The sequence below is a fragment of the Dermacentor albipictus genome, chromosome 1 (assembly GCF_038994185.2).
Source record: "Dermacentor albipictus isolate Rhodes 1998 colony chromosome 1, USDA_Dalb.pri_finalv2, whole genome shotgun sequence".
Classification (NCBI taxonomy): Eukaryota; Metazoa; Arthropoda; class Arachnida; order Ixodida; family Ixodidae; genus Dermacentor; species Dermacentor albipictus.
The window spans coordinates 467,743,351-467,956,275 of record NC_091821.1 but is presented as its reverse complement, the minus strand read 5'-3'; the positions used below and the strand labels follow the sequence as shown (position 1 = coordinate 467,956,275).

Here is a 212,925-nt window from a genome sequence, read left to right as displayed (position 1 = left end):
ATTTTCTAAATACTGCTACAGAATTTTAGTGCTTAGCTTAGTTTTGCAAAAGCTGTTGCTCAGAAATGGAGTTGAACAAAGTTGTGTTTAGGAGCAAACAGAAAAAAAAGGAACATTTTTGCCCAATTTTCTTACACTGGTACACCTGGTTGTCTTTGTTAAGCAAAACCTACGTGATATGTTTGTCATAGCTGCCCTTTCTCTTAGTGTCGTCACAGCCACTACAGTGCGCCGTACGTTTTCATCACTTGTGCACCGCTACTTTGGAAGATCCATCGGGGTGGTGTAGTTACTTCAGCATTGGGATGCTGATCCCAAGGTCACGTGACATAATACTAGCAGTGACAGTTTGATGGGGGATGAAACGCAAAAATTCCCTTGAACTGTGCATTGTGTGGATGTTAAGAAACCCAAAGTGGTCAAAATTAACCCATAGTTCCCTACTATTATGGTGCGCCTCACAGTCATATCCTGGTTTTGGCACATAAAACACCAGAATTTCATTAAAGCACCTCTGAAACGGTTTGAACAAATTTTGTAGATGCTTAGGGTACAGCTATAGTAAACCATTCGCACCACAGTTAGTGTGAAGCGTCTCATATTAAGATAGTTACAGGTGATTACAAGTTACCCTCCTCTATGGCCATGCATTTTCTCCAACTTGTTTGCCGAGGCATCGGGGCTAAGCTCCACCTTCACTGGTACTGCGTCATGATAGCACATCGTGTCGTCTACTTCCGGTTCTCTAAAACCAAATGCATGAAGCCTCTCCGCCAGCAGCTTGGCAGTCGACCCTAAGGGAGAGCTATCGAAGCAGCACAGCATTGCGAGCATTCTGTCACAGCACCAAGTGTGTCCAGTATTCCGGTAACCACAGGCGTGATGGGCATTTCGACGGATCGGTGGAGGCGTACACTTAGGCTGATGACGAAACTTTAGTGTAGACGTACGTGAGCTGCCTGATCGGTCTGCATGGTCCAGCCACCTGGTGGCACAGAGCTTACAGCAAATACCTAATATTTCTCTAAACAAGTGTAAAATATTTACAAAAACAATGTGTTCACGATTACGCACCTGAGGAAATATTACATCAGCAGCAAAGCAGAATGGAGTTCATTACAGCTACTGTGTTTTTTGAGCTCATGCTACCAGGTGGCTGCACCGTGTAGACCATTCATGTTTGTGCCTCTGCTCATCCCGTAAAATGGCACGGTCAAACGGCCTGACCCAGTCTGCTTGCGCTTGCATTTACCCAAACACCGGACACGCGAAACACCATTAGCCCAGGGAACGATCTACAGGGGCTCTGCGAGCACCGCTCGTGTGACGTCAGGGCACGGACTCGCACCTGTCGTCTGCTGTAGTTCGGACAGTGTTCGGGTGCCTTCTGCGGTGGTTTTGTTTGTTGGCTGTCGTTCCTTCTGATTGTATACTCATGGCGGTAGTCTCAAACATATTTTATGGCATCTTGGTTTGCGAAAATTTATTCAAAGAGCTTATTTCTTAGATGAAGGTACAGTTCTCAAAGGCAACGCTACAATGCCAGCCGAAGGAGCACAGGCTAGCCCATTGCGGGTTTTTCATGCGCGGATTGACTACCGCAAGAACATAGCACATAAAATTTCAGTTATGATACCATACCTCCAGCGGTTCAGTAGGTATGTCACAAACGCTGGCAATGTACGACTTCAACAACAGTTACCTTGATTTTAATTCGCTAAAACAGGTTTGCTCATGACGAGTAGTTCATGGTATATTATTGAATTTTTGCATTTCTTCACAGGAACACTTGGCAGTAAAATGAGGACTTAACAGTGCAGTTTAGATTCTACCAGCACCACTTGCTTCTTTAACTGCTTCTGAAAATTAGGCGGTTCTTCACACGTTTATTTTAAGGGGCAGTTTTTTGAAGCAAAGCTAACTAATTGAAGCTTACAGCTGTTTGCAGAATACGAAAGGGAATGCACCAATGTATATTTCCTTTTCCATGGTGCATGTTCAACTCACTTGAGCAATCTACTGGTGTTTGCTGCTTGAGGAATATACACGACGAATCTGCTCGGCAAACTGACACAGCTTGCGCAGTCCAAATTTTTTTAGTGAGATATGCTTTTCGGACCAAGTGGCTGCAGCTAGAAAGAAGCTGAAGCGTTATTCATTAGTAATATGGGACATATTGAATTTAATTCCCCGGTGCAGGGTCAAAACTCAAGTGAGACATGTAAGACTTGTGATGCCTTGCTTAAGAAGGTTTGCGAGATTTTCTCTTGCATACTGATGAAGCGAATAGTTCTCCAATTAAACACTCGATCGAGACGTAGTGAGGTGGAAGGTGCTTGACTTTTGCTTTTCTAGGCAGCCTAAGCTGCACTTATGTACCTCGAGTATGCTTTAGGCATTACAATTGACGCTGCAAAAAACTGCCTCATGGTTTCAGTTCGAACTTGTAGTGAACTGATAGGTTTCGTGAACAATGCGTGCTTCGCCATAACGACAGTGGGTTGCTTCTGTTGTGCGAGGGGTGTGCCATATTGTAGATAAAGGCCACTGAGGGCCACCATGAAACATTTCATCGCTTGCAGTTGATTAGCTCTTGATCTTAAGCACGAAACTTTTCTTTTCAAGTAATTGCCACTATGGTTGTTTGTGAATTAACTCTACATAATGCGCCATCGTGTTAGCAGCCATGGAAAATTCGTTTTATGGGGTCTTGTTTCAGAGAGCGGCGAAAGTAGCAGCAAATGGTTTATACGAAATGAGCGCCTAGTTCTATCTTTTACACATCAATAAAGTGGCCATATTTGACTAGAACAACTCACCAGAGTAATAAGAATGATGACAGCTTCGCTGGGCAGTGTCTTTCTTACATGGATAACATGACGCCAAATACCAAGCTTTTTCTTCCATGTAAAATGCAGTATATCTCGTAGCTAAGTACTAAGGCAATGGTAAAAGTTCGGTGAAGCATCATACACAACTTCGCATATTGAGTTCATAGACATTCTTTTTACGCAAAATTTATTAACAGAGATGGCGCATATATGCATTGCAAAATCAGTAGATCCCTTTAACGCTACATAGCTTGTGATATCCAAGCCGCAAATTTTCTCGATTCACGTGTTTTAGAAGAAGGAACTGGGGTTCAGGCATGGCCGCAGAAAGAAGCCGACATATCCTTCGATAAGTACGGTTAGAGCCACTCATACTCCAAAAATACAGGAAGGGAACGAGCGCGCGTGGCAGCCGAGCGAGTCGGAGCGAGCGGCGTCCTGGCCGTGACGTCACTCGCAAGAGGGAGCCACTCCAAATTCTCGCCGCTAATTGTGGTAGTAATCCTCTGGCATAAAGTGATGGTCGCAAATGCGTAAAGCCTTGCACCGATCGGTTGCCAACAGCATTATGCGCTGTAGCCACTCCGCTCATCTGCTGCCTTGCAGAGAGACGTGATGTCACAGCTTGACATATCGCCACTTGCTACGTTTGCGGCCCACAATGTAAACAGTCCGAACCATGGTGCTTGCAAAAATAAAGATCGAGATCAACCCTGACCCCGGAGCTCTTGTCCACACGGAGCACGTAACACAAGCAAATAACACTTGCTTTATGCTGGAAGTGCTTAAGTGTATTGAAAAATTGTCTTTGTGCATTCTCTTTCTGTTACTTTCTTTTTATGGAAACAAGTAAACTAACATTACAACTATTGCAAACAACATTTGTTCACCATAAAGTTGGAAAAATTATCGATGACGCACCCTGGGCAGCCAATCGGATAGCTCGCCCTACTAGCATCATTAGGGCAATTTACGTCAAATGGTTAGGGGCGGCTGCAAATTCAGCCGAGCGGTGTGCTGCGATCGGCAGCAACGTACATTTATAAAACCTTACAATAACTGACATGCTTTATGCGGAGCACTTAGATGCATAATTTAAAGATAAAAAAGACCTACTCTAACGACTCAGTACGTTTGTACAAAATCGTGAAAATTGTTTCAGCGTCCCTTTAATTAGATCGAGTTAAATGTTGTACTCACTGTTAAATAGGGAGGAAAATGGCAAGGTAGCACTCATATAGCAACACAATCGGTGTTGGTGGTTGCTAAATTCTCCCCAGTAGGTTATGACGAATGATAGGCTTTCATAGATTGAAACATGGCATCAATTGTACCTATGTATGCCTAACCAAAGGTTCGTATCATAAGAAGCCAACAAACACTGACACCAAGGACAGCATAGGGCAAATGAGCTCTGCTCAATAAATGAAATAAAGAAACACTAAATTAATGGAATGAACGTGGATGAAGAAACAATTTGCCGCAGGTGGGGAATGATCCCTCAACCTTCACATTTCGTGTGCGATGCTCTACCAATGAAGCTACTGTGGCGCCATTTCCCCATCCACTTTCTTGGGTATTTGTTTCTTAGCAGAACCCTGGGAGTGTTAGCCAGCGCCACCGCTCACAGACGGCGGCGGACGTGGAACACCCTTTCTGCCGCAGGCGTCATGAGAACGTGGTCTTTTTGGGGTAAGGCAACCGGTCAATAAACCCACACTTGCTACCTGAAGGCATCAATCTTGGTCAGTGTTACTCAATTGGTAGAGCATCGCACGCGAAATGCGAAGGTTGTGGGATCGTTCCCCACCTGCGGCAAGTTGTTTTTTCATCCACTTTCATTTCCAATAATTTATTGTTTCTTTATTTCATTTACTAAGCACAACTAATTTCCCTCATGTTGTCCTTGGTGCCAGTGTTTGTTAGCTTCTTGTGATATGACAAATACAAATCGGGCCCCTCGGTTAACCCCTTTTGTCTTGTTTAACCAAATGTTCGGTCATACATAGCTGCAGTTGTATCCGCAGTGATGATCACACAGGCACACATTTAAACAAATAAAGCTGCAGACACTGATTATGCGGCTATCTAATAGATGCACATCTGCCTCCTTGTCCTTAACTACTGGGTGTAGCCAATTGTTTGTGAGTAAGGTTCCTGTGCCTGTGCTTATTTGGAGCTGTTGTATGATGAGAACCGGGCGTTGTACAACAGCTGTAAACGAGCACAGGCAATGGAACCTTAAAGTCATCATACAATGATATACAATAGTTATTATATAGGTTGTGCTTTTAGTTTAGACTTTGCTGTGCACATTGTCATATCATTTTTATATGTTCCAAATATTCCGATACATGGCACTGGTAAAAGTGTATTGCTTTTTACCTAGGTGGTCTGGACTCCCTGCGACTCAAAATAGAAAGCTTGCGGGAGCCATTTCCGAGGCTAATTGAAGTAGATGAAGAGGGTATATCATCGAGGAAGAAAGAAGTGGGTTTTACTATGTGCTAAAGCTATCGATTAATTTATTGTAGTACACAATATGGTAGAAAATTTGGTGTAGCACTGAGCATCTATTGAATCCTTGTTTGTGATGAAATAAGCAAATAACTTGAATGTCACTGTAAGTCTTTATTTGTTGAGTGATTTCAGGTAATGTAATTAGGTGACCTTGGTAATCTTGGTGACCTTGGTGACCTTGGTAGGAAAAGAGCTCAGGGTGACTGACAAATTTGGTTGGTTTGTGCATGAAAAATTATAGGTCATGTGAAGGTGCTGTGCAGCATTTGTGCATTCTGTTGCTTTTTTTCTAAGTTTGCTTGAAGTTTAGGGATGTGTATCACAGTAAAATAGCAAAAAATGTTTGATGATATTGCTGCAAACTTTAGGCACACAGCACAACATGCCAGATAATTTCTCTGGCCATCAGCCTTCTGCGTGTGCATTGGATTTTATAATGATGTATGTTGGGCCTGCAGGGGCACATTCTTCTGCAAACTTTGTCTACCGTTAACTGGAAGGAGTTGCAAAGTGGAATGTTACAAGTTAATTACGTGGTTTATCAATCACTTAAAATAGTGGCACTGGCTCATCACAGCAAGAGTGACAGGACAATGGCATAATAACCATTTCATTGCTACATGCATACCTGCCCACTCTCCAGAACTTTTCTTAAAGTTGACCTTGGGCTCCTGCTACATGTTTATGAATGTCTGATCAATTCTGCAGCATCAATGAGAGGGTAGCAGTAGTCGTAATCAAACTCAATAAAAGGTATACATTAAAGGTAGTACAAACATAAGCTCATCCAGTCACGACGATGAGGAAGTAGATCAGTTTTATGAAGATGTTGAATTAGCGATGAGAAAAGTGCAAACGCAGTATACAGTAGGAATGAGGGACTTCAATGCAAAAGTGGGGAAAAAGCAGGCGGGTGAACAAGGAATTGGCAACTACTGTGTCGATTCTAGAAACGCTAGAGGTGAGATGCTGGTAGAATTTACAGAAAGGAATAAGCTGATAATATATAATGAACACTTTTTTTAGGAAACGTAGCAGCAGAAAATGGGGGGGGGGGACTTAAATTAAATTGAGGAGTTTTTTTTTTCGAAATGGGTCAAATCCACATAAACAGAAGTTGAGAAAAAAGCAAAAATTTGTTACCGCACCTAAATGCAACGCTATCAAAGCTATTATATGATATGCTTTACATGTCAGCTAGGGCAAGTTTACGACCACAAGTAATGAAACAATTACGCGGCAAATATTCCCAATATTAGCGTGAGAACTTTGGATTTGGCTCGTATTGAATTGAAACGCTAGATTTTAGGCGGTATTGCTATGAAAACTTTATTAAAATTGGCTTTCGAGAATGGCATCATGTTCTCTTGACAGAAAAGCTATAATAACATTGGCAGCAGGGCACTGCATTTTGCATTTTGGCAACGGCGCATTCTTGCTTTTACGGTGGTGATGCGGCTTCTTTTCACTTCGTCGTCGACGTCTAGGGATAGATTTTCGCCGATCTTTTCATTGCCATCCGAATCCATGAACAACGATATCAGAAAAGCGAAGAACTCTCGAAAACACGAACGAAACACTCTGAGCTGTCAGGCGGGAACCAACTCCTTGGCGGGAACTGACAAGGAGGCTGCCATGGCTACATGACGTCACGCCAAAAGCGCTCTCCTATTGGGCAAATGGATTTGGCTCATTTTGATCCGTGCAACAGCTGGATCTGGCTCAATTTCGATACGAAATACGATCTGCGAACACTTTCGCCTGGCGTTATTTGACCCATTTCGTTGCAACGGGTTTTCTATGAGAAAGTTGCCTAGTTTTTCTTGTCATTACCGTTTTATCTGACCTAGTTTCGGTTTGTGGATTTGGCTCATTTCGAAAAAAAACTCCTCAATTGATTCCATACTTTCTGCCGATCCCAGCATAGTGCAGGATGTAGAAGTAATAGGTAGGGTAAAATGTAGCGATCATAGGTTAGTGAGGGCCAGAATCCACCTCAATTTAAAGAGAGAAAGAGTAAAATTGGTCAAGAAAAAACAGGTCAAGTTAGAGGCAGTAATGGTAAAAGCAGACAAATTTAGGCTGGTACTTGCAAACAAATATGCAGCCTTAGAACAGAGATGACCACATAGTGGTAATGAATGAAACCGTAACGAGGCTGGCTTAAGAGGCAGCAATTGAGTTGGGTAGCACGGTACCAAGGCAACCAGTAGGCAAGCTCCCCCAAGTAACAAAGGACCGAATAAAGAAACAACTAAGAATGAAAGTGTCAGGGCCTTGCAGGACATGAAACGGGGAAGAGCAGCAGGAGCAAATCGAATAATAGTCGATTTAATCATAGATGGAGAAGACATAATGCTTGGAAAACTGGCGACTCTCTGTACGAAGTGTCTATCGACTTCGAGTCCCAGAAAAGTGGAAGAATGCAGACATTATGCTAATCCACAAAAAGGGAGACGTTAAAGAATTGAAAAAATTATACACCCATTAGCATACTCCCAGTATTATATAAAATATTTACCAAAATAATCTGCAGTAGAATAACGACAACACTGGACTTTAGTCAACCAAGGGAGTAGGCTGGCTTCAGGAAAGGTTACTCTACAATGGATCACATCCATGTTATTAACCAGGTTATCGAGAAATCCGCAGAGTACAATAAACCTCTCTATATGGCTTTCATAGATTACGAAAAAGCATTTGATTCAGTAGAGATACCAGCAGTCAGAGGCATTGTGTAATCAAGGAGTACAGACCGCTTACGTAAATACCCTGGAAAATATCTACAGAGATTCCACAGCCACCTTAATCCTACACAAGAAAAGTAGGAAGATACCTATAAAGAAAGGGGTCAGACAAGGATACACTATCTTTCCAATGCTTTTCACTGCGTTCTTGGAAGAAGTATTCAAGCTATTAAACTGGGAAGGCTTGGGAGTAAAGATAGACGGCGAATACCTCAACAACCTTCGGTTTGCCGTTGACATTGTTCTATTCAGCAACAATGCACACAAGTTACAACAAATGATTCAGGACCTTAACAGGGAGAGTGTAAGAGTGAAGTTGAAGATTAATATGCAGAAGACAAAGATAATGATAAATAACCGGGCAAGGGAACAAGAGTTCAAGATTGCGAGTCAGCCTCTAGAGTCTGCGGAGGAGTAAGTTTACCTAGGTCAACTAATTACAGGGAACCCGGACCATGAGAAAGAAATTCACAGAAGAATGAAAGTGGGTCGAATCGCATACGGCAGACATCGTGAGCTCCTGAACGGGAGCTTACCGTTATCATTGAAAAGGAAAGTATACAATCAGTGCATTTTACTGGTGCTGACATACGGCGCAGAGACTTGGAGGCTGACAAAGAAGCTTGAGAACAAGTTAAGGACCGCGCAAAGGGCGATGGAACGAAGAATGCTAGGCGTAACCTTAAGAGACAGAAAGAGCGCAGTATGGATCAGAAAGCAAACGGGTATAGACAATATTCTAATAGACATTAAGAGAAAAAAATGTCGCTGGGCAGGTCATGTAATGCGCAGACTAGATTACCATTGGACCGTTAGGGTAGCAGAACGGGTACCAATATAAGGGAAGCGCAGTAGGGGACGGTAGAAGACTAGGTGGTACGACGAAATTAGGAAATTTGTGGGTGCTGGTTGGAATCGGTTGGCGCAGGACAGGGGTAATTGGAGATTGCAGGGAGATGCCTTCGTCCTGCAGTGGACATTAAGAGGCTGATGATGATGATGACATTATGCATCACCAAACCTTGATATAGCTTAGTGCACAAGCACTGCACTTCACCTTTACATATGTTTAGTGATTCTTCAGTATTTTAATGAGATTTGGTAGGATGCATTTCAAAATCAGGGGTTCAGTGGCATTGAAAGCGTAAAAAAATTGCAGCTGTTTATTACTGTTTGGTCAGCCTTACCCCAGATTACCCAAATATTCCACCATAAAGTTGCAGGAGCAGCCCACAAGCAGGATAACAAAAAGGAAGAGGCTGGAAGCCGCCATCGTATTGCACGAGCGCATAATTGCTCAATCTAAAGATGGAGCAGAATCACAGGTTTGTACCTGTTGGGATTTGTTGGCACTCCAATCCGGTTAGCACAATATGTCTAAGGGGACATGCAGCATGGTTTAAAGAATTATTTTTTACACAGATGTAAGTAACAGTTGGTTTTGCTTCAAGAAGTGTCATTTGTTTTGCCTCGGGAATATTGTTCATGATTATTCAGCCATGTTTCTAACTACTGGTTTTCTTATTTATATATAATTTCAGAAACCTTAGGTAACATTTGGAAAGACAAGTTTCTATAAATGAAAACACCTATTTCATGTCCAGCATACGTCTGATGCAAAAGAAGCCGAAAACAACGTAATTAGTAAACTTGCACCATGACATGCTTGCACTAAGAGGAAGCTTTAAGACATCTGCTTCACAACTCCTTTTACGGATGCAATGTGCACATTATTCAAAGAGTTGGCACATGTGCAATCAGAATATTTTTAAAATGTATGTGACATATGTTATATTATTTTTTGTCTGCCATTGTTTCTTTAGCACTGTCTTCATGTGCACCTGCAAGGGATATACACTCAAAATTCAGCAAGCTGTTGTAAAGCAATCTAGGCAGGAACCTTCGATGTCAGTCCCATTTTGCAGAAATCAATGGCAGAAATGCACTTTCGATGTGGTTCACTTCAAATTTCTCCCATGCCCTCTGTGTTATTATACAAAAAGCCTTATGTATGTCATGATTCAGTGGAGAGCTTTCGTTTAGAACACTGGAATCAACATGTGGAACATGTTAGAACATGTGGAATCAATTTCTAAAAAATGAACTAGTTGTGAATATAAGCGAATTCTGCTGAACACATTACTTCTTCACATAATTTATAAAAGTAACCACCGATTTCTGCTTCGACGGTTTGTTTGCTAAGCCTAACTGGGCGTTTTCTCTAATATGTAAATCTCTGGGATAATTAATTTTCTTGGTGTTTCAGGAGAACGAGGAACCTCAGGTGGAGGGTAATGGATTAATTGCTGAGCTAAGAAAAGCATTACAAAAGAAGGAGCAAGAAAATAAAAAACTGAAAAAGAACTTCGAGAGGCAGCATGTTTAAACCAACGGCTGACAAGTGCCCTCCTGGACAAAATTGGTGAGGATGGGCCCTTTCCTTTTTTGTCTATAAAGATAACAGATTTGCTGGGTTCACCTCAATAACATTCCAACACAGATGAGTATCCTGGGTTACAGTAACGCTAATTACCTTATAAAAAATGAAAACTATATTGGCAGGTTTTTATTCAGTTTCGTGATGGAAATGTGTAGGATTGAAATACTATTCTAAAGTTTCCTTGAAACTGATGCATACAGGTGTCTTTCTTCCCTTTCATGAGTATAGTTAAACCAACTTATAATGGTGAATGAGCTGTACTTTGGAGCATGAGTGATGCATTCGGGGCGGTGCGGCACGGCGGTGAGATCGCTGCAGCAGCAGAAATATCACTTGATCATATTTCTTTCACCAACCGGAAAATTTTGCAGTTGTGCGGGGTAGAGATAATATGCTGCAGCGTGGTTCACAGTAACTGCTATTTGTGGGCAGCCGGTGTGTGGAAAACTTCGCAGCAAGGTGCTGAGCCGCCAGTTGTACGATGATGTGAAATTTTATTTATGCATTTATTTATATACTTCAGCATTTTTCATGTTCTTTGGGATAACAAAGAACAAACTCCCCACTTCTTCAAGCTCCTTTCTCTTACATTACACCACATCTTTTCCAAAGAGAAAGCAGCTCGATGTGGTCCATGGGGAGGTAATGAAGGAAGTGGCAAGTTCATTGCAGGTGTCAGCTTTTGTTTCTTATTGAACTCATGTTATCTGTTTACTTGCCTTAATATGTAGAAATGTATATGTTGGCCAAAGCGGAAGCATATAAATGAAAGCCCGAAGAAGCATGCGCAGAATGTCAAATCAAGAGAAGTCCAGTATATCAGGATTGTGTTAATTGAGGAAATAAATGTGTTCCAGAACAGTGATTGTGTTGAAAATAAAGGCACCTGTGTTGGATAGGGGCTTTCTAGATTGAAAAAATGGGAGACAAATGTGCCAGTAGGCCCTAGTTAAACATGCATGAGAAGGAATGTTTATACGTTTATTGAATCTCTCACTGACTTGAGCAGTTAGGTTCCAGCTGCGGTGGTTGTATGTCTTGCTTTTATTGTCTGATTAACCTTGGCCTGCAATTTGGAAACTCCTCAGCATAGATCATGTAGTATAAAGGTTGTAAACAAGGATAAAGTGCCTCAGAAAGGCTGGCCAATGTTTCAATAGGATGTATGTTCGTCAAAGGTGGCCTCGTCATCCTAGGCAGGTAAGCTTTAATAGGGTAATGGAGTGAAGTCATGTGCAGCAGTAGCGGCTGGCTGGAAGGGAGAGACTGAAAAGAAAATGGGCGCTTTCATTTGACATCTCTAGGCGTGGTTTCTAAGATGAGGGGACAAGAGTAAGAAAGTGGGAAGGCGGCAAAAAAATTGAAGGATTTAAGACGGTGCGGTGTTGGGGGAGTGAGACTTAGTGAGCCTTCAGAGGTGTCTTAGGTGGCATGCGTTTGTGGTTATAGAAGAGCAGGTCAGTGTGTGAGTAACAAAAAGACACGAGTTGAAAAAATGACTTCACTTGCATAGCAGCAATGTGTCAGGTAATTTTTAAACTGTTAAGATGGCGACACGAAGTTTGGGGCTATGAATTTCACTCTCCCGCTCTTGTCCCCTCGTTCTGAAAACTGTGCCTAGAGACATCAAACGACAGTGGTCATTTTCATCTCGGTCTCTTCCTTTACAGCCAACTGCCAAAAAAAACGACCACACCTAATGTCACTCCACTAACCCGTTAAAACTAACCTGCCGAATATAACGAGGGCACCTTTGATGAACATAGGTCCTCCTATTGAAAGGTTGACCAGCCTTTCTGAGGCACTTTATCCCTGTTTACAACCTTTATATTGCGTGTGCGCTGCTTCGTCTGTCAGCCCTCTTTTTGATTGAGCATGTAGTTTTGCATGTATGTATTTAACCCTGAAAGCCCAATGTATTATTTTTAATACTGAATTGGCTGCCTAAAAACTTATGCACTGGAAACTTAGCGTGGAGCCAAAACTAGTGTTTTTGATAAGCTGCAGGGTGTTTTCAGTTTGGACAGTCTAGCAAATTAATTACTAATCAAGTAATTGTAATAGTAAATAATTTTTACTGTAAAATGTTTCATGGTCTCTTTTGCACCCATTTATCATCCGTGTCCAGAAATGAATGTGATCAAGTTGTTTTGATTTTCTGTAATGTGGAATGGTGCTCAGGTCTTTTTGGAGTTCATCTTTTCTACCTCACCTTTAGTTGCAGGTTCAGTGAGATGTCATGTGTTTTTCACTTGGTTTCTGTCTCTTTGCACTGGTTTCCTACAATGCATACATGCCAACTTGCCCAGCTTACTGTTTTAGAATGAACTGGTATATAGAATTCTTTCATGCTTGCATGTGCAGTAACATTTACGTGAATGGTCCCAAGAGGCTGTTTATAGAATAACAGCTAAACTATTTGATGGCTATCTCTCCATGAAGGCTTTGTCAAGGGACAGAAAAGCTTAGAATTATATTATTATAGAGGGCTTTGTTACTGTGAAATAGTAATGGGGTTCTTCCTTTGGGAATTTTTTCGTTAGAGGTAGCCCGAGTCACAGCAGAAAGGCTAGATGGTCAAGTCATCGCCGAGTCTTTGATGCCCTGCTCTTTGGATGCAGGTAATTCTTTCTTTCTGCCCTTGAATGTCCCAATTTTATAATATACTAGTCACTCAACTGTATTTTGTGTCATTACAGGCACTGGGCTACCCAAAGAAATGGTACCAGAGAGGGCAAATGATGCAGGTATGTTTAAGTGTTCTGTTATTGGCTGCTACTTGGATAGCTATGGGGCTCTTGCATTGCCCAGGGGGCGCTGCGAAAAAGGTGCTAAAAAGGGCCCTCTGCGCTAAAATGGGTCGTACCAAGCTCGGTCGTCTGCTTCGGAAAGCACGTTTACACTATGGAGCCGCCACTTTCGGTTGTGTTGTTTCACGGCCTGCAGCGAATATCGGGCGCCGAAGATTTTTTCAGGGGTGGCACGCTGCGTAAAGGCAAGAAATTATGCAGTGCCGAATACGTGTACGCCGTTCAAGAATTGGGCGGCGAAGTTTTAGCACTGTGTCAATCGCAAGTGAAGCGAGTCGCGTACGAAGTGGAACTTCAGGTAAGGTTTGCACGCTAGCTGCTAGATTCAGGCGCACAAACGCGAGGAAATGCTTGCTATAAATGAATCCACAGCGGCAATAAGCAGACATCATGTGTACGGAACTGCGCGAGCACACGACGGTACGCGCCGCGATGTACGAACTGCTCGAGCGCACGATCGTACGCGCCGCGACGGCAGCGGTCTTTCGACATGCCGCGAACGGCGGGCCTCCTGCAATCTTTGTTGACTGCATGCCGCTAAACAAGTAGTTATGCCTGCGTTGTAGTAGCGGCCATCTGTCCCTTTTAGTAACTGGTAATAACTGATGCAATGCATATGAGCTCGCACGTACGTGCGAATCGCGCTGCAGCGCGAGCTCGTGCGCCGCTCGCTTGATGTAGGTTTTAATGACAGCGCTCGAACATCGATGTGCTGCAATCAATACTGCCGTGCTGCGTTGCCTCAACGTGCTGGCTTGAGATTAGGATGAGCGCATTTAACTCTCTTAACCTGTGCTGCTCGTAGTGGAGTAGTGAATTGTCATCGAATGAGCCCGACCATTTGTTCTCATTTGAACACACCTGGTCACTTCACCACTTCGCATCGGTCGAATTGTTGATTGTCGCTGTGGCCGGGTCTCGAATCGTGAATTACCAGCCATGCCTGCTGCTATGTCGGTCTGCTGTGGGGACTGTAGGTGCAAAAGACCGAACATTAGAACGCAGATAATCAAGCAAGCTTCAAGACAGGCGAAGCAGTCAGCATGGCGCGAAGTTTCGCTTACTCAGCGCGACGAACTGCAGCTATGCAGCGCGCCCGACGCTCCACTTCGTGAGGCCTTGAAGGAAAACGGCAGAATATGATGTTGGGATTCAGGCCTTCTTGTTCATGGCAGCCCACGACGCAGAAGTAATGACGGTGACACCTTCTCGAGGCTGGGCTAGGTCTCTCCGGATCGGCGCCACCGATTCCGTCTGCTCCCAGCATTGCGTCCCACGGCACACGGAGAGCCCGTTTTCGTTAAACTATAGGCTGCGGCGAGCTCGCAGCGTGGTCGGCATGGTATGCGAGAAGTGACGAGCCTTTTCGCACTCGCAACAGGGCAGAAAAAAGTGCGAATCGACGCAAAACTCGGCCTAGAAAGGTGCTTCGCCACAGCCAGGGCTCAATACGACCCAAGCTGGTACAACCCAGATGTCGTTTCCCGCGCCGCCACCAGGCGCCGCTACTATACCTCAAACTCCAGCGCAAGACGCCCATATCTAGTTGAGCTGTAGTCCACTATACTTGGAGATGGTGAACAGTATTTATTTTTGCTTGGCATTTTCTAGAAAAAAGTTACATTGCTCACTCGCATATCTATTTTCAATGCAGGCATTGATGCCTTTGACATGCCCGAGTACTGCTGTAGTGAGCAGGATCTTGCTGCATCTTCTGGTGAGTATTGGCTGCATTCTTTTTCAGTGTTGCAAGGAAGGATGCCATAATTAGTACTATCTTTGTTTTTCACATATTTGGATGACTCTTTCATTATTTGTGCAGGCATTGATGTCCCTGTGGAAAGTGGCCCCATCGCGGGACATTGTTCTGCATCCAGTGGTGAGTGTTGAGCTTGCTTTTTTGTGTTTTGGAAGTGGATGCTATTACTTGACACCACATCCTTGTTTAGTGCATGTACTTAGACAAAGCAGAATTGCAGTTATACTATTGCCTTTGTTCTATCCTATTGTTCTGGATCAACAATAACATTATGTGGGTGTAATTTTGCAACAAAACAGCAAACCCAAAGGCAAAAAATAGCATACGTGCAGTTTACAATGTCTAGGATGCGCAATAACTGCAACACATTGCACATCCTAGATGTTGGGCGAGTCTGATATGGGCCAATCTAAATGTACTGGGCCTGTCTAATCTAAACTTACAGCTTGACAAACTTAACAAAAGAAACCTGTTTTCAAAGGTTTTTGAAATGAAGGTAAAAGTAAATCAAGATTGACGAAATCTCGTCTAGTCTGAAAGCAACCGCATAATAGGAATAAAAACATAATGCCGACCAAAATGGGGTTGTCTAAAAATTCTTATGCATTTCAGCTTCCACACGGAAGCCTTGTTCATTGAGGTGAGAGGCACAAAACCTTCAGCTTAAACCCACATCAAAAATCGTTTCAGGCATCTTGCGCATGTTGGCGGGAGATTGCCATAATTTCGATTAAGCGTGTGTGCGGTTGTTTGCACTGTCAGGGATTCCAGATACTATCGCATCGTCCAGTTCTTTTCTTGGGCGATGACTGAAGCTTGGCTCCAGTTGAAATCGTGTTACGTGGATTCTGCGTCTTCAGCAAGTGCAATGGAAGGGACTTTTTTTTTCACATCATTCATGTGCTCCTTTAGGCACTGCTAAAAATTTCCACTTTCACTAGTGTAGACATAATTGCAGACTGTGCACAGTATCTTATATATTGAAAACGCCATTTTGGTTCTGTTTTATTCCTATTATAAAGGTTAAAGTACTTCTTAGTGCTTTTTGTGGCAAAGAATTGGGCTCTTGCATTGCCCAGGGGGCGCTGCGAAAGGTGCTAAAAAGCGCCCTCTGTGCTAAAATGGGTCGTACCAAGCTCGGTCGTCTGCTTCGGAAAGCACGTTTACAATATGGACCCGCCACTTTCGGTTGTGTTGTGTCGCGGCCTGCAGCGAATATCGGGCGCCGAAGATTTTTTCAGGGAGGGCACGCTGCGTAAAGGCAAGAAATTATGCAGTGCCGAATACGTGTACGCCGTTCAAGAATTAGGCGGCGAAGTTTTAGCACCGTGTCAATCGCAAGTGAAGCGAGTCGCGTACGAAGTGGAACTTCAGGTAAGGTTTGCACGCTAGCTGCTATTCAGGCGCACAAACGCGAGGAAATGCTTGCTATAAATGAATCCACAGCAGCGATAAGCAGGCATCATTTGTACGGAACTGCTCGACCACACGACGGTACGGGCCGCGATGTACGAACTGCTCGATCGCACGATCGTACGCGCCGCGACGGCAGCGGTCTTTCCACATGCCGCGAAACGGCGGGCCTCCTGCAATCTTTGTTGTCTGCATGCCGCTAAACACGTAATTATGCCTGCGTTGTAGTAGCGGCCATCTGTACCAATACCAGGACCGATCAAGTTGTCAAGCGCTGTTTATTCCAAGAAAGGATACGCGCCCAGCTATATATATATATATATATATATATATATATATCCTACTGTTTTTGCGCCTTCCATGCTATCTCCGTTCACTGTGTGCCATCGAGCATAATCGGGTAAAACTCCTGTGAACGAGAAACTCGGCGCATCTTGCGTAGCACCCCAGTATAAACCTATATATACATAAACTTGCTGAGCGTGGTTACTGCCTTGAACATTGCAAAGCACACCAGAATCGAGTAAAGGACCTACAGCACATCATTAAGTGCAAGCGATTAGCAGCGGAGCTGTCGGGCGTTAACTGCTACCGTTGCGGGATATATATACAGCGATTGTTTTCCGATATACTGCAGTCTAGGGGCGTGATTGAGATCAGTTACGTGCCTACTTTGATGGCCGTATGGGCGTGCGAGAATTCTGCGCTGCGTTTAGTACAATGTTTCTCCAAAATGAGGTGCACTGATGGTGACTTGCCATCGTTATGGAGACCCTCGCGCCTTCTTCACACGGCGTGTTGAAACGTTTAAACGTGGCTCTCTTCTGTCTTTACTGGCAGAGTCGCTCGCGACTGTTCCCGCAGCAATAGGCTCTCGGTTGCACTTCGCATAGGTAGCTAGCAATAGCCCAATCATCCGACAGTCTCGGTGAAACGGCGGTCACATCTCACACCTTTGTGCTTGCAGTTTTACACCAGTGCTGCTGGGGACACCTGCGGGCCAGCCTACCTTGCCTCGAGGCTCAGAAGTCGAGCGCGAGAGCATGGCGCCGGTGCCCAACGAGAGCGCCCCACAACCTACCGCCCCGTCGGAGGAAGAAGAACAAGACCAGCCGGGCCCATCGAACATATCTTAACTGCCACTGAGGTCATCAGAACGGACACGCTGGATCGTCACGAGCGAATCAATTTTGACGACGTTAGAATAAAGTTTTTAACTATAATTTGTGCACCCGGGTGTACCCTTTTGCATTGCTGAACGTGGACGCACAAGACAGCTTTAGTATATGCGTGTAGCAGCAAACGCAAGGTGTTAGCGTTAATGTCAGCGTTGCGTGCTCCACGCTGCGCATACGTTAAATAAAGTGCTACTGAATAAACTGCTACTGAATAGCAATGCTACTGAAATGCTACTGAATAGCAGTAAAGTGCTACTGAATATTTTTATTGTCCCTTGCGTTGCTCCCTACCATGAATCTATTTCCCAATCTGGAAAGGAGCCATGCATGTTCTGGAAATTATTTTGGTTTATTCCGTTTTTCGTGCTCGCCACAGGCACCGACATTTTTCCGACAGGAGTCTGCGTTTGTGCTTTACCACTTTTGGCGGATGGTCCAGACCTGGTTCTGTGTAGTTTGGCTTTTTTGCACTGTTACTCTTTGTGCGGCAACCGAAAATTTCGCAGGTCGGCATGATGGCAACACTAGAAGCACCATCGGATCAACAATGCAGCAGCGGTACAGCTCGCTATTGCAGCGCGAGCAGGCAGGTACCTACGAATAGTGAACATGCTCGCTGAAGGAAGCGGAAATGACGCACATGCAAATTATGTAGTTTGTGTATTTATTAGCCTATATTGCTGCCCTATTACATGGCTGTAGCAAGAGTGGGTACCATAAATTAGTATACAGGCAAGTTAACATCAACAATAGAAGAAAGAAATACAAACAGTCAACGTATTCGAGAAGTATATATGTATACGCTTAGGGTTACTAAAAACTCATTTATTTGCAAAGATCGATTAGCAGGCACGTACCCATCATTTATATTCAGGGGGGCGGGGGGCACCCAAGGTAACTTTTATTCAAATGAGGGGGGGTTACCTTTACTAGTATAAATGTGAATAATGCCCACCATTCGGCATAAGGACACATAAAACTGCAAAAGAGAATTGAATAAGGTGCACCTTACAGATACGCCTGTCGGATACACCGCCACTTTACTTGGCAAACAAGCAACAACACCAAATGTACTAGCGCACGAAAGAGGCGCAGGAAGAACATCATCAAGAAATCACAAGTCTAACCATATCAAACTGCTCCGTCCTGGAAGCAGAAGTGGGCTGCGATAGCACTCGCCATACAACACGGGAATGCTATCAACCAATCCCTTCATATTATCACCGACTCGCAGGCGGCTTGTCGGCTCCTCCTAGCAGGAAGAATCCATAGAAGACTGCTCCACTTTGTTCAAAGCAGCCCAGGATCAAAGACTCATGTTAAACACCAGATCACTTGGACCCCCGCACACTCTGTGTTGGAAGGGAACGAGATAGCTGACGGTCTAGCTCGAGGTTACACTAGCCGAGAGGATCAAAACACAATCTCCCCCGACCACTCACTACTTCAACCAATGTCAACAGTTTATAATATAAGGCTTCATCATCAAGGCCTCATGCGCCAGTTCCTACCACCACCACATAGACAACTTACTGCGCAGGAAGCCCGCGACTGGAGACAACTCCATACGGACACTTTCTCCAACCTGTATAAATATCACATTCTGTTTCCAGAACGCTACAGACCTACCTGCCCATGGTGCGACGGTCACCCCACCACCTTCCATGTTACGTGGGGGTGCACGGGGGATAAACCCATACACTTACGAACACTTCAAACGAAGGAGCAGTGGGAGGCCTCTCTGTCCAGCTCGGACCTGACAACCCAGCGCAGCCTGGTACAGCAGGCAAGGGCAGCAGCACAGGCCACAGGGGCTCTGAAATGAGTTCTCCATCCGCCGCCCAAGTCTTCGACAACTACTTCTTTCCCTTCGAAATAAATGTTTCTACTACTACTACTACTACTACTACTACTACTACTACTACTACTACTACTACTACTACTACTACTGCCAAAAAGACGACGACGAACGCGCAAGGAGATGTGTGTTCGATGGGCTCCGTCGACTGCGGCCGCTCGAGCACAAGTTGTATTCGACGGTTTTGGTTTCTAGCTGGAATCAACAGCACTCGACGAACGGACACCGAGGATATCAATTTTTCCAAGGTGGGCCCTCGTTTTCCCACGATTTTTGAAACTTTGAAATGCTCGACGTGCTACATGGTGGGCTAAGTCTAAGGTTCGACATAGCGGCGAGAAGCCACCGGCGGCGGCGGAGGCTCAGCTCGGAGACTGATGGAGACCGTAGAAGGTACGGAGATCAACCTGGAAGAATTGAACGTGCTGGGGCAATGGTACGTTAGAAAGAAGAAATGGAAAGCCCCCCCCCCCCCCCCCCCTCCCCTAGCGAACAACGAGGCACGCCATATGGAACGGCAGCGAGCAGCCGAGAAGCTCGCCGGGAGGAAGATGGCGGCTAAGTCGGTTGAAAGGCAATTTGCCCGACTTCCGGACGGCGCCAAGAAAATAGTTAAGAGGCCGCACGACGGTCCCGTACGTCTGATGAAATATGGAAGTGCGTATTTGACAAACGTAATACTTAGGGCGGCTGGCGTCAGCCCAGACGCCGCCGGAGAGGACGTCATCTCGATGAATGTGAAGCAACATTCCATTCTCCTCGTCAGCGCGGAAAGGAAGCGAAAGTACGCCGACTTGAAGCTCCCCGTGTTCTAAGAGGAAAAGATCGAAATGACTACGTACGTCGCAATGCCGGAGGACTGCGGGAAAGGCATTGTGCATGAAGTCCCTTTGTCCTTCTCGGACGCAGATATCTTGAAAAGGCTGCAAATCTACGGGAATCCTCCGTTCCCGGAAGTGCGACGACTCGGAAGAATGTCGAAGACAGTTTTAATACTGTTCGAAGATAAAGAAGGCCGTGGTGGGTACGACTCGCGCCCATGGCGCAACGCTGCGTCATCTACCGCAAGAAGAACGAAGTTTGTAACGCCTGTGAGCGGCTCGGACAGCGCTAGGGCGTCTGCCTAGACCCCGCAAATGTGAAATGTCGCGGCTGTGGCATGGATCAGCCACCACAAGACCATTTATGTGAACCCAAGTGCCAACTGTGCGGCAAAGAACACCCGCTCGGTGAAAGAAAATGTAGAGAACTCTACCGTGTTCCTTACGAGGTGAAGAGGCAGTGGGAACGAAAGATCAACATGCTAGAGCAGCAACTTCAGAAGCAGCAGCAACAAGCCCGAGCGACTGCCGAGGTGAATCCCCGGGGTAGTTCCAAGGTGAGATGCGGAAACGAGGACTTTCGCGTCAGAACTGACTCCTTCCCGAGGCAGGAGGAGACCACCGGAGGGCACCAGCAGCGAGGCCGTTCGCGCTCCTGCACCAGGGGGCGCTCCGGATCCAGAGAAAGGGGGAGATCGAGCTCCAGAGACCCGACGCGCCCATGGACTAAGAAGCAGAAGCAGAGCAGGGACCGAAACAATGTAAGCTTTGGCAGTGGGATTTCCCACGTAATAGATAAGAAGGATGAGGAGATCGATAAATTACGGAAAGAGGTTGGAGAGCTTAAAGAGGTCATTAATAAGCTTACTCAAGAATTGCATAGACCAAAATTGCAGGCGTGTACGAGGTCCCCCTCCCCCCACAACGTGCAACCAAAATTGGTATCGAAACCAACCCGCCCGGCCCCTAAGGCTGCGACTCCCATACAGCCTGCGGCACTGGAGGAGGAAAAGATGATTATCCAATCGGCTAGACCAATGAAACGCAAAGGGGAAGACGCTGATCCGTTGGTGGCACTACAGAAAATATTAGAAGCCGAAATCGAAGCTAAATTCGATTCTTTCATGGCCCAAATTATGGGAGCAATACCGCAGCCTCAAAGCCAGATCCAAGCCCCTACGGGCGAAGTACAAAAGCAAAGGGCAGAATTAGTAGCCATCCGAGAATGGCAAGTAAAAGCGGCGGAACAACTTGACCAGCTCCAACGTGGCCAGAGGCGCGCCAAGTTAGTTATTAATTTGGCAGAGGAAGTGTCGCGGGTTCCAACGCAAGCGGGCGTTAGTGCAAGAATACTTGACGCTATTAAATGAGAAACCGCTAGCTATAGCCCTGCAGGAGACGGGCAAAGCAGCACAACTCTCGGGATACCAAGCTTTTTCAAGTGACAGAGGTGCGAAATCTCGCGTCACAACGTTGATTAAGAGTAATATTGCGGCAATCGAGCACGAAATCAACTCGAGAGACATTGAGGCAGTGCTACTGGAAATTCTTACGGGACGAAAAGAGGAACCAAACTTGTTTCTATTAAACGTGTACAGTACTCCACAGCAGAGAAAGGTGAGATTCAGGGCCCTCTTTCGCAAAGCTATTCAGACAGCCAGGACTAACCCCTTGCTAATAGTCGGTGACTTTAATGCGGCGCACCAGGAAATGGGGTTACGCTAAACAAGATCCGAAAGGCAGGCAGCTGTGGGAAGACGCGCACGAGCTAGGACTCACCCTACACACGGACCCTAGTAGTCTGACATGGGTGGGTAACAGCGTGTGCGCAGACACCTCCCCTGAGCTGACCTTCTCCAAAAATGTGACAGATCTTAATTGGAAAAACTCGGGGCACAATTCCGGAAGTGATCATTTCCTTCTGGCGCCCATCCTCGACACTACCTATCCCAACAATAAAATTTTGAATAGCGCTGTTCATGTGCGACCTACGGGAACAATTCGTTCCCCTTGGAGCGCTCCTTGAAACCGAAATTGGCTGGCAAAAGAGCGCCTGTGTCGTCGATGTCACCGCCCCACAGCCTTTCGTCACGTCTCCGAGGTCACCGCTGGTCCGGCCCCACGAGCAGCTTGCGTTATCTCTTTGTTGTCTGCGGCGTTGGCCGAGCGCTTCAATGCCGGCGGGCCGCCAAATTCGTCATTCCATTGGCGCCACGTTGCCGCTGTAGAGCCGACCCCACTCTTTGGGCTTTCACATACTTCAGGCACGGCGTCGTAGCAGTCTGTAGCGTCGAGCATATGATATTCGTTTCTTTTTTTTTTGCCCTTCACTCGGTGAGTTATGATCCCATCTGGTTTAGTATACGCGTTTTTATTTACAGAACTCACACGCGCATGTTTGAGACAGCTTTTGCAGAGAAAGTGAATTTTGACTAAACGTTGTTCTCATTCAAAAGCCCGAAACAGAATTTTGTCGGTTGAAGTGCGCACGTGGCGCCCAACGGAATGACGAAGGATCGGATACGTGGGCCGATCCCGACGGTAGTGCAATGCCGGGCCGACCCGCGGCGGAGGTGATGGAGGCATTCAGCACTCCCCATGCGTGGGCCCATCCCGAAGATCCCTAAGGGTGCTTTACAGGTTCCCGAGCACACAGAGGTATGTGCCGTTGAGCTTGGACCGTTTCTGCATTATCACCAGAATCGGCCTGCATGATGATTTTTTCTGTTGACGGACGCCGAAAAATCTAAGGAAGGTCAGTGGGATACAGCTTTCGCTGTAAAAGGCAACAAAATGTTGACCGCCGAATAGATTTGTCGGTGCTTTAGGAATGTGTGGGAGGAGTGGTGTCCTGGGCCAACAGCGAAATAGCATAGACGTGTGCGTGTACTGTTGAGCTACTGCCTTGGTATTTTACGTTGCAGCTAGATGCACAGCTCAGTCCTTCTCAGTCGTACTTGTTTGGTTTGTTTTAGTTAACTGTTACACATATTTTATTCATGTTTCAGTATTATTAACTTTTAAGCAATGCTATCTATGTTCACGCTACCTTTTTTGTATTTTTTGTACATGTGTCTTGAATTACCAATATAATTGTCATAAGAGCAAGTGTGGAAACGTGAATAATGCAGATGTGTCAACCTTGAATTACAAAATGCATTTAAATGCATATCTGCGTCACCAGCTCTGGCCTTTGCACTTCAGAGTTTATGCCTGTACTATCTGGCACAATACATTTAGCTTGGCTGTTTCAAGATATAAAATGAGAGTAAACATGCATATTTAACAAGATATGGTAACAGCACCAAAAATGAATACAAAGGACCAGCAGGCACCATGAAGGGTAGACTTTCAGCTGATGTTTACTGCATGCACCTTATATGTATATGACCAGCAGACAGATCTGCAATTTCAATGCAGGTTTTTTTTTTTTCACTTACAAGTGCACTTTAACACCTGAGAAACAAGCTTGATATTAATTTCTCTATGACAGGGTACGTTGCATGAGACGAGACGTGCAGAACAAAGCGGTCTGCTGAACCTTGCACTCATTGCACCCACTCGGTATGTAGTATGCTTTGGGTTACAACTGCATGCAACCACAAACTCCTACACACTACTGAGCATGTAATAGTTCTTAGTTGTATTCATGTTAACAATGCTAACTTTACCATACAAATGAGCCTTCGCAAGTTGCAGCATATACCTTTGCATGTTTAACCTTACTGCAGCATGCAAAATCACACAACTCGGCCTACAAGCAATTTGCACAAGAGAATAGGTATAGTTATCGCATGGCATCACTCAGATGTACATGTATTTTTCACATTGTTGCATGTGTACTTCCTTTGCAAACAGGGATGCATACCTGGAAAATATCTACAAAGATTCCACAGCCACCTTAATTCTACACAAGAAAAGCAGCAAGTTACCTAAAAAGAAAGGGGTCCGACAGGGAGACAATATTAAAATTAAATTATGGGGTTTTACGTGCCAAAACCACTTTCTGATAATGAGGTACGCCGTAGTGGAGGACTACGGAATTTCGACCACCTGGGGTTCTCTAACGTGCACCTAAATCTAAGCACATGGGAGACACAATATCTCCAACGCTATTCACTGCATGCTTGGAAGAAGTATTCACGCTATTAAACTGGGAATGTTTAGGAGTAAGGATCGGCGGCTAATAACTCAGCAACCTTCGGTTTGCCGATGACATTGTTCTATTCAGCAACACTGCAGACAAGTTACAACAAATGATTGAGGACCTTAACAGGGAGAGTGTATGAGTGGGGTTGAAGATTAGTATGCAGAAGACAAAGATAATGATAAATAACCGGCCAATTGAACAAGAGTTCAAGATCACAAGTTAGCCTCTAGTCTGTGAAGGAGCACGTTTACCTAGGTTAACTAATCACAGGGAACCCTGACCATGAGAAGGGAATTCGCAGAATAAAAATGGGTAGGATCGCATATGGCAGACATCGTGATCTCCTGACTGGGAGCTTACCGTTATCATTGAAAAGGAATGTATACAATCAGTGCATTTTACCGGTGCTGACATATGGGGCAGAGACTAGGAGACTGACAAAGAAGCTTGAGAACAAGTTAAGGACCGTGCAAAGAGCGATGGAACGAAGAATGCTAGGCATAACTTTAAGAGACAGAAAGAGGGTGGTTTCGGTCAGAGAGCAAACGGGTATAGACGATATTCTAATAGACATTATAAGAAACAAATGGCACTGGGCAGGTCATGTAATGCGCCGGTTAGATAACCGTTGGACCATTAGGGTTGCAGAATGGGTTTCAAGAGAAGGGAAATGCAGTCGAGGAGGGCAGAAGACTAGGTGGTGTGACGAAATTGGTAAATTTACGGGTGCTAGTTGGAATCGGTTAGCGCAGGGCAGGGGTAATTGGAGATCGCAGGGAGGGGCCTTCGTTCTGCAGTGGACATAAAATAGGCTGGTGATGATGATGACCTTACAAACACAATGTAGAGCCTTTGACAACGGTGTCGAGACCAAAAGGGACAGCTGTTAAGTCAATCACAGCTCCTGCAGCAGCCAGGAAGTATAAGCATTCTTCTCACCCTGGCCCGTGTAAAGCTCTGGATCTTCTGCAATGTTGCTTCATAGCTCAAGAGGCATCACTGAGAATGTGCACCGCTGCAGGGCAGCCCTGTTGGCTAGACAGTTTTGACACATGCTGTGCATAGTGATTACTCCTGTGTGCACAGGTACATGCCAGCTCTTGCTCTGTTGCTGCGTAATATTCTCAAGCATAAGTGTAAAGTGTGCTCTGGACGAGACATTTACTCATAGAGTATATTTATAACATGACTGTTACTGGCTAGATACTGTAATAACCTTTGCACTCCAGGTGACAGCAGCAATGTTTCCCGTTGTTGTCCACACAGGCATTCAAGGGCTTCAAGCCATGGGCCCAACGTGAAGATTTATGAATTTACGTTGAAGAAGGAGCAGGTCGCAATACAGAAACGACAACTGGAACTGGACGAGAAAAGGTTGGCATTGGAAGAAAGGAAAGTTGCCCTGGAGGAGGAGCAGCATGGGTTGCAAATTCAAACTTTGAAAGAACACAATCAGCTGTTCGAGCGCATGGAGCGCGTTGAGAATATTTTGAAGGACAGAATTATTGGGCTGAATGCTATCTAAATAATTTCTTGTAATCATACATGCACCTGTCAATTTAATGGAGTACTAGAGGACACAGACATGCAGTTAATATCCTAAACACACCTAAACAGCTTGACATAGCTTGCTGTCAGTCACGATTGCTTGCTCAGTGAGGTTGGTATTGGGTATATCACATGGGTGAAGACTGTTTTCAACTTGCCATATGTTTTTTTTTGTAACAGCCACTTTTTTCGTGCTTATTCCTCAAAGAAAACAGACTCAATTTGCTGAACTATATGGTGCTGTTTATTATGACTGCTCCAAGTACTCAATAAAAAAGCTTGAAAGTTTGGCCTGTGCTCCATAACAATGCAATAAAAGAAACAATATTTTAAGAGCAACTTACGTTGTGAATTGAACTCAAGTTCCATGCGGCCGCCACGGAGGCTCAATGGCTGTGCTGCTTGGCTGCTGACGCGAAAAATGCTGGTTTAATCCCGGACGCGGCAATCACATTTCAATGGAGGCGAGATGCTAGAGGGCAGTGTTCTGTGCGATGTCAGTGCACGTTAATTATGGCATCCCTCATAGCCTGTCGCTTTGGGACGCTAAACCACACAAACCAAACCAATCAAGTTCCATGCTACTGACCTTATTATGTGCTAAGTGGTATGTTGCGGTGCCGTGGACAAAGGTATGTTTCCAAGCATGGTGGCTCAAGCCCAAAGTACTGTGACACTTGAGAGTCATACATACATGTGTGGCAGTTTGTGAGAATTGCACTAACCCTGTACATGTGGGGGAAGTTTTGCCGATGGAGCATTTGATTTTTTCTGAAATAGAGAAACGCAAACAGCCCTGCGATCTTCCCAAAGCCCCACTCGACAGCTTGCTTTACTTTGCTCATTTCCCTATTAAAGGCTTCTTGACGTGCAGTTATCCCCACTCCACCATAGGACTTTAGCAACAGTGGTCTCAATGGGTAAGCAGGGTCACCGTAAAGGCAGCACTTGTGCCCTTGCACTAGCTTTTCCAGCTTCTCGTATGTTTTGCTTTTCCGCAGGATACCAAGAGACATGCAAGCAAAAACGGGGGTTAAGTTACTGTATTTTTTCTTCCTCCTCACTAGTACAAAAGCCAGTTGTACTGATGCCATGCCAATCAACGCTGAACACGAAACTCACCAGCATCATGTCGGCTACAGAAGAACGGCCCCCTGCTGAGTTGGCAAATGATGCCGTTTGGGCGCATGATAGATTGGTACTTCACGGAGTGAACACGTTTGTGCCCAGAGAAAAAAAATCTTTTGACTGGTCGATGGCCTACACATAGCCTTGGCGGTTTCATCTATGAACCCTCAGCAGTTGTGGAGGGGGGCTCCTTTGGAATGTATGGCCTGCTAAGCAAATATCTGTAATGACAGTCGAAGAAATTCGAATGAATTGCTTACCTGAGCGAACATGTCAATTGTAGGTAGATCAACCCAAGTGTGGTTGTTCATGTCTTTTAAGAGGTGAACGAACTTGTCTTCGATGTGCGAGAGTACATAGCTAGTCACTGAGGAGATCAATGAGTAGCGCTGGCCGAAAAGATGCTCCAACTCGCAGAGCCTGTTAGGGTACGCCAAGCAGCGCTGTGTGATGCAGAGGGCTTCATCTCCAGGGGCGAGCACACTCTGCAGTGTGGAGATGACATCGGGCACAAGAAGAGCACCTTGTAGTCTCCTAATATCAGCCTTTTCAAAATGAAAATATGACCGAAAAAGCCCACTGTCCATTGTGTCGATGTTAAGGTATCCCCCCACCGAAAGCGAATCTCGCCGCGTCACAGAAAACAGTTCCGTGTCTACAAGGTCTTCGATGTCATGCGACGTCAGCTGACTCAATTAGAGTGGATCTTGCAGCACACTTTTCTTGTTTGCCATGACGCCGGCCTAATACCACTGCAGCAAGAAACTCCCGAACGCAACGAGGTGCACGACTAAAGCATGACTATGACACAACCACTTTCTGGCCCGGCGTTGGCTCGCAACTGTGCTCAGTAACAAAAATAACGAACCTTGCTTCAATAGCAACGTAAGACTTTTTCTTTATGTGTTCTAAAATGTTTACCAGAGAAGATGTTCCTTCCTTGTGCGGCAGAACAGTAAAAATATGTTTTTATAACTGTAGTTCCATCTTTTGTAACCAAGGGATTCTACATGCAACCCGGCATTTTCTCCACTTAGCAAAAATGCAATTTTGTAGCCAACGCTCCCGTTAGGCCGAGTGGGCAACGCGAGCGGAATGGAAGTGCAAATGCGCTCCGCTAAAACGCTCTAGTAGACAGTTTTAGCAGAACATTTTTGACGGGCCGCTCCGCAAAACGGGCTAGCGGAAGTGCGCATGCACGATGCGTTCAGCCGTGAGTGGGCGAGCAGACGGGAGCCCCCTCTCCACTAGAAAGCTTTCTCAGCGGAGCGTGTCAAGCAGGTCTAGCGATAGCAAAATGGCTGCCCCCAGTGCTGCTGGCCCGTCAACGAGCTCGTTTGAATCGCGATGTGTAAGGCACAGACCTAGAATACACTTCAGGAGACATGAAGATCTTCTTCTTCGGGAGGTTGTGGCCATATACCCGTTTCAAAACCCTGACACGTGGGAAACACTTCAGACCAATGTGATCGCGGCACTGCGTAAGGAGGTCATGCTTCGTGCGATCAAAGATCGCGTGGAGCTACTGGTTGGCTACTTTAGACAGGACGACTGAGAGAACCTGCGGAAGTGACTTTTCTTATTTGTGTGTAGATTGCTATTGATTCTGCGTCGCCTCTAGCAGAAAAAAACCCGTAGAATCGTTTCCACGATCGGCTTACTATTTGTTTTTAGGTCCGGCACCGAGGAGCAGTACGAGCTGCAGCGACTGCTACAAGTGTCCGACTTGGCGTGGGAGTTCAATTGTATCATGAAAATAAAACCCAAAAAACGAAAAGGGGCCGCAGAGGTGCAACGGCAGCAGGCATCGTCAGCTGCTGTCAAGGCTACTAACAGTGCGCAGCGCAGGAGAGACGCCGCTGCCGAGACACTCATATCGCAGTCCAGCCATGCCGTAGACAGAGTTGAATGGTAATTCTCGCACGTAAACAGGTTCATCTGCCGATTAGTGCATACATGGTCTTTCTATCCGAAAAGATGAGCTGGCCCTTGCACAACGTAGGCTGGAGTACGATGAAAGGAAGCTCGCTTTAGAAGAAAAGCACAGGTACATGTGGTATATGTTGCACAGGTATCTTCATCTGGAGTAGTAATGAATAACCTAGGTCATCCATCTCCTCCCCCTCTGCATTCCTGGTGCCCATGACACCATAACTTGAGATGAGGTCAGAAGGGCCTTGCAAGACATGAAACAGGGAAAAGCGGCAGGAGAAGATGAAATGACCGTCGACTTAATGAAACATGGAGGAGACATAATGGTTCAATAACTGGTCGCTCTCTATACGAAATGTCCATCTACTGCAAGGGTCCCAGAAAACTGGAAGAATGCAAACATTATACTAATCCACAAAAAGGGAGATATTAAAGAATTGAAAAATTATACGTCTATTAACTTACTCCCAGTATCATATAAAATATTTACCAAAATAATATACGATAGAATAAGGGCAACACTGGACTTTAGTCAACAAAGGGAACAGGCATGCTTCAGGAAGGGATTCTCTACGATGGATCACATCCATGTCATTAATCATGTTATCGAGAAATCCGCAGAGTACAATAAGCCCCTCTATATGGCTTTCATAGATTACAAAAAAGCATTTGATTCAGTAGAGATACCAGCAGACATAGAGGCATTGCATAATCAAGGAGTACAGACGGCTTACATAGCTAACATGGAAAATATCTGCAGAGAATCCACAGCCACCTTAATTTTACACAAGTAGGAAGATACCTAAAGAAAGGAAGCTGTGGTATATAGGTTATGAACAAGGATAAGTGCCTCAGAAAGGCTGGCCAACATCTCAAAAGGTCTACCTATCTTCGCCAAAGGTGGCCTGGTCATCCTCGGCGTGTTACTTCTAAAGGGTTAGTAGAGTGACGTCACACTATCAATCAGATGATAGGAAAAGTGCGGAATATAATCAACCCTTATATATAGCTTTCATTGATTACGAGAAAGCGTTTGATTCAGTCAAAACCTCAGCAGTCTTGAAGCTTTACGGAATCAGGGTGTAGATGAGCCGTATGTAAAAATACTGAAAGATATCTATAGTGGCTCCACAGCCACTGTAGTCCTCCGTAAAGAAAGCAACCAAAATCCCAATAAAGAAAGGCGTCAGGTAGGGAGATACGATCTCTCCAGTGCTATTCACAGCGTGTTAACAGGAGGTATTCAGAGACCTGGATTGGGAAGAATTGGGGATAAGAGTTAATGGAGAATACCTAAGTAACTTGCGATTCGCTGATGATATGGCCTTGCTTAGTAACTCAGGAGACCAATTGCAATGCATGCTCATTGACCTGGTGAGGGAAAGCAGAAGGGTGGGTCTAAAAATTAATCTGCAGAAAACTAATGTTTAACAGTCTCAGAAGAGAACAGCAGTTTACGATAGGTAACGAGGCACTGGAAGTGGTAAGGAAATACATCTACTTAGAGCAGGTAGTGACCACGGATCCGGATCATGAGACTGAAATAGAAGAAGAAGAATGGGCTGAGGTGCGTTCGGCAGGCATTCTCATATCATGAACAGCAGGTTGCCATTATCCCTCCAGAGGAAAGTGTATAACAGCTGTGTCTTACCAGTACTCACGTACGGGGCAAAAACCTGGAGGCTTACGAAAAGGGTTCTACTTAAATTGAGGACGCGCAACGAGCTATAGAAAGAAGAATGATAGGTGTAACGTTAAGGGATAAGAAAAGAGCAGATTGGGTGAGAAAACAAATGCGAGTTAATGATGTCTTAGTTGAAATCAAGAAAAAGAAATGGGCATGGGCAGGACATGTAATGAGGAGGGAAGATAACCGATGGTCATTAAGGGTTACGGACTGGATTCCAAGCGAAGGGAAGCGTAGCAGGGGGCGGCAGAAAGTTAGGTGGGCGGATGAGATTAAGAAGTTTGCAGGGACGACATGGCCACAATTAGTACATGACCGGGGTAGTTGGAGAAGTATTGGAGAGGCCTTTGTCCTGCAGTGGGCGTAACCAGGATGATGATGATGATGACGAGAGTGACGTCACGTGCGGTTGTCTGTGGTGGCTGGTTGTAAAGGGAGGGCACCCAGAGGTGTAATTTCATTCCATCTGTGGGAGAACTGCATGCTTCGAAGGGATATGCTACTTAATATTGAATGTTGCATGCTTAACTTCAACATTATTTTTGTTTATTTCTGGTGCAGCCCTGATGGAACTCCATGGATGCTTACAGACGCGGCACGAGTTTGCAGTACTCATTTTGTGAGCAACTGCATAAATAATATGAGTGAGCACCTCTCGTACATTCCAACTATTTTTCCACCTGTGTACAAGAAAGCTCCCGACCGAGAAAGGACGCAAAGGTAATATTGCCAATCAAACCGAGAATAGAATTTGCAGTCACTTTTGGTAAATGTGTAAGGCTATGGTGTATGCACATTGACAGAAGTGGTAATGCATTGCACTAGATACCAGTGCATGGCAGATATGTGCCTGCTACTTCCCCAACAAAGCTGTTATATTTCATTTTTCTCTTTATTTTTCAATACAGGTGTCAGCAGCGCTTGATTCAGGCAGCTTCATCTAGGCTACACAGTATAAAAAAGAGACGTTTGCCACAAACCACCACAGAGACAGTGCCAACAGCACCTACACTCGAAAATTCAGTCAGTGCAGACAGGACCCAAGAGGAACATGAGCACCAAATAAACTGCAGTAACAAATTTGACGATGATGGGATGCTAACAAGTGACACGGATGATCTCAAGTCTCCTACTGCAGGAGGCCTTTCACTAGTAACAAAGGTTGATGTAAGCAGCCAGTATTATTTTAGATGTTGCGATGTAAATGTTGTTATACTCCAGCAAGTTGTCATTATGATTACACTCTATCTGGTATTTTTCTCACAACACTTTGGAGCATACCAAAAGCATATATGCAAACAGCTTTTCTTTTTGCTATTTCAGGCATGCTAAACAGTCTTCAGCCACTGTGAAGCTTACTATCTTTCTCTCAATGACAAATTGTGATGAAACATCTACTCCAAGTTACACCAAGCAGACTGACCAGGTTGAACCTTCACTGAACTTTTCATTCTGTTTTGTTTGTACATCTTTGGTTGTTATTTATATAGGAACAAGCATTTTTGTGTGCTTAACGGTTGAACTTCCGGGAAAAAATTTTTTTCTTAAAGTTGCTGCAGTTTTATCAGTATCTAATGTTGATGTTCACTCTACTTCTCTATAGGTCACTGGGACGGATGGAAGTTGGCAAAGAAGGTGTGGTTTTCAAGGCTTCAACTCACTGCGAGGAACTGAAGAAGCACTACAAGACATGTGTGGCGTGACACTCCCAGTATTCAGCCTGTTGAACCTGCTACCTACCTCTAGGTACAAGAGCACAGATGCCCCACGTGAGGATAAGTTATGTTTGTTCCTAGCTAAACTTCGCCTTGGGATAACATACAGTGCACAGGCAGTTATATTCTGAGTGAGTGCGACAACTGCATCAAATATCTTCAAGAAAATGCTCGAGATCTTGAGTGTGGTGCTGCAGGAATGGGTCTATGTGCCACCAAGACAACTCGTCAAGCTGTCCATGCCACCTGCATTTAAAGTAAACTACCCTAACTGTAGTTTGATCATAGACTGGAGTGAAATCTGTACAGAGATGCCGTCAAAACCAGATTGCCAGCAAGTTTTATACTCCAACTACAAGGCAGGCTACACCGTAAAGTTTCTTGTAGGCATCATCCCCAATGGGATAGCCTTTGTCTAAGGTGTATGGTGGGCGGCATACTGACTCCATCATGCAGGACTGGATTCCTAGAGCTCATCAAGCCTGGCGCTCTCATCCTAAGTGACAAAGCGTTTCCTAGCACTAGGACAAACATAGAAGGAAAAGGTGGAATTCTACTCATGCCCCCATTTAATTCTGCTGGGGGTCAGATGTCTGAAGAGGCCATAGACAATACTTACAAAATTTCGGCTGTACGCATTCACGTTGAACGCGTCATAAAGAGGTTAAAAATTTACAAGATCTTATCCAACAGACTACCTCTATGCTTGGTCCCCCACATGAGCAAAGTGCTTTCTGTTTGCGCTGCCCTTGTCAACATGCAGCCACCTATTGTAAAGAAATGAGACACTTAGCTTCACCTCGCTCGATGGCCACCTTCTAGAGATTGTACTGTCATTCAGCAAATTAAACTGTGTATGAAGCTTGTTGAAATGCTCTGTTTGACTTGCATATACGAGTAGCCCGCTTGAGACCTGCACGGACTTTCAGCCAAGTCACGAAGTGGGTTCATGCATAAGCACAAAACTCAAAATTCATCCTGACCTTTATTGTAGCCATACAACAATGCGCCTTTGTTTATCGCAGCATGTGCGTTTTAGCGACAAGCCAGACCAGAATACACCAAACAAAAACAATAAGCCATGCATGTACTTAACCCTCGTCACTGATGGCAGTAGCTGCATGTCTTGCAGTGCAGTCAAGTTCCAAATAAAATATCCTATGTCTGTGCTGTGCTAAAACTGCATGATGCTCCCATCACAAACATGGTTATACTGGGTGTTTTAGGGAAGACCAATTTTCAAAAATAGGCTTTCTGAGACATGAACTGTTTTCGGGGCATAATAATTGTACCAGCATCAGCAACTATAACAGAATAGGTGAATAAAAGCAACTAGTTAGCCGGTTAACTGATTTGTGATAAGTAGCGCTTTAATGATCACAGTTAGAAACCTGGCTGCAATTAGAGATTTGTGGCCAGTCTACAGCAATGGCCATATCAGTTTTTAGCAGACAAGAGAATGGAAAGAGGTGCTCGTTATGACATGACGGAGGCCTACAGCCACCGAAACCAAGGAGCATAGGGGTTGTCATTCTTTTTTTTAAAGCATGATTTATAGTTTTCAGTAATGGGATATTAATAAAAGCACAAGAAAAACAACCACATGCTGCTGGTGGCTAAAGGCGGATGAACGCTGATTGTACAAGGTAGGAATATATATTATTGCAATAAACAACACAGCCATGGCCGATTATTTTGCAAACATATAACACACCAATGTATTCCCATTTCAGGGCAGCACACACAGAAGATAATATACGGGCTTAAAGATTATTTAACATTGATTCAAGTGATCACAGAAGCAGGATTTCAACATATTTTATCGAAAAATTATAAACAGATGTAAACACAAAAATCAGAATAGGATGCTAAAACAATGCTGGAATACAGAAATTGAAATAAAAACGCTCCAACTTTGGGATAACCTCCCAAAGGAAAAGCTAATCTCCAATCACGCTTACTATCACTGACGGATTCGGTGAACAAACATACAGGAGTGCTCTCTGTAAATTCAGTACATACAACGACACATGCACCTGCGTGTAGTACTGATGTGTTTTCTTGAGTGTGATTATGTCATCGGTGAATGTGAGAAAAGGGAGACGGCATATCCTTTCTTCACAGTTAATAAATGGACTGTCCTTGAACTTGAAAGTGCACTTTATCTTAATGAGAACTGTTTCGCCTCCAATTTTGACAAGGCCATCGGGGCTACAGCAAAGCCAAAGCTGCTACGGCAGAAGATGGCTATAAGCATTTCTCTAAAAATTTACAGTGAACAGCTAGATTGCTTAATAAGAGTGGAATGCATGTATAGCAAAACAAAGCAGCTACATTACTGGACAATGCGTGCTTCAATTTTCTGTCCTAAGCTCTGTCGAGCTGCACCTTCTGTCTTGATGCCTGTTAAACAGTAACGCATGATAGTTACTTCAAGTACTAAAAATTTGGTGCGTAAATGGGCTTCTCTAATAGAAATAATCAAGACTCGCAATAGACTGCAATACTCTAACATCATTTTCATTTTACCAGGTTCTCATGCATTCAGGAAACCAAACGTAACGCATTGCAGCACTTGCGTAGGTGGTGGCCTTTGATAGCTGCTGGGCAGCCTTTTGAAGTCCGGTGTCGCATTTTCTAGTGACAACTGTGTGGGCTTTAGACCCGCTGATCCTCCACTGCTCCACATGCCATGTAGAAAAGGAAAAATCTGCAACGTTGACTGTTTGATATTCATGCTGTGTGCAAGTTCTCTGGTAGAATCCACAATACCGTGCACAGTTCACCTGGCCCTGAGTAAGAATAGGCAGGTCAGCAACACTCCCGTGGAAAAGTATCTTCTGCTTGTATTTTTCTTTCTGGTCGGAACTCAGTTCAGACAAGAAGTCCTTTGGTTGCGTGTCCTTACGATCTATAATTTCCAGGTGATGGTAGACAGACCTGGTTAACATTGGAGCCAACAGGTCTTCCAGGACCTCTCTTTCAACAGCTTTTGAAGCCCTCTCAACAACATCGACTTCTTTGCAGATCAATTTGTCTGCGTGTTGCGTCATGAGCGCTAGCATTTCTTGCAGTGAGCATGTGATCTCTGGATACTCGAGCAGTATAGTGCATGAGGCGGGATTCACATCTAGGTAACTGGATTTCTGACCTGTTTTAAGAATGCGAAGATGAAATGACGTCACACTGCGTCTACAAATTAAGTGTTAAGAACATACTGTGGGCTGAATGTGCCAATTTAATGAGAGGACTAACCATATAAAAGTTGTCTATTCGACAAATACCTGTGACCAACACTACACAAATGAGGTTCGGGGAAATGAGAAACTTTTTGAAACGGGCTGTCACAGCGAACTCGCTAGGTAACCAGTCCGTCACGTCCTCTGATGAAAGCTTCATTGTTGAGGCTGGCTTGTGCAGGAGTTCTCTTCGTGAGAGTTGATCAAAAAGCACACAGCAGCAGCGTGCTTGCAGTGCCCCTGGATACCAGCCTTGCAAGTACACTTGCCATGGCAAATCTTAAGCTGGCGCTTTAAGGGCCATGACCATGCAAGCCGTAAAAAATATTACGAAGTGCAGTTAAGAGTGTACCTGCATGCTGTGAATGCGAAAGCACTTGTGCCTCATTGTGGCCTAAAGGTTACCTATACTTGTTTACTAACTGGTACTAGTCTCAAAGGCCTTGATGTTGAAGATCTTTACAGTAAAGGCCTCAGGTTGGAGCCTTTAGGTCATTGGCATTTACCCTGAATGTCTTCACCTAAAGGCCCAACACCTTTGCAGTGAAGACCTTTCGGGCAAACGCATTTGACCTTAAGTTGGCAAGTGCGCGCGGGCTGGGATTTGTGCGTGATTTGTTCGTGCCTCTCGATGCACGGGTGATAATGCCGGCAAAAAAGGCCACACGTGTTTGTGCCGCTCTGCAAAGGTGCCTACAAGTCGCCGAAAGAAAAAGTGTCGTTCCGCGCCCCGTCCGACCCTCATCGGTTGCAAGAATGGGCTCGAAACATAACGCGAGATGACAAGGCTCTCGACGAAACCTGTGTCGTGTGCTCAAGGCATTTCGACGAACGCTACGTTCAAAGGACGAGATAAATTGCTACTTTTCCCGGCTGTTAGGTTGAGCCTCTCTCACCTGGCCAACATACAACATACACAGTATGGAAAAGCGTACTTCTCGAAACCCTGCACTGTGACGACGTCCGATATGCAATACTTGCCTACGATGCAAATACTCAAGAAAGATTATCTTGAACCAGTTCAGCAGGCAGCATAAGAAACGATTAGCGACTTTGAAACCATTAAATGCAAGGAAGCGAAAATCCCTTGACTTAATCCGCCTCCCCCCCCCCCTAAAAAAATAACTTTCAACAAGACCGTCAAAGACCTTCGGGCACTCACGCAGTCCATCCCAACTATTGCGCTGGAGGAGAAAATCGGAGGCCTTCCTCCAAAGCAGCGCCTTGGTGTGAAGGCATGTTTCGAGGCAGCTTTCAGAAAGTCAACCCGGGGCATGCGGTTCGATCAGCTGTGGGTGTTGTAATGTACCCTCATGCGGATGAGGAGCCCGCAGCTCCTCACTCCTCATCCGCATTTGCAAAGCGACAACGTCAGAAACATCGAAACGACAGAACGGTTTGTAAAACTAATGGAAAGACTAATTTTTATAATGTCGTCTAGAAACCCATCAAAAGGCCTTCGTGCTGATTCAAGAAGTGCACAGTTTTTGAAAGAGTTTATTGTTTTTCTCAACGAATGGGAGGAATATGCTGCACAGCATGGTCGCGGCTTTTTAAGTGCAGGAACTGCCCTTGGTCTGCGTGCAACGCTGCAAAGCACACTGCCGCTTGTAAAATACCTGACCATGTCCCTGCAATACAAGTACTTGTTGACCGCAAACCTAAGCCAAGAGAGGATGGAGGATGTATTTGGTATTGCGTGCCAGTGCTTCGGTTACAATGATCATCCAATAGTGGGGCAGTTTTTGATAATTATCAACAACCTGGCTTTCTACAGCCTCGCAAAGCCTCCAAAAGGAGCAAAAGTACCTGCAGAAGTAGTGACTGCCCTCTTGCAGCCATCTTATGTCCCCAAAGAAAAAAATGCGCGAATAACTGAACTTGTCGATAATTTACTGGATGGCGGAAACTTGGCTTCTGCTGCATGCAGAGCTGCTCGAGGAGCACAGCAGCCTGAGCGATCCTCAGGGCTGTGTAGACAAAAAAAGTGACAGCAGACTAATATTTTTTTATGTAGCTGGGTATGTTGTCAGAAAAATCCTTAAAAGATTTCCTTGCCCTGAATGTGCAACTTGTTTCAGCACTTTGTCTTTGCAAGCTGAGTCAAACAACAATGCCTCGCTTACTCGAAATTTTGACCATGGAGGCTTAGTTTATCCGCCAATTGAACAGCTCATAGCAAGCTTGAGGACGCATTTGCGGTGTTCTTCAGTCGCAATAAGCTACACGCACATAGCATGGTCAGCTTTCTGCATTTTCATTATCTTCAGGGACGTGAGCTTCAAGGTTTGAGCTGCGAGGAGCATGGACATCGAATTACGACAGAAGTGATAAAGTTTTACGCCTTGACTAGGATGAATTTTCTTGTAAAGTCAGTAAGCAAAGAGCGCAGCGATAAAAGAAAATGCTGCTGAAAATGAGGCGCTGTCGGTAGCCTCGTACAGGGCACTTCGCACAAGGAAAGGCATTAGTATATTCTTGCCATGGAACCTTGTGTAATAAAGACAATCCACCCTGCAATTTTTCCCGCTTCATTTCCTCGTTTCGGTATCATGTACAAGATGTGTTTTTACGCTTCTTAACGGCGTAGTAGGTTGGGCGCCCGACGTGACGCTTGCATTTGCTCCTGCCGCAGCACGCTGTCGATGTTACAGCTAGTCCGTGTCGAATCTAAATGACAAGAGAACCTGTGCCAGAGTTCGCACTGTCTTTAGCACTTTAACGCCTTGTCAAGGCAGTGACAGCAGCACACACACGATCAACCGACTGAACCAGAAAGCACTACCCCATAAGGGCTTCTTGCGCCCGCCCGCGCGCCAGCGGGCGGTAGCGCCATCTGCCTTGCGCATAGCAAGTTATTTCAGCTGCGCCGGCCTGGTCGTGACACTAGGAAAACCTTCTAGCCTATATAGTAGGGGTTGGGTCCCTAGAAATACTTGCTAGTCTACCGTTTGCGCGGAGCTCCCCACGGAACCGGTTGGCTGCGCCTCGGATGAATGCGCAGGGGGCTCTGCACACAATCGGAGCGTTGTGCCTAAAGAGACGGTCATACGGCGCCTGCCGTGGCTGCGGAAGTGTTGCACTTTGCTTTTTGGTCGCAAGCCCAGAATACTGTTTTTTTTTTCAAATACGTGAACGCTAACCTGCGTGTGTGTTGGTGTGCGTGCGCTCATAGATGTGCGATCGCGTCATGTCTAGGCAACGTGACAAGCGCGACAGCACGTGTTTCGTGCCGGGATGCAAGAGCGGCTACCGTTCCTGCAAGGTGAAATGCTCTCTCTTCAGGACACCAAAGGACGCAGAAAAGAGGCGACAGTGGGAGCGCAACATCAAGCGCGGCGACAGAGTGCTCGATGAAGCTAGAGTCGTTTGCGAGCGACACTTCGAACCGTGTTTTATTGAGCGAAGTTTTAAGACTGTGATTCAGGGCAAGGAAGTGGAAATGATGCATGATGCTGTTCCTACACTGTTTCCTGACGCGCCAACGTATATCTCGAAACCTCTGCCCCGGAAAAGGAAGGATAGAAACTTGTGCGAGCAGAAGCAATCGCCGGCAGTCGGAGCACCACCAGAGAAAGAAAAAGCGCACTGATCCTGAAGCACCAGTGGAGGTGGTCCTTTCGGATTCTCAGCAAGTAACATTCGCACAGTGCCACACAAGTGAGGACGGCTCTCAGGACGCCTTATACGTAAGTCGACGAGTTCTGCTCCGTCGCAGTGATTCGGATGACGCTGCCATGAACGCTACTGTGTATATTAGAGGAAAAAAAAGTGAAGGAGTTAGACGTGAAATCCACAGAAGAGGCGATAAATCTTCTTCAGGACATTCCAAACTCAGTTTGTGCCCTGGCTGCGGATTGAAGCCCATCAGCAAATCCTTTACGGCTTCAAATGGGCGTTACTTTGCTGTAAACTGTTCCATTTTTAGAGCGCAGCTCTTTGGCGTCCGTTCCTGGGTTTCGCGTCGTCGTCGGCCTCGTAACCAGCTCCGCCCCCCTTCGCTGGAGTGGGAGACGAAGGACGCGAGCCGCGAATGGCGGAGACCAATGAGAGCGGCCCCTTCAGTGACGTGCGCGCGCGATGCTGGTGTCATGCGGACCCTCCTTACGGCTCGATGCGCACTCGTGTCTGGTCTCAGCCGATCCGCTCGTTTCGTACTATCGTCTGCTCGCGCCACAGCTCTCGCCCGCGCCTGTTTGGTTCTGTTGGGTCGGTCTCGTTCGCGCTTGTTTTGGTTGTTATTTCAACAACAAACGGTTACAAATATCCCTCGAGGCCAGCGCACCTTCCACAACTTAATGCGGTGAGTGTAAGACTCGTATCTCCGCGAATCCCATTCATGCAAGTGCGACGACTGATGCACGGCGGAGGCCAATATGGCATTAAGGGCCCAGTTGTGAACGTCTTTGTGAAAGTCTTTGAGAATCAAGCATTGGTGTACCAAGTCGAACATATATCAGTCTATTTCTCCGACCACAAAGCTTCCTTCATGACTGTCAAGAACTGTTAGTGGAGTCTTTGTTAAAGGAATACGTGTGAAAAAAAAAATTCTGTGATAGCGCATACATATGTTGCTCGATTTCTTTGCCTCAATCTATCGAAAAGGTGAAACAGCTTATTTGCTGCGCTCAAATTTCGCATTAGGAAGTAACGTAATCGTCGGTAATTTTTTCGGATACAGCATGCATAGCTTGCAAATACTTGCGAAAGCTAACTCAAAACACCCTGTCAAGGAGGAAGAAATCAAGATTGCAGTGCCTAAAGAAGACGCCGACATCAATATCTCGGGCAGTGCGACGTATGAAAGACAAGGTGGCAAAGCTTCATAAGGCTCTAGATGAAATGAAAAATGAATATGAACAGCTTTCAGCAACAGAGTTTGAAAGAAGGGTTAGTGGCCTTCCTCTTAAGCAGCAGCTTGCTGTCACAACTTGTTTGAACAGCTTTCAGCAACAGAGTTTGAAAGAAGGGTTAGTGGCCTTCCTCTTAAGCAGCAGCTTGCTGTCAGAACTTGTTTTGAGGCTGCCAAACGCAAGTCAACGAAGGGGATGGCATATTCTAATGAGTGGCTACTGGAATGCATTCTGATGCGAATGAAGAGCCCTAAGTTGTATGAACATATGCGACGACACAACATCCTGGCTCTTCCAGGTAGAACATGCTTACAAAAGCGCATCCACAGGTTCAAGAGTGGATTTGGTTTCAATCCAAATATATTTAATGCTTTATCCGAAAAGTCACAACCTATGGATGAGTTCTCACACAGAGGTATCGTCTTTGATAAAATGAAGATCTCCGAGCACCTTGACGTGAAAACAACTGGTGAGTGGTTTTTAAGCCTTATACCCCTGTCAAGCGGGCAAGTTAAGTGTACTTACGGCGAGTGCACTTTGTTTTTAAGTGCACTTTCCCAAATCTTAACGGCGCAGCGGAGTGTACTCTCAGATGAGTGCACTCAAGTCGGAGTACAGCCGCGGCCACGTCTGTGTAGAGCGCGCGAGCAGACGGCCTTGCTCTGCGGGGCGACACCGTGCGGCAGTTGCAGGATCTGACGCACTGTGCCCAGGAGTATGCGCGGCCTAATAGACACGCAGGTTGGCGCACGCTGCTTTAAACCGGAAATTATGTTGGCAAGCGCACGTGTTTTGCCGGTTGTCCGCATTACCCGAGGGCGCCATCTTACTACGCGCGATGACAAGGGAATTGCGCACGTGAGTGATAGCATGTGCGATTCTGTCAGGGCAGTTGATATGAAAAACTATTGCTTCACCAATCCCAGATAATGTTACTGGCCAATGAAATGACAACATCGCATCCTCGCTGCCTATATTAGACATAGAAGTCAAACCTTTTCGCAGAATTTATTCGCAATGGCTCCCCGATTGCTGTTACGCGCAATTGCTGTTATGGGGCGCACAATGTCCCAAAGAGCGATAGAGTCGGGTGCGTGTTATCAGCTGAAACGCGTAATCTTTTGGCATGGCGATACCGAGAGTGCCCTGAGGAAGCGTACACATTCGGTTAAACGACTGCCCGCTTCAACGTTGCCACTCGTGCAATGCAGTTCTGCATGTATATTAGGCCACGCATGCTCCTGGGCACAGTGCGTGAGATCCCGCGACTGCCGCACGGTGTCGCCCTGCAGAGCAAGGCCGTCTGCTCGCGCGCTCTACACAGACGTGGCCGCGGCTGTACGTTCACGGAACGCACTTTACTGGCCGAGTACGTAGCCTCGCCGCCAACGGTTTGAAGGAGTGCCTAGCCTCGCCGCCAACGCTTTCAACGACGCAAAATGTAATGCATAGAAAAAGGACACAGAAGTTTATTTCAGTTATTAAACCGCTTTTAACAATATAATTTGTGTTTAGCGAGAAACGAAACGGCACAATAAAGAAACAAATTTATCATGTACGCAACTAACGGCGCCCGAATGATGCGGCACTGCGGCGCGGCGCCGCCATGTTCATTCAGTTCGTGTTTATGTTGCTGTGAAAGCGTGAGGACCACGCCGGTCGTCCTTTGAGCCGTGTGCGTGGTATTTTGCTGTGCAGCTACAAAGCGAACTCGCCGTCTTTTATCGCCGCTTTGCGTGACTGGTCTTGGCAGCTCGCCGTCGCCTGTCCTTTGAAATTGTGCGTTAATTGCGTCAAATATGGCAGCTCAAAATGAGGAGAGCTGCCAAAGCAAAGAGCGCACGACATGGACAGACGAGGAGACCCGTGCCCTGATTAATATATGGGAAGATGTGTTGCCAGACCTGCGCGGTGCAAAAAGAAACCTGAAGGTGTATATGGCCATCTCGGAACGGCTCCGTGCTGTGGGAATCGTGAAAAGCACGAAGGAAGTAAAAAAGAAGATCCAGAACATGAGCAACAAATACAGGTAAAAGCTGATTTATATTCTACTTAACAGCGTCATTGTACATCTGTTTTACTTGAGGTAGCTGAATTATTTCATGTATTCGTCGTCTCTTGTTATGTCGGACTCTTTTGTTGGCATTTGTGTTTGTCCCAAAGGTGCACGTGGGCCACTAAAGAAGGCATTGTGAACAGTCCCGGATTAATTTTGACCACCTGGGGTTCCCTAACGTGCAATGGCGTTGTACAGCGCTCGCACGTTTTTGCAGTTCGCAGGAGTAGCTGACGGGATTCGATTGTGGCTCAGCAGCCGAAAGCCAAAGCGGCGAGTCAAAAATTGCTTGTTGTCGCAGCAGTTACGCCACAGAATTAACATTTTCGGTCTGCTTTATTTCCGCTAACTACAAAGGAAGTATTGCGGTTGTGCATTGCTGCAAACATTGCAGCAAACTATGGCGTCATTTTGAAAAATTCTAGTTCAGGCTACTGACCAGAACAGGAACAAAAACCGGGTCTGGCGGAATGGAATGGAAGTTCTACTGGGACCTCCACCGGTTCCTTGGATCGCTGCCAGCAAATGATTCTACCTTAATGGAAGAAAGTGGATGTAGTGCCATTGATGGCACCTCTCCAGAGGAGGTATTCACCGTAACATCGTTCGGTAGTAACTGGTGCAGGTATCAGCCAGTCGAGTTGGTATAGTACGATGCACTGGCTGTCGCATTCACATTCAGTGCAACATATATTTTGTTGGCTCAAAATTCAGGGTTTGGCAAGTTGGTTCATGCTCTTGTGCATGTTTGAAAACATTATAAATATGGATGAACTAGGAACACTGAGTAAAATGACAAATGCTACATTTATTGTCAGCAGAATAGCAGAAGCCATCACTCCATGAGCACAGATTTTGTTCGCAGATGTTTGTTTATGCTTGCACTTTTTTTTTGCACACAACAATGTTTTTATTTTTTCTTCAGCTGTTCAATGGCATGGTGCACGGTGGAGTGGGCCAGCCCCCAGACACACCTACCGACTCGCTTTCTGAGCGAAGCTCAGAGTGTCACGAGGTGGAAGCCTCACCACTGGATTCTGGCACTGAAGAAGAACCTGCGGCCCCTACAGCAACAGTTGCAAAGAAAAAAAAGGCTGGCTCCTCCCACAAGACTGCTTTCAGAATTGTTGGAGGAGCAGCGTCAACTGCGCTGCTCACTAGAGCGCCACAGAACAGAGACTGTGGCGATACAGAGGGAGCGGCTCGAGATCCTGAAGAGGAGCGAAGCTCGGGAAGACAAGCTACTCGACATCATGCAAAAAATGTATAAATAAATAATTGATGCCAAGCATGGTGTGTGCCCTTGCAGTCCTTTTTTTATTGGCGTGACAACTCAAATGTACATTTTAAATATGTTTTAGCCAGATAATGGCAACATGGCTTTTGAAGCTTGTTGGTTGATGGTCTGAAAAGCAAACTAGCCCAGCGGAGAACAAGACAATAGAATGCAGACACGCTGCACGAGCGCTCTCACTGCGTGTTGCCATTCTGTTGCGCTACAGTTCGTTTTCCAGGTAAAGACAGAGCTCTGCTCTCGTTGACATCCTCGTATCCTTTTTTACTGTTCGCTGTCTGTGCCTTGGGTTGGGCTTTATTTTTCAAGTCATGTCACACCAAAACTGCCACATTAGTCGAACAGCAAGATGTAGCAGTTGTCTTTAAAAAAAACATAGTGACACAGTCAAAAATGCCTGCTTCGCTTCAGCTTGGTTCCTATTGCACTCAGTCATGGCGCGTGCTGGGCCTCTTTCCAAAAATAACTTGCTAGGGCGTGCCTTACCTCTTGCCCTCCCTCACTGCACTCTCCTGTGTTGCGTGATGGCTGTGCATACAAGTCCAATGCACGTGCCTCAATTTCCCACTGGGGCTCTACACTGTCTTTCAATGCCTCACAGATATTGTGAAGTATACAAGCAGCCCGAATAGCCAGTTTGGCCTTGTTCAGCCGGCACTCCATCCTCTTCATCACAAAGCGAAAGCGTGCCTTCAGCCTCCCGAAACCATTCTCGACAATCCTCCTAGTCATTGAAAGATTGTAGTTGAACACTGCTTCACGGCTTCCAGGCTGAGCATTCGGAAATGGCTTTTGCAGGTTCGGTAATAAGGGAAATGCCTGATTACACAAAAGAATCGGCGGAACATTGGTGCCCTCTATCATTGCCATGGGAGAGCTGAAGGTCCCATTCTCGATTAGCGTATGCAGCTTCGATCGGCCATAAACACTGGCATCATGGCACCTTCTAGGACTTCCAACGTTTATATACGGAAAATGGTATTTGTGATCCACTACTGCCACGAGTATGATGCTGTACCTGTGTGGGAAAGCAAATGTGTGTTCATCAGCAATTGCTATGAAGATACGCTTGGAAATAGTCTTCACCACAGTTGTCTAGAGCACTGAAATGACTCCCTGTTGCATACAGGAATTGCTAATTTTAGGCAGGCAATCAGCATTGAAGGTGCACAGGCATACAAACTGCCATGTGACTTGCACTGTAGTGATTGTACCGTAGCCAAGCTAGAAGTTAAATTTCTCGGAACTGAAGCTCACTGCTTCAGCACTGCAGACAAGTGTGTTGACTGTAATTTGGTGCATAAAGTAAAACAGAATATTATTAGGATGACTCCTGCGAGCAATATTTATACTGAAAGCATTCAACAGGCAACATTTCAAACTGGCACATATAAATGCACATATACAACAGGAGGCACATAGTGTTACAAATTATGCAAATCGTATATCTGTCAGAAACGGTGCAGGTGCATGTGCAGTATTGAGTTACCCACACGTCATCTGCCATGGCTCTTAATATTCCATCATAAACACGTTCATACCATTAAGCATGCATGCTGCTAGGTAGTAGGCAACTTTTGCATCTTTACATATACAATGCCCGATATGTATATATCATCCCCTATAGAATCCCGCATGAACCCTTAACTGCGAAGAAAACTGCCATTCATTTCTACGTCATAATGATGTCGCGCTAATTGCAAAATTTAGTCTGCCAGAGACGAAGGGACCTACCAGCCTTTGTAGTTATAATAGTCCGTGGCATGCTCTTTCGGCGGCGAGACAGGAAAGTGGCAGCCATCCAAGGCGCCGATGGCTTGCGGAAAGCCTGTGAAGGCGTAGAATTCACACATGTGGGCTCTCATTTTGTTGGGATGTATCATTTGTAACCATTCCCCTTCAAGCAGGTCCACCACGGCGACACAGAATTCTTGATGTAGAACATTCACAGTGGAGCGACCTATTCCAGAGGTGGGCAATCGTTCTGACCTCGGCGCTAGAGCACAAGTCCCACTGCGACACGTTTTTCCACAGAGATCGGCGTCGTCATGTTGGTGGTTTGCCGCTCAAGGACCGGGCGGCACGATTCCACTATGTACCGAAACGTGGAGGGAGACACACGTAGCGCTTGTCTGAAATGAAATTCGCTTAGGCTGGGTAAAGTGTCCTCAAACCATGTGTCACTCCTCACATAGCGCCTCCGTTCCCCATGGGTGGAAGGATAATACTCTGCCAGGACGGTCAGGATGGCGAAATTGTTCGCCGTGAGCTGATCCTCCAAGTACCTGAAAGTTGTTTCTACGTCTTGAAAGTCATCGTCTAGTTGTTGTTCTTGCCGTTGACGCCGGGCTCTCGCGCACAGAACTCGCCTAGAACTCGCTCATATTCTGTTCTAGCAGGATCAACTGACGCATCGCCGAATGCCGCCATGTTGTTTTGGATTACCTAGGCATTCGTCTTGGCCAGCATTGACGTGCAACACACTTATAATAAAGACATCTTCGTATTTTGTTGAGACAAATAGATGAAGTTTGTTTTTATTTGTAATTCTACTTAAAACAATCGCTTTTTAGCAGCTTTTTCTTGTTAATTTACATCTTTAAAAAACGCGCTCTTAGCCTGTCGCCATTTTTTTTACTGGGAGTACACTCTATTTTCCCGTTAAGAAGCGCGTTGCCTAAAGTGTGACTCAAGGTCCAGAAGTGCACTCGCCGTAAGTACACTTAACTTGCCCGCTTGACAGGGGTATTACTTACACCCGTAGGTAAGCTTTACATGAAACATGTGGCAACTGTGTTTTTGTGTACACTACTACTTGTTCAGGTGAGCCAGAAGGATTTGTCAATCTTGCTCAGTTCACGCCCGATTCCCAAAAAGACTAAGTCTCGGACCATAGCATGGTAGTTCTGTTCCAGCCTTTCCAGGGTAATTTTTTTTTCTAACATGGGTCGGATTTGTCGCGTTACTGTTAAAACACTGTGTTTGTGGAAAAAGTAAATTTGCTGTTTTATCTTTCCAGGCAAGTGGACACAAGTCCCTGGGATTTTCGCATCACGTGGCAATGACTTCGACTGCAGCCTGCCTTACTACAGCCGGTCTCTCCAAGAGTTATTACCAAAGAGCAGTGCTAGCCTGATATCAAGCTCTGCGATGGATCTTGATAGTAGTGTTTTTCTTAATATAGTGCCCCATATATGAGCAATGTCTTTGCAATGAAAGTGGAGCATGTAGTGCTGTTGTAACACAATTTTATTGTTGACTAGATGTACTTTGCTGCTTAGCAAATAAATCTGCTAGGCGGTCAAACCGAGCCATGCGTTCTTCATGCCGCTTGGCCTTGGCCTCTTCCCATTTCTTGCGAGCTTCAAATTGCTCTGCTCTCGCCTCCTCTTGCTTTTTTTTTTTTGCCTCACCAACTTTTTCTATAACTTCTAAGAGGGGAGAAAGCTTAGAACGGCTGTTTCGCTTACTCTTTGGGGCTCTGTCACCCTCTGTTGGCGCTGGTAGGTCCTGAGGCCGTTCATCTGTCGTGCTTCCCCTGTTTAAAATGTACACAAGTAGAGGCCACATCACTTCCACCGCTTTGCGTTAACTATATGCAAATCTCTCACCCTGAGTTTCCACTTGACAGGATTGTTGCTCCGGCAGGGTGTCTACCAAGTTGACATTTCCAAATTCCCTGAGTTTTCCAGGTTTTCCCTGAGCACCTTTGCGAAATTCCCTGAATGAGCCAGAACTTTGTTTTATGTCAAGACAGGCTGACACCACGTTGCCCAATGCTGTCACTCTCTAGTAAGCATGCTGAAACAAAAAAAATGACTTAATCCAGTTTGAATAGTAAGGAGTAATATCTATTTTATTTAAAAAGAAAACAGAAGGAAGGTGTTAGTAAAATGCACAGCGAAAGAAATGGTAAAGCCCATTCCAAATTGAGTCGAACATTTTCAAATACGAATGAAAAGGAGATGCATACATAAGTAAATAATTTTTAATATCAGCTATTTCTATCAACTGATAGCAAGCTCATCTGTATGAGGTCCCGAACTTTGTCACAACTAAGGTTCTCTCTCAGCAGCTGGGAAGTCAACCTCAACTGTCCTGACATACTCTCAGCCCGTACACAACATCTCATCGTTGGGTTTCACTGCTTAAACAATTTATTTTGGTTTGGATGAGGGACACCTGTGTCTCAGCGTCAGCCAACACTTAGTTTTTTTAGCCCATCCTTCAAAAAGGCGGCGGCACCCTTCCTTTCTCGTTAATTCCTCAGTGCGTCGGTCCTTTCTGTTCTCATCCTCCTTCTACCACGCTTTCACCACATGGATCATCTGAAGCATCCTCTTGGTCAGTTGTACAGTCAACATTTGATTTTTCGGACTTGCGAGGGGCCGCAAAAAAAATTGGAAAAAAAACGGGCAGTCTGAAAAAAATGAATGCATGTCTTTAATTGCCTTTAAAGGCTAAATTACCACAGGCACGTCTGAAAAAGCTCTGAAGGCCTGCCAGTACGCTTATTAGGCATATCAGGGCTTGTACTGTGACAGGAGACGGGGTGCACGCATGTGTAATTAAGGAATACATACTGTGTCCCGTGACAATTGCCCCCTTCCCACACTTGTTATGCTTCACCGCCTAGCACTGATGTACTAAGGGGAAGCTAACTTTCGGAGACTGGCATTACGCAACGCGCTGTGCTCTGCGAGCTTCAAAGCCAATCGCGAGGATGACAAAGGCGGAGTCGGTGCCATTGGTGATAGCGGCGAATTCTTTCAATGAAAAACACGGCACCGCAAGGCAAGAAGCTTAATAGCGAACATAGAAGCAGCTAGGCCTAACGTTGCCGCGGTGGTGGTTACGGCTGCCAACGGATCTGCCTGCGAGAGTGCCGGTTCGAGGCGGCGAGATAATCAAAATAGCGGCGGTGGTGGCTTTGATTAATGCCATTTCAGACCTGCAGTCAGGGCAATATACATTGACTATATGGAGTACGTGGTGGTGCCACAAAACCGTGCAAATTATCGGGCATGTCCGAAAAATCGGGCGTCTAGAAAATCGGTCGTTAACTACTCTGGCAATACATCGTGCCGATGACACGGCGTCAATGACGATTCGTTGCGATTCCTCTGTTACTGGAGCCAGCATTAACACGACTTTCGTTTCCTTTCAATAAAGTTACAGCTAACTTTCCCTGATAGAAGCACAAATTCCCTGAGTTTTCCCTGAGTTTTTCCAGACTGTTCAAATTCCCTGAGAATTCCCGGTTTTCCCGGTTGGTAGACACCCTGTCCGGGCTCCAACAGCAATGTGGGGTTCACACTGTGCTGTTTCTCGAGTATGTCAGCCAGCTCTCTGTGTGATGCACAAATTATTAAAACACTGAACAGGCCAAGAAACAATTGCAACTGACTGCTCGTGTTCACAGCTCACACGGTGGTGCCCAGACGAACTGTTCTCTTTTTTATTTTTTGTAGGAACGGTCCAACGATTTCCATTTATTTTGTACTTGAGTGGCAGTGAGGTTGCAGCTGAACTCCTCGTTCAAAAGTTCTGCAAGTTTTAGCCACAAAAGCTTTCTCGTTCTAAACACAGAGAAAGCATAGTTTAAAGCAAAACACATACTTAAACTTTTTCGCAGTGGCACTGGCCATGTCTTGCATGCAAGGCTGCACAGTATTTTAGTATTTTTATACGTGAAGTTTGCTGCTACTAGGTATTCTATAATCAGAATATTTGCATTTCAGCTGCCGCATAATGCAAGCACTCAGAGTGGGATGAAAGTATACTGTGCTCTAGGGAACATATACCGTGGGGTAATGGAAAACACTGCAGCAACATTGACGCTAGAAATTCGAGAAACTATGGCCAGTGCCACTGTACACTACATAAGTACTTTTCTCTCTTGCACAAGCTGTTATTTTGAACATGAATGATATCGTACCTTAAGGCTCTACTTCTTCCAACTAAGTCCTTCATCTCCGAGTATTTGGAAATGAAGAACTTTGTTTTGCGATTACTCCGGAGTTCTGTGTCTTCAGCGGATGCTTCAGGAGTGGCTAGCGGGTGCCTATCGTCACTGTCGGTGGCGGAAGCGGGCGTCGTAGGCTGCGCTGGAGTGGGCAAGTCCTCATCGTTGGCCGCGAACTGCAAAGTGGCACACTGCCCATCTGCAAAGGCAAAGACCAACATTTGAAATGTCTAAGCAGCACATCACGACATCCCAGAATTACAAGTGGCACCTGAAACAAGTGACAATCACAGTCTGCCGCTAATAAGACTCCATCTGACAGCTAACCACGTGTTTCTCGCCACCATGCAGCTAGCTTCACTTACCTGATGCCTGGTATACATAACCATCCGAGGTCTCCATGGCTGAACCATCCTGGTTGCGAAGCAGATTAACTTCCTTCTCGACACCCTGGAGAACGAGCTTCAGCGTCGTCTGCTCACGGTTGGGTGGGATGTAGCACGCAATGCCTGCACTTTCTCGGCACCTCTCCTCGGGCTGGTGCACGGCGGCTGAGAACCTGTGCAGAACTAGGCCTGCACCTTGACAAAACGAGGGAAAAAGTGCAGAGGGCGCGCGCAGCACCGGAAAACTAGGACGACGGTGCTGCACCCTCTGAACTGGTGCAGCCGGTGCTGCCAAATCGAAGAGACCTCATGGTGTCGCCAAAATGCCGTGAAGGCCAAAGGGGAGCCAACTCCAAGGGTGCGATCGCGCAAACAGCTCGCTTTTCCGTTCGTTCGGTCTGGCTGCGACGTCACAAAGTAGGCCGTCCGCAAGATTTGTGAGAACGGGAGGGAGAGCACAGCCAATAAACGAGCGAGCCCAGCCCCGGAAGTTTGCGTCACCAGTTTGAGCTTCGATCGGGGACGATACATTAAGTGCAGAATGTTTGCGATGCTTTAATAATTAAACACGTAATATAAGAAAAAGATTCTTACTGTTGCAACATATAATCTGCCTCGGAAATCTCATGCGAGAGCAGAAAACTAATTTAAGCGGCATATATTTTGGTTTAGTCCGCTAGGTGGTATCGCACACGTCAAAACAAATTGGCGGGAGCGCGCAGTTCAATTGCAAAATCGCTGTTCGTCAGTTGCCAAAATGTCGTCGCACAAGAACGTCAAGCTTGGCCCTCACGTGTCGCCACACCAACGTGAACTGTTGGTGGCGTTTATGGAGGGCCATCCCTATCTTGTGCGGGCATCGTGTGCACTCACACCGGAGTGCACGGTGGAGCGGAGGCGGCAGCTTTGGAGTGAGCTCGCCGCCCTGCTGAACACTGAGGGCCCGGCCGCCAAGACAGCCGAACAGTGGCAGGTCTTTTGGCGGAAAGAAGTATTTCTTTCCCGCCGAGATGCCGCCACAGCTTCCGCAAGTCAAAGGTGAGTGCGAGGAGCGGTTCTGTTGCTCGCGATATTTACAATGCTGTCCGTAATTGCAGCGGCACGGGTGGTGGCCGTCTGCCCGGCCTTCGTGGCCGTATCATCGCCCTAGTGGGCACCTCCACGGTTACCGGAGTGTGCGAGGCTTTTTACCAACCACTCGACGAGGTAAGCCATTGACAAACGCACCAAAAAAAACGGGAGGACGCGGCAGTAATTTACAGTAGTTGCGCCGCGTATACTGCATCGCGTAAGCAATGTTATACCCCAGTCACGCAGGCCGCTTCCTTCGCAATCGCGCCCAGTTTAGATGGAATTTCTCGACAGCCACTGGCTCCTTTCTTCATTCCGCGAAGGAGGCAATAGAAATAGAGAAATTTTGCCCCGATCGGGATCGATTCAGATCAAAAGTGCCTGCGTGACACTGGTATAACAGAAATAGTTTTTCTTCCTTTATGTGCATGTGTTTGCTGCTGGCATGCACAAGATGGTTTACTACTGGGATTTCAAGAGATTTTTTTCTGCTGTCATAACTCTATGTTAGTGCATATTAGGAGGAGCAGATTACGCAAACTTGACAAAACTGCTTCTTCGCATTTTATACATAATTCAGCCCGCCATGGAGGTGACCGTGGAATCTGTGGGCACCACCGCAGGAACCAGTGGCCTTTCACGTGAAGGTAAGCTTTTGCTCTTCCCTGTTGCCTTCCTGTTTGTGGAATCTGTTTCGTATATAAGGAACGCAAACTATTTCTACTCTAACCGTTGAGTGAATGTACCCTCTATAACCAATATAGGAGCACTGCAGCAGCCAGGAGTGGGCCCTGTTGAGCCACTGCCCCGAAGCCCTCCAGCCACTGCACAGCCTGCAGCTGGCCCTGGCGGAGTGAGAACCAGTAAGTGAAAAGGAAATATCCTGCAATGTCACAGCTTGAATGCACTGGACGTAATGTAGTTGTGTGTTTAGTTCATTAAAAAGTGGTACTTTTTCCAGGCTACCAACCCCGGGTGCAGCGCCGGTCGCGAGGCCCTCGTCGGGCGTCCCACCGGGACGCCTTGGTCGAACGGCTCGCGGATGACTCGCGGCTCGCGGAGCACAACGTGAAACGGCGAGCATTCTCAACAAATGCACTCGGATCAATCAAAATTAAAACAGCACTATTTATATTTATCACAGCGCAGGCGCAGCATTTAATTTCACTGTGATCACAGTTGTTTTCAATAATTAACATCGCTAACGTTCGGCGATGGCGGATCGCGTTTTAATCTCGAAAAACTCGACCCCCGCCAGGGCCAGCCATGTTCGGCGAGCGACGACATTATGAGCAGACGACAGGCGCATCGTCTGCTACTAGCGCTGCTATGGCAACGGCCATTCATTCTTCGAAGCGAATGCCCTTGTCGACCGTTCCACGAAAGCGGCCGTTTCCCCTCGCTTTTGGAATGATTGACAGGAGTGTGACGTAAACGCATTTTGTGGTCCCGCCCCGGCGCAATGGCCGCCGTGACGAAACGCGCGGGCGCCAACGAATCACGAGAGGGCAAGCGAGAGAACGGAAAAGCGAGCTGTTTGCGCGATCGCACCCCAAAGCACCGCTACAATCTGCCACCCCATGCATGTGAGACGCTTCTTCCTTAGTATGAACATTTGTCTGATGAACTACTTCTGGGATGCACAAGAGGAAAAACCCAGAATAACAATGAGTCTCTTCATTCAATGATGTAGAACCTTGCCCCAAAGGAAAAGCATGCGTCACTGTTTGCTGTGCAAGCGGCAGTGGCAGAGGCCGTCATGAAGTTAAATGCGAGAAACGAAAACGCCTCCACAGCGATACTTAACTGCAGCTAAGCTCTGGCCACCAGATGACCAAGCGCATGATGGAAAAATATCACCGCCGAGCTCAAGCATGTGCAGCAGATGATGCCTGCTGAAAATTTGCAGCAGGTGTTCAGAAGGCATCACCGTAGTGACTCTAGCCAGACTGACTATATTCCTGGCGCTACTAATGCAACAGCACTTCTAAATATTCAAATATCTTGTAATGTTCTGTAACAAAAATAAGCTCATTTTATTTTTTCACATTTTCTCGGAATCTCCTTTTTTGGTGTTTCTTAAACTTGCCAAGATGCCATCTTGGTCTGCAGGGCAGATAGAACCGTAATTTTAACAGCGGCATGTAACTACCAAGGAGGTTAAAGAAAATGTAGCTACCTTCTTGGTAGCTACATGTGTGTACTACACAATGTTAGGAGATTTTTAAATTTCGCTTCTGTAAATTTTTTAATTGGGCTACTAATTGGACCACATGATAGTCATGTCTGGAGATTGGACTTCGAATTGCTGTAAAATTGGTAATACCTGTAATATAAAAAAGTAGACCTACAATAGAGGAGTTGCATAAATGCCAGCAAGACTGTAAAAAGCTCTGAAGTGTTCAAGCAACACTGTGCAGCGCCACCATTGTGCATGAAAACACTACAAAAAAAATGCACTGCACATGCGGATGCCATAGGCATATGCAAGTTGGCTCTTTGTTCTGTGGCTTTATCTTGACGTGAACAATCGTCTGTGCAGCATTTTGTGTTCCCCGTTTGTACAATCGCTCCCAACAATGTTGCACCATTCAGGGAAGGTAATTTTCCCCATCACTGGATGGAAGAACGACCTTGCCGTATTACCTCCGCTGTCAGATCGGAGCGTACACAAATTTTATGCAGGACCGTTGGGAACGAAACGAAGCTACGAACGAAGCTACAACTTTCACGTGGAATCGTACGTCAACGTGTGTGCACTGAAGAACAGTGTCACCCAAAACAGGCAAATATTTGTGGAACTGTATCGCATGTAAACGGGTGATAGTCGCAATCCGTTGACGCTCTGTGATAAAAGTGCTTTGCTGTTGTGTGAATGTTAAGAAATCCTCATGACTTTATTTAAGCTTAGGTTTAAGAAAACAAATTATGGATGAGTTGGTGCCATAGTTTATTCTCTTGTCTGAAGTCATGGATGGAGGAGCTTAGCACTCTATTTATTTCCAGCGCCGGGCTCATCTTGAAGGCACCATGCTACCGAAGCAAAAAGAACGCGCCCCTGTATTCCGTGATGATAGCATTGGACACGACATGCATCATCAATGGAAGCTGCGACTGCCCGGCAGGAAAGCTCGCCTGCAACCACATGATCGCTGTTTTGAGGACTGTCATGCTCCTACAGTCAAAGGGTTTCTCTGAGGCGCCGGACCAGCTCTTGTGCACAGATTTGCCGCAGCAATGGAGGATTCCACACAGAAGCGCGATCAGAGGATGTCCGCTTCAATCCGTGGACAGGTGCAAAGTGAAAGAAGGCGGGACTAGCGCGCCAAAGTGTGCCTTGCCGAAGGAGCGCCGTGTATGCCGTAGAAATCAACAGGAGCAAGAAGAGAAGCAAAAGTTTGCTCAAGAACTGCTTTCGTTTGACCCGGATAATGACTTCGCAAAATCGCTCCTGCTAACCAACGAAAGTGAGACCGTGCAGTCCAGGTTCGGGTTGGTGTCCTCATTGGCGCCACAAGCTACCAGCAGTCCCTGCTGTCACACGGTTTCACCGTTTTTCTTTCTGGTTTACAACCAGCAAACGAAGATCCTTGGGAAAGCATCCTGACTGTCACTTTCTTCGAAAGCGGCACAGCCTGGAATCCTCCAACACACCTTGGGACAAACAGTGTTATGCAGGTCAGAGGCTGGTCAATGTTTCTTGCAAGGAATTATTATGAATCTCTCGATTGTTGTATGTTGGTGCCAAATCCTTGTGCGAATTATGTTTAGCCATGGTTTTGATGCTATAGGCGGAGTCATCACATTTAACGTTTTAATTGCCTTGGACCCGCGTTTGGTACCACATAGATGCGCACATTCATATAGTTTCCTGTCACTAGGTCGTATCAGACAGATGTAATATTTTGTATTTTTAGCAACCCCACAAAGATTAAGATGTACATCCTTTTATCCGTTAGACCTTTGTGTGCACTGAGCATGAGAAACATGCAATGTTTTTAATTTTCATATCTGTCTGACATTTATTTCATGCATCAGTAGATATGTGTGACGCCATTGGCAGCTGAAGCGCTTGAAAAGGACAGCCGCCAGCAGGCAAAAAGTGCAACATGGCAGCAGGAACGCCGGCTTCATGTCACATCCTCCAAGTTTAGTGCGGTCCTGAATAGGAAGGAGTGGACTGTAAATGGCCTGCAGAACCTCACAGCTGCCAGAGACCTTTTTAGAGTTGCTGCAGTCAATTAAGTATTTTCTTTTTATCCTTGTAAACGCATAAACAAAGTATATATGCCACAGAGTAGCATTAGTGTACCAAAAAATTGTACTAAACATTGTAGGGTAACTAACATTGCACTAAGCTTATTTCCATTAGATTTTTCCAGTTATGCCATCAAGATGGAATCACTAGCAGTTCTACGCCATCTGGGCCACGCTCCCAGTTAGCATCTGTGGATTGCTGGTTAACCCAGTCTTTCCTTGGTTGGGTGCGTCGCCCGACAGGATTGTGTACGAGCCCATAGAACAATCCTATGGTGTAGTGGAGATCAAGTGTCCCTACTCTCTATGTGACCACAAGGCGTCTGCCCTTCTAAACACTGATTTCTGTTGCATAATCAGGGATGGTGTACCAGAGCTTAAGAGGGACCACCAGTATTATCATCAACTGCTTGGGCAGATGGGTGTATCACAGTTGTACTGGGGTGACTTTGTGGTCTATGGAGATGTTATTTTGATCGAACGAATGACATTTAATGAGAATGAATAGAGCAGTGCCACAGAAGTGCTCGACAACTTTTACATTGACACACTGTGTGCTGATAGCGCCTGTGCCGCGTGTCATGTGTCTGCGTTATCGGGTGCTCTCGCCCTGATGTCTGAAATGTTGTCTGTCCGTGACGTCACTTGTCACATGAGTGCTTGCTATATGGATATGCTGCTTGCGTGAAATAAAGGTTCTTATCGTGCCGGGATCGGGGGCCAGGCTCAGTTCCTTCCTGCCCGCTGCCCGGCTGCGCTAGGCATCTAGGGCTGAAACACCACATGGTGTTAGAAGTGGGATCCTCTGGCATTTGAGGCGCGTTGCCTTAACTTCGTCAACCAGCGCGATGTCAGAAAACAACGCAGTCAAGCCCTTTAACGGCATGTTCACGGTTCCAGCTCTGCCAAGGTTTCGCTTCGACCGGACGTCCGAATGGCCTTCTTGGATCCAACTCTGATGACTACCGCTTCGCCTCGGGCCTAAATGAGCGCAGTGAAGAAGCGCAGGTCCGCACTCTACTTTATACGATGGGCAGGCAAGCAAGAGAAATCTTCTCTACTTTTGAATTACCCGAAGAAGAACAGAAGCGATACGAACTCGTCAGAAAGAAGTTCGACCTGCACTTCGTCGCCGCAAGGAACCTTGTTTATGAGAGCGCGTGCTTTCACCGTCGCATTCAAGAACCTGGAGAGTCAGTCAACCAATTCGTTACTGCGTTGCACACGCTGGCGGACCGGTGCCACTACAAGGAAAAAGAGCGCATGATTCGCGACAGGTTCTTGGTCGGCCTCAGGGATGCGAAGCTCTCAGAGTCGCTTCAAATGGATGCGAATTTGACTCTCGCCAGCGCTTTGGCAAAAGCGCGCTTAAAGGAGACCGTCCAACGACAGCAGCAACTGCGAGAAACCGAATATGAACCCTTGGTAGCGGCGACCAGCAAGCAAGGGCAGCCCGGAAAGAATTCTTCAGGACAGCACTCGGGCAGCTCGTCAAAGAACTGTTCACCTGGAATACAAGGTCCACGCCCCAGAGCACAGTCCTACCGACCAGGCACACCTGAGTCATGCCCCAACTGCAGTCAAGAGGCGCACCCCAGAGCCTCGTGCCCAGCAAAAGCAGCGAAATGCAACTATTGCGGTTGTTCTGGACACTTTGCAGCTGTATGTCGAAAAAAGGCTGCACGTGATCGAAAGAAGGTACAACTTTCATCTCTCCATATGGACCAGGGGGCGTATTTCGTTGGCTCGGTGAACGGGGAGTACTCTAATTCTCGGTATGTACTACAGGTCGTCATTAACGGCACTCCGGTGTTCGCTAAAGTACATTCCGGTGCTCAAGTTTCCGTTGTGCCTTCAACGTTTCCCGGCTTGCCGACCAGGCTAGAAAAGTGCGACCTAATCCTAACAGGCCCGTCGAATGAGCCACTGAATGTTTTCGGAAAGTTTCATGCCACTATCCAGTGGAAACAAAACACTGTCTAGCAAATCGTGTACGTGGTCTCACCATTACGCTCCGTACTTTTGGGTCTCCCAGCGCTTGAGACTCTAGAAGTTATTAAATTCGCAAACTCGGTCAGTAACACAACAGCCATCGAAGCTTCCTACCCGCAGCTTTTCAATGGTCTAGGAGGGATAAAAGGAGTATACAAAATTAGACTAAAGACGAACTCAATACCTTTTGCAATTCCTGTTGCGCGTCGCATAGCCTTACCCTTGCGTGACCGAGTTAAGCAGGAGCTCGAGTGTATGGAGCGAGATGGTGCGATCCGCAAAGTAGATGAACCAACAGAATGGTGTGCAGGAATTGTGGCAGTTCTCAAACCATCTGGAGCGGTTCGTATTTGCGTTGACTTGACGCAATTAAACAAAAGCGTACTTCGCAAGCGCTATGTCATGCCGATAGTGGATGATAGCCTCGGTAGTCAAAGCACGCGAGGTGCATTTTGAAGCAGATGATGTGAGGAAAACGCTTGGATGTGAGTAAAACACTTGTATTCATGCAAAGGGTATGCATGCACGCAGCCTCACTTGCTGATTTCTGGAGAAATACGTGCGTTTTACCTCAGTGTGGCTGCAAGCCTTTCTGCAGGAGATATGGGCCTCCTATGTTGTGTTGGTGGGTGCAGGATTCTCTTGTAGACAAGGCCCAATAGCTTGTTAAATGAACGGAAATTCTGCATGACAACACGCTTTTCAGCCTGAGTAAACACTTTCCGAACGCTACTTGCAAAGCAACTGAGAAGCAGCACGCATTATGTGTATCTACGTTTTATTTACCTGAAATACTTGAAATGGTATTTCGGATCATTGTGTCGTAGCTCCTGTAAGAGATGACGGTACACCCCGTACCACAGACGTTTGTCAAATATTTCTTTTATGTACGGTGACCGCCTCTCTTGCAGCGTAGGCGATGCAGCAGCAACGAGATTATTAAATTTCTGCGTGCTGGGTATGTCCATGCCATCTGAAGAAGTCCGAGTCCTAACACGAAGTGCTGGAACTGGAGACGCTGCAAAAGCTTTCAATGAAACGGCGGGAAACTTCCGTGCAAGGGAGCGAGCAGAAACGGCGACTGCTTCGCGGGCTTTACGGCAGGTGGTGTGCTGTACGCTATGCGTATTCTGCACATGAGCTTCGCAAGGTCATGCAACTCGCATACGAAAAAGATGCGAAGGCAAGCGTTTTGCACGTCTTTATGAGTGCACAGACGGCACTTTCAGTTGTCACTACGGCTGCGCAAGGTCCTTAAGGCTGTCGTTCCTTTCTCCTGGCAGGGTTCGTAGCGGTCCTCAAACCCTTGAATTTAAAAATAGCATTTTCAAGACCTTGAAAACACTTAATTATTTTGAAGTCCTTAAATGCACTTGAATTTCGTCAATAGGCTTTCGCACAGCCAGTTTTTAGCGGATGCCTATTGAACACCTCGCAACTACGTACTTGAGCCAACCAAAGCATCCAATCCAATCAGTTTCTGTAGCCACAACGCAGTAGCGTTAGGGTGGCTCGAATTGGGAGGTGTGAAGACCGCGGCGCCGCCGCCATTGCCTAGGGAGGCCCCGCTGCACGTTCTTCCCACTGGGGGAGAATTTGGCGCTTCCGTCGGGGGCACGGGTAGGATGGCTAGCGCGGGCGCGCCGTGAGCTTGTCAGTCTCGTAGGCCACAGTGCAGTGCAGCTGTGTTTTTCTCGCGTTTCCTAAGTTTTTCTCCAAAGTAGGTGGTGTCAGCTGCTGTCGCTATCCCTTGACACCCTGTGAACATGTTGCAACGACATGAAAGGTCGACAGCAGTGCCTTGACATTGAAAATTGCACCCAAGTTGACATATTCACGCATATACCCTAGTGGATTTTAAAAGATGCGGGTAAATCTGGCCTTCAATATTTTCAACAGTGCAGTTGTGCACGCCATGGACTTACACAAAGAAAAAATTGAGCAACAGTACTCAAATCTGGAGCCGACAAGGGTGTTCATTGACGTGATGGCTCAAACAACTGAATGAAGCCATCACATCACGGTTTCCAGCTGAAGCTTTGAGGTATGCACACAGCAACTGTGCTCATTTTCGTGTGCCGGTGGTAAATGCTTTTAGTGTTGTTTCAGACATGGCAGTGCTCAAGAAACTGCACTTAACAGCATGCTGGCATTTCTGGATCAGTGGGAGGACCATGCAAAAGGGCTCGGCTTTTTAAGCAAGGGCACATCAGAAGGTCTGCGTGTGACCATACATTCCACTAAAGACCTCTTGACGTATCTAACTGAGAATGTTGGGTTCAGGTTCTTGATGACTTCCCGCCTCAGTCAGGACTGCTTGGAGTGTTCATTTGGTATTGTGAGACAATCCAGCAGAGCCAATGATCATCCCACTCCTGCGCAGTTCATCATTATAATGAAGTATGCAAGCCTATGCATTTCAGTCGGGGCTGGGGGGAGGGGGGGGCTTCTGTATCCCTCAGTCTGTCTATACAACCTCATTCAGACACTCGAGGACAGGTTCACTTGTGGATTAAGCACTACGCGACTGCACGCAAAAGTTGTCAAGAATTTCTTGCTTCTGGCAGCCAATGTCCCACAGATTGGCTGCAGGAAGCATTACGCTGATCTAACAGGATCGGTGTCTAGGTTTTATTGTATAACACATATTCACTTTTTCTTTAAAGGCTTAAATCAGTGTGTCATCCACAACAAAGCCAAGAAGGTTAAGCCCTGTGTTTTGTTAAAATGTGATGTTATGCAATAACTGTGTTATTTCTAATAATGTATTAAGTCGCAAGCGCTTTGTACTTTCTAGAATTTCTTCACCACAATGCTGATGTATTGCATGAACTTCCTCCATTTAAAGTAATGTTACAATCCCAAATATGTGACTTATGTGCGGGCGACACATTCAAGGTTATCCCAATGCGCTGGCCTTGCGCGGTGATTCCTATGAACTTTACTTTCGGCAAGGCATAAGCGCGCTAATCGCGGCAAGAGATGGTCGCAAAAACCGTCGCTGTGTCGGCTGCGTAGTCGGTGCTCGCTGTTTCCATGTGGAATGAGAGCAGCGAAACATTAAATTCTCTCAGCATCTACAATGTAGAGAAAAAAGTCTGGTCAGATTCTAGCGCATTCAAACGCTAAAACTAAGCGCTACCAAATAATTTTCCAGCCCGGAGGTATGCAGACGCCGCGAGAAACTACGGCGCCCTAAACGGCGCCCTGGCCGGCAGCGCCGTCACGCGGCAGGAACGCGTTTTGGGGCCAGCTTCTGGAGGTCGGTCTTCACACCTCCCCATTCTAGCCACCCTATGGTGGCTAGAGGGGGGCAGTGTGCCGGGCGCCTTATCCGCGCCATGGAGGAGGAGCGCGCGGAACGCGGTGAAAATTTAGCTACCGCTAGGGGCACTGCCACGCTTGCGACGGCCGGGCACTGACTAGGCTTCGCCGGCTGCGTTGGCGCTTCGCTGTAGCCTCTGCCGTCGTTTGTGAAATTTGTCTGCAGTGTTGGGTCGTCGCGTTGCCACACCAGGAATGGACTCTTCAGATTCAGACTTTTGGATGTAATGAACCATGCCGTCAAGCCGCTGAAGTACGTGCTTTGTGCCCGGATGCAAAGGCGGGTATCGACCTTGCTCGCAAAAGCTTTCTGTATGTGTTTAAAGCCCCAACTGATGTCTTGCAAAGGGAGCAATGGGCCAGAATTATTAAACGGGCTGACAAAGAGCTTACCAACGACAGCGTGGTTTGTGAACTGCACTTCGACGAAAGATTCGTTAAAAGGACCTACCGGCACACAATCAACGGTGAGGTTGTGGAATTGCCGCGCGATCGTCCACATCTGAAAGAAGACGCCGTGCCGACTGTGTTCCCTGAGGCACCTAAGATTGCACGAAGAAAGCTCCATTAAAAAGGAAAGAGAGAAATATATGCGAGGAGCGTGGACCTGCTGCAAAACGGCAAAAGCTGAACGCAATCAACAGGCAAGACGCCCAGCAAGAAGACGGCGCAGCGCACACGCAGCTACTCCAGGAGCCAGATACATCAGATATGATTCTTGACATAGTGATCTTGACTGTTAGTGATCAACTTGAGCGTGTGTGTCATAACGTCTGCCTACCTGATGCAACATGGAATACGGTAACGTTTCCAAGTGAACGTTACAGTGTGTTTTTCGGAGTCTGTGAGCTCGAGGTTCGAGCAGGTTGACCACATCTCGCTGCCGAATTTAGTGAAATTCAAGTCAGAAAGCAACCAACCGGAATCGTTGTGTTGCTCTGTATTCCTCAGGGGCCAATTGCGCTCACAGTGCACTGTTTCTTCGCCGGAGGAAGCGTGCTTGACAGCACACATATGCACTTGTATTGTCTGAAGGTTGCGGTGTGAAACCAGAGAAGCAAGGAAGATATATATCGTTTGCTGGGTATTACTTTTCTATCAAGTGCACTTACGTATGTGAAAGTAACAGCCCTTGCATTCATTGCAAATACTTGAGAAAACTGCTGGAGAATCAATTTTCACGAAAGCGACGGAACGAGAGAGTAACAGTAAAAAAAAAAATGAATGCAGATGTTCGGTGCAACAGAGCCCTGACTGTAGCATTGCCATTTCTACTCTAAAAATATAAGCTCTCCAAGGAAAAAGACAAAATTAAATTTAAATGATTTCAACACTGAACAGAACCTTTGAGAGCGAAAAATAAACACGCTACACCCAAACCATTGCTTATTACAAGAGAAAATATTAAGCAGTTTTCATTCCAAACAAAGCCCATGAAGAAACACTGAAGACACAGTTTGTGCGCTCACGTAAATGGGTTAATTCAAATGAAGTTGGCGAAACATGTCAAATCTGGTCAGTGCTGAGAAACAGTTAATTATAAACTAAACGCCGCTTGCCAGTTGCGTCTATCAGAAACATTGTGGTTTTCGTTTAAGTAGCACCATTTAAAATTTCAAACGCATGCTTTTTAACGAACTAACAAAATGACTAGTTCATGTCCTGTTAACATGGACGGGGCGTGTAATTATTGGAAACAAGGTGGAGAGTAAAAACATGAGGCCCAACGTGAAACCGCCCAGCGCCGCTGGCACCTGTCGCACAGCCAGCGCCATCTACTGGGGCCGCCATCTTTCATCGCAAATTTGTGCGCCTCTCCGCTCTCGCCCGTCACACTATCCCCCTCTAGTCACCATAGTAGCGTGATGTCACCGTGACGTCTAAATGTCACCGTGACGCGCAGTTCAAATTTCCTTTTGGATGTCAATGCAGACGCCACGACTTCCGCCTTTGGTGCCTATGACGCGCTAAACATAAGCCAAATGTGGTTGTCCTCAACGAGTTGCAGTACGCTTGCAAGTGGACTCGTGGCAGCAGCCCAGGGCGGTCGCGATATCTACGCCATGCAGCCGACCGCAGCTTGATGTCAGCCATCAGCCAATAGCAGCCATTTGGGACAATTACGAAATAGTGCGGCCGATGGCAAAATACAGCACCTAGAATAGAGTGAGGACCGGGCCTTCTGTTGAAAAGAGAGCGTTTGAGAAAAAGGCGACTTCGTGATCCGTATGCGAGCTCCACACACCGTGTACGACAGCAAAACTTAGCAGAGGTGTTCACAGCAGCATATGCTACCCGCGGACTAGGTTATCTCACCAAGTTTGAAAGGTGTTCAAGGCCCCCTTAAATACATAGAAGCATTTAAGCACAAGAACGCAAACATTCAGAGCCAGCATGACAGGCAGCAATGTATGCATATTTAAATTCTAGTCATGTGATAAAATTGAAAGTTTTTATATTACCTGCTGAGATTGTAAATGTGGCATTTAATACAAGTAATACTTTAGGATCTCCTAAACATGACTACTGGCTTGTAAATGTCTAAATATCCAGCACAGCTGTATAATTGAGCCTTTACATTACCATCAAGGTCTCTAATTACTAAAGAAATCCTAAAATTAGCAGCTCTGAAACCTAGGGTAATCTGGAGCAAATATTTTAAATATGCACATTCTATTGGAATGTCAGGTTATTGTAAGTTCACACTATTCACACTTAACAAACTATTCTTATAGAATAGTGTGTTTGCAGTCTTTTGCTTCGTAAATTGGGAACTTGTTCCATTGAAGAAATATTCATATTTATTTTTGTTCTGGAGTGGCTGTTGCAGGCAGGTAATTTTTGAGCTCACAGTCAGGTTTGTTAATTTATTATGTATCTTTCCTAATACAAAATAGCACGCGTTTTGCCATATTATAGTGGTGACACCATTGAGATTTTATTACTGGTTAGAGTTTTTGAACTTGCTCAAGCATGTGTTTTTTCAGATGCATTATGCCATTGTTGAACTCACCAAAACTAAAGAAGTGGAAGTTGTTCCTAAAAGTCGGACCTCCGACGACAAGTATTGGTGGCCAGCTCACGCGAAGCCCGGAAAGCTTACTTCAATGGTGAAAAAATCACACCCGGTGGAATCAACGTGGAAACAGTTTGACATTTCTGTCAAAGGGTTATTTGGTAGGTGCCACGTTTGGGTATGGTGATTTTCTTACAAGAAAATGAGAGTAAGAACTTGACCAATGCACTGTCATTTCTTGTTCAGCTACATACAACCATGCACGTAAAAAGCTGAATAAAAGTCAGTTCACATCGGACCTGAGCAGTGACTCTGACATAGTTCAGAAAAGACGTCGCAGAGCGCGATTTATATACACAGATTCGGATGAAAGTGACTCGCAACTTTCTCTAAGCTCTGTGAAACAGCTGCAAGCCTCAGAGGTTCCAGAACATTTTTCGCAGAGTGCGTTAAATGTGGTCACTACAGCTTTGTAACACAGCAAAATATAGCTGCTGTAATTAAAATATAACGATCACTTTATTCATATGATGGAGCCCCTTTAAAGCTTTCTTGTAGTTTATGATTGCTTGCTCTGTCTTACATCTGTGAATGTGTCCCATGTTTTTTCCATCTGTGCAAGAGAGCTGTGTGGGTACAGCAGTGCCATTCAGGTTCTATGAGCCAAATCCAGTACCTGAGTAATTGTTATTACTGTAGTGCTTGTGCAGTTTGTAAGTGTTCTTATCAGCAAGAGTAGGTTGTCATTAAGGGGGGGACATGGCATCTGGAGGTTTCTTAATTTGTTTATTAAGCATATTCAACCTAAATGCACAGATACATGTATTTTCTTGTGCTGATTTAAAAAATGCAATTACTTTTTTGTGGCTTAAGTAATTAATAAGATAACTCAATGTTCATTACCATGTTTTGGTGAAACGATGGATAAAGATATACTGGCCAGAAAGTTATACATTCTGCTTTCCACTTGTGCAATAAATATAAGGATTGCGGTGCTGCAAGCAGTTTTCCAATCCAACAACAATTTGCAAGTTAGCAGCTCATTGAAGTTCAGTGTTTACAGCACAGCTACTAATAAAAAGAAAACAAAGCAAACAAAAATTACGGAGGTAGACAAATAAGAATGCTTGTAGCACTTCAAGCTTTATTCATTTAGCTGCCTGTAGCAAAAAAAAACTACAGCTGCAGCTGTTCTACAGATCGAGATAGTGTTGCTCTGAACGGGCAAGGTGATTAAAAAGCTTGTTTTGAGAAAATCAAGAAAAACGAAAACAGCTCGATTTATTCAATTATATTGTAAAACCTTTACGCATTACCAGCTGTAACTGGTTAGTCTCTCTCTGGCACATAGTTTGAGAATTGTTGCCTGTGTGGTGTTTTTTGAGGGCTTGATGCATGTTTTCAGCTGATGAACGCTTTCGAGCTGAAGCTTAATTTCAATTGCTGCTGATCATTTTTCAGCCATGCGATCACTGCATAATGAGCTGGGGTTGAGGCTTTGATGTTCCCTGCATTAAACTGCACTGCCTCCGCCACAGCTGCCTGTATGGCGAAAAGAGGCATGGCGATCTTTTGGTGCAAGAGGCCAGATAACCGAGTGGAGGCTCTCGTTGCTGTTTTGGGTCTTTCCCCTCTGGCACCTCTCAAGCAACTTCTTGTCACTCAAATGCTCGTAAATAGGCAGCAATGTCTGGCAAACATGAAGGGGCAGGTTGCGAGGATGCTTTAGTGCTGGCTCGCCCCTAGCCTCTGCGGCATTTTTACAGCACCACAAGTTGGGGCCCGTTGGGCAAAATGTGTGGTTTGATTCAGTCATTGGAGGTGATATGATAGTAATACCCCTTCCACAGGGGCACAGAAAATGACATTAACTGGCTAATGCCTTAAACATTAATGTCATTCGTGGGGTGCCACATGGACATGCTTCATGCCATATTCGCGACGTAGTGCATTCTCATAACTCACTTTGCCGTCAGATGCGTACTCTCGTTACCAATGTCTCAATATTCTGACGTGACTATGCGAATTATTAGTGAAGAACAATTGATATATCATTCACTTTTGTTTAAACAGAGCTCTTTTTCCGCGGCGTAGTGCGTTCTTACAATTATTACAGCTCACTTAGCCATCGAATGTGTACTCTTGTTTCCAATGTACCCGCCGTAGCCATGGTGACCACATTTTGACACTATTAAAAAACTTGTAGATGAAAACAACTAATATATTCTTCACTTCTTTCAAAAAGGAGCTCTTTATTTTTATAGAGATCAGCAGGCAATTTTGCCGCTATGAAAAAGGACGTTTTTTATAGGCTTGTTTTAAATCCAGTAAAAAATCTCGACAAATCCAGGAAAAAGCAAAGCAAGAGCGCAACGTTTGAACACATTGTCCTCTCGAGCAACACGATTCGTATAGTCATTCACGGGCGTTCTTTTTTCTGTGTGTGTGAAAATGGATGGAAACAAGGACCGCACCAACTGGACCGACAGTGAGACTGAAGCACTCATAAACTTATGGGAGGAAAACCTCGGCCAATTACGAAGCCACAAACGAAATGGAAAAGTGTACGAGGCCATAAGAGAAACCCTAGCAGAGCTAGGTATAATTAAAACTAAAATGCAGGTGCATTCAAAGATAGAAAATCTGCGGTGGAAATACAGGTAATTTATTTCTTTGCAAACTTACTTCATGTGTTTGCACTGACGACGCATTCTAATCTGCCTGTCAATGCCAGTACAATGTGTATTTTATTTACCTTTTGTGTGCGTGTGCTAGTGTTTCGCTAGCTTTGAATCGTATTGCTAAAGTGTGATAATAGCGAAAGCAAGTAGCAGCGCTTGCATTAACCATGCATGCCCGCACGCCCTGCTTAGACGGTTATTATTATTATTATTGATTCTGTTATTGACGAATCCATTGTGTAATGCGCCAACTACCCCAACAGCAAGCACTATTAGAGAATTTAGACATTAAGCCACCAGTTGATTCAAAACCACTAGAATATAGTGCCGTTTTAATGTTGGTGTGGGATTAATGACATCTTGCGGTTGCAGGAACTATACCCAGAAGACCACTGGCCAGGGAGGGATCCCATAGAAGTACTATTGGAAAATCCATAGTTTCCTGGGATCCCTTCCATCAAACAACTTGGAGTTGGTGGTGGAGAGCAGCTGCCAGGCACCAACTGTTAGCGAAGTGAGTGCATGGATAAGTATGTCAATTTTTTACATACATGCACAGGGAAACTTCACCAGAATGTTTCAATTTATGAAAATTTGTGTTATTTTTACTTTCATGCTAACAAAGTTGTGTTCACTGATGTCAGTGATTTCTGCTTTCACGAAACTATGCAGATCATTCGAGGCATGGAAACTGGCAATTCCGTGCCTGCTGACGATGTGGCGAGCTTGTATATCGACTGGGTTAAAACAGATGATGAGCCACCCGCAATATTGGAGCCACCAACAAGCTGCCCCTCATCACCGATGACAGCACTACACAGCAATGAAGTGCTCAGCACCCCAGGACGGCAACCAGCAGGAGCAAAGCGCAAGCGCTGTGCTGCCAGCAGCGCTTCCAGTGAAATACGACAACTTATATCAGAGCAGCGGACTCTAAGAGCCATGTTGGAGCAATCCATTAAAGATGAGGAGTGCCACGAGCGGGAGCTTCGGTTGCAGGTAGGTGCGAAAAGAGAGCAAGAGCTCATCAACATAATGAGGACATTTTCTTCATTTAAAAAATAGCAGGTGTAGAGATGTATTTTTTTATGTGTGATATTTTTCAATGATTTTTTTTATACTGCAGTGCAATGAAATGTGATATTTTTTTATTAAAGTGTTATAATTCTCATTTTTAAACTGTATGTGAAATAAAATTGTGATATTTTTTTATTGGTGTGATGTCTGTTAGTGATTTTATTTGTACATACAAAACAAACAAGGTGCAACATTCTGATTCATCACAGTAATGAATCATTGACTTCATGTTCTGTGGATGAATAAGTGCATAAAAACAAGACAATAGAAATACAGCTAGAACATCGTTTATTGCAGAACACAAGATGGCATAAAAAGGCATTTAGAGAAATTCATTCTAGCCTGACAGGAGAACAAGGATTCATGATAGAGTCTTCTAGAAACTCAGCATTATGCGATTTTTCACCGATTTTCTTTAAAGAAATATTTTGCTAGAGCAGCCCGAACAGCATGTCCACTGCTGGCTTGAGCTTGTGTGGTGTGCTGCGGGCTGCGGCTGCTCATACAGCACATCTGTCGCAACTCGTTCAGCATTCATGTGCAGCACATCGCACCGACGTTGAAGGGGTGAGACACATTGTGTTTATTGACGCACAGGTAATACACAGGCAAAGGAACGGTTCTTCAGTAATTTTCAATAAAGAGACATTGCGTGTGAAAAGTGACCTCACAGTTGAGGTGCATGTCTTTGGCAGGCCAATTGATTGTGCTGCTGTTGGTGTAAGTTCGTTTGCCACGTCGCCATCCGATATCGAAGTCATGCTCAAAACCATTGATAGCCTTAACGTGTGCTGGGGAGGGCCGAGTTTAAAGGACTTCGCGAGTGTGCATCCAGAGTGTGCTTCAGTAGACTCCCAGAAGAGCTGGATACACAACAAGTGCCTACTACTATTGCCTGGAGGAGCCATATGTCATCACTGCAGCGGTCTCGCTGACACCTTGAGGTTGCACGTTGATCGCCAAGCTGCGAAAGCGAAAGAGAAGCAACCATGGAAACGCATCAGGCTTTCCGTGCAGCCTTTCCAGCAGGAAAAGCTCAAAGCTTTGCGCCGGGCAAAATCAGCGCTCCAGCTGTCACGAGCGCGACTTATTAAGCGCAACAAACTGTTGATCAAGCATATACAAGACACCAGGACAGAGCTAATAAAATTGCAGGATGAAGACGTCAATGATAAACTCCAGGCACTGGATATGCCACCAGCGCAGCTGCTTTTGTTAGAGGAATGCATTCCAGCTGCCAAAAGCACAACAAAAAGAAACCGGCGATACACAGATGACTGGATTCTCTTGTGTCTCCTTCTACACATACGCAGCCCTGCTACGTACTCTTTTTTGCGAAGCAACGACATTTTGCCTTTGCCATGTGTTAGTAGTGTAAGGAAGTACATCAGCATGGTGGGCTTGAAATGTTGTTTTGATGAAAGCTTCCAAGCCTTGAAGCTGAAAGTCTCTAAGAAAACTCCCTTTCATTGCCGAGGAATGCTGATAATGGATGAAATTCAAGTGAGGAAAGAAATGGCTGTAAACTCAAAAACGATGACCTATGCTGGTCTCGTCGATCATGGGGAGAGAGAAAATCAAAGGAGTGAGCTGGTGTATCACGGTCTTGTTTTTGCTTTTTCTCCTTTCGGAGAAAATTATTTACAGCCGGTGGCTGTGTTTGCATCGAAAGGGTCAACAAAGGGAACGCTCCTTGCTCAGCTCTTGATTCAGTGTATTGTACACATAGAGAAAGCCGAATTGTTTGTCGACGGAGTTGTGTGCGATGGTGCTTCTACGAACCGTGCGATGTGGAAACAGCTCGGCATCAATGGAATACTCGGACAAGTGGTTAACTGCTTTGAGCACCCAACGGACACTTCAAGAAAGTATACGTTTTTTCTGATGCACCCCATCTCTTTAAGTGCATTAGGAACCGTCTATACGACAAGAAAGTTCTCAAAAAAGATGGCCACTTTATTAGATGGTCGTGCTACGACGCTGTGTTTGTTGCCGACAGCAAGAACACTGGTGCGCTTTGAGTCTGCCCCAAGCTTTCTTACAACCATGTGACACGTCGAACATGCTTACGATGAGGGTAAAGCTGTCCACACAGCTTTTCAGCAATTCTGTTGCCAAAAGAATCATATTTTATGCACGCAGAGGTGTGCCACGGCTGGCTGATGCAGAACCGACAGCTAAATTTACACTTTTTTTGAACGACCTGTTCGACGCTCTAAACTGCCGGAACCCTGCAGAGGGCATTCGACCAGGAAGCAGAGATTTCAGTACTCTCCAAACTGCATCTGAATGGCTTGACACATGGGAACAACAGGTTGTAAACGGTGACATTCCAAAAGACCTCTTTTTGACCCAGTCGACTGCCGAAAGTTTGCGCGTTACGCTCAAATCTGTCCAACAACTTTCTACCTACCTGCTAAGACTGTGGTTTCAAGTACGTGTTGTCGGCCAAAATGAACCAGGACCCCTTAAATGCTTTTTCGGAATAATCAGACAGGCGGGAGGTGAAAATGAACATCCGACCTTTCACACATTCTTCCCGTTATACCGCATGCTAAGCATGTATTCTTTGTTAAAACCTCCGCAGTTTGGAAACTGTGCAGCGCCTGATAACAGTCAGGGTGCCGTTGTTACTCTGGCGGATTTAAGGAAGATATATCAGAGTTCAGGTATGGAGCAGCCAAACTGCAAGAATTGAAGCAGAAGCTTGGTGGGCTGATCGAGGAAGGAAGCTGGGAATGTGATCACATATTTGAGTTACACGACTGTGACGCAGACGTTGTAGACTGCATTGTATACTACGTCACCGGCTCTGTTTCAAGAAAACTCGCAAATGAGGCCTCCTGTACGATTTGCAAGGAGGCACTTGAGGGAACAAAAGGGATCGCAAACGTACTTGAAGCTGACCTGGTGAATTTAAAAATGAGAGGCAGGCTGACGCACCCGAATATGCATCTTTTTGATCTCTTCAAATACTGTGACAAGAAGTTTGGAAAATATGCGAGTGACAGACATGCGTTCGATAGGACAATTGATGCCGTTCTGGAAAAGTTCCAGTTTACATTTCCATGCAGTCTTCACAAAGAAGACATGCTTGCGAAACTGATCTGCTACTACGTGTGCTTGCGTATGCATCAATACTGCAGCCAGTTGAAAAGCCAGAAAGACAAACAGAGCCAGGACATGCGAAAATTGTCAAAAGTTGTGTGAGCCCGTGGTTCGAAGCGACTGCACGAGTGCTGAAATTTACTTTGCCGTGCCATATTTTCCCTCACTTTATTCTCCCACATTAACCAGTTGTTTCCGGACTTGTGCTTCTGTCAGAATTGTTCAATGAATTTCTAAGAGCTTTGACTTCCATGCAGTGAAGCGTCTTTATGACCTTTGCGGGGCGAGTATGAATATTATTCATGTTATTGTAATATCACGCTAACATCCGAGGCGGTGCGCCTGTGTATCTTTTCGGCATTGGTATGGGTCTTTTCCTTGCACAGGGTAATGTTCGGTAATACCTAATAACTGGCAGAGTTAGTACGAAGCCTGCAATGCATGCCATCAACGCCACGTCGTGCTAGGCCCTCGCATACTGATTTCGACGCTTTGTTTAAAAGAGGTGAAATGTTTTTGTGTAAATAAAGGACACTTTACACACCCCAAAGTAGTATACCAGAAGAGGGAAATCTTAAGGCCAGTTAACCACGCAGTTCAAGGAAATACAGGCCCAACGCAACGTATAGGGCTCACGCCGGTGTGGCCCGGTCGCTCGCGGAGCGGGGAAAAGTTGTTCGTGCTATCTGTCAGCTGCCTCCAAAAGTAGAATGTTATGACAGGGCGCTGGGCGCGGGCGTTCTCTTACCTAAACTACTCTTACAGCGTGGTGGCGGCACATCAGTGCCACCAACAGTAAGGCTTGGGTGCCCAAATTTAGGTCCCTCAATAACTTTTGCCAGTGGCGAGCTTTGAAACACATGGGAATCATGGCATCTTCTTGGGAAGCCAATGCTAGTGAACCTAAATGTGTACTTGTGATCCACCAAAGCCATCAGGATCACACTATACCTGAAAGCTAAATTGAAATCGTAGTCACTGACCAATCAACCAAGTCCTGTGACAATAACGGCAGCATACACTTCAAGATACAGCATAAAACGCTAGTCCATTTGACAGTTTCTTGCAAGGGCATACACATTTCATTGGCACATGTCACGAAGAGCAGTTGAAAGCTTGCAGATGTCACTTCATCCTGTATTGGTTTAAAAAGGAGACTGGGAGAAAAAAGCAACAGAGGGAAAAAAAAAAGGAAAAGGACAAGACAACAAAACAGACACAAAAACACATGGAGAAACAGACGGAAAAACACGATGGAAATACAGGTGGATAATGAAAGGCATGCAAAAAATTATAACCGAAGTGGTAATGAAACTGGGGTTGGTTCCCACGCTAGTTTGCTGGGAGCCTTGTATTTTGGTTTCCCTTTTGTTTTCCCCAGCTGAGGCCATTTATGAGCCGGAAAATTGGTAGCATTGGGCTACAAAATTAAAAAAAAGGAGTGACGCGCGGAGAGGTAGGAACGTAAGGTTATGACAACATAAACGAAAAAAAAGGAAAAAGGGAGATAATAATAATAAAAAAAATAAGGAAGAAAGAAAAATGGAGAATAAAAAAAGGATATGTAAAGTAATAATAATAAAATAACATAACGAAACAAAGGGGTAATGAAGGTAAGAAAGGGAAAAGAGAGATAGAAAGCTGCAAGAGATGAAAGCTGATGCCGGCATCAACCGGGCTGCCAATTCCCCGAGGTCAAGAGACCACTTGTTTCGAAAACCGGTTGAGGCAGATCAAACTGCCCACCAGTGTTCTGGCCGCAAGCCAGGCCAATTCCCCTTCCCGTAATCCAATTTCCTTGGCAGCCTGTTTGGTGCTGGGACAGAGGAGACCACGTGCACCGAACGCCAGGCCTAGGACCTTAACCTTCTTCTGAGGATGGCGTTCGCTCAAAACGGACACAAGGGGTTCGTATTTGTCCCTCTTGTGCGTGCACATTTTCTCCAGTGTATCTGTCCTGGCATCCCAGGCGACCGCCACATCCAGAATGAATGTTTTATCCTTCAGGTCCAGCACGATATCTGGCCGAAGCCTGGTACCGCACTTGGCCACAAGGAGGCGCTCGCCTGAGATCTCAGCATCTGGGTGACGCTTCTGAAGCTTATTAATAATGGCATTGCTGATGAAGTTATGCCGTGAGCAACGCGGCTCGTGGATGGATTCACACATCTGGAGGATGTGGTAGGTTGTTTCTTGTGCCTTGTGGCAACGTCTACAAAGCTTGGCCGAATCGTCTTTACTATGCCGATTAGAGAGTGTCCGAGTTGGAAACAGGTTGGAGCGCAGCCGTAAGGCTTTGATGCGGTCTCCGTCACTCATGAGCCTGGAGTCAGGCCTGAGCCACCTATTCCCAACTGGATCATTCTCAAAAGCGAATAAGCTTTTGTTGTTGTATTTTGACTTAACTTCCTCCAGGTGTGTTTTCCTAGCGGCTCGTAGGGCCTTATCCAGGGATGAGCTCTCGACGATTCCTGCCGGGACCCCGGTTCTCTCCTCTAGCGTTCGCCGGGATCCGTCGAGTGCGCTCTCTAGGACCGCATCCACGATTGGGGAGCCTAGACGCTGAAGCCTCGCAAAGGACTTTATTTGGTTTTCGGCCGACGTGCAAGAAAGCTCCAAGACGCCCAGGCCCCCTGCTCGATGAGGGGCATGAACGAGAAAGTCAGGAAAAGAGTGGGGTAGATGGAGGACGCGTTTTACCTCCTGCCCAATGCTTCTGTCAAGAGCTGAAGCAATAGGCAGTACTGAGAGGGAGCTGGATGTAGCATGTAGCAATTTAGGCACCAGTAATGACGAGATGCAGTTTAATTTTTGAAAGGGCTTCAGTTTGGCCGAATTGATTAGGTCCAGTTCTTTCTGAATGGTGTTAATTGAAGCCCTTGGTGGCTTGTTGACATAGAAGTCAACGCCGAGATATCTAATGGGCTCGTTCCGGCTCTTTGGGATGACCACAGCGTCTCCCAGCCGGAGCTGGGGGATGTCGTAGTCGAACCATTTGAGCCGGTGAGCCTCATATCTCCATCCAAAATATTGGGTCTTTTTGGGGTTAATGTCTAAGCCAATTTTCTTGAAATGGTGCTGGGCTACCTCCAGGTTCCTCGTCAGTTCCTCCAGGCTTGAGGCAACTAGAATAATGTCGTCGGCATACGCCATTGCAGCCACAGTCGAACCTCCCAAGTTGTATCCGAGCCCTGAGGAGTTGAGCTCGTGCAAAAGCGGATCAAGCGTTAGGTTAAACAGAAACGGAGAGAGGGGGTCGCCCTGCTTGATCCCCCTTCGCACGGGGACTCGTGTCCCATCTGTGCGGCCCCTATAGGAAAAGGTAATGAACTGATCAGCGTACTGATCTGCGATTGACTGCACGTAGTCATCATGCGCCCCACCCTCCCTTAGAGAGGTGAGGAGCGCCTGATGGCTGACGGAGTCAAAGGCTTTCCTTAAGTCCAATGAAGCCGCAAAGAAGTGACGGTTGAAACGCTTCGCGTGTTTCATGATACCTTGCAACAATAGGAGGTTCGACTGAGCGGCCCTGTGCCTTGAAAAGCCGCTTTGGAGCGGGTGGAACATGTGATGTTCTTGAAGCCTAGCCAGCAGCAGGCGCGAGTAGAGGCGGATGAGGACCGAGGAGATGGTTATCGGCCTCAGGTCCGAGGCGGCGGCCGCATCCGGGCACTTCGGAATGAATACTGTCCGCGATAAGCGGAGCTCATCAGGCAGATGGTGGTGCGAGAGCCAGTTATTCATTACGAGTGCCAGGACCTCTGCCGGGAGCTTGCGCAGCTCCTTCACCGACAAGCCGTCCGGCCCGGGAGCCGAAGCCGTCCCCATCCCCTTCAGTGCCTCGTTAAGTTCTTCTGCAGAGAAACGGGGGCATTCAGAGGGCAGGCTGGTCTTAGTGCCTACTTCTCGCACTGTAGGCGAATTACTATTGAAGATTGGGTCGTAAACGGAGTGGATATCCTCGAGGGTGATTGGCTGGACGTTACCAGTGTCCAGGATAAGCTCTTCCAGCAAGACTTTAGGGCTTAGGGCATATAAGCGTTGGTGTTCTTGGTACAAGCGCTTTTTGTATACCCGCGAGTTCTCACCAGGTCGCCTCCGCAGAGGGGACTCTTCAGACTGCTGCTTGCTTGAGTTGTTCCGCTTCCCCGCACGTCGCGTGCGCACCCCAAAGAACCCATAAAGGTGTCGTAGGTCCGACATGTTCAACGGATGGTCAACAAGGTTGGCTGCCATGCCGGCGTCATCTAACCCGAAGGAGAGTAGGGTCGCGTAGGCCTCGTCTTTTGTATGGGGGGATGTTAAACTAGTGGAAATTTTGATGTCGGTCGTCGGTTCGATAGGCATTGGCTGGGGTATATTTGGCGCAGGCAGCCGGGTGGATTCTTGGGCCAGTAATTCCCGGTACCGGCCCTGCTTGCGGAGGCATTTGATTGACTCGGCCGATCTAGATGGGTAGATGGCAGCGAGGGCGGCGTTGACGTGCCGCTCTCCGGGCGGGAGTCTAGCCTCAGCCTGCGCCAAAATTCGCATCTGCGGTTCCGTCCATCTCTGATATGAGCTGGCTGTAGGTACCGCAGAGGACCTCTGCCTGCCCTGGTCCGTCTCCCCCCGAGGATCAATGCCATCCGCTGGCGCGGGAGAGACGGAAGGGGACCCCTGGGGCAGCGTAGCCAAAGTGTCACCATTAGGCAGGGCGTCCTGAGGAACCGGGGTGTGGTCGGGGGTGGCAGGAGAGGCGAGCTGCATCTGCCCTGGTGTGCTTGGACATTCCAGCTCCTGTGTGCTGACCTCCTCCACCTGTGCCACTGTATCACCGCCCCCCGTGAAGCCGGATCGGGGAGTTGGTGCGGCGGGAGACTGTGGCCGGAGCGTGAGCCAACGGCTCTCAAGCACTTCCCTCCCGGCAGAAGGTGGCGATTGCCGACGTGTTGCGCGATACTCCGGCGGAGTCAGGCCAGGCTCGCCCAACGGCCCAGAAGGTGGTGACTGGGGGGGCCCCTGAAGTTCTGCCAGCTCCAGTGTGCGAGCACTAGTCCCCGGTGGCAGCCTGGCATCGCCGGCGGGGTGTTCGGCCCTCGGAGAGCGACCGCAGAGGGGAGCTGGCTTCCTTTCAGGGGTGGGCGCCGGCTCGTCCTCGCCGGAGGAGGAGGAGGCCGAGGAGAAGTGCAGGTGGAGTGCCTGCTGAGCCGCCTTGGGTGTCCTCCTGCCTTTTGACATTGACAATAGTCGTGTCCCGCCACGGGTTGGTAAAAGCCCGCTCCACTCGGTGTCGCCACCGCCCGCCGCGACACTCAGCTCGCGTTTCACCTCGGCCTCGATGCGTTTGTACTTATCTGAGGCGACGAGGGAGTCGATGTCCCAGGTTGACCTCCCAGGGATCCACAAGCTGGTTCTGTAACTGGAGGCAGAGTCCCCCAGCCGAAGCCTGACGGTCGTGACTCGACGAATTTCGGTGACGTCCCAATGGTGTGGTGATTTAATGCCTGATTTCGGGGGGGTAAAGGGGGATGAGTTAGAGATATTAGGACTAGAGTTTTGAGGTGTAGGCCGAATTTTAGTTACGGAGGTGGGGGTTGGTAGGGTGGTGACTTTTGGTGAAGACGGGGGTAGTGAGCCTACGGGGCTGCCCTTGCTCCTCGGGATCAGTGAGGGATGGCTGGGTTGGCCCTCCGTTGATTTGTCGGTACGTGCCCTCTTGCGGCACTTGGTGAAGTGCGACGAAGCGGAATGCGAGTCGGGGTATTGAGCTTTCTGACAAGACGTACATTGCCAAATAACCCTGAGGTTGTGTGCTTTGGAATAGTGTGCCTCGAGATACACCCGGGAGGTGAGTGATCTCGGGCACTGAGTACAATTGTTTTTTGATGACGGATAATTTAGAATGATGGTGGGATTCGAATGTTTTGAGGTCTCACACAGTCGTGAGTCGGCGCCGCTGGTGAGGACCGTGTCGACCGTACCGTCCGCCTGTTTGGCGTCGGATCCGGACGCCGGCTGCCTGTTGGCCCGTTTCAGAGCTGTGGAACAATGAAAATAGTGCGAGGCTATCCCTCTAGATGTTGCCTTGGTTAGTCCGCAAATAGAACATGTCCATCTAATGGAGAAGCCGTGCTGCTGGCTATAATGCTTCTCTAAGGCTGTCAATGAGCGCTCCGATGAGCTGCATAAATGGCATCTAACTGGGGACAACGGGTAATTCTTTATAGCGTAGTTAGTGGCCATGAGGACCGCCTCTGAGTACACGATAGAAGAGGTGATGAGGTGTCTCTCCGAGGGTTTGAGAAGTCCTCTTGTGGACTAGTTGAGTAGTAAGTAGCTTCCCGGGGGAGCTGCAAGGTCCTTGTATGGACTATATGTTTATAGAAAGAAATTATGCTCTTTAAGAGAGGGTTAAAAAAAAAGTTCCGTGCGGACGGTCGCGGTGGGTCGTGTTGGGTGATAGAAAGAAAAAAAAACAAAAAAAAAGGAAAGAGAAAAAAAGAAAAAGTTCAAGGAGACGGGATTCGAACCCGCGACCCCGCGAACTCAGCCAGAGACGTGGCCTAGTCTGTTGGTTGTGTGCGTAATTTTGAAATATATGCAATGCTACTAACTCCATGCAAAACCATTTTACAATGTTGAGAAATTTTTTCATACAAGCATGCAGGAGCAAACTGATGTATAAAGCGAGATGCATCATTCTTCAGCACACGTGACAGTTTTTATATGTAGCCGTTCGTACAGCGTCTACTGAATAGCCATAAGAATTTTTAATGCCGAGATTTTTAAAAGGTTCTGTTGGTTCATAAGCTATTACTGAGTGTGGCTCAATATGATAAAACTAAACAGGGTCGAACCACCATGCACATCTGCCATGTGACACAGTTCTTTGTTCCGTTGACTCCAAGGCCAGTGGCAGTTTGGGCTACTTCGTTCATTGATTAACAAGTGGCACAGCAGTGCAAAAGAAAAGGATGGCAGAAAGACAACACATACCGACTAGGTCGTGCTTTGTTTGCAGAGATCAGTCGCACACAGGTGCTTTGCAGCGGTGCCCATAACTTGTTTACAGTGACCATCAAGAAAGAAGCTATTGTTCGAATTAAGCAGTAATGTAGTTTGACTGCACCTGTACCATTTTCTAAAGCAACACTTTCAGTACCAGTGGTAACACGGATTTCAATACATTCGAACGGAACAAGGTTCCATTTTACAATTCAGTAACTGCAAGCAAACTTAGTGGCATTATTGAACATCTATGCACACCTGTCCTTAGGCTAAACATAAATGGGATGCAAATTTGCGCTAAAACATACTAGATTTATTTCTCCACACTTCCTACCTTGTCTAGGAATAGGTTGCGCATGCAGCATACATTCAGCAAGCATTAATACTCGCCCTATGTGTGCACTTACCAGCCCTTATAGTTATAATAATCACTGGCATGCTCCTTTAGTGGGGAAACCGGCAAATGGCACCCATCCAGGGCACCTACTGTATGTGGGAAGCCACAAACAGCTTGGAACTCCCTCATATGGTCGGCGACCTCACCAGGAGTCATCATCTTTACCCATTTTGCCTCCAGAACTTCCACGACGGTTTCGCAAAATTCTCTGTATATCGTGTTAACCGTCGACCTCCCCAGATCGAACAAATGAGCAATTGTCCAGTCCTCAGCTGACGAACACAGTTTATAGAGCGCCACGGTGACTCGCTTCTCTATACCAACAGCCTGCCACATATTTGTGGTTTGTCGTGTCGTTGTTGGTCGGCAGACATCAACAATGTATTTGAAGGTCATTTCCGACACTCGGAATGATTGTCGGTAGCACTCCCCTCCCATGTTTGGCAATATCTTCTCAAACCATTGTCCATAGCGATGGTAGGCCCATATTTGCCTTCGTGCACGGCAGGAAGATGAGGACAGTGCTGCTAGCATGTTGTTGTGGAGCAACAACTGCTTTTTGATCAGGCACACCCTCTCTGCAGCTGCGTCTCTTTCGATGTCCATTGATGGGATCGTCGCCAAAGTGAGGGCTATCACGCACTTCTTCCTCACATGCTCGCTCTTGTCACTGATAGTTGATCTGATGACAAACGCGCACAGTCATACAAGCACGCAAAAGAGAAAAATTATCTTAGGCCACACTACCACCACACCACAATACACAACGTTTTCGCAATAACAGCCAGCACGACATTAGAACAGCAGAACGCCTAGCTGACTACAGTCGTGGAACCAAGGAACAATAGCAGTGAGTGTGTCGGCGATGCGCGTGCGACGCTGGCACACGAAGGAAGGGAAACCGGCACAACCAGCCACAACTGCGCGAACGACACGAGTAGGCACATGGTGGCTAATAGAGCGGACAAAATCGCTGTGTATGAGGTACATGCTATGTCGAGTACATGCTCGTGTTTTTTTTTTGTCTTTAAGATGGATGACATTTTTAAAATGCAAGCATAAATAATTATATTTTGTAAGAAAAGACAAGTAACTAAACTTTTTAGCAATATATAACGTGTTTCTTTCATGACTGCGTACGAGGCGAGCAGCGCCTAATGGGCCCCCAGCAGCAGCTTTCAAAAGCTCGCTTATAGGCTGTGTGACATGGAGCTAACTCCTTTGACGTGAAACACCCTTGCGGTCCTTTAAGGGAAGGAAGTTTGAAGAAGATCCGAGTTGCCTGTGTGACACGGGTATAACTGTTCACTTCTTGATATTCCTAACAAATAAATCAGTCCTGCACAGCTCTAGCTGACTTCGCATTGCATTTACAAATTTTGCAAAAGGTAGATTCTGAGCTAATAAGGTTCATTACAATGTTCCCTCAATTTTGTGCAGTATTAAAATGCTTTGCATACATTTCTTTTCTTATCAGCTGGATGCCAGCAGGAACATCACACAAGCTCGCTGCACCTGTAGAGGTGGTGTGTCGGGGCACTGCAAGCATTCAGCAGCAGTGATTACATATGCAAGCCACGAAGACACTTTAACAAAGACGTCCATCACAAATGTGTGAAAACGGCCATCGGTGAAGCAGCTTGGAATGTACAATAAGGAAGTCTTGTTCTCAGAAATGTACCCGCCTAAGCGTCCAGATGACAAGCTGGCAAGGCAACCCATGTCCAGCGCCATCAAATCAAACTGCACCTTTGGGAACCATGCTCCGTTAAGAGAAGGAAGTCAGGGAAAATCTGGCAAGCTTGGACAGATTGGACAACTGGGTCAGCCAAAAGAAATATTTGGAGTGGAGAGCAACCCAATTGAAGAAGTGAAAGATGACTTCCTTCTTGAGATAGTGGTGACAGAGGAAGAATGCAACAACATTGCAAGACAAACTATTGTGCCGAGTGGATGCCCACAGTGGCATTGTGAGAGGGCACTGAGAGTTTCGGCAAGCTCCAAGGCTCACAGAATAAAGACACGACAAGCGGGCTTCGAAAGCTTGGGAGAACTGGCAATGCCACAATCCTTCAAAAGTGCTGCATGTGAACGAAGAGTGGCAAAAGAGCACATAGCATGGAAAGAGTAAAAGTACAAAGAGGGGTGCAAGGTGATTCATTTGGGACTTGTCATCAGCACTGCGTAGCCATGGCAACTCTGCGAGAGAAAAGCTCTGCGCCCTGCGCCGCTGCTTACATCTGCTCATCTCGCAAGATGGCCACAGCTGAGTGCAGGTCATCGTCGTTGACCACACCGGACTTGCCTGATGCTTTTGAGTGTATTTGAGGCTACATTACTCATTCAGGCAATGACATGAACTGGGCCTTTGTAGTACAAGGGTCTGCCATGGTGTACTTGTACATTCAAACCCACTTATAACAATACCGCTTTTAACAATATATCGGATATAGCAATGGGCAGCCGCGGCACCGTCACCTTTGCAGTGTGTTCTATGGTAAAATAAACCGCTTATAACAATGCTATCATACTAGATTGTCGGTTATAACAATTAAATGTAGTCATTTGGAGCCAACCCTCACAGAAAAAAAAAGCGCAAACGCAGCGACCACGCCGGCCAAACTACTCCGCCAAAAGCGCGCGCATGTATGCGGAACCGCCCGCACAGGGGCGGCGAAAAGCTCACGTGACGACGCATGCGAGGAGAATGGAGTGAGCAGGAGAAGCAGGAGAAAAGACGGATGCTTTCCTCTGGGCAGAGTAGGAGAGGGAAGGAAGGCATTTCTTTTGTTGCTTTTGTATCGGCGCGCGGGGAGCAGTCCATTCTGAGGGTGTGCTGCTCGTTGAAAACCCATCACGGCAGTTAAGTGTGGGCTGCACCATCTTTCCCATTCTCCTTGGTTCCTGTTTCACCAGTTGCACGTGTTCCGAAGGCAGCGTACAGTGTCAAAACACGTGCGTTGCCAGCGAGGTTTTTGTCATCTGCCATCACCGGCCTTGGTCCTACTGGTTCTACAAGCCCATCGAATCCCCCCCAGAATTGAACGATGGAGGATTCTCCTTCAGGAAGCGCGGCCAGCGTGGCTCAACTGGATCAACTGCCGCAGAAGAGAAAGCGAGCGGCAATATCTTTGGAAACAAAGCGAAACATTTTGAGAGAGCACAGAGGTGGTGAAAAAGTGTGCAACTTAGTACGCAAGTACGGCCTGTCAAAGCCGACAATTTCAACCATTATCCGTAATGCGCTCAAGATGACTGAAAACAAATGCCATGCTAGTGCTGGCCGGAAAAGGATTCGGCATGGTGCCTACAAAGGAGGCACTGTATCAGTGGTTCCTTAGCGCACGTCCTATGAACTTGCCAATTAGTGGCCCGATTTTGGCAGAGAAGGCGAAGCACTTTGCATATCTCCTTCAAAATAACGATTTCCAGCCTGGTGGTGGCTGGATTCAGCGGTTCAAGGAGAGGCACGGAATCGTCTACAAGGCAGTCGTGGGCGAGGCAGGGTCGCTCGATGTCGACGCTAGACTGAAGTGGTTAGATGAAACACTGCCGTACATCCGCGAAGCATATGCGGACCGGGACTTGTACAATGGTGACAAAACCGGGCAATTCTTCCAAATGCTTCCATCGAAGACACGTGCACTCAAAGGCGATCCCTGTAAGGGCGGCAAGCAGAGCAAATTACGGGTGACTGTTTTCCCTTGTGCGAATATGGACGGCAGCGACAAGTGTCCCACCTTCGTAATTGGAAAATCTATGAATCCCCGCTGTTTCCGTGGTGCTGCGAGGATTCCAGTTCGTTACCGTCATAATAAGAAAGTGTGGATGACGCGTGAACTTCTCCGCGAGTGGCTGAGCGAGTTCGATCAGCGGATGCAGCACGAAGGCACGAAGGTGGCGTTGGTCCTTGATAACTGTACTGCACACCAGACTGCCCAGAAGCTGTCGCACGTGAAAATTTTTTTCCTGCTGCCGAAAACGACTGCAGGCTTGCAGCCCATGGACGCAGGCGTGATTGCATGCTTCAAGGCATTATATCACCAACATGTGTTGAGCAGGCTTGCTCTTAACCTGGACATTGCTGCGCGTGAATGCCGACCCGCTCCAGACCCCAGATTTCGCTTCTGATGGCTGTCCAGTTCATTTTTGGGGCATGGGCAGAAGTCAGCTCCTCCACTGTCATGAATTGCTTCCGAAAAGCGGACTTTTCCAGGGATATCAGTGATGCGGAGTATCGCGAAGCTACTGCTCATGGAGCCATTACAGAACTTTGGTCTACGGTGCGTGGTGATGACGGCCACGCGGAGGGGCTTCAAGAATTCTTGCACGCCGACAATGCAGTTGTGACAAGCGAAGAATTGACTGACGAGGCGATCGTTGCAGCAGTCACCGGCGCGGAAGACGATGACAGCAGCGACGACGAAGATGAACCGGAACCAGTACAAGTTGTGTCTCAACAGGAGGCCTCAAGAATGATCGATTCCCTGCGAAACTTCACTTTTGCAAAAAACCTTTCACTCGGACATGTTCAACATTTGGATGCCCTCCAGAAAGACATTGGCAACATTGCCGCGAAGCAGTTGAAACTCGCCGATTACAAGTTTGTTTCAGCAAAGAAGTGAGAAGTGCAAGCTATTTTGCCCTCATTAAATGCTCTTAGGTATTCATGTTTTCTTTGTTTTTTGGGGGGAGGGGGGCGCTAAGGGATTTCCAAGCAGAGAGGCAGCCGCGGCAACCTTCTCGTATTTTTTACAAGGCCCCTTTCGGGACCACCAAAACGATGCCTCGGTGGAGCTGGCATGTCACTTGCCGTCTGTGACCCCTCATTGCAGTTGTTATGCTTTTTTTCGTGCGACCCGTGTATAACAATTATCGGTTATAACAATGAAATTTTCATAGCACTTGAACATTGTTATAAGTGGACTCAACTGTACAGTATCTGCATTCCTGATGGAGGCGAACCTCCTGCAAATGGGCCTGCTTTCTGCTCCCTATCGGTTCGATGCAAGATGTAGCAGGCTGATGTGGATGCGCTTGTGCTCGCTTGCCGGGCGCTCTTACCATGGCAACTCGTGGCGAGACAATGTGACACAGTGCAGTCAAACGCAAATGTGTGAACCAGCCTTAATGCCACGTGTGCAGCTAACTAAGCGCTTAATCCTGCTTTTATGTTGTCGACACCTGCAATGACAGTTCTCATTTGTTTTTTAACACAAGCTGGCCACAATAAATGTTCAATTGTTTTAGTTATTCACTGCTTCATCATTTGTCATTCATGACAATACGTCTGTTTTGCCTTCTAGTTTTCAAACATAAGGAGCACCCACCCTGCATTCTTTTTTTGTAACCTCCAAGTTTTGAGTGGGAACTTACTCGGTACCTTACAGTAGCACACCATAACCTACCTTAAGTCCTTGGAACTGTTTGGGCTCGTTATTCCCATCGGTGCCATCAGGTTTTTCCAGCATTGGTGTGACTGCTGATGCTGGAGAAGGTGGCGGGTCCATGGTGGCCATAGGTGGTGCAGCTGTTCTTCGCTTTTTAATTCTAAGAAGAAAAATGCACACCGTAACTTCTCTAGCTAATCACAATGCAGATTGTCATTGAACAAGAAAATGTCTCAATCTAATTGGGGTGGGGGGGGGCACAACTACTGTAAATTTTGAACAGTTGCAATCAGCAATATTTGGCTCAAACTGACATAACACGCTTGGGCTGAGGTGCAGCAGTTGAAGAACCGCTTTAGACTAGAGCAATCTTGTTTACAGCCAAGAGGTATGAATCTGCTCTCTCTTCTCTCCCTGTTAAGCTCTGGTGAAAGACAAAAAAATAAAAAATAAAAACTGCAATGAATGCCATATCTTTAATAACGAGAATAAACGGACTAGATTTTTCTTCCACATGCAAATTTGTCGCCATGCTGTACACTTTGCGCGCTCAATCAAATCCGGAATGACTAAATGGACTGCTGTTTACTCCAAGTATCCACCACTCAAAAGTGTGTGCACACTTGGCTGTCTCGTCTGCGAACTCACTGCGCTTTTCTTATTTGCGCGAACTCTCGTGCAAGCCAAGCTATGCTCTAGCACTGAGGTGCACAAGCTTTTTGGGACCACAACTCCTCAAAGCTTCCAAGTGCTGTCCGGCTATCCACGCCATACTATTTCTGCATTAAATAGGGGAACTTTCTAAGGAGCCGCGAACACCAGACATTATCCCGCGACTTCTCAGGTGAGAGGGGGGGGGGGTCAACTTCCAGTTAGTGCACCCCTGCTTTAGCGGCTGCACCTTTCCCAGCACTAGAGTCAAATCGGTCGAAAAAAACCATTGAGCACACCGATTGGCGAAAATTAATCGCATCTAAAGATGTCAACATCTGACAGCTAGTTTAAAAAGAAAGTGTCTAGTTCTCACTTTTTATAGCGTCCAGCCTTATTTCCTGGAAGCACAGACCGCTTGTGGTACTCCTCAGAAAATACTGTTTGCATGTACAACATGGACGACACATCCTTGGATGGCGCACCCCAACGAAATGGACGCTGCATATCTTTGTGTGCTGAGAGGGCTCCCAGTTTGTTCCGTCAGCACTGAAATGCACAGACGTTAGTGGCACAAGAAAAACAAAAACGCATAATGCGAGACAGTACAGAAAGAAGACAAAGTCACTGGAACCAAACTTACTTTTTTCGCCACAGCTGTGATCCACTGTTGCTGCTGCCCAACAATGCACGGATGAGTTGAGAAACCCTGAAACGTCGTCTTCAAGAGACATGTGTACCTGTTTATACAGCCGACTATGCAGCAATTCATTATTCCAATCAACTACGTGTTAATGACGCAGTCACAGCGTACGCATCTTCATAGTGGCAGCATATATATTGCGGTGGCAGCACGGGGAGGTTTCCTTCTGCACGGGTTCTCAAGAAGCGTCTTTGGCGGCCGTGCGGTGGCGTGCCAGTTGCCATGCATGCAATGTATAGTGAACATACGATTGAACATGTGCAACTTGAGTTTATGCCGCTCAATTGTAATTCTTAGCGCCAACCTTTGGACCAGGACATCATCAGGTTTGTGAAGGCCGGATTTTTGAAGCATCTTGTGCACCACCTCCCGATTAATATTCGACTGAAGCTGCAGACCATTGCGACTGCAAGCAGACTCGCAATGGCAGAAGCAGCGACTCGCCGGCCTCTTGACCCCCATGTTTCGCCGTGACAGTGTACTTTGCTTGTCGAGTTCATGGAGCAACGCCCGTGGCTCGTGAAAGGGTCATCTGTTTTGACGCCAGAAATTACAAAAGCAAGCAAAGCACTGTTGTGGCGTGATCTCGCAGAGATTTGAAATGGAGAGGGGCCAGCAACGAAGACAGCGGACCAGTGTCGGCAGTTCTGGAAAAAAGAAGTGTATAACTCCCACCACGACACAGCCGTCGTGGCCGCTGAACACAGGTGAGTGCAATGATCCAGAGTGCACGTTTGCTTTTGCGTAACGAGCGGCTCGTTTACTCCTAGGGGTACCGGCAGTGGCTGTCTGTGCAGGCTGCGGGGCCGCATCCCCGACCTTGTCGGCCGCTCAAGTGCAGTAGGCGTATGTGAAGGATTTTTTGAATAGGTATGTTCGACATGAACTGCATATTTCCTAACAGAGGGCGTAATTAGAGAAGTTATTTCAAAAGTAAATAAAGGTGGTTGCAAGTAATCGCGATCCTTAGACCAGCGACTACGTTTTAACTATTAGGTGAACTGATGGTATGCTTTCAGCATCGCTTTTTTCAGTCCCCTTTACGACATTTGCAAAAAAAAAAAACATCCGTTAGTAGTAATTTTCTGTTTAATGTGAATGCACCTTTGTTTGGAGTAGTAACAAATATATACCAATTTACCAACATATACCAAGTAAACCAATTTTCCAGTTATTAAGTATCCTTCCTTTTGACCTTTTGCGGTCTTTAAAGATAGCAGTGTGTGTAAACAACATAGTAAAATATAACCAACCTTTCAATGCCTTCCTGTTTCGCTCTCCTTCTCGACTCACGAGAAACCTCACACTTAGTAACTTTCATCTGCCACCGAATAACATCTACAGTGAAAGATCAGTGCAGTTTTCAGGAGCCGAGGTTCGGAATGCTTTACCCCCAGAAATAAAACAGTCCCACGAAACAAATAAAGCATTAAGAACATACTTTTTGAGACTTATTTGATCTATGTGACAGTCGTTCGCGGTTTGTGTTTGTTGTACCGTACTGTTCATTACAGATCTTTATTCATTCTGCTGTAAAATGCATATTATTTTATTTTATCCTCATTGTATACTGTACTTTGGTCTTTCGCTGTGATTTTGGGCTTTCGATTTTACAAAAGTGCTGTGTCATTGCCATCGTGTATTTTTGTTTCTGAACCCCACACTAGCCTCTGGCTATGGGTTCAGTCAGTGTTTTGATAATTTGTATGGCAAGAGTAGCAATAAAATGAAACGAAATGAAATACAGTAAACTCTCAGTTGTACGAACGTCGGTTTATCGAATATTTCAGAATAACGAACTTTTTAAAAATCCCTGGCAGTTTTCTTATAGATTCTATGCAAATATGTTACACTTAAACGAATTTCGGAACAGTGAATATTTCAGTTTAACGAACTCGCTCAGAGGACCAAGGCCTATTTTTATGATCAGTTCAACGAGGTTTTGCGCCCTGCACTGCAGGCGTAACCGATGCCCGTTCTCATCAAGCTGCCGCTCCAGCGGCAATGTAACGTCGCTGGCGCTACAGTGCCCCTGGGGCAAAGTGGCGATCAGTCACACCACAAACCACGTGATGTGTTTTTTTCCAACTGCCTAGTCGTGGAATGGTCGTCGTCTCTTTCTTTCCAGTCTCGTCGAGTGAGACGAGTGAGTGAGTGAGTTCACTCAAGTGAGAGTTCACTGTAGTCAGGTACAAAGTTCCCAATGCATTATAATTGAACACTGTATGTAAACAACAGCGCACATGCATTTTTGGTAGACTTTGCATACCCACGTTGCAGGGTAATTATGCAGTGTCTAACTGATCCAGTTAGTTTGAGTTTGTGAAAATTCAACTGCAAGCGTTTTAAAAATGTTGTGTTGAGTGACATGTTAAGAAATTATATTTTGTTCTTAAACGTAGCCTATTTGGTTTTCGTCCATTTTACACTTTGCTGCAATTATATATTAATTATTGAGGTTATTCAAGCAGACCGTGGAGTCAAAGTACCACTGCTCATTGTGGTGGCCTTGTGCGTTCAGGATAGCACCCTGCCATCTTCTGCACAATCCCTAGATGGGCATGCTCCAAGCCCCCAGCTCACTCCAAAAACTGCTGTGCAGCTCGTTATAGCTACTGCCGACCAAGCCATTCCACGTCGGCGATGATTTCCATCACGTGTTTCTATTGGAGGTCGACCCGGTACGAGTGGCTTGTTACGCAAGTTCAGCAATGCACACGATTCGTCACCAGTGATATCAAGCTTCCCTATTGCATACCATTGTATAAACCGCTCGCTATCTGATCAGATCTAGACTGCATAGGTGAAGCGCTGCAACAATGTCTTTTCTGTGGGTATCCTCAGGGACAAGCGAACAACAGGAGTGGTGCCCACCATCGCGCAGGCCAGCTGCTGAAGATTTCCTGCCAGAAATTGATGCTGGCTATGAACAGTCGTTGGACTTGGCAGCTGAAATCGAATCTGTATGTACATATTTCATTTTCTGCATGGTTGTTAGCAGGAAAGAGTAATATAACAGTCAATGCTATTCTACAAACAGGAACTGCAGCAGCTTAAATACATGGTGGGTGCAGTTGCGACAAGCTTCCAGCAAGAGGCAGAGAGGATGCTGGGCCAATCTACTACCCTGCATGGCCTGGCTGCGGCTACAGAGGCACTGGCTGACTCGCAAGCATGCCAGGCCACAGCACTGGAGCAGATGGCAGCTGTTCAAGCAAACACACCGGCCAACGAGTCTACGTACCAAGCTCATATTGTTGCTGCAGTAGAGCGGCTGGCAATTACAGGGCAGTTCATACTGCAGCAAGTGCAGTGGCTGTCGTCGCCCCTATCAGTGCTGAACCTCCAGCGAAATAGCGTGATGGATATTTTATATTATTCCACTTCTGTCATTATGATTTCTAAAGGTTCTTTTTAAATGTTACTATTGCCATCCTACTTTATTATGCTAGTCCAGACAACTGAAGTTTTGTGTGTAGACAAGGTTCTTTCAATTTTATTCATTTTGGTTTGCATCTTTTTATTTTGCTTATTATCCAAACCAGCTACTCCAGACAATTGTTTCATTTTGTGTGTAGGCAAGAACATTTGCCTTTCATTCATTTTTGTTTGCACCACTTTGTTATGTTACATTACCCAAAACACCCACAATTACTTTGTGTACATTTCTTGTTACTACCCTTATTTTACATTGTTAATCCTGTCAGCTGTGATAGTCTCTGGGCAGTGTGCAACCAATAATAACTGCAATTTGTTATTTTAGCTCTCTATATCATTTTCTTTCACAATGTTCTCCTATCTCAGCCAAATACTCTGCGAGGTTGTGGCAGTAGTGCATACATTTGGCCAAAGCTTCTTGCTGTAGCCATTGTGTAGAGACAGGTTCTGCTTTGAGTTTTTGTATAAGTAGCAAAGTCTTCAAGAAGCACCATGTGATATCATATAATTTCGCTACCAAGAATGCTCTCTGTCTCAATAATTCAGTCGAGCACATTTTGTAGCAGTGTTATCAATTTCTACCAAGATTGTGCCGAAGATGACCACTGATGAAGAGGCTCAGTGCATCATAAATAGCCACAAGCAAGATTTTATTTTCAGTGTCAATTATTCATACCAAACTAGGCAGCTGTGTTAGGTCTTGTAACAGCAGCTATTGCTACAATGGTATAACTCATATGCAAAAGGAAAACAGGACCAGAAACAAGTCATAGTGCTGAAAGTTGAGGCGGAAGTTGTTGAAGTTTATTCTGTTTCCTCATACAGAAACTAAAGGACCCCGAACAAAAGGTGCTTCCTTGCACTTGACTAAGTTCAGGGCCCCATACAACCTGTGCACAGGGGAAACAGTGCAGTACAGATGAAACTGTTCTACACTCAAGGATACAAATTAAAAATGCAAAAATACAACAGTAATAAGCACTCAAAGAGCTAAACAAATAAAAAACAAAAAAGACAACAATACGAATTGCAATATAAGTGCAATACAAATTCTTACTGAACTGAACATTGCCGATGCTCTCACACAATGACAACATATGCATAAGCCGGACATTCTTGGAAAAAGCTGATGTCACCTTGACTACTTCGTAAAGAAAAAGAGGGAATGAAAATAAATAAAAGAGCTAACGGCAAGACAACAGCACCTTACAAATATGGTATTCAATTATATGCATGCCATATAAATTATCACTGCTGCGGGGGCTCAGTGGTGGAAGGCATGGGTTCGAACATGCCCACAAAGATCGCATTTCGATGGAAGCGGAATGTTTCAGGCCCATGCACTGCACGAGATGTCAGTGCACGTTAAAAAAGATTTAGTGAAGCCTTTCAGTATGGCATCTCTCAAAAACTGAATTGTTTGTGTAAGTTCAACCCACCAATCTGAGCCAAACCATATATGCTATAGTGTATTGGAAAGCCACTATTGAAAGCCACCATATAGTGTATTGGAATGAGCCGCGAAAAGATACGGAGTCATGGGCACTGCCATGTTTGTTTACAAGCTTGCAGCAGCGGTTCCCGCGAAGTGAACCTACTCACTGCGGTTCTTGTGCCGGCAGGCGAAACGGTTCCTTTCGGCACCGTGGCCACGCCCCGTGACGTAGACTAAAACCGCGGAGCTGCCTGCGGAAGTTTTTCGACACGCTGGACGTGACGACGGTCGGCCAATGAGAGGAGGCGAAAGGAATTGGTTTTCGAACGGAACCACAGTGGGATCTGGCCCCAGCCACGTCTTTATAAACATTCTGGCTGATACTCTTCTTGCAATTGTTCCGATGAACAATAGGTGATTAATTTTAATTATATCTGGAACTACACAGTCAATTTAAAAAGTAATTATATTTTTGAAATCAGCGTGAAAAACTGTCTAGGTGCCAATTATTATTAAATTTAATAATCTTTTTTTTGTTTCTAAACATCACTTCCCTCCTTAACTGCTTAACAAAAGCTTTGCTTCACGTAGATTCCTAAATGTACATTGGATCTGCATAATCCTGTAAAGATCCTGTGAAGCAAAACCCCTCAAGGCAATGAAAAGTGTGAAAAGCTAAAGGGAAGAGTGAAAGCCAATGGTACTAGTGTGAAAAGAGCAGTGCTGCCCTGCACATGCCAGTACTTCAAACTTTTCACACATTGAAACCCCTGTGACTTCAAAAACTGTACAGTGTAAAATCTGAATAATCCTCAAATGTAAATAAATGTATTTTTCATAAATTTTCCACCAAATAGTTGATGTAGGCGCGCTCATGGTGCAAAGGAAAATGGGCATATAGCTTACTAGTGCTTTCGGTAAAAAAAATGAGCGGTGGAGAAAGCAGGCATGGGATAAAAGGGTAAAAGATGATAGAGTGATGAAAGTCACATGCTTGTCTCAGCCGGATGGACGGAGTTGGGCCCCACCATTGTTGGTATAAGCTATCCGACCGGCATTAAAGACAAGCGTGCCAGAACAAGAGCAAATCATTAGAAGGGGTTGTTAAAAGAAAAGAGGTTTGAAACTAGCAATCGACATAAGGGAAATGATTCAGAAAGCAGCTGGTAAATGGAGTGCGAAATTTCTATGCAGCACAAAGATTTTGATGCACACAGGTTGTGTAAATTTGGCCCTCTTTTGTGGTTGTTTACTAATGCAAAATAACCTGCTGATGACAGTTCATTTCATAGCAATGTGATTAATGAGAGGACAGGTAATGAAATAATGAGTTTCATCGTGCCATGGTCAGACACATATGCATGTGTTGGTGGGGATGAATGTGAAATAATGCAGGGAAGTGGCCGTGTCCTGTCATGAGGTGAGTAAGTAGTTTGCGAGGGGAAAGCTAGGGAGGTATTTTGTAAACACTTTGAATCCATTTAACCCTTTGACAGTCAATGACGTAAATATACAGCGCTGCAAACAAGTCTGAAAATGGTCGATGTCTTATATTAACGGCACCATCTGTACGTTTAAAAAGCGCGCCAATTTCCTAACTTTTTCTTTTCTGTCATGTGCTGCCACTATGTGGGGATACAGGGAATTTTTTTCGCGCGCCTCCCTCTCTCGGTTTTCGTTGCATGGTTTGTTTTAGCGCTAGTTTGCTCCCACGCCTCTATATACTACCGCTCGCGCACTGACATGCGCGCGGGCGGGCGGCCGTTTCGATTTTGTTTCGCGGGCGGTTTCGGTTTTTTGCACTTGGTGAAACTGATCGCTATCTCGTTCCTAATCGCTCAAAGGGTGACCGCTTGTTTTTCACTCATTTAGTGCTCACAGGGGTGCGCATAGGAAGGATACCGCCGTGCATGTGTTACCGTTTCTTTTCTTTTTTTTTAAAGACTCGTGAAAACTAATTGCTCTAGCTGGTTGGCAATAAGATGAAGATTAGCGGAAGTTTTTCACACGTGCTGCTTTTTTTTGATGGGCACACAACCAAACAGTTTTCTTGAGTGTGCGCACCTACAGAGTTCGATTATGCTATGGATGTACGTATTAGTGTAAGAGCAGGAACATTTGAGGCTTGCGAAATATTCTCGTGTGCGGAATTTCAAAGCCTTGAACTATGTGCATAAAAATGCATCAAATTTTTCATTCTGATAAGTTTATTTCCTTTTTTATTGTTGTTATTCATGAATGAAGAGTGCATATATACTAATGCAAAATATTTTTTTCTCACTTTACAGTCACCCTAGAAAAATTACGGTAATTTTTTCTTGAAATAAGTCTCTAAGAAGAATCGGAAACTGCAATAAAAAAAATCTATCCTGGCGGTCATATATGGTGAAAAAAATCGACCCTCAAAAGGTTAAATAACAATTTATAGGCATCCTCTATTTAGCAATATCAATGCCACTGAGCTTGAGAAATTTAGCAAAACCTTGTTTTAATAGATTTTTTTGAGAAACAGTGAGCTCAATTTTCTCAGTGGTCGATGCAGCTGGGGCAACTTCAGCAAGCTCATTCCCAGGGTTGCCTTTGTGACTGGGGACATGGAAGAGGCAAGCCCGTAGTAACTTCTTGAGCACATGAACATGTGCGCCTGTTGTAGCCATGACAATGATATCAACAGAGAGAGGTAGTTGGAATATAAATGGATGAGATGTCTTGTGGGTATAAAAGCAAGAAGATAGAGTGCCACTGTGAAGATGGTAACCTTGGCACAATAGGCACTGGTTGCACTGAGCTTATATTTCTGCACGCACAAAAAGTGTACACCTGGTACACCTCTGTGAAAAAAACTTCACTGCTGCTGGGAGCTTGAGATCGATGTTAGTGTCTGTGCACATGCAACCATCAATGCTCCTGTTGAGAAGCTACTCCAGTGAGTTGACTCCAGTACGAGTCAATCGTCCGAGTCAATAGCTTGGCTTCACAATCATGAGTGCCAGGATCTACTGTATGTCATCTCCAGTTGTTGCCCATCCTCATTGTAACTTATCATTGTTGCTGAAGCCAACACAAGAAAAAGCCGGTTGCGTGTAACATTGCAATTATGTAGCAGCTGAACACAAAAAGAAACCTACAAGACTGCCATAAACTTTCTAGCATAACGACGCGCTCGATCGAACATGAATGAGAAGGTGTGAAGGTGTGCTACACCTGTGGTAGAGAGAAACCGAAAACCATCTACCGTATTTATTCGCATAATGATCGCACTCGCGTAATGATCGCACCCCGAACATGCCACAGCGATATGTCGTTTGCCAAGTCTAGCTGATGATGATCGTGCTTACTATCTGTCTAATGCTGCGCAAACGACTCTTCAAAACTTACCGAGCAGACTGCACGCACCAAACAGATTCTTAAGCAGATACCCCATTTCATTCCCTTCATCACTTTCTGCACTTCAAGAATAAAAAAAAAAAAGATCAACAACCAGACTTGCCCTGGCTTTATTATTTGTTCGCTTTAAAATGGTTGCTAATTTAACAATCTTATTCATTACTGATACAAAAGAAGCTGTTTCAATGCACGTAATGTACTCACGAGAAAAAAGAAATTGCGTTTGGCTTGCTCCGTCAGTCGCCATTTTTCTTGCGATGTTCCGCACTGTTACAGAGGCAGCCACCTGTTGGTTCACGTGCTGTCATACCGCAGCAAACGTATTCCGACACGTTTCCACGAACACCTCGTTTTCGCCATTTTTCAAGGCGGCCATGTGCTTTGTGATTGTTTGTCTGTGTTGGTGCCGTTTCACCATGGGACAGTATGCGAGTTTTACGGCCACGTTTAAGCTTAACGCTGTTGACTACACATTGGAGCACAGCAACCATGCTGCTGGCAGGCATTTCGGCGTTGATGAACTCCGAATAGGGTATTGCAAAAAACAGTGTGAGCAGCCGATGGCTACTGAGAGGGCGGACTGGGCTTCCCGCAGGCCCAAAACGGGCAAGTTCCCTCACGTTGAGGAGGCCGTCCTTGAATACGTTAAGGGCCTGAGCAACGGTGGTTGTGCAGTATCATTGGAAATGATACAGATACAGTTACAGAACACATACAGATACAGTTACAGATACACAACCCGGATATATCGAACCCGCATATTTCGAATTATTGGCTATAGGCTCCGTGCAGTTACCCAGACGGCAATACCGTCGGCTGACTGGTAGCGCCACTGAGCGGCCACGAGATAAACTCTGGTGGGAGATGTGCGCGCGCGAATTTGGGCGCGGCAGCTTTGCGAGCCATGTCGAGCGGCGTGCCCACGTTACTGGCGACCGGTTTCGGCGAGCTTAACGACCTAAGCTGTTTTTTCCGCGGCGGGAACCTTCGTAAAGGACGACTCCTTTTAGAAGCCGATCATGCGTATGACATGAAAGAGCTGCTGCATGATGGAGGTTCGGAAATCACGGCAAAGTGCATACCACAAACCAGAATCAACGCACCTGCGAGATCTGTCAAGATTGACGTAAGTTGCCCAAATATTAATTGTATTGTTTAAGAGCTGAAAGTTAAAGTCTTTAGGTTGACAAAAACAGAAGGGTGCTGGCGGTGAGATGCAATTGCCAGGCAGGAGTGGCTGGAAAATGCAAACACGCTGCTGCTGTCGCGCTGTTTGTGCACACCACCACGTGCGACAGCAAAACAAGTCGACAACGACCATGAGGCATTCCTGCTTCCAGGAAATATTACCCGAAGCACTCACTAGTCGAAGGCACCTTGAAAGAGCCTGGTAGGTTTTCATCACAACACTCATCTGACTGAAAACGTTTATCACAAGGTTGGCAGATTGAAGAGCACTTATTAATGACCATGTTTTCACGTTTCAGTACGTGCCAAGAGTTTTCCCGTCACTCACGTCCTTCAATTCTTTGATAGCATAAATTGCCCACTAGTGGATGCCCTACGCGCAGAATCCCAAAGCTTACCCCTCCTGAGCCCACACAAGCCATCTCTCCTGGGTCACCTATTTGACTGGGAACGAATTCACCAAATATTTCACTGCTTTTCTTCTGAGCTGCACGAGGGCAGGCTTATTCTGAAAAGGATCAACTTCATCGAGAGGTTAGTAATTTTTTTTTACCTGCACGACTGACCAATGCTTTTAATTGTAGGGTAGTCCACCATTCAGGCAGAGCTAAATGTTATATGAATTGCATAACCATGCAGAATTTCCTATCAGTTCTTCTTGGCATTCCCCGTGTAGGTTGCCTGACCCACTTCTGCAAGCTTACAGAAAATACGTGGCAATTGAACCAGGGGATGTAGCCACTTTGTGTACACAGACATTGGCAAACAAAGCTCTCTGGGGAAACGAAAGGTTTCCCAGAATTACTGCCACAAAGATGTGACACATCGTTTATTTGTAATGGACAGGAAAGCATTTTTCTCAGTACATTGAGTGAATATTTATTATCAGTGATAAAACTTTTTTGTAGGCCCACAGGATCCTGACTTGCCCTGAGGAGGGCCTTTATGACCGTGCAAAGCGCATGGTAATGGAGGTGCCCTTCAGTGGTCCCTCTGTCCAGTATGGAGTGGCAATGGAGCCAAAAGCTAGTGTAGCATTTCAGAAAGAGTATGAGGTGACAGTCGCAGAATTCGGATTAGTTGTGTGCCCCGAGGAGCCTTGGCTGGCATGTTCACCTGACGGCATATTTAGGTAAGGAGTTCCGCAAACTTATTTGTTCAGACCACACCAGCGTGTTTTTTTTTTTCAGAGACAAAGATGGAGAAACCATCCTGCTTAAAATAAAGTGCCCGTACAGCCGTAGAAACACCACACTGAAGAATAAGCCCTTGCTAAATTACTTGTGTGGCGATGAAGTCATCCCCCTACGACGTAGTCATCAGTACTTCACTCAAGTTCAGATGTGCATGCATGTGCTGGGACTCGCTGTGTGCCACATTTATGTGTACTCGAGCACAGACATGCTAATGATACCTGTCAAGAAAGACAGTGACTTGACAGTCAAGAAAGACAGTGCTGAGGCGCTTTTATTTTCAGCACTTTTTGAAGGCATTACATGAATGTGCAGGCCTATGAGGCAAACCCAAAGAATGAAAATGTGGACTGCAAAACAAAACCGCACACACGTGAAAGGGCTGGAAGCATGCCATTCCTGTGTATTCAAGCATAGACACATCAATAACGTGATCAACTTCCTGTCATCTGCACTGCCAAAACTGTGATATTTTGATACAATTAGAGATGTGCTGGCTGTGATGCTTACACCAAAATATACATATATGTGGGTTGTGCAATAAATACACTTCATACAGTCGAACACGGATATATCGAACCCACATATATCAAATTATTGTCTGTATCGAACTCGTAAATTATCCCCTTGAAAATTCTGTGTAAAAGTATAGAAATTCGTACGTTTATATCGAACGATATTTTTACCTGCCATTGGATATATAGAACGCCGCGCGATCTCGGCACTCGCTGCACCCGCGTGCTCCACGCCTCCCCCGAAAGGCTCGGAAAATGTGAGAGCGAGAGGGAGGGAGGCTCAGACGGTACTCCCGCTGCGCACGCTTTCCGACTTGCGGCAACACTCTGCTTGCGGAACTGCTTTTATTTTTCTCTCTCCCAATGTCTCTCATCCTTCCCCCGCGTAACCATAGTGATTGGCTCGGAAAAGGTAGCCAGGAACGAAGGCGGCGGTGGCCTCCTCCTTTTGCCTTTTTTTTCCTTGTTGCTTTTTCACGAGTTTTGCTCAGCCGACCACAGCTCGTGCCTTTCGTACGTCGCTGTCGCCCTCGGAGGTGGCCATCGCGAGCGCTTTGTTGGCGGTGGCTGCGCACGTGAATTCTTGTGTTTTGTGCGCGTTCTTGTGTTTCGTGTTCATTATTGTTTTGCGTGCGTCTCACGGCACGTGTGACTGGATCGTGGTGAGCTGACGCAGAAGCAATGGCCGCAGCAACCACAAGCAGCGACAAGAAGCGCAAGAACCTGGACTTTGCGACAAAGCTGAAAGCCATTCAGCGTGTTGAGGCGGGCGAGAAAAGTGCGACGGTGGCAGACGACTTCGGGATTCCTCGGAGCACTCTAAGCACCTTGTTAACAAACAAGGCGGACATAAAGTCGAAAGCGGCGGAGTTACGAACATCGGGAGCTTGTCGTGTGCGCGCTCCTGCCCACGAGAATGTTGAAAAGGCCCTCTATGCGTGGTTTTTAGAGGTGCGGGCTAAGAACATTCCGGTAGATGGCCCAATGCTAATGGCTAAAGCCAAATGGTTTGCCGCTGCACTCGGTGATGACAACTTCGCCGACAACGCAGGGTGGCTGCAGAGGTTTAAGAACCGCCATAAGATAGTTGGCAAAACCATTCCTGGGGAAAGCGGAGCCGTCATCAGCCAGGATATCCAGCAGTGGATTTCGAAGGAATGGCTGGAAATTTGCGCGAAGTTTTCATCTGCGGAAATCTTCAACGCCGATGAGACCGGGTTGTTTTGGCAGATGCTGCCCAGCAAGACGCTCGACGTCCGGGGCAGCACGTGTCACGGGGGCAAGATGAGCAAAGTCCGCGTGAGCGTTCTGCTCGCTGCTAACATGGATGGCTCTCAAAAGCTCCAGCCCTTTGTGATTGGCAAAGCAAGGGCACCGCGCTGCTTCAAAAACTGTAAGCAGCTCCCCGTTCGCTACGGCTTCAATAAAAAGGTGTGGATGACGCGTCAGCTGTTCACAGAATGGCTGCAAGCATGGGACGCCGAACTGGGCAAATCGGGGCGTCACGCTTGCCTCCTCGTCAATAACTGCTCGGCCCATCACAACCACCTGCAAGCTCGAAAACATCCCGCTCAAGTTTCTGCCGGCGAACACGACAGCAAAGTTGCAGCCGCTCGACCAGGGCATCATGAAGTCGTTCAAAGTCGGCTACAGGAGGCGACTCATTGATAGGCTTTTGGTGAACCTCCGCATGGGCACCGAGCTTAAGGTTGACCTGCTGGGGGCCATTCAAATGATGACGGGCGCCTGGAGAGACGTGAAGCAGGATACTGTGGCCAACTGCTTCCGAAAGGCAGGCCTCGTGACAGCCAAACTTCCTGAAACCTGCGAAGACGGCGACGGCGACAACTAGTGCATGGACGACGCGTTTCGCGAGTTGTCGTCCCTTTTCCCGGCTGCCGTTCCAGCCGAAGTGTCTGCTGACGATTATGTGAACGTTGACAGCAATGTTCAGGCTGTTGCGAGCCTCGCCGATGAGGATATTGTAGCTGCAGTCGGAGGGACCCTGGCTGACAGCTCGAGTGGCGACGAAGATCGTCCGGACGAGGGCGCGGCTACACGCTCGTACTCCACCGCTGAAGTGGCGGCAGCGTTCAGCTTGATTCGCCGTTGTTGCGGTGACATGGAAGGAACCGGGCTTTCGCACCTGAACAGCCTCAATAAGATCGAGGTTGGCGTCTTTAATTTCATTTGCAAGGCGAAGAAGCAGACCAACATAAGCGATTTTTTTTTCACGCAAATAAAGCATTACGTTGCGTTGTGTGTGCGGAAATAGTTGTTATTCTTGAATGCGCCGATCGGTAGGTCATCGTCCGCCACAGGTAAAGTCTCTGGGCCTGTATTTTTTATATCGAATTTTTGATATATCGAATTAATTCGCGATCCCCTTCGAGTTCGATATATCTGTGTTCGACTGTATAACATCCTTTGCAGGGCAAGTCCCCCTCTTCATTCACTGTTTTGCAAAGATAGGACTTTTCAAATTGGTTATTATAGCTATCATATGCAGGATTGCATCTGCATAAGATGTGAGTTCACACGGAATCTTATGTGTGATATCAAATATTTTCAGTTGTTGAATGACCCTCTAAACATGTATTCACACTGACGCAGTTTCATATGTTGCATTTACTTCCAATTCATATGTTGCATTTACTTCCGAACGCGGCATGTTGCTGTTGCAACCACGACCGACGCACTCAGACCGCTCAAACACACACACGCTCAGAGAGCTTCGCGTGCGCGTCTCCCACCAGCTCATTGCACTCCGCCGCGAGGGGCGCCCTCGTCTGCGCCGCAGTTACTCCTGCACGGAGCCTATATCGAACACACAGATTACCCCTTGAATATACTATGTAAAAGTATAGGACAATTGCGTAGTATATCGAATTCCATTTTCGCCAGACATTTGATATATCGAACGCCGCGCCGCACCACTGGAAAGTGCGCTTTCTCGAAGACATTCGTGTCTGGTCCTCAGCAAAGCGGCGATTGCGCCCACAGCGCCTTCGACGGCATATTTCGCCAATCTTTATTGCCGCTCTCTTCTTTCTTTTCCCTTTGTAGTTCCTTCACAGCCCCGTTGACTGCCGCTCGGCTAGGCTGGACTTTGCTCGGACCACTCCATCTGCACCTCGCGCATTTTTCTTGTGTGTGCCTGTGTTTCAACATGCTGTGTGTAGCGTGTATCACTGCGGTCATCTGGTGAGCTATGGCATCCGCGGACATAAAAAAGAGGAAGAATCTTGACTTTGCAAGAAAGCTTGAGGTATTTCCGGTGTGTCGAGAATGAAGAAAAGAAGTCATCTGCGGCAGGCACATTCGGCATTCTGCGGAGTACTTTAAGTACATTGTTAAAAAACAAGCAGGACATCAAGCTTAAAGCAGGTGAGGAAAGTCGCTCGGGAGCGTGTCGTGTACGCCCTGCTGCTCTTGACAAAGTGGAGAAGGCACTCTATATGTGGTTTCTTGAAATTAGAGCGAAAAATATTCCCGTGGATGGCACGATGTTAATCGAAAAGTTCAAATGGTTTGCTACAGCTCTTAGCGAAGGGAACTGTTGCGGTGGCACTGGGTGGCTGCAACGGTTTAAAAACCGCCATGGCATTGTAGGAAAGGCTATTTCAGGTGAAAGTGGGGCTGTCAGCAGCCAGGAGATGCAGCAGTGGCTTTCTGAAGAGTGGCTGAAGATCACTGCGAAGTTTTCACCTGCAGAAATCTTCAATGCAGACGAAACTGGTCTCATTTGGCAAATTTTGCCGAATAAGACACTCGCTCTTCGTGGAACCTCATGTCATGGCAGTAAAATGAGCAAAGTGCGTGCGTCAATGCTGCTTGCAGCCAACATGGACGGCTCGTGCAAGCTACGGCCATTCGTGTTTGGGAAGAGCAAGTCACCAGGCTGCTCCAAGAACTGCAAACAACTTCCCGTCTGCTGCGGCTGTAATAGGAAGGCCTGGATGACACGTCAACTTTTTGTTGAATGGCTGCAGACTTGGAACGCTGTGTTCGGCAAGTCGGGCCGCCAAGTTTGCCTGCTGGTAGACAACTGTTCGGCCCATCAAACGACTTGCAAGCTGCAGCACATTGAACTGAAGTTTCTCCCACCGAAAACCACAGCGAGACTGCAGCCCTTGACCAAGGTATCATAAAGACATTCAAGGTAGGCTATAGGAGGCGACTTATTCAACGGCTCCTCGTAAACCTCCGCATGGGAATTGATCCCAAGATTGACCTGCTCGGCGCGATCCAGATGATTACCGGCGCTTGGGGTGACGTGAAGCAGGCCACAGTAGCCAACTGTTTTGACAAGGCAGGCCTTGAAGTGGCCGGAGATGAATGTCTGGAAGCTTTAGATGATGACGAGTGCTTGGAGGACGCGTTTCACGACTTCTCCAATTTTCCCGGCGCCGTTCTGTCCGAAGTGACTGTTGAGGACTTCTCTAACGATGACAGCGAAGTTCAAGCGGTAGTCAACCTCGCTGATGAAGACATTGTGGCCGGAATAGCTGCCGTTCAAGACGGCGATTCCAGCGACGACGAGGGCAACTGTGTTTTTGAAGAAATGCGACTGTGCACAGCCGCTGAACTGGTGTCAGCGTTCAGCCTGATTCGGCACTGTTGTGGCGAAATGGAAGGCACTGGGCTCTCGCACCTGGACAGTCTCGAGAAGATTCAGACTAGTATTTTCAACCTCATTTCCCAGAGAAAAAAGCAGCCCAAAATTAGCTTTTTTTTTTCCGTGAAATAAAGCACTTTCATATTGCGTGCACATGCTACGTGATTCGTGGCTGTTCCAATCGGTAAGCCACAATTTGTTATGATCGCGAGTGCTGTTTTAGCCTATATCTGTATATCGAATTTTCACTATATAGAACTATTTTCCGATCCCCTTCGAATTCGATATATCCGGGTTCGACTGTACAGGCGCGTGCAATTGCCAGGGAGCTGGGAATCGTCGCAAAGGACTTCCGCACTAGCTCCGGCTGGACGACTTGCTTCATGCGACGAAATGGACTGTCACTGAGGCAGCGACCATCACCATGCCAGCCGCTCACTTCCACGTGTGAAGAAAAGGTGGTAGACTTTCATCACTTAGTCACAAGGATCTGTGAGAAGGATGGCTTCCTCTTGTCGCAAATAGGGAATGCCGACCCAACTCCGTTGACCTTCGACATGCCCCAGAACACAACAGTCAACGAGATGGGTGCTTGGAGTGTCCTCGTGAAGACATCTGGTGCTGAGAAGCTGTGATGCACTGTAATGCTTGCAGTGACAGCAGACAGGCAGAGGCTTCCGCCATACGTCATACTGAAACTGAAGAATATTCCGAAGGAAAACTTTCCCCGTGGCATCCACACCCGTGCTCAAGTAAAAGGGTGGATGACAGCGGAACTCATGGTCAAGTGGATTAAGACTGTTTGGGGACGAAGACCAGGAGCACTTATACTTCCTTGGTTTCTTGTGTTGGACAGTTTCCGAGGCCATCTTGTGGATAGCGCTCGAGCTGAGCTTAAGGAGCTACGCACAGACATTGCAGTCATCCCTGGGGGTCTGACATCACTGCTACAGCCGCTTGATGTGCCACTGAACAAACTGTTCAAGAACAATGTTCGAAGACTGTATGCAGAGTGGATGGCGGCAGGCGAAGATGATTTGATGCTGAGCGGCAAAATCAGAAGACCGCCCATAGAGGTGCTTCGCTAGTGGATGGTTAAAGCGTTTAGTAGTATCTCCGACGAGGTAGTGGCGAAGAGTTTTAAGAAGACTGGCATAAGCAACACGCTGGACGAGACAGAAGACGACTTTCTCTGGGACTGCGAAGATGCCCCCAGCGACGACACTGCCGGTTCTGACAATGAAGCTTACAGAGATGACTGCGAAGATTCAGACTCCGAATAATGTGAGGTACCCTTTATTCAATTAGAAAAATAAAAGCAACGTGCAATTCATGTAGTGCCTACCATACCACAATATACCACAATGTCAATGGCGAAAAAGATTGCCTTGTGCAGCAAGTCCTGGGCAGCCGGTCTCAAAGCAGAGTTGCTCGAGAATTTAATCTTTCAAAGCAGACGGTCTCAGATTACATAAGAAACAAGACGAAGATTCTCGGCGAAGCAACGAACTCTTCCTCCAGTTTGGAAAGGAAAAACTTAAGAGACGGCAGCCACCCGAAGCTCGAAGGAGCCCTCCACATGTGGTTGTGTGCTACGGTTGCCAAGCGGATTCCTGTGTCTGGAGACCTGAAGCAGAAGGCAGAGACGCTCGCTCTCCGGATGAACATCGAGGCCTTTATGTTCAGTCACGGATGGCTCTGTAACTTTAAGAAAAGGTACGACCTCGCTTTCAAGAGGATGTGTGGTGAGTGGTGCTGTCGACCGGACGCTTGTTGCAAATTATCGCTCTGAGACTCTGGAGTTGCTGTTGTCCCAGTTTTCACCAGACGACGTTTTTAACTGCGATGAAACAGATCTATTTTATAAGATGCTGCCTGATAAGACCCTTTCTGTGTCTGGAAATCCCTGCCACGGCGGGAAGCATAGTAAAGAGCGCGTCACCATAATCGTAGGCAGCAACATGTCGGGGACAGAGAAGCTTCCGCTTCTTGCGATCGGTAAATCAAAAAGCCCAAGGTGTGTTTTAAGGGAGCGAAGTCGCTGCCCATGTGGTATGAGGCCAACACAAAAGCATGGATCATACAGCAGCTCTTCAACGACTACATCCGCAAAGTCTACAGGAAGTTCCAATTTGCAAAACCGGAAGGTACTGCTTTTCGTGGATAACTGTGGTGCACACGGTCACATCCATGATCTCCAGTCCGTCCACTTGGTGTTCCTGCCGCCCAACACCACGAGGGTCTTCCAGCCCATGGACCAGGGCATTATAAAAAATTTGAAGGTCCTCTACACAGCTCGCCTCTTGAACCCCATGGTCATCTGCATCGACGCCGGCAAGCAGTACGCTGTTAGCCTTCTGTTGGCAATAAACATGCTTGCGGATGCCTGGAGGGCGGTGGCCTCTGCCACTCTACAGAACGGCTTTTGGCATGCTGGATTTCTTATAACCGATGAAGTGAGTGCCATGGAGGCCCCAGATCTGTCGCCTTCCAATGTGCTCCCTACTGAAGCCGAAAATGTTCGAGACCTGCGCAGTGGTGGCATTGCGATTCCGGACAGTCTCATTTGACAGTTTTACAGATGCTGACAGTGCTGTACTGACGTACGCAAAACTTGACGACGAGATCATTTGTCAGGTTTTTGCTGCCCCGCCAGATGATGGTTTTTGCTGCCTCGCCAGATGACGTTGGAGGATGACGCACCATACCGTATTTACACGATTGTAAGTCGACCCCTTTTTTTAAATTTGAAAGTCTGAAGTTGGGGGGACGACTTACAATCGAAACCGAAACATGGCCCCGCCAAAAAAAAGCTATACCAACGGGAGCTACAACGTAGTTAAAATTTTGTTTGCTCTATGGCCCTACCCGTATGTTTTCGCTATCCCGCATGTTTGTTCGCTTTTCGGAAGGGTTTTTCAACATTTTTGAGAGTTTTACAGTGCATGCAACACTCATGGGGGGGGGTGTCGATAGTTGATGGAAGCGCCGCTGTTCCCATTTGCTGCGGCACCCTCAGAACCAACGTTGCTCAGAACGGCGGCGCTTGCGGGGAGTATCGGTAGTTCATGGAAGAGCAGACACCGCTCACTGGTTTCTCTTTCTCTGTTTGAAGGCATTGGCATTGGCATGGTATTGGTTTGACGCGTTCTACTTGACTGCCGGCTACGTGCTACTTCTATGCTTCCCCAGTCGTCATGAGTGCTCCAGGCCCACTAATCGTTCGGCACTCGTTCACAGCAGCGTTCAAGAGGGCTGCCGTCCTTTACGCCGAAGAAACAAATCACTGCACAGCAGGCCACAATTTCGATGTTTCTAAACCGGTGGTGTGAGAGTGGCGACTGCAGCGAAGTGAAATTTTCACCTGTGATGACAAGTGAGAAATTTCCCACGTGCCAAAGTCTGGACGCTTTCCGGAGCTGTAGGCTAAGCTTGCGGCGTACGTCGCTGAAATGCGTGATCGCTCCCTGCCAGTGAAGTGCGACGTGGTCATGAAACAAGCCCGGACCTTCGCCTTAATTTTAAGGTTCTGCTCCGCCGTGAGTACTACGAGTGGCTGACGGCAGAAGAGTGCGAAATTACGCCAACCGGACCTGTCAAAAGAACCTCCCTGACGGCTGCGTGTGGTTGAGTGCATTTGGCGTGGGCTGCTGTTCTGCAAGATGTCCTGGTGCGGTCATTTGCCAAATTTGAAGTTTCGCTGGATCACGACGCGCTCTGGGACCGCAGCAACGATGATGATGGCAGCACTAGTGAAGACGAGTAGTACAGTGACCATGTCAGCTACTAATAAATTTTCGTTATCGAATGCGCCCTCGGGTATGCTCTCTTACTATTTTTTTTTTCCGGTCACGCGATATGGGGGGGGTCGACTTACATTCGAGTCGACTTACAATCGTGTAAATACAGTATGTGCTGCTGCCGTCGCACGCGGAGTTTGTACAAGCAGTGACTGTGCTTTCAGCCGCCTACAGTGACCGCATGACCCTCTACGAGATCCAGGCTGATCTGATTCCGCGTAAACGGAACAGCGTGCAACGGCGCATTCACGATTTTTTCACACCTGCTGCCGCGCCCGAATAAGGGCGTGGAAATAAAGGATTTTTTTTTCTGAATCTTTTTTCAGACACCTGTTTATTCGGACATTTCCGCGGTCCCCGTGAGGTCTGAATAAACGGTCGGCGACTGTATAGCGAAAAACTGCATGAGCGAAATGAAGGTGCTAGGTGACACCATTATCCTATCCACCAAAACCTGCGCTGCACGCAAAGAGCACGAACAAACTATGGGAAACATACTTTTATTTAACAAACAACTTCATAATAAACAAACTAAAACAAAAGCTCCCTTTCAATTGTCCTGAAAAAGCCTACAAGCTACAAGTTAAAAAAATATCATTACGAAGGAAAATATACGTTTTGACGGTTAGCACACAAGAGAACATTATAACGGTACACCTGCACACAGTGATGGGTGATACACCCGCACACAGGTGTAGCAGCGGTGCATCTTTTTTATGATGTATCTAAATTGTTTTCATTTTTTTCCTTCTTACTATGAATATTATTGGATCTTGTTATTGTAGTTAGGCAACGTGAATTGTGCTACATGTACTGTATTAGCCATAGCAATTTTTAATTGTATTCCCTTGATTCATATTGTTTCACTCTAGTTACTTTGTCCAGAGTAATGGTACTTAAGTGCCTAAGATACATGTTTTTGCAAAGTTACAGCCAAAGTAGTATCGCAACTGTACTCGTTTAATTTTTGTTCTTTTTTTTTTACGATGGACTGGTTTCCTCCTGAGAGCTCTTTTCTTTTCAGTTTGTATTGATTTATATATTTTTTGTATATACAGTCGAACCTCGATATAACGAACCTCAATTTAATGAAATTCTCGAAATAACATACTTTTTATTTTTCCCAATCTCTGCCCCATTGAAAACCACATATTTTTTTTCGCGATTTAACGAGGTCACTTCATACTGTACTTCCGATTTAACGAAGTCCTCGCGCATCCCACACACATACCAGGAGATACCAGGAGCCTCTTTGACAGGAAGACGAAAACTTTAGCTGGGCATACAGTGATTTGCATGTGCCCTTTGATGCTCAAATTTTCCCGGCGCGCTTCAATACGTGGAGCAGCACATGCCGCTGTGCCATCTATTGTGTACGTATGAAACCCGCAGCGGACGTGCTCCTGTAGTGCTAGCCGGAGTGCTTCAGAAGTTCCGGAACGCGTCACGCTATGACGTCACCGGCCTGTTGGAATGGGAAAGCGCCAACTGGAGTTAAGTTTATGAACAGCGGTCATTGGGCACGTTTTCTCAGTTGGTTATTTGATCTCATTGGGCCTACGTGGTCGTCCTATTCACGATGAGTTGTGCACCTCGCAAGAGAAAAGTTTTGAGCCTTGATGTGAAGGCCAAAATTATCACCGAAGTGATGAGCGGCGAAAAGAAGGTGGCTGTTGCTGAAAGGTATGAAATTTCATTAAGCTCGCTTTCAACAATTTTGAAACTGACGGACAGTATCATGAGCGCCGTCAGTGCTAGTGGTTCAGGCCAACAAAGAAAGACGGTAAAGGAAGCAGTTTACGTCGACGTAGAAAAAGCTCTTTTCTCATGGTTCCTCGATATGCGCGCAAAAAACATGCCGTTGAGCAGGGCCATTCTTCAACAAAAGCCTCTTAACTTTGCTTGTATTCTTGGGCACAACGACTTCAAAGCCAGCAGCGGGTGGCTGCAACGATTCAAGGAACGGCATAGTTTGGGAAGGTGGCCAGCAGAGAATCAGCCGAGGCGAACACAATTGGAGCAGCGGACTGGTTGCATGATCGTGTTCTCGACATTCTATCACCTTACAATGTCTTTGACATATACCGTATTTACTCGCATAATGATCGCACTTTTTTTGTCAGAAAAATTGAAGCAAATTCAGGGGTGCGATCATTACGCGGGTTAAATTTCCCGGGAAAAAAAAATTTTTTTTCGTCCGCGTTTGCTGCGGGATGCGAGATTGCGGGTGCGGGACACCAAAACAAAAATGGCGGCTAGCGGAGCGAGCCGAACGCGCCGAACGCGATTTTTTTTTTGTTCTCGTGAGTACATTACGTGCATTGAAACAGTTTCTTCCGTATTAGTGATGAATGATATCGTTAATATCGGCAAGTTTGCGGCAATAACGTAGCCATGTCCACTTTGAGGGAACAGAAATAGGTGGGCGCGCTTAGCTGCCAGTGACAGAAACACATGACGGGCATGCTGCGGAAACTGCGGCATCTGTCTTCACTACTTTCCGCTAAGGGTGGGCGAGTATCTCAGCTGTGTTACAAGCGTCGGCGTATGAATAGGGTACACTTTTAACGTATCAGAGTAAACGTGGCTACTATCATTGCCGCGCGCGATTTGTTGCGTGCTCACGAGTGCAAAAGCAGATGAAAAGAATCGAAATGCGCCTTTATTGTTTTTGTTGACATCAGCCATTGTAAAGCCAACCCATAATAAAGGCAAGTTTGGTTGTACCTCATTATGTCATGGAAGTGCGGAAAGTGATGAAAGTAATGAAATGAGGCATCTACTTAAGAATGTTTAGTGCGTGCAGGCCGCTTGGCTTGTCTTGAAGAGTCGTTCGCGTAGCATTCGACAGGTGGTAAGCGCAATCATTATTCGCTAGACTTAGCACACGACATATCGCTGCGGCAAGTTCGGGGTGCGATCATTACGCGGGAAATAAAAAAAATCGAATTTTGACGACAAATTTTAGGGGTGCGATCATTACGCGAGTGCGATCATTATGCGAGTAAATACGGTATAATGCCGACGAGACCGCATTTTTCTACCGGCTGTTGCCAAGGAAGACGTTGGCTTTGAGAAATGAAAAGTACCATGGTGGAAAACACGGTAAACAGCGTCTCACTGTTCTGTTGCGCGTGAACATGGACGGCAGGGATAAGCGTGTGCCATTCGTAATTGGCACAAGTGAGAAGCCGCGTTGCTTCAACGAAAAAAGGAGCATGCCAGTCAAGCACGCCGCAAACACAAAGGCGTGGATGACAAGGGATTTGTTCAGCAACTGGCTGAAGGATCTGGATGCTGAAATGTGCAAAAAGGGTGGAAACATTAGCCTCCTTCTGGAGAATTGCTCAGCGCATCATTTTCAAGATTGTGCGCTTTCCAACATTGAGCTTGAATATTTCCCTGCCAACTGCACCTCCCTGATACAGTGAAAGCTCGTTAATTCGACTTCCGTTAATTCGGAAAATCCGATAATTCGACCTTCGCACCTGGTCCCTACAATTATACATAGGAGTCTATGGGACGAAACTCTTGTTAATTCGGACGGATTCCAGCCCACTCGGATAATTCGGACGATTTCGGGCAGCCACCGAGGCTCAAAAACGAAAATACGGCAAACGCGGCACAAAAGTGATACCCAAACCAACGCCTCGTTGCCCAAACGCAGCATCGCCTTTTACATCGAGTGGCTGAAACTTGGCCAATCTAATCCTATTGGCTCGACTTGTGGCTAGATGGGTGCTTTTCCTTGTTTTTGCATGTGTCGGCGTTATCGACGAGGCCATTTTGTCACTTTGTTGCTGTTGGTGCGCTACATCCTTACACGCTGTTTTGCCGAGGACCACTGGATTTAGCGCAGCTCAGTTATTGAACTTCATTGGTGTTTTTCTGCTGTGCGCCCGTGTAACTGCATTCTCTGCCGATGGCAACGCCGGCGATGCGGCCGAAATACGAGGCGAAGGACTTGGCTACCAAGGTGGAAATATTGTGGGCGCTGAAGGACGGACTCTCTTGACAAGAAGCCATGAAGAAGTACGACGTGAAAAGAAGTACCTTGAGCACGTATGTGAAAATGAAGAACAGATTCTTCAGGCGTTCGAAAGCGAGAAGTTTTGAGTGTTGCGAACAGCAGCTCATCCAGAGTTGGAAGAGGCTTTGCTTCGGTGGGTGGTAGACTCGCGTAATGCGAATCTGCCATTGAGTGGACCCCTCATCACGGCGCAAGCCGAGAGTTTTGCACTGATGATGCATATCGATGCATTCAAGGCATCGGAAGGGTGGTGTGCGCGCTTCAGAGAGCGACATGGCCTCGTTTTTAAGACTGTGTGCGGCGAAAGAGGCGCTGTCAACGAAGACGTTACCAACAACTGGAAGAACACTCAGCTGCTCGAGCACATCGCCGCCTACGATCCAAATGACATAATTAATGCTGATGAAACAGCACTTTTCTTTAAGGCTTTGCCAGACAAAACTGTGACCATGAAAGGAGATCCGTGCATCGGTGGCAAAAGATCCAAGGAACGCGTCACCATTCTTTTAGCCGCCAACATGACAGGAACAGAGCACTTGCCGCTTGTCGTCATTGGAAAGGCACAAAAGCCATGGTGCTTTAAGAACATGCCTGCTCTTCCGGTGGAATACCGAGTGAATAAAAAGACCTGGATGACGTCGGAAATTTTTCGTGGCTGGATGCAGAAGTTACACCGACAGTTTTCCGCAAAGAACCGCAAAGTGTTAATGGTACTGGACAATGTAGTGTGCATAACAGTGTCACCGGACTGGACAACATAGAAGTTGTTTTCTTGCTGCCGAACACAACATCGGCCCTCCAACCGATGGACCAAGGCATAATTCAGTACATCAAGACAAAATACCGCAGGCGCGTGCTGGAACAGATGCTCCTGTGCCATGAAGTCGGCAAGCAGTACGACGTGAATCTTTTGAGCGCGGTCAACATTCTTGCCTACATTCGGCACAACACGCCCGTGCACTTCGTCACCAACTGTTTTAGACACAGTGGCTTCGTTGTGCGTGAGCCTGGCGATGATGCAGTGGCCGAAGTGTCGCTAGATGACAATGGAGATGACTGCGAGGATTTTGGAGGAGTTCTGCCGGATGCGGTGACACTCGCTGATTACGTCGGCATTGATGACGGCGTTGTTACAGCCGGCTCGCTTACCGAAGAAGAAATTGTCAGGGACGTGCTGCACGGCAAAGATTCTGAGGAGGAAGAGGAGCCGCGAGAGGAGCAGCCTCGGCCCCCTTGCACTGTGAAGGAAGCCGCAGAGGCCCTCGCTGTGTTGGAAGAATTTTGTTGGGACACTCCAGACAGCATGCGAGCTTCTAAGCACCTGGAAGGACTTCGTAAAATAGTATCCGTGCGGGTTTCTGCTCGAAAGCAGACGAGCATCCTCGATTACTTTGCGCAGTAAAGGTTTGTTGATGAAGGTTGTGCATTTATTGTTTTTGTTGTCCGCTCGATAATTCGGACATTCGGTTAATTCGGACATAATTCACGGTCCCTAAAAGTCTGAATTAATGAGCTTTTGCTGTACAACCACTTGACCAGGGAATAATAAACAGCATCAAGTGTACATACCGCAAGCGGGTCATCGAAAGGCCACTGCTGAACATTGAGCTCCACAGAGAGACGAAAATCGACGTGTTCATAGCCTTGGAGATGCTTTCGCCGTCGTTGGAGGCAACAAATAGGGAGAGCGTGGCCGAGTGTTTCAGGAAGGTGGGATAGAAGGAGAGCGTTTCTTGGAATGAAGAAGCGGAGTGCAGAGCAAATGACGGTGATGAAAGTATGGCATACACAACAGATGTCGTTGACTCGTGGCAGCTGCTCTGCGATCAGGGAGGTGCTCCAAGTGACGTGACACTCGAGGACTTTGTCTTCACTGATGCTTGCGCTGTGACAACTGAAGAGCTGGACGATGACGCAATAATCCAGAGCGTCACAGATACAGAAATGCAGGACGACGACTAGGACGAAGAACTTCAGGTGGCAAGCAGCATAGCTACACCGAGGCAAGTCACGAATGCGCTGCATCTCTTACGCACGTATGCGGGCGCGCACCTGCAAGAGCAAGCCTTAGCAGCCCTGTCAACCTACGAGTGCCTTATAACCCCGATGCTTATTAAAAAGAGGCAGATGAAGCTGACAGAGTTCTTCGCTTCCACCTGAGTTGCATAGAATTGCTCTGCGGGAAGTTAAATAAAATATTCCAGCGTTCGTGAATCAACGTCGTCATTGCTGTACTCAGCGCGGTATCATCCGATGGCTGCGAGCGTTAAGCGCACTAATGGTGAGTGGTAGCCTCATGGATCCACCAAGTTAATAGTACTTCCAATTTTTTTCAAAAGGATATTCAAGTTGATAGCTTTGGTATGCGCATTAATTTTTTTCTTCGCGCCACGGGTTGCCATGTTTTCGTGAAAGGAAATTTTTTTTTTTTTAGTGATGACAAATCATGATGATGATGGCACTGATGGCCACATCTAGTGGCAGCTATGAACACTAGGCACGGCGCTTGCTGCAGACCTGCTCTTCACCGTACGCGTAATGAAGAAAAATTCATTCGTACTTGCTGGCTATCGGGTATCACGCTCTTGGTTGTGTTATTAGTTCTGGGGTTTATTGGTTATACAGTTAAACCTGGATGTAACGAACCTATATGTAATGGATTCCTGGATTTAACGAAGTTTTGAATTCCCCAACGCTGCCCCCATTGAAGCCCATGTATCTTCGACCTTGATGTAACGAACGCGTTGCGGCGGTTAGCCTTGATGTAACGAACTCCCAAAGCTGATCAGTCATTACGTTTTGCACTTTTAAGGAAAATTCGGCCGAAGAAATGCTCTAGATTATTGAATATTAATATTGTAAGGAGCCAGCAGCTACGCGAACGCCAGGGATTGCCGCGACCGAGCAAAGTTAGCGATGATGATGATGATGGCGGCAACTAGCGCCGCTCCGTGCCTAACGTAGCAGTCTTTTCAGGCTGTGCTTGTCTAGCGTGACGCCAGGTGGCATTGGTATCGGCAGCTGATTTCTCTTTCAGATTTATTTTGTTTCGTATGGATTTGAGGACAAGCATTCTTATTTAGTGATTTTTATTTGTTTCAACGGCTTAGACGCACTTATGTGTAAGAATTCACTTGAAAAGCAACGCTGATAGCCGGTTCTTTCATTGCCAGGGCGCGGGAAGGGAGAGGGACGATGACGAACGACACTCCATGACGAACGACATGCGTCACTTTTTTTTCTTTCTCTATGGATGCGTTGCATTCGCCATTTTGAGTGTTGTCCTGCGTTCTGCACGTGTGCGTGTGTCAACTGTGCCCCGGTACTGGTTTGTCCGACTTGTTTTGGAGGTGCTAGGCCTGCCTGTCGGTGTGTAGTCGTGCGTCTCCGCTTCTAACTACGTCGTCGGTTGGTCGTGATGAGTTCTGCTGCCAGAAAACGAAAAGTTCTGTCTTTTGAAGACAAACTCGCAATTTTAAATGCTGTCTCCGCGGGCGAGAAGAAGAAGGACGTGGCCGTCCGTTTCAGCATTCCAGCGAGCACACTATCAACGATTTTGAGTGCGGAACACAGCATCAGAAACGCAGTGGAGTCGGGAACAAGCTCGAAGAAAAAAAAGACTGAAGCTGTCCACATACACTGATGTGGACAAGGCAGTGTTCACGTGGTTTTTGGACATGAGAGCCAGAAATGTACCCATAAGTGGTGCGATCTTGCAACAGAAGGCAAAGGATTTTGCGTGTATCTTGGGCCATGATGATTTCAAGGCAAGCAACGGGTGGCTGCAGGGATTTAAGAGCCGGCATGGTGTCGTCGGAAGAGTAATCAGCGGCGAATCTGCCTCCGCAGACAGCGATGCTGCTGCTTCGTGGGTGGCTGACGAGCTGCCTGGAATCCCGAGTCGCTTCGAGGCGGCTGATGTCTACAATGCCGACGAGACGGCTCTATTTTATCAGATGCTTCCGGGCCGCACGCTAGCGTTAAAAGGCGATGACTGCCGCGGTGGAAAGCAGAGCAAGCTCCGCATAACGATTCTGCTGTGTGCCAACCTCGACGGCACAGACAAGCGAGTCCCGCTAGTTGTCGGCAAAAGTGCCCGTCCCAGGTGTTTTAAGGGGACGAAGCGTATGCCCGTGAAGTATGTGGCGAATTCCAAAGCTTGGATGACTCGGCCAATATTTTCTGAGTGGTTGAAGGAATTTAACCAGGACGTCAAGCGGCAAGGCCGTCAAGTTTGCCTACTGCTGGACAATTGCTCGGCGCACCACGTCGAGGGCCTGCAGCTGTCGAACATCGAACTGCATTACTTCCCGGCCAACTGCACGTCTCTAATACAGCCCCTGGACAAAGGGGTCATTAACAGTTTTAAATGCTGTTACCGGCGCCGACTAATCCAGAAGATACTTCTCGACATCCGTCTGGAACGGGAGATGAAGATCGACATTTATCAAGCAGTCGAGATGCTTGCTGCCTCCTGGCAAGAGGTCAGGGCAGAAGTTATCGCGAATTGCTTTTTAAAGGCCGGAATAGCCAAAAACGCACGAGCTGGTGCCGAAGAGGAGGAGGAGGAAGACCTTTCTACTCCGTCCGATGTGGCCGAAGCGTGGAACGAGCTATGCACTAACGGTGGTGTACCCGACGACGTTGAACTGACTGACTTTTTGTTAACCGACAACGCCGCCGTGGCTACAGAAGAAATGTCTGATGCAGCAGTAGCTGAAAGCGTGCAAAATCCCGATGGCAGTGATGATGGTGCCTGTGAGGCAGATCCGTGTGACGTGCCTTCTGCAAAGGAGGTGATGAACGCAATGGACGTTATGCGCCGTTTCGTCGGCTCGCTCGATGATGAAGGAGCTCTACACGATTTAGCTTCTTTGGAGCGGCGTGTCGTGCCGTCACTTGTGCCGAAGAAGCAAGCGGAAATTACGCAGTTTTTTGGTGTAAAATAAATGCTTGAAGGGTGAGTTCACCTTCGCGGATATATTGAGATATTTGGTTTCGTTTCTGCATCATTCGTACGAGCCTTCACGCGAAACCTGCATGTAACGAAAACCTGCATGTAACGAAAAATTGCGAGCTTTTGTCAACTTCGTTATATCCAGGTTTAACTGTATTTGTAATTTTGCTATTTACAAGGTTCCATAAGCCAGGAGTGTTCCAAGAACATGCATCTTTATTTGGATTGCTGAAACATGCGAACCTCAACTTAACGAAACTCGTGATTTAACGAAATTTTAGGCTGCAAATTGAACTTCGTTATATCGAGGTTCGGCTGTATACGAGTGCTGTATGAACTGTCTACAAGGGTCCTTTATCAGGCATTTTAGATTTAGTCCCAATGTCCTCTTGTTTATGGTACAATAAAACAATAAAACTGATACTGATAGCATTCCCGTCAAGAACATTTTCCTGACGCCAACGTTTGTAATCAACAACACAAAAAATGACCCACTAGAGTTATCCTCATTTTTTACCAGTTCTTACGTTCCCGGAGAACACGATTTTTCGGCACCAACGTTCAATAGGCCGCCAAACTGTGATCGCTTTGTGACAGCCTGATGAAGAAGATGTTTTAAGATTAGTTTGAAGAAGATGACGCTCTTCACACTGCGCGCTGTCTACCATCTTGTCAGCTGCTACAGTTATTATTATATCCTGTAAATATGTTTCTTACCTTTTTTACTTCCGTAACATTTTTGGTGGAGGTTGCAGGCTCAATATCAAGACGGATTTACGCAGCGGGCGCTACTTGGCTGCATCTGCAATGCCAGCTCAAGGTGAGAATGCTTCGGGCACGTTGGCACCCATGCCCACCTTTATTCTGGCACAAATGCGTGACCCAGGAACTTCCTCCGGCATCGACAACACTGATGTTGAAGACTGGATTCATCTATATGAATGGGTGAGTGCCAGCAACCACTGGGACCAGGCCATCATGCTAGCTAATTTGATATTTTACCTCACGGGAGTGGCGTGCGTCTTGTTTCAGACTCACGAGGAGGAACTTACCAGTTGGGACATTTGTAAACAGAAGCTCAAGGATTTGTTTGCCAATCCTGTTGGATGTCAGTGCACCGCCCAAAAAAACACTGACATGTGCACCGAGTCCCATCTCACGTACATCGAGGACGTGCTCGCTTACAACCATCAACCGCAAGCTATTAATGCGAATAGGTGTGGACAGGAAAGTGTCTAGTAGAGCTGTAATCAGGGCCAGTTGGCCACACGTTTGGCTAAAGACACTGTTACCGTATTTACTTGCACAATGATTTCACTCGCATAATGATCGCACCCTTGAATATTGTCCTCAAAATTCGATTTTTCTTTCCCGTGTAATGATCGCACCCTGAACTTGCTGCAGCGATATGTCATGTGCCAAGTCTAGCTAATGATGATCGCACTTACTATCTGTCGAATGCTACGCGAACGACTCTTCAAGACACACCCAGCGGTCTGCACGAGCCAAACATTCTTCAGCCGACGCCCCCATTTTATTCCTTTCATCACTTTCCACACTTCTATGAAGAAAAAAAAAAGCTACAACCAAACTTGCCTTCGCTTTATTATTTGTAGGCTTTATAAAGGTTGTGGTCAACAAAACAACAACAAAAAAGGCACCTTTCGTTTCTTCTCGTCTGCACTTGTTGGCACGCAACAAATCTCGAGCAGAAACGATAGTAGCCACATTTACACCGATACGTTAGAAGTGTACCCTATCCATACACAGACACTTGTAACATAGCTAAGATATGAGTAGTGAAGGCAAATGCAACAGTTTCCATAGTATACCTGCCATGTGTTTCTATGTCACTGGCAGCTAAGCACGCCCACCTTGTTTCTGTCCCCTCAAACTAGACATGACTATGTTATTGCCACAGGCTTGCCAATATTAACAATATTATTCATTACTGATACGCAAGAAACTGTTACAGTGCACGTAAAGTACTCACAAAAGGAAAGAAAATCACGTTCGGCACGTTCGGCTTGCTCCGCTGGCCACCATTTTTGTTTTGGTGTCCCGCACTGTTGGAGTGGCAGCTGCCTGTTTGTTGACCTGCTGTCATCTTGCAGCAAATGCCGGATGAAAAAAATGTTCTTTTCGCTGGAAATTTACGCCCATAATGATCGCACCCCTGAATTTGCGGCAATTTTGCTTACAAAAAAGTGTGATCATTATGCGAGTAGATATTGTGTTCACTGGACAAAATCGGATAAGGCACACAACACAAAGAGCATGTGTGTTGTTGTGTGCCTCGTCCTGTTTTACCTCAGTGAATATCAGCGTGTTTATCCAAACTACTATATTAAGCTTTCAAAACCTGTTGGAATCTACAGTGCAGCCCACTTATAACGATATCACATATAACAATATATCGGTTATAATAATGATTTGACTTCAGAGTATCAATTTATGCATCAGGGCTATGAGGAAAAAATGCATAATGACATGTTATTCAATGCATATCGGATACAACAATCAAAATTCTACCTTTTGAGCAGTGTTTTCCATGCAGAATAATCGTCAAATTTGCTTTGCAAAGCTCCCCTTAACCGAGATGGGGCAAAAAGGTTGTCTGCGCGAGTTCATATCTGCCGCCATTACCGCGCAGCGTGTCCCTCCAGCGCGCCAATTGCAAAAACCACGCAGAGCATCGCAAGATGGCGCGGCGTGCCACAAGATGGCACCAGCTGCTTCGCATCTGCGCCACCGGCGAGCGTCCAGATAGGGAAAAAAAAGCAAGAAGCGGACTGCAGCTGCGCTCCCTTTCTACAATCTCTCTCTCTTTCTCAGGAAGTGTGGAAATGCACTGACAAAGCACAGCTATGTCGCTTGGGACGAAGTTGCAAATTTTGCAAGACTCGCGCAGTCAATGATACGGACGATTCTGAAAACCCAGAGTGCCACAATCATGAAGGCTAGAACCAGTGACCATGCCAATGAATGGAACCAGCGGGCTTTGTGCACTATGGCAGAACCTCCATGTGTGAAAACAACACGGTGGCAGCAGCTGACATTGCCAAACTGTGGGAGCACGTCGCTACTGGCGATAAAATAGGTGGTGCTTCAATGGAGAAGTTTCTGAGTGCAGATAGCGCTGCCTCATTCTGCAAAGAATCTCCGACGGGATGATCGTTGTTGCAACAGCTGGTGGCATTGTACGATGGAGGCGACGAGACGAGATTGACAGTGGCCCGTCTTTGAAACTGACCCCAATGTTCACGCGAAGTGCACTGTCGTCGATAGAGGCGCTCATTTATTTCATGCACGTGAACTTACAGCCGCCACTGTTTGTGCAGCTGCTGGACGTAATGCACACTTCGGTTGTGAACCTGAAACTTTCGCGAAAGCAAGTGCAGAATCTGATTATTTCCGCACGCCTAACACTTCACACGCTGTTTATAGGTACAGTCAAACCTCGATATATTGAATTATTGCGTATAACGAACACTTTCTATATCACGTGGAAAATCGCATGCATTTCTTATTTTTTATTTCGAACGGGGCTGGATGCAAAATGGATATATCGAACTCCGGCGCCCCAGACCAAGTGCACTCTGTTGACAGGAGGCGAGCTTTCCCGCAAAAATTTCGAAGATAGCGGTGGCACGATGGGTGTTCCAGACTGCTGCGTACGACAGCTGCCCACATCGGTTGCGTTGAGGGCGCCATTTGAACGTAGCGGCGTACGCACACTGGCCGTGGCTTGGCCAGGTTTGCTATTTTGACGTCAATGACATGTGCGTCTTGGTGCTGCCGCTTGTGCTACGCCAGTCGTTGTTAGTGTGTGTGTGGCTTAGGCCTGTCGTGGTTGGTGTGATGGCTGCAAACGCGAAAAAGTGGATGTCCCTGACATTTGCTGCGAAATTGGAAGTGATACAGCGCGTTGAAAATGGAGAAAAGAAGTCGAGCGTCACCGAAGCTTTCAACATCCCAAGAAGCACTTTGAGCACTCTGCTGAAAAACAAGAGTGACATAAAGGCCAAGGCGGAACAGAACCAGCACTCAGGCGTGCGGCGGGTGCGCAAAGCTGCCTTTGAAGACGTTGAGAAGGCGCTGTACATATAGTTTATCGACGTAAGGGCCCGGAATATTCCTTTATCAGGAGCAATGCTACAGCAGAAGGCCAAGAACTTTGTGTTCATTCTCGGCGCCGAGAACTTTAACGCCAGCAGCAGTTGGCTGCAACATTTTAAGGCCCGCTTTAACATTGTCGGGAAGACAGTCGCGGGGGAAAGTGAGGACGCCAATGAAGGCAAAATCAAGAAGTGGCTTGAACAAGAGTGGCCTCAGATTCTCGCCAAGTATGAGCCCAATCAGATATTTAATGCTGACGAAACGGGCCTGTAATGCTTCCACGACAAACGCTCGACAACCGTGGAGACAAGCGCCACGGCAGCAAGCAAGGCAAGGCACGTATCACAGTTCTGTTGGCTGCTAATATGGACGGAAGCACGAAGCTGCAGCCGCTTATCATAGGCAAGTTTCGAACCCCGAGGTGCATGCACAACTGCCCCAGTGTTCCAGTTACATATGCCTGGAACAAGAAATCGTGGATGACTCGGGATATATTCCAAAAATGGTTGAAGGTATGGGACTCTGAGCTGGCGCGTCAAGGCCGGAAGGTTTGCCTCATCGTCGACAATTGCACAGCACACCACAGATGTCCAGCTGAGCAGTATTGAAATTAATTTTTGCCGCCAAACACAACGTCGAAGCTGCAGCCATTGGACCAAGGCATTATCCGCGCTTTCAAGTCCATTTATAGGCGTCGGCTGATCGACATTTTGCTACTCAAGCTACGGATGGGCCAAGAGCTAAAGATAGACCTTTTGGGTGCCATTCAAATGCTGAAAGCCTCGTGGGACAACGTCAACCAGTCGACAATAGTTCACTGCTTTCGGCATGCGGGTTTCGTGAGCCGCATTGAAGAAGCTTCCGAGGAAGCAACCGAAGGTTTGACGTTGGATGGCACAGAGGAAGAATGCCAGCTCGAAGAAACCTGGAGCCAGTCGGAGCGCTTTGTCGGTGCTGAGCCACACAGCATGTGCATTGAGGACTTCGTTGGCGGTGACGGCAGCACCGGAACAGTGGCGGAGTTAACACGTGGAGATCGCGGCAGAAGTGACTGCTGAGCGGCCAAACGAAAACGCTGCCGAGGCTGATCCAGCAAGCGCTGATGTTGCCCCGCTCCCGACTGCAACTGAGGCTGTAGCTGCTTTGACCGTAGTACGCCGCTACTGTGGCGCAATAGAAGGCACTGGACTGTCTCTTGTGGACCGTTTGGACTAAGTTGAGGACGCCGTGGCCAAGCACACGGTTGCCAATATGAAGAAGGCTTTGCTGCTTCAGTACTTTCAGCAAACGAAATAAATACTTTGTTTGAAGCTTCATGTGAGTATCTATTGCGCCACGATTGGTTCATTGATTGATTTGTGCTAGTTTTTTACGTGTTTTCTATGTGATTTTATATATCGAATTCTGGCTATATCGAACTATTTTGCGATCACCGCGCTGTTCGGTATATCGAGGTTCGACTGTATAAATAAACATCTTATTTTTTACAGCCTTCTTTCTACAATGTCAATTCTTTATTGTAAGTGGCAAATTTGGTTTTGGAGCTACGAAGTTATGTTCGGCAGCATTTTCTGTTTCTTTTTTTTTTTTTTGATGGCAGTCCAGATATAGGGATGATCGGTTATAACAACAGGATTTTTTGTTCTTCTTGAAGGCTAAAGCCCATCAGAGCGATTTTGTGCACGATGGCGACGGGCAATGGCTCCAAGCGATGAAACGGGCTGTCACTTGAACAGATCGCTCGGTCTTGCAGCTCGATTACTCGGTTCTGGATATCTAGAATTCGTCGCTCATCGCCCGGAAGTGCTATGAGCGAATAGTGAATAGCGCGAAGCCGGAACTGAAGGTACGTCACTGAATTACTACTGATTGTCGCATGGAACGAGCAAACGACAGAATTTTTTTATATGTAAGAATAAGAACTTCCTGCAAGACCATAAGAAATATTTTATGCTCCTTTTTACAGTAACATACATCAACTTAAGTTAATAAGGCGCACGTCATGCTAGTTTCGACGCATATTTGCTGCCTGGTGCTGCGCTCGGCAATACCGGAGAGACGTCGCTCGAAATCGTCGCTCGCATTGGGTACGACTAGTATGCGACGAGTGAATGCAACAGTCATCTCCACCACATCGCTTGTTGCTGTCGCGCGCAAGATCGCTTGCATGGGGTTTATGCTCAATATCATTTTATGTGGATTGCACTGTACAGGGATAGAGACCAATACAAGCCATGTGTATTCTGAGTGGCTTTGGTGTACAAGAGACCAGTTTGTAGCACAGATGCAAAATTTCGTTAGTGAATGCACTCGGAAGATCACTGCTGTACAATAGTTTCCAGTCACTAGTCGCTAAATAAGGATGCATAGTCTCAGATTATGAATTTGTCCCAATGTAGGCAAAGAAATTTATTATTTCGCAAGTGAAATTTAATCTCTCGGTCTTGCCCTTGGACAGTTAGCGCATACTTTTGTTATATACCACAGAGTAAGTAAGTTCAGGACTTACCGTACAATTCTGGCTTGACCTCGCAACCTGTTCCGTGTAGTGCTGCCCCGAATGTATATTCCAGTTTCTTCGAGAAGCGGGATGCGCTGCACAGTAAATCATAAATTTTAGAATACGGAAATATTGCAGGTCATTTACATCTTCATTAAACCAAACAGATATCTTTCCGACATTTAAGTGTGCGTGGGAACCCATAATTATCCTACTCGTCACAGCTACAGCCTTTAACCCTCCACACTAAGCCCTAAGCTTATATTTTAAACAGTACAGATCATCTTCTGAGTAGACCTCCACAGCCATGGTACAATTTCTGCACGACACAGGACTAGATTCGAGACTGACTCAAGTATGCTGGTGCATTAATGCGTGGCATTTGTCTCACCATCATTCATGTCATCATCATGCTTCATCCCTCTTCGATGCCCATGTTCCCCTTCCTCAGCACAGAGTAGAAGTTTGGAAAGCACAAGCACAGGCCTACCTATCTGCCTTCTTAGAAATAAAATCCTTCCAGCTTCACGTTATATCTTTTGCCTCTTCTTTCTGTCCTCATCATCATCCATCTTGTTCACCTCTCTTTGTTTCTTCCCCTTTCCAGGGCATAGTAGCTGGCTAAAAGAATCTACAATCTCTCTATATGAGCGGCAACACAGTGCCTGTGGTTGAGAGAGCCCCCAGACTGCACAGCAGCACCGACGTATTAAAAATGAGGGAACTAAACACTGTTCCAATCACTGGTAGTTATTAAACCAATTTTCTTTCTGTCGGTGCTGCCATGTAGTCTTGGAGCCTCTTTGGAGCCATGGCATTGTGCTGCAGCTAACATTGAACGAGACTGTGCTTCAGACCGACCTCTCAGCGCTTCTTAGCATTACCAGGGCGTCTACCAAGTTGACATTTCGAAATTCCCCGAGTTTTCCAGGTTTTCCCTGAGCACCTTTGCGAAATTTCCTGAATGAGCCAGAACTTATGTCATAGCCAGAACTTTATGTCAATAGGTTGACACCATGTTGCCCGATGCTGTCACTCTCTCGTAAGCATGTTGAAACAAAAAAAATGACTTAATCCAGTTTGAATAGCAAGGAGCATGATGATGTTTGAGGTTTAATGGCGCAAGGGCCAGGTATGGCCAAAGAGCGCCATGCTGCTGGTAATGAATATGTAGTGGTCTGATGGGTTCTGTGAATTCAATGTGACATGGCTGTAAAGAGGCCTAAAAGAGTTGGTGTAAATTGCATAAAATCTACACGTAATAAAATTATAGCAATGATTAATGATGTTTACTATGATCACTAAAATGCATTAAGAAAGAATGATGCATTATATAAAATATGCGAGATGCTGAATTGCGTAGAGCACTACCGCCTCACCAGAGCCCTTGAAACACAAGGGCCTAGAGGCATGTGCTATTCAAACAGCCTCTCCCCGCATCTACCACAGGTTGGACGCTCGTTTCCGGTGAGTAAAAAGTTATGTGTGCCAAATGTGTGTCCTATTCTTAGACGACAGAATAGGACATCTGTCTGGTGTGATTTTGTTACAGGAGGCCAGAAACCTAATTGTGGCTTTATTATATGCAGCTTATTATTTGTTTCCAGGTCTCACAAGCATTGCCAGTAGTTTCGCAGTTTCCTTCTTAAGAAAGGCTTTAGGTCTGTGACAGGGACCGAAGCTGTAGGATTAACAGCATGCAACGAAATCGATGTGGCCGTCTGGTCTGCTAGAATGCTAGCCTCGATGCCTCTATGTCCAGGCACCCAGCATATAATCACATGTTGATTAGATATATATGCTTTACACAGGACGAAATAGTGTTCATTAATTACCGGATTTTTGTGGTTACAGAATGACCATCAAGGCCTTCACAACACTAAGGGAGTCCGTATAAATAACTGATTTCTGGAGTTTAGATTTCTTTATATGCTTTACAGCCGACAACAGTGCGTAAGCCTCAGCCGTAAAGATACTAGTTTCCGGACGCAGTACATCGGTTTCCAAGAAGGATGGACCGACGGCTGCATAGGACACCCCGTCGTGTGAATTCGATGCCTCTGCGTAGAACTCCGTGCAGATGTGTTTGTACTGGAGTTCCCAGAAATGCATTTGGATTTCAATCTCTGGAGCGTGCTTTATAACTTGCATGAAGGTTAAATCGCATTGTATCATCTGCCACTCCCAAGGAGGTAGAAGCTTTGCTGAAGGTATTAGGACATCCATTTCAGCGCTAAGCTCCCTCACACGCAGCGAGAAAGGTTGTGTTACGGAGGGACAATTACGAGAGTGTAGCATATGTCATATCGTTAACGGTATTAAAACATGGATGTTGAGGATTAGAGTGTACTTTCAGAAAATATGTTTGGCTGATGTATGTTCTCTGCAGGTGAAGTGACCACTCATTTGATTCTACATATAAGCTTTGTATGGGACTTGTTCTGAAAGTGTCAGTGGCCAGTCGGATTCCTAGATGGTGGACTGGGTCTAGCATCTTTAGCGCGCTCGGAGCGGCAGAGTGATAAATCACGGCACCATAGTCCAATCGTGTTTGGATGAGGTTCTTGTTGAGATTCATTAAACCCTTCCTGTCACTGCCCCATGAAGTCTGGGATAGAAGTTTCATTATGTTCATTGTTTTTAGACATATTTCTTTAAGATGTTTAAGGTGGGGGACGAAAGTTAGTCTATAGTCAAGTATAACACCTAGAAATTTGTGTTCTTTGTTTACAGGTATCTGTTGTCCACACAGTTTTAAGCAAGGATCTGGGATCGGGCCTATTTTTCTTGTAAAAAGAACACAAGAACTTTTGTTAGGATTGATCGTAAATCCATTTTTGTCTGCCCGCTTTGACACTTTGTTCAGGCCATGCTGTACCTGTCTCTCGCACACTGCGAGGTTACAGGATTTGAAAGCTATTTGAATGTCATCCACATACACAGAATAAAAGATGGTAATGGCCGGTGGTAATGAAGCACGAAGCGTGTTCATCTTCACGATAAAGAGCGTGCAGCTGAGCACGCCTCCTTGGGGTACACCCGTTTCTTGCGTAAAATGACATGAAAGTACATTGCCGACTTTTACCTGGAAGGTACGATTGGACAGATAGCTTTCTATTAGGTTAAGCATATTACCATGAATGCCCCCCATTTCTGACAAGTCTCTTAAGATTCCGTAACGCCACGTTGTGTCATACGCCTTTTCCATATCGAGGAATGTGGATAAGAAAAACTGTTTGTGTACAAATGTGTGCCGTATATTTCCTTCAACCCGTACGAGATCATCGGTTGTGGAGCGCCCTTTTCGGAAGCCGCACTGATAGGGATCAAGCATTAGGCTCATTTCAAGGAAATGGATGAGGCGCCGAATAATCATTTCTTCAAATACCTTACAAAGGCAACTTGTGAGGGCGATCGGGCAGTAACTTTCCACTAAGGAAGGATCTTTGCCTTGTTTCAAAACAGGAACCACAATGGCTTCTTTCCATGCAGTTGGAAGGTATCGTGCAGTCCAAATGGCGTTGAAAATTGTGAGTAGTGTAACTTGGGTGTCATTGTGTAGGTTTTTGATCATTTCATACATGATTCTGTCCGATCCCGGTGCAGAGCTCTTCGATGTGCTCAAGGCAGCTCTCAACTCGGCAATATTAAAAGGACAGTTGTACGGTTCATTCTGTGGACATTTTCTTATGAGTGGCTTACTTTCTTCTATTTGTTTATATTTCAGAAAGGATTTCGAATAATGGTTTGAACTTGACACGCTCTCAAAGTGTTCCCCAAGTGAGTCTGCCTGATCTTGCAGTGTATCGCCCTGTGTGTTTACCAGAGGGAGTGAATATGTTTGCCGCCCTCTAATCCTATTAAACCTGTTCCAGGCTTTGGCCTCATCTGTAAACGAGTAATTACTCAATAAAAAACTTCTGCCAGCTTTCTTTTCTGGCGTGTCGGCGGGTTCTCCTGCCTTGGGACTTTACTATTCTAAAGTTGACAAGATTCTCTGCAGTGGGAGAAGCGCGTAGCAACCCCCACGCCTTGTTCCGGTTTTTACGGGCGATCCTACATTCATCGTTCCACCACGGGACACGCCGTCTGCATACTAAGCCGCTTAGTTCAGATATGCATTTATATGCAGCATTCATAATGAAGGCTGTAAAATACTCCACAGCAGCATCAATTCCTAAAGAAGTCATGTGATTCTATGGGATACTAGTGAGAGTTCGGAATTTCTCCTAATCAGCTGTGTTGATCTTCCACTTAGGATCCTGTGGTGGATATTGGTTTTCTTTATATGTTTTTAGCAGTATGGGGAAGTGGTCGCTCCTGTAAGGATTGTTCATAACTTCCCATGCGAGTTCAGGCAGTATAGACGGGGAAACTATGCTGAAATCAATTGAGGAAAAGGTTCTGTTTGCAAGACAGTCCAAAATCAAGAAAGAGGCTGACAGATGGAATAGCACACTGTGGTATAAAGTTTGTAAATAGGGATAAGGTGCCTCAGAAAGGCTGGCCAACATTTCGATAGGAGGACCTATCTTCGTCAAAGGCGGCCTCGTCATCCTCGGCATGTTAGTTTTAAACGGTTAGTGTAGTGACGTCACGTGCGGGTGTTGCCGCTCGTGGCTGGTTTTAAAGGGAGAGACTTCAGAGGAAACGAGTGCTGTCGTCCGATGTCTGTGAGACATCGTACGACAGCTCACAGACGTCGGACTAATATGTTATATGTGACTAATATTTTTATTTGAGCACGCTCTAGAATTGATGAGGCAGACAGTCTGAAGCAGGACTGCTTCCTGTTTAGAAGCCTTTGTGAAAATTACGGCATTCAGAGTTCACAGTAAAATAAGGGCCAGTAGCTCCGAGACATGCGAAAGTGTCGTGTCTCCTGACACCCGTCTACAGTCAAACCCACTTCTGATGATACCGGTTTGAACAATATATCGGTTGTAACAATGGGAAGTTGCTGCACCGTCAACTTTTGTATGTTTTCCATGGTGAAATAACCTGCTTACCACAATGCCCCGATGCCGCATTATCGGTTATAACGATGAAGTCTGGCTACTGAGTGTCTATGCTAAAAGGTAGTAAATGCAAAATCCTTGAAAAGAAAGAAGAAAACGAGAAATTCAAGCCACTACACGATGGCCCACTGCTCCAACAGCAGCCACATGCTCACTTTTCAGCCTTCTCCATGTGCCTCTCCTGTCACCCTTCTGCTCCTCCGAAACACAAATGGACCCCGCCAACTGTACTGCTCGCATGGTGTTCACTGGCTCCTCATTCAGCGCAGTTCTGCAAACAGCTTAATGGTGCACATTCGTCTTTGTTGGTTGCGTTGAAATCATTCCTGGCCACGTGGTTTCTCAGCCTCGCTTGACTCAGTGCCGAAATGGAAGATGGCTGATCCGCCCACTGATCACCGGCAGTGCACGACCTTGCCAATGAAAAGAAAGTGCATGGCTACAGATTTGGAAACTAAGTGTTTCTAAGCGATGAGGCGATCGTCGTAAACGTGCTTGCATCAAACAGCAATGGTGATGACAGCGACGACGGCAGCGATGACGTGGTAGGGCAGGCTGCCTAACCGCTGTCCTCACAGGAAGCCTGGCAGATGATTCAGTCCCTCCAGGGCTTCGTTTTCGCGAGGACCCTTCCGCTGCACTACGTGGAGCATCTGGATACCTTGGAGAAGGAAGGTGGGAGGCTTCACGTAAAGCATGCAAGGATGACGGACATGGGCTTTCCTCGTGCAAGACAGGGAGAAGTACATGGCGAGATGCTTGTGGTGATCTCTCTACAGCATTTCTTCTGGATTTCTCAGGCTGGCCGGCTGCCGCAGCAGCCCTCTTACAATTTTTAATTAAAGGCCCTTTCTGGGGCCACTAAAGCGATGTGCCTTGGTGGTGCTCGCATATCGCTTGCCACCCGTGACACCTCTTTGCAGTTGTTATAGCAGCACCATTCTTTAGCGCCGACAGCTGCAGCTTGTTACATGCAATCGGAGCGCCAAGGAAACAGTTAAACAAGTGAACACTATCAGCAGCTGGATGGAGGAAGGTGGTGGGGAGGGGCACTGGCCTCCCCGCCATTAGTTTTTTCACATCAGCTCTGCCATCCCCCTATTCAGATTTTTTTTCATGCAACCCGGTTATAACAATTATCGGTTATAACAATCTAATTTTCATGGCACTTGAATATTGTTATAAGTGGTTTTGAGCGTGTTCCGAAGATTGCCAAGACGTTTAGTTAGGATGGGCTCTCTGCAGCAAGCAGCACGTGTTACGATGGGATAGGCGAGACTCGGCTAGGTGACTGGCCAAGGACTTCCGGTGTTGAGCGATCGGGCAGTGACGAGACTCTCTCCCCATGTCCATAATTATCTGCCAACTTCGTCCTTGATGCCTTTTATGCGCAGCCCTCCCCCTTCTCGTATCCATCACCCTACAGCCCTTCTTAAAATTATTTTCCCTGAGTAACTGTCGCACTCTTCAACATTCTCTAGGTTGTTGAACTGCGTGTTGGCCCTTAACATCTCTATATTTCTGTTTCTGCGTGGAATTCAAGGCCATTCACCTCCCCCGGCCGAGCACCGCCGTCCTTAATATATTTTGTCATGTGCAAATCAGCAGTGTGTAGATCTTTCTTTCATGTCCCATTTATTTTTGCCCTGTTTTCATTTTTAACGCTGCGTACAAACTTGCCTAACAGCAAGGTCTTCTCAAGTTCATTAACATAATGAAAGTCAGAGACAAGGGAAAGAAAAACTAAGAAAAAAAAGGGGGAGGGGTGTATTTCTTCTGCGTAGCATGGTAGATGATTCGGTCAAGTACCAGAAATGAGAAGCTCGTCAACAACATGAAGGCCTAGCGGGGACCAACAATGTCCCCAAGTTTTATGTACGCGCTCGTCCCATCTTTATCTGTGTGTGAAATTTTTAGCTCTGATCCCACCTCAGCGGTTACGATTAACACAATCCAGAATGAGATAGACACGCACCATGAGTGGGGCCACAATGGTCTGTGCATGGGAGGGGGAATTGCTCTCCCATGACACCCCCCCATAGCCTTCAGTCCACCACTAGCCCTCGCCTTAATTTCACTTTCACCCATGCCGCTCTTTCAGAGCCCACTTCCAGAAACTTTCTGTTACGTGGGAAAGTGGGAAAGCGGAGGTGGGGGTTCAACAACCCCCCATTGGCTATGGCAATGAAACCAGTATTGCTTTAAGTGGGTTCGACTGTATTGTGTTTCACACTGGTTTTATTTAGCAAAAGAAAGCCCCTTTACACGCATATTTTGAGCTCCCTGTCCTGCCCCGCAGCAGTCTGTCGGCACACGTGTGAGCAGCCAGCAGTGTCGGCATAATACGACAACCCACATGAAACCGGAAACTCAACGACAGGCACATGAGAAGTCTTGTGTGCTCACGCATAGACAAATCTCCAAACTGCATGCATGAACGCGCTTATCCAAGATGATCTGCGTGCGTTCCAGTGGTTAATAGGTTCAATCTTCGCGCATGCACTCGTGCTAGGGCGGTATTGTTATGAGATCACTTTTGAAAATAGTTTTGCTTTTGCAAGACTCGGCACTGGACTCGTCGAAGTACGTAGGGGATAGCACTCCTGGTACTGTACGAAGTTAGCAAGTTCGACACAGTGCCAAGAAAGCTCCTCGGTTTGATGATGGGAGTAGGCACTACTGAGAGAAAACACAGAGAGAAAGCTTGATGAGACGGCAATAAAGTAGTGAAGGCGGCTGAGCGAAGTGAACAGGAGGAAGGGAAATGAACGATAAGAGAGCAGTGAACATGAGGAAAGTAAAAAGGAGGTTAGGAGGGAGCCAGGAAATGTGCTCGAGCTTTCCGCATGCAAAAGGGTGCTCTTGCCTTCCTGATAGAGGCAATGGTGCAGCACCAGAGCTGCCGGAAGCTGGCGGCAATTCTCACACGTCCGGGCTCAAATTTGCGCATGTTGTATTATGAGATGGCACGTACATAATCTTGTGTCATATAGTCATGGTTTTACAGCTAAGCTGTGTACCTCTACCGTCCAAGGAAATTTTCGTGGCATCGTGGTAAGCAAAAAAACTCCCCATACATGGGCCGATCCCGAAGATAGCGCAATGCAGGGCCGGCCCGGGATGGAGATGAAGCAGGCATTAGAGAGTTTTAGAATTGGGGGCCCAAGCGGCTTGGGGACCCAAGAAAATTGCGCGCCACAAGTGCGCGTGCGCAGAACCCAAGCCAGTCTTGGGTTCTTGCGCTCGCGTTAACCCAAGACCCAAGAATCGAAAACTAGCGTGGGCCCCCAAGCCGTCTTGGGCCGCCCTCGCGGGTGACAGCGATGGCGTACAGCAGATGGTCACAGAGCAAACTTTATTTACTTCAACTGATTTTCGCCATTTCACGCTGGTGAACTCGCAGTTTTTCGCAGCGCGTCACAAGAAAACACCAACTAAGAGCACTTGGCTTCGATTGGCTTTGCTTGGCTTAGAATCGCACACTTAATTCGTAATGCTAACCAGTACTAACACAGTTTCTTACATTTTATTTTTCGTTCTTTTTGCCCAAAAATGCATTCTATTTGTTTTCACTTGTAAGAAATGAGGTTCATTTTTTTTTCCTTTCAAGCACCTTTCTATTTTCAACACTGCGGCGCCCCGAGCGCTCAACCCAACGCTGTCTGCATTCGACCCAATCCTCAAACTCTGCTGCTCACCTAGACCCAAGAGCAACCGACGCAACGCGGCTTGGGGGCCCAGAGCCTTGCGCCCCCAATTCTAAAACTCTCTATTAACTCTTTCGTTATGGCAGAAAAGTGGCTAATTTAGAGTGCTTCCAGAAAAATTTTTTTTTCTCTTGAACACTGAAAAGCATTTACCATTGCTATGCAGCAAATCGTAGCTTATTGGTGCGGCTTTTTATATAAGCACAGACTGTGCTGCGAGATTTAGAATTGTTCACATTTTATTTGTCAAATAAACAAAATAATGTGCACATAAAAGTATAAGCAAAGAGAAATCGGTGACTGTGCTTAGCCAGAAAATTATTTTGAGAATTCTGAAATATACAAACTGTTACTAGGCCCCTTAGCTATGCTTTCAATATATATCAATCCCAGTACACAACGTATTGCATTTATCGAGGCCCATCAATCTAGCGGCGTTGACGGCTGTGCCACTCGGCGAAGCAGTCCCGTGAGGGCAAGAAGCAAAGGTATATTTCACAAGTGGAGCACATGACGTTTCTGTTCTGTGACTTTGTTTTTTGATAGCAGATATTGCAATTTCTCCTCTTCTTCATTTTTTTTTGGTTGGTGACAAATGGGGTCCAAGGGCGAGAAGGGGGGTGAGAAAGGAGCATGACCTTGTGCGACTTCATCATACTCGAATATCTGCTGAATCAGTTCTTGCCTAAATGCAAGCTGGTCAAAGCAGGTGCTTCGAGAAAGTTCTCCAACTGTTGGGTTGTCTTTTCGGTGCTGCTGGAACAGTATGAAACTGTTCACGCAGGCGATGTCCACACAGTGAAAAAACAGCGTCTTCCACCGACGTACGCATTTTCCGAGGACGTTGTATGTGGCAATTATTTGATCTGATTTCTCCACGCCTAACATCCCGGCATTGTAGTCGTGGACAAGGAGTGGCTTTCGGATGACTCTCAGAGCCCATTGGCGCCCCCTTTTCTCTCTTCTCTTGGCAGGCACATGCTCATTTGCTGTGTGCATCGTGCTCATCAAGTTTACAGCACGCCGGTCCTTCCAGTGCATGTAAAGGATGTTGCTGTCATGAATCCATCTGACATCTCCACGCTCTGCGCTTTTTTCCCCATGATGAGTCTTTCAATTCAATTCGAAAGCAGTGACGATATTTGCGTGTTGTTCCGCATGCAAGAGTTTTGTGCTCGAGGAGGTGTTCAAAAAGTTTTTTTGAAGTGTAGAAGTTGTCCATATAAACTCTGTAGCTTTGATCAAGGTACTTTGTACAAAGCTTGTTAACGACGTCAAAGGCTAAGCCATGCGGTCCTGGTGCCTCACGCTTGCCAGTATACACCGAAAATTGAAGGGTGTATCCAGTTCTTGAATCCGCCAGCACCCAGAGTTTATATCCAAATTTCGTCACCTTGTCTCGGGTGTATTGCCTTATACCTGATCAAGCGTTCGGCAACGGCGAGGTCACGCTGTGGTTGAAACGAATTAGCAGATTCTTGATTGATGTGATCCAGAAGCCAGGATACCCTCCAAGTCTTTCCAACAGATGCTGCAGCTGCCAAGTCCTCCAGGTCCCCTACACTTAGGAATGACAGCAACGCGAAAAAACGGTCCCTTAGCATAATATTTCGTGGGAGAAGATTACTGAATATTCCTGTTGATCGCCAGTATAAGTGCAGTCGTGGCACTTCAACAGCTCCCATGTAGATGATTATCCCAATAAGTCTGAGCATCTCCAGTGGGGTGACTTCCTCCCAAGAGCCGTAACGTCGAGAGTATGTCGGTCAGTCCAAAATATGCATCCAGGCATATTTATTTGTGTTCTCACACAAAGTCTTGATCACCTCTGTAGTAAAAAACAAGAGGAAAAAATCCAGCGCTCTTGAGAATCGACGAGCATCGCTCCGCCACACTGCTCCGTAATGGGGACATGGGCACCGGGCTGTCTCGTGGACGAAAACTCGATACGGCGCGGTGTACTTGGTAAAATATCCTGGCGGTAAGTTGTTGAGACCCTAAACACAAAAATAAAACTGCATCCGTCAAATCTGAACCACGATTTTGTATAATACAGCGCGAAGTCAAAAAACGAAACCTACCTGTGAGCACCTGTTGATGTTAGGGGGGAGGGGGGGATGCCATTCTCGCGGAACTCGAAACCACCTTCGGTTCAAATTTCACTTGCTGCGGCTCCGCACGCAGACAACAAAAAAACAAAAACGAAACTGACAGAGGAGTTCTAAATGAATCCGCCAGATGGGGCTAGTTGTCTGTAGCACAGCAGTTTAAAATTTTGCGGGAGATTCAAAGTCATCGGAACTCTGTGCCCGATGGGCTATAGAGTTAAGCACTCCCCATAGTGGGCTGATTCCGAAGATAGTGCAATGCCAGGCCAACCCGCGGCTTAGGTGCAGTTTGGCATTAAGATGCCCACACACACAGCTTCGCTGTTCATCCTTCCAGAGTGGAAGGGCACCGAGATTTTTGATGCATTGTTCCTACAAGTAGTTCACTGGAACTGCAGTATTCCGTCATAATACCTGGGATGTCGCAAAATCGGGGGACGTATAACTGGTCTTTATTTTTTGTAGACATTATTTAGAATGTATTTGTGGACTTTTCGTGTAGTTTGTGCCCAACTTTTCGAAGCCCTAAATTAAGAAAAAAAAGAAAGTAAGCAAACTACGAGATTAAATACGGCACTTCTTTCTGTCCACTTAAAATGTTTGAATGCTTCTCACCTCTGCTTTCTTTCGTTGAACCCGGTTACAGTAGACTTCTGTTAATTCAGCTCCAGTTAATACGATCCCGACCAAGAGTCCCAGCCAGTGCTATTTAGGAAGTGCTTGCAAAAGTTTTGCGAAATTTGCTAACCTTCTTTCAAAGCCCAAGATCAGAAAAAAAAAATAATGTGCAAATTACCTACGCAAGTAAGCCCGGTACTTCTTTCTGTCGAGTTAAACTGTTTGAATGCTTATACCCTCTGCTTTTTTTTCTTGTAAGCCGGTTACAGTAGACTTCCGTTAATTCATCTCCAGCAAATTCGATCACGACCTAAGGTCCCGGACATTGCCCATGGGCCCAAATTTTTTTTATTTCAATCCTACTATTGGCCTTCGCCGGGTAAAGCACGCACCTGACCCCTATAGTGACCCCAATAAGAACCCATTTAGTGGCAGCACCTGTCCCGGCGGAGTTTAGGAAACAGTGAATGCATTGAACCCACGTCACCTTTCGTCAAAAACGCCTACTGTCGGCTCACCCTAGGAAGGTTTACAAGCAATAACCATAGCTCACCAATGTCTCATTACAGTATTTACCTGACTCTAACGTGCGCCTTTATTGTTTTTTAAAGAAAGCTAAAGCCACCCTCGCAACAATGGTATGATTTACTGCATGACACGGCTGTATTGTGGCGGAGCTCATTTTTAGAAAACGAAACTGTGTGGCAAAGCCGACTTTAGCAAACGAGCCACCTTTGTGCAACAATTCTTGCTAAAAAATCAAGTACGTGTTAGATTTCTACTTCGTTCAGGGGCTTTAATGTCATTCCTGTGTTAGTTTTCTGCTTTGGAGACACAGCAAGTGGATGCGCCTCTGATGTGGGAGTGTGTTAGAATTGGGGAAATACTACAAAATGAATTGTGATGTTTTGGTGTCTTTACTGCATCTTGTTTAATTTGACCCACTGGGTAACTCGATCAATTTCATCGGTCTCATCAGGGTTGAATAAACAAAGGTGGACTGTGTAACAATTATTGATTATAATAACAGGATTTTCTTGGCACTCGGATATTGTTTTAAATGGTTAGACCCTAACGAAGTACCAATTTTACCGACTTTGTTATATTGAGGTTTAAATGCAATACACAGCCAATGATACAGGAGTTGTCATAGTGTTCCACACAATGACAGAAAGACTAGTGCAATGGTGGCATGCAACGTGAAGTTAAGTGGCACTACCACAACTGGTGCAATGCAGTTTGTGCTGGTCAAACATTGGTCGTCGACACAGCAGAAGGATGCAATTTTTTGTGTGTTTAATTTTATGATACCTGTTTAATTTTCAGTGGCTAGGGCATTTCGAAATGCCTGGCCAATAAAAAGAGGTGAACCATATTTCATCATCATCATCATCAAGCCAGAAGATGCCTGAATGGCGAAGGAAAAACATACAAGGAGTGTGCAGCAACCCTGAGTCTCACATTGCTCTGCAATAAAGGAGAGTGACCAAACTTCTTGTGGGGACACTGCTATCCTTGCAAGGTGCAAACAACAGAGACAGTAATTGAGGTCCTTTACATGAGCAGTAAGAGATAAGTGCATCAGCCTATCACTGCCTGCAAAGGAGACATCTTCTTTAGAATAAGAGGTTTTACGATGGCATGGGACTTTGTTTCATTTGTGCTCTCATGCTTTGTTATCTTGTATGAGAACATATATGCATCTGTTTGGCATGATTGAACTTTGGTTGTGAGTAATGCAATGTCACGAGTTTTCATCTGGTGACTGTCATGATGCCTAGCTACACCACACATAGCAGATGCAGAAACAATAGCTTGGCGGCATGGTTTATGTCGCTGCGACATCTATACTGTTAGCATAAACACACGCTTCTGCTGGGCTCAGCTTTGAGGGATTCAGCACACTAGCCTAGTGCACCTACTCCTCGTCACAGTAGCAGATGGGGTGAGAAGCTTAAAAAATGTCACCTCATGTTGCCAAGTGAGTTGCTCACCATCACAGCAACTATGACCGAGCCAGGACGTCAGCCAGATCAGCCCATCCAGCTCCAGTCCTCACAAGGCTCAAGCTTCACCACCGAACAATGGCACACCTGCAAGCAAAGGTAGGAGCGCTTTCAAACAACCAGCAGTCTTACCCAGCCATCATAGACTGATCAAGTTAACTCATTCATATGCATCACGGATGAGAAAGCTGAAGCTGTCATCATGAGACTTTTCCTTACACCAGCAAATACAAAGAAAGGCAAAATCATCAATGCCTTAACTGCCACTTTGCCATAAAAAAAGAAATACCTATCTATGAGAGCACTCTTCAACCAGCGAGTACAAGATGAAGGTGAATGGACAACAGACTTCATCACAGCGCTGTGCTCCTAGGCAACTGGCGCAACAACAGAAACTTGAAATAATATCTGACGGACTTGTCATTGACATACGTATCTCTGTTTTCTATGAGGTTAGTGCAGTGCACACCATGTTTGGACCCCTCCCCCCTTTTTGTATATTTACTGTATGTTGCTTCAATAAACTTCATTTGGTAGTGCAGCACTCGCCTGGGCTGTTCTTTCTCCCCTTTATCCACATACTTTTACGCTGCTTGGAACTTTCTTAAATATGAACGCATAACAAGTCGCCCAACCTTTGGTGCTTCTGAAAAAAAAAAGGGGGGGGCCATTTCTGGTGTCGAAACTGGGGAAAAAGAAATAAAAAATGCACCATTACAGACTGCCGAAAGTGACACGTGACTTAGAATGTGCGGCTATTCGGCATGACCTCATGAGATTAGGGTGGGTACATGCAGCTGTCTACGACATACTCAAGAATCCTGGGACTTGCGTCATAGCCGCTAGCGTCGCCAGGTGCATGAATTATCTGCTTGGGTGCTCTTTAGAGCCTTCTAATAAGGAAATTATGTAACTACCAACGTTGCGACATTGCCAAGATTTCTGTGGTGTATACTACTCCTTAATGACGAATTAGGGAAAGGTTAAATTTCATTGCAGTTGGCATTTAAGTGGAAGTGGCTGAACGAGCTTGATGACCCGTCTTGCTGGCACTTCAGAAACACTCAGAATGTCAAGTGTATTCCAAAACACATTAAATGCTGCTGATATTCATACAGTGGTTTGCACACGAAACTCACAGACAAAGGAAAATACTAGACGACATGAGCGCAAACTCTCCAATGGTAATTTTACTTAAGAAACATTATTTAAGGGGAGACACTGGGGTGTGATTTTTTAATTTTTGTCCTATACATATGAAATTTTCAGGCAAGGTATACTTTAGCCTGCTAGAAGCATATATGCAATCTATTTATTCATATTTTATGTTGGTTTTGAGATAATACCTCCTGAAAATCAATTTGCCCAACTTTTCAACAATTTTACCACAGAACATCAGAGAAAAATTTATTTGTGCACATTCTAGAACAATCAGAGATCACAATTAGACTATCACTGTAATTTTAGCTCTACTGTTACAAAAGTTATTGCCATATCTAATGTGGTGGTTATGAAGCTGAAAATTCTTATCTGTTGTATTGCCACATAAAAAATTCTAGCATAAGGGATATCACACGTTATTAGTTTTATTGTGCGTAGAAACTCATAAGCTTTTGAATGCAACAAGAATAATTTAAATTGCACTATTACATCGAAAGATAATATGGGCAACAGCACGTGTCATAGGAGAAATGCAGCTTTTCAGAAAACGCAATACGAAGTTCCAGGACATGATCTAGATTTATTCTTAGCATTAAAGCAAGAAATTCCAAGTCCACCTTGCACTAGAAGCCACAAGACACATAATCACTATCGCTCTCTTTCATGCGCCTCTTCTTTATGGCATGCATGAACTTTTCTGCTCTGGAGTGCTTCTTGTCAGGCGCCACAAGCCAGTGCTGGTCTTTTTCAGCACATCTTTGAACTGCTGTGCTGCCTTGGCTCAAGTGCAGCTCCTTCAAGATGGCCTCAGAGGCATGTTTCTTCGTTTCTTCACAACATTAAACCTGGTGATTGCTTCAGCAAGAGCAGTTTCCACTGTGATAACCGAGGCATGTTTGCTTTTAGGCACAAGTGACCAGATTACCAAATGGAGGCTCTCATTTGCATTTTGAGTTTTCCCTCTGACAGCGGCTCAAGAACTTTCGGTCAGGGAGGCAAGTATACACTGGCAGGAGGGCTTTGGCAACACATTCAGGAAGGTTGCAGCGATGCTTAGGTGGAGCTCACTGCCTTGCCACAGCCTTGTTGTATGTGCACCATGATTCTTCGCCCTTTGGGCACCGTGAATGATTTGGCTTTGCATCGGTAGAAGTGACATGGTAATAAGTGGCAAGGACAGCATTCTCCATCTCATCAATATGCCCTTGGTGTTCCTTGAGTGCCCAGCCATAATAATTTGTGCGCTTTGCCACAAGCTCACCTGTGAGCTTTCCGTTGCCACCAAGGCTTGGCCTACCTTGTCCCTTATTTTTCTGCAGGAGGTTTTGGAGTGCAGCACCCATCCATTTGTGCACATGATTTACAGAATCCTCCGTCGAAATTTCCACATAGCCATATACCTTCTCCTCCTGGAGGCTGTTGAAAGCACGACTATTGCCGTCACACAACATAGTTGTGTATCCGAGTCCATGTTTCTCCAATGACCGACCAAACAGAATTTTCGCAGCCTCACCCTCCATTTCGCCAGGCTTGCACGAAGTGCTTTTTTTGGCATTTATGTTGAACTCGCCATTCACTATATTCAGGGTCATCATCCTTGGGGCCGAGCTCGCATCCCAGGCAGAAGTTGGACAGAACTTGAAAGTCCAGCACTTAGCCAGAAAAAATTTCTATAACACTTCCCACACAAATTTGTGACAGGTCTCCACGAGTCAGCCAAGTACCGTCAAACGAAACTTCTACGTTTCCAGGATTCCCAAAGTTCAGTTCAGAATAAGTAGACTTCACAGCTGCCGCGCACTTGCTCATAACACCCGTGGATGCGTTCAGGGCGGCGGGGTTCATCTTATCTTTTACATAGTCTTGGTATGAATTTGGTATGCATACCACAAGAGGAAATGTTGAGAGCCATTAAAATATCATTGAGTAGTCCGTCCGTTGCCTGTGCTCCTAACAGCACGAGCCATGAGCACATTCACCTCGAAAGGGTTGCAGGTCGTATCCCCGCCTGTTCTTGGCGAGCTCCATACGGTGCTTATGTCACCGCAAATGGCACAGTTCACCACTAGTTTGACAGCCACTCCATATTCCCGGTCGCCCTTTAACATGTTCAAAGGGCCACGGCAGAATTCGCATTTCACGCACCGAAGCAAGGGATTCAGGCTGCGTTCACACTTAGTCTCGGAGCAGGCGGAAGCGAAAAAAACTTGAAAAAATCCGCCCGCCTAGGCGGAAAAACGGGCGGAAAAAGAGGCAACAAAAAAATCGGTCTCGGACCGATTTTTTCGGCACGGTGAAGTAGAAAACGGTTCCGCTTCACCGGAAGCTGCACTAACATGTAAACAACCGGTCGTAAAATTTAACATTTTCCGTTGTTCATTGTCTATATTTAGGAATAGCAACGAGCTAAAGCTATCAAAACTATGTCTTGTTTATCTTCCATGGTAGACGAAAGTTAAAAACGACACGCACAGTTGCGCGAAATGATAGCTTTTAGTAACTGATGGGTCAATGATTGAACATATGTCTTGAACTAGTGTGATGAAAAGCGCCATCACGCAGACAAACGTACGCAAACTAGATAGATGTGGGCGAAAGTGGCAGTGGTTTCTGCTGCAGTGGCGAAACAAATGTGAACATTTTGAACATGCGTGGAAAAGATTTGCCGGCCACTTTGGCTTTTCCGCCCACTTGCCGTTTCCCAAGTGTGAACATAGCCTTAGAGCCGCTAGGCTTAGAATTGTAAACGCAGTCCCCGTCACCGCTGCTTCCGGGGAATCTCCGATAAGCGACTGCTTTCGGTGGGTAGCTGATAACGAAAAAAGCTTCTGTCGTTCCTCCTCACTTGTTCGGCTTCTGTGATGAGAAGCGTGTCGACGCGTGTTGACCTTGACGTGTTGCTGGCCGCAGGCATTGTATGCACAGCCGTAGCTTCGATAGGTGCTCGCTGGCACACGTTGCTGTGCTGGTCGCCGTCACTGCCGATTCATCCGAGGCCACTTGGGGTATCCGAGAACGTCGCTTGCGTTTTTTCCCGAAAGAATGAGCCGTCGCGAACTTGTGTCGACCGCCAGCCGTCGCCGCATTGCTACGGGGCACTAGACTGCATCCAAACCACGTCTAACATGGCGTCTCGCATTGTCGGAGAAACAAAACTCCCGGTCGTCCAATCAGAGACTAGGATTTACCCCACGTGGTACAAAGGCGCCAATGCCGTGTGAGTCTTCCCCCACTTTCGAAAGCGTGTACCGTCATAGTAGCCAGACTTGGTGCCCTTTTCTAGGTAAAGACGGGATGTAAAAAAATCCAGCTTTCGAATGATTCCAAAATGGCCGCACTGCGGGTAACGGTTGGCGTAGACGAAGGCATTGAATTCGCCTCTTTTCGAGGGGCATTTCCGAGCGAAAGCGGTGATGAAGCACAATAACAAAATAAGTACTCATCAGAACGTGTTATTATTGCAGCAATAGCTTCTCTAGGACGCCTAGATTGCGAAAAAAAATTGTTACAAAAAGTCAATTTTTTTTTTTAGATTTTTTGGGCCAGAAGACCCGTGTTTCGCCTTAAGGAACCTTACAAGTGCCACCTGGTAATGAAACTAACACCATGATAACCAAAGCATAATCACAAGATTTAAAATAAAGAGCGGCTCTCTTTATATCAGTTGATCCTGCGACACAAGCTACAGAGATTGGTGAATACCTTTTTGTTTTTGTCAACAAAATGGATGGAGCACTAATGTAAGCGTCTCTCATCTTTTTAACGTGAAACACCTCTATAATTTTTCGGTTAATTTGCCACCCGTCTCTTGACAAAATGGGAGTGTCCCTGAACACAGGTCTGCAACCACAACTACAGCAATGGTCGGCCAAGGGGGAGCGTGCCAAGTTGGACAGGGGCAAATCATGTTCCCTGAGCTTATTGTTCATGCACCTACCACTTTGCACCTAACACACAATTTAATGCAGCTGAATGGCACCCAGTGAACTACTGGTGGTTTCAATTTTTTTCCAGATTTCCGAACACAACTATGAAAGCCTGTTAGGTGCGGTAAGCGCTGTCATTACATAACATGCTGCAGCAGTTTTCAAACCATGTAAAAGCCTATGCAAGTATGGAAAGGTTGCAACCTATTTTATGTCCTCGTCCTGTCTGCAACTGCCCTCGACATTTCCTTTTACAACAGGGATCAGTCTTGTACAAGTAGCGGCTATTATGCGACTGGGGTATCTGGCCAATTCTAGATGGGCTATCTCAAGGCAAAAGCTGGTTTCAAGTACTTGGGTGCAAGGTCTGAGCAACGAGGCACACAAACAAGAAAACACAATGCCATTTTTTTCTTACTTCAACATCGTTCAATGTAAAATTCAAGAGAGGCTTCTTAGTGCACAGGTTGTACCACCAACATATGCGCCCAAGATTAAAGGGAAGACTAGTTGAATGATGTGACTGAAAGAGCTAACTCTCTCAGAACTCAGAAACGCGAGTCATTAAACAATATCCTAACAATGTTCTACCCTTTTTCCTATCACAAATTGCAAACAGAAAATTGTGTACTATCACCAGCCTTGTCAAGTTGCTGGGCGTGAGTAACTTGAGTTGACGCTGCAGCACCGTCTGTTGCCGACACCAGAATAGAGAGCTTGCCTGAAGGTGAGCATTCCGTCTGGCATGACTGAAACAAAGAAGAAGAAAGAAAGAACTTTCATCCAACAAGCCAATTACAGCTTGTTGCAGGGCTTCAGCAGACACACCAAAAATAATTCTAAGCTGCAGTTAGTTTAGTTGCAAGGGGTTTCACAATGCTGCTTGCGATTAAACGTGTGTAGTACTTACAACATCAACTGCTGCTACAGCTGGAACTTGTGTCATTGTGCTATTTGAGAGCTGCAGGTCAACTGGCTCTGTATTTATAGACGTCTCTGCCAGTTCTGAAAGAGTGGGACCGGTATGGTGCCCTGAGTTGCTGGAGTCTGCCAGCATGTGTTCTGTTGTTTCTTCCATAGGGGGGGATAGCCGTGAATGCTGTTGCTCTACCGAACATTGCTCCCACCTGTAATAGAAAAAACAGCAACAATGTTCAAAGATCAGCTAGCCTAAACCTTGCTGCATAGACCAAACTGCACTGCTACCGACATGACTTTAAAATGGCATCTAAAAAAAATTATAGGGTTTTACATGCCCAAACCACGATCTGAATATGAGGCATGCCGCAGTGGGGGACTCTCAAAATTTGAACCATCTGGGCTTCTTTAATGTGCACCTAAATCTAAGTATACGGGTGTTTTTGCATTTCGTCCCCCATCGAAGTGCGGCCGCCATGGCTGGGATTCCGTCCCGCGACGTCGTGCTTAGGAGCCCAATACCATAGCCAAAAAATGACATCTCTTGTGTCCTGCTTTGCCCTGTGTATTATGGCTCTTACTGTCGCAGGTGTAATGCCACTGAAAGTATGTGTTTTCATGTTATTCGTACCTTTCTGCTCTTACGAGGTTTGCTCTTTTCTTCTGGTACACAGATGGGAAGATGGTAGGGACATAAGATGGGTGCTGGCTTACATCTCTCTTGCAATTGCCGACAAAATGGTCACTGCAAATGCGCGAGGTCTTCGTCGGCTCCCAAGGTGTCCTATCGGGACTACAAGAAAAAGAAAATAATAATAATAATAATTTATGCACACTCACTACACATGTTGGAATCTAAGTGAAGCAAAGCTATTATGAAGTGGTTAATTGAAAGGTATACAACTGAATTTTAATCTTATGTAACATATCTCATTCAATGTTTATGCAGTGCACAGGCTGCAACTTTAGCGTAATACAATATTTATGTTTATACAATACAGCATTCACAAGCTATGGGAAAATGCAAACACCAGTTCAGGTGGATGCACGCTGTGAGACATCAATGCAGTGGTGTCACGAGGACCAAAGCAACCTTTGATCCTTGTCAGGGGTATAATGGTGAAGGCAGGCGTACGCAGAGAGAAAAGCGCATATCTAATGCACTCTTTATGTCACAGTACAGAAATGTAGGTACATTTTAAACATCTATATCCCTTCTTATGTCACAGTGGCCCAGATCCAATCCAGGGGATTGGACAGGCATGGGAACACACAGTGGCCCGAGAACAGAGGTAGGCCAAATATAGAAATTTAAAGGAAGTTATCAAATACTGTCACAGTGTAGTGACAGTCAAAACCTAAGCAGTGTCAAAACTGTGAGTAACAAATTCAACTCTTTATTGGGCGAACTTGTGACCAGCAAAAAACTAACATGCAAGCACGATGATAGTGGCAATTGTCCAAAATATGATCTGCGGGTCGAGCGAGTCGGCTTTTATACATGACTCGCCGAAGGTTCCCGCATAATCACTGGTGCCCGCATGCCTTCTAGAAAGTGCTACACAATTCATGTCATGCGTACAATACACAAGGTTTGTAAGAACAGAGTAATCAAGGCAGAAAGTTGGGCTAGTTGGTGATGATGCATTTGATGTGACATAGTTACTAGCACTAGCAAGACTAACAGAAAAAAAAATGTTGGGACAGGACAGAGCGCTAGACTTAACTGACAAACTTTATTCATAAAAAATGCGACAAACCACCGTATGCTCAAATAAATGTGCAGACAGACATTGCATGTCATGTCACCAAGGTCATGGGTTCTAGTGCCTTAATTAACTCTACCTTAAAAGAACCCTGAAATGACTTTGAAGAACCGTACTGAGTCATTAGAGTAGGTCCTTCTGATCATTGATTACCGCATCTCAGTGCTCCGCATAAAGCATTTAATTTATTATAAGGTTTTAAAAATGTACATCGCTACCAATCGCAGCATGCCACTCAGCTGAGTTTTCAGCCGCTCCTGGCCAGGTGACGCGAGGTGACCATATCACGCCAGTAGGGCGAGCTATCTGATTCGCTGCCCAGGGTGCATCACCTATAATTTTTCCAACCTTACGGCGAACAAATGTTGCTCGTAATCGTTGGAATGTTAGTTAATTTGTTTCTGCAAAAAAAGAAAGTAACACAAAAAGCACGCACAAGGACAATTTATCCCTACACTCAAGACTTCCAGCACACAGACGCATCGTCTGCTTGTGTTACAATGTGCTCCGCGTTGACAAGAGCTCCGCAGTCAGTGTTGGTCTTGATCTTTCTTTTCACAAGCACCACGGTTCGCCCTTGTTACATTGTGGGCTGCAATCGTAGCAACTGGCAATATGTCAACCTGAGACATTGTGTCCCTCTGCAAGGCAACAGATGAGCAGAATGACTGCAGCGCATCGGACTGTCCGTATCCAATTGGCGCCGGGATTTGCATGTTTGCAGCGGTCACTTTATGCCAGAGGATTACTACTACAATAGTGTTTTGCATGTCCGGTAGTCTGGTAAGTGCAAACGCAAGTGGACTGGGCCTGGGTGTTTCATGAAATGAGCAGAGGCGCAAACGTGAACGGTCTGCATGGTGCAGCCACCCTGTCGCACAGAGCTCGACCAAACACAGAACTAATATAGCAGTAACAAAGTGTATTCTACATTGCTGCTGGTGTAACTTTTTGGCAGGAGTGCAATCACGAACACACTGTTTTTCTAAATGTTTAAGATGTTTTACACTTATTTAGAGCAATATTAGCTTTTTGCATGGCTGGTTAAGCTTTACACCACCAGGTGGCTGGACTGTGCAGACTGATCTTGACCGATCAGGCCACTCACATACGTCTAGGCTAAAGCTCCTTCACAGCTGTAGCATTATGAAGGGACTTTATGCCTCCACCCGTCCGTTGGAACACCCAGCTCGCCTGTGGTTATCGGAATACTGGACACACTCAGCACCGCAGCAGAATGCTCGCAATGCATGCTGCTTCGAGTGCTCTTGCTTGGGATCGACTGCCAGGCCGCTGGCGGAAAGGCCAAGACCAGCAGAAGTGGATGACACAACGTCCCATCACGACACAGAGCCAGTGAAGGCAGAGCTTAGCCCTGATCACTCTGCAAATGAATTGAGGAGAAAATGCATGGCTATGGAGGAGGACGACTTGCAATTGTATGTAGTTCTCTTAATATGAGATGCTTCACACAAATTGTGGTGGGAATGACTTACTGCAGCTGTACTTTATGCATCTACAAAAGCTGTCCAAACCATTTCAGGGACCCTTTATTAGCTTCGCCTTAAATTATAGGGTTTTACGTGCCAAAACCACTTTCTGATTCTGAGGCATGCCGTAGTGGAGGACTCCGAAAATTTTCACCACCTGGGTTTCTTTCACATGCACCTAAATCTAAGTACACGGGTGTTTTCGCATTTTGCCCCCATCGAAATGTGGCCGCCGTGGCCAGGATAGCTTTGCCTTAATCAACACTAAAGGTTGTAGGTTCGACTCCCACCAAAGGTAGTGGGTTCGAGTGCCTTAAGTGCACTTTAAAGGGACACTAAAGCGAAACAATAAATCAGTTGAGACTAATAAAGCATTGTTTGAGAACCCAGGAGGCAGTCATTTCAATATAATCTTTTGATTATTAGATGAGAAAATGAAGGTCGAAGTAACAGTATTTGAAATTTGCGCCGAAACCCTGACGCCGGTACGTCAGTGTGACATCAGGCATTCCGAAGTATGCTTTCGCATCAGGGCCGCGTTGGCTGAGTAGAGGTTCCTGAAACTTCCCACTTTTATTATTCGGTTATTTTAAAACACAATGTAGTCAATCTGTACCGCTATATAATTAAGTAGGCCCTAGAGGGTGCCATCAAAACCCATGACGTCACAGTAACCAGGTGCGCGAACTTCAAGGAGTCGTCGCCACCTGTCTTTAGTTCGTGTGCTTTTTCTATTTTTACCAAGCATTGTATCGTGGTAAGAGTGGTGTTTTTGGTGTGATAGAAAGGTAATTTACTGATGCAGAAGAAATATTTTTCTCTTAAGTGTCCCTTTAATTATCTGTTCCTTAGTTAACTTTGCCATAAGTGACACCAAAGGTAGTGGGTTAAAATCCCACCAAAAGTTGTGGGTTCGAATGTATTAATTACCTATATATTAATTACCTGCATATTAATGAACACCAAAGTTCATGTGTTCAACTCCCGCCAAAGGTTGAGAGTTTGTAGCCATTTGGGACCACGGCATGGTCACGACAATGCCGGATTTTCCATCTCATCTTTTGCATTAACCCTTTAAAGGGCCCCTCACCAGGCCACACAGAAAATTTCGGTTATATGCTACACGTTGTTACGTGCCCTCTAAGGAGTGTTCTAGCCACAAGAATTTTTCAAAATGGTTAATAGCCGAGATAGAAATATTTCAGTGCCGCGAATCCATGATTTCAGGAGGCAAGTGCCACCGCCAATGTAACACTCTCTCCACTTGCTCCATCTAGCCTTTGCAAGCGAAAATCCTTTCCTGCATTCTCCCATACCAGATTGAGGATCGCATGACGCACGCATCGCAGGCCCTGACTTTCTTTTTTTTTTCATTCCCTTTTTTGCTGCATGGCACACTTCCACTCTTGGTGTCACTTGCAAGCTGTTGCATTTGTCACATTTTGCGCAGCGCATGATTTTGCATGCTGTGCACACCTGACTAGCGGTATAAGTCAGCGCTACGCAAACACTAAGGGAGACACAAGCTGATCTCAGAGCATGATTGTGTGCTGGAACACGGTTGAAAATGACATAGTTCCGTAATCTGCGCGTACGACTGAATGATGCGGGAACTAGCAGATGAAACGGAAGTACATCTGTCTTGCTACGGTACGAAGTAAAACAAAAACTCGCAGACATTAGGTTTGTGTTTTATTATTTATGTAAAATTTAATTAATCTATTGAAGCAACAGATTACATGCACAAATAACAGATGTTGCCTCGAATATTTCTCCAAGTCACATGTCACTATGAGCAACGTCACAGCATATGCATGTACAGGCTCGTCCACTCTTAGGGTGAACACGGCTCACCGTGGCCACGCTCCGCGGGGCGCCAGTGCGTCCGGTGCGGCGGCGCATCGAAGCGACGCGGCGCAGGCGCGCACGGACCCAGGGGAGGTGCTTCGCGTCGTCTGCTACAGCGCTGGAGCGCACCGCCTCTTGCTTTGCTGTACACTTCGCTAGACCCAGGTGACTGAGTGACCGAGGCGGCATTGCGGGAAGGCGTAGTTCACTAACTGGAGCATTTTCCAGCTGGTTCCGTCTACAGCTTGTGAACAGCCTGCTTAATCAATATACATAAACAGAAACAAGAATCTCACCACATAAATCACTTAGCATGATTTTATAAGTGATGAGGGTAAGAATACAGTCTTTTTTTTTCGCGTTCTTAATTAGGCTAGGGCCTAGAGGCGACGCTTGATAGTCGTGTCAGGAACGTCACTCAGCCTGAAGCTGTTCTTAATTTCTCGAACGCTGGAGGTCGGGTTTGCAGCAGCCGCTGCAACAATGGTCACTCTTTGCCGGGTTCACGGGGAGCATCCGCAATTCTTACATCCTTCTTTTCAGCCTGGACGATTCTATTTACAGTTTTCAGCGGCATTTTTGTCATCTCCGATATAACGCGTTGAGAATAGTTTTGAAGGCACAGATCTACAGTGCGTTGTCTTTCTTTTTCCAGTACCCGCGACATGGCTAGTTTCCAAAGCACACCGGGGAACACTTTTACAGCGTTTTTATCGCCGAAGTGCCATGGCAACCAGCAACCGAACAAAATGCAATTCATCATGCAAGTCGACGGAAATGCGTTTAATGGAAGCACCTCTGGTGTCTTTCGATTTGGCGAGTCATCCCAGAATCTGTAACTCCTGAGTGGCCAGTCACCCAGTTGAGTAGTCGTTGGCTGCACCGCATCATCATATTAAGCTAGGATGGGGTAGCATGACTTATGCAAAAAATAAGGGGGGGGGCTCAGCGGTTGATCGGGCTGACGCCCATGGTCAGATAAAAATTAGACTGGCCTTAACACAGCAATCTGGCTTGGGCCGGGATTAGTGTTTACAAACGGCGAGTCCGTTTGCCGACCACCGGCATGCTGTGGGCAGACGACACCATGCCGGCCTCATGACCGTCGGTTTAAATGTCATGGCCGCCTTCGTCCAACACACGTACCGGCCACTTCCCCACGACGGCAACAGCACCGCTTGTCCGCGGCAAGGGTTCCTGTGCCGTATTCATATTTGGGCTTTACCCACTCAGCCCAGCCCCCCCCCGCCGACCCCCCCCCCACCCCCCAAAAAAGAAAAGAAATAAATTCCTCCTAATCTCCAAATTTATCCGATGCCCACCTCTATGGCGTAACTCCATGTGTCGCTTCGGGACGTATACCACACAATTAGCAAATTATTATATGCTAGTGAGAATATGCATTTGGCCCATTCTGAGGAAGTACTGAAATGAAATAGAAGCGAATAATGACTTAATTACCCGGCAAGACGTAATTTAAACTAGAAAACAGACATGTAGATTATAGATTTTCTACTTTAATTACCTATTCGAAGCGGACGGAAACAGCATTCGCAGGCGGCGTGCATTGATTCCAAGGAGAAAAAAAAACAGCAAAAAAAACGTCGGCGCCATATGTTTTACTTCAACTAATCAATGTAATCAAATAATTGACCGACGATTCCTCAAAATGAGAATGCGACATCTCGCATCAGGTAGCCGTCAGAGGACCGGCACCGCTTCGGTGATTTTACACAAGCTGTGACAGCAAAAATGAATTTAGTTTTTTTTTATAGGATGTAGAAAGATGAAAAGGAGGAGTAAAATGGGCGCCAAATCAGTTGCTATGCCGGGGAGAGCACATTTTTACATCGCGTAAGCACTCCATGCTCTCCTACCAGCGACATTAACGCGTCAATAAGAGAGTGCGAAGCAGCGGATATCACTTCTTAGTTGTTGTCGAAGTAATAGTATTGCCCTCCTGAATGGTAAAATCCATGGCAAACATGATGATGCGTGATTGAACAATCGCTCTCTAACTTTGAAATTTATAGCGGGTTTTGGTCGTTTTCTTAAGTCAATTAGGCACATGCGTTCTAGCATCAAGACATGCGCGAAACGGCGCGCTAAACTCATTCCATGATGACTCCAACCAAGAGCGCGCCTAATAGGTTTCTCGGTATGCACTACACCAAGTGCTGTGAAAGTAAAATAAGAGGGCCCCAGCCTAATAAACAGCGCGAAAAAATGACTATTTTTACCCTCATCACATATGAAAAACATGCTAAGTGACTTATGTGGTGAGAAGCTTGCTTCTGTTTATGTATATTGATTAAGCAGGCTGTTGACAAGCTGTAGACGGAACCAGCTGGAAAATGCTAAAGTTAATGAAGTGCGCCTTCCTGCAATGTCGCCTCGGGCACTCAGTCACCTGGGTCTAGCGAAGTGTACAGCAAAGCAAGCGGCGGTGCGCTCCAGCGCTGTAGCAGACGACGCGAAGCACCTCCCCTGGGTCCCTGTGCGCCTGCGCCGCTTCGCTTCGATGCGCTGCCGCGCCGGACGCACTGGTGCCCCGCGGAGCGCGGCCACGGTGAGCCGTGTTCACCCTAAGAGTGGACGAGCCTGTACATAGGCGCACTTGCACATATACATGATCTCTCTGACTGGGAGCACGGCACTCGTGAGAAGAGCAAATGGTATTTGGTTTGTAATCTTAGCTCTCTCCGCGGCGCATAGCGATGCAATACTTAGCAGACACAATCATTAGCGCATACTGTATGCCCTGCACTTATCAGCTCATAATGGCCAGACCTGGTGAGGGGCCCCTTAAGGCTGAGACATAATACCCAGATAGGATTTTTATTTTTATCTAAATGTGCACAACACACCAAGCATAAGCATAATCAATAAAATGAAAAATATACTTCGAGGAAATCTTTTCAGCCATAGGCTTCATTTGTACAGGCAGCTTCATTTGCTTTACATCACATGTGTGACACCACTGCAGCCGGAGCGACATTGGTCTGCCTCGTCTGACAGTGCTTTCAAAAGAAAGCGAGTCACATGCCAATCTTCTTCTTTGTTATGTGTTTCTGCTCCAAACCAACAAATGATGCTTGCCGCCTGCCATTCAGCGTGGGCCGAATATATTTAGCCTAGAACTTCATACTCAATACTGTAACTCGGCAAGAGATTAATTTTTTTTCTGCTATGTTGCCTCTAGGCAACACTCATCAATAATGCGTTAATTGTAGACATGTCAATATCGTGCGCTATTTAATCACAAGGTCTCATGCAAGGGACATAACCGAAGCAACAGTTATGTGCACCCATGAGTAAAGGTATTGGGGGCGAAGCACCTCCCTTGGGTAGTATGAGGGATCATGCGGCGTGCTCCTCATACGTATGGCTTACGGCACTCAACAAAAACACCACGTGGCAGCCCTTCTGGAGATTTCTGCAAGTACTCTCGAAACAACGAAAGTTTTTTACTGCCGAAATAATTATCTTGCACAAACAGAAAGTACTATTTGATCCGCACCGATGGCACCGGCTGTTGCAATCTCAGCGCTGCCACCAGCTGTTGGAACCTCAGTGCTGACACCCGTTGTTGCAACCGGACCGTTGGCGCCCGTTGTTGCAAATGGGTCGCAAGCCCCAAGGGTAGCGTTGGCCTGGCGGCCTGGGGCACACTGGAAGCATCCGAAGGTCCCAGCAAAGCATGAGGCGACTGCTAACAGAACAACTTGTTTATTCTAGCATCGCAAAGAGCGGGCGGTCAGGTCGACCGAAGTGGAGAGACGGGAGAGCACGTTACTCAACAGAAGAAATTAGAGCCTCTCTGCTGGCGTCCGGGGCAGCTGCTCTTACACTCTTGGCGTCGCGGGCAAGAAGGAAGGTCACGAGATGACACCACGTGACAGCGAGGCACGGACGGACTGAGCGACATGTAGAGACAAGGAGGTGACGCATCAGCCGGGCCGGCGCCGGTCAGACCTCCTCGCTTCACACTGGGGGAGCTCCTCTCCCCAGCTGCCGCGCTTTGACAAGCGTGGGCACACACACACACACGCACACACGAAGACACGTGGCACTGAAACATGCCGGGACGCGCTCGGCGGGGATGCGTCGCGGCCGCTCCGAACGGGCCAAAATGTCCGCCGCTTTGAACGAAGCCCCGGCGTCCGTTGAATTCGCGCCGGCTACACCGCGCGTCATAGGCGAAACGTAACAGACCGCCCCGCCGGGGGAAGGAGATCCCGATGGTCAGGGGACTGCATCCGCTGTCCGGAGGGATGTCGCTCGATGATGCTCATAACCGAAGTCGGTCGCCCCTCGGCGTTTCTTGAGCGCAGCGCACCGAGAAGGCCTCGTTCTCACGTTCAGGTTCACACAGGACACTGCAAAGTGACTTCGGGAGAGTTCTCATTTTTCTCTCGTTCCCAGCAAGCGTTAGAACTACGCCGAAACTCAGCCGCTCAGTCAGCAAGCACGGCACAACCCTCACTAAGCCATGCCAGGCTCTTTCCCCTTTTATACTACTGCCTAGTTCCTTACAGTAGTCTAGCAGCACTCAGAACGCGTCCACAAATCGGAAAATTGCACTAGAAAGCACATCATCACTTTGGAACACTACACAAAAGCAATATGTTAAAAATCCTGCCTCAGGAAGAAAAACATCAATAACAAACAATTTTGAGGCTGATTCCCACATTAGGGGCTTCGACTTAAGCCATCGGCGTTACCGTTGAGACTCCCCTTTTTGTAACCAACCTCAAAGGAATGTTGTTGCAAAGCGAGGCTCCAGTGCAGGAGGTGGCCATTTGTGAAAGAGATGGTCTGCAGCCATTGGAAAGGGCAGTGATCCGTTTCGAAGCATGCGAAGCGGAGATCGCAGCGAGCGACCGTACACTGGCTCAGCTGGCGAAAACCCCGTAGCCGCATGCGGCGCGCTCCTCAATGCAAACATCACCCCAGGCAGAAACAACTCCCAGTCGGTTTGTTGTTCAAACCACAATGCTTTCAACACGCGCTTCATGACGGAGTGGAGCTTCTCAACGGAATTCGACTGGGGGTGGTGCACTGAGCTGTGTAACAGCTTTACCCCGCACCTTTCGAGAAAAGTTGGCGTCAAAGCGCTGGTAAACACTGTGCCCTGATCTGATTGGATTTCCGCAGGAAAACCAACTCGCGCAAATATGGACAGTAGTGCATTGACTATCTCAACTGAGCTGAGTTCTTTAAGAGGCACTGCTTCAGGGAATTTTGTCGCTGGGCAGATCACAGTCAAAATGTGTCTGTACCCCGTGGCTGTTACCGGCAGAGGTCCCACTGTATCGATAACGAGCCGTCTAAAAGGCTCCGTAATGATAGGTACCAACTTCAACGGCGCCCTCAATTTGTCCCCTGGTTTGCCCACCCGCTGACAGGTGTCGCATGTCTTCACAAAGTGGTCTGCGTCCCGACACACCCTGGCCAATAGTACTCTTGCAAGAGACGGTCCTTAGTTTTCTTAACTCCTAGGTGTCCGGACCACGAACCCCCATGCGACAAGCGCAACAGATCCTGACGATAGCACTGAGGCACGATCAGCTGATCGAACTCCACTCCCCTGCGGTCTATATACTTCCAGTACAGGACCCCACCTCTTTCCACAAAGCGAGCATTTTTCTTGGCGACACCTTCCTTGACAATGCAGTGTATGTTTTCTAGGCTGCCATCCTTCTTTTGCTCGGCTATCAAAGCCGACCGGCTGACTTTTAGCAACCTATTAAGTCCGTCTGACGTAGGCGCGATGAGCAAATCTTCAGATAGCTCTTCTAACTTTCCCGTGTCGGGCATTTCCTCTCCAGTATCTGGTGCCTTTAACGCTACAGGCTCAATTTTATTCAGTTCGGGCGTGCTCTGAATATCAGCTTGCTGCGCCTCTGACCCTTTCTCATCGTTCGACAACGTCGGCCCCGCAACTACCGCCTTTGCAGCGAGCTCCCGAACCTTCGATCTGGTTAAGGCCTGAACGCTAGCCTCACCAAACAAAAGCCCCTTCTCGCGCAGGAGGTGATCGGACCTGTTCGAAAATAAGTACGGGTACTGGGGGGGCAGCATAGATGACACTGCCGCCTCCGTCTCAAGTGCTCCGAAAGGTCCTTCAATAAGCACTTTTGCTACGGGCAGACACACGCTGTGAGCTTCCACGGCTTGCTTGATCCATGCGCACTCGCCCGTGAACATATCGGGTTCTACGTAAGAGGGGTGAACTACATCCATTGTAGCTGCGGAATCGCGAAGCACTCGGCACTCTTTCCCGTTCACGAGGAGGTCTCGCATGTAAGGCTCGAGAAGCTTCATGTTCTCGTCAGTGCTGCATAACGACAAAAACACGACTTTTGTTTTTGTTTCTGGACACTGCGCCGAAAAATGACCCGGCTTCTGACACGTATAACAAACGCGCGCTTGCCTCGTCTCGAACCGCTTTCTGCGTTCGGCTTCGGTTGCCGCCGTCTCCTTACGTTCGGTCGGACTGCTTTCACTCGCATCCGCACTACGTGTCCCCCCCTTTGCTCTCATGGGCGTGAACTTCGGCCTCTCAAACTTGGAGCCAAATTCACCATTTTGACCGTCCTTATCTCCGCGAGCCCGACGCGTCACAAACTCTTCGGCTAGCTCAGCAGCTCTAGCCACCGTACTAACGTCTGGCCTGTCCAAGACCCAGTACCGCACGTTCTCAGGTAACCGACTATAAAACTGTTCCAGCCCGAAACACTGCAGAACTTTCTCGTGGTCACCAAACGCTTTCTCTTCTTTGAGCCACTCCTGCATGTTTGACATAAGCCTGTAGGCAAACTCTGTATACGACTCACTTTTGCCTTTCTCACTTTCTCGAAACTTCCGACGGAACGCCTCCGCTGACAGCCTGTACTTTTTTAGCAGACTCGATTTCACTTGATCGAAATCCTCTGCCTCCTCTCTATTCAAGCGAGCGACTACGTCGGCCGCCTCTCCGGGTAACAAAGTGAGCAAGCGCTGTGGCCACGTTTCCCGAGAGAACCCCTGCTTCTCGCACGTTCGCTCAAAGTTAACTAGGAACAAACCAATGTCCTCTCCAAGCTTAAACGGCCGCATCAAGTCAGTCATTTTGAACAATACTCGTTCTCCTGCACCGTGTGCCTGACTGCCATTACGAGCGCGTTCCATCTCTACCTCGAGACGCTTCATTTCCAAAGCGTGTTGATGGTCACGCTCTTCTTTTTTCTCCCGTTGCTCTCGTTCTATCTGTTCTTTACGTTCACGCTCATCTTTCTCTTGTTTCTCTCGCTGTTGCTGTTGCTGTTCTTTAAGTTCGCGTTCCTGTCTTTTTGCCGTCTCTCTCTCCTCAATGGTCTCAAGGCATTCCGACAGCTCGTCATCCTCAGCTCCTAACTCAAGAATAGCCCTTAGCAGTTCTGGTTTTCTGAGTTTGTCTGAGACATCCAGACCCAACTCTCTTGCAAGCTCCAACAATTTCGGTTTGCGCAACGACTTCAAATCCATGGCTGCTCTGAATGCTGCTTTCTCTACTGCCTACTATTGTCTTGCCGCAAACTAACCCGGCAGCAACGACAACCACAATTACCAGCTCTGTTTCTGACACTAACAAAAGCCTGGCAAAACTCAGAAGAAGAAAGTCCCGCACTCACCAAACCTCGCAGCCAAGAATTCAGCGCAGTCGTTCCGCTGCAGGCAACCAGTCATCACACAGGGCTCGTTGCACTGCTCCCGGATGGTCGTTGTGCTGCTCAGCATACAGTCAACCGCATATCTTCGCTGCTGGCCTCCGTTGTCGCGATCTCACCGCTGGCAACCAGCTATTTGGACCCGCACCGATGGCACCGGCTGTTGGAATCTCAGCGCTGCCACCAGCTGTTGGAACCTCAGTGCTGACACCCATTGTTGCAACCGGACTGTTGGCGCCCGTTGTTGCAAATGGGTCGCAAGCCCCAAGGGTAGCGTTGGCCTGGCGGCCTGGGGCACACTGGAAGCATCCGAAGGTCCCAGCAAAGCATGAGGCGACTGCTAACAGAACAACTTGTTTATTCTAGCATCGCAAAGAGCGGGCGGTCAGGTCGACCGAAGTGGAGAGACGGGAGAGCACGTTACTCAACAGAAGAAATTGGAGCCTCTCTCCTGGCATCTGGGGCAGCTGCTCTTATACTCTTGGCGTCGCGGGCAAGAAGGAAGGTCACGAGATGACACCACGTGACAGCGAGGCACGGACGGACTGAGAGACATGTAGAGACAAGGAGGTGACGCATCAGCCGGGCCGGCGCCGGTCAGACCTCCTCGCTTCACACTGGGGGAGCTCCTCTCCCCAGCTGCCACGCTTTGACAAGCGTGGGCACACACACACACACGCACACACGAAGACACGTGGCACTGAAACATGCCGGGACGCGCTCGGCGGGGATGCGTCGCGGCCGCTCCGAACGGGCCAAAATGTCCGCCGCTTTGAACGAAGCCCCGGTGTCCGTTGAATTCGCGCCGGCTACACCGCGCGTCATAGGCGAAACGTAACAGTACATAATCGCTTACAGACGCTATCTCTTTACAGAATATGTACAGTGAATGCCACAGCGCGCGGTTGCCATGATGCAGTCTCCCAAACTGGCTTCTTGCGTGAAAGGTAGACCAACCAATGCTGAGAGCAAACTATGTGGTATATGGGCTGTCTGTATAACCAAATGGAGCATAACAGATAGAAGCCTCAATGCAGCGATCGCCCGAGTTCACAGCAATTGACTGTGCGTCTGCATGCATGTCCGCGCACTGTGTTTCGCTTTCGCTGCGAGCGCGTTTTTGCACCGTGCCGTGAGCTTTAGGTCGCAGAATATGAGCATTTGACAGTACACAAGCAACCATTGTTGCGTGGATGCTATCAGAGCTGTTAAAAAAATTTTTGTTATAGAAACTTCGATGCCTATGGCGACTGTAATGTGGCACCGCAACATTTCAATCGTTCTTTTCTTCGAAATTCTTTGATGTTTCAATATTATTTATCAAGTTGTGTCGCACTGTATGTTTAACGGATTTATTCTCAGTGCGAGATTTCCCGCTGCTTTTTTCGTAATCCAGTGCGTTAATTCATAACACAAACATGAACAGGTGCCATGCCTTTTTTAAGGTGCTTCTAACCATTCCCTTTCCATTCCGGTGAACTTGCTAGTACCTAGCATCAGCAAGTTCATAGACCGTGATGACTTTAGCTGGGCAGCGGCAGCGGGCGAGTGTCTCAGTGCGCGTTTTCTGCTACTCACCGAACGAACATTGCAGTCCCGGCACTGTTGCAGAAATCTTCCTCGCGTCTGTGCTTGCTGCATACCCAAGTTGTAGCCGATGGCTGTTTGCCGGTTCTGTTTCGCGAGCCAAGCTTCACGTAGCTTCCTGTCCTGTGGCTATGTGCGAATAAGGCTGACACTGGGTTCAGTTGTGTGCATTCGGAACTGCGGCACTGAGCATTATCCTACCATACTGCACGCCTCCAAAGGCAACCACTACCTATTAGTGTTTTCAAATGTTGTAAAGCAGACACCCAGGGGGGAAAACCTCACCACTTAATCAGAACCGCAGTGCAGGTGAGATTCAAAACTCTCGTTTTCAGCTTGCTTCGGCACTTCCAAAGCAGCCGACGCAGCCGCTCTGCCCACGTGATCCTTCATGCCCCGTCACGTCGATGGTGGCACCAGCTTTTCCAGTGGTGGAGCTTGCCCCCAATATGGCGCAAAGGGTTGCCAAAAAAGCTGAATTTCTTTATAATTAACATGCATTAAGAAAATTCATGAGTGCACTGGAAAGCTTGTGATGCCAAGTTTGGACTGCAGTCCTCAATTTCAAGTTCCATTCACAAGCAGTCGAGAAAGTCAGCTTTATTACGCAGTCCCAAACCAGTATACTTTTGTTCATGGGTGTACATGCTGTATGTTCCAATTTATTATTTATGTTCAACTTCCAGAGATGCAGGCTCGCTGGTACCACCTTGGGCTTCAACATACATAAGCTGTTCTGCTGGTGCATAGGCTGTCCCAGCTAGCTTTAGCCAGAGTTTAAAAATACGCGAACGCCACATAGCTGGACAGAACCAAGGTAATTTTGTTTGGAGTCGCTTGGAGATACTCAGATTATTGTTTCATTCTACCTAATTACATGAATACCCCTAATTAATTATTCAACTTCTCAAATATTATAATTAAATGAAAAGTGTAAATGAGAAAATTGCAGAACATGAAAAGCTCCTCATACAGCTTCCTGTTGCGCAGTACGTGCTACATAAAAGTTTTTCACAGCGTGAAAGATGCCCACAAATACATGCAAAGTGCCTCGAGTGGCCAGTTGTGTGCCAAGTGGGGGGTAAGCTGGCGTAAATCTCGATTTCTGGTGCGCGTCTTGGCCGTGGCTGCACACGGCTGTAAGCGCAGCTGAGCGCACACACAGCTGCACACTCTGCTTTAGAGGTAATGTGCCACGTGTAGAAAGAGTGGGCGTACTGAAGCGGCGTGGCACCATGTAAGCCGTCTTGCCACGTGTTGAATACTGGAACGAAAAAACCAGTCAAAAACACAAAGGACAAGAGGAGAGGTTCACACCACAACGACTGGACTATCAACTGAGGTTTATTAGAATCGGTGTAGTCCCAGCAAGGCCAGCAGAGCATGCGCAACTGCATCATCGCTAATCACATAGCATGAAAAGACTAGAAACGTTTCTAGTCTTTTCATGCCATCTGATTAGCGATGATGCAGTTGCGCATGCTCTGCTGGCCTTGCTGGGACTACACCGATTCTAATAAACCTCAGTTCATAGTCCAGCCGTTGTGGTGTGAACCTCTCCTCTTGTCCTTTGTGTTTTTGACTGGTTTTTTCGTTCAAGTATGTACCAACTGGCCCAGATTTCAACCTTTCTTTAATACTGGAGGCTGCATAATCTCGAGTTTCGGTGACCCATTGGAGCAGGAGGCAAACGAAGCATTCGCTCTCCGCTGCCGGTGCTTTTCCCGATAGCGTTGTCCCAGTGCTGATGACGCTATCAGCCACGGGGGCGGAGTGCATGCGAAAGCATCGCTGGCTTCACTTAATTCGTATCGCCAAGAAAATGGCATACGTGGCATGAAACCATACCATTCGTCGCCGACTACTAAACATATCAAAATGAATTGTTTCATCCTTCAAATTTGCTTTCTTCTATTCCCTAATAATTCCAAAAATTTCTCCTTTCTGTGTAAAAAAAATCGATCGGCGACTGCACTTACCTGCATAAAAGCTCGAATTTCAATACAACGAAATTTCGATGTAACGTAGCAAATTGCCAATTTTACCAACTTCATTACATCAAGTCTGTGTGTGTGTGTGTATTTCCATAGTGCTCACAGTCTCATGACACTGAGACAGGAAATGTGCACAATGTCTGAGGAAGTAGAAGACAAGGTAGGATCATGCGGGGCTATTTAGCAAGTAATGCTTGTCACTTCTCAAGCAATACACTAAGGGCCAGAGTATCACAAAAGTAGTTTTTCTGAGAGGCCAAGGCATCAAGAAGGGGACCAGAGAAGGACAAGGTCATCCGCACTGAAGTGGGCATGTTGGTGGTTGACATACAACTTCTGCCATATCTGCGACAGAGAGAAGCGAAGACTTCATGCACCTTTTCTGCTGTAGCAACGGTGTCATGAGTGCACTCAGTCGACAGTTGGGCAGGGTTGAGAATTAACGTGTCAAAAGGGAGCACCGCTTCACATTCATACAAAAGACAGAAGGGAGAGTAGCCAGTGGTGTCATGTTGCAAGAAGTTAAATGCAAAGGTAACAAAAGGTAGCGCAGAGTCCCAGTCACAATGACCAGATGAAACATACACCGACAGCATATCATGCGATTTGGGCATTCGGGAAGACTGTTCGTCTGAGGGTGGTACAAAGCTGTAAGATTGTCTTTGGTGGCACAAGAATGAAGTGTTCGATGACTTTAGACAAGCAGTAGTGACCCCGGTCGGTGAGAAGCTGCAACACCCGCCGCACAACTGGTTGGTAGAGGTCTTTGTTATGGCATAATGGGTCACATAATCCACAGCTGCAGCAATCCATTTACTCATTTACTGCCGGCAGTGGAGAAAGGGGACAGGCCGAGAAGGTTGAGGCCAACACGGAAAAATGACTCGACTAGTATATCAATAGGCTGGAGGGGTACACCAGGACAAAGAACTGGCTTTTACTGGCATTGGCATGACTCACAAGCAGCTACATAATGACAAAGCGGTAGAGACCAGGTCAGAAAAAGTGCCACTGTACATGGTCATACATCCTGAAAACATTGAGGTGGCCGGCTGTAGGGACTTCATGCAGTTGCTTGAGTACAGTCGCTTGGACATGAGAGGAAATTACAAGTAGTAGTTCCTGCCCCTTGGGGCGCACATTCTAGCAATATAACATGCCATTTACGATGAGGAACATATGAGTTGACCAAGACGAGTCAGAGTGCAGGTGGTCGATGAGATCTCCTAAGGACGTGTTTCACCACTGCTCATCGCCAGTGTAGCTAACAGCAGCGAGCAAGAAAATGCCATTCGGTGTGTCCTCCGTGGCAGCGTCTGGGTACTGAGACAAGCAGTCACCATCTACATTTCGTGGAGGCGTAGATGCACAGAGCATAGTAGTCCATTGTAAAAGCGAAAGGGAGCAAGTATAAGTAGGGTCGGAATTTGCTGACTGCCTAAACTAGTGTCAGGCATTCACACTTGGTCATTAATTGCGCTAGACTGAGGAAATAAGCCAGCTGGCATATGCAATAACTCTATCAAAACCATGTTGGTATTGGGCTAAAACAGTGCCAATTCCATAGGCACTCACGTCTGCACATACTTTAATTGGAATTGGTGGAGTGCGGGAATTGAAGTGGGCAAGAATCGGTAGGATAGTGAGCAGTGTGATAGGGTGTGAAAACGCTGCGGCTTGTACAAGACCCCAAGAAAATTGATTGTTTTTCCTGAGAAGATCAGTTAGTGGATAGGCAAAATTCTTGACAAATCAGCAGAAATATGAGCATGATCCCACAAAGCTTCAAACATCTTTGGCACAGGTTGGTACAGGAAGCTCCAGGACAGATGAACCTTGGCAGGATCGAGGCAGACACCAGATGAGTTGACAAGATGGCCAAGGATACTAATTTGGCATTCAATTAAGTGGCATTTTGAACAATTAAGTTGTAGCCTAGCCACACGAAACACTGATAGGATGGATATGGGTAACATGTGTTGCAAAGATCAGAGAGAGCACGATTACAACGTCCAGGTAGCACAGGCAGTTAGACCGTTTAGAGCTGTGCAAAAGCATGTCCATCATACGCTTGAATGTGGTCAGCACATTGTACAAGCCAAATGACATAACTTCTAATTGGTAGAAGCAGTCAGGTATAACAAATCCAGTCTTTTCACGGTCACTTTCATTGAAGGGGATTTGCTAGCAACCAGAGTACAGGTAGCTAGACGAAAAAAAGGTTGTGCAGTGAAGGCAATCCAGAACATTAATGCATAGAAGAGGATAGACATTTTTCTTGATGACCTACCTTAACGAGATGTCGAAAATCTATGCAGAATCACCGACTGTTGCCCTTTTTAAATAAGACAAAAGGGGAAGCCCATGGACTCGCAGAAGGCTCAATAATGCTTGTTGTAAGCATCTTGTCAACCTCTTGAATAACTTGGTGCCTTGATGATGACACGCAGCAAGGTTGCTGGTGAATAGGAGGAGCATCGCTAGTATGTATGCGATATTTCATGAAATGTTTGACCTAACGAACGGCCGTTAAGGTAAAAAATGTCAATACAGGTGACAAGCAAATGACAGAGGTTGTCCACTTGCAAGGGCAGAAAGTCTTCAGCAATCATCTTTGTGATGATATTCTGCATCGATGGAGAAGACGTGTTGGCAGAAGAAACTACAGTGGAACCCCGACTATACGACTTTCTCGGGACCGCGAAAAGGCGTCGTAAAATCCAAACATAAATTATGCCTATAAAAAATCTACTTGTTTCGCGCGACAGATTTACCAGGAACTTCAATTTAAACTACTGACGTACTCTGCAGGGCTTGGAAACCCAAGTTACCAAAAAAAGTAAATGCGATAAGAATTAATGCTGCAGTACAGGTGCCAATCATGCTTTATTCAAATGAGCCTTTTTGGCACTCCACTGTCCACTGCCGCGATTCTTGCTGGCCGGCGCAAACTTTAAAAAAGTCGGCAAGTTTCTTTTAGACCTTGTTTTATCCGTGAACTAAGAGCTTTTGCTCAAGTTGGGCAACGTCCAAAAGGAGGTCCTCTGCGGCGTCACGTGAAGAGATGAAGTTTCGGATGCAGTCTATTTGCCATAGCACCTCGGCGAGCACAGTAGGCACAGGCACGGCACCTGTGGCATTGTCGCCGTACTCGTCCGATATCGCAGCGGTGTCGGCCCTAGGCAAAGCCTCCTTGATGGCGTCATCCAGCGGCACCTCGCCGCAGATCGCAATGTTGTCGTCAGCCTCCACGTACTCAGCGAAAGTTGTGGTGAGGTTTCAACTCTCAAAATCGTCGTCGGTGAAGCCTGCATCAGCCTCGAGCGGCATCGAGATTGTTGCGTCCCCAGCAGAGGAGGCAGTCTCTCGCTTAAAGCCACAGCGCTGGAACGAGTTAGCAATTGTACTTCGCGACACTACGTTCCACAAACTGGCAATAAAATGCATGGCGTCAAGCACAGTGATAGTTTTTTCCGACTCGCTGCGCTCCATAGCCGCCAGCTGACGTTGCACCAGCCGTTTCCGGTACCCTTGCTTGACGCACTTAATGATGCCGGCATCCAGCGGCTGTAACCGCTGTTGCAGCCACTTTATGCTCCTCAGGCTGGATGTATCGGGTGGGGGGCATGGTGCGTTGTCCACGAAAAGCAATATTTTCCTCACCTTAGCACCCATTTTCTCATCCAGCTGCTGCAAAAAATTGCCGAAGAGCTAAGACGTCATCCACGCCTTTTTGTTGAAGTTGTAGCCGCATGGCAGCGTATTCAAGTTCTTAAAGCACTGTGGCTTTGCAAACTTTCCAACAACGAGCACGAGCAGCCTCTTGGAACCATCCTTGTTAGCACAGAATAGTGCCATCACAAGCTCTTTACTATGCTTGCCACTATGACAGCTGTCACCCTTAAACGCAAGGGTTTGCTTGGGCTGCATAGGGCAAAAAATTCCGCTCTCATCGGCGCTGAAAACGTTGCAGCGCTTGTATGCAGCAATCATCTCCGGCAGAAACTCCATCCACTCACTCACCGCCGAAACGTCCACGGAAGTGCTTTCTTTGCAGGAGTGGCTGTACACAATCCTGTTTGGTTTTTTAAAGCAATCCAGCCACTCGTTTGATGCCTGAATGTCGTCGATGCCACAAGGTCCGCCTTTTCTTTTAGAATGGCGCCATCAACATTGATCGCAGAGATCCGTGCTTGATGCAGCCACTTGAGAACATTTTCTAATTTCTCATGCTGTCCTTCTTTTGCCACTTTCCACTTGAGCCCGAACTTGTTGGCATTCTGCAATATCACCGCTTTGTTTACCAGGATCGTCTTAAGTGAAGATTCGGGTATCTTAAGGGTTTTCGGCAATGCTGGCATTCATGGCTCCATGCCGTTTTTCTGCTTCCTCGATAATATTTAGCTTATCGCCGAGCGACAGAACTGTCCGCTTTCGGGACATTATGCGTCACGTTGCTCCACACAACTTAAAACCTCCGCTGAGCTGAACGCTGGTCGCTAGGATTACGACGAAGAACACGTGCGATAAACCTAGGCCTCTCCGTGCTACCTTGTCGGCGATCTGCTGCTGGGAAACTGGAAGGATAGAAACGCTTCCCCAACGCGACGAGAGGCGACACCACCGAGAAGAGAGGGAGAAAGTGATTGTGGAGAAGAAAAGGTGTTATTTCAGCACAGTGAACGTCATGGGTGGCTGCTCATGGGGGAGCGAAAAACGAACAATGAGACGGAGCAGGGACGAAAGCTGCACCAGAGCGAACCGGTCGAGCAGTGTCAAGCGCTCCGCATGCCTCCTTGTACTCGGCGAAGGTCGTGGTGAGGTTTAAACCCTCGAAATCGTCGTCGGTGAAGTGAGGAAAGAGACCCGCGGCACTTTTCTTTCGTCCGCAGTTCCTTCTTGCACTTTGCGAGGGTCATCATAACGTAAAATTGCGTTGGATAAACGGGGTCTTTAATGCATTGCTTCTATGGGTGCTTCGCCGGGACTGCACTAATCCGTTGTAAAACTCGGGTCCTCGCAAAACTGGGGGACGTATAACCGAGGTTCCACTGTACCAAAGGAAAATCAGGCGACAGATGAAACCTGGCAGTCCTCTGATGATGTGGTCAAAGCTATGCCTTGGCGAAGAACTTGAGGACAGAGTCTGAAGTAGAAGATAGGCAGACAAGTCTCGTTGGCCACTACAGTCACAATGGCATGGAAAAAGGACACACTGTGTGACAAAAGTACACTAGGAGACAAGGTAACGATATATTCACCATCTGGTACACTGGGGCAGGGTAGAGTGGCAATATAGGTCATTCCATGGAGCTGCCAACGGGCAAGCCAAGTTCAGCGACAACGGCTGAGCAGCCAATTATAGCGGAGTGGTCAGACAAGAAATCAAGTCCAAGGATTACGTCATGAGGGCAGTGGAGAAGAACATGAAACAAAGAAGTGTGGCGGCCAGCGACACTCACTCATGCGGTGCACATTCCGAGCACAGCCGGAGTACCGCTGTCAGAGGCATGCACAACGCAGGGCTCTGGAGGTGTTAGCACTTCGTTTAACCTTTCACGGATATCACAACTCATGATACAAATATGTGCACCAGTGTTGATAAGGGCAGTAATGGGCAGGCTTCTATGGCAAGTAGGTTCTCGTACATCAGCAAGGTTAAAAGAGGATTTGAAGGTCAGGGGTCCAATGCAGCATCACCTCCGGGGGCTACATTGTTCAGCTTTTTTGAGAAGAACGTCCAGAGGAATGCGGCAATGAATAGCCACCGGGCAGAGGTGACCGCAAATGATGATCATGCAGGGAAGGTGAATGGCTGGTGCGTTGGGTTAGTGCAGGGGTTGGCTCTCGTCGGGGTGATGGTAAAAAAATGAGTGAGGGGTTGAAATTGGGCGATGTCGGTAGTAACAATATATATGTTCCACGCTGCGGCAACAAAAGCTGATCGGCTTGTCAGCCTGGGTTCTCCACTGAGCCGGATCACAATAGCGGCAAAATGTTGCTGTATTTCTAGGTGGAGCAATATAACTAACCCAAAGGTGGGTAGGGAGCCCAATGGGCTGTAGTACTATGTTCAGTACAATTCTTTATTTGCGGACATAGAACGTACAGAAATACCAAATCTGGTTGGACACATAGCTACAGGCTAGTTGCGGGTCCAATGAAAAATGGTTAACAATTGCAAGTACAAAGCAAGTAAGATACATCTTGTGCATACACATATTTGTCACATACCATTAAATTGTACGAGCGAGCGTACAGAATGAAATGCGAAATAGTGAACAGTTTGTTGCTACTAAACAATCTTAAGTAAACACATAAAACACTAGTTAGGAGCATTGCAGGTAAGTTCCTGCATTATTATGAACATACATTATTAATCTCGACAATATCGAAACACTAGTTAGATATGTTCAGCAGGTTTCAGCGAGTTAGTAAAAAAAAGGACATCATGAGCGTTCACATTGAAAAGCATTATTGAGGCTAAGCATTTTTTAAGCACGGATGAAAACTTAATTGCTTTTTATTTCTGCTGGTAGCTTACTCCAAATTTTTGACCCAGGAAACTGTAGCAAACGTTGTCCATATATATTTTTAGCTGGAGGATTAAAATTACCCCACGTTTGATCTCTGGTCGCACGAAAAGATGAGCAAAATGTAGAAGCATGAAAAAGCAGGTTGTGTTTAACAATGTTGAAGACACACATGACAATTTTTAATTCGTGTATCTTATCATACGGCAACACATTCATTCTATTAAATAAAGGCAGACTTGGTTCATTGTAACATGAATGGGTAATTATTCTCAGGGTGCGTTTTTGGAATTTGCTTACAGGTTCAAGATAAGTTTTGTATGTCGTACCCTATGATTCATTACAATATGTGATATGAATATGGATGAGTGCAAACTATAAGATACACAGCCAGCTCTCCCCCAACAACTTGAATTGAAGAGTTTGACTGCAACAGGGGAAGCCTTCCGAGCAGCGAGCTGGCGACCAATCTGTTATCCAAATAAGTCCTGAAACTTATGCTTGCATAGATTTCAGCTGGTCAGCTCTGTTCCATGAGTGTCAAACCAAACGGAGAGTGTCTCTCTGAGGCAGAAAGCAACATTGGCGAGTGTCAGTGTCAGGTCCCACCGATTCTTCGTTGCAACATGCTAATAGTTCCCAAGTCAGTCATCGATATCGACACTTTCCAAGGTTGGGGGTTGGTTCAAGATCAGAGGCTCGGGTGATGGTGTTGAAGCAGCATCCCCATCCATTTACATGGTGGAACTGCCCAAGACACATCCACTGCAGAGTTCCGTCTTGCTTAGTACCCCCCACCTCTAACGAAGTACTTTGCCACAGGTAGAGATGTAAATAGAAATGCATCTACAAGCTCTCTTTACCAAGCTACAACACCGCCAAGATAGCAGAAAAGAAAATCTATAATTGTTGTTCTCTTCCTCCAGTGACCAACGCTGTCTTTGTTGCCGTCTTGCGGTCATCTTTCCAATTAAATTCTGGAGTTTTGTATGCCAAACCCACGATATTATGAGACACGCTGCAGTGGGGTACTCCGGATTAATTTTGGCCACTTAGGGTTGCAGAACTGCGTTTTTCGTGATATATGTCTCTTCTAAGCAATTTATTTATTCTCTACAGACGTCTACATGGATGTATTTACGTCGCAGCCTATGTGATCCACGTTCCCCCTTTGCTCAGCAGAAGGCCTGTTCACACTGCAACACACATCGAAAGAGCACTACATTCTTCAGGCACAAGCAGTACTAACGCATGTGTCCATTAAAATGGAGCACAAGCACCCCGTCAGGCGAATATGTGTCCTATCTTCCAAGGCGATGCAAGGTTTACAACGGAAAGACAGCTTAACACCTGATGTCCCGTTATCTACACATTTATAACAAATAAGAGCATCTGTGAGGTGCTGTGAAAGTCAGCAGTTCGCTTATTCACACACGCGGTTTCCGGATCGAAAATGATTCAAGATTAGTGACTACGCAACCAAGTACTAAATGAAAAACCGCCAAAAGCCTTGAAAACAGCCCCCCGATACAGATCATGAAAAATGTCAGTCAGCTTTGCCCTTGCAATGCTGCCGATACTCGCAACCGCGGTCGAATGTTCTTCCATCAGCTCTCAGTGCAGCACGCTTCGTGATCTTTATAGGGGCTAACAAATGACCCGCTCAATCGTGACAACACGGCATAGACGTAAGCAAGGCAAGCGGAAATAGAAATACCCGGCTTACTTGACTCTGCGGACAGCAGCTATCCACGCTTCTCTCCTCTCCGTTTCGTACCATTTGGCAGGAAATCTGTAGAATTTAACGGGCGGGTATCGGCCTTTCGTGTTCTGGAGGCTATTATGGCACTGAACGACACAGCAATACTGGGTACCACCACGCCTGCGCCTTGACGAAATCGCATTTGACATTATGCACCACGCACACTACAATGCACAATGAACACGCGCGCGCGACCACAGATGCCACAGTCACGAGTCACGACCCTCGACGTTCGTATCTGCCCGCTAGAGGAGCCACGGAGCCATAGGGACAAATTTCAACAAGAGCGGACAATCCCATAGAGCCCAGCGGCCGAATCGACTGTAGCACACCAAGCGGATGGTATGAACGTTTTCTGGTTTCGGTTTTGGGCGCGCGCGTTTTGAACACCAGTTGGTATTGGCGGCGAGGAGTTACGGAGTCGCCCTCTATCGGAAGCGCCTCGCTGGCGTAGTATGAGGGATCACGTGGCGCGCTCCTCATAGGTTTTGCTGTCAGCGCTCACTGAAAACACCGCGCGCGAGCTCTCCCGGACATTTCTGTAAGTACTTTCGAAATGAGAGAAGTTTCTTACTGTCTAAATAATAATCTTGGGCAAACTGAAAGCACACAATCGTTTACAGCCGCTATCTCTTTACCGAATACGTACAGTGAACGCCACTGCGCGCGGTCGCCGCGATGGAGTCTCCCGAACCGGCTTCTTGCGTGAAAGGTAGGTAAACGCTGAGAGCAAACTATGTGAAATATATTCTTATAGTGTTTGTATAACTAAATGGAGCGTAATAGAATGAAGCCTCAATGCAGCGATCGCGCAGATTCTCAGCGACCGACTGCGCGTCTGCATGCTTGTCCGCGCACTGTTTCGCTTACTCCACGCGCGCATTTTCGCACCGTGCCATGAGCTTAAGGCCGCAGAATATGAGCATTTGACAGTATACAAGCAACCATTGTTGCGTGGGCGCTATCAGAGCTGTTCCAAAGTAATTTCATTGTACAGACTTCGACGCCTACGGGACCGTGATGTGCCGTCGCGACGATTCAATGTTTTTTTTCTAAATTCTTTGACCTTTCAATACTATTTCTCGAGTTGCGTCGCACTGTATGTTTATCGGCGTTCTCAGCGTGCAATTTCCCGCTGCTCCTCTTTTGTAATCCAGTGCATTAATTAATAACACAAACATGACCATATGCCATGCTTTCTTTAAATGTGCTTCTTACCGCTGCCTATCCACTCCACTGAACTTGCCAGTATCTATAGTATCGACAAGTTCATAGACTAAACCGTCATGACATTAGTCGGGCAGCGGACTCGGGCGAGCGTCTCAGTGCGCGTTTTCAGAACATCGCAGACCGGGCGCCGTAGCAGAAATCCTCCTCGCGTCTTTGCTTGCTGCATACCCGAGTTATAGCCGATGACTGTTTGCCGGTTTTATGTTTTACGAGCCAAGCTTCACACAGCTTCGTGTCCTGCGGCTACGTGCGAATAAGGCTGACACCGGCCTCCGTTACGTGCGTCCGGCCCTGCGGCACCGAGCAGTAGCCTACCATGTCGCGCGCCTTCAAAGGCAGCCATTACCTATTGTAGTGCTTTCAAGCGTTGTAAAGGAGACACTCGAAGCGGGAAAATTTCGCCTCTAAATGAAAACCGCAGCGTACGAGGGCGCGCCGAAGCTCGTTTTCAGCTCGCTTCGGCGCACCCGAAGCAGCCGACGCGGCCGCTATGTCCACGTGATCCCTCCTAGCACGTCACGCCGACGGTGGCGCCAGCTTTTCCAGTGGTGGAGCTCGAGGCCAATACGCCGCGCCGGCTCCGTTGCTCGGCGCGGCATTCATTTTTTTTTTTTCCGCTTCTGCTTAACCCCGCGTGACCTTCGCGTGGAATCGTTTCATTATTTAGTAGAAATGATTGCGAATTACCTTTACAAGACTGCGCCGAATCTGTCAGGCGCAATTTCACAGAGAAAACGAAAGACGTCTTCTGAAATGATGAAATGTTTATTTTGCCCTATATAAATGCTTGTTCCGGGCTTCTGCATTCATCCAAAGTTGTGGCACCAGGTAAGCAGCAGTCGTTGCCGTACGAAGCTCCACCGGATGCCATCAGCTGAAAGAAAGTAAATTACAAGCATGTATCATGAAAAAAAACCGTGTGTTGAAAAAATTGCACAAACAGGCCTGGAGTGCGGCCTGATCCCGGTGACCAGAACCGGTAACGCACTCTCTCACCAGAGCAGGATTGGCCACCCTGGTGCAGTACTATGAATACAACAATCAAACCCCGGCCCTCAGTCCCCAACAGCCGCGAAGCAACTGACCACGGCGGCGGTCAGATCTGTGACGCTGCAGAGGGTGCTAAGAATACCTGGCTCCGGACAGGCCGCCATTGGAATCTGAACCTGGCAACGTTCAACGTTAGAACGTTATCTAGTGAGGCGAGTCTAGCAGTGTTATTGGAGGAATTAGAGGGTAGTAAATGGGATATAATAGGGCTCAGTGAGGTTAGGAGGACAAAAGAAGCATATACAGTGCTAAAAAGCGGGCACGTACTGCGCTACCGGGGCTTAGCGGAGAGACGAGAACTAGGAGTCGGATTCCTGATTAATAAGGAAATAGCTGGTAACATACAAGAATTCTATAGCATTAACGAGAGGGTGGCAGGTTTTGTTGTGAAACTTAATAAGAGGTACAAATTGAAGGTGGTACAAGTCTATGCCCCTACATGCAGTCATGATGACCAGGAAGTCGAAAGCTTTTATGAAGACGTGGAATCGGCGATGGGTAAAGTAAAAACAAAATACGCTATACTGATGGGCGACTTCAATGCCAGGGTAGGCAAGAAGCAGGCTGGAGACAAGTCAGTGGGGGAATATGGCATAGGCTCTAGGAATAGCAGAGGAGAGTTATTAGTAGAGTTTGCAGAACAGAATAATATGCGGATAATGAATACCTTTTTCCGCAAGCGGGTTAGTCGAAAGTGGACGTGGAGGAGCCCGAATGGTGAGACTAGAAATGAAATCGACTTCATACTCTGCGCGAACCCTGGAATCATACAAGATGTAGACGTGCTCGGCAAGGTACACTGCAGTGACCATAGGATGGTAAGAACTCGAATTAGCCTAGACTTGAGGAGGGAACGGAAGAAACTGGTACACAAGAAGCCAATCAATGAGTTAGCTGTAAGAGGGAAACTAGAGGAATTCCGGATCAAGCTACAGAACAGGTATTCGGCTTTAACTCAGGAAGAGGACCTTAGTGTTGAAGCAATGAACGACAATCTCATGGGCATCATTAAGGAGTGCGCAATAGAAGTCGGTGGTAACGCCGTTAGACAGGAAACCAGTAAGCTATCGCAGGAGACAAAAGATCTGATCAAGAAACGCCAATGTATGAAAGCCTCTAACCCTACAGCTGGAATAGAACTGGCAGAACTTTCGAATTTAATCAACAAGCGCAAGACAGCGGACATCAGGAACTATAATATGGATAGAATTGAACAGGCTCTCAGGAACGGAGGAAGCCTAAAAACAGTGAAGAAGAAACTAGGAATAGGCAAGAATCAGATGTGTGCGTTGAGAGACAAAGCCGGCAATATAGTTACTAATATGGATGAGATAGTTCAAGTGGCTGAGGAGTTCTACAGAGATTTATATAGTACCAGTGGCACCCACGACGATCGTGGAAGAGAGAATAGCCTAGAGGAATTCGAAATCCCGCAGGTAACGCCAGAAGAAGTAAAGAAAGCCTTAGGAGCTATGCAAAGGGGAAAGGCAGCTGGGGAGGATCAGGTAACAGCAGATTTGTTGAAGGATGGTGGTCAGATTGTTCTAGAGAAACTGGCCACCCTGTATACGCAATTCCTCATAACCTCGAGCGTACCGGAATCTTGGAAGAACGCTAACATAATCCTAATCCATAAGAAAGGGGACGCCAAAGACTTGAAAAATTATAGACCGATCAGCTTACTGTCCGTTGCCTACAATGTATTTACTAAGGTAATCGCAAATAGAATCAGGAACACCTTAGACTTCTGTCAACCAAAGGACCAGGCAGGATTCCGTAATGGCTACTCAACAATAGACCGTATTCACACTATCAATCAGGTGATAGAAAAATGTGCAGAATATAACCAACCCTTATATATATAGCTTTCATTGATTACGAGAAAGCGTTTGATTCAGTCGAAACCTCAGCAGTCATGGAGGCATTACGGAATCAGGGTGCAGATGAGCCATATGTAAAAATACTAGAAGATATCTATAGCGGCTCGACAGCCACCGTAGTCCTCCACAAAGAAAGCAACAAAATCCCAATAAAGAAAGGGAGATACGATCTCTCCAATGCTATTCACCGCATGTTTACGGGAGGTATTCAGAGACCTGGAGTGGGAAGAATGGGGGATAAAAGTTGATGGAGAATACCTTAGCAACTTGCGATTCGCTGATGATATTGCCTTGCTCAGTAACTCAGGAGGCCAATTGCAATGCATGCTCACTGACCTGGAGAGGCAAAGCAGAAGGGTGGGTCTGAAAATTAATCTGCAGAAAACTAAAGTAATGTTTAACAGTCTCGGAAGAGAACAGCAGTTTACGATAGGTAGCGAGGCACTGGAAGTGGTAAGGGAATACATCTACTTAGGGCAGGTAGTGACCACGGATCCGGATCATGAGACTGAAATAACTAGAAGAATAAGAATGGGCTGGGGTGCGTTTGGCAGGCATTCTCAGATCATGAACAGCAGGTTGCCATTATCCCTCAAGAGAAAAGTGTATAATAGCTGTACTCACCTACAGTACTCACCTACAGGGCAGAAACCTGGAGGCTTACGAAAAGGGTTCTACTCGAATTGAGGACGACGCAACGAGCTATGGAAAGAAGAATGATAGGTGTAACGTTAAGGGATGAGAAAAGAGCAGATTGGGTGAGGCAACAAACGCGGGTAAATGACATCTTAGTTGAAATCAAGAAAAAGAAATGGGCATGGGCCGGACATGTAATGCGGAGGGAAGATAACCGATGGTCATTAAGGGTTACGGACTGGATTCCAAGGGAAGGGAAGCGTAGCAGGGGGCGGCAGAAAGTTAGGTGGGCGGATGACATTAAGACGTTTGCAGGGACAACATGGCCACAATTAGTACATGACCGGGGTAGTTGGAGAAGTATGTGAGAGGCCTTTGCCCTGCAGTGGGCGTAACTAGGCTGATGATGATGATAATTTTGGTATACCCACCTAACAGGAGTATTGCGTGTAGAGGCGAAACGTGCGTAAGTGGTGAATGAGCGGCACTACAGATAAATTCACTTTTGCGCACATTTCGCAGCAAAGACTCCTCCCAAACAATGCCATAAAATGTGAAGAAAAGATTCGATTTTCAAGCATGCCTCCCTTCCCGGGCATTACTTCCTGCGATTTAAGAGCACAAATACACCGGTGACTGCGCGTTTGCAACTTGGCCTCAGTGGACGCGATGGTACGCCAAGGACACAGAGGTGGCTACAACACAGGCTCAACCAGACCATGTTACACGCTCGCAGAATGCCTTCTAGTCGCACTCAACACAGATTCGTGGGTGCAAAGTCTGTTTTCAGTCGCTCAGAATACAATGTCAAGTTCTTGAACTCCTCCGTGTTATCTTTTACGCGTCCTGCCGGCGCAAGCAACACTCCCGTGTTATCACTATCGGCAATCGCTCGTAGCGTTTTCGACAAGCGTGAGTACCGAAATAAGGTATATGTTGTTACAGGGCTATATAATGCGTCACAAACTTGTCCCACTAAAATTCAGTACACGCAAAACTAATAAAAGTTTTATACTACTACTACTCACTATGGCCGGCTTGCTTTTTTGCTAACAGCTTCACAACCCTAGGCGCGGCGAGCATGCCTCAAAATATCCCCAAAAGTTACGAAATGAATTACAACACTTTTTCGGGTCAGAGAACGCGTCACGAACTTCTACCACTAAGCTTCAGTACACGCGAAACTAACTGCGGCACACAGCCGAGCTGATTTTCGCTAACTGCGCCACTACGCCGAGCGCGGCCACTGTGCTTGAAAAGTACCGCAAAAAGTAGCGAAATTAGTTACAATAATGTCTGGGGTCAGAGAAAGCGTCAAAACTTGTCCCGGTAAGATTCAGTACACGCGAAACTGCGTCACGCGGCCAAGGTGCTTTCCGTCACATAGCCAGGTGCGGCGAGCGTGCCCAAAAACTACCAAAATAAGTTTTAATTATGCTTGGGCTCATTGAAAGCGTTGTCAACATCTCCCAGTACGAATAGTTAAGTCAAATTAGCTAGGCTCGGACGGCGGTGCTGTTTTTCGATAACTGCGTCAGTTTTGTGCAGTAAGCCTAATTGTGCTTGAAGTGCGTCGCAGACTGTCAAACAAAATTCCTCACCTTGTTGTAGTCCAGTAGTGCAGCGGTGCTGTGCCGCAATGCAGACGGAACACAAAAGAACGCCGGGAGCCCAAGAAACGGGCTACATCCAAAAAAGACGGGTAGCCGGCCTCGCACTCCTGCAGCTTGTCTGGCGCATGACGTATGCACGCGCGTCTGTCGTGCCGCTAGCTTGTTGCTAAGCAACGCAACAAAAATAAGTCGCAAAGTAGAAGTTCATTTACACGCAAAACTTTTTCACTTTTAGTGGGAAAGAATAAAAAAATAGAACGCTGTCCGTAAGTTTATTTCACATCCTTTTTTTTTCTGATGCTCGCGTCAATTAACGGATGGAGTTGAAACTAGGCGTGACGTGTTTCCTGTTGCCAGTTTATGAAGAGTGTGCCCTCTTGTTGAATTTCTAGGAGCGATCATGACTGTACAGCAGGAGAGGGAGCGGGAGAGCCAGACGCAACTTGATATGTCGTAGACGAGAAAACCATGGCCAGGCGGCGCTACTGCGCCTCCTGACAGAAGAAGCGTATCCCCGCAGGCCGGCTGTACCCGGTTTAGAGGCAAACCGGATGTGACGTGGGCCAGTGCCGTACTCCCTGCCCCCAGATAGGTACTTGTAAGCCTAGGGAAAGACGCTGCTAGGTGCTGCTGCTAAATCCCTGTGGTTTCTGCCGGCTCACGTAGGTTCGTTCGCGTGGTCTTGTTACGCCTCGCTGGATCGTGTTCACTCATGCCGTCCTTGCGCGGCGTCATTGTCGGCGAGTCAGGTTAAATTCTTTAATAGGTCGCGCCTGCGCCTAATTCAGTCTATTAAAGACTGCACATTCAGTTTTGCTGGCTACAATTCAGTGTGGCTGGCGTGGGCTGTCTCCAGGATGCGCTTCGAGCGTGTCGATTTCGCCGTTCTTTATGTTGGCGGAAATGACCGTGAAAGCAACATGGATCTACAAGAAATATGCAACAACATCAAGGTAAGTCTACTGAAATCACAGAATTTGAAACAATAAGCGCTAATAGTTGTGTTTTCTTTTAAATTTTAGGCCTTGATTGTTCAGCGAGACGGCGCCCGTCGTGCTGGTTTTCAAGGTGCTCTCTCGCTGGCTAGAAGATGCTGATGCGGAACAGAAAACGCAAAAACGTCGCTTGCTCAACCGCAAATTGACGGCTACGCTGAAGCGCATGCCGTGTCTGCGGAATTTGAACCCCGAGGTATGGACCCCTTTTTTCCAGCGGCATGCCGTTACATACCGTCAGGAACACGCTTGGCTTATTTCTGACTCGGTAAAAAAATGTCACTTTTCCTCGCTGCTGAAGAAATGCGGACCGTTTGTCGTAGTTGTCTCCATTACAGGGTGGCATTACTGCGGTGAACAAAGCAAGTGTTGCCGTACATACTGTGCGCACTTCACCCTTTGTTGGGCGGTCGGAAAATATTGGTCCCACTATTCAGGGCAACTTCGCTACTCTGTAGCGGTGAAGTGTAATTTCTACCATTGAACGTTCCTGTGTAGACATGTTTCTGAATCACGTTAAGCACATTTTTTCGTCAATTTCTTTGTCAAACACGCGATAGAGCGGTTGCGCAGATTGTTTACTTCCCTTTCTACAATGTTTGGTTTATTCTGTCGCCGTCCTTCAAACCACCACAGCGGCAAATGGACTCTTTTGATCGAAATTCCGCGTTTTCATAATAGCTGAATTTTGGTGCGGTTAGGTGTCTAAATTTCTCGTGCCCACAGCTACCAAAACAGGTGATCAAATTATTAGATGGCACTGGATATGTGCTGCTTGGCATGTGTCCAAATGGCAACTTGGATTACCTGTTAAGTGCAGCTCAACATGTACCACTGGGTAGACACGTAGAACAAGAGGCAAGAAATTAAGTATACAACAGGAAATTTAAGAAGTCAGCCACAGAGAAGTTGGAAAGTCAGCATCGAAAGCAACCGAGTATGGACAAAAATGAACTAAACGAGACCAGGTCATGCATTGTGTGCAGAGTTATAGAAGTGAACGAGTGGTTGCATTTTACTGAACATTACAAAGGCTTCACTTATAACCGATTTTCACATATGCATGGAATCTGCTAACTTTTCTGTGCAAAACTCTACCGGAAAGGATATATTGCATCCATCGGTGTTAATATATTTCCTAGCATATTTTCTCTTTTTCAGCCATCATACACATCCCCGTTAAATCAAATAGATCACTGTAGATGGCTGCCACAAGCATATTACAAGAACTGTGAATTGGAAGCTGTTAGCTACCTGTAGCACGAAGTCATGCAAGGGTACATGTAGTCTTTGTGTGCACATTGACTTCATGTTTTACTCATTTGAATGGCTCCTATTGCACTCCGGCTGAATAGCAATAACACACAGGCCACTTTACGCTCGAGCTACTCGAAAGCCTGCGAAAGCTGCAGGTACATTCATAAAAGTTCATAAGTACATAGCATTAGTGAAAAAAATTAAAACCTTTTCTGGTACAGCCGTGCGTTGTCGGAAGTGTCTCAATGCATTGCAGTGATTAAACAGGCACATATTGGCTGTACCACTTGGATTTCAGCGTGCACGCGTTGGCTGGATAAAAAATTCTACCATATTTTAACTCCAAACATTTGCTCACGGGTGGAAAAGCGCTGTTTCTGTTGTAAATAGATGTGGCTTGCACACAAGGTATGCTGCATGAACAGAAGGTGCTGCAGCCACATAACCTGACCTTTGATCTTCATTATGCTCACAGATTGAAGGGATGGAACTAAGTGCGTGTCTTTTAAATGCTTGATTTCAGCCAGTTAAATTTGCCAACACGGGGGATTCAAACCACTGGTGTCCATCTGCTGTTGGGCTGGATTCTGAATTTAGTGAGAATACTAACTACTGCGTTCATTGGTGCTGACAGATATCAAGTCAGTTGTAGCTCGGCATTTACTGTATTCCGTTTGTCACCAAAATGCTAGAGAACCACTCGAGATCCTTCGATGTCAGCATCCTCATAATCAGTGGGCACCTCATAAGAAAAATAGGTCAATTTTGGATGGTATCCTTGCAAGTGTGAGAAGGCTAGGCCACAGAAACTCTCGTTTCTGATTTGTGCACTATTCAGCCACGTTAAAATGTGAGGAGCCTAGACATCTAAAAGACGGGGAGCAAGCAAATTGAATGTAGCTACCAAGCAAAAAATGTGGAAGCGTAAGCTGTTGATTTTTTACTCTAAAGGCACGTTCATACTGAAGACGGAGCGGCTAAACCGGGCAAAGCTCTTGGCCAGGCGTATAAAAGCAGGCGTTAAACGAGGCAGCAAGCCCGATCGCTCGCGGACCACTTTTTTCCTGCCCGCCAGAGCTGTCCGCTTTGCTGCAGCCAATTGGAACACCAGACGACGCTGGCGTGTGCGCGATAAGGATGGATGACCGGTGCTACGATGGTGCGGTGGTGCGGGCAGCCAGGCAAGCTGTCCAGTATACAGGGTGTTTCAGCTAACTTGTGCCGAGGCTTTAAAAGAGAAAGACCGAAAGAAACTAGGCCTGCAGTACTCAAATGCAATCAATTCAGTAAACTACCCTTTTGAGCAACTTTAGTACTTACGGCTCATTGAGAGACATCTGCTTTATTTTTTCAAGACAAAAGAAAGTGCACAAAGTCGAAAAAAAGTACCATGCAACTATGCACTTTTTAGCAGTGATGAACAATGCGGCATGCAGACAGGATGTAAAAAATATGCAGTTCCGACACACTGTGAAAATTATGTAAGCAGCTTTCTTTGCTGCTTCTGTTCATTGATGACATTTGGCAGTGATGTGTTAAATGTTACCTTGCATGCACCACTTGTGTTTGTAGTACACAGAGCTCACAGGCAGACGTGCGCTCCGATGCTCAAGGTGGTGTTGTGCACCATCCATATCCTGTGAGAGTAGTGGCACTGTCATTCCCTCACATGGTGCATCGCATGGTGGGTGAGGTAGAGAAATCCGTTCATTGAATCCTTAGGAGAAATAGTTGCTGCCACGTCCTGTGCCCGACAGAGCAGTGCCTGCTGGCCACCCAGGCTTCTGTCACGCAGCATGGCCTCCCAGTGTTGCAGTGTAGGGACATTGAAGTTTTGATGCTGGACCACCACTTGCATACTGTCGTTTTGACGGCGTGGTGCTGTATTGCAGTTTTGCATCTGCACATCCTGTGTCAATTGTTGGCATGGACACACTTGCCGTGTTTATTTTTTTAGAAATAGCATAAACATGCCATACCACACCTTGAACTATCATTATATTTTAGTTTGCCCACAACTGTCACCATGTCTAGTTGTAGTGTTTTTCTTTTAAAGAGACTCCATACGAAAGATGCTTTCTGATGGCATCTTTACCTTCTCGTGTGATCATTCAGCGAGCACAAAGTACTGCAGCTTCTGCAATGCTTTTTTCTATTCCTTCCAGGCACACTACTCTCAATGTATCATTAGCGCTGAAATAGAACACCACCTGTTGCTCAAAGCAGCTTCACTATAGATTCTAATCGGAATAGGCAGACTTGTGGCAGTATACAACTTTCTATAGCCATAAAAGGCAAGCTAGCATAGTGGGGCATCTCAATGCTCGTAAAAGCATTCAACTGCATGTATCTCCAAATAACTAAGCTTAAGCAGACACTGTCAAAATCTGTGCTTGTCACGGTGAGTTGGTGCGGGAACTTGAAGGTGTCGCTTTTCCTTCATTTTTGTGTCTCTTATGTTTTTGCTAAGGCTCTTGCCACAGCAAAGTTGCTCTTGTGGTATTTTAGAAGGGTAATTTACTAATCACCTAGGCGATGTCATTTCCTACATTTGGTTGCACCGTGTGCATCAGTGCAATAAAATGGGTCAAACGGCTTAATACAAGATGTTGCCAGGCCTTTTTGGCACGACACTTGTGGATAACATTTTGGTGTGACTTGGGCGAGACCGAAAGAGAGAAATGTACACATACGAGCACAAAGGCCAGGCACTGTTCCCTTGTGGCCTGCACAACCACTAGAATAGCAGCTAGTCTTATCAATTCATACTGAGTATCACAAAGTGGAACATTGCAAGAACTGTAGCTTGGTTGAGACAAGGCACTTACAGCTGCAGCTGAAACATGTGGTGTGATCATGTACAAGGTTACAATACTCTTCACCCTTTTTGTATTTAAGACTTTTTAAACTTTGCCCACAATTTGATTACAGCTTTCCAGAGTTCCTTGGAAAATCCTCCCATGCACCTGCCATGTACATTGCCCCCGCCCCCTCCTCGATGTGGCATGCAAGATGGCAGCAGCAGCTGTGGAACAGTTGAAGAGGGGAAGAAAGGTCCACATTATAATAGGTTGTATGTAAATAAAACTGATCGAACACAACTGATTCGGCTTTCACTTTTGTCAAGACAATTGTCAGCAAACAAATGGAGTAATTTCAGTAGGGCGATACTTATAGTGCATAGAAATTCTTGGAAGCCTCAACAGCTGTGTTGGTGAGGTGGTTTAGGCAGGGAATGCCAATTCATGAGGGATGGTCATGGCCACCATGTTCAATGTATGTGCAGCATCAATCAGTTCTCTAGACCGAGTGCACTAATATCATGGCAGGCCAGCACTTCGTCGCATGATATATTTTCAAACCTCGCATGCTTTCTTTGGGGCTCTGGGAAAATTAATGAAGCATGAAACTAAAATCGGCATGTTGCAGTTTTCAATACAACCATCACTGCATTTGTCCATTCTTGAAACAAATTTTATTGTACCAAATGCATACAGAATTGTGGAATATCCGAAGTACATTTTGCTTGTTTTGGTCAAGCAGCTGGCAGAACAAAACCACAAAGTTCCAAAGCAGGAAGGTAACACTTCTATTGAAGTACACAACGAGTGCAAAACTTGCCACCAATTAAAAAAAGAAGGGAGCTGCTACACACCATTTCTTGGTTCTTTGACCATTTATTTTCTCTTGTGTGGCTGATGTTTAAAAATCCTTGCTATAGCAAATGCAAAGACATCAAAAATCAACGCACGACAGATATTGGTACTATGGTGTAAAGTAATGAAGATATAATTTTGCATGCACATTATTTCGTCTGAAATAAAGGGATATAGCACAAACGTTGCTCTTCAATCCCAATAAAATATAACTCGTGAGCTACGGATGATTGTTGAGGGCCTCGGATTCTGTAATGTGCAGCTATACTTAAGTACACAAGCATTTTTGGAATCTGCCTCTACCTGGGTGCAGCTTTGTGACCTGGAATGAAAAGCCACAGCCATCGAGATCGAGCTGCTGCAGTGGCGACATCACAGTAAAAGGTAATAGCGAAAAATTAAAACAATAATATGGCCATGCAACTTGCAACAAATCAGACAGGTCACCTGAAGCTTCTATTTCCAATTTTTCTGGTGTTGCATAGAAGGGCAAAAATCTTGAAAAGTGATAGTGTACGACTTTCATGCATAAACAATTGTGCATATCTACTTTTTTTTAACCATGCAGATATTTAGCAAAAAGTTTTGAGCACGGAGAGCCCGGCATTTTTGCAAAGGAGTTTCTAGGTGAGGTGGACACACTATGCTGCTAATAATGCGAGTTTCAGAAAATTAATTTTGAAAAATTCAGTCGCTTCTTTATTAGTAACTTGACGGCAGCCTTCTAAATGGCATATTTGGAGGCAGTCGCATGTGAACGCACAACCTTTCTTTTTCTAAATCTCGAAAATTGCACTTATTTTGAGATATTCATTATAATCAAAACTTGGTGCATCCTCCTCCACATCAGGCGGCAGTGCCCTGTCAAGAAGTGTGGGACAAAGCTTAAATGATAGCCTGACATGGCACACTGACGCACATGCTTGCCAGGCAAAGTGTGTCGTATCAGCAGCTACAATGACTGGCCAAGATGTTTCCATCTGATGAGATAGCGGGACCTTCTTTTCTGCACTCCCAGCACACTCAGTTCCAATATTACCTCGATTTACCAGTGAAATTCAATGATGAATATCTTGAATTAGGTGCAACTTTCAAGATTTGTAAGAAATGAGAGTGCATTAGAGGAATTCCTCTGCAAGAATGCCACATTTTCCGCGCTCATAACTTGAAAACAAGAAAATCTGTATGGTAATAAAAGACACCCTATACGTATACAGTGTGTATTGGCGCATTTCATGCAACCAATATTCAAGCACCTTCTGTCTACAAAGAATTCATAAAGCAAATTTATGCATTAATACTTGAATCAGTTACGAGCACTGGAAATGCAAACACTGTTACGAACCCTGGTCACATGCCAGGCATTGTGTTGCTGCTCTCTGCGTAGGGCCTATGAATAAAAACCACCTTCAACATCGCACAGTAAGCTACTAATTGCTATGTATAGGAAGACTTACAGTTCTTCAAATGCAATTATGACCTAGACATTCTAAAGCTTTTCTAATAATGTACTTTTAGTGAACAAGTCCCCAAAACTTGGAACAACTCTGAAGCTATAATGCCATTATTATCTGAAAGATGCACTACACATTTTTTTAACGCAGTAAGGAAACATTCATAATCGACAATGCCACCATACACATGAGAGTCGTATAATATTGCACTGCGTGCAGCAAGGATAGCACAATCTCGCACAAAAGATTAGTCTCTCCCGCAGCCTTTGAGGCCCCCTTTATTATGTCTCGCTTATGATGCCGTAACATAGTACGAAACCATGATGACGTAACTTATGATCGTGAGTTACTCTTGAAAGAAAGCTTGTGCACACATGCATATTCCTGCATTGTAACTCTGGAGTGCACTTACAGTAAGGACACTGTGAAAAGAAGAAAAATAAGGCCAACAGCAAGAACCTGGCAGTGCAGTGCTATTTGCACCTTCTCGGCTGTTGTCGGTTTAAGTCACCTTTGCTGCAGCAGAGTCGTGTTATGCGGCGAAGCATATTTATCATCATGCAGTGAAGCATATCTGAAGTTAAAGGAGACACTGTCACGGGGCCCCTGCGGGTGCTTATGGTTACCCGACACTAGCTTAAGTACCTATACTGTGACCTCTTCATGCATTTGGACAACACCAATCGCCATGTGAAAACCTCTGTGTTCACTGCTAATCTCGCCAAGAGCCTAAATTGTTCGAAACTACAAATTTCACCAAGTGGCAAACTTGGCAATGCTTCTGGAACCTCATTCTAAAGTACTTTAATACTACCAGGATGCTTCAATGTCAAACTGGATTAACAACCTGGGATGAAATTGCACCAGCTTCTAACTTTCTGAATGTTTGCTTCACCTCCTACATCAGTGAGTAGGCAGTGTTCAATTGGCGCTCCCGCTTCACCAAGCAGACGACCACTGACGAAAGCACAGTGAAGGCGAATAGTGAGAGCGCAAGCAAACATTCAGAATGCGAGATCTCGCCCTTGGATTTAGAGAAAGGAAGGGTAATTTCATCACCAAGGAACCGAAGTATGCATTCAACAACAAAAGCTTCTGAACGGGCCACTTCCACATCAGCACTGTGGAAAGACTCTGATGAGCTTATCAACCAGCAGAAATTTTCACTCGTGGCAGAAATTTTCACTACCACAATCGCAGGTTTAAAGATATTTGCATGATGACATTTTGGTCCAAAAAGAAGATCCGTTTGAGCGATGGTGTAAGCGTGGTGCCCACTGTTGGCTCGGCTTGCGAAGAGCGACCTGCTGATACCAGACACTTAAGCAGCTCTTCTTGATGTCTGAATCGATGGTGACATGCACTAGGTGTCATTGCTCTTCGAACATGTTGAGCTGTTGTCCTTGCTTCATGAAACATTAAGTAACTACAATTATGACATTGTCAAACAAAAGTGTTGTATTAGAGAATTTTGTAAACCACGAAACAATATCCCTGTACATTATTTGCTATGCAGTCTATGTAGTATAACTATTTTGCACCTCTGGTTGGTGAAAACCAGAGGTGCAAATGGATTTTTGCAATACCAATAGTATTCATATTCGAAAAATATTCGCTTTGCACTTAGGTTTCATTATTCGAATTAGCTTTGAAATTAAAAAATTGATATTTCCACACCCATAGTTTTTACTCAAATACCTGGAGCATAAGTCATTTGAGGACGTAACTTCAGGAATAGCAACAGTATGCCACCAAAGAGTCAACACAATTCAAATTTTTTTTACATTCTTTTGCAATTGTTTCCTAATGTACATTCATTAAAACCATCTTAAGCCTCAATAATTGACTAAACTAAGCTTTGATAACAGCTGCATGCTTGGAACGAACGGTGCATGTTCCAGCCACTCTAGGGTAGCAGTTTAGGGTAAAAAATATCTGTTACTTAGGAATGCCACTTGGTGACCTTGTGCAGAGAAACCCCAGCTGGAGTTTGCCATCTGAAGCTGCTGCGCATAATGGCTAATCACTGGCTTCTTTGGTCTTCTCGATGGCATCTACTTGCTTGAGAAGCTCGACCTCAATGACGTCTGACCACTGGCAGCACATATTTCTGTTTATCACAGATAAAAATTGCCTATGAGCTCTTATTTCGCCCAAAACACAGACTTTTGCCACATTTAAGAAAGCGGCACTCTCCAAGTCAGTGTGGTCAGCATGTCTGGCATGCACTTTCATCTCCTGCGTCAGAGTGGAGTTACTATCCTAAATTAATGTGCTACAGAGATGACAGAGAGGTTGGCAAAGAAGTTATGTGCCCAGACAGAAAGAATGATAATATTTATGTCTACTGCAATTCAAAGCCATCTATTTGAGCACCTTGCACCACCAGAGAAATCCTAATGGCTTCCTTTTCTTCCATCTCATAATGTGGGCGGTAACACCCCATTAAATGGTCCCTAAGATGGTTTTTGTCAACCCTGAGGAAATCTCTCACAGAAAACTTGTACTAGACAGTCTTGATAAGTGTTGTCAGATTACCTTTCAATGTGTCCTTTATCATCACTGTGGTGATCGTAATTTCAATTCATGTGCAGCACTCACACAGTGTGCGCTCCTTGCAGACATCTGTAACTAGTGGCAGTTTACCAGCATACTTGAAGGGAGGAAAAAAGAGCATGGCCACACCAACCACATCACAGCATGTGCATACATCAGATGACATTGTGGAACCTAATTCTATGTCAGCAGGAAATGCATGGCTGCTGTCGCTATTTCGAGTGCAAATATTTGTCCCACGGGTACAGAGAAGTCATTATGGCAACCACATAATCCAGGCAGCTTAGTGCTGGGCAACTGCAATATTTATGAAGCAGCACACTGCATTCAAAGCCAGGCACTGTCACACTTGTCTGGGAAAATCGGTGCTTGTATACACAGGGGCTGGACCATTTCAAACCACAGTCACATTGGAACTCTGTCCACTCTCGTAGGGTGCATTTTCTGTGTAGTGACTGCCACTGCAGGAATAATTTTCTTCGAACTGCACAAACAGAAAATTGTAGCACTGTGCTCTGCAGTGCTTGGTGCAAAGGCAGAACAGCCATGAGCCTTCTCCCATCCACAATTCAGAAATCCGCCAATACATAGATGGCTTACAGTGGCATCTCTACAGGCAGCACACACCACCTATATGCTGCCACTTAGATTGCAACACACTGAGGGTCTCCATGCCTTTATGTAAATGCTCAAATATACTACAGGACAGGATCTTTAGGGAATAAAGGTTGTTTCACGGTCCTCATATCTATGCTATGACAAAGCCAACTCCAACTGCACAGATAGAAATTGCTGTGGAAAATTAAATTTTACAGTTCCATGTACCATATTTTCCATACTGTACTATAGTCTGCAGGATCTAATTTGGGCTGAAAAGCCCCTCTCATTAAGCACCATGGCAAATTTTAGTTATAGGTACATTGGAAGTTGTAAGATGCCGTCAAGGGAGCATTTCCTCAAACAAATATTTCTAATTAGTTCATTATTAAAGGAAATGGAAGAAATTGAAATGTTGCATTTTCACGCTGCCAGGAGGCGAGTGCTAAAAGTGACGGCACTCAACCCCTTTGCCTCCAAGTGATCTTCCTTCTTCATCTTCCCCCATGACGGAGCCAAGGGTTCACGTCACACTCGCATGACGAGCCGTCTTTTCTTTCCTTTTTTTCTTCTCTTCCTTTTTTGCTGTGGGGCACACATCCAGGGATGGCATTTAACATTGGTTGGCTTACGAAAGTCACGTGCCATGGTTGGTGATATTGCAGGCAGCACGTTTTACATAGAGACATTTGTGCATGTAACCTTGACTCTGGCTGAAGCAGGGCTTCGTTGAGACCATGATGGCTTTTGTTTAAAATTTCAGCTGTTTTCCCACTGTGCATAATTTTGATAATTTGGAGACAGGATTGTTAGTGTGCGATCTATGCACTGCACTTGTCGGTTTGCAACTTCCAATCTTGGTGAGACGCCTTTTCATATAACAAAGTGCAACTGAACTTCCTGAAGGCATTTGCCTCCTATGTTCAAGGGAAGCAGCCCACATCCGCATACCTTATTCACAGATGTCAATTCTTTTTTTGCTGCTGCTCCGTATTAAAGATGGGAACCCAAGACTGTGGAAGTAGCGTGGGCTTGGTGGTCTGGAGCTTACCATTGGTTGTCGGATCGTGCCGCTGACTGCATTTTGCAGCGGCTCATGAGTGCCGAGGGGGCCAGGCAGGAGATACGGCAACAATTCAACGAGTAGCAATGAATGTTTACTTCACATTGTTACGGAGTGGTCAACTCTGCAAGTTTCCCGATGGTGAGCGACAGACATGCTAGTTTGCTCAAAAACTGAAGGCTGAAGTCCATTAGCGAAGACATCCTTTATAGTGTTTGGAATACCCTCGCTCAAGAAAAGGAGAGAGAAAACACTCTGCACGCTGGCAGCTGCCGCTCGATACATGCAAGTGTTCAACGAATTTTCTAACCCCCACTGGCTCAGTAGAAGGAAAGGCACTGACATGCGCACACGCACACAACGCTGGCATCTTCCCTGCCGAGGACGCAGAGAAAGAACGAATGCACACACAAAGCTTAATCGTCCCACTTGCTGAAGGGAGACAACACTGTGGAGACTAAGCAGACATCAGGGTGTTGTGCAAGCCGCGGGTAAGCTGGCGAAAATGCCTGCACAAATGATAAGGTCTTATTGCTATTGGGGTCTCCTAGGCGTTTTCCAACGGTTGCAGGCGGCTCGGCATATCTAAAGGGTCCAGCCTTTCGCTGTTGCTTTGGTGGCGCGACACAAATCGTTGACCACACAGGCCAGTCATAACATCAGTTAGACTAGTTCTTGTGCACGCTCAAGGACACTGAGCTTGAACGACGCCATGAATGCTCTGTCTTTTCAGTCCTATTAGAACTGTTCTTGTATTTTCTGAGTACACGAAGTCGATTATAAATCTCTTGTGCATTTTGCAACGTGGCCTTAAATATCCAAGCACTGAAACGCAGCCACATGATCAGAGTAAGCAGCATTCACTTGCATATCGTGAGTTGCCAGAATAAATTGAAAATATTGTGCTGCGACTATCATTACTGCATCATGAAGCAACCAGAAATGACAGTACCATGCTTCACAATGAGACTTTCATTTCTCCCCTGGTGCGCTTGTACTTCTCTGGTCCCCTTTCCACTGTGTAGAGCTCCCAGAAAAGCTTTTCTCAGGACAGGGGACCATACTGTGCGCTCAACCAGGTGGCACCCATCACCACAACATTGCCCCAATCAGTCTCACCTTGTCATCTCTCGTCCTGTCCAGTGACGTTCTTCACATTTCAAGGATGAAGGTTTAGCACTGTGCTTCCGATGACTCTTTAGAGCTCTGGGACAGTGCTTCCGCTGCCAGGGATAATGCTACAGAACAGCGAGTCCACTGACGCAGGTACGCGATGTTTGAAGAGACAAAGACAAAACCTTGTGCAGGCTGTCCGACATGCATATACATCTTTTTCTGCGCCTCTTTCTAAGCAACAATGCTTTCACTGGTGAACAGGAAGGCAGCCTTTGTTTCTTTTTTTCATTATCGTTTCTCAGTTTTACAAGGCCATAAAAAAAATAAGGAAAACAGAAAAGATTGCGAACCAGCCCTGCAATTTTCTTGTATTGGAAACGAATATGTGCAAACAGAGGATGCCAAATGAAATGAACAGCCAGGTGCAACAACAAGTGACATCATTCAGGTGGTGCAGGCGGTTTGGGAGGCCCATAAAATGCCTTAATAATGGGATTTATTTGAGCGTGAACATGGTGAGAAGGCTGCTTCTGCCTTGCAGTGGTGTAAAGACTGCTGCATGTCTGGAGGTTAAATGCTCATCATTCTATCATACATGGAAGTATTCCGACTATTTAGTGGAGGCATGGGAAAGCCACTCAAGCCTACATTAGCAAAATGTGTGGTATTGATTACAGCGAACGCACTCCCTCCATGTTCATGCAACCGAATGTAAACATACTGAAAGCTGAGGTGTGCCTGACGAGTGTAGCATTGTGATGCTTGCCAACAGCCCATAGGACAGGAAAGGCAAATCCCTGTGCACGCATAGTGAATTCGTCACTACTGTGCATGCTCATTTCGGCAAACTGGCATAACAGATGTATTGCGAGTGCAATATGTGACTGTAAAGCATGTGGCGCGTCTTTGTCACCATAGCTTGAGCTTGGTGAGAATCAAGTGGTTTGATAAATGTACAACAGAGTCAGCAATGGTGGGACAGTTCTTAGAAACTTTACAGCATGCCCGTCTGCCTCTACAATGTAAAAAAAAAAATTGGCTTTGGTCCAAGAGCCAGATCTTTCTGATCGGGCAACATTCATGCACCAGCTTTGTCAGTTTTTTTATGCTCCCAATACTTGTGCTGAGGTTGTGAGAAAGGCCTGGAGAGAGTATACAATTAGAGAATCATGTACCTCTTACATTGTGGATGTCCTGGAATTGTGCTAACGCATGAACACCACCACGTCTCAAAATGATCGAATGCGACATATTAAAGGCACAAGCACTGTTACCTTATATGCCCTTGGTATGCAGAACCCCAGCACCTTCACCACTTCTAAGGAACCGCTTTATTCTTGCCGAGCTAGAGCTATGGCGAGGAAGAAGCGACACACTACGTACGGATGAGGAAGATGAAGGAAAGCCACATTGCGCTCACAATATCGCTAACGTGGTAGTTTCCCAAAGGAAGCGGTCACACCACTGCGTATAAAGTGTATGCACAGGGATACTCATGTCTTCCCTGTCCAAGGGATTGGTGGCAAGCACCACAGAGCAGCACTGGTCAGGTGCATTCCAGTTAAATTCTTAAGAATTGAGAAAAGGCCGATTCCACACAAAGCAACGACCTGACACCCTTGCCAACAAATATGTTGAACTGGCATTGAGTTTCAGGTATTTGCGGCCACACATAGGTAAACCAATGGGCAAGGTTCTGACTGGTGTTGTAGAAGTCGCGGGGCGCTTTTTTCGTTGCGACGATAGATCGGATTCATTTACAAGTACTGCTCCAGGAGGGCACATGTAACCGGCAAACAGAGGCCTCAGGAGAGCATTAGATTATAATCAAGGAGGCGGCAGGGTACCCAAGGGGTAGCGGAGGGATCAAAACTGGAAGCAGGGCGGTCCCAAACTGGAAGCAGGTTATGTTGCCCCAACCCACGGACCACCCCGACTCCTGCTTTTTTGTCTGCGAAAGCGGACAGCTGATCTTAAAATGCGTCAGTAAATTCGGGAAGTACGACTTACACACAGCCTACGGGCATTATAGATATACTACTAGCACGCGCAGGCCTCGGCGAGCCCCAACCCATGGACCAGTCCGGGTTCTAGCTCTGGTGTCCCCGTTACCGATTTGGTGTCCTGGAGACGCCGCTAATAATATGAAATAGTGACACGTTGTTACTAGTAAAAAAACACGATTTAAGCCGCTAACGCTACGTTCAGCACTGCCGCGCCCAACAACTTCTGCAACGCCTGTGAGAACTTCGCCAATCAATGGTTGTTCTTGGCAATACTTCGAACTTGTGAATTTTGTGTACCGTTCATGCTTAACTTTGTAGTGCACTGTGGCTTAATGAAGCACTACGCTTGCGTGTAGCATACGTACACATCTTACCTGATAGACGGTGAACGGGGTCTTGTACATATATCCGCTGAAGAAGAAAAGACTACACTTTCACATGTGTTAAAACACATGCCAAACTTGAAAAAACAGACGTACAATGAACCTCCACACGTTAAAATAGCAAAAGAATCACTTAAAAGGCGAAAACTATTGAAAACTTTGCAAGCGCCACGGCATGCGCAAATCCGCCATTGCTGCTGATATTGATGTTGATGAGGCTGTCCCCTTGCGATCGAGTCGGCAAGCGCGCGTTTCTTTATTCTATGGAAGCGCAATTGGCGCAATGTAGCCAAAATAAGTAATTATAAAAAACTGCATCAACTCCAAATACACACACGCAAAAGAAAATAGTCGGGATTCTCTATAGCGACGTTTCCAACCCCTTGACTGATATTTCATACAGCTCGTTGCATTAATTAAAATACCTGCAGTGCATTGTTTTCATAACGCGCAAAAAAAAAAATGTGCGCTTAAGTTTACCCGCACAAACACGCGGCGCAAATTCGTAGAACGCCACCAGTGCAGCCCCCACCGTCCAAGAATATATATAAAAAACTAGTCAATAATAATAGCATATAATTATAACGTGAGCGTCGGTGCAATCAATGGAGAATTCGATTTTATTTGTTATAGAAAATCAAATGCAATGCAGTAAACAATGGATAGAATTCAGCATACGGCTTCCTGGAGTCTAAAAAAAAATCTGCCTTGAAACTTGACATGGTGACGACGCAAATTGTGGGTATACAATTGAAAATAATTGCTATAATGTGTTCGCGTATGAGTAAGCTTCTCAAAAGGAGTTTCAAGTGTTTCCATGGTATGGCAAGCTTATATCTTGATTCATAAAGTTTTTTTTTTATTCATATTGGTCAATTATGTTTAAAAAGAGAATTGCAAATTTCAATGGTTTTGTTTTTTACCGGGGGAACACAGAGTTGAGCCACTGTTTTGAAACAAACTTTTATTTAAAGGCAGTTACAAGTAACGCCGACACCCTCACTCATGACAAAACAACTTTCACTTGCTGTGTCCAGACACTTGGTTCAAGTTGCATGTAATGCTTCATCTCCAAGCTTTGCGTGGTTTCTTAAAGGCATTGTGAAATCTACACGGTGTTTTTATTTTACACCTCCTCATCTCACAGCACAAGATCTGAAATGCGTGATTAAGAAGAATCAGGCCAGCACATATTCACAGAAACGAACTCTTCACAGTGCAGTTGACAAGTGCAAAAATTACAGCAGAAACTGTCAGTCACATGATATGAGCAAAACATAACTGTTCTTTTTGCGGGAAAGCCTCAGTCCCATGCCGACATTAACCCATATGGTGGTCATCACTGGCAATGTTTGAAAGATTTTCATAAATTAGAGACTGAATGTCTGGAGTGTTTATCATAAGGGAAGTAGAAACTCACACGTCTTCTAAACAGCACTTTGCAGTGCTAAATGTATGTTGGCTATTGATAGTAATAAATAGTATGACTGTTACAACTGTTAAACAAGACAAAAGCTCACAGGAATATGAAGGCTTGAAGTGATAAACAGTGTTTGGAGGGGGAATGTAGCTGTAATGAACCTTTTGACAAAGATTTGTCTTCGTCAGTGCTGCAATTAAGTTCTGCACAGCAATCTTTATGCACGCTTAGCTCACTTTCCCACACCGTCAATGTAGGATGAAGAGGAGAATAAGATAGTGCGTACAATGAAGTTGAAGTGTAGAAAAGAAATGGGGAGACAGTGAAAGAGAAGGTAGGAGCATTGTTGTAGATTATTCTTCCAAGGTTGCTCTTCCAAAAGAAAAAAAGAAAAAAATATTAAATGTGTAAGGAAGCATTGCCAATTATTATTCTGCCACCATAAGCACCATAAAGGATGCAATATAAAACTGATCTGATATGTAGAGTGGCCTAAAGCTTTCTGCATAGTTTTTACTATCATTATGACACTGTCTGCTGCAGCCAAATATGCAGAAGTTTTCATTGAGTGCACATGACCAGAGCAACTTATCCAGACTGCACACAACACCACTGCATATACCCTCTATTTTGGTAATCTGAAAAATAAAAGTTTATTCAAATGGGCAATAAAGAACATCAGATGGAACACAACATCTAGATCGAATTATGAGGCATGCCACAGTGCGGGACTCAGTATTATTTTGACCACCTTGGGTTCTGTGATGTGCACTTGAATTCAACTACACGCTTTTTTTTTTTTTTTCATTTCACCACCACTGAAATGCAGCCACCTTTGCTGGGATTGAACCCGCAGGCTTGAGCTCAGCAGTGCAACAACATGACTACTGCGCTACTGAGTGTTTACACAAATTTATAAGTAGCAAAACACATTGGAGGCTTTTGCACACTGAAACACTACACACCGTCCAATGCGCTTCCTATGTACAGACATACTTACCAGCGGCTCATATGACAAGCATGGAGGCGTGCTCTAACACACTACAATCCAACAGCTGCCACATACCAGAGATAACCACTGGGTCTGTACCTATTTTCACAGAACACTTACCAGCAGCTCATACAACAAGCATGGAGGCATCTCTCGTGCTCTAACACACATACCATCCAGCTGTGACATATGGCTGCACACCACAGACAAAAACAGACGGGCTAATCATCAGAGACCACATGTCATGATTTGTTTATATGCGAGCCCTCAACCTGCTTCTATAAGGCATGACAGCACAGCACTACTGCACCACTTCTCTCTTCCTAACTGCACTGGAGGCTTGTTACCAGTAATCGTGCCCTGCTGACGTGGTTATCTCTTCAGTTTCTATGTTGCTGTCCCTAAGCTGTTATTTAAGGACTTCCTTTTGAGCTTCAGTGGGCCTTGAAAGGCTAGATGATGGCTGCGACAATCTAGGGTTTTTTGTAGAGTGAAATCTTAACAGGTGCACAACTTTTTTGTTGGCTGGTTCATATGAATGGTCTGGCATCTTTCTTTTTGGGTCACTTTCACTTTCCACAAGCATGAAAACTGGCTAAAACAAATTGTTTGCCTTCTCAGCCACACCCTCAGAGACTTCACCATCTGATATTGCCTGTCTGACTGAGTCCATTTTTGCTCTTAAGAGTGTTGAGCTTGACACTGCTTTGGCTGCTTCCAGCTTTGTTATACTCCGTACAATGTGCAATGCCCGACTTGCCTCACATGCTTCTTTGGGTGAGCTCTCATGGGCCTTGTTGCTGCTAGTTGGATTAGCGATGACCGCACAGTGACTGTGCTTGCACACACACTGCGCATTCCTTGCACCTCAAAGGACAGCAAGCACCATCTTTCACTTTTGACACTTTGTATGAGAGCCCTTTAATAGACTGAGATGGCACAGTCCATATGCCATCTTCATTTATTTTGGCACAAGCTGCCATTTCACTGCCAGACCTGTGGTTTTTCTAAATTGTTCTCCGCTCCTTACCCTTTGCCCCTTTCATCATCTGGCTAGCCCTTTTCATTAAAAAATGATTTGTCAAGTCCATGAGGGCAGAAATTAGTTTGTCACCATGCTTATTCTGTTTTCTCTCCAGCATAGTACGCTTTAACGTCCTGTGCTTGCTCTCAAGGTGCATGTTAGTGTTGACAGCTGCTCTAGTCCTAAAGCGATAGGCCCACTCTTGCGGCCTAACTGCATAGTGGTCTTTGAAGTACTTGAGGAAGTCCCTCAGTTTTTCTTCCTCACTAGAAAGGAATTGCTTAAAATAATCTTCAAATGCCTTTTCCACGAGGAACTCTAAGAGTAGCCACACACTATGGTAAACATGTGGCCTTAGCTGTCTCTCTACACACTCGAGTGTCTTCTTACGCCAATTGTTATCCACATGCCAGGCACAGAGAAGTTTCTGTTTTGCGGCACCCATGACCCTGGACCATGCTTTGTAGAATTGCGAGGCATCATCAGATATCAATGTCTTAGCGGCCACTTTTTTGGCCATGGCCGACTCCAGATATTTGAAGAATGCTGTCAAAGTTTGCTCGTTCATGTGGTTGCAGATGAAATAAGCTATAGCTACAACTGATGCTACTTTATCTAGCACCAGAAGCGTGGTCAGGTCAAACAGGTACTCTATAGTACCATGTGTGGAGTCAAGACATACAGTCCCTGCAGGGCCCAATTTTTCTAGTAGCTCCTTCTGAGGCTCTGTCATCAGAACAAGAGCAAAGTCTGCTGAAGAAAATGTACCACTTGGGTCCACTGCACCTTGTGCCTTGTACAGGCGGACAAGTGTTTCACCTTTTTCTTTCATCACAAGCACCCACATGTCTACACTGACAGCGTCATTAGTGTGACAACGTTCAGGAGCAGCAATGTTAAACTGCCGTTTGATGTTATGCAGGGTTGAGCACTCTGCCAAGTGCACTGGCCTCAGCTTGGATGCCACAGATGTTCTTATTCGCTTTAGAATGGTTTTCATGGGCACACCCCTTTCTAGGTTCTCTGCTACGCTGGCCTTTTCGTTGTCACTCATTCCCAAGTGCTGAATTTCTGGTTTATGACCATAATGGTTTCTTTGATACCTGACTTTTATGGTGGTGCTTTCAGGTGTCGGACTCTGAGTGTTGTCCATTGTGATGGTAATAAATGAAAGACATATCTTACCAGACCTACAGCTCCCCTGACTTTTCTCCCGACGGTCACTATGACCTTCCCTTTTCCTTGCCTCGCCTGATCTATTACAGTAATAGTGGATCCTTGTCTCTCCACTGGCCAGCTTTTTGGGGTCCCTGGGCAAAATGAACCAGCAGTTTTGGCTACCCTCTTCTTCTGCTTTCCATTCATGAAATTCTGTAATAAAAGCACAAAATAGCATTTGATGGTGACAAGTACTTTGGGGAGAGAGATGCAAACAAAAATAATCACTTTGAAGGCTTTGGACACGGGCTAACGTAGCATTTATTTTACTCCCTCACCTTCAACTCGACTGTGTCATGAGGTCACCCTTGATATTGCTCAAATTTCTGTTAAAATTGAATTTCAAATATGCAATGCGCAATAACTTCAAAAAATTTATCATATTAGTTTTGTTTTAATAAGAAACAAGTATGAAACTTAAGCATGATCTATGCTCACTCCTTCCTCAATATTGAATCAGACTGTACATTCACAGCAATGCTGTTATGATAAGACAAAGACGAACTGAGAGCACGTGGTGCAAGTTACGCCCCAGAACAGTGTGAATCCCTTCCCTCAGTTTCTTCTTGAAAAGCTCCTTCTTTTCAAGAAGAGCTTGAATTTTTACTGTAGATAGGGGCTTGGCGAGGGAGTGTTCCATGGTCACGCGGTTATGATCTGGCTTGGGCATGCGCCTGGTTCGAAGAGGCAGCATTATGTGTGATTTCAATAAACCAGTTGCTAGTCTGCGTTCGTCCTGTCTTCTTCTACGTTGGTGTCTTTTCCCAAGTGCAGTTTAAGTTCACAAAAAGATGTCTTACCAAGTAGCCTCCTAACACACTCTTCTTAAAGAAAAAAGGATTGCGCGTGCGTCAAATTTGGCTCTATTTTATGAAATCTACAACCAGAGTCCTTCAATTGAAGGATTGTGGTACTACTAAAGAATTTTCCCAAAGTGCGCCGGGAGACCAAGCCGCTGACAGCCGCAATTGCAAGTGTATTGCGGTCGGCACTGAGGCGAATACTGTACCACGCACGCAAGTAGCGCAAAGCAACGTGAGAACGCAGTGCAAATCCCTCCTCTCGTTTAAGAAAAAAAAAAGAAGGGGGGGGGGGAGTAGGGTGCGCGAGCGTCACATTTCGCTCTATTCTATGAAATGTACTACTAAAGAGTTTGCCAACAATACGCTGGGAAACCATCCCGGCGACATCCGCAAATTCAAGTATGGTCCCGGTTCTGCGTCTCTGCCGCATTGCAACGTGCATTGAGGCGAAGACTAGGCCACGCACGCATGTGGCACAGAGCAACGTCAGAACGCAGAACAGCTTACTCCTGTCGCTTAAAAAAAAGAAAAAAAGATGTGCAAACGTCAAATTTCACTCCACTTGCTGGGCAGGAAAGCAGACCATGCCAAACGTATGTCATGTAGCGCATCGCTGGGAGCGCGCACACATGACTATACTATATATAGATAGATAAACAGACAAATTAAATTTAACGAGGATACAAACTTCAACATACCCCAAGGAAATAAATTAGGCACGTGCGCAAAAGATACTCTTCGCGAAACAGATGGAGAAAGAAAAAACAAAGGCCCGCAAGGTATAAACAACTGCTTTTGGAGGCACACTGCGCAACAAGAAATTTAAAAAAGTCCGACATATAATATTGCGTTTAAACGTCATTTGCTTACGATGACTGAGAATAAACTTAATAAAACTGTTCCTCACCCTTATTGTTCCGGAACACAGGTGCACGTAGTCAGCCTCGAAGTTGTGCGCAGCGATCTGGTGCACCGAATACTTCTCCATTGTAGGCAGGGAAGTGCCACATACGTCGCATTTCATCAATTTCTTGACATCCACGGCCATTCTGTGAACGTTCCTGATGTGTTGCAGCATGTTCTTCCTCTGCATGAATAGTTGGCTGCAAAATTCGCAGCGACGATCGTCATCGCCGATGGCAGCTCGATCACAGACGTGCGCCATTCCGAAGCGGAGAGACGGCGTTTAGAAGCACGTGGTTTCTGCGTCATTGCACGCGCTAGGATTGTTGTATATTCCGGCAGTAATACAGGGAAGAAACCTCCCCAATCACGTGACACACTAGGTATTCAGTGGCCTCATAGGGACAGTTGGAAACCAACTTAAGGAACCAACATCCGGGAACGCAGGGTCACGTGGATGCTGCCTTCTATTGTTCACCGGCCTCAGCCGGCCTGCGGGGAAACGCATGTCTGACAGAGCCCCCAATGTGGAAACGTGATGCAGCGCGGTCGTGCCGTGGCGCGGTCTCCGCTTTGTTTACATCGTTCCGCCCGCGGGTGTCTTCGCCGCTCGTTCTCACGGTGCTCCGTTTTCAACGGCGGCAGATCGCCCGCTTGCGCAACAGCGATGCAAAGATTGCAATGCGGTTTCGCGAAGGTTGCCGACGCCGACAGATTTTTTCGTGGCGGGAACCTCACGAAAGAGGAGCGTCTGCTTCCGCGCATGTACGGCGTTCAACAAATCGTGGACGGTGATGTGACAGTGAAAGCAAAGTGCGTGTCACAGGTGTCCTACAATATCGTATACGACGTCGAGTTAGAAGAATGCACAAAGTTAAGAAGTTTAGTCACATTTATTTCTATATGATGCAGGCACAAAGCGGTCATGCGTGCATACTTGCAGAGATGTGCAGGGACAGTGACGATTGCCGTTAGTTTCCTCGGTAGCTGAGCGCGCACACGGCTGCTCTCATATTGTGCTTTCACCTTTTGCTGCTAAATTTCTTGGCTGGAGCATTAGTAAATTACACGTTTTTGTTCGTTCTGATTTGCGCGGAGCTGTCAGCGAACAACGGCAAGCGTTATCGATGTCTTCGCTTCGTGAAGCATGCTTGTTTTTGCGTTGAACCAGTGTCAGTGCGAGGTTTCATTTTACATATGACGTGTTGAGAGAGTTCAATGCTTAAAATGCGATCCGTTGCCTGCATCTTCCGACGCTGCTCTCTGATTAAAAGATTACCATCGCCTACTCACTTACCAAATAAATAATTACAAGAATATTTTGTTTGCAGCTGTGTTACATCAGCTATACCTCTTACGTTTATCTGCTGGGGCACAGCTCATTTAGGGCGATCGAGAGATGGTGTTCCGGCACCCCAATATTCGCGAGCATGTGTTTATATATAACCTATTTAGAGAGGGGGATTAAATGCCACACGGCTACGCCTATGCTTGTCTGCTCTACGTATAACAAATCGAAAATTGTGTACTTACGGGCAACGGCGCATATCTTGCGATTCCACGTTTATTGCACAGGTTAATCAGCTCTGCATGGTCACGAGAGAAAATGGTGCAGTTAAGAGTGTTTTCAGGATTCACATGTCTCAGGAATACTTATTACCTCCGGGGGTTCTTTAACGTGCACAAAAATCAAAGCACACGGTAACAAGGGCGTTCTTGCACTTCGCCCCTATCGAAATGCGGCCGCCGTGGCCGGAAGTCGAGCTCGCGATCGTCGAGCTCAGCGACGCAACACGCATGCATTTACCGCTAACAAGCGGCGGCATGTCAACACAATTCAAGAACACGCGGCACGACTAAACAAACGGTTGCGCGCTAAAAACCGGCATATCACTATTCCGTTTTCATCGAGCGGCCGTGATATTGCACGCGAATACGAAAGTATCGTACTTGACTCGGCGCACTGCAGTTATCCATGCTTGTCGTCTGTCCTTCTCGTACCCCTTCAACGGAAATCTGTAGAATTTTATGGGCGGCGTTCGACCTTTCGTGTTTTCGATGCTGTTGTGGCAATCAACAACACCGCAGTATTGCGTGCCACCTTTCCTGGCTGATGAGGTCGCACGCGCCATCGAAAAAAATTGGAGGACGCTTAAGCTTCGCCTTCAAGAGTGGAACGCGAAAGCGTTCCCGTCGACCCGCCAAGGGGTGTAAGACAATGGCTACGGCACAGCGACTACGCGCCCCGCATCGGACGCGGTGAGCGTCGAGCAACGCAGCGTTCGGCGCGGCAACGAAACGTGCGCCTGAGCAAGCGACGCACGCCTGAGCCTTAGAAACAGCTCGTTTCTAAGGCAACACCGCATTCACTAGAGACGCTTTTGTACCGCTTTGAAGCATCGAACTCGTGGCTGAGTGTGAGACTCTCACACTCAGCCGCGAGTTCGATGCTTCAAAGCGGTACAAAAACAAGGCTTCACTTTTTTCAGCAGTGAAGTTAAGGTCTTAGCGTACGCGGACGACATAGTCGTGTTTTGCACTGATGCTAGAAGCGTGCAGGAAGTTGTCAGTGTTGCTAAGGCGTTCTGCACAGCAACTGGTAGCGTGATCAGTTGGTCGAAATGCCTTGGATTTTGGCATGGCAACTGGCAGAGCACCCCCGAGGTGTACTGTAATATGAATTGCACCGTCTCCCCCGGAAATTACCTCGGTGTTCCGCTAAATAACTACCTCAATGCTGATGAATATTGGTCTGAGGAAAATAAACGCGTCAAAAATGCTACCGATAAATGGGGTGGCCATAACTTTTCAATGTTCGCAAGAGCTTCCGTTTGTAATATGTTTTTAATTGCAAAAGTGTTCTACGTGTTGCAAGTGATGGCCATGGCAAGAACTTCGGTTCAAAAAATCCACCGAGTGTTTGCGACCTTTATTTGGGGATCGCAATGGGAGCGCACAAGCCGGTGCAATTTGTTTCACAAGGTGCAAAATGGTGGGCTAGGGCTCTCGCACCTGTTTTTCAAGCAGCTAGTAAGCAGATTCTTCTTTGTGCGGGACCAAACTGATGTGTTTTTGAGAACTGTGATCCAAGCACGATTGCAGGATTATCTATCTGACTTTGTCGTGTCATCTGTTTCTTTTGGAGCTGGACCGCTCAGTCCTTATTTGCGTGAAGTGGTTACTTCTGTACGCCTGCTCAAGGCAAGGTTCTCATATGAATACTTGTGTGATGTCACGAAAAAGCGTTTGTATTCGGATATTCTCGATGTATTTTTACCATTACCGCTTTACCGAGCTGCCTACAGGCTAGGTCCTGAGCGCGATGTGCTAAAGCGCGTTAAAAAAATGCCAGTGAGACCCTCTGCTAAAACGTTCTTTTTTCAATTACATACCGACACTCTCCCTGTAAAGCCATGGTTACAAAGCAAAGGTCTTTTTGTACCTTGGTCGGTAAACTGCTTAATCTGTAATAAGCCAGAATCAATTGAGCATATTTTTATTGACTGCCATGACGCCGTATTTCTGTGGGACGTCCTACAAAGAACACTTAAAAAAGAATTGCCGATAAGCCCTTTTGGAATCCGGTTTCTTCCACGTGCAGAAACAGGGGAAGCGCCGAGTGATATGCTAATGCTGCTTTGCATGCACAGCGTATGGAAGACGAGAATGGACATCAGACATTGTCATATACAGGCTCACTCAGCAAGACACTATTTTGTTGAGAGCATTATATACACACGAGACTTGTTCAGAGCACTATGTGAACCCCCGGAATGGCTTCCTGTACTAGACCAATTGGTTTCTGTGAAGCCCTTTTAAACACCTTACACTGGCCGAGCTGTGGCTGGCGTTTTTAGAATATGTACATGTCGTGTAATTGATCTTTTTGTTTGCGTTTGTGAAAAGGCAATAAAGAAAAAAAAACTCGTGGCTGAGTGGTAGTGTCTCCGTCTCACACTCTGGAGACCCTGGTTCGATTCCCACCCAGTCCATCTTGCAAGTTGTTTTTTATTCATGAAATGCCTGCTGGGATTTATCGCTCACGGCCAACGCCGACGACACCGGCTTTTATGCGACACGAGATCCTTAACGCTATCGCGTTAAAACAACGCGCCCGAGCTAGCGCGAGCGCTCCCGCCGAACAGAACACGGGCGCGCGCTCGCGCAGCGACGACCTTCGAAACTTCCATCGGTCCGCTAGGGGAGCATTCGGCGCTGGTTCCGCGTGGGCAAACTTTAGGTTAGGAGGCTTGCCGCGACGCTGTAAGCGGAGGTTTCAGAAGGGGCGCGTGGCCAGTAGTACGTGCAGGATAGTGGTGCCATCTCTTGAGCCTTCTTGTAACATCCTTCCTTTTTTTTGGTGATAACCTTTCAACCGACGACAAAATCCTCGAACCTCTTTGGAAGTCTTGTGTTTCTTTGAGTGATTACAAAGAAGGCGCCAAATAAAACAACGGACGAAGGAACGAGACACGAGACGCCAACATTCGTCACGTTTTGGCTGCTCCTGACACGCCCTTTGTTGCACTCAGTGCCTGAACTGATGCCATATGCACTGAATCGTCGAAGAGGCTGCGGGCTACGCAGCTCACGCATGTCCACACGCATTAGATAAACGGCTTCGCGTTATCAAGCGATAATGTCAAGTGATGAGTATTCTATGACTAGAACGGCGCTTCGAGCGGCTAACCAGACCCACTACGCACTCTCAGCGCTCCCGATTAGCCCGCGTGTTTGTAAGCGAGGCCTAGACCCATACAATGTTCTGTGAAAAGTGACGCTACGTGCGTGGTTTTCCTCGTTTCAGGAAGGGGACGAATGTTCAATAGGAGAAGAGGAGCAAAAATAAAGGGATGGCTCGACGCCGCCGAAGGCGGGAGGAACCGACTGCCACAGTGTCACGCTACGGTGTCTGTGCTTCTCCCTGTCAAAGATTTCGACAGCGCTCGTAAGGACACATGCTTCATTATGCCGCTGCCCATTGTCTGCAAGCACAAGTCGCTGGTGCTCACTCGCAGCCTCGATATTCTAGCACGAAGATCAGGGCTGGCGCCTCCGCTGTGGCAAACAATGTTGGCGCCTCCTGTGCCCGTGGCGGCATCCGAAGCCATCCCGTTCGGTGTAGGCGTGCTGGTGGTGGGCAGTGGACAGGACAGGGTCTGAAGCTTGCCGCTGTCGTGGCTACTGTCCCAAGACGGCGGCAAGAGCGTCGGAGTGCAGACGCAGATACTGGAGCGGATGCGAAGGTGACAGTGGCCGTCGCCGCGGCAGCACTTGAAACTGTGAAGCATGGTGACGCTGCTATTCGTATGCAGGATTCCTCGCTGTGCGGCCGTGACGCTGTCGTTTTTTGGAGGGTTCTTCGGCTGCAGACTCGTATCGCTCGCTCGCGTATCAGATTCGACTCGCTGTCGCCAATCTTGTCGAAGACTTCGTCGTGCAGTGCAAGCACAATGGTTGGACTCCGGGATGTAGGTGCCTTCTGTTCTTTTGACGACGTCTTCGATTTCCTTCATGGTCAAGCTGGTCTGGGTAAAGAGGGGCAGACTCTTGTTGGAGAGGTAGAGTGGTTCTGTCAGGACATTTCTCAAGAAATACTCGAGGCCCGCACGTCGGTCTTCCATAAACTTGTCGTCAAATCTTTTCATCAGCGTCTTCGATGGAAGGCGGGGTGGAGCCCATGTCGTTGACGCTTCGCTCGTTTCCAGCCGGAACGAAGGTGTCGAGCAGCTGCGCCCACTTAAGCAAAACGGCCGTAACTCACAATGCACGCGGCCTTGGCTTGCCGTCTATTATGCTTGTCGGAGGGAGCCTGAGATAAGACGAAGAACGACGACAGCAGCAGCCGTGCACTTGGGTAGTTCGGAAAAGACGGGGCCCGCGAAGAACGAAAACAAGCGGCCACACTCGCTCGTCAACGCGGCGTTTCAATCCGGGGGCTACGCTGTCGATTGCAAACACGGGGTTTCCCCACGACCTGTCTCTGTTGGGGTGCTCTCTTTGTAATCATGCATAACCAACTCGCCCACCAGCACGTGCTCATTTTCTTTGAGGTCTGATGGCGGTGCGGTTTGCCTGATTTGTCGCGCTTGTATCCTCTTCTGGTTGCGTTGTAGTGTCGGGCTGTTCGTGTCGGCTTTTGACGGCAGTTGTGGAAGGTTTTGGTCTGATAAATACTCGGTTCCTTCGCAGCACGCTTTCACCAACTTGAACTTCATACCACCTTTCGTCAATTCTTCTAGTTATTGTCCCTTTGACCCATGTCCTGCCTATCAGTGGTCGAACTGTGATATTTTGACCTTCGCTTAGGCTCGGCAAATCCTTGGCTTGTCTGTTGTAGTACAACGTTGCTCTTTGCCTTTTCGCTTTTCTCTTCTCGCTCACGTCGACTGCTTTGGGTTGCAGTAGCTCCGATGGTGTTGGCAAAGTCGTTCTAGTGCGGCGACTCATGAGTAATTGCGCTGGACTAGCGTTAAGTCCTTGCAGCAGAGTGTTTCTGTAATCAAGAAACGCCATTTGTGGATCTGAGTGGCTGTCTTCTGCTTTCTTGAGCAGCATTTTGCCGTCTTTACGGCTGATTCAGCCATTCCATCGGAACGCAGGTATCCTGGGCTTGACGTTTTCTGTTCGAAGTTCCAGCTTTTCGAAAAGTTGTGGAATTCCTCGCCGGTGAATTGTGGTCCGTTGTCGCTTATCAGGATTCTTGGTATTCCGTGTCTTGCAAAGTAAGACTTTAGTTTGAGTATTACTTGATTGGAGGTCATTGATTTCAGTTGGTCCACTTCCCAAAAGTTGCTGTAGTAATCCACTGTGATCAAGGAGTTATTTCCGTTCAGTTCGAAAATGTCGCATCCAACTCGCTCCCATCATGGATGGCTTTGTTCTGGGTGAGGAGAGAGAGTTTCTCGTTGCTGGGAGTGAGCGTGCTTTTGACACACTTCGCACCCTGCGATGAGGTCTTTTAATTCTGCATTCATTCCTGGCCAAAAGACACATTCACGAGGGCGTCTTAGACAGCTCTCAATCCCAAGATGTGACGAGTGAAGCGTTGCTTTGATGTCACCTCTCAGAGAAATTGGTACGATTAGACGTAATCCCTTGAAAATGAGGTTGTCTTCAACTGTAAGCTCATCTCTGTATGTGAAGTACATGCGCGTGTCTTGGGGTAGTTGACGCTTATCTTGTGGCAAACCTGACAAGATGATGGCTTTCAACCTTTTCAGTGATTCATCTCTCTCAGTCGCAGTCCGAATCTTTTCCAGGCTTTCTTTACTCACAGGAAGGTAGTGCAAGACGTTGATGTTTTCAAGTTCTTGTTCATTGCTTTCGTTGGGAAGAAACGCACGTGACATCGTATCAGCCAAAAATAATTTTTTGCCTGCTCTGTGCTCGATATGACAATGTTGTATCTTTGCGTCTGAAGAATCATGCCTTGTAGTCGTCTTGGAACTTGATCCAATCGTTTCTTCAGGATCGCTTGCAAAGGCTTGTGATCGCTGATGATCGTTGTTTCTCTTCCGAATGTGTACTGGTGGAACGTGTTTAGTGCGAAGACGATAGCCAACATTTCCTTTTCAATTTGTGCATAGCGGCTTTCTGTCGGTGTAAATGCTCTGCTGGGGAACGAGATTGGCTGTCCGTCTTGAAGGAGAGCTGCTCCGAGTCTAAGATCGCTTGCATCACACTGAATTTCTAACTGCTTTCGTGAGTCGAAGTAGGCCAGAATTGGAGCTCTTGTCACAGCGTCTTTTGCCTTTAGAAATGCTTCTTCTTGCCGTTTTCCCCACTGCCATGGTGTATCCTTGACAGTGAGCTTTCTCAATGGCTCTAATACACGCGAAATTTTCGGCCAGAATCTGGAAAGATAGTTGATCATTCCGCAGAAGCGTTGTATTCCTTGGACGTCGACTGGCTTTGGCATTTGGTCAATTGCCTTGACTTTATTTGGATCAACTTTTAGTCCTTCTTTTGTCAGCACGTGTCCCAGGAAGACAGTTGATGAGGCTCTGAGCTGAGTTTTTTTCTTTGTTGAGACGAATTCCGATTTGTCGGCATCTGTGGAGTAGACTCTCTAATTTCTTGTTATGATCTTCGACAGAATCCTTTTCATTTTCGCCCACTCCATAGACAAGAATGTCGTCTGCAACGCAGAGAACTCCGCTAAGTCCTTGAAGTCCCACTTGAAGTCTTTTCTGGAAAATTTCGCTGCTTACCACAAGTCCGAACGGCAGGCGGAGCCATCGATAACGACCTTTTGGTGTTCGAAATGTGCTATAGCTTGTGGGCTCACAGTACGTCTCCGCGCACGGCGTCGCCAAGTGGCCCCCGAGAAGTGGAGCCTCACGACGCGGCACGACGGCGCACGGCGATAGACCCACCGCAGGTTCGAGCACCGAGCCGAAAGACCTGGACGGCTCTGGCCGTACGCATGGGCGCTCTCCCAGGAACACACGGCGTCCAGGACAGTTAAGGCGTTTATTGATCCCCAATGGCCAACATGTGCCAGACTGCACCCAAACACACGGAGTACACTCGGCGCCCGCGGTTCCCGATGGCGAGGAAGGCGGGGTACACGCCGCGTCGAACAATGGTTTACGCGCGCGGGCCGAAATGCGTTCGCAAACGCTACCTAGCGCTTCCCGTCGTCGACAATGGTCTGCGACGGTTCGGACACGCAAAATGTGACGCACTGAGCACCTGCGACTACCGCAAGGGCGGAACGCAAAGCCACTCAGCAAGCCACACTTACGCAAGCTGACAAAGCACGTGAACGTCCCCAGGCCGGGGCGTTGGGGGACGCAAATAGCTGGTCGCTCACGTACCTTGCAGCTTGCCTCTCGTGACCGGCGCTCGTCCCTGTCCCAGCACGACTCTCCCGCGCACGGCGATCGCCCCCCGTCGGGGCTTCTTCCCTACGTCACGCCCCACGACCCAATCGCAGGGCCGCGTAGCATGACGTCACGGGACGCGGCCGCGGCGCCCGGGGAAAACGGCGCGCGGTCGAGGGGTAGGCATTTGGGAGAAGTTTTCCTCGCAATGGCGAATAAGTCCGGAGCCTTAGGCACAGCAGCGACTGCGCCCCGGTAGACCGAAGGACTCCCACATCTGGAGCTATTTCCGCTCCGCAAGGTGACGGCTCGGGCAGTGTTGGATAAGCTAATGGAAGTTTTCACACGCTTTGGATTTCCGGAGCGTTTGATTACTGACAATGCGTCTTACTTCACTTCTCGGGTGTTTCGTGAGACGTGTACATCCCTTCAGATCGAGCATCGCCTCACATCGCCCTACCACCCCCAGGCCAACCTCACGGAACGCTTTAATCGTACTGTGAAGTCGATGCTCACGGCCTTTGCCAGGAGCCAGAAGGATTGGGCAGACCACGTGAACGAACTCGCGTTCGCCATTCGGACGGCGCAAAACCGCTCAACAAGTTTCTCCCCCGCTTTCCTCATTTTTGGCCGTGAACTGGCGAATCCGCTAACCATTGTTACGCAGCGCCGAGCAGGGGTTGAGAATGCGCCAGGGGACCTTTCCTCGTACGCAGCGCAGCTTCGCTCCCGGCTTGCCCGCGCTTTCTCTAGAGCAAGGGACAGCTTGGGAGCCGCCCGAGCCCAGCAGAAAGCTCAGTATGACAAGAGTCATCGCGACGTCTGCTTTCAGGTCGGTGACTTGGTGCTTAAACGCAACCACGCTCTTAGTGACGCCAGCAAAGGGTTTTCCGCAGCGTTGGCTCCTAAATGGCTGGGGCCTTACCGAGTGGAGAAACGACTTTCACCACTTGTGTATGAGCTGACGGATCCTCAGACGGGGAGAACCAGGGGCCGCGTTCACATTGCCGACTTGAAAGCCTACCATTGCAGGCCAGTCGAGCCGGCGCCGGAGCCCAGCGATCTCGGGTGTTCCGGGGAACAGAGCACGTCCGGTGTTTCCGACCGCTTTCGGCCGTCGCATCGATACCCCCTCAGGCGACGACCACCATTGTGAATTCGCCCTCGCGTTGCCAGACCTTTCTGGTAAAAGAAACGCGTTACTCTTGCTTTCTGCCTCTGCGAGCGAGTGTTTCTTTCCTCTCGGGATTTCCCGCACAGAGGCCAGCGCGCCACGGTTCCAGCCCGCCCTAACTAGATGTCAAAAAGTTTGCCCGTTTGTTCAGTGCTTGTATTTCTTCTTGCTTGAATAATAGGTTTAGCCTTCCTCGTGTGCATAGCCTTGTTTTCAAAGTGCCCCGCTTCTTACCCCGCATCGCCATTGTACGTAGCTGTAGAGGGGCGCTTGGTGCCCTCATTCTTTTGTTGTCTCGTCTTTGAGACTCGCCGCGTAAGTGTCCGGAAAGCGGGGGCGTGCGACCACGGGAGCGTCAGATGAGGGGAAGGTTTGAGACATTGGACGCCTCAGACATTGGTGTTGCCTGCGCCCGAATCCGTTGCAAGCCCTAAGGGCACGTGTCGCGGGTGCCTCGTGTGTGCGCGTGCAAAAGGGGACGAAAACCACGTCCAGCTGGCTTTCACCATCGCTGCTACCCCTCTCGCCTCAGACATTGGTGTTGCCTGCGCCCGAATCCGTTGCAAGCCCTAAGGGCACGTGTCGCGGGTGCCTCGTGTGTGCGCGTGCAAAAGGGGACGAAAACCACGTCCAGCTGGCTTCGCGACCCTCCATCCTGTGCCCCCCCATCTCTGCTCGCTCCTTCTTGAAAACGACTGGCGTCAGCATTTACTACTCCTGCTGGCACTGCTGCTGCCGGTGCCCGGAACTGACTTCCCGCTGTCATTCTGTCTCGACAGTCGCCTTCGTCGGTAGCTTCGAGTTGCAGCGCACTCGCGCTCAAGATGGACAAGCCGTCTGCCCTTGTCGCCCCTAGGAGCCGCCGCCGCAGCCGACGCCGGCGCTGGGTGGCACAGCCAGGCGCTCCAGCCACAAGGAAACTCCCTGCTCCAACGACTGTCCCGCCTGCCACAGCTACGGAGACCAGTCCAAAAACACGGAGTGTGGCCACCTGGACGTGCCAGGAGGGTGTATCGGCACCCCTCTGATACGTCCCCATTCGGTGAAGGCATGGCCCGCGCAGCGCAGAGTGGAGAGGTGCCAGCACCCAGTGCCCTATCCTCATTAGGGGCACACGCTGACTCTAACGGACGCAGCCGCGGAAGGCGCCCACCTGCCTGGGGTTCTTTAACTTTTTTTAAGTGTTTATTTGCGAGTGTGTGTCTCTGTGCGTGTGTGTGTGTGTTCGTGTAGCAGATATTACATTTATTCTCGGGGTATTCTGGGGCAGTGTGCTGTACAGTTTTTCCTTTGAGTTATATGGTTGTGCGCGATTTTCACTGGGTTTGCTGTACGTGTTAAATATCTATGCTATTAGTGGATCTGCCCTGATTACATTGTTCTCGTTTCTTTAATATGTGTTTAAGGGCTGGAACGGAGGCAGGAGGGTAGCCGTCCTTGCAATATCTAATGCTGGCTGATACAGGGGACTTTTCCTTTGTGTTACATGCCGCCGGCTTATTTCTCAGCTGGTAGGGACATTTAAGGGGAGAGGGATGTGGGAGTCCTTCGGTCTACCGGGGCGCAGTCGCTGCTGTGCCTAAGGCTCCGGACTTATTCGCCATTGCGAGGAAAACCTCTCCCAAATGCCTACCCCTCGACCGCGCGCCGTTTTCCCCGGGCGCCGCGGCCGCGTCCCGTGACGTCATGCTACGCGGCCCTGCGATTGGGTCGTGGGGCGTGACGTAGGGAAGAAGCCCCGACGGGGGGCGATCGCCGTGCGCGGGAGAGTCGTGCTGGGACAGGGACGAGCGCCGGTCACGAGAGGCAAGCTGCAAGGTACGTGAGCGACCAGCTATTTGCGTCCCCCAACGCCCCGGCCTGGGGACGTTCACGTGCTTTGTCAGCTTGCGTAAGTGTGGCTTGCTGAGTGGCTTTGCGTTCCGCCCTTGCGGTAGTCGCAGGTGCTCAGTGCGTCACATTTTGCGTGTCCGAACCGTCGCAGACCATTGTCGACGACGGGAAGCGCTAGGTAGCGTTTGCGAACGCATTTCGGCCCGCGCGCGTAAACCATTGTTCGACGCGGCGTGTACGGCCGCCTTCCTCGCCATCGGGAACCGCGGGCGCCGAGTGTACTCCGTGTGTTTGGGTGCAGTCTGGCACATGTTGGCCATTGGGGATCAATAAACGCCTTAACTGTCCTGGACGCCGTGTGTTCCTGGGAGAGCGCCCATGCGTACGGCCAGAGCCGTCCAGGTCTTTCGGCTCGGTGCTCGAACCTGCGGTGGGTCTATCGCCGTGCGCCGTCGTGCCGCGTCGTGAGGCTCCACTTCTCGGGGGCCACTTGGCGACGCCGTGCGCGGAGACGTACTGTGAGCCCACAAGCTTGACTCATTATCGAGATAACATTGCCAGTAACCTTCTCGCAAATCTAGTTTTGAGAAGATTTTTGCTTTTAACTGGGTTTATTAAGCATGGAGTACACAGGAATGGGTGTGGTTACATGGAGGTACAGAGAGTTTGGTGTTATGAGACGGGACGGCGGCCGACCAGCAGGAGAGGAGCGGGAGAGCCAAACGCAACTTGATATGTCGTCTGCTCAGAGTTCATAGAGGAGGAGTGCTGCCGCGACGGTGAGAGCGGTTTCAGGAAGGGTGCGCGGCCAGCACGTGCACATTGGTGGCGCCATCTCTTGAGTTTTCTTGTAACAACCACCCGGCTCCGAAAGTGACCAGGATATGCGAGGTCCGTTCGCCTTGTTTACTCTAAGCGGACGGAAAAGCCAAAGCGGCCGGATAATCTTTTTCGCGCATGTACAAAACGTTCACATTTGTTTCGCCACTGCAGCGGAAATCACTTCCGCTTTCGCCCACATCTATCTAGTCTGCGTACGTTTGTCCGCGTGGTGGCACTGTTCATCACACTATTTCAAGACACGCGTTCATTCATTGACCCATCAGTTACTAAAAGCTACCATTTCGCGTCACTGCGCGTGTTGTTTTTAACTTTCGTCTACCATGGAAGATAAACAAGACATAGTTTCGATAGCTTTAGCTAGTTGCTTTTCCTAAATATAGACAATAAGCAACGGAAAATGTTGAATTTTACGACCGGATGTTTACATGCGATTGCACCTTCCGGTAAAGCGGAACGTCTTTCCGCTTCGCCTGGGCGAAAAAATCGGTCCGAGACCGATTTTTTCGCCGCCTGGTTTTCCGCCCGTTTCTCCGCCTAGGCGGGCGGATTTTGTCAAGTTTTTTCCGCTTCCGCCTGCTCCGACACCAAGTGTGAACGCAGCCTAAAGCGGTATTTATCTCGAGTAACACTACTGTATACGCTGAAATGCGTACGCCTGCCATGAGAGGTTGTTCACTTGTGCAATTTTTGGTGTATATGTGCAGCGCGACACAGACGCGGTACAAAGAAAGGACTGCTTGTACGATTGTGACTATGTGGCTCCAGAAAAGTGCTTTCAGAACAGAGTAAATACTAGCAGGTACCATTTGCCCGCTCCACCCTGACTTTTCACTGCTCCGTTTTTTTTTTATTTTTTGTCGGCGTTCTGATTTTTCATGTAAAGCCGATTGATGTGCTGGTGTTAATTGTTTTGTAGTAAGCGAAAACACCGTGCACTCCCCCTTATGAGACGTACCTGCAATAGCTTCAGCATTTGACGCCCGCAATATGTCTTAATCGACGTGAGGAATGTGAAGTCATTTTTGTTCGTTTCATAAGCGCTGTATATATATATATATATATATATATATATATATATATATATATATATATATATATATATATATATATATATATATATATTAAATTAACCTTAGTATGAAGAGATAAAGAAAAATGTGCGGTCATGTTAAGTCTGCCATGTGTGAATAATTAATTTGCCAGTTTGTCATCTTATGTGATTAGTCCAATAAAAATAACCTGTTGTTACTCTTAATAACTTGTTGCCTTTCCAGTGGCTTTGAATTCTGCCCCCCAAGGCTACAAGAACCAGCACTCATCCCCTAGCTGCTGCCACCAGCCATTGCTCATCCATTCCCTTGTACGAAATAAATTTGATCTAGAAGCTCGTGCATCTTGAATCTTTTTTCACTTGCGGATTTGCTGCTACGAAGCGCAGCTGTTAAGTCTGCGGTATGAATCGTAAAAATAAGCTTTGCATAAGATGTGCGCATGTGAACAATTGAAATGCGTTTATATTTACGTGTCTGCACCGCATATATCGAAACGTGCAGCTGCTGTGAACGACGTTTAGTGATGAACGACGGTCAACGGTCACTGATCACATAATTGCAGGCACGATATTGTTTGCGACATTCATTATTCGTCTCGTTTCGGCAGCCAAAATGTGCTCACGTAATTGTCTACCACACGTGTGCGAAGTTTTCTTTAAACACCCTTTAAAACATTTCTTGCCTTGCGCCTCCGCGAGAAAACTTCATATGCATGTGAAAACATTGCACTGCTTTTTGTTGCAAGGTAATGCGCGTTTGCACGCGAACTTTTGAGCTGTTCCAGCCGCGGGCGTAGTCAGGATTTTATTTCGAGGGGTGGAAGGGGGTCCTATTTATATGTACATTCGTGCGTGTTTGTGTATATGTGCGTGTATATACGTACACACAAACTAAAAATTTTGGGGGGTTGGCACCTCTCCGGCTACGCCTGCATTAAAAGATGTCATCTTGCTCAGCGCTTGCGTACAGTTTCCGCATGTAGCTTGCGACTAGCAGACAAAAAAGCAAATGGAACACCGCCCGCCATTTGCCTCCTGTGCGCGCGAGGAGTGGCTCCACTACAGAGCTGGATCATAAACCGGACCTATGCGCAACTCTGCTCCCTGCGGGAGCATATACAGGAACACTAAGCCGATCACGTTTAATTAGAATGTGAAGACGTCTACCCAGCCGTCGATTTAGGCACCACTGGCCTCGACTTGCACGGCCGGACTCGCCTATCCCCGCGCCACGCCCCGCGCGGAGGAGCGAGTGAGTCGAGTCCGGCCGTCCTCCTTGAAACACTTGGGTTCAGCGAGAGCAGTGGTAAAGTAAACATGTCCGCAATAGCGATTTAAGAGGCGATTCGAGGATTGGTGGAAGGAAAGTAGGGAAACGACAAAAAACGGAGACGTACAAAAGCACAGTTCGCAATGGGAGATCAAAAAATTTGGTTGTGGGAGTCCATAGGTTTTTTTTTTATTATTGTTTAACCTAAGTAGGACAATAAAGCAGTGTAAGAGCAAGAGCTTGGTGGCGCAACCCACCGCCCCGTTCCAAAGGGCACGCTCATAACATCCATCCATCCATCGCTGCGCCGCCTGACCATTGTTAACTGATTTGTGTAGTGGCACGCACGTATAACGAGGACTCCCGAATTAAGAGCAGCGTGCATACGAGGCGCGAAGATTTTCTTTTATCTCCGGCTCACTCTTTGCAAGTGCACGAAGTAGCGGCGCAAGCCAAGTCGCAGGCCGTCGAAACGTAATAACTAGGTAAAGTGCATGTGAATGTCCCCACATTAATAATTTCAACCTACGTCGCAAAGGGTCATCGTTCTAGTTGTCGTTTACAGCTTCGCTGTCCAACCACCTTTGAAGCATGGATTGGAGCCCATTTCTTATTTGTAAGAAAGCGCTCTCTGCAGAACTAAACCTGTGTGTACGCTGAATGTTTTCGTTTCAGTCCAGGTTCCGATAAGCCAGTAGTGCCACCGGCGCGTGTTTTTGGACTCGCATATATTATATACCAATGAAGCTTTCTGACATTGTGTCCTGCAAGAAAAAAAAAGAACAAGAAAACGAAGCAACTCTGTTTCTTTCCCCTCTTTATCTCTCTTCTGTATATAAGAGAACGCGGTGGAGAGAATTAAAAACGTTTTTCCAGCCAGGCGAGGAGACATCCGATGCGTATGCATGCATGAAGGACCCAGGTAAAACATAACCCTTAAATGATCTAAACGTAACTACTTCCTAAGAACTTTGCCGCTTGCTCTCTCGCCTGCCACATCATAGAATGCCACGTCTCCGGAGAGTAGAGCCTCCTATTGGTCGCAGCGCCGTGGTCACGTGAGGGAACGCGCTCTTTTTTTCTTTTCCTTTTTTTTTGTTTTGTCCGTAGCAGACGCCGGCGTCATTCCCGGGTATCGAAATCGCGCATCGGTTGGTTTCTGGCGGCGGAGTTTCGCTAGCGCTGGCGCCGTTTACATATTGCGGCGTTGCCTAGCCTATGTTGTGCTTATGGGTGCAACAACCGAAGAGGCTAGGGGAAAAGCCTATTCGTTATTCTATCCGTAAGAGGCAACGCAGCCGGCTCGCTGAAAGATTTGGCTGCAGAGGATCGGCCAGGCAAACTTTGAAAGTGCGCGGAACCCGCGCCATTGTGAGGAACGTGGCCATTCATCAGAAGTCCTTCGTATCTTTTCAGACTATTTGGTGAGAAGCGCGAGCGTCTGCAGTCTTTCTTCGCAGTAAATAACGTTCGGCACGGTTGTAGATGTAAACTTTCACTCGCTACGACGAAAGCCGTGGTTCCTGTTGTCTGAGCCTCGCCGTTCACGCTTTTGGTTCGTCAGGCTACATTATGATGTTGCGCGCACTACTTGGCGCACCCGTTTCGTTGCAGTTGAAAGCATTGCTAGGCCTATAAATTTGCGCTCCATATGTTAGTTCGACCAGCCGTTCAGTGACGCGCATTGCATACTGAAGTGACGCGCGTTTCTTGACGTATTTCTTTTTAAAGCGAAAGCTTTACTGGCCGTGAACTTGCGGTTTCGCCGTGGCGGTGCTCCGTGGAGGCACATGACGTCACAACGCGCGCCTCGTCGGGGATATTTCTATCTCTCTCTCTCTCTCTCTCCCTAGTCACTAGTGCGCATGCGCCACTAGTAGCACCGAGCCACAGGTGTTCCGCCGCTGCGCAGCGCCGCGCCGTTCCGCAACCGCCGTTTGGTATGACGTCACTCCTCGTTCCTTGTCGTTGAGCTCGCCTCCGCTCGCTTCGCCAGCTGCGTCGCATGCCTGACAACATGTCGGACGATTGAAAAGGAGAGCTCGCGTGCGCCGCAATCACTGTTGAGGCGGCGGTATGGACGGTGACAATTCTGATAAGCAGGAGGCCTGGAATCGACATCGGAACGAGATGAAGAGGAAACGAATCGCCCAGTAATCAGACGAGCAGCGCGCAGAACGACTGGCTAAACGCCGCAACATAGCTAGACAACCAGACTAACCTGGACTTGCAATCAAGATTAACCAAGGCTAACCATGCTACGCCTTAGCTTTCGCTACCTATATCCTGGCATAGCCGAGCTATAGTAGCCGAGCTAAGCCACTCACTCACTCACTCACAAAACTTTATTAGTGTCCTGAAGCCCGGTCTTTTCAGACCGAGGCGGGCCGCGTCCACGTCGGCACCGCCAGGCCGAGCCTTATGGCGTCATCGTGGACCCTCTGGACAGCCCGTAGCTGATCTTGATATGAAGAGCTTGTTATCAACTTGCGCCAGTAAAGCCATTTTTCTTCGGGGTCGGCGAGAGTCGCGGGACAGCCCGCCAGCATGTGTCTGATGTCAATGATGCCATCGCACACGTTACAATCTTTCCTAATTTCTCTTTCGGGGTGAATTTTATTTATGAAGTACGGAGTGGGGTACGTCCCGGTTTGCAGTAAACGTAGCGTCACTGCCTGAGCCCTGTTCAACTTTACGTGTGGCAGTGGAAATTGCCTACGCCCCAAGTAGTGATATTTAGTGATGTCGCTGTAAGTTAGTAACTGATCTTTATGCTCCCCGGAATGGTAGTGGGCGTCGGTTCGGTTCTGACCGGCACGGCAAGGAAGTCCTCGTGCCAGGTCGTTCGTCACCTCGTTGAGGTTGGGCCGAGTCTCGTCCACTTGTCCCATATGCGCAGGAAACCATCGGATTTCAGTTTTGATAGTTTCGACCTTGTCGATAATTTTAGCCGCAGTCCCAGCTACATAGCCTTTGTCAAAGCTCTTAATTGCTGCTTTGGAATCGCTATAGATGAAAGACCATTTACGGTTCCTGATGGCTAGAGCAATCGCGGCTTGCTCCGCCACCGTGGAATCCTTAGTGAAGATGGTGATGGCGTCCCGTACCTCGCCCCGGCTATGGTGGCCACCATACCCCGGCTGTCGACCACCACGGCGGTGTAGGCCTCTTTGCCTTTGACCCAGGCAGCGTCTACAAGGGCCGTCTGTTGTCCTAGCTGTTCAATTTCTTTCAACAAAGCTTTCGCTCTCGCTTTTCTCCTGCTAACATTGTGTTCCGGGTGCATATTTCTCGGAAGGGGGGTGGTTCTGATCGCGTCTCTAAGTTTCGCGCTCAATTCTACCTCGGATTCCTTCGGGTTCATTGATCTATTTGGGTCTGTCCTTATCGCTTTGAGTATAAGCCTGCCCGCTCGCGTTTTCGCCAGTCTTTCCTGCTGCGCCATCTGTTGCGCTTCTGCCATCTCCTCTATCGTATTGTGCACGCCTAGGTTCATGAGCTTCACGTTCGAGGTGCTGATGGGTACACCTAGGGTAGCCTTCACTAACTTTCTGATCAGAGTGTTTAGCTTGTTCAGCTCGGCCTGCGACCATTTAAATAGACCTGCCACGTAGGTGAAGTGACATAGAGCGAAGGCGTGCACTAGCCTTAGAGCGCTGTCCTCACCCAGGCCTCTGTGTCTGTTGCTGATTCTCCTTAGTAATCTGATGACTTGGTCCGTCTTGTTTGAAATGTGCTGAATGGTATTCAGGTTGGTACCTCCCGCTGCTATGTGGAAGCCTAAAACTTTAATATTTTCCACCTGCCTGATCGCGGATCCGTCGTGACAGCGTAACATAATCTTGGGTTCCTCCCCGGGGACGTAGCCCCTGGGTCTTCGACCCCTGCGTCGATGTTTTAGGACCAAAAGCTCCGACTTTGCCGCCGAACAGTTGAGTCCCATCTCGCCTAGCGTGCTTTCCACGGCGTATATGCTCTCCTGCAGTCTGGTCTCCGTTTGGCCTACGTTACCGTTGGCGCTCCATATGGTTATATCATCGGCGTATATTGCAAAGTGTATACCTTCTATACTCTCCAGTTTCCTCGCGACTCTGGTCATTGCTAGATTAAATAGCATGGGCGAAAGTACGGCCCCTTGCGGGGTGCCCCTGTTTCCCAGGTTCATCACCTTCGATTTTAGTTCACCTAGCGTGAGGCTCGCTTGCCTACCGCCCAGAAACGCCTTGACTACACTGTATAGCCTCTCGCCCAACCCTAGCTCAGACAGGACCTCGAGGATGGCCTTGTGCTCTATGCGATCAAAAGCTTTTTCGACATCTAGTCCCAGAATCGCTCTCGCGTGCACCGGGCTAACGTGTATGAGCTGGTGTTTGATCAGGAGCATGGCGTCCTGAGTCGATAGTCCGGGGCGGAAACCGATCATGTTATACGGGAGTATGTCATTGTGCTCGACGTATCTAGTGAGTCTGTTAAGAATAACGTGTTCCATAGCTTTACCTATGCACGATGTAAGCGATATTGGACGTAGGTTATCCAGATGGAGTGGTTTGCCCGGTTTTGGTATGAGGATGGTGTTAGCTATCTTCCATTCCTCCGGATAGTCTCCCTTTCTCCACAACTCGGTGAAATGATCCGTCAGGAAAGTGATCGACTCATCGTCTAGATTCATTAAGAGTTTATTGGTAATACCGTCGGGTCCGGCTGCCGATCTACTAGAGAGACCATAGCTAAGCCACTGCCATTTTTTTTTAGTTAGAGTACTCCGCTGACGAACCTCGAGAGTAAAATGGCGGTTCTCATCGCTTGAGACCCGCTGTGCATGCCACTCGCGGTGAAGGTCTAGCTTTTATGTAGCGCGCACTGGTGCATGTATTTGTATTTGCGGGGTTGCTACCAACCTCGGGGCCTAGGCACCGTAGCGGCACTTATATCTTGTGTGCGCCATATCTTCGCGCATAAAACTGCTTCACCGCGGAGCCTTCCCACAGCCCACTATTGATAGAAGTAGGGAAACGACAAACAACAGAGGCGTTCAAGAACAAAATTCGCAATAGAGATTCAGAAACAGGCTATGAGAATTCATCATGGGTTTTTTTATTTCCTTTTCTTTTTTAACATATGTAACATACACTCTTAGGCAAAGTTACACCCTTTGGCTTGCCCCTTCTGCCACACAACAACAATCTTTATCTGCCTTGATGCATTTCCTTGCTTTAACGCTGCGAGCGCGGAACTTTCCAGCAACGAGCGGCACACGCGTTATCAGAAGGGGGCACTCCAAAAGGTGTAAACTGCTGTATGTTGATAACGCGTGTGCCGTTCGTTACTGGAAAGTACCGGGCTCGCCGCGTTAAAGCAAGGAAATGCATCAAGGCAGATAACGATTATTGTTGTGAGGCAGAAGCGTAGGGCAAGCCAAAGGGTGTATGTACATTAGTATGTACACTCTAAGAACAGTTTACACCCTTTGGCGTGCCCCTTGTGCCACACAACGATAATCGTCATCTGCCTTGATGCGTTTCCTTTCTTTAACGCTGCGAGCCTGGTACTTTCCAGTAACGAACGGCATGCGCGTTGTCAGCATGATAGAATTTCCTGTCGGCAATGCTATCATACTGATAACGCGCGTGCCGTTCGTTACTGGAAAGTACCGGGCTCGCAGCGTTAAAGCAAGGAAATGCATCAAGGCAGATAACGATTATTGTTGTGTGGCAGAAGCTTAGGGCAAGCCAAAGGGTGTAACTTTGCCTAAGAGTGTATGTACATTACACTCTT

The 212,925-nt window shown here is 46.8% G+C and overlaps 5 protein-coding genes, 3 long non-coding RNA genes and 2 pseudogenes across 15 annotated transcripts; 4 read left to right on the top strand and 6 right to left on the bottom strand.

Annotated features, from left to right (window-relative positions):
• Positions 1-38,966: 38,966 nt before the first annotated feature.
• LOC135909863 (uncharacterized) lies at positions 38,967-47,682 on the top strand (annotated as a pseudogene).
• LOC139054828 (uncharacterized) lies at positions 46,848-50,440 on the bottom strand. 3 transcript variants are annotated; one of them, XM_070532451.1, is made up of 5 exons: positions 50,310-50,440; positions 49,918-50,143; positions 49,387-49,558; positions 47,591-47,780; positions 46,848-47,517 (listed from the first exon to the last, which is right to left on the bottom strand). In XM_070532451.1, exons 1-3 carry the CDS (start codon positions 50,344-50,346, stop codon positions 49,438-49,440), a joined length of 384 nt encoding a protein of 127 aa, XP_070388552.1. In that variant the 5' UTR covers positions 50,347-50,440; the 3' UTR covers positions 46,848-47,517; positions 47,591-47,780; positions 49,387-49,437. The 3 variants fall into 3 exon arrangements, with proteins under 3 accessions (XP_070388552.1, XP_070388554.1, XP_070388553.1); XM_070532453.1 differs by lacking the exon at positions 49,387-49,558; XM_070532452.1 differs by lacking the exons at positions 46,848-47,517; positions 47,591-47,780 and having other exon boundaries at positions 48,851-49,558.
• Positions 50,441-51,504: 1,064 nt separating this feature from the next.
• Positions 51,505-52,970, top strand: LOC135909811 (uncharacterized). Its single transcript, XM_065441865.2, has 4 exons — positions 51,505-51,536; positions 51,982-52,048; positions 52,166-52,264; positions 52,363-52,970. Exons 2-4 carry the CDS (start codon positions 51,988-51,990, stop codon positions 52,572-52,574), a joined length of 372 nt encoding a protein of 123 aa, XP_065297937.2. The 5' UTR covers positions 51,505-51,536; positions 51,982-51,987; the 3' UTR covers positions 52,575-52,970.
• A 15,160-nt stretch (positions 52,971-68,130) lies between these two features.
• LOC135909812 (THAP domain-containing protein 11-like) lies at positions 68,131-164,566 on the bottom strand. Of its 6 annotated transcripts, none has more exons than XR_010566810.2 (7): positions 164,265-164,566; positions 140,261-140,422; positions 139,622-139,838; positions 139,353-139,460; positions 133,613-133,711; positions 120,177-120,262; positions 68,131-68,712 (listed from the first exon to the last, which is right to left on the bottom strand). XR_010566810.2 is itself a non-coding variant. In XM_065441866.2 (6 exons), the coding sequence occupies exons 1-5, from the start codon at positions 164,447-164,449 to the stop codon at positions 133,652-133,654; spliced, it is 732 nt and encodes a 243-aa protein (XP_065297938.1). In that variant the 5' UTR covers positions 164,450-164,566; the 3' UTR covers positions 119,831-120,262; positions 133,613-133,651. The 6 variants fall into 6 exon arrangements, 1 of the variants encoding a protein (XP_065297938.1); XR_010566809.2 differs by having other exon boundaries at positions 68,136-68,712; positions 133,587-133,711; XR_010566811.2 differs by lacking the exon at positions 68,131-68,712 and having other exon boundaries at positions 119,831-120,262; positions 133,587-133,711; positions 139,349-139,460.
• Positions 101,618-108,241, top strand: LOC139054476 (tigger transposable element-derived protein 6-like). Its single transcript, XM_070531487.1, has 2 exons — positions 101,618-103,102; positions 107,713-108,241. Exons 1-2 carry the CDS (start codon positions 102,630-102,632, stop codon positions 107,990-107,992), a joined length of 753 nt encoding a protein of 250 aa, XP_070387588.1. The 5' UTR covers positions 101,618-102,629; the 3' UTR covers positions 107,993-108,241.
• Positions 129,170-130,985, bottom strand: LOC139059405 (piggyBac transposable element-derived protein 4-like; annotated as a pseudogene).
• A 1,708-nt stretch (positions 164,567-166,274) lies between the features above and the next one.
• On the bottom strand, positions 166,275-170,846 carry LOC135909815 (uncharacterized). Its single transcript, XR_010566813.1, has 2 exons — positions 170,698-170,846; positions 166,275-169,162 (listed from the first exon to the last, which is right to left on the bottom strand). It is a non-coding gene; the product is annotated as an uncharacterized lncRNA (long non-coding RNA).
• A 432-nt stretch (positions 170,847-171,278) lies between these two features.
• Positions 171,279-176,064, top strand: LOC139054826 (uncharacterized). The gene is made up of 3 exons (XR_011511534.1): positions 171,279-171,662; positions 171,732-171,900; positions 175,893-176,064. It is a non-coding gene; the product is annotated as an uncharacterized lncRNA (long non-coding RNA).
• Positions 176,065-177,180: 1,116 nt separating this feature from the next.
• On the bottom strand, positions 177,181-185,980 carry LOC139054827 (uncharacterized). The gene is made up of 2 exons (XR_011511535.1): positions 185,784-185,980; positions 177,181-183,544 (listed from the first exon to the last, which is right to left on the bottom strand). It is a non-coding gene; the product is annotated as an uncharacterized lncRNA (long non-coding RNA).
• Positions 185,981-186,736: 756 nt separating this feature from the next.
• Positions 186,737-192,535, bottom strand: LOC139054825 (uncharacterized). The gene is made up of 2 exons (XM_070532450.1): positions 192,156-192,535; positions 186,737-190,598 (listed from the first exon to the last, which is right to left on the bottom strand). Exon 2 carries the CDS (start codon positions 190,378-190,380, stop codon positions 189,211-189,213), a length of 1,170 nt encoding a protein of 389 aa, XP_070388551.1. The 5' UTR covers positions 190,381-190,598; positions 192,156-192,535; the 3' UTR covers positions 186,737-189,210.
• Between the last annotated feature and the right edge of the window lie 20,390 nt (positions 192,536-212,925).

Excerpts from the sequence above, each read along its gene's own strand:
- LOC139054828 (XM_070532451.1), bottom strand. The coding sequence starts at position 50,346 with ATGGAGACCTCGGATGGTTATGTATACCAGGCATCAG. Across the intron at positions 50,144-50,309 it reads TTATGTATACCAGGCATCAG|ATGGGCAGTGTGCCACTTTG; the intron begins GTAAGTGAAGCT and ends TTGCCTTTGCAG. Across the intron at positions 49,559-49,917 it reads GGAAGAAGTAGAGCCTTAAG|AACGAGAAAGCTTTTGTGGC; the intron begins GTACGATATCAT and ends CTCTGTGTTTAG.
- LOC135909811 (XM_065441865.2), top strand. The coding sequence starts at position 51,988 with ATGGAGGTGACCGTGGAATCTGTGGGCACCACCGCAGGAACCAGTGGC. Across the intron at positions 52,049-52,165 it reads CAGTGGCCTTTCACGTGAAG|GAGCACTGCAGCAGCCAGGA; the intron begins GTAAGCTTTTGC and ends TAACCAATATAG. Across the intron at positions 52,265-52,362 it reads CCCTGGCGGAGTGAGAACCA|GCTACCAACCCCGGGTGCAG; the intron begins GTAAGTGAAAAG and ends TACTTTTTCCAG.
- LOC139054476 (XM_070531487.1), top strand. The coding sequence starts at position 102,630 with ATGCTGCCTGATAAGACCCTTTCTGTGTCTGGAAATCCCTGCCACGGC. Across the intron at positions 103,103-107,712 it reads TGCATCGACGCCGGCAAGCA|GGATAAGCGTGTGCCATTCG; the intron begins GTACGCTGTTAG and ends CATGGACGGCAG.
- LOC135909812 (XM_065441866.2), bottom strand. The coding sequence starts at position 164,449 with ATGTCAAATGCGATTTCGTCAAGGCGCAGGCGTGGTGGTACCCAGTAT. Across the intron at positions 139,839-140,260 it reads AACCTCGTAAGAGCAGAAAG|GTGGGAGCAATGTTCGGTAG; the intron begins GTACGAATAACA and ends TTTCTATTACAG. Across the intron at positions 133,712-139,352 it reads ACGCCCAGCAACTTGACAAG|GTGTGCCATTGTTCGGTGGT; the intron begins GCTGGTGATAGT and ends CTTTGCTTGCAG.
- LOC139054825 (XM_070532450.1), bottom strand. The coding sequence starts at position 190,380 with ATGGACAACACTCAGAGTCCGACACCTGAAAGCACCACCATAAAAGTC.